This window comes from Xyrauchen texanus, chromosome 50, assembly GCF_025860055.1.
Source record: "Xyrauchen texanus isolate HMW12.3.18 chromosome 50, RBS_HiC_50CHRs, whole genome shotgun sequence".
In the NCBI taxonomy this organism is placed as follows: domain Eukaryota; kingdom Metazoa; phylum Chordata; class Actinopteri; order Cypriniformes; family Catostomidae; genus Xyrauchen; species Xyrauchen texanus.
The window spans coordinates 2012642-2246029 of record NC_068325.1 but is presented as its reverse complement, the minus strand read 5'-3'; the positions used below and the strand labels follow the sequence as shown (position 1 = coordinate 2246029).

Here is a 233388-nt window from a genome sequence, read left to right as displayed (position 1 = left end):
CAATACCAAACCACAGGGAATTCAGTATTTCCTTCGTTATGGCGCTGAAAACATGAAGAATGGCCTTGTTCACTTCATGTGTAGGGCAGAACATTTAGTCATATCAAAACAAGACAAAAAGGTTTTCAGATAAAGTACACATCTGCCATCCAGTGGCGATACTTTCTAACTACAGCACAACTTTATGATAATTTCCACAAATAGGCTGCAAACTATACTATTGCTTGAAATAAATGTGTTTTTCAAACAAAAACAGGTTGGTTTGGATGTGGTCTCCATTCAAAATTCAATGAGAAGATGGATTAGATTGCTGATTAACAGCATTGCTAACAAACAGTTTTGTGTTTAAAATAATCAAATGAGCAAAATTCCACAATATAAAGTCGCAAAATGCAAAATATAAAATCTCACTTCCAAAATATAAAGTTGCAATGCATAAATGTAAAGCCGCATTTTCATAATCTAAAGTCGCAATTGTTACATCCCAGGACGTATTTGTTGGTTCCTTCCTTTGTCAACATATTTTGTTCAATTATAGATGTATGGCATTGGCCTTATTGCAATTGGAGATTATGTCCACTTTTGTTGTGGTTTTCCTTGTTTTGTGTCTCTCTATCTCTCTCTTCCTCCGGCCTGCTTGCAGGGTGATTAACATCAGGTATCTGCAATGAGGATTACTAATCTCTCCCCTGTCTGGATTGGTTGATGAGGACAGGGCAACAGGATAAATCCCAAGCAGATCTTCACTTCAATGGAACTTCCCTTTTTTCCCATCCCAGACAGTTGTGTTTGATGTATTGCTGCTATCATTGTTGTTGTTGTTGTTGTTGTTGTTGTTGTTGTTGTTGTTGTTGTTGTTGTTGTTGTTGTTGTTAGTGAGTTGAAGGCAACTTGTTGAAGTTAACCTTAATCATTGTGTAAATATTGTAAATACTAGTTAAGTATGGAAGCTGTAGGGAGGTGGGTGCCATTTTTGTTCGACCTTTTATCTTTTCTCCTGTGTGTTGGTTGGTGAGGGTAGGGAAGTTAATGGTGTTTATTTACACTTTCTTTGTTAGGTAAGGTAGTTTTGGCTCTCCAACAGATATTTAAGTTTTGTTTATTTTTTTGGCCTTTGCCCCCTCTGAAGCCTTTTTGACTTTTCTTGTTTTGATTAAATACTTTTTAAACTCTGATTAAGCAGAAAATGGCAAGATATAAAGTTGCAAAATTCCAAAATAGAAAATCATTATTCCAAAATGTAGTCACAATTCTGAAAAATATTAAGTGGAAAATGGAAACAAAATAGCAAAATTCTAAAATATAAAGTCGCAATTTCAAAATATAATGTTGCAAATTGCATGAAATGGTCACAATTCCAAATATAAAGTCACAAATCCAAAATATTACATGGGAAATTTAAACAAAGTAGCAATTCTGAAATATAAAGTCACAATTCAAGAATATAGTTGCAAATTGCAAGAAATAAAGTCGCAATTCTAAAAATATAAAGTAAAAACTGAAAGAAATAGTCACAAAAGTCAGAGTTACCTCTTATTTTTTGAATCCGTTATGTGGCAGGATCCAGCTTCTATACAGTTGCCTTGTTATAAGGGAGCAAATGATGTTGTATTTTTTTTTAAGCAATGTTTTGATCAAATTGCGAATCATGTGAAAAGTTTTTTGTCAATACTGGTAATACTAGTTTTGTGCAATTGCAAGTTTGATGGATTTAATTATATGATTAATTGAATTTTAGATTGTAATATGAATAAACATTAACCTGTGAAAGTGTTGCACAGAAATACAGTACCTCGATCATCTGCTTGATGTTTCCTACTGTCTGATATGTGGAGCATCTCAAAGGAGCCTTCAAACATAACAGAGACCCTCATGAGAGGACAAATAGTGTCTCTCTCTGAGTCTCAATCCTTTGTGTGTTCACTGAGACAGATGGTTGAAGACTTCTAGGTCGGCTGTCAAATGGAGTCATGGTCAGACCCAATAAAACATGGAGGATTGAGTCTGGGCTTATCTACTCTAAAGAATAAGGGGCTATGGGGTGAAATTGAGAGTGATGTTCATAATCTTAAAGGGATGTTGAGAGAGAGATAAGTAGCAGGACTACAAAAAAAACTACAACTTGAAAAAACTGTCAAGAAACGTATATTTCACCACAAAATCAATGTATAATTATTATTTTTCTTTAAAAATATTAATATTATTATTATTAGGTGGTATTGACTGTTTGACTGTTTTAAGACTGTGATTATTTTCATGGCAATTTTAAGAATACAGTATTCACCCCCAAACCCTAATTACTGTAATACCCCTAAAAATATAATTGTCTTTACGGTAAGGCACAAAAACTAAACAAAAATAATAAAAATAATAATAATAACAACAATAATGTAATATTCTGCAGCAGAGCGATGACATCTCAGCTAATGTTATGCCCACTTCCATTAAAGAAAATTAAAGAAATAAGCCCTGGTACAATGATCACACTCATGCTCTCAAGAGAGCAGCTCGGAAAATGGAGTGCATGTGGAAAAATACAAAATTAGAAGTATTTCGTGGTGCATGGAAGGACAGGCAGACGTTGATACAGACAGGCCCTAAAAGCTGCCAGGTCATCACATTTTAGTAAACTCATAGAAAATAACCACAACAATCCTAGATGTTTATTCAGTACTGTGGCTAGATTGGTTAGGAATAAAGCCTCAACAGAACCAGATATTATGTCACAGCACAAGAGTAATGACTTCATGAATTTCTTTACAGATAAAATTGAAATAATCAGAAATAAAATTGGCAATCATCTGTCATAGCACCTCAGAAAACAGTGTCTAATAATTTTCCTCATGTGCAACTTTAATCCTTCTCTGTCATAGGTCATGAAGAGCTAACAAAACTTATCGAAACATCAAAAGCCACAACATGTTTGTTAGATCCTATACCAACTAAGCTCTTAAAAGAGGTATGCCCTGTAATCTCAGAACCTCTTCTTAATATTATTAACTCCTCGCTATGCTTAGGACATGTGCCAAGAAACTTTAAAATGGCAATCATCAAACCGCTTATTAAGAAGCCACAACTTGATCCTGGAGAACTGGCTAATTATAGACAAATTTCAAATCTCCTGTTTATGTCAAAAATACTAGAAAAGGTAGTATCCTCCCAAATATATTCATTTCTACAGAGAAATAGTATATACGAAGAATTTCAGTCAGGATTTAGGCCTCATCACAGTACAGAGACTGCACTTATCAGAGTAACAAATGACTTGCTCTTATCATCTGACCACAGCTGCATTTCTATTGTAGTGCTTTTAGATCTTAGTGCTGCATTCGACACGATAGATCACGACATTCTCTTAAATAGGCTGGAGAATTATGTTGGAATTTGTGGAGTTGCATTAGCATGGTTTAGGTCATATTTAGCCATGTAAATGAGGAATTGTCAAACCAAACAAAAGTAAAATATGGAGTGCCACAGGGATCTGTTTTAGGGTCTCTGCTTTTCTCCATGTATATGCTTCCCCTGGGAGATATTATCAGGAATCGTGGAATAAGTTTCCATGATACACAACTTTATATTTCTTCAAAACCTGATGAGATTTCACAATTCTCTAAATTAGCAGAGTGTATCAATGAAATAAAAGATTGGATGGCCAGAACGTTCCTTGTACTCAATTCTGACAAAACAGAGGTACTAATTATTGGACCTTAAAACTAAAAAAATAAGCCACTACAATATAATTTGACTCTCGATGGATGTACTGTTACATCATCTTCAACAGCGAAGAACTTAGGTGTTATATTTGATACCAATCTGTCCTTTGAAAATCAAATTACTAATGTTTGTAGAACAGCATTCTTCCACCTAAGAAATACTGCTAAACTTCAATTGGTTCAAAATGCAGCAGCCAGAGTGCTAATGAGAACCAAGAAATATGATCATATTAGCCCCATTTTATCATCGTTACATTGGCTACCTGTTAATTCCTTATTCATTTTCAAATTCTGTTAACTACATACAAAGCTTTGAATGGTCTAGCTCCACAGTACTTAAGTGACCTTCTATCACGCTATATTCCATCACGTTCATTACGATCGCAAAATTCTGGCCTGTTAATAGTTCCGAGAATATAAAAATCCACAAAAGGAGGTAGATCCTTTTCATATTTGGCTCCTAAACTATAGAATAGTCTCCCTAACACTGTTCGAGATGCAGACACACTCTCTCAGTTTAAGTCTAGACTAAAGACTCATCTATTTAGCCAAGCATACACCTAATTTATTTATCAACTCACAATTAGGCTGCTTTAGTTTAGTCTACCAGAACCAGAAACCAGAAACATTGATCATTATTTATAATTCTTCAATAAATTGAATGACATCTATGCTTATATTATTTTAATTGTTCAACCTTGGGACTATCCTGAGGTCACCAGAACCAGCTGGATTTAGCACCATTCCTGCTTCGTGTTGGACTCCACTGCTACGTGTCGCTGAATGATGATGACAAAATGCAGCCGGTGCCAGCCAAACATCACTTCAGTCTATTATGATGGACTTCAGAGGATGAACTGATGCCAACTCCAACCATAAGACATGGTATACTTCATATGTCATTGCCTGAACATTGGATTTATGATCGACCACACCGAACCTCACCGGTTGAACTGCGTTTCACATCCCTGATCTCTGCCTGCATCACCTCGGTCTATTGATGGACTACACTCTTGAAATGGAATACATAGACTATCAGTTGCCAACAAAAGCCTTCATCAGCCAACTAACAAGGACAATTACATCTATGTGAACTTCTGCAGTTAATCCAGGATGGACTTCAAAGACACTGGTCATTAATCTTACAGTTCAAACAAAATCGATGTTTAAACACTGACCCTTAACACTTACTTAGTTTAATCATTTTAAACCATGACTTTAACTATACATAATTAATATTTACATTACATTCATGATGTTAGTCAGAGGGGAACTGGCCCCCACAGTGAGTCTGGTTTCTCCCAAGGTTATTTTTCTCCATTAATCTACATCTTATGGAGTTTTGTGCTCCTTGCCACAGTCACCTTCAGCTTGCTCACTGGGATTATAAATACAATTATTATTTAATTACTTATTTTTAAACACGATAAACAAACTTATTTTATCTAATTACACAATGATGATTCATCAACATTACAGAAATGACAGTTTTATCTTCTGTTAATCTTCTGTTAATGACTGATCTTCTGTAAAGCTGCTTTGAAATGATGTGTGTTGTGAAAGGCGCTATACAAATAAAATTGATTTGACTTGACATTATTAAATAATGAAAATAATAATTAAATAATAATACAAATTAAATAATAAAAATAATTGCATTGCAGTTATTCAGAATTATGAAAAGTACATACAATTTCATATTAAAATGCCGACACATTATGGTGAGACTTTGGAGATGGGAAATGCTTAATTGTTTTGAAAATGATTTCACAATGCAAAACAATCTGAATAATCCTAAAAAAAAGCGTAATCTTATTTATGCATAATCAGGGGTGTAAAGTAATTAATTAAAAATACTCACGTTACTGTAATTAACTACTTTTTCCCAAGAATTGCACTTTTTTAAGTAGTTAATTTTTTTTTAAATACTTTTACTTGAGTACATTTTAAGTGCTGTAACTGTACTTTAACTGTGCTATTTTCCCACCATTTGTGTTCACTACTTCCCTGTCCTGATTATATTTTTATCTATCAACATGAATGGCTAGGGAGAGTCTCGTGACTCTCGTCACATCAAATCACACGTAAAAAACTTGAACGGCAGCTGCAGATCTGGCGCCAGCTGTTTTGAATATAGAGGATGCATAAAACATAGTTTACAGCTGAATATCACAGTAACACCTGAAAGGGCTTTTCGCAGTGAAGCTTGATCGTGTCATGTGAGTTTAACTTGCTCAAGCCAGATATCAGCATTAATCCTGCATTTAATTTGAAGAACCATATCGAGGTCAATTTCATATTTATACTTACTTGATTCAGTGTGTCTATAATGTAGCCTGTAATTTAACTATCTATCACTCAGATTATTGGGTTTGATGTAAGAGATTAATGCAATGTTATCAATAGGGCTGGGCTATAAAATGATCTACATTTTTATCGGGAAAAAGAGAGATGTCCTCGATCAAACTTGTGAGTAGTTTTCTATATTTATCCTATGTTCTACATCTAGAACAGGGGTGTTCATTACATCAATCATGATAGCAAGACAAACACTGGTTGATTGATCTAGATAAAGTATAAAAGATTTACTTTTTGTTTCCTGATATCTGTAGCTGCGTGTTGTTTGATTGACAGGCGGCTAATGTTTTTGTGCTAATGTGGTTATGTACCTAAATGATAAAATTTTATGTAAACACAGTCGTTTATTTCTAAAGTGAATTTAAACAGTGGGACGAAAAGAGTAGCCTATTTGCATCAAAATGTCAGAATTGAAGTGTACATGTAACCGAATTGAGCACTGTCTAGTAGACTATGTCATATAAAGGCTATTAATCAAACAACATTTACAGGTAAACAAGAAAACCACTCTCTACTTTTGGCCGAATAATTTGAACACAAATTAATTATTTTAGAAGAATATTTCAGCTCTGAAGGCCCATTTAATGTGGATGGGTGCTAAAATTTTGACACTCCAAAAAGCACATAAAAGCAGCATAAAAGCAGCATAAAAGTAATGCATACAACTCCAGTGGTTTAATCCATGACTTCAGAATTGATATGACAGGTGTTGGTGAGAAACTGATCAATATTCAAGCAATAGCTCACATCTGTGATGCTCTGTAGTGCAGCACTTTATTTGACAAATATATCTCCAGTGTTTTTTAGATTGTGCTCTGAGGTTCTGAATATAAGCACTTCATTTGATAAAATTATTCAATATCATGTTGAAAATTAATTGTTAGGCTATACTTATTTGCTTAAAGTTTGAATGAAAACACCATTTTGATTATAAATTTTCATAAACTGTTGATATGCAGTTCAGAAAAAAAAAAAAAAACTTGGTATCGGTGAGTACCAAAAAAAATTTCGGTACTCGTACTTGGTCTCAACAAAACTGAGACATCCCTAATCAAGTCTAAAAAAAAATTCTAAGCCAGCCAATTAGTTTGGAACTGGTGATTTCAGCTAGTCAGTCTGAAGTTGACACTAGGTTTTGAAGAACCTTTTCAGTGTTTTGTACAAAAGCGATTAAAACAATACTAAGATGACAAATACCTACCGTTTTATTGTTTCAGCTGGTATGTATCTCCCAGCCTTTAAAATTCCTTATGTCTTTCTGCTGTGTGGTTGTGATTGGCTCTGTAAGCAGCCTGGGAGAGCTCTCCTCAGATGTGATGTGCATTTGTGCACCAGGTGGCGATAGAGAGTCTGTCACAGGAGCAGATGTGGGTGATGCTGTCCAGCCTTTGTGAAGAGCTGCCACAGGGAAAAGAGCAAGATAGCAAATGGACCGCTGTAAGACTATTGACTGATTATATTATATCTCTGAATTTAAAGCTGATGTAACTTTTTCAGTGTTAAAATACTTTCTTCTATCTCAGCTTTATATGCAGAGAAAACTGCAAGTAAGCCATCCATCGGTTAATTTTCACTGTAAACACTGTGTCTCTGTGGCTCTATAAAAATGTCTGTGTTTGTTTTGAGTGACTTGCTTAGACCCGCCCCAGCAATGTTTCTCAACGAATGACGTGAGTTGGGGGTGGGACTGTCTGACTGTTTGATCAACTGCAGAAGAGGGTGTGTATTCCAAAAGCTATTTGAGTGTCACAATCTTCCATCTAAAGTTGCTCCAGCTCTATAAAGAATAGGGCTGGGAAATTTAACGTACATTTCTGTGCATAATAGTGATGGGGGGGGTGTTCACTGTCCTTTTCTGCATATCACACATTGTTTTGTGGTCAGTTCTGCATAATGCGGAGGCTCATTTTAGTTTATCACGGCCCATTCAGTCCAATTCTCGGCCGACCCACCAGCCCGCTAGGTTCTTCCGATGGCTAGTCCACCCCTGATTGGTCCCAAAGTGCATTGGCCCACCGGGAAAAACCAGTCCAGCCCTGATATGAAACCGTAGTTGATGGTTTTATGTGTAAAAAAAAATAACTAAATAATGCAGTATCATTTGTTTTTACATTCTGAAACTTCAATAGTGTTTTCCCCTAGTTCCTGTGGCTAAAATTGGCATATAAATATGCCTTATATTTTATAGCATGTATACATATACTTGTATCAAAGGTTAATAACTGTAAAAAAAAAAAAAAACAATTTAATTAAAAAAATTTACTAAACTACATTAAAAAAAACTTTACATTTCAATATGTACATAAATAATTAAAATAAATCATGACTTACTAATTTCTTGCAAGTTTATTGAGACAAATTATTAAGTAATTAAACATATTATTATATTTTAATATTTGTGTTTAATGTACCATGTACCATGATTAATCATGATTAATCACAGTGGTCCATTTATTTAGGTAATATTTTTAATTGATTTACAGCCCTACTTTAAATACAAAGATCAGATATGCAGTTATTGAATATATAATTGAATATATAATTAATGTTTATATTTTAATGTTTGTTTTTAATGTATTGAGTGGTATTAGACTTCAAATTCCTCAATGCTGACCTGCTGTTTACAAACACGCCAGCGGAGCCCTTTGCCACGGAAACGCAGAAGGAAAAGGGGAAAAAGAGCCGGCGTTCTCATCAGGTAAGACGTTGCGCAAATCGACCCCCGTTACCCAGTATACTACTGGCAAATGTTCAGTCTCTGGACAACAAGCTCTGCGAGCTGAGTGCGGATCTCTTTCCAACGAGAGACGAGTGACTGCTGCATTATCTGCCCTACAGAAACCTGGATGTCTGCGGAGATTCCAGACTCAGCCATCAAACCAGCAGGGTTCTCTGTGCACTGAGCGGACAGAGTGAAAGACCTCTCAGGTAAAAGCAGAGGTGGTGGTGTATGTTTTATGATCAACAAATCATTGTGTGATCAGAGGAACGTACATTTTATCAAGTCTTTCTGCTCCCCTGATCTGGAATATCTCATGCTTCTATGTCGACCATTCTGGCTACCGAGGGAATTCACAGTGGTCATTATCACAGCTGTGTACATCCCCCCACAAGCCGACACAGACCAGGCACTCAAGGAACTGTATGGGAGTATAAGTGAGCAGGAAACCGCGCACCCTGAGTTCATTGTTACCGGGGACTTTAACAAAGCCAATTTTAAAACAATCACACCAAAATACCACCAGCACATCAGCTCCAACACACGAGGGGACCAGGTTTTGGACCATTGCTATTCTCCTTTCCGGGATGGCTACAAATCCCTCCCCTGCCCACCATTTGGCAAATCAGACCACTCTTCCGTTCTGCTTCTGCCCGCTTACAGGCAGAAACTGAAACGGGAAGCACCCACTCTCAGAACGATCCAGTGCTGGTCGGACCAATCAGACTCTGTGCTACAACACTGTTTTGATCACGCGGACTGGGAGATGTTCCGGTCCGAATCTGATGACGACATCGAGGCTTATGCTGATAGCATAACATGTTTCATAAGGAAGTGCGTAGTGGACGTTGTGCCAACCAAAAAAATACGGCTCTACCCCAACCAGAAACCATGGGTTAACGGCGATGTTCGCGCTGCACTTAATGCGCGGACCTCCGCTTTTAATTCCGGAAACAAGGAGGAGCATAAACAAGCCAGTTATGCCCTCCATAACTCTATCAGTGCAGCCAAATGCCAGTACAGGCACAAAATTGAAGGACAGTTCAACACCACCGACTCTAGAAGAATGTGGCAGGGAATTAACATCAACACGGACTACAAAAGGAATAAAAACTCCACCGTGAACACTGCTGCCTTTCTCCCAGATGAGCTTAATACATTTTATGCTCGTTTCGAGGACAATAACACCGCCCTCGCGGAGAGAGCACTCGCAGCCGCAAGTCCAGACGGCATTCCAGGCTGCGCCATCAGAGCGTGCGCGAACCAACTGGCTGGTGTTTTTACGGACATTTTCAACCTTTACTTCTCCCTGTCTGTAGTCCCCACATGCTTCAAAACGTCAACCATTGGGCCTGTACCGAAGCAAGCCAAAATCACTTGCTTAAATGACTGGCACCCTGTTGCTCTGACCCCCATCATCAGCAAATGCTTTGAGAGGCTTATCAGAGATCACATCTGCTCTGTGCTGCCCACATCTTTGGACCCATTGCAGTTTGCCTACCGCAACAACTCCTCCACTGATGATGCCATTGCATCTACAATACACACTACTCTCTCCCACCTGGAAAAAAGGAACACATGTGAGAATGCTTGTAGACTACAGCTCAGCATTCAACACCATTGTGCCCTCCAAGCTTGATGAGGAACTCCGGGCTCTCCCTGTGCAGCTGGATCCTGGACTTCCTGTCAGGCAGACACCAGGTGGTTAGAATGGGTAGCAACATCTCCTCATCACTGACCCTCAACACTGGAGCACCGCAGGGCTGTGTTCTCAGCCCACTCCTGTATTCCCTGTACACACATGTCTGTGTGGCAACACATAGCTCCAATGCCATCATTAAGTTTGCTGATGATACGATGGTGGTAGGTCTGATCACTGACAATGATGAAACAGCCTACAGAGAGGAGGTGCACACTCTGACACGCTGGTGTCAGGAGCACAACCTCTCCCTCAACGTCAGCAAAACCAAGAAGCTTGTGATGGACTTCAGGTAGAAAACCAGAGAACACAGCCCCATCACCATTAAAGGAGCACCGGTGGAGAGAGTCAGCAGTTTCAAGTTCCTTGGTGTCCACATCACTGAGGAACTCACATGGTCCGTCCACACTGAGGCTGTTGTGAAGAAGGCTCACCAGTGCCTCTTCTTCCTGAGATGGCTGAGGAAGTTTGGAATGAACCACCACATCCTCACATGGTTCTACACCAGCACAGTAGAGAGCATCCTGACTGGCTGCATCACCGCCTGGTACGGCAATAGCACCGCCCACAACCGCAAAGCCCTGCAAAGGGTGGTGCGAACTGCCAGACACATCATCAGAGTTGAGATTCCCTCCCTCCAGGACATATATAATAGATGGTGTGTGAAAAAAGCTTGGAGGATCATCAGAGACTCCAGCAACCCGAGTCATGGGCTGCTCTCACTGCTACCATCAGGCAGGTGGTATCGCAGCATCAGGACACGCACCAGCCGACTACATGACAGATTCTTCCCCCAAGCAATCAGACATTTGAACATTTGATACTCTCACAATCAATAATCAGCACTGCACTTTATTAATCTTATATCTCAGTCAGACTGTCAAATATATTCTCCTCAATACAACTACTGTATATATATTTTTTATATACTCTTTATTTTTATTGTATGTGTATTCTATATTGTGTGTATTGTTTACTGTACATTGTATATAATTATTGTGTTGTGTAAGTATGTGTACATTTGATGTGTTGTGTAAATATGTTGTTTATTATAATTGGTATATGTCTCGTCACTGTCATGACTGCTATGTTGCTTGGAACTGCACAAAAGAATTTCACCTACTGTTGCACTTGTGTACATGGTAGTGTGACAATAAAGTGATTTATTTGATTAGATTATTCGGACCCATGAGCAGATTTATTGTAAACAACAGAGGATATATTTATCTATTTTTTTAATAACAGTTCACGGTAATAATCCAAAACAGTAGAAATATGCATAGGTCAGTACACTGGAAAATCAATCCAAAGGGGTTTACAATCCAAAATCCAAAAACAGGAGAGAGATCAAAGCACAGAGAGATCAGTCCAATTAATACATCAAATCCAAATCGCAAGGCCAAATAAACGGAATCCAAAACACAGCAGGGTCATACACAGAAGATATAAGTCATATAATAAATGCTCTGAATGCTTGCCAGGGCAGAACAATACTTCTCACTAATCCTAACGTGTTCAGTGCTTAAATAGTCCACAGGTGATTAAACTAAGGAGAAACAGGTGTGACAGTTTTAGAATTCAGTTGAAGGTGCCCTCTAGTAGCGTTCAGGAGAAGCGGCTCATTCCAAGGGTTGTAACAGAGCTCCTGACACTAGGAAGCTGTCTGCATCGAGCTCTGGGAGCAGGATGATCTTGGTGGAATTCAATGATGAGGGTTGGATCCAAGATATACTCGGTGGTGACCCAAGAATGCTTTTCTGGTCCATAACCCTCCCAGTCCACCAGACATTGCAAAACACGACCCAACGTCTCGAGTCTAGAAACTTGTGAACTTTGAATGCCTCCTTGCCATCAATCATCAGGGGGAGTGGTCACTGGTCGTGAGTCACGTCGTTCCCCCTCGGACCACCAGCAGGTTTAAGCAAGCACACATGAGATGTAGGAGGAATACGATGATTAGCCAGAAGCTGAAGTCTATAGGAAACTGGAGTAATCTGTTTTATAATTTTGAATGGACCAACATACCTTGGACTCAGTTTTTTACATGGCAGATGAAGACGAAGATCTCGAGTAGAGAGCCAAACCGTCTAGGTTACGGATGTAACCTCCCATCCCTGATGGAGGGAACGAGACGTTGTGTCGGAGAAGCGACACTAGGGGTCTCTCTTGAGCGCCGAATATGCCTCTGATCTATGAAAAAAGGCCAATGAGAAGTTGGCAGCTAGTATTTGCATACCCCGCCCCCGGACATACGGGTATAAAGGCGAGGAAATACTATGAGTTCATTCAGGATTTTTCTTGGGAGCCGGAAATGGTCCGGCCACTACAGTGGCTCGGCTCAGCAACGTGGCTGGGAGGACACAACATCTCATTCCCTCCATCAGGGAACAGAGGTTACATCCGTAACCTAGACATTCCCCGTCTGTCGCTCTCTTCTACGTTGTGTTGGAGAAGCAACACTAGGGGTCCAATTTAAATCACGCCATGCGCTGAGCCGTGTACGTGTTCTGCTGACACTGGAGCGGGCAGGTATTTTACGTGCCAAGGCAACCAGCTGTGTCAGACTGCACGTACCCTTCCCCAATGCCCCCAAAAGTAGTCGGAATCCTTCTGGTTACCCTAGACAAGGGAACAAGGCGATGCTTGCCAACCTGGGAACGGGCCAAGCCTGGCTGGGCCTCTTTTGTCTCTATGTTTCTCGCATAGAGCAATAAATGGCCTGGGCCTTACATGAATCAAGGGAAGGGGGTCTAACCCAGTTCCCTATTCTTTCAGAGGGAAAAGACCCTGCGGAGACCACACCTGCCCGGAAGGGGAGGTAAGAGTGGTGAATACGTCACATGGGTTTTTAGGCGACATGTGGAAAGTGGCGCGGTGGTAGATCCAGCCTCAAGGAGGGGAGAGTTGGTACAACACTGTGACTTTTGTAAGGGGACTGCACTGTGGAAAATACACACAAGGGGAGTCTGCGTAGGAGTCCTCACCCTGTGGAGCACCTATTCCAGTACAGGGAAGATTAAGTACCTGCAGTGGATTGGGTCTGCGAGTTCCTCCGCTGAACTGCGGACCCATGAGGGCTAGGGAGGAATCGTCCAGGGGTCCGAGGAGTGGGATCTCCTAGGAGACATTTTTTTGTTACCTCAACTGAGGGAAAGGGCGCTATATACAAGCGATTCACCCGGCCAGCCCATCAGCGTGTTACCGAGTTCTACTGGCTCGGACCTGAGAAAAAACGGGATGATACTGACTCAACCCTGAGACTATAAAATCTCGCAAAGGTATTGGGTGTCGCCCAACCCGCTGCTCTACATATGTCTGCCAGGGAAGTTCCCCTGGCCAGTGCCCATGAGAACGCAACACTCCTTGTTGAGTGAGCTTGGACCCGCAGGGGGGGTCCACTACCCAGTGGGAAAGCCTCTTTTTCGAGATGCCGCTGTCCCCCAAATTAGACAAAGAGCTGCTCAGAAAATCTAAAGCTCTGCGTGCGGTCCAGGTAGGTACGCAAATCATGTACCGGACACAGCAACGAAGGGGCTGGGTCTGCCTCCTCCCGGGGCAGCGCTTGCAGGTTCACTACCTGGTCTCTAAAGGATGTGGTAGGAACCTTGGGCACGTAGTCCCGGTCGCGGTCTTAGGATCACGTATGTGTCTGCCGGACCGAACTCCAGGCAAGTGTCGCTGACAGAGAACGCTTGCAGGTCCCCAACCCTCTTGATGGAGGTGATCTGATTCTAACGGCTCGTAGGGAGGTCTCTGGAGGCCCGTGAGGACTACCGAGAGGTCCCAGGACGGGAACAGGCTTGGCCGGGAGGGATTTAACTTCCGGGCGCCTCTTAGGAACCTGATGATTAAGTCGTGCTTACCAAGGGACTTGCCGTCTACTGCGTCGTGGTGGGCCGCGATAGCAGCAACATACACCTTCAAGGTGGACGTGGACAGCCTCCCCTCCAACCTCTCCTGCAGGAATAGGAGCACTGACCTAACTGCGCAACTCTGTGGGTCTTCAGCCCAGGAAGAACACCAATTTGCGAACAAGCGCCACTTCAGGGCGTAGAACTGCCTGGTGGAAGGGGCTCTGGCTTGGTTGATCGTGTCTATGACTGTAGGTGGTAGGCCAGCTAGATCTTCCACGTCCCGTCCAGGGACCAGACATGGAGTTTCCAGAGGTCTGGATGTGGATGCCAGAGCGTGCCCTGCCCCTGAGAAAGAAGGTCCTTCCTCAGGGGAATTTGCCATTGAGGGGCTGAAGCAAGGAGTACGAGGTCCGAGAACCAGGCCCGGGTGGGCCAGTATGGAGCCACTAGTGTGACTTGCTCCTCGTCCTCCCTGACCTTGCACAGCACCTGTGCAAGAAGGCTCACTGGGGGAAATGCGTACTTGCGCAGCCCCGTGGGCCAGCTGTGTGCCAGCGCGTCTGCCCTGAGGGGAGCCTCTGTTCGGGCATTCCAGAGCGGGCAGTGGGAGGTCTCTCGGGAGGCAAGCAGGTCTACCTGGGCCTTGCCGAATCATTCCCAAATCAGCTGGACCGACTGGGGGTGAAGCCTCCACTCTCCACTTGGCAAGCGTTGTCATGACATTGAGTTTGCCGGGGATGTGAGTGGCACGACCTGAGTCATGCGACCTGAGTCACTGCTGGCTCCAAAGGAGGAGACGACGGGCGAGTCGTGACATGTGGCGGGAGCGTACACCGCCTTGGCGATTTATGTACGCTACCGCAGTGGTGCTGTCTGACCTGATTAGGACATGTTTGTCTCGAATTAATGGGAGAAAAAGTCAACAACTCTAGGCAATTGATATGCCAGCGCAGCAGTGCCCCTCTCCAAAGGCCCGCAGCTGCGTGCCCATTGCAAACGGCGCCCCAACCCAATTTGGAGGCGTCGGTCTGTCCAGGGTTTGAGTGTTTGAAGGCATGCAGGGGTAATTATCACACGGTGCGTGCCGTGGCGCCATGCTCGTCTAGGGACTCGAGTCTGAAGTCAGTGCTGAAGCGGTCTCATATGCATCAACCCCAGCGGCGTGACTGCGGCGGAGGATGCTATATGCCCCAGGAGCCTCTGGAAGAGTTTTAGAGGGACCATTGTGCCTGGCTTGAACTTTGCGAGGCATTTCAGCACCAACTGTGCACACTCGTTGGTGAGACGTGCGGACATTGAGACTGAGTCTAACTCCATGCCGAGATAGGAGATGCTCTGAACCGGAGTGAGCTTGCTCTTTCCTCTGTTGATCTGAAGCCCCAAGCGGCTTAGGTGTTTGAGCACCTGGTCTCTGTGAGCGCATAGTAACTCTCGGGTGTGGGCCAGTATGAGCCAGTCGTCGAGGTAGTTGAGTATGCGGATGCCGGCTTCTCGGAGCGGGGCAAGAGTTGCCTCTACGACTTTCGTGAAGACGCGAGGGGACAGAGACAAGGGAGGACTTTGTACTGGAACACCTGGCCGTCGAAAGCGAACCGTAGGAAGGGTCGGTGTCACGGCAGAATTGAGACGTGGAAGTACGCGTCCTTCAGGTCTACCGCTGCGAACAATCTAGGTGCCGGACGCATGTTAAGATACACTTTTGCGTGAGCATTTTGAATGGGAGTTTGAGCAGTGCTCGGTTGAAAACTCGCAGATCCAAGATTGGTCGTAAGCCGCCGCCTTTCTTGGGTGCAATGAAGTAAGGGCTGTAGAAACCCTTCTTCATTTTGGTTGGAGGGACAGGCTCTATCGCGTCTTTGAGTAGAAGAGTACCGATCTCCTTGCGCAGGGATTGGGCATGTTCGCCATGCACTCCGGTAAAGCGGACGCCCGCAAAGGGGGGCGGGGGCCTGGCAAACTGAATTGCGTAACCGAGTCAGATGGTCCAGGCCAGCCAGCGTGACGGGTTGGGAAGTGAAAGCCACGCATCCAATCTCCATGCTAGGGGCACCAAGGGGACGAGTATTTACGTACCCGGCGGGGCTTCGCAGCGGGCCAGATGACCCAGAGGCAAAGGAAATAGCTCTTTTATTGAGAATTTGGGTACCGCTGCCCCGGTTAAGGGGAGCGGCAAATGAAATGCATTCAAAACAAAATTCTCCTCCCGGCCCTCCAAGAGCGGTCTTACCATCTCCGGAGCTAACGTCTTGGGCTCTGGGTCGTCCGTCTCAGGAACGCCTGGGAGCCTTCCGGGTCCTCGAGGGGGTCCGTGAGACGGGGGCGTTGGCTTCCTGCGGGGCGCTCGACGCGTCGGCTGAGAGCTGGGCCCAGGTTGAGGCGGAGCAGCCTGTTGTTTCTTCGCAGGGGGACGCCCTCGGCGGCAGACTTGCGGCGGGGCAGGATCTGGGAGATCGCCTCTGTCGGTTTCTTCACCGCGGAGAACTGCAGGGTAACGTCCTCGACGGTGTCGCCGAAGTGGGAGACTGGGGTGTCGAGAAAGCGAGTCTTGTCGGTCTCATGCATCTCGACCAAGTCCAGCCACAGGTGTCGTTCCTGGACCACGAGGGTGGCCATTGCCTGCCCGAGTGACTGCGCTGTGACCTTCGTGGCTCTGAGGGTGAGGTCAGTCGCTGAGCGCAGTTCCTGCAGCACGTCGGGATCAGGGCTACCCATGTGCAATTCTTTAAGCGCCTTGGCCTGGTGGACTTGCAGGAGGGCCATGGCGTGCAGGGCGGAAGTGGCCTATCCGGCAGTGCTGTAGGCCTTCGTTGTCAGTGAGGATGTTCGCAGTGACACCGCAGCCTCGGTGTAATCGCTACCCAGACACACGAGACAACGCCTGTGGCCGCCTGAAACGGACACGTCCTGAAAAGGACAAACAACGCTCGCTGTGTTTGCTCTTTTAGAGGAAATTACTCTTTTAAATAAAATCACTCTTTTAAAGAAACTCTTTCGGTTTTATCTGCGCTGTCGAAGCGCCCAGGGGCAACAATGCACAGCCGTGCACAGGAAAGGAGAAAGCCGCTGTTATGCGCCGTCAAATCCAACAGCATGCAGATCGTCAGAGGATTACACGGAAACTTGGTGTGTGTGTAACTCGCAGCAGACTGCATACACGACCATCAGCTCTGAAGAAAATTTCTGAATGAACTCTAGTATTTGCCTCGCCTTTATACCCGTATGTCCGGGTGCGGGTTATGCAAATACTAGCTGCCATCTTCTCATTGGCTTTTTTTCATAGATCAGAGATATATTCGGTGCTCAAAAGAGACCCCTAGTGTCGCTTCTCCGACATAACGTGGAGAGAGCGACAGAAGGGGAACTGGTAAAAAATATATAATTTTTTTTTATTTTTATTTTTTTTATTTTAAACAAAGTGTATTATACCAAGTAGTGCTCCATACTCCAATCCAGTAGGTGGCAGACAATGCACCTTTAAGTTGGTTTGCCAAACACCATTTAAACAACAGAAGAAGAAGAAGAAGAAGAATTGCCTCTTGTCAGGTATTGTGTTTATGTAACATTTTTGTTCCATGTTCAAGTTAAGTCAAGTCAAGCCAAGTCAAGTTTTAGTCAAATCAAATAATGCTTTCGTCATGTTTTTTTGTTGTTGTAATTTAATCAAGTCATGTCAAGTTTAGTTTAGTTCACGTTTATGTTTTGTTCATGTTTAGATAAAGGGTTTCTGTATTTCTCGATTCATAATAAACTGCACTTGGGTTCATCACTTTACCATCGTCTCTTTGTCTGCCTGTCATTGCCTGCCAGCATTGTTACAGAATACCTGACTGCCCATAATGAACCCAGCAGTTCGGCTCCTGTGCCTATGTCAGGAGTATCGATCCCTGGAATAATATGTGGGGGACTTCTGCTCTCTGGCCAGTGAGGTTGGCTTCAATGAAGTCGCCCTCAAAGACTGTTTCCATTTTAGATTGAGTGAGCCAATCTCATCTTTGATGCCTGGCAGTTGCAGTCCCCTCATTTTGGCTCAATATATTGACCTAGCGCTGCAGATCATTGGTCCTCTTCCTCCTTCTGATCAGCCAGTTCCCCTCAATCACCGGCTCGACCATCGGCCCTGGTGATTTCACAGGCAAGGGCTCTGACTCCACCTTGGCCCTCTGAGCCCTGGACACCCCCTTGGCCTTTCGATCCCTCATCAACACTTCGGCTCTACGTCCCCTTGTCTCCACCATGGGCCGTCAGCCTATCGGCTCCACCAGGGACCTCCTTCCCTCCAGCTCCTCCTTGGTCCTACAATCCCCCAGCTCCACCTCGGTCCTTCAAGACTTCGGCTACTCTACAGGCACTAAGATCCCCAGTTCTGCCTCCCTTGGCTCTGCCTACCATGGCTCTGCCCCTTGAGTCTTCCATGGCTCAGCCTTCCATGACTCTGCCTTCCATGGCACCGCCCTCCCTGACTCCACCTCCCATGGCTCACCCTCAATTAGGAAATTGTCCTCCTTGGATCCTTCAAATTCTGCATCACCCTACCTTGCTAATCCATCATTGGACACCAGGTGTCACCCTTTGAATGGGAATAATGTCACAGTCTGTGTCCCTCATGTCTTCCTAGGACTCTTATTTTGAAGTTTTCCCCAGACTGCATTTCCCATAGTGCACTGCCCCCATCACTTTCATCTGTTTCCAATTATCCTCACCTGTCCTCCATTCCATAATCTGCCTTTGTTTGTATAAACACCCTCCAGTTTCGTTAATTCTCTCTCAATACTTGTATTGCAAGGTTGTGTTGTTTCAGTGTATTGATCCCTTGTTTGATATCGTCCACTCCAGCATGTTATTAAATATCTTTAATTACTCCTGCTTCTCCTCTCTTCCTCTCCCTGTTACCCAATGTTACACATGGCTTGTTGAGCGCGTTATTGTGGAGATATACCGTGTGTGGAGGCTTCGTGCCACCACACGCCCCACCGAGAGTGAACCATGTTATAGCGATCATGAGGAGATTACACGATGCGACTCTACCCTCCCCAGCAACCGGGTTCATTTGGTTGCTTAGGAGACCTGGCTGGAGTCACTCAGCACACCCTGGGATTCAATCTAGTGAACTCCAGGGGTGGTAGCCAGCATCTTTAACACTGAACTACCCAGGCCCCCAGTGATTTGCATTCTTTCTGCATATCGCCACCTACTGGGCAGGGAGGAGAATTTACACAAAAAAAAGGACATAAATATTGACCTATTTCTCACCTGCACCTATCATATCACTTCTGAAGACATTTATTAAACCACTTGAGTCATATGGATTACTTTTACATGGCATTTATGAGATTTTTGGAGCTTCAAAGTTCTTGTCTCCATTCACTTGCATTGTATGGACCTACAAAGCTGAGATATTCTTTTAAAAATCTTAATTTGTGTTCAGCAGAAGAAATAAAGTCACACATCTGGGATGGCATGAGGGTGAGTAAATGATGATTGAATTTGTATTTTTGGGTGAACTATAAGATGGTATGATCAGGGGGTATGAGTAATTGCATTTATTTTTGTAATTCGTTATTTTTAATATTATTAATCACACTAAATTAACTAGTGTTAACACTAACAAGTCTATTATACTTCATTACAATGCAAATAGTGTGATTCCCGAAAGGAAAAAATATACGTTTAAACATACTGTAAGTTTCAGATCTTCCACCTCACTGAAAAATTAGCATTTGTTGAAACCAAGATACAAAAAAAGACTGATTCTCTACTTTCCACACTGTGGTAAACATTTGCATCTGCTTGCCTACACAACAACACTAAAAATATTGTGATATTTTTGCCATGTGTTGACAAACCTGGCATCCAATGACTGAAATGAGATTGGAGGTGTGGGTTAGAGCTACTTTGACTAATAAAAATCAATCAAACATTTTGAGTTTGCTATTCACAAGATGCATCTGCTGTGGACTATGCCTCTCAAAAAAGAGATCTCAGAAGACCTATGATTAAGAATTGTTGTTTTGCATAAAGCTGGAAAGGGTTACAAAGTTATCTTAAAGATATATTTATACAAAAATGTGGCTGAAGAAGTTCTGTAAGGAAGAAAGGTCCAAAATTCCCTCTGAACATTGTGCAGGTTTAATCCGCAGCTACAAGAAACGCTTGGTTGAGGATATTGCTGCCAAAAGAGGAGCGACCAGTTATTAAATCCAAAAGTTCACTTAGATTTTCCACAGCACTGTGAATGTTTAATGAGATGTGTTCAAAAAAGACATGAAAGATTATAATTGTTTGTGTGTTGTTAGCTGAAGCACATTGTGTTCGTCTATACTTGAAGATGAGATCACATTTTATGACCAATTAATGCAGAAAACCAACTCTTACCACTGTACTTTTTTATGTTGAATTGTGTTGTGAATTCAAAGCTTCTGCTTACTGTTTGCTTTACTGTTAAACAAGAGTGGTGAAATTTTGCAACTCCAAATGCCCAGTGTTGCAATTTTGCATTGTTTTTTCCAAAATTCACCCTTAAGCAAAATTTACTTAAAAAATCATTGCACTCTAAACTCACCTTCCGAGATGTTTCCTTCAGTACAGGTCACTTTAAGGGGGAGCAAAATTATGTGAATTGAACTGTTTCGATAAATTACAAATATTACGTGAATTGAACTAATTTCATTAACATCTAAAAATGTTTGGCAATATATTAATAATTGATATCAAAACAGTGTGTCTGCAGTTGACAATTCTAAGCGTAGTTCTTTATTTGTTATAATATGAGATGAAGATGATATTAAACCAGGATAGAAATTAAAGCATTACATTTTATGGATGAAACCCATATGTGCGTTCAGGTATATTCCTATACCCTCTTTACATCTGAAACACTCTACATAAATACATGCAGACGCCACACAAGCCTGATTTCACATGCTGTTGTTTTCTGAAATTTGGGGGCTATTGCATATTTTAGCATAAACGGTTTTCTTCTATGGTCAGTTTTCTCTGCTGTCATGGCAGAGCACCAGTTTGAAGAGAATCTTGCTGGGCATGTTCATTAAAGTTAGTTTAGTCACAAATGTAAAGTATTATATTGGATATGACAAGTAAGTAGTTATCATACATGCTGTGTTGAGCATGTAAGTCATGCTGCAGGTACTGCACAACTAGACATACATACAATCCCCCTAAATTTAGACAGGTGATGCTGAGGAGGAGGAGGGTTTCCGAGAGAAAACTCTCATAGCACTGCAGTAAAAACTGGCTTACCTACAAACGACTGAGTCAGTTTCAATGGTAGACAAATATGAAGTACGTAAGTGCATTTGTGAACTTTTTCTGTACTTTATTTCTTTGTCTCTCTGGTTCTTTCTCAAAATCTTGACAACATTCCTACTTTCATTCAGTCTTTCCTTCATTCTGTCTTTTCTTTCTCTCCTGCTGGTGTGGATTTAGAGGTTTCACCTTCATGCTCAGTTAGGAGCATTTGTGACATGATGTTGATTACCATAATGTTGACTTGTCCCTCATTTATGACAAAAGCGTGTACAGTGAGACACTCACAATGGAAGTGAATGGTAATCCTTAAACAATAAAATACACAGTTTCAAAAGTATAGATAAAAGATGTAAACATTATCTATGATAACATTATTTTAGCATGATAAAATAACTTACTAAGCTTATTTTTGTAAGCTATATCCAATACTGGGATTACAGTGTTGCGTTGTCATGGCAACAAAGTTTCTAAATTGGATATAACTTTACACAGGTAAGGTTAGTAAATGATTTTATCACACTAAAATCATGTTAACACGTATAATGTTATTCATGTTGTAGCTATACTTTTGAAACAGTCTGTATTTTAATGTTTATGGACTGGCCCCATTCACTTCCATTATTTTGTAAGTGTCTTATTGTAACTAAGTTATTATTTTTTTATTTTATAAATAAACGTTAAACATCACATTTCTGCCAACTGGCTGATATTGTGCTATTGCGCCGCAGTTTCGCGTTGAGTGTGGACAGATAAACTTGTGAAGTAAAATAATTGAAATCTTGTCAGGTCACGTCTGGTTAGGACATGGTATAATACACTGTTCTCACTAAAGAAACTTTTCTAAGAACTAAGCATCTTTTTCTTTAATGATTTAAATATCTCACCAGAGAACACCTGAAAAGGAAATAAGAAAAGGTCAATATATTTTACGTCGAACCTGCCCATGTCTGCTTTCCTATACCGCAGGATTCCTGTGCATTTCTTCCTTAAAGGGTTTCATCTCGTATGCTTGAATGGGAATCACACAGGTTGAAAGTGGCAAATCAAAAGTCCATTAGATTCCTGCTTAGAGACATGATTCATCTTAGAGAATTTCTAATTAGCACTGTAATAACTGCAACTAAAGAATAAAATGCTTCGCTAGACTGTCCTTGTGTTCAGAGGTGCTTGGTGAAGGGCATCTTATTACAATGCAAATTGAAAAATGTATACACAATAGACATTTTGATCTAAACATTCAAGCTTTCTGCGGTACACATGCATGCATTGGTCACACTTTATATTAAGTGGTTAGTTTTAAATTATTGAATTATATTCATTTAAAACTATTAGTTTGCTATGCCAATGTTAATAAAAGCTGGCTAATATCAGCAGTTCGATTTGCACTGGTAATTTTGAGAATATCTATATATATATAGAAAGGTAAACGATAAACTGGTTGTTAGTATTTTTTCTTTTTTTTGGCACCATTTGGAGTAAATTCTGAGACTGTTGTGTCTGAAAAATTCCCAGAAATACTCAAACCAGCCCATCTGGCACCAACAAACATCCATGCGATTATCTAATCAGCCAATCGTGTGGCAGAAGTGCAGTGCATAAAATCATGCAGATACGGGTCAGGAGCATCAGTTAATGTTCACATCAACCATCAGAATGGGGAAAAAATTATTTGGACCGTGGCATGAGTGTTGGTGCCAGATGGGCTGGTTTGAGTATTTCTGTTTCTTTTTCACACACAACAGTCTCTAGAATTGGTACTGTTTTGGGGGCATGAGGGGGACCTACACAATATTAGGCAGGTGGTTTTAATGTTGTGGCTGATCGGTGTGTATATATATATATATATATATATATATATATATATATATATATAATATAAGACATATTGTCATGTTCACTGTTGTCTTTTGTTTTTGTGCTGTTATTTTGAAGTTTAGTTTAGTTCCTGTTTCCTGTTTGGTTTTTGTAGTCCTCTGTAGTTTCTTTGTATTATTGGTCTTTCCCTGATTGTTTCCTCCAGGTGTTCCTCATTCCCTTGTTTGTTCCCTGCTGTATTTAAACCTGGTTCTATGTTCAGTCTTTGTCGATCGTTGTTGAATGTTGACGTTTCGTTGCATGTCCTTCATATTCTCTGTCTTTGTTCGAGGTTTCCCTGACTTTTATGGATGTTTCCCCCAACCTGTTTAGCCCCTTTATGTTTTCCTCATTTAATTTATTTTTCCCATCGTGGACTTTTCATTTGTTCCTGAGATTGTTTTTGTTTATGCTTGTCAATAAAAGCCGCGTGTGGATCCGAACCTCCCGTCTGCCTTCTCCTGATTTCCCAGATCATTACAGAACGATCGACCAACTATGGATCCAGCGGTTCTACGCACAAACTACGACCTGCTCTTCCTAAAGCAAGAGGACCGCCCTATAGAGGACCACATCCGCGACTTCCTTACACTGGCGAGTATCTCGGATTTCCCGGACTCCTCTCTGGTGGTTTTCTTCAGGGACAACCCGCGGAGTTCGCTGAAGGAGCGGTTGCCGCAGACGACGCGCGGCTGGACTCTTCGCGACTTCCTGGAGGCGACTTTGCTGGCCTGTGGCTCGCCGTTCACCGTGGGCGTCGTCGAGGAGGACCCTACCTCTCCTCCCTCAGTGGTGACTCTCCAGTCGCCCATGGCGCTTCCTGTCGCGCCAACCCCACCTGTCAGCGAACTCACCCCACGCCTGTCCTTGTCCTTGAGCCAGCATGGTCAACTTCGTCCACTCGGAGGAAGAGAAGACAGGCTTCCGCCTTCCAACCTACATCTGCCCCGGTCTGCGAGCCAGTGCCCACATCTGCCCCAGTCTGCGTGCCAGTGCCCACGCCTGCCCCGGTCAGCGAGCCTGAGCCCACGTCAGCCACGGTCAGCGAGCCTAAGTCCATGTCAGCCACGGTCAGCGAGCCTGAGCCCACGTCTGCCGCGGTCAACGAGCCTGTAGCCTCGACCGTCCCTGAGCCAGCGCCTGTAGCCTCGACCGTCCCTGAGCCAGCGCCTGTAGCCTCGATCGTCCCTGAGTCAGTGCCTGTAGCCTCGACCGTCCAAGAGCCAGCGCCAGTAGCCATGACCGTCCAAGAGCCAGCGCCAGTAGCCATGACCGTCCAAGATCCAGCGCTAGTAGCCATGACCGTCCAAGAGCCAGCGCCAGTAGCCATGACCGTCCAAGAGCCAGCGCCATTAGCCATGACCGTCCAAGAGCCAGCGCCCCTCGAGTCACTCGTGCCTCCCAGGGCTCCGCCTCTCGAGCCTTCCAGGGCTCCGCCTCTCGAGCCTCCCGAGCCTTCCAGGGCTCCTCCTCTCAAGTCTCTCGAGCCTCCCAGGGCTCCGCCTCTCGAGCCTTCTAGGGCTCCGCCTCTAGAGCATCCTACGGTGCCATCTCCCTCGGCTCCGTCTCCTGAGCCTCCAACGGCTCCGCCTCCTGAGGCCCCAGGGCTTTCCATGGTTCCGCCTCCCTCGGCTCCGCCTCCTGAGTCTCCCTCGACTCTGCCTCCTGTGCCTCCCACAGCTCCGCCTCCTGAGCCTCCAGAGCCTCCCAAAGCTCCGCCTTCTGAGCCTCCAGAACCTCCTTCAGTTCCACCTCCTGAGCCTCCCTCAGCTCCACCTTCTGAGCCTTCTAAGCCATCGCCTCCCTCAGATCCACCTCCCAAGCCTCCATCGGCTCCGCCTCCCGAGCCGCCCTCGGCTCCGACCTCAGAAGTCCTCCTTGGCTCCACCAGCTCCCCCAGCGGCCACTCCTCCTCCCAGACCTCCTAAACCTGTCCCTGTCCTATGGCCACCTCCCAGGTCTCCTAAACCTGTCCCTGCCCCTTGGACTTCCCGCCTGCCCTATGTGCCCCCTTAGACTGTCTGCCTGCCTCTTGTGCCCCCCTGGTCTGTCTGTCTGGCCCTAGTGCCCCCTTGGTCTGTCTGTCTGCCCCTAGTGCCCTCACTTTGTTTTTTGTGGGTTTTTTGTCATTTATTTTTATTTGTTTAGGATCGTCTGGAATCCGATCCTTTGAGGGGGGATTCTGTCATGTTCACTGTTGTCTTTTGTTTTGTGCTTTTATGTTGAAGTTTAGTTTAGTTCCTGTTTCCTGTTTTGGTTTTTGTAGTCCTTTTGTAGTTTCTTTTATTCTGTCATGTTCACTGTTGTCTTTTGTTTTTGTGCTGTTATTTTGAAGTTTAGTTTAGTTCCTGTTTCCTGTTTGGTTTTTGTAGTCCTCTGTAGTTTCTTTGTATCATTGGTCTTTCCCTGATTGTTTCCTCCAGGTGTCCCTCATTCCCTTGTTTGATCCCTCCTGTATTTAAACCTGGTTCTTTGTTCAGTCATTGTCGATCGTTGTTGAATGTTGACGTTTCGTTGCATGTCCTTCATATTCTCTGTCTTCGTTCGAGGTTTCCCTGACTTTTATGGATGTTTCCCCAACCTGTTTAGCCCCTTTATGTTTTCCTCATTTAGTTTATTTTTCCCATCGTGGACTTTTCATTTGTTCCTGAGTTTGTTTTTGTTTATGCTTGTCAATAAAAGCCGCATGTGGATCCGAACCTCCTGTCTGCCTTCTCCTGATTTCCCAGACTACACATACAGGTGAAACTCGAAAAATTAGAATATCGTGCAAAAGTTCATTAATTTCAGTAATTCAACTTAAAAGGTGAAACTAATATATTATATAGACTCATTACAAGCAAAGTAAGATATTTCAAGCCTTTATTTGATATAATTTTGATGATTATGGCTTACAGCTTATGAAAACCCCAAATTCAGAATCTCAGAAAATTAGAATATTGTGAAAAGGTTCAGTATTGTAGGCTCAAAGTGTCACAATCTAATCAGCTAAACACCTGCAAAGGGTTCCTGAGCCTTTAAATGGTCTCTCAGTCTGGTTCAGTTGAATTCACAATCATGGGGAAGACTGCTGACCTGACAGTTGTGCAGAAAACCATCATTGACACCCTCCACAAGGAGGGAAAGCCTCAAAAGGTAATTGCAAAAGAAGTTGGATGTTCTCAAAGTGCTGTATCAAAGCACATTAATAGAAAGTTAAGTGGAAGGGAAAAGTGTGGAAGAAAAAGGTGCACAAGCAGCAGGGATGACCGTAGCCTGGAGAGGATTGTCAGGAAAAGGCCATTCAGATGTGTGGGGGAGCTTCACAAGGAGTGGACTGAGGCTTCAAATGTCGTATTCCTCTTGTCAAGCCGCTCCTGAACAACAAACAACGTCAGAAGCGTCTTACCTGGGCTAAAGAAAAAAAGAACTGGTCTGTTGTTCAGTGGTCCAAAGTCCTCTTTTCTGATGAGAGCAAATTTTGCATCTTATTTGGAAACCAAGGTCCCAGAGTCTGGAGGAAGAATGGAGAGGCACACAATCCAAGATGCTTGAAGTCCAGTGTGAAGTTTCCACAGTCTGTGTTGGTTTGGGGAGCCATGTCATCGGCTGGTGTTGGTCCACTGTGCTTTATTAAGTCCAGAGTCAACGCAGCCGCCTACCGGGACATTTTAGAGCACTTCATGCTTCCTTCAGCAGACAAGCTTTATGGAGATGCTGACTTCATTTTCCAGCAGGACTTGGCACCTGCCCACACTGCCAAAAGTACCAAAACCTGGTTCAATGACCATGGTATTACTGTGCTTGATTGGCCAGCAAACTCGCTTGACCTGAACCCCATAGAGAATCTATGGGGCATTGCCAAGAGAAAGATGAGAGACATGAGACCAAACAATGCAGAAGAGCTGAAGGCCGCTATTGAAGCATCTTGGTCTTCCATAACACCTCAGCAGTGCCACTGGCTGATAGCATCCATGCCACGCCGCATTGAGGCAGTAATTAATGCAAAAGGGGCCCAAACCAAGTACTGAGTACATATGCATGATTATACTTTTCAGAGGGCCGACATTTCTGTATTTAAAATCCTTTTTTTTATTGATTTCATGTAATATTCTAATTTTCTGAGATTCTGAATTTGGGGTTTTCATAAGCTGTAAGCCATAATCATCAAAATTATATCAAATAAAGGCTTGAAATATCTTACTTTGCTTGTAATGAGTCTATATAATATATTAGTTTCACCTTTTAAGTTGAATTACTGAAATTAATGAACTTTTGCACGATATTCTAATTTTTCGAGTTTCACCTGTATTATAATAAAAAAATATATATGTTAATAAAGAAAATGAAAGCTATTTTTAAGACTTTTAAGATTTTCTTTTCATTGTAATTGCATTTTCATGACAATTAAACACATTTCCCCCAAAATTCTCATTACATTTATGCAAAAACAAAAAAAATCTAATTGTTATTACCGTAATGTATTAAATGAATAATTATATATTATTAGATTGTTCAATATTTTTACATTATTAATATATTTATATTATATAAATTATAAAATGAAATAAGAAATGATAATTAATAAGAATGAAGTGAAGCATATTTGTAAAAAATATTATGATTTTGTTTTTGTTGCATTTTTCATGACAATTAAACATATTTCCCACAAAATTGTAATTACGTAATGCAGAAAATCTCAATCTCATTACCGTAATACAAATACGTTAAGTTGTAAAATGTTTATACATTACGCTAGTATTTGTTGTCCTGCCTTAAATCTATCATTGTATTACACTAATTTTACTGTAAAACATTACTGTTACTTTGTCATGGACATGTCCCAGTGCAAACAAATCCTAATAGTCTTAAGACTCCATTGCTTGATTTTCTGAATGGAAAAAAACCCATTTTATTTATTTATTTATTTTTAGATCAAATATGATCCAGACTTTAAAGGGCTACAAGAGATTAATCCTAACAATGAGTGGAAAACATAATGTTCTTTCCTAAAATGTGAATTCATTACTAACAATCAATACATTATTGACAGGAATTGAAATGAAATTTTCAAATGAAAAAATCTTATTTTTTTTAAATGTTGCTTTATCAAATGTTGTCCAAGAAAGGTGTTTGTAGTGTGATATAAAATATTAAGGAAGGTTGTTTTAATTGTTTTACTCCTTATCAGGACAGTCTGACCAGATCAACAGTATGGAAATCCTATTGTTCTGCTAGTTTACAGCATCTATACATCTTTTTTTTTTTTACTCACATCATTTGCAATCAAAAAATCAAAATCCCTGAAATCCTGACCACAGAACACAGTAAAAGCACTGTCAACCAAAGGCACTTAAAAGAGTAATGATAGCAATCATGTACTGTGACACACAGTGTAGTGTATTGAAGCATGACAGATGTGTATTTGAGAGAAGAATGAACAAATGTCAGTGTGATGCTCCAGATTTTAGTCGGGGGGTTTTGATCTTTGTGGAAGATCCCTCATTTTCACAGCAAACTCTGAATCCCTTCTGGATTTGCTTAGGCGTTTAGTTCGTACGTTTGGTAGATATGGGTAATGTAGTTTCTCTGTTTCTTGATATGCGTCCATCTCGGCAGCATGCGTGGTCTCTCTCTGTCTCAACAACTCAAGTGAAATGTGGCATTCGACTGCAGGTTCTGCAACAGAATTGAATGCATGTGAGATTTGGCTCTTTTTTAAATGGGTCTTTCTTTTGAACTGCTCCAGGATTGTCAACCGTCTAAAACAACATCTCATTGCATCATTTATTATGTTTTGGTGGCACTTTCCATAAATAGGGTACAAAATAAGGCAAGTGAATTGAGGTGCTCAAGTCCACCTCAGGGTGTCAAACTAAATATTATATGACTGGTTTTGTTTTACATGTATTTTATTTGAAATACTTGAGATTTGCAGTACGTTTTGCAGTATGACTTTTATTCCCATAGAAACCGACCAATCAACAAACATCATTTCAAATCAATAAGATACAGGCATCAACTTTATTTTATGAAAGGAAACATCAGTGAACAAATTGTGTTACATATTCCATATTTAATCATGCAATACTAAATACTGAAATATGTTCAACATAGACACATGACAACTCATAATATGAGATGGAGAAATCACAAGATATCGTACAATTTCTTGTGATTCCGCCATCTCGTACAAATTTGTACAAGTTGTTCCGATATCTTTCTTCATCTCATACTAATTATTGGAAAATATGGGGTTATGCATGCTGTAATAGTGTTGCATGCAAAATGTGGGACATAGCTACATTGTGCTTTTGGTTAATTAAATGTTATTTTAATTAATTAAGTATAACGAGTTGTCATTAACTGTATAATATCTTACGATTTCACCATCATGGACGAATTATTACAGATTGTCATGAGACTTTGTACGATATCTTACAATTTTTTCATTTAGTACAAATTATTTACAAGTTGTCCTGAGACTTTGTACGATATCTTGCAATTTCATCATTGCGTACAAATTATTACAAGTGACAAGGGACTATGTTGAATTTTCAATCTGGCGAAAAGAATGCCGTTATAGGGTTGTGTGCAAAATGTGGGACGTAGCTAACATTCCGCTTTTAGTTATTTCAATTTTATTTTAATTAATTACTACAAGTTGTCATGAGATAAAGTATTATGTCTGACGATCTCGTCATCTCGGACAATTTATAACAAGTTGTCATGAGACTCCATATGATATCTTACGATTTCACCATCTAGTATGAATTATTACAAATTGTTATGAGACTTTGAACAATATCTTACAATTTTGTAATTTCATACAAATGATTCCAAGTTGTGATGACACTTTTTGTACGATGTCTTACGATTTCGTCATCTCGTACAAATTACTACGAGTTGTCCTGAGATTTGAACGATTATTACGATTTCGTCATCTCGTACAAATTATTCCGAGTTATCATGGGACAATGTTGAATGTTGGAAAACATAGGGAAAAGCATGCTGTAATAGGATTGCATACAAAATGTGGGACGTAGATAACATTCTGCTTTTGGTCAATTTAATTTAATTAAGCATTACGAATTTGTATAACATCTTTCGATTTCACAATCTTGGAAAATTGTTCATATGTGTCATCAGACTCTGTATGATATCTTACAATTTTGGCATCTCTCGGACAAATTATTATGAGTTGTCATGAGACTCCATAAGATATGTTATGATTTTGCCATCTTTTACGAATTATTACAAGTTCTCATGTGACCCCGTATGATATATTACGATTCCGGCATCTCAAGTTGTCATGAGACTCTGTATGGTATCTTACAATTTCACCATCTCCAATAAATTATTACGAGTTCTTATGAGACTTTAAATAATATCTTAATATTTCGCCATCTCCTATGAATTATAACGAGTTGTCAAAAGACTTCATACGATATCTTACGATTTTGCCATCTTGTACGAATTATAGAGTTTCAAATTATATCTTGGAATTTCGTTATCTTATATAAATTAGTACAAGTTGTGATGAGGCTCTGTATGATATCTTGTGATTTTTGCCATCTTGTACAAATTAGTAAGGGTTGTTATGAGACTTTGTACAATATCTTAAGATGATCTTGCTCAAATTATGGCGAGTTGTCATGGGACTATGTTGAATGTATAATATGGGGGAAAGCATGCTGTTATAGGGTTGGGTACAAAATTTGGGACATAGCTAACATTCTGCTTTTGGTATATGAAATTTAGATAATTAAAAATAGGTTTTTACAACCAACATTTAATAAAATATAAATTTACCAAATTATTATGACATTGTTGAATAATTTGAATTGTTGGATACAGTCGAAAAGGTAAAGCGGTGGGGCACACCTAAATATTCATTTTATACAGACATTTGAAATCTTTAAAACTAGCTACTTATCATGCAAAGTTAGATAATAGTTTATCAAATCTAAAAGTTTACAAAAAGGTATTTGCGCCTCTGATGCTTTAAAAAAGTAATGGGACATAAAAAATAATAAAATAATTTTGGACCTTATTTGTGGAAAGTACCTGGTAATTTATTTGCTGCAATGGTAAAAAATAATAGTTCAACAGATTTAGTAAGTAGTCATCAACAGTTTTTCAATCCCATAGTTTTGGGTGTCGATTTATGCCCTCATATTTCTCGTTGACCGGTCTTCTGTTTAAACCAACAACATTTCCATTTCATGAATTGAATAACTGCTTCATTACAATTTCATGATGCACAATATAATAAAAAAATTTTGTTGCAATGTCTAAATGTGATTTACAGTGTCATGGAAGTTATTATTAGTGGAAGACAGAAGAAGATTTGTTTGATGTTGCGTTTAAGAGCTCACTCTGACATGCAACAATAACCATATTTACCGCTTACGTGGCCTTTGCTACTTTCGTGCGTTTCATCCTTTTCCTCCGCATGAGGGTGACCTGTGGTCTCTTCAAGCCGGCGATGAGCAGCAGCAGTCTGGGTCGGGACTTGGTGAGCCAGCTTCTCAGTAGCGTCCCCTTGGGAAACCTGGAACGCACCAGAACTCATGAGTCCAGTGTGTTCATTTACACGTAATGGTTATTGATTCTGTAATCCATAACATATCTGTGGTACCTACATCAGGATTCATTCTTATATATTCAATGTATTTGTATTTATTATATTGTCTGAAATGGTGTAGAGTGTCATAAGTCCATATTGCATGTAGAGACTAAAGGCAAATTCATAGTTTTTCTAGCATTCAGATAAGGAAGTTTTAATCTCATAAGCAAATATTTAATGAAATCATACTTTTAGTTAACATTTTGTGAAATCTTTCAGTTCCAAATTAAGAGTATAACATAGTAAAATGATGTTTTTGTATGAAGAAAATGAAGAAAGTTTTTTAGAATCATTAAGACATTTGCATCGTTTTCATCAAAATTACCCCCAACCCAATTCTCATTACTTTAATGAAAAAAAAAAAGTAATGAGAATTACTATAATGTGAAAAATAGTATGGTATTTATACATCTAGTAGTACAAAAGAGATTTTAAATGACAAGTGATACAAAATATAGTACAGTACCATTTTAAGTATACATTATGGTAGAGTTTGTTGTACTGACTGATATTGAGTTCATGCCAATTTTTATAAATGTAACTGGATATAAAGTTTAGCATTTTTAGTATTAGTATTTTAATCAAAATCAAGCACATTTTCAACCCAAATGTTCAATACTGTAAAAACAAATGTAAAAAATTATATATAGTAACATTTTTATATTTATTTTCAAAAATAAACTCAATATTTGTGGAAACAACTGTAAAAAAAAAAAACAAACAACTGTAAAAAAAACCTGTTTATATCTCACCTCAAAAGCAAAAGAAAAAAACAAGAGGGGGTTTTTGTCTGAAGAAAATTAAATCTTTTAGAATCAAAAATGTTTTCCCTGTTTGTTCATCAAAATCAAGCACATATTCCACCCAAATTTTCAATACCATAATTAAAAAAAAAAAAAAAAAAAATATATATATAATATATATATATATATATATATATATATATATATATATATATATATTATATGGGAGTTAATGCGCTCAAATCATAAAAATAATGTCACACTGCTAAAAGAATCATAACAGTTCTAAAAATATGCATTTCTTTTTTTATACTGTCTTCAGTCAGCACTGAGGAGATTTAACATTTTATTTTTGAACTGTATTGTTTTCAGAATGACGGCTGTACAGTTCAGTCTGAAGAACGGATGAATACATTTACATAATGGAATGCACAGATTTTATCTTACATTTAAATTCCGTAATGTATTAGTCTCTTCATTTCCAGTCACATGAACAATACTCAATCACTGTTGCGTTCAAGACGCGCTGTCCCGCTTCAAGTTTTTCACCATTTTCAATCACTTTTTTTGCCTTCACTAGTTCATTTTAAATGGTCCTGTGGTGTGACAATTGAATGTTTAATAGTACAAGTATTCACTTTAGTCCTAATTAATATGAGCTCATAAAAGCTGCATGCATAATAATTATAAAGAATTAGCAAAACGCGGTTTAAAAAAGTTTCACATAGAGTATAGCCCGTCAAAGTATTTCCCATCAACTTCCCTTTTATGAATTATAAACTTTATAACTTATAAAAGATAATTTAAAGTCGACCTGCTTACATTATCACCAGGCTTACATGGGATCTAAATTCCGCAGAATTCGAATCCACATTTTTACAGCATTTTCTACTCCTTGCCTGTTTGCCTGGTTTTGCCTAATATCATAATGCTCTCAGCTACCATTAGACCACAAGAGTCTAGTGAAAATCCCATTCATTTACTCCATTGGATAATTGATTCTTAGCGATTACTTATAAACTTATAAAGACAGACCGGCTGTGAGCTACAAATTTGTTAACCAATATGCTTCAATTGAAACCATCAGTCCATGATATTTCTACTTCATTTTCTAAATATTGTGTTTAATAGCGTAATTTCTGGTGAAAAACTACATTACCTGTGAATCCTGAAGGGAAACGATCCACCAATCAGAGAATCACGACAAAGAGCTTTGCAGCTACCGCCCACTCCCATGATGCACTGTGAGTGACGCAATCGAAACGGTCTCCCTACAATCTCAAGCTACTTATATATTTGTATATATATCTTAATTTTTTTATAAATGTAAAATGTATTGATTTTATACTTATAATTTACAATTTTAAATCAATAGTTTTACTTTTTCCATCATTATTTAAATCAATTACGTAATTTGCAACGCTTCATGGGAATGTAGTTCATTCCTTCAATAAAGACAATAAGTACATATTCTTGTACCTTTTTCTTTGTCTTTTTTGCCCAATTTTCAAAAAAGTTTTGCTTTAAATCAATGTTTGTAATGTGATTCACCTTAGAGCTGGTTGTTTTGGTTCATGGCTTAGAACTCAGATTTTATGAAAACTCAATGGAGAAAATGAATGGGAAACATACTTCCGGCGCTTAGACGACTGAAAAAGTTGTGCTCTTTCGGAGTGAATCACTCTCAGCTCAGTGATCAAATTCAATTCACAGATTTTGCACAAGACAGTGTGGAAAATGCAAAAAAGCCTTCACATTTCAACTGTGTCTACATATTCCTACATTTCTACTCAAGCCATTTCAAAATCTTTTTGATAATCTCTCAAGATCAGACTAAATCAGACGGATTCTTCTGTCACAGTTTCCCCGGATACAGGCACCAAAGCTTCAACTGAGAACATCAGAACAGTACCTCAACCAGTAACACTCCTCACCGAAGCACCATAGCAACAATTTTAGCTTCCTAAATACCGGCACGTTCACTCATCAAACACAGTCACTTTCTGGGGTAATAGCTGACCGTATAACCGCATGAGCTTTTATATACAAGTCTGACCGCTTGCATGTCTGACTGCTGAGCTCAATGGAAAATATAAAACTTCAATTGTTTCGACATTTGCTGGTTGAGCACGACCCAACAGGGCATAGAGAGATCTAGCAACGTTTAGACGTGCTACGGCCTTGCTGAAGCCATTGTTGTGTCTCCCAGCGGGGCTTGATGTAAATGTGGTGACAGCAACATTGTTTGTTTCGTGGCCTTGTTTTCCTCTTGTTTTCTTCATCTAATTCCACCTTTCAGGAGCTTGACTGATGTTAGGACAGTATTTCTCCTTGAGAAATCTGGCTGATGTGTGTGTACAGATATTTAGACATCCAATTTGTTTTGTTTGTTTTTTTGCATTTAGGTTTTGCTTATAAGTCCTAATACACCAAATCAGCAGCTTCACTATCACCAAGGTGTCCAGAAATAATGGTACTCCACAGTTGGAATGTATGAAGAGGTATAGTTGAACCTCTTGTAACCTTTGTTGCCAAGTTTTAATTTAGTATCCTTTTTTAGATTTCTTCAGCTTCAGGACGAAGGCCTTTTCCGCAGTCATAATCCACACACATACAGTATTGACTGTTCAGTTGTCATATCCAAGTATATCCACTTTTAATTATAGAGTTAAGGTCTTTTAGCATCACACTAGAATATGTTTGCGGTCTATGATGTTTTTGGGTTAGCACTACCAAGATGCCCAAGCTGCATATCTACACCAAAGATCTGTGTAGAAAAAACTAGTAAAACCCTGCTGAAGAAAATAGCTTAAATGAGCCTAAGGTGGTTTGCTGATCTTAGCTGTTTCAACCTCGTCTAGCTGTTTTCTTAGCCTGGCCAAGCTGGTGTTTAGTTGGACAGCTAGCTGGGAGATCAGTTAACCACCTTTGCATGGTTTAAGTGTTTTTTTGCCTTACTAAAATGTCTGCCAACCAATAGTAGGCCCAAAAGCAGTAATAACTGACCAGCAGTACTGTAACTAACATCTTCATTTCAGTTATGAACCATTTATGAAGATTAGCTTTAAAGTAAACATAAATGAACTAACATAAAAAAAATTGTAATCAATACTTAAAACTCTAATAGGACGATAAACCACTACAGTAAATTCTAACAATCTTAAGTGAATCATGATCGAACACATTACAATTACAAACACACATATTTCTTAACTACAGATCTCAACAACAAACTTTTATAAATAAGCAACAAATCTGAAGATCTGTCTAAACATAAAACATCATGGTCATTGGCTTCATATATTCTCACTAAATAATTTCCTTCACACTCGTATAAAAAATAGATAGTGTATCTTACCAATTGACTCCACACATTTGTTAGGCTATGCCCCCTGCGCCCTCCTAAGCCACATATATGATGCTAATGGACTCATTAGTGTCACACTAGAAGGTTCAACCAGGATGGAAAAAAACAAATCTGTTGGACAATAGAAAGAGCATCAACGGGGTAGAGCTGGGAGGTCATGAACAGGAGGGTCCACTCAGCACTTCTCTCAGCGAGCATCAACGGATGATCCCGCTCTCTCCACCAATCAGAGCGCATGTTGATGCTGTTTCTATGACAGGCAGTGCCTCACCTATATAAAACACTCAGCCACTGTGACAATGTTGAGAAAGGTCAGCCAAACTACCATCTTCTGTTTCACATGTGAACAATAACTCCTCCAATTGAATATTACTGTATTTAGCTAAACATACAGGTCCCATAGGGTTGAAATACATCAGCCCCAAAAGTATTTGGTCATTTAAGTCACACTTTAAAATGTCTAAATGTCATTGCATTAGATTTTTTAAAGAAGGATATCACTGGCATAAGATTTTAAGTCTTGTTTTGATAGAAATCTAATCAAATTTAGAGAGATTTATTCTTGAAAGAAAAAACTGTTTGCCAATGGGGTAAGAAAAATAAACCTCAATTCAAAGGGAAAACAAGTTTATTTTGCTTACCCCATTGGCAGTCTAAATTTCTCTAAATTTTGTCAGATTTATCTTAAAACAAGACTTAATATCTTATCCCATTTTACTTGACAAGTAAATAAATCACGTTTTAAGAATGTTTCGATTATTTTACCAGAAAACAAGACAAAAATACTTTTTTTGCAGTGAAGAAAGTAAAGCTGGTATGATTGTGACCATGATTCTGCAATCTGAGACAAATTTGGGGAATCCTGAAGGATTTCTGTCGTCTTTGGGATAAATTGGCAATTTTACAATGTTCAGTGTGGCATGCTTACCGATGGCCGATAAATAGCCTTTGCGATGATCTTTAGCTTCCGACGAAGTTCTGGTAGTCACAGAAATTTAGCATCGCAGATGAGCCAGATGAGATATTCCGCTCCACTCTCGCACCCCGATTCACTTGGAAATAAACCTGCCCCACATCTGCACCATAGCAGTATTTGTGTCCAGTTATCACTCTACTCAAGCACTTGAAATATTTTTTCTTTTTTTCATTTTATATAAAAAATAAAAAAATAAATAAGCAGATAATACTTGGAGAAACGTGTAACATTTCAGCAATATGAAAGTATTATTCCCTGAATTAAATGAAGACAGAGCTTACAAAACAAAAATAAATAAATGATTGTATTTCCTTTACACCTTTATTTTAATTACTATTTTAATTTGAATAAATGTACTTTAAATGTCTGTAAACTTGTTTAGTTAAGCTTGTTTACTTTAATTTTACATAAAAATAATTATAAAAAATAAGTTTGAACAATTTATATTGCTAAGTATTTTTGGGACATTTTAATCCAAATCAGCAAATACAGTTGGATCCAATTATAGAAATCTACATCATGTTTGTGTATTATCCATTGGGAATTTGCAAGAGCGATATATTATTAGCCTACATGAATTTTCTAAATTTTGCGTGGCCGATTGGTTACTAATATAAAAGAGGAGAAAGACATACTATAAACCACTTTTTATTTTCCCTTATGTGAACGGAGAAGTTTGTCATTTTTCATTTCTTTTTATTTCCACAATGTCATGTTCACTGTTGTCTTTTGTTTTTGTGCTTTTATGTTGAAGTTTAGTTTAGTTCCGGTTTCCTGCTTGGTTTCTGTAGTCCTTTTGTAGTTTCATTTTATGATTGGTTTTCCCCTGATTAGTTCTCATTCCTTGATTGTTTCCCCAGGTGTTCCTCATTCCTTTGTTTGTTCCTTTGTGTATTTAAGCCCTTAGTTTTCTTGTTTGCTTGGTTAGTTCTTACATATGTTATTATGTTCTGTGCTAGTTTTCCTTTGTTTTCCTTTGTTTTCCTTTGTTTTCCTTTGTTTTCCTTTGTTTTCCTTTGTTTTCCTTTGTTTTCCTTTGTTTTCCTTTGTTTTCCTTTGTCCTGAGTTTCCCGGTTTTATTAATAAAAGCTGCACTTAGATCCACATTCTCTGCCTGCCTTCGTCACACACAATGAATATTTGCTTGTGATAGCTAATTATTACTGTTGGCCATCTCCCGCATTCACGTTCATTCTCAACGTCTGTCATTTTTTTGGTTTTTTTATTGGCCTATTTGACAAAATTCATGTTTCTTTTATATGTTAGCCTATGCTCGTGATGGAATGGTATTGGAGCAACGGAAATTCTATTTGTCAGATGCCTGACTTTAAGAAAAAATAAAATGCTCCTCCAGGACGGGGAAATCTCGCAGTGTCGTTTTCCGCAACATTCCCGTAATGTGAGTCACGTTCACAGATCGGGACGATTGGGACCACAGTCGGCTACGATGTATACTGTGCAGTCTGACAATGTCGCACAGTGTGCCATGGCAATATCAATGCATTCATATAGTACAGTCTGACAAGCAACAATCTTAAAGAACTGTTAAAATCCTACATTGTATTGAGTGACATAGGGGTGAGTAAATAATGACAGAATTTTCATTTAGCATAAGTGTCATAAATAATGCTTCATGTCCTTTTATTTCTAAAAAATATTGCTTTAATATCTATACAAAATAAACTTGAAATTTCTTGCAATAAAATAAAAATAAGGAGACAAAGTTACCCAAATGCTGTTGAACTTTGGAAGTTATTTAAGAGAGAATCTCAGTAAAACATGGTATATCAAAATAAATAAATGAAAGCATATTTTCAGGATATGACATTAATTACTGTCATGACATTTGTGTCTTAATCACATTTCTCTCCAAATTCTCATTGCCATAATGCAAAAAACCTCATTGCCATTAGGCGTACTATTTGTTTTAAAATACCTGGAACCATATGATTTTCATTTCTATTAATGGATTAATGAATCTTTTGAGTCAGTTCTTTTGAATCTAAAGCATAACACACAGCTCAAGTCTCAATCCCGATTGAATGACTCCTATGAATCAGTTCTTTTGAGTATACAGCACAAAACACAGTGTGATCAATATCTGATTCCCAAACAAATGATTCTTATGAGCTGGTTCTTTTGAATCTACAGGGCGAAGCACACACACAACCAGTGCAGCAATTGCCCCCTCTATAGAATCGGCCCTGCAGTGTAGTCTGATTTCCAAATGAATGACTCTTATGAACCAGTTCTTTTGAATCTACAGCACGAAAAACACAGCTCGACAAGTGTAGTTCGTTTCCCGAACGAATGACTCTTATGAGTCGGTTCTTTTGAAAATACAGAACAAAACACACAGTGCGAACAGTGTAGTCCGATTCTCGAAAGACTGACTCGTATGAGTCATTTATTTTGAATCTACAGTGCAACCAGTTTAGTCCTAGTCATGAACAAATGAATCTTATGAGTCAGTGATTCTGAAACATTCAGCGGGACCAGTGTATTCTGATTCTCGAAAGAACACAGAGCAGTTACTGAATGGTTGTTCACATGACAATTTAAAGTTTTGTTTCATTTTTACATACAAAAATTAATTAAAGAATGAAATATATGTTTTTGTTTGATTCGATTTTTGATTTAATATATGACCAGTTATTGTATAGCATTTTATGGTAATCAGAATTGGGGTGAAATGTGTTAACTTGTCATTTCAGTGTCATTTCATCCCTGTGAGGGGCAGTATGGTAGTGCTGCTTGCAATTTAGTTATGTGACACACACACACACACACACACACACACACTGCAGAGGAGATGCCCATGTGAGAGGAGGGGGAGTTCTGGGAAAGACTAGCACTGCAATGCAGATCAACAATTGAGAGGAGACTGCAGGCGCTCACGCAAATCTCATCGCGGATTCCCTTGTCTGAAGGGTAAAGACACCAAACCCTCACTGCATAACATATTTCAGACAGGAGAGAGAGGAAGAGCTCATTGAAGAGACACAAATAAATGTTTCTTAAATCATTACAGATAGAGATGTTCGTAGGATGAAGATGAGCTGTTACTGTCATTTGTAAATACACAACTTGTCTAAAACATAACTAGTAAAAATAGCATCAGCTATCGTCATTGTGCAGGTTTACTGACACAGTTTATAATTTATCATAGGACTTGTCTTGACCCTGTGTAATACAGAGAGATATTGTCCATGCAGATAATGAAATACTTCACAATTGCCTCATACCACAAGTTCACAGAATCGGTGGAGACCCAACTGACATATTCAGTCCTGCTTTATGGTAATTGCTACCCTCTTCCCAATTCTCAAATTTCAGTAATGCAGGTGTCCTTTTCAAAGATGATGTGCGTAATTTTATTTTAATCAAGTCAACTACAATAAGTAATATTAGTAGATTGACTTCCTAAAAAGTGTGACTCTGTGGTGCTTTCAAAACCTTGTGTTTGATTTATAGCAAGCCTTTTCCACATTTACTCACATGCAGGATAGGAATAACTGTATTATATAGTGGCAAGAAAAGTATGTGAACCCTTTGGAATTATCTGCATTTATATGAAATGTGTCTTAAAAGTTAGTTTGATCTTCTTCTAAGTTACAATTATGAACAAACACAATCTGTTTCAACTAATAAAACACAATTAGCGTATTGTTTTTGTACATATTGAATACATCATTCAAACATTCACAGTGTAGGCTGGAAAAATTATGAGACAGCTGGCAAACCTGGCATCATATTAATGATGATTAATGTGGGTTAGTGTTAATCTGACTTATTAAAAACACTCAGTTTGCTATTCACAAGAAGCATCTGCTGATGTGGACCATGTCTTGCAAAAAAGAGATCTCAGAAGACCTATGATCAAGAATTGTTTCTTTGCATAAAGCTGGAAATGGTTACAAAGTTATCTTGAAGGCCTTAGATATTCATCTGCCCACAGTTAGACAAATTGGACATGATTTATTACTGTAGATACTCTCCCTAGAAGTGGCCGTCCAGTCAAGATAACTCAAAGGGCACACCGCAGAATGATCAATGAGGTAAAAAAAAGAACTCTAGAGTGACAGCTAAAGACTTGAATGAATCAATGGAACTGGTTAGCATCTCTGTTCATGAGTCTACTATACAGAAAACATTAAACAGATATGGTGTCCATGGTAGGACACAATGAAGGAAGCCACTGCTTTCCAAAAAAACATTGCTGTGTGCTTGAAGAGCAAAATGAATACCCAAGTTTATCAAGATATCCTACAGGATAATGTCAGGGTGGTTGTGTTCCAGCGAAAGCTCAGTAGAAGTTGGGTGATGCAGCAGGACAATGACCCTAAACATCAAAGTAAAGCCACTAAAGGAATGGCTTCAAAAAAAGAAAATCCACTTTTTGGAGTGGCCCAGTCAGAGCCGGAGACCTTAACCAATATTGTAAAAATGTTAACAAAATATCATTTCTTGATATTAAGAATGGAATTAGCCTACTCTTAACAAAAATGCAATTTTTAATATCTGTATTTAAGTTTTTATTAGTAAAAACGTTTATACTTGATATCAGAAATTATGCCATTACTTGTGGGAATACCAGGGCTGGATCTAGAGGGGTGCTGGGAGGGGCTTTGACATCTGTGATTGCGATTTGAACAGGAGTGAATGATAGTTCATTATGAATTTCTACTAGTGAAAAATGCAGTTACAAATATCAAGAATTACGAATTTTATTAAAATGACATTTTTTATATCAAGAATGTTTTTTCCGTGAGTTATGACATAATTTGGAATCAAGAATGACATTTTTTACTTGTGAAGACCTAATAGAGCACAACTGTCTGGTTCCCCCAAAAAAAATCCCATTCAATTATCCCATAGACTAAATCATTTTTAACGTTAACTTATAAACCTTTAAAGACAGACCTACCATGAGCTCCAAAGTAGTTCATCAATGGTATATGCTTCCGTTGAAGCCATCCATCTGCATTATTTTTTGAATATAATTCATTAAGAATTCATGGAATTCATGGTAAACAGGGCTGGACTAGGAAGAGAAATTGGGCTGGGATTTTACATAAAACTTGGTTCATTCTACATAACACGATGGCTCATTTTAGCTTATTATGGCCCATTCAGAACGTTTCGCAGCCAACCCACCGGCCCGCTCGGTTCTCCCGATGGCCATTCTGCCCATCCGCCAAAGTGCATCGGCCCACCAGGAAAATGCCGGTATGCCAGATTACCAGTCCAGCCCTGATGGTTAACAACTACATTACCCATTGTACATCAGATAAAGATCCACCAATCAGAGAACCACTCCAACATAACCCACGAAATGAGCCTCAGAGCAACTGCACTCCAATGATGCACTGTGATTGACGTAATTGTGTCGGTCTTCTTACAGGTTTACTGTATTTGTACATATCACAATATGTTGTAATAAACATAATATTTATTGTTTCTCTTGATACAAACAACCTAAAATCAATAGTTTTATATATTCCCATAGTTTTTTTATTCAATGACATCATTGGCAATGCTTTATGGGATTGTAGTTTGTGCACTCATGAAAGATGGTAAGTACACAGCCTTCTATATTTGCTTTTATGTCTGATTTTCAAAAATGTTTAGTCTCAAAACAAAGTTTGTGATGTTGTGATTCACCTCAGAGGTGGTTGGTTTGGTTCATGGCTCACAACTCTTTTATGAGGGTGTAAAGGGATTAATGGAAAGGAGGAGGCGGGAATAATATTTTAATGAAAACGTAAAACAAATACACAAACACACACATCACACATGCCGGTCAGCTGCCCGTAAACAATCTCTCTCTCTGTCGCACTACCATCCGCAGTCGACCTTTATCCCTCTTGGAGGCTTAATTAGCCTGATAAGGGACCGGGTGTGTATAATCACGACACGGCCCCGCCCTCCACCCTGTCACAGAGGGATTTAATAAAAGGTCTATGGAAGAAATGAATGGGGAAAATACTTTCCAGACGGCTGAAAAGTGGGCGGGCACTGTTGCGCACTATTACAGATTAGCATTTTCACTAGTATTAATTCCAGTGGTTGTATCAAGAATTAACATTTTATCTAGTGAAAGTTTAAATATAGACATCTATAATTCATCTCCTGCACATGATTGAATGTCAAAAAAGCTTGCCATATTATGGGTCCAACATGTATGGGAAGCGAAACTGACTTTTAATCATTCACAAGATATGAATTGTCAATACCAACAATTCAACTTTCACTAGTTAAAATGCTAGTACTTTGAAATTACTACAAGAGGAAATGCTCATTTAAAATTATTTTTTTTTATATATCAGTTATTACATTTGAACTAGTAAAGATGTCATTTCTTGATATCAAAAATGATGTCATCGTTCACAGAAAATTATATTTTTTAAATCAATACATTTACATTGTTACTAGTGCAAATGTCCATTCTTGAGATCAAAATTACAAATAGCAAAAATGTGAATTTTTATATCAGTAATTTGTTTTTCACTAGTAGCAATTGTAATTTCTGTTCCCCTTCTGTCGCTCTCTCCACGTTGTGTCGGAGAAGCGACACCAGGGGTGTCTCTTGAGCGCCGATATTCACATCTGACCTATTGAAAAGGGCCAATGAGAGTTGGCAGTCAGTATTTGCATACCCCGCCCCCGCATACGGGTATTTAAGCGGGGCAAATACAGAAGTTTAGTCAGAAAATTTCTTCGGAGCCGATGGTCTGTCTGCAGTTTGCTGCGAGTTACACACCACATTAAAACGTTTCTGTTTCCTCTGACGATCTGCATGCTGTTGGATCTTGACGGCGCACAACAGCGGCTTTCTCCTTTACATTGCACGGTGTGCATTGTTGCCCCTGAGCGCTTCGACAGCGCAGACACACACACACACTGTGTATTAAAAGAGTAAATTCCTATTAAAAGAGTAATTTCTCTAAAAGAGCAAAACACAGTGGGTAGCCCCCCGCGAACCTCCCGTTCCCCGACACGCTCGCTGGTCCCCGTCCACGCTCGCGGCGATAGCGGCTCGCCTCACAGCCCGGCTGTCTATCCTCCCGAGCCCGAAGCAGATGAGCTCGCCGCTGCATCGGAGAGTGTGATGTCTGATGCCGAGGACTCCCCCACAGCCTTTACGGTTGGATGACTGGTTCCTGGGGGCAGCGTGCCGTTTGCGGCCTCGCATCCCCCCGGTCCCGTTTTTCCCGGAGGTGCATGACGAGCTGACGTCTACGTGGAGAGCCCCGCTCGCCGCCCGTCTAGGTGCCACCCGCTCCACTCTCACCACCCTCGACGGCGGAGAGCGCCACGGATACGGGGCGATTCCCCAGGTCGATAGGGCAGTTGCGTACCATCTATTCCCGGTAGCCCTACCTCCTGGCGTGGCGCCCGTACTCCCATCCAAGCCCTGTAGGACAACATCCTCGCTCAACGCGAAGGCCTACAGTCGCGGCTGGACGCGCTGCCTCCGCCCTGCATCGCGATGGCCCTCCTGCAAGTCCACCAGGCCAAAGCACTCAGAAACATGTACGGGGTGGACCTGATCCTGATGTGCTGCAGGAACTGTGCTCAGCGACCGACCTGCGCCCTGAGAGCGGCGAAGGCCACAGCGCAGGCACTCGGACAGGCGATGGCCACCCTAGTGGTCCAGGAATGCCATCTTTGGCTCAGTCTGGTCGAGATGCGTGAGGCTGTCAAGAACCGCCTCCTGGACGCACCTGTCTCTCAGACTGGCCTTTTCGGTGACACCGTCGAGGACTTCGCCCAACAGTTCTCCGCGGTGAAGCAGACGGAGGCCATCTCTCAAGCATCATGCCTGCGCCGCAGACCTGCCGCTCACGGGCCCTGCCCGTCTGCCCGCCGAGGGCGTCCCCCTGTGAAAAAACCAGCTCCTGCTCCGCCTCAACCCGGGCCCAGCTCTCAGCCCCAGCGTCGAGCACCCCGCAGGCGGCGCACGCCCCCTGTCTCACGAACCCCCTCTAGGACCCGGAAGGCTCCCAAGCGTTCCTGAGACAGCCGACCCAGAGCCGAAGACGTTAGCTCTGGAGGTGGTAAGACCGCTCCGTCCCCCGGTGGAGGGCCGGGAGGAGAATCCTTTGTTTTTTAATTTGCCACACCCCCTGACGGGGGCTGTGGTACCCACATTCTCAATAAGAGCTATTTCCTTTGCCTCTGGGTCACCTGGCCCGCAAATGCCGTTCTCACGGCAATCTGCTTTCAGATTATGACAGCCCCGGTACACCGAACGCGGCGATCCGCGCTTCAGGTCAACTGGGAAAAGAGCAAGCTCACTCCGGTTCAGAGCATCTCTTTTCTCGGGCTGGAGTTAGACTCAGTCTCAATGACAGCATGTCTCACGAGCGAGTGTGCTCAGTTGGTGCTGGATTGCCTCGCTTCCTTCAAGCCAGGCACAGTGGTCCCTCTAAAACTTTTCCAGAGGCTCCTGGGGCATATGGCGTCCTCCGCGGCGCCGCTGGGGTTGATGCATATGATACCACTCCAGCACTGGCTCCAGACTCGAGTCCCGAGACAAGCATGGCACCATGGCACGCATCGGGTAAGGATCACCCCGGCCTGCCTCAAAACACTCCGACCCTGGACAGACCTCTGCTTTTTACGGGCAGGAGTGCCCCTGCAGCAGGTGTCCCGACGCGTTCTGGTCACAACCAACGCCTCCTGGTCCGGGTGGGGTGCCGTGTGCAGCGGGCACGCAGCAGCGGGCCGTTGGAAAGGGGCCCCGCTGCGTTGGCACATCAACTGCCTGGAGTTGCTGACCATCCTTCTTTCTCTCAGGAAGTTCCTCCCGTTAGTTCAGGACAAACACGTCCTCGTGAGATCGGACAGCACCACGGTGGTGGCGTACATAAATCGCCAAGGCGGCGTACGCTCCCGCCACATGTCACAACTCGCCCGCCGTCTCCTCCTATGGAGCCAGCAGCGACTCAAGTCGCTGCGTGCCACTCACATCCCCGGCAAGCTCAACGTCGTAGCGGACGCCGCTATCACGACAACGCCTGTCCGGGGGGGAGTGGAGGCTTCACCCCCAGTCGGTCCAGCTGATTTGGGAACGGTTTGGCAAGGCCCAGGTAGACCTGCTTGCCTCCCAGGAAACCTCCCACTGCCTGCTCTGGTACGCCCTAACAGAGGCTCCCCTCGGGACAGACGCGCTGGCACACAGCTGGCCCTCGGGGCTGCGCAAGTACGCATTTCCCCCAGTGAGCCTTCTTGCACCGGTGCTGTGCAAGGTCGGGAGGACGAGGAGCAAGTCACGCTAGTGGCCCCCTACTGGCCCACCCGGACTTGGTTCTCGGAACTCAGGCTTCTCATGACAGCTCCTCCCTGGCGAATTCCCCTGAGAAAGGACCTCCTCTCTCAGGGACGGGGCACGCTCTGGCACCCGCGCCCAGACCTCTGGAACCTCCACGTCTGGTCCCTGGACGGGATGCGGAAGAGCTAGCCGGCTTACCAGCGACCATTGTGAATACAATCAACCAAGACAGAGCCCCCTCTACCAGGCACCTTTACACCCCTAAAGTGGCGCTTGTTCGCAGATTGGTGTTCTTCCCGAACTGAAGATCCGCAGAGATGCGCGATCAAGTCAGTGCTCCTGTTCCTACAGGAGAGGCTGGACAGGAGGCTGTCCCCGTCCACCCTCAAGGTGTATGTTGCCGCCATTGCCGCCCACCACGATCCTGTAGACGGCAAGTCTTTGGGTAAGCATGACCTGATCCTCAGGTTCCTGAGAGGCGCCCAGAGGTTGAATCCCTCCCGACCAGGCCTAGTTCCCTCCTGGGATCTCTCGGTAGTCTTGGCAGGACTCCAGAGACCCCCCTTCGAGCCGCTTGAATCAATTGGACTCAGGGCCCTCTCTCTTAAGACGGCCCTGCTGATCGCTCGCCTCTATCAAGAGGGTCGGGACCTGCAAGCGTTCTCTGTCAGCGACACTTGCCTGGAGTTCGGTCCGGCAGATACGTCTGTGATCCTAAGACCGCGACCGGGCTATGTGCCCAAGGTTCCTACCACACCATTCCGAGATCAGGTAGTGAACCTGCAAGCGCTGCCCCGGAGGAGGCAGACCCAGCCCTTTCGCTGCTATGTCCAGTGCGCGCCCTGCGCATTTACCTGGACCGCACACAGAGCACCAGACGCTCTGAGCAGCTCTTTGTCTGCTTTGGGGACAGCAGAAAGGGAATGCCGTCTCCAAACAGAGGCTCGCCCACTGGGTTGTCGACGCCATCACACTGGCTTATCACACCCAGGCCGTGCCCCTACCCTTGCGGTCCGAGCTCACTCAACAAGGGGTGTTGCGTCCTCGTGGGCACTGGCCAAGGGCACCTCCCTAGCAGACATCTGTAGAGCCACGGGTTGGGCAACACCCAACACCTTCGCAAGGTTTTACAACCTCCGCGTTGAGTCGGTTGCGCCTCGTGTTTTGTCAGGTCCGAGCCCGTAGAACTCGGTAACACGTAGACCGACCGGCCGGGTGGATCGCTTGCGCCCAGCCCTTTTCCTGACGTCAAGGTTAAGTAGTGCGCCTTTTTCCCAGGGCGCTCCACTCCGAAGTCGGGACCCTGGTCGATTCCTCCCCAGCCCTCCAGGTCCGCGGTTCAGCGGAGGAACTCGCCGACCCAAGCCACCGCGGGTACCCTGATGGCTACCCTGTACTGGTATAGGTGCTCCACAGGTAAGGCCTCCTGCTCGGACTCCCCTGTGTGTATTTCCACGGTTCTGTCCCCTTACGAGCGGACCCCGTGTCTCCCTTAGGCAGTTACAGCTGCCCCGTCGCCGTGCTGTAGCAACTCCCCTTTCGAGGCTGGATCTACCACCGCACCATACTTTCCACACAAGCCCTAAGACGGCCGTGTGACGTGTCTACCACTTTTCCTCCCCAAGAAAAAGGGCAGGTGTGGTCTCCGCGAGGGTCTGGGTAAGACCCCTTCCCTATATGCGTGTAAGGGCCCCGGCCGTGATTGCTCTATGCGAGAAACATAGAGAGAAAGAGGCCCAGCCAGGCTGGCCCGTTCCCATGTTGGCAAACATCGCCTTGTTCCCTCTCAGGGTAACTAGAAGGATCCCGATGTTCGTATGGGGCATTGGGGAAGGGTACGTGCAGCCAGGTACAGACGATGCGCGGCACTGGATGAATCCCTGCCCGCCTCTGTATCGGCAGTTCACGCACACGGTTCAGCACATGGCAAGATTGGAATGGGTCCCCTAGTGTCGCTTCTCCGACACAACGTGGAGAGAGCGACAGAAGGAGAACGTTTGGTTACGTATGTAACCTCCGTTCCTCGAGGGAGGGAACGACACGCTGTGTCTTTCCTCCGCCATGTCGCTGAACCGAGCCACTGTTGTGGCCGGACCATTTCCGCTCCTCAGAAAAATCCTGACTAAACTTCCGTATTTGCCCCGCTTAAATACCCGTATGCGGGGCGGGTATGCAAATACTGACTGCCAACTCTCATTGGCCCTTTTCAATAGGTCAGAGGTGAATATCGGCGCTCAAGAGAGACCCCTAGTGTCGCTTCTCCGACACAACGTGTCGTTCCCTCCCTCGGGGAACGGAGGTTACATACGTAACCAAACGATATCTGTAATGTGATTGTGACTAGTAAGAAAGTGTTTTTTATATATATAAAATCCATGTTCCAGATATCTGAAATACCAAATCTAACATGTTGAAATACAATTACAGATATCAAAAATGTGCATTTTTACCAGTTGTAATTCAGTTATTGATATCAGGAATGGATATTTGCACTAGTTACAATGTATTTATTGATATCAATAATTAGCATTTGTACTAGTAAGAAATACATATATATATACACACACACTGGTGGCCAAAAATACACAATAATTTACAGATTTTGCTCTTACGGAAAGAAATTGGTACTTTTATTCACAAAAGTGGCATTCAACTGATCACAATGTATAGTCATGATATAACTTCTTAAGATCCATAACACTCTTTTCTAATTATCTGTTGTCCAATGACTGTGTTTCTTTGCCCACTCTAAACTTTTCTTTTTGTTTTTCTGTTTCAAAAGTGTCTTTTTCTTTGCAATTCTTCCTATAAGTCCTGCACCCCTGAGTCTTCTCTTTACTGATGTACATGAAACTGGTGTTGAGCGGGTAGAATTCAATGAAGCTGTCAGCCGAGGACATGTGAGGTGTCTATTTCTCAAACTAGAGACTCTGATGTACTTATCCTCTTGTTTAGTTGTACATCTGGTCTTCCACATCTCTTTCTGTCCTTGTTAGAGACAGTTGTCCTTCGTCTTTGAAGACTGTAGTGTACACCTTTGAATGAAATCTTCAGTTTTTGGCAATTTCAAGCATTGTATCACCTTCATCCCTCAAAACAATGATTGACTGATGAGTTTCTAGAGAAAGAAGTTTCTGTTTTGTCATTTGTCACCTAATATTGACCTTAAGACATGTCAGTCTACTGCATACTGTGACAACTCAAAAACAAACACAAAGACAATGTAAAGCTTCATTTAATGCATCAAATATCTTTCAACTGTGTTTGATATAATGGCAAGTGATTTTCTAGTACCCAATGATCAATTTAGCATGATTACTCAAGGATAAGGTGTTGGAGTGATGGCTGCTGGAAATGGGGTCTGTCTGGATTTAGTCATCAAAAATGACTTTTTTCAAATAGTGATGTGCTGTTTTTTACATCAGTAAAGTCCTGACTAGTTGAATGCCACTTTGGTGAATCTGTACATTATTCCAAACTTTTGGCTGCCAGTGTGTGTGTGTGTGTGTGTGTATATTTTATATTCTATATATGTAATTCCATTTTTAATGGGAGTGGATGGCAGATCATTGTGAAATATTTCTTGTGAAAATGCAGTTCCAGATATCAAGAATAAATTTTTTTACTAGTTGAAGTTCCATTTTTTATATCAAGAATTTATGTCTTTACTAGTTCAAATGTAATTACAGATATCACAAATTTGCATTTTCATAAGTAGTGATTCCATACCTGATATCAAGAATTAGCATTCAAATAAAATTGTTGATGTCAACAATTCATATCCTGTGAATGAATAAAAGTCAATTTGGCTTTCCATAAACATTCTCCATGGCTCAAACAATGGCGTGATTTAAATACTTCAATTCTGTTTGATGACCTTTGTGGCAGACTTCAGCTTACTGAGCTACACTACACAATGATGCTTGCAGGCAGAACTTAATCTGAAACATTAACATTGTGGCTTGACATTAATATTGAAAATGGTCTGTTTCCTGTTTTTGGATCTAAGGTCACGCTTGTGGCAAAAGTTACTGTAATTGCAAACTTTCCTGTTACAGTGAGGGTTTTCCCAGATATATTTCAGATAATATAGAAACTGTTGTAGCAATCAAGTGTATCTAGCTTTGATACAGTTCAAACCTCAATGTGTGTGTGTGTGTGTGTGTATGTCTGTGTGTGTAAGTGTGGGGGAGACGAGGGAGCGCGAGGGCTCTTTTAAACCCAAATTGAAATAGATGTAGGATATTTTAGATTTTTTTTTGATGTTTTTAACCTGTTTACTGTCTTTGTTTTAACTGGTTATTTTGTTGAGGTAGCCTGTACAGCTCTTTGAAATAACTGAAATAATTTGGCAAAGTGATATGTAGAAGTAAGACCTGGAACTACTTTATAATCGTGTATATCCTAGAAAATGAATTGCACACCTTAGAAATTTTTCATAGTTAATCGCGATTAATCACAGATTTTGAAAGTGCTTAAAATTTACTTTTATATTTACTTTTTTCCTGTCAAAATGTATTTATTTCCTTCTTAGGATAGAAAAAAATATGGAAAAATTATGTTTATTAACATTTTCCAAACCCATCCTTCTATAGAATAAAAAAAGAACTTAAAATGCACCAATTCAAGTAACATTAAACATTTCCCAATTTTCCTTGTTTGGCATGTGGCAAAATATGTACCCATATAACTTTAGTAGACTCAAAATCTGAAAGAGCTAGCATTAGTATAACTTGATACAAGTTTGCTAATCAAAATCAAAACATTGTGCTGTCTCACTTCTTAAATATCGGACACCCTTACCCTTTATTTTATGAATATTAATCGCAATTTTAGTTTACCTAGCAAGTAATTTAAATGAAGTACCTGCAACACAGCTTTAAATGTGTAGAGACTAAGAGGAAGGTGATTAACGTAAGACATCAACACTCACTTTAATCAAATATCTGTCTCAAAATGCTCAGAGGATCAGACGGGCTCTATGGCCCTAATCAGATTATGAGAAAATATACTTCTTTAATTGTGACCATCTCAAGGAGTCAAAGTAATTATATTAAAACAAACCCACCATGAAAGACCCTTAGCGGGATTGTACAGGCTAAGCTGAGAAAATACATGTTCTGCACTGATCTGAAACTGGTTTTAGTAAGTTATTTGTAAATCTGATGTGCAGCAAAATGTTTTTGACCTTCACAAAATGGGAAGTGGCTAAAAGAAATTAGCTAAAGCATTGAAAATACCAATTTCCACCATCAGGGCAATTATTAAGAATTTCCAATCAACTGGAGATGTTTAGAATCAGCCTGGAAGAAGATGTGTGTCTATATTGTCTCCTCGCACGGTGAAGAGGATGTTTCAAGTGGCCAAAGAATCTCCAATGATCACTGCTGGAGAATTGCAGAAATTAGTTGGGTCATGGGGTCAGAAAATCTCCAAAATTATATCTGACATCAAGAAAAAAGCCTCGGCTCTCATCCAACAACGAACTCAAGCGTCTTCAGTTTTCCAGACACTACTGGAACTTCAAATGGGACAGGGTTCTATGGCCAGATGAAATATTAAGAGATTGGTTTGGTGCACACAGAGAGGTAGTCATATGGAAAAGTACCCCATGCCCACGGTTAAATATAGTGGTGGATCTTTAACTTTGTGGAGCTGTTTTTATGTCAGAGGTCCTGGACATCTTGTTCGGATATATGGTATCATGGACTCTATCAAATACCAACAGATAAAAATCAAAACCTGACTGCCTCTACCAGAAAGCTTAAAATGGGCCCTGGTTGGATCTTGCAACAGGACAATGATCCAAAATACACATCAAAATCAACACAAAAATGCTTCACTGACCACAAAATCAAGGTTCTGCCATGGCCATCCCAGTCCCCTGACCTGAACCCCATAGAACATTTGTGGGGTGAACTGAAGAGTTTAAATCATTTTTTGCCTTCACTGGTACTTTTAAAAATGGTCCTGCAGGAAATTAATTTTTTAAAGTACTTAAATATTCCATGTAGTGTCTAAATTAATATGAGCTCATAAAAGCTACAAACATGATATTGATAAAAATAATATTTTATATGGTGTGTAAATAGTATTAAATGGAAAACTGCATGTCACACCTCAATACTTATACAATACCTATATGAGCTATTTTTGTAAACTACTACATATGTATATTTTTGAATGGAGGAAAACTTGAATGATTGCAAAATATAAAATACTTTAATGTAAACATTTGTCATGCCAATCAAGTTTTTATTGTGCATATATGTGTAACGATCTAGACACACAACAGGCAGAGACGATGACGAAGTGGAGATGAACCCAAGTGCAGTTTATTCTGACAATGTGAAACCAGGATCCCGAACTATAAAGGTGAAGGGAGACAAAACAAAATCACCAACAAGGACCAAACTCATAATGACAAACCTGGACACAACATGAAATTAAGGCAGGGGCTAAGGCTAAGGCTGGACAGGACTGGAACAAAACTACAAGGTACAAGGATACAGACTGGACTAAACTAGGCTAGACAATGGAGTAACATGTACACAGGTGAAACTAAACTATGGGTGCACAAAGTTAAACAAAGACAGGCTAGACTAAACTATGGAAAACAACAAGGCGACATAGACACAAGGTAACAAGAGCAAGGCAACGTAGACACAAGGTTACTAGTGAAGAAAGACAAGGTTACAAGAACAATACCTGACAAGTGCAAAAGGCAAACAAAATGGTTTAAATACAAAAGACAAGGGTGACAAAGGCCAATAAACGAACAGAACTCTAAAACAAGATAACAAGACAATTAACTGAAACCAATGACAAACTGGAACTGAAGCGAGTTAATCAAACAATAAACCAATGAAACCGGACACATGAACAAGGGAAAACAGGAATAGACAAGACTGGGAAACAGGAACTAATCAGGAAATATCAAAATAAAAGTACAAAAACAAAAGTCAAAGTGAGAATGTTACAATATGTGATGCATTTTAAATAGATCAACATAGGCAGACTATAATAATAACAATAATAATACAAATTAATTACAATTCCTGTAATTTATATATAAATTTTAAGATAATGAATATGAGATCAAATCTCTGTATTGAGGTTCATGACCTGATGTGAATGATTTCACATGAAAGACTTCTGGGTGATTTGAGAATGTTATAAACACAAATAAATGGACTGAAAGAAATTACAAATTAGTGCACAAACTAAAGCATTAAACATCTTCAGAATACAAATAGTAATAAGGTTTAATTAACCATATGAATCATTGCATAATTATTATTTTATCCCCAAAGTGTCTATTCTCCATTCTACCCTCTTCATCAAACTTCAGTAATAAAGTATTTCCATTATACAGTGTAATATAATCTAATAATAATTACAATTACACATATCTTAATATAAAAATGATCTGAAAAATGTACAGCTATGCTAAAATCTAATGTAAACGTAGGACCACCATTATCATAAGCATTCAAATATTTTGCAATTCAAATGTTCTGTCTCACTTTATATTAGGTGTCTTTAACAGGTATGTATAACATAAAGGTACATACAATACAATGTACTTATTGTGTAAATATGTTATTTCTTTTCTGCAATTTCTCACAAGATTCAAATTTGCTGCTACTGAGGTTGAGGTACGGGTAGGTTTAGGGGGTAGGGTTAAGATTAGGATTAGGGTTGAGGATAAGGGTTGGGTAGGGTTCCCCTTCTGTCGCTCTCTCCACGTTGTGTCAGAGAAGCGACACTAGGGGTCTCTCTTGAGCGCCGATATACACCTCTGATCTATGAAAAAAGGCCAATGAGAAGTTGGCAGCCGGTATTTGCATATCCTGCCCCCAGACATACGGGTATTCATTCAGAAAATTTCTTCGGAGCCGATGGTCGTGCATGCAGTCTGCTGCGAGTTACACACCAAGTTCCTGTTTAAATCCTCTGACGCTCTTTATGCTGTTGGACTTTATGGCGCACAACAGCGGCTTTCTCCTTCGTGTACGGCTGTGCATTCTTGCCCCTGGGCGCTTCGACAGCGCAGACAACTACAAAGAGTTATTCTAAAAGAGTACTTTCGCTCTAAAAGAGCAAAACACAGCGGCGTTGAACGTCCTTTTCAGGACGCGTCTTTTTAAAGACGATTTTTCCGCCCCTGTGTAGTTTCTGGATGCGTTGATTCTCCCCACCTCTGACGGTCATAAAACTGCCTTGCATTCCTGGGTTGCGATCAGACTCAGGCAGCGTTTTTATGAATGGTCTATGTTTTCAGTACGAGAACATAGCCATGACAGCATTGCGGTCGTAGGCTTTTTCTTGTAGTAAGAGAAAGCCACTTCAGCCGCCCCCCCGCGCCTCGCCTCCTTTCTACGGGATTGAGGCAGGTTCCGCGGGCGATGAAGACGATCCAGGGACAATGACGGGCTCCGTTTCGCCGGGTGAACCCCCTCGAAACCCCCCGCCTCCCTGGCACACTTGCTGGTTTCCGTCCAAGCTCGGGATGAGCATTCTCTCCAATGGGTTATGTTTTCAGTGTGAGAACATAACCGCGGCAGCGTTGCAATCTCTGCTTTCTCTTGTAGTGAGAAAGGGCCATTTCAGCCGCCCCCCCCACGCCTCGCCTCCTTCCTACGGGATTGAGGCAGGCGTCGCGGGCGATGAAAGACGATCTGGGGAGAATAACGGGACGCTTTCGCTGGGTAAATCCCCTCGAAACCTCCCACCTCCCCGGCACGCTTGCCTGCTTCCCCCGAGCTCGGGATTAGTGCGGCCCGCTTAACAGCCTACCGTCCGGTCCCTCGAGATCCCCGGCATTGGATGATGACATCACCCCTGCATCGGAGAGCGTAACAGCGGCGTGGATGCGGATAACTCGCCTGGGCCGCCACCTTCGGGTCTCTACCCAGTCTGAGCCTGACGCACGGAGGTCCGCTATGCTTTCCCGAGCTTAATTGGTTCCGCGGGCATGTGCGCCACTCACAGCCGGTTCCTTCCCGGATGTGCATGATGAGCTGAGCAAGCCCAGCTTCCTCGCTCCTCCGCTCTCTCTACCCTCGGTGGTAGAACGGTCCCAGACCTCTCCCCCCTGCATGCCATGGCCCCCTCCTGTTAGTCCACCGGGCCAAGGCACTTCAAAATCTGCACTTGGGTAGTCCTGTTCTTGACGTGCTGCAGGAACTGCACGCAAACAGGCGATGGCCACCCCCCGTGGTCCAGAAACGCAACGCATGGACAGGACCTGGTCGCAGTACAGGAGGCAGACAAAGCACGCTTTCTCAAAACGCCCCCTGTCTCCCAGCTCCGTCCATTCGGCGACACCACTTGACGACTCCGCCCATTTTTCCGCAGTATACGGCGAACATGCCAAGCCCCTGCATGAAGAAATCGCCTCTCTTCTAATCAAAGACGCAATAGAGCCTGACCCTCCAACTGAAACGAAGAAGGGTCTCTACAGCCCTTACTTCGTTGTACCCAAGAAAGGCGGCGGCTTACGACTGATCTTGGACCTGCGAGTTTTTCAACCGGGCTCTGTCCAAACTCCCGTTCAAAATGTTCACCCAGAAACAAATTCTATCTGGTGTCCGGCATCTAGATTGTTTCGCAGCGGTAGACCTGAAGGACGCGTACTTTCACGTATCAATCCACCCTCGTCAACGACCCTTCTTAAGGTTTGCGTTCGACGGCCAGGCGTATCAGTACAAAGTCCTCCCCTTCGGCCTGTCTCTGTCCCCTCACGTCTTCATGAAAGTCGCAGAGCGCAGCTCTTGCCCCGCTCCGAGAAGCCATACTCAATCACCTCGACGACTGGCTCATCCTGGCCCCCTCGCGAGAGTTACTATGCGCGCACAGAGACCAGGTGCTCAGGCACCTCAGCCGTTTGGGGCTTCAGGTCAATTGGGAAAAGAGCATCTCTTTTCCCAGCTTGGAGTTAGACTCAGTCTCAATGACAGCATGTCTCTCCAACGAGCGTGCTCAGTCAGTGCTGAAATGCCTCGCTTCCTTCAAGCCAGGCACCGTGGTCCCTCTAAAACGATTCCAAAAGCTCCTGGGGCATATGGCATCCTCTGTGGTGGCTGCGCCTCTGGGGTTGATGCATATGAGACCACTTCAGCACTGGCTCTAGACTCGAGTCCCGAGACGAGCATGGCGCCGTGGCACGCACAGTGTGAAAGTTACCACCGCCTGCCGCCAAACCTTCAAACCCTGGACAGACCTCTGCTTTTTACGGGCAGGAGTACCCTTGTAGCAGGTGTCCCGATGCGTTCTGGTCACAACTGATGCCTCCAAATTGGGTTGGGGCGCCGTGTGCAACGGGCACGCAGCCGCAGGCCGTTGGAACCGGGCCCCGCTGCGTTGGCACATCAACTGCCTAGAGCTGCTGGCTGTTTTCTTTGCCCTGAGGAAGTTTCTCCCGTTAATTCTAGACAAACATGTCCTTGTCAGGACACACAGCACCACAGTGGTAGCCTACATAAATCGCCAAGGCGGAGTACGCTCCCTCCACATGTCACAGCTCGCCCGTCGTCTCCTCCTTTGGAGTCAGCAGCGACTCAAGTCACTGCGCGCCACTCACATTCCCGGCAACCTCAATGTAATAGCGGACACGCTGTCAAAACAAACCTTGCCCAGCGGAGAGTGGAGGCTCCACCCCCAGTCGGTCCAGCTGATCTGGGACCGGTTCGGCAAGGCCCAGGTAGACCTGTTTGCCTCCCAAGAAACCTCCCACTGCCTGCTCTGGTATGCCCAGACAGAGGCTCCCCTCGGGACAGATGCTTTAGCACACAGCTGGCCCACGGGGCTGCGCAAGTACACATTTCCCCCAGTGAGCCTTCTTGCACAGGTGCTATGCAAGGTCAGGGAGGACGAAGAGCAAGTCATTCTGGTGGCCCCGAACTGGCCCACCCGGACTTGGTTCTCGGACCTCACGCTCCTCACGACAGCCCCTCCCTGGCGAATTCCTCTGAGGAAGGACCTCCTTTCTCGGGACGGGGCACGCTCTGGCACCCGCACCCAGACCTCTGGAACCTCCCCGTCTGGCCCCTGGACGGGATGCAGAAGATCAAGCCGGCCTACCACCGACCGTCATAGATACTATCAACCAAGCCAGAGCCCCCTCTACCAGGCATCTTTACGCCCTAAAGTGGCGTCTGTTGTTCTTCCCGGGCTGGAGACCCACAGAAGTGCACGGTTAGGTCAGTGCTCATGTTTCTACAGGAGAGGCTGGAGAGGAGGCTGTCCCCCTCCACCCTCAAGGTGTATGTCGCTGCCATCGCGGCTCACCACGACACGATAGACGGCAAGCCTCTTGGTAAGCACGACTTAATTATCAGGTTCCTAAAAGGTGCCCGGAGGCTAACTTCCTCCCGGCCTAACCTGTTTCCCTCCTGGGATCTCTCAAGACCGCCCTGCTGATCGCGCTTGCCTCCATTATGAGGGTCGGGGACCTGCAAGCGTTCTCTGTTAGCGACACTTGCCTGGAGTTCGGTCCGGCAGACACATACGTGATCCTAAGACCGCGACCGGGCTACGTGCCCAAGGTTCCTACCATGCCCTTCAAAGATCAGGTAGTGAACCTGCAAGCGCTGCCCCGGGAGGAGGAAGGCCCAGCCCTTTCGTTGCTGTGTCCGGTATGTGCTTTGCGTATCTATTTGGACCGCACGCAGAGCTCTAGACGTTCTGAGCAGCTCTTTGTCTGCTTTGGAGGACAACAGAAAGGGAACGCTGTCTCCAAGCTGAGGCTCGCCCACTGGGTTGTCGACGCCATCTCACTGGCTTATCACACCCAGGCCGTGCCCCCCCTCTTGCGGGTCCGAGCTCACTCAACCAAGAGTGTTGCGTCCTCATGGGCACTGGCCAGGGGCACGTCCCTAGCAGACATCTGCAGAGCAGCAACACCCAACACTTTCGTGAGATTCTACAATCTCCGAATTGAGTCAGTATCATCCCGTGTTTTCTCAGGTCCGAGCCCATAGAACTCGGTAACACGTTGACGTTTTGGCCGGGTGAATCACTTGCGCCTAGCGCCCTTTCCCTCAGCCGAGGTAAAATAGTGCGCCTTTGTTCCGAGGAGACCCCATCTTCGGGTCCCTGGTTGATTCCTCCCTAGCCCTTGTGGGTCTGCAGTTCAGCGGAGGAACTCGCTGACCCAAGCCACTACGGGTACCCAATCTACCCTGTACTGGAATAGGTGCTCCACAGGTAAGGCCTCCTGTTCGGACTCCCCCTGTGTGTAATTCCGCAGTACTGTCCCCTCACGAGCGGACCCCCGTGTCTCCCTTAGGCAGTTACAGCTGCCTCGGTCGCCGTGCTGTAAGCTTCCCCCCTCTACGAGGCTGGATCTACCACCACACCAACTTTCCCACATAGGTCCTAAGAAGACCATGTGATGTATTTGCCACTCCCCTGCAGGGTAGGTGTGGCCTCCGCAGGGTCTTCTCCCCTGAAAGAAGGGGTAAGACCACCTTCCCTTAATGCATGTAAGGGCCCCGGCCGTAGTTGCTCTATGCGAGAAACATAGAGAAAAAAGAGGCCCAGCCAGGCTTGGCCCGTTCCCAGGTTGGCGGCTATCACCTTGTTCCTCCCTCCAGGGTAACCAGAAGGACTCTTATGGCTTGAATGGGGCATTGGGGAAGGGTACGTGCAGTCCGATACAGCTGGTCGCCTTTGCACGTAAGAATACCTGCCCGCTCCTGTATCAGCAGTTCACATACATGGCTCAGCGCAGGGCACATTTAAAAGTGGACCCCTAGTGTCGCTTCTCTGACACAACGTGGAAAGAGCGACAGAAGGGGAACGTCTAGGTTACGTATGTAACCTCCGTTCCCAGATGGAGGGAACGAGACGTTGTGTCTTCCCCGCCACGTCGCTGAGCTGAGCCACTGTTGTGGCCGGACCATTTCCGGCTCCTCAGAAAAATCCTGAATAAACTCCCGTATTTGCCCCGCTTAAATACCCGTATGTCCGGGGGCGAGATATGCAAATACCGGCTGCCAATTTCTCATTGGCCTTTTTTCATAGATCAGAGGTGTATATCGGCGCTCAAGAGAGACCCCTAGTGTCTCTTCTCTGACACAACGTCTCGTTCCCTCCATCGGGGAATGGAGGTTACATACGTAACCTAGACGTTAGGTTAGCAGTGTAACTACAGATGTAATTAAAAGCAGGTACTTTGTATGTACAATGCAATAACAATGCAATAACAATGCAAGTACAGAGTAGTTAAAGACACCTAATATAAAGTGGATCCAAATTTTGCTAATCTTTGTCAGATTAAAAAAAACAAAAAGGTACAGTACAATCAGTAAATCGGTGTCCTATTTGGCTTTGGCACAGTGTATACACAGATTCATTCTGCATACAGTATACACATTGTATCAAAAAGAAAAACATATAACTGAAATTTTGAAAACCGTTCAAGACTTTAACAGTTTTTGACAAGCTATGATGTATCAGTGTGGTGATGGGGGCGTGGCCGAGTGACGTCTGTGGAGAGCGAGGCCACGAGAGGAAGAACGGTAAGGATTGACACCTGTGGGAAATTATCTCTAACAGCTGTTTGTGTTTGCAGTGAGCGCTAAGAGAGAAATAAAAGAGCAGTCTAGTCCACTGGAGGTGGAAGAGAGAGCTGAAGCTGTGTGTGTGACTGTGTTTGACATACTGCTGAAAAGTGAAGAGTTAAATTGGACATTTACCTGGCCCTTGCTTCCTCCTTCATAAGAAAGAAACCTGTCACGGCCACTTTCCAACTCTTCGGTGGAACTTACATTTACAAAAGAAAAAAGAACCAGACACTTTATGAAAGCAAATACAGTTTTATAATGGGAATACAATTTTGGGGAGAATGCTATAAATCACATGCTAGATTAACACTAGTCCACCTTATTCCATTTATAATTGCCTAATTTAAAGCTTACTGTAATTGATTCTCATAGAAATACGGACTGTGGCATTTGCCCCCATTAATGCAATATAAAAGGTTATCCGTTTTGCTATACACCATATAAGTTAATTGTTTCATAAGGTAAATCTTAAGTATAGTACATAACACACTTTTTGATTAAAAAAAATTCAATTGACAGCAATGTTTATCTTTTAGTTTTAATTTAAATGTATATTAAAGTTAATCGAAAATACGATTTATTAAACAGTTAAAATGCACACAGACAGTAGTACCTACTTTCCATCCATCAAAAATTCAACAGTTGCCGAATTTTGTTTATTTAATTTAACTATTGCTGTCACATTATTAAGAGCACATCATTTTACCACATATGTAGTATTAAATAGTAAAAAAACAAGTACCAAAATAATACTTTTTAAAGAAACAAACAAACAAACAAACACAAACAACCTGGTTTAAAATTTTTAGTAAGACCAAATAGTCGCATTACAATTCAAAACAATTTGCACCAGACAGTAAAATGAAATGATATTTTACACCTTTATACCCAGAGAAACCTGTTAATCAACAAACAGAATTTCAAATCGATACAATACTGGCATAAAATGTTTGCTAACCTCCTATCCAATACTTTGTTTTAAGAAATGACAGTTTACAAATTGTGTTACTCATTCAGTTTTATTTCTGCAATACCATAATCTTAATAACATTGGTTCGTAAATATATTTTTTTTTTATTGGAGTAAATGTCGAATAGTTATAACATGGAAATTCCGAGAGTGAAATATAGTCATCTCAATGGGAATATGCATGGTCAGACATTTTGCCTGATGGACTTCTGATGGACACATTTTGCTTTCAAGTTTGGTGAACTTTGGCATGCGCATTTGTAGCGTTGACTTTTAGCTTTTCACAGCGAAATTCCAAGAGTGAAATACAGTCACTTCAATGGGAATACACACAGTCAGACATTTTGCCCGATGGATTCTGTGGGCGAAATACAGTCATCTCAATGGGAGTCCACTCAAACAGGAATTTTGTATGATGGACTTTGTCATGCAAATTCACAGCATTGACACATATAAATTTGCTTGGTTTGGAAGCAACCTCTGTGGGTTTCAAATATAACTACACTGAATGTTTGCAGCAAAACATTTTAGGGGTGAGTTTCTTTATAACTTCACTCTTCCAGAGTATAAAGTACAATATAAAAAGATGCTGCTTGACAAGTAGTTTTTTGTGGGTTTCACCCTCGCTTCATATTCGCCTAAGCCTTGTTTGCTTGCAAACTTTAGCTGTGCAAAGGTAAATGTGGTCACGCCTAAGGACTGGTGGCAGTTGTACATTTCACAGATACAAATACTTGTTGATTTGGATAACCATACAAAAATGTCAACCATCGTACAAAGAGTTCACAGTTATTTTTCATTGTGTTGATATATTCAAAGTTCCAAATGTTTCCCAGCATGACTCTTCATCATGAAGGTCAACAACTTCTTGCCCTTTAAGTAAGATGCTAGATGAGGTCAGTTTTGCTTTCACAATAACAGGACCAAACAGTGATCCCTTCAGACCACGTCCAATTAAATGCAGTTAGGAGAACATGTCGTCATCTTTTTCTGTATCAGGAGAGTCGGGTCTTGATATGTCAAACAGGTGTGAAGATACTGAGGACTTTCTGGCTTTCAGAAGTCTGAGCATCTCGGCAATCTGGTTTTCAAGCATGTACATTCTGTTGTTGAGCAAGTGGATATCTCCTCGTAGTTCCTGCTTCACTTCTGTAAAGCAGGCCTGAAGACTCTGTTCTGGAATGAGGTAGAATGCTCGGCGCCCTTCAGGCTGAACTGGGCTCTGATCCTGAGGGGTTCTAGCGGTACCGTCACCCACATTGTCAAGTCGCATCTCACTCTTTGTGATGCCACTGTCGCACGAGTCCGTCTTCTTGAGGGACAGTTCATCTTGTGACTTAGTCCTGTCTGGAAGCGTCTCCATGGACTCTGCTTTAGACACAGAACACCTAGAGAGGTCAGACTTGACTGTGGCGTCTTTAAAGCGACCCCAACCTTTATTTTTGGGTGGTTCAGCTGACTTACTTCCTGTATATTTTCCATTGGGGTCCATAGGAGTGCAAAGATTTGCTCTACATGAAGTTCTAGAGGATATTGAAGAGGAGGATGAAGAGGCAATTGTTATGGCTGTTTTTTCAGTGTCTGTGACAGTGCTAGTTGGCACCTCGTGTACCATGGTCTTCTCCACATGGACAGGACCTCTCTCTACATCCTGTTCCCCTTGGCTGGCTCGCTCTGCCGCCAGTCGCGCTTCTTTCTGTTGACGAAATCGTTGAAAGAGACGGCGCACAGGGTGGTCTGGGGGAAGATTGAGAGGGGCTTCATTCTTCCTTCTCAGCATCTCTTCTTCCTCCCGTTTGACATCACTTATTTTACGGAAGACGATCTATGTGGTACAAAAACAATAATAGAACAAAACATTTAAACAAGCAGAATTGTAAAGGAACAGTTCACACAATTGGAAAATTCTTCTTAAGTATTTAGAAGGGTTGTGAACCGAGAACCAAGGATCGTGGTGATTCCATATTTTCATTCATATATTTGATCCACATTTATAGATTTCCAAATCCATATTTAAAAGATACTGGAACTGGATGGTTTTCATGATTTTCGGTTACGTTAACTCAAACATGCATTCGTGTGGCAATGTAGATCCTTAAATACAGTGTTTCATGTTCAGTGTTCTCAGCGGCATTGCAACACTGCTATTGAACAGCACTGTAGTCTGATTCCCAAAAAAATGACCAGTGTCAGTTCTTTTGAATCTACTGTGCAAAACATACAGCACAACCAACGTAGTCCATTCAACCAGCATCACCTGCTAGGTTTTGCTGGTGAAAAGAATGGCTTTGCTGGTCCACCAACTTGACCGAACCAAACCAGCACTGACCAGCATAAACCAGCCTAGACCAGCATGGGAATTGCATGCTGGTTAAGCTGGCATTTGTTGCAAGGAACATTTTATTGCCAAACTCAATACTCTCTTGTTGTGACAGATTGCACTGGAATCTGATTACCTTTGGGACTGGGGTCATAAATTAGGTGTAATCTATCTCACACAGATCCATGTGATATGGATCTGAGGATAAGGCTAGTTGTGGTCTTGTTCACCTAGAGGTGGAAGCCATTAAAAATGTCATGCAAACAAATCTATCTGGGCTCTTGACCCTCAAGCTTCTTAGAAGATGAGGAGCAAGTCATATGATTCCTTTTGAGTGTTTGCTAGAGGTGTTAGTCAATGCTAGTCACTGCTATCTTTAGCTTTGTCATGCACGACAGCCAAACATATCAGATATGTCAGTAAAGAGTGTACTCAATTCACAGAACGTATCTTTCTAAGCAATTTTTATTTTTCCAATTAGGTTGTGTTGAGCAACATTCTTGTTGGTCTTGGGACAATACTTTCAATCGATCAGATTTTAGGGTAAAAGTTAGAGCAGTGGTTCCCAACACTGTTCCTGGAGGCTCCCCAACACCACACATTTTGAATATCTCCCTAATCAAACACCTGATTCAACTCATTAGCTAGTTAGTAAAGACTCCACAACCTGAATTGGGTAAGATAAGAGTGACATACAAAATGTGCAGTGTTAGGGGCCCTCTGGGAACAGGGTTGGGAACCACTGGTTTAGAGTTAGGTTTAGGGTCAGGATTTGGGTTAGGCTATGGTATGGGGTTAGGGCTTTGTGGCAGGGCGGACGGCGGGGCCGGGTCGTGATTCTAAACACCTGGTCCCTTATCAGGCTAATCAACATGTCCGTAAACGATCTCTCTCTCCTGCACAATCCTCCGCAGTCGGCCTTTATCCCTCACGGAGGCTTGATTAGCCTGATAAGGGACCGGGTGTGTAGAATCACGACCCGGCCCCACCCTCCGCCCTGCCACAGGCTTCAACAACTTTCTTATCAATCTTCCAATTTTCTCTGATTAAGGTATTATTGCTGGATTTGGAAAGTTTGATGCATCAATGGAGAAAGATGTTCTCAGTAGGGGCTAAGTAAAGCTAAACAGCCAAACCTTGATACATTGTTTAGAGCTATGTTTGTTTGACGCATATTTTGTTACAGGCCCAACAAAAGATGTTGATCCAAGAACATGTCTTCCTAGGTCATGCATGGTCATCTTTCACAAGACAAGACAATCTCTTTCCAAATCTAAGACCAATCAATTTGGTCCCATCAAAGCTGATTTGATCTGAAATGTGCTTAGCTTCTATACCTGTTACATTATTGTCATTATGAGTCAGCATGGAAATGGAAGAGTACTGATATATCTGGCAGATATTCCAGGCTTTGCTCAGCCAAAACTGTGGCCATCAGCTTTCCATACCCTATGGTAATGATTTGAATGAAATGTAAAAAAAAGTAATGGTTACTGTTGTAACCTCCGTTCCCCTTCTGTTACTCACTCGATGTTGTGTCGAATGAAGTGACACAAGGGGTCTTCCTGGGACACCAAATGTACCTCTGAACCTGAGAAAAGGCCAATGTTGGCCAAAAGGTCAAGTTGCATGCCCCGCCCCGGACATATGGGTATAAAAGGAAGCGGGGCAGCGAGTGCCAGTCAGGATTTTGCACTGAGGAGCCGAAAATAAGGTACGGACGTTTACAGTGGTAGGGCTAGTGCTGTGGCAGGAGGGACACAACGTATCGTTCCTTCCCTTGGGGAACGGAGGTTACAACAGTAACCATGACATTCCCCTTCTGTCACTCACTCGACATTGTGTCGAATGAAGTGACACAAGGGGTCCCATATAAAAACGCCACGCACTGACCGTGTTACGTGAACTGCAGAGACAGGTGCAAGCAGGCTACTGCGTGCTAGAGGAAACTGTGTCGGCTGCACGTAGCCCTCCCCAACACCCCCAAAGAGGTGTCACATACAGACCTTAGGTTCCCCGCACCACTTAGGGTGAACGCCGTGGTACGGACAAGGGGACCGTACCACGGGAAATACATCACGGGGAGTTTGCCTGAAAAGGGAACTAAGCCCGTGGAGCCCAACCCCAGTACAGAGCACCTGTTCTGGGAAGAACGGAAACGCGTCTTGAAAAGGACGTTCAACGCCTGCTGTGTATTGCTCTTTTATGAGTGGGAACTCAAACTCTTTTAGAGGAAATAAACTCTTTTTAGGAGGAGAATAGACTGCACAGCGTGCAGAGAAAGAGAGAACGCCAGCTGGAAACGCGCCGTAGATCCAACAGCAGTGCTTATCGCCAGTAGAGGTGAGTGAAACAGTGATGAACTTCAGCTTGCTGTTGCACAACCGTTCGGCTCTGAAGAAAAATTCTGATTGACACTCGTTGCCCCGCTTCCCTTTATACCCGTAGGTCCGGGGCATGGCATGCAAATTCTGTCTGCCAACTTGACATTGGCCTTTTCTCAGGTTCAGAGGTACGTTTGGCGTCCCAGGAAAACCCCTTGTGTCACTTCATTCGACACAACGTCAAGTGAGTGACAGAAGGGGAATCCCTGTTTTGTTTCTTCATGTTGGATAGAGGTTTATTTATTTTATTTAGCTATGCTCAGCACGATGCACATAGCCCAGAGAGACAAGTGGTCGTGAAATAACCTACTTGTTATGTGAGGTTCAACACTGTACAAGCAAAGAGTTACTTTAGCCATCGCTACTGCTTTAATTCTTGAAAGATTAATGAGATGTCCTGGTATACTAATGGTTTCACGATTAATAATGTCTGAAGATAAGAACTCATGTTAAAGGGCAGGTTATGCTGAACAAGCTAAGACTAGCAAACCATCTTAGGTTGATTTAAGAAGTATTTTTTTTCAACAGAGAATGCATTGCAACGCGATCAGTGAATACATCCAATATGAGCTAATGCCAAACTCAACTGGAATTAATTATAAAACAGACTATTTTGGCCAATATTTTTACGCAATGTAATTTCATAATAGAGTTTCACGTTGTTAGACAGAAATATGCTTACATTGAACTCAATTGTAAAACTGACTATTATAGTTTTTTTTACATGGTATGTGTCATCAAGGCAGCACAGTAGGTCTTGGAACAGAGCAATAAATTTCCTTTTGTCTCCCCCAGGAGGTTATGTGAGTCTACTTCCTGAGGAATCCACATTTGTTTTGTGAAGTGTAAAAATAAATACATTTGATTTTCTGTCACATTAGACAGATTGCTCTGTGACGTGCTGGTGCAGGAATGGACTGGAGGAGGATAATATTCAGCAGTGTAATTTACACTAAAGATTATGAGTTTTATGGGTTGATAAGGTTCATAGTGTAGCTTATTGCAAGAGTAAAGCACAGTGATCTGTCCTTCTAAATAACTGTCTGCTAAACAACAAATATAAATGTGATTATTTCTGAATGTAGATTCTGAACCTTATCAGCATTCTGTGGAGACGTATATTTTTATAATAATGTTGGAAAAATAACATACCACATAATCTCTGCTATAGAAAAATAGACTTTTCCAAATAATTTAAAATCTGAAAATGGATGCTAAAATTTCTGTGGTCGACACCACAAAAAAAACTATTCTTCTATTAAGCTAGTTTTCTAAAAAGTTAAATATTAATATTTCGTAAAAATTTACAAATTTAATCCTCCCAAATTTCCAAGGTACTTTTATTCACACAATGAAAGATAATGATGACTATGACTGTCAAGCCCCAAAAAAGAATAATCATAATTTTACACCATAAAAGTAATCCATGTTATTATTGAGTAGCCAAAGCTATTGTGTGGCTTTAATTGTGAAGACTTGTAATATAGCTCATGCTATATGTATGGCCCACTAATTTATGTTGTGTTTTTTGGAGCTATACAGCCACAGTCACCATTCACCATCCTATGGAAAAGAATAGCACGGACAATCTTCTAAATATCTCAATTTCAGTGAAGGTGAGATAATGCATTGTTATTTTTGAACTATCCCTTTAACACAGTGGTTCTCAACTTTTTTTAAGATAATTCCTTTGGTACTTCTGCTGTACAAATGACAAAGCAAACTTTTTATTAAAAGAAATTAGGAGTATAAATAGATAAAAGTAATTAATTGCATTACATTTTGTGATTCCAGATGTTTCTGTATGTTCTAAATATCAGTTGTTGACATATTGTCAGTTTATATGTTGTACGTCTTGATGTTAGCAGTTTTTTTTTTTTTTTTACCATTTTAATAGTTACATTTATAAACAATTTATAACTTATATATCACTTTACAATAAGGTTCTATTTGTTCACATTAGTTCATGCATTGTGATTCATGATTCATGAACTAACAATGAACAATACTTTATATTTATTAAACTTGGTTAATGTTAATGTTTGAAAATACTATTGTTCATTGTAAGTTCTTAAAGCATTGACTAATATATGGACCCGCTGGTGGGTCCAATGTGTGGTGCTATGAAAAAGTTTATATTTACATTAAATTTAAAATACACGTATACATAAGCCAGGAATATGAGGTATAATTTGAAAGGTTAGAATCTGAACTTTTCCATAAATAATCAGTTTAATTTGTTGCACTAAAACCACAGTTTGAAAGATTTTCAAACGTATCACAAAGTGAAATATGATTTCTGTAAATCATCACATACAAACATCTCATTTATGCTCCTATAACTGCTGCTGTAAGCCCCAAATAGCCAAAAACTTTTATTTTTATTTTTTGTCTGTGAGCTTGCTTAGCTGAATAATCTAATGTTATATCTTAGATGTCCAGAACAGAATATACCATCCAGCAGGAAAATCATGGTAAACAAAATATGATATGATAAAATGTTATATATCTGTATATTGAAACCCCTAAAACAATGTACCATGACAGCCATAGTTCAGATATTGTTAATAATAATAAAAAAAGATAAACTATCCTGGTGGAAATTTTAAATCAGGAAAAGATAGAAAGATTCTGCAAGCATTTTACACTATTGAAAAATGATACTATATCAATTTTATAGTAACAATAATTGCAGTAGCCTAACTGTGGTATTTAGGCTGAAAATATTGATTGCCATGGTAAAAGATTCACATTTGTGAATAATAGTTTCCACAGAACAGATAAGATCAATAAAGTAGTGTCAAGCTGACCATTATTTGTCATACTGAACTGATGTCTTTCCATTTATTAAGGATTGGACTATGAAAAAAACTGCACGACACACAACAGTACAGAGCTATTGTTTGTAAGCAACTTACTCACTTATGCCACTTTCATGGGCAGTACTTGCATATTTCTGCTTATCTTCATCGCTACATCAATTCTTAACTATTTTCCTGACTTACTTGAACTTTTCGTCTTGTTCTGACATCATTTCCGTGTCTTTCTCTCGACCTGTGGGTGCGCGTGAGGATATGTCGTCTTATTAAAAGTGACTCAAAACTTTTAACTTGCCCACATAGTGCTTTTGTTAGTGCTCCTTGCTCTTTCTGATACTTTATCATCTTTCTGTTTGGTGAGTGTGCACGGTATCAGCGGTGTGTCATGATGTCAAGTGGAGTGACATGTTGACCGCATCACCTCCGCACCAGACCGCCCCTCTGCCTCATTTGATATCGCACTGAGAGACTGAGTCATTCAATTGATATTGTGGGAAACAGCCAAAACAGAGTGAAAGAGTGCACTGAGCAGAGCTTTTTTTTGCTCTTAACAATTTCAGTTGCTTTTACTAAGGAAATAATTACACGCATATCAAAATACGTCACGACCCAACATGTATGGCTATGCGAACCGATTTGGGTCACGACCCATAGTTTAAGAAACGCTGATCTAGTGGAATGAAATGAGATGTTTCAAAGTGAGGTAGAGTGAACAGAACCAGAATTACATGTTTACAAAGTTAGGACAATAAATTTTTTTTCTTTTTTTTCCAGGTAGGGAAGGAGGTATTGCCCCATGAGTGAGGGGACAATGGAGCGGGAGGTTGGCCAGAGAATCGGGGCAGCGGGGGCGGTATTGCACTCGCTCTATCGCACCGTTGTCACGAAAAGAGAGCTGAGCCGAAGGCAAAGCTCTCGATCTACCGGTCAATTTTTGTTCCTACCCTCACCTATGGTCATGAAGGCTGGGTGCTGACCGAAAGAACTAGGTCACGAGTACAAGCGGCCCAAATGGGCTTCCTTAGAAGGGTGGCGGGCTTCTCCCTTAGAGATAGGGTGAGGAGCTCAGTCATCCGTGAGGAGCTTGGAGTAGAGCCGCTGCTCCTTTGCGTCGAAAGGAGTCAGTTGAGGTGGTTTGGGCATCTGGTAAGGATGCCCCCTGGGCACCTCCCTAGGGAGGTGTTTCAGGCACGTCCAGCTGGGAGGAGGCCTCGGGGAAGACCCAGGATTAGGTGGAGAGATTACATCTCCACACTGGCCTGGGAACGCCTTGGGGTCCCCCAGTCAGAGCTGGTTAATGTAGCTTGGGATAGGGAAGTTTGGGGCCCCCTGCTGGAGCAGCTGCCCCCGCGACTTCGAATAAGCGGTTGAAGATGGATGGATGGATGTTTTTCATAAGATTATAAACATGCAATATTATTTATGAATAATCAGAATCTTTTTTATTTTATTTTATGGGTTCTCTAAAAAATTAGACCAGTTGTTTTGCAATTAGTCCACAGTCTGTGTGAATGTTAAGGTTTTAAATTTGAGTGTGAAAAATTGAGGGTGGCAGCCCAAAAATACACCAGAGTTTAGGGGTTAACATTTACAACTCCTTATTTGAAAAATGTATTAGTATATGTTGAAATTTACAAGGTCAAAATGTGCTGTAAAAGTGTTTTTTAGTTCATGTTAACTAATTTATTTAACTAATGTTAACAAATACAAACTTATTGTAAAGTATTACCCTTATTTTAAGTAATTTTAAGTCGTCTCGCAGCCACTTTGGAAGTTTGCTGAGGCCCCGACCCCCTTGTTGAGAACCACTTTAAGACATTAACTGGAATTGTTCTGGAAGTTATTTCAGTCATTACAGAGACTCATTGAGGATATTGTACCGCCAGCATAAGCTCCCATGAGTGTGGAAAAGCACCCGGCTGCTATGTTATCAGCGTGCTCCACAATATACACTTTATACACCATCTTTGTTTATTTGCTCCATTGAGGGTGACTAAGGGAAATTTACTGCTTGTGGTGATCAATAGGGTCAAAGGATTTAAAAATTGGCTTCCAATGTGTGTTATTTACACAGAAGTGACAAAGGAAACAATAGCTGTCTAAAAGATTTATTACTGAAACAATTCAGGAATCATTGTGCAGCTTTAAATAGCATTAGAGTTAGATACACATTTTGTTTTGTGAGCTTGCACATCAGTGTTCAATACAGAATTCATCAATTCAGACTGCAATGTCACTTCAGCAAAGCACTGGCACTGAATCAGAGACAGTACAACAAGAAGAGGATGAGCTGTTCATAAAAAAATGAATAGAAGAAATTTCAATTCTAAACATGACGGCTATTTGAAAGAATGTTTTATTTAAAAGAACCCGTCGCCTATTTGATAGATGGATCGCCTATTTTTTTACTAGAGAATTAGCTGGACAAGTCACATATCTACAATTCAATAGTGTAATTTGAACTAAAGAAGCAAAATGTATGAAACCATTGTTGTAAGATTTGATTACTGATTTGACGCTATTTAAATGTTATCTTTTAGAGAGTTCAGAATTTCTCTATTCAAGTAGATGTAACTGAATGGTAAATGTAGGTGGCGTTCCAACACATGTTATCCCTCACAGATGTGCTCATCCATAGACATTCAGCACCACCCTCATTGTTTAATCGAATATCTCATCCTCTGAGTGGACTACAAGCTCAACAGTTTTATAGTGTGATTTCAACTGAAGAAGCAAAATTTATGATACTATTGATGTCAGATGTTATTTCTGATTTGAAACATGTAATTTAAATGTTACATTTTAGAGATTGTTTAGAGACTTTAGAGAGTCTTTCTCTAGTCAAGTAGATGGAGCTGTACATGCATGACTGAAAATAGTTGCCTGTACTTGATTAAAGGGACTTAACAGCTGAATAGTGGTGCAGAAAACACTGGTGCTGATTGTCTCATTGACCTTTATGTGATGAAGTGATGTAAATTCAGTCATTAATCATAAAACGAAATGCTTGAAAACCCATTCAGCGGCATGGTTCATTCATAAGGTGGTTAATACCTTATCTGTAGATACAATGGGCAACAGAAGCCTGAGATAACTGGTAAAATTCTTCTATTTTGCATTATTTTCTAATTTAATATTACATGTTTTATTGCGAAATGCATTAGTAGCACAAACACCTGAGTGAAGAGATTAACGGAAAAAAATAATCATAAGAATTTCTTAGGGTGTGTCTCAATCAGCTTCCTAGCTCCCTATGTTGAGAATCAGAATATCGTGAACAGAAATTGATGCACTGGAAAGAGTGTTCATCCACCGAACATTGGGACACTTATGAATTATGACACTTATGAGAGCTTGCGCACTCAAGCACAGCTGTTATTAACACATCGCTGTATAAATGGTACTATCATTCACTTTCTTGGAGATTATCAAATGTACAGTGTTATTATGAAAGGTAATTTACATTTACAGAAAGAAATACAAGTATAAAAGAGTATATTTTAAACCTACTCCAGGGGATGGAGGACTGCCTCTGATCCGCCCGGAGAGGCGTGGCTGTCATCTGTTAGAGGTTGGAGGAGTGGCCAGGGAACAGCTACGGCGTACTGGAGAACTGGCGAGTAAGTGTTTTTCATCTCTCTCTCCTCTCTCTCTCACTGCCAATCCGCGTTGGCCTTTTCCCTCTCGTTTAAATTTTACAGTGTTTTTGGGGGGGGTACTACACTTTTTTTAGACACCTTATCAGGCTAATTAAGCCTCAGAGAGGGATAAAGGCCGATTGCGGACAGTGGTGCGATGAGATCCTTTACGGACATGTCTGTCGTGTGTGTGTGTTTGTCTTTTGTTCTCGCCTCCTCCTTTCCATTGAACTCCTTTACAGAGGAACATAGCAAGCAAATTTTCATTCAAAAGTCAACAATATCTGCAGTATTGCACTTCCAAGTTCTCAGAGTAGTTGGATCAGGGCTGTCCTCATACACAGGCAGACGGACAGACCAGATAGATAGACAGACAGACAGACAGACAGATAGATCTCGAGATTGACCGGCAAAATTCTCCCTAGTTAGGGGTCAAGCTAAAGACCCCTACAGTTTTTGTTAGTTTTCTTCTTATTGTTATCATTCTGCTTCTTCTTCTTCCGCTATTGAGTCTATGACAGCCCATAGAACCGCTTGTGGGAAAGTTATGAAATGTGGCACACAGATAGAGGACAGTATCATCTGTTACCACAGCAAATTTGGCATCTCTACCTCAAACCCTCTGCACCACCAACTGCCCAAATTTGCATTCATGTTTATGTTAATAACTTCTGAACTGTGAGTTCTAGAAACAAAATTATTTTTTCTTCTGATTCCTTGGCTCAAGAGGATTCGATTTAATTCCCATCGTGACATTTTTTCCGCCATTTAGAATTTTCGTAAAAACTCAGTTTTTCGAACTCGTCCTAGGCTGAAAATTGGCTTGCATCAATCATCTAGAGGCACTCAAGACAAACGTTATTCACAGAATTTTGATAAACCATACCGTTTTTGAATGGCACTTCAACGAATTTGTTGAAGAATGTTTAAAATTGAACTTGAGGCTGTATCTCCACAACGCTTTGAGGGATTGGGACGAAACTTGGTACTTGTCATCATCATTAGGCCCTGGGGTTACCTGCAGCGTTCTGGCGCACTACCCCCTACTGGTCAGGAGATAGCAAAAACATTTTTTTTGGCTTCTAACTCTTGAACACTTTTGCCAAAAATAAAAAAAATTGTCTCTTTAGATCAAGTGTCGAACGATACCACATTTTCACATGTCAGCCATTTTGAATTTAGTCATAAAATGCTGTATTTTACGAACAGCTGCGTATCGTTACAAAACTTGGTGTATGTCTTTGGCACCATGCTCTGAAGGGTCTCAAAAAGTTTCGGGACACCTTGTGGTCAAAGATTATAATGCTATTTCAGCTATTGACTCATTTGCCTACTGTCAAGAGATTGGTCTTTATAGATTCCGTGGTTCATGCCGAGAACAATGATACCAATTATGTCATGATAGAGCAAACTTCCTGTCCGCCATTTTTAAATTTTTTTAAAACCTACTTTTTTGAAGTCCTACTAGACTGTTTGTCCGATTTGCACAGAAATTGGAAATCATCTAGATACACTCACAACAAAAAGTTATTCACAGAATTTTGATAAACCATGCCGTTTTCGAATGGCGCTTCAACTGATCAGGGGATAAAAAAATAGCTATTTTGGTATATACCTCTTGAACACTTTCCAGCATGATAACCATCATGCCCAGATACTACCTGAGCAGTTTCAGAACAGTGCCACATCTTTTTTTTTTTATTTGAAAATAAATCAGTTTTTATGATTGAAAGTTTACGTTCATAATGATTTTGAGTTAAATATTTGATTTTGACCTGAAAGTCTGAGGTTTGTAAAAATCGGTGTATAGTTTCAAGAAAATTGTGAATTGAGGTTCTACTTGGATGATCACAAGATGTTTAATAAGAAACTGAAGAGCATTTAGTATTCGGTTCACTGTCTCTACAGCAGCTATGTGTTTGTGAGAGGGAGATTTGTTGAAGGTATAGATCTTTCAGCTCAGTTGGCTTCATAAATGCTTCATTGAAAATAGTGCTTACACAGAGAAACGAGACATGAATTTAAATTAAACTGCGTGTAGTCCAGCTGAAGTCCCGCCTCCACACAGACACAATGGAGACAAAGGCACATGACATTGAATGGCATTCACCAACACCAGCTATAAAATGAATGGGAGACTGTCAAATCCAATCTCATAAATAAAGCTGTAAATTAAGGATTCTTTAACAGTTCTGCAGAAGGAACGTCAAAGAAACTGAATATACTACGTATATGAATGTGTCAAATAATGCTTTAATACTGCATTAAATACAAGACACAATATAAAACTATTTGAAATTACACAAATCAAGTGTTGGAACCAGTTTAAAGATTTAAAGGGTTATTTATTCTTATGTATAGTTTGGTACTCACTCTTTTCCTCAGGTTGTAGGTTAGCACCAGGTTCCTAGAGAAGTGTCCAGCGAAAGCTGAGTAGAATTCCAGAACCTTCTGTAAGGCATCACGTTTGATGATATGAAGATCGCAGTATGTCAGCGCACGGACGTTTGCACAGGCCTGAGCTAAATTCACCTCCTTCCAGAACACATCCCCAAACACATCCCCCTTTCCTGAGAAAAACACAGCGAGCAGACAGTGAAAAATGAATTCCTTCCTTCCTAACCCTTTCTAATACGTTCAAGGCAAATGTAGCTTTTCCATGCATAGGTGCGGATTTTTATGGATCACAGAAAATTCAATATGCACTTCAGGACAAAACTGCTCAGGTAAAGAATGGCAACGTGGAATAAGCTCATGCATTTAAATAAGATTGAAACCCACTGTAATGTGATCTGAATCTTTTTGTAAAAAAGGTAGCCAAGACACAAGCTGTGTCCCAAATGACCAATTAAACACTACGCAATTACAATATACACTATGCAGTCAGCCATGTAGTGTATGAATTTTCAAAGTGTAGTATCGTCCCATATGGAACATTTAAAGGTGAAGTGTGTAATATCTGTGCCACCAGCGTCACCAAATGGAATTGCACAAATAAGGATTATGCAGCTTTAAAGCGTGTCAAAATAAACAAAAAACTGATCATCAACTGAAGGCACGATGCGACGCACCGAAACGGGTGCATGAAGTGAAATCAGTTCTGGTGATGAAAGATTTGGCATGATGCAACATGCTGCCTATGTTCACTGTTGACATGGTAAACCTTAATAATACACATCTATAAATAAAAAATATGTAAAATTGTTTTTACAAAAAGTTTTCCATCATCTTTTGTTTTCATTAAATTATTCTCATATTACTAAGATATACATATCACAATAAAAAATAGCAATTTTGTCCCCCACATACAACATCAGAGGTCTTTGTTTATATTTATTAACTTTGTCAGAGGTCCAGAGTTAATAAATATCAAGGGTCAGCATGGATTTAACACACTGTAAACCGTACATAGAGTACAGTGTACTAAGTACATAATATTACAAATATGTGGCTTGTTGAGGAAAGGTGTGCTTTTACTTTACTAAGCGATCAGATTTTCACCTGGAAAATGAAAACAAATGGCAATAAATAACTAAGCTAGCAAAACAAGAAGGTGGTACTTCAAGCTTGAATTTCTCAGATGGTGGGTAAATTCCTTAAGAGACTTTGTATAATGGCAAAACATTTTTACACATTCATATTAATGTAATTAATCACACTAAATGAATGTGTTCAATTAAGGGCCCTAGTTGTAGATGATTTCAATGATGGACAGAGGTCATCATGGGCACACTGACCGGTCTGCAGCACCATACGCAGCAGATGCAATGCACTGTGATGTGACACATTCCTTCCGTAACCATCATTAAACATTTTCTGTGACTTGTGCCACTGTAGACCTTCTATCAGTTCGGACCAGACGTGATAGCCTTCGTTGCCCTCACACATTAATGAGCCTTGGGCAGCCAACACCCTGTAGCCAGTTTGTGGTTTGTCCTTCCTATGACCACAGTCGGTAGGTACTCACCACTGCTGAATGAGAGCGCCCCACAAGCCTTGCCATTTCAGAAATGCTCTGATCCAATCATCCGGCCATAACAAATTGACTCTTGCCAATGTTGCTCCGGTCTTTACTCCTGCACATTTCTCCTGCATTCAACACGCTGACTATGAGAACTGATTGTTCGGTTACATCACAGACCAGGCCTTGTTAGGTGAAGATCAACGTTATTCGCTTTAACTGAGAATTGTCATAATGTTTTAGCTCATCAGTGTAAGTGTCTCTGATTTGGCTATTGCTCAACAGACATGTCTGGGATTGGTTAGAATACTCAACCATTGCAAAAACAAATTGTAAATAAAGACCTTTGATGCAAAAGGAGCAGACTTAAATGCAGGCTGTAATAGTACATTTTCATGATTACTTAACCGCGGCAGCCGTAATGTTAAAAATGTTCTTTATTGTAATCTCGATTCCCAATGTAAAACTGATTTGAACACAAAGTTTGTTGGTCCCGTCAGGCTCGGATTGGGTAGCAGACCTCTAGTAGTAAGTTACCTCTAGTAACTTTTAAAAATGACACTTACCCAAAATGGCAACAACTTCATCGTCTTGAATGACCTCCAAAGACCCTGACACCACAAAGCAGAGGCTGTCCACACTTTCACCTGCATGGTAGATGAGATCACCTGGGGCGCTGTGGATCGTCTGGAACTCCATGGCAAGGGCGCGCAAACACCCATCACTGGCCAGGCGGAAAGCTGGATGTTCTTTGAACACTTTCCTGTTGAGATGAACGCAGATGTCCGCTCTCATGTCTTTGGGGCAAATTAGCAACACCTGCAGAGAAATTTAGAATAATAATCATTTTTATTTCCACTTCTTGACGGATTTTGTTTGTGACCCTTAATTCGATAATGTCGATAAACCTTCTTATTAGCTTAATCACCAAAAAGAAATGAACTCAACCTGTCATTCCAAAGATTCTTCAAAATTAGAGTGAGAAAATGATTGAAATTTTTTGGGGGGTGAATTATTCCTTTAAAGGACAATGCTGCAATTGAAATCATGCGAAGACATAATCTGGATACTTAAGATTTAAAGAAACTGTTTAAAGCCTTACATAACGCGTGTGAAGTGTGATCTTAAACATGAGAGGGATATTCTTCATGACTGCTACAGATGTTATGGAAAAGATCGTACAAATTACTTTTAAAATTAATAATTAATCTAAGCTCCCTGTATCAAGACTCTGTGTGCGTTCGATGCCAGGTACCTTATCAGTGTCGATTCCTCTGGACATGGACCACGTTGAGACGATATAGTCCATGACCCTCTCACTAAGGCCCTTGGGAACCTGGTAGAGCTTTAGGAAGTCCCTAACACTGTTCAACATCTCATGGTATCGGTTGGTGTTGGCATACATTTGCTGGAAGATGGTGGTTACGTTACCAAAGATGGTGGCATAAAGGAGAGCTAAAAGAAAGATGAAACACTGTGTTAAGACTTTTGAATCCCGAAACCAAGACCAACATTATCACTGTAACTCCTCCAAGAGCTTTCAAACTACATCCACTAAACTTGGCACAAATCTTGAGACTGTTCTGAAATAGGGAAGTGCATGGATAGTCGACATATGGTTATCCGTTCAACACACCTGTATTCGAATACTAATATCACTATTCGTTATTCTACACATGCAATAAAGGTCTTCAACCCAATCAGAGACAGATGGTCCCTGACAAACCGTCAGGTTTTGGGCCAGGTTCAGGACATGAGGTGAGTTAGGAGCTGTTCGCACGTGGTTTTCCAAAGGTCTTTGTTGCCAGAGACTATTTAGCAGAGATGGGCCACTTCTATTAAAATGAATATAAGACATTACAAAGGTCAACGGATATAAAAAAGGAAGTCCCGCCTTACAGGTAAAGTAGGCAATCACCTTTTAGATACAGACATCGTCTGTCAATCAACCCAAGGACGTGCATGCAAATTAGCTGTAATTGCATTTTATTTGTGTAATCTTGTACTGAACTGAAAGTTCACTGGTCCACTTCCTTCTGGTGTGTAATAATCTTCAGAGTCATTGCAATGTGTTTAAACCACAATTGCAAAATCTCCATGCTATAACATAGTGCCTCTGATTGTTAATTTCATTCATTTAAACAACACCTGATTATTTTGAATCACCTTGCCATTTTGAGCTAATACATTACTAAGACCCCTGTTTGGTGGTTGCTATTTACATTTTGAAATGTCTTACAACACCATGTATATCTGTCTGATCTCTCATTGAAACACAATGGAAAAACACTCTCTGTACTGTAAGAGTGTCTATGTTATGCAGCTAAATTATAAAATGGAAGTTCCAGAAAGATATTTGTTGTTTTCATTGGTGGTAGTTTTCAGAGCATCACAGTGGTTTCTGAGAAACTGTAATTTTCCCTGAAATGTACACATGTACACATGAGATGCATGAATAAGAATGGAATATGTGTTTACAAAAATTTATTTACAAACCAAGCGATGAATCAACATTATTTTCTATTGTAATCGACAACACAGCAGATACTGTTTATAAATCATGGATGTACCTTGAACTCTGTGGGCAAAACCAGAACTGTGTAAAAAATGTACACTTAAAATGTGAAAGTCCCCAGACATATAAAATGATGAGACAAAACTTTATGATCACCTGCCTAATATGCTGCCAAAACAGCACTGGCCCGCAGAGGCATGGACTCTACAAGACCCCTGAAGGTATCCTTTAGTATCTGGTTCAAGTCCTGTAATTTGTGAGGTGGAGCCACTGTGGATTGGACTTGTTGGTCCAGCACATCCCACAGATAATCAATCGGATTGAGATCTGTGGAATTTGGAGGCCAGGACAACACCTTGAACTCTTCATCATGTTCCTCAACCATTCCCAAACAATGTGTGCAATGTGACAGGGTGCCTTATCCTGCTGAAAGAGGCCACTGTTATTAGGGAATACCATTGCATTGAAGGTGTACCTGGTCTGCAATGATTTTTAGGTGGTGGCACGTGTCAAATTGACATTCACATGAATGGCCGGACCCAGGGTTTCCCAGCAGATCATTGCCCAGAGCATCACACTCCCTCCACCGTCTTGTCGTCTTCCCACAGTGCATTTTGGTTCCATCACTTCCCCAGGTAAACGGCACACATGTGCACAGCCGTCCACGTGATGTAAAAGAAAACGGCACTCATTGGACCAGAAGACCTTCTTCCACTGCTCCAAGTTCCATTCCAGACTCTCACATGCCCATTGTAGGCGCTTTTGACAGTGGACAGGGGTCATCGTGGGCACTCTGACAGGTCTGCAGCTACACAGTTCCATACGTTGTGGGGTGCAATGCATGCACAGTTTGTTGTGACACATTCCTCCCGTAAACATCATTACAATTTTCTGTCACTTGTGCCACAGTAGACCTTCAATCAGTTCGGACCAGATTGGATATTTGGGCTTGTTTTAATCGGGAGCATCTGCTTCAAGTAATCGTGCATACCAGTTTTTCATATTCTGTTTAGGTTTCGTGAAAACTAAATCTGTTTATAACATATGTAACTGTTGTATACAAATAAACTGCAGCTTTTAGTCTGTGAGTGAAACAATATACCTTTTGTATTCTATTCATTCATTAACAACTGTCAATCATGTACATTTCTGATAGTTGTAATGCCATTTGCTATTCACTAATTGTCCAGTTCACTGACTGAATATTTTTATTGTAAGGAAGCCACAAGTAGCCACAAACTATATTAGCTCTTACCAGTTTCTTGTCTGTGAGCTTGCGAGGGTAAATAGTGTATTGTTCTTCTTGTGGAATGAACTAACACTTTTTGCAGGGAGCAAACAGAGCCTGAATCACAGGCTTTCAAAAACAAAAAATACATATGTTCATCACAGCATTGTAAACATATACAATATTACTTAATAATATTATAATATTAAATTATTGGAATATATTTTTTTTAATTTGTGGATTTTTCTGTAAAATGAAACCAATATTTTGCAACTAATCCACTGTACAGTATGTTTGTAAGGTGCACTTTTAAATTTGGGTTTGCAAAATTGTATTCTGAAGCCAAAATATGCAGCAGAGATGAAGGGGTTAAGTTGTTTTTATCCCCCAAAAACTCCTAACTTATAACAAAGGCTTTGGTTCTTCCTTATTGCTTTAAGGATCATGTTAACTCATATTCTAATTGATCTCCCTGCAGAGCGGGTCCCAAATCACAATGTACTTGTGGAGTGAGTATCAAAATCACATTAACAAGACAGTTCTGTTATCACAGTGCAGTAATGCATTAGCAGACTCCATAGAGACAAGCCTCTCTCTCTCTCTCTCTCTCTCTCTCTCTCTCTCTCTCTCTCTCTCTCTCTCTCTCGCACAGCAAGCTGTGGACAAGTTGCAGGAGACTCTGTAATCTCTGGTTAATGATGTAACCTCAAACAGAAACAAATGTCTGTTCCACATTTGGGTACATCGTTCCATTACTGCTACTGTGCTGTGCTGTACTGTATGATGTATCATGTGCGATTCTGTGTACACAGTCACAGTGACAAGTAACGAGCAACAGGATATTTCAACCAAGTCTAATGAAAAGTTTCATTAATAGCACAAGATCCTAAAGAAATATTACAAGTTTGCTCACAGAGAAATGTACAATGTTTAGTCTCATAAAATAAACTTTCAAACAAATAAACAATTATATGATTAAATTCCAACCCTAACTCTAAGTTTAACACCTAACCTAAACCAAACCATGATTTTAATATGAAACAGGTTTTGGGTTAGCTCATGCTTTGCCCAGGTGTACTTTCCTCCAGATCCAATTTTTTTTACAAACCCTCCTTTGGCTGACATTTTGTGCTTGTCACATAACATTTTGTATGGATAGTATGTGAATATAGACAAAGGGCTTGTTTCTCCCCTCACATTTTTGCCATTGACACACAAGTGCCAGCTTTAAAGGTCACAGCTTTAGAGGTTGCACTAGAAATATATGACAGACTATCGTGGTCCACTGTTATCAGTCATTAGTTTAAATTTCCCTAATACGTAGTATATTTAATGTTGTCTCGGTATAGTACACTACTTTCAAATCAGGTGGAGGAGGTATTGCCCCAAGTGAAGGAGTTCAAGTACCTCTGGGTCTTGTTCACGAGTGAGGGGACAATGGAGCGGGAGGTTGGCCGGAGAATCGGGGCAGCGGGGGCGGTATTGCACTCGCTCTATCGCACCGTTGTCACGAAAATAGAGCTGAGCCGGAAGGCAAAGCTCTCGATCTACCGGTCAATTTCTGTTCCTACCCTCACCTATGGTCATGAAGGCTGGGTCATGACCGAAAGAACTACACTCACCTAAAGGATTATTAGGAACACCATACTAATACTGTGTTTGACCCCCTTTCGCCTTCAGAACTGCCTTAATTCTACGTGGCATTGATTCAACAAGGTGCTGAAAGCATTCTTTAGAAATGTTGGCCCATATTGATAGGATAGCATCTTGCAGTTGATGGAGATTTGTGGGATGCACATCCAGGGCACGAAGCTCCCGTTCCACCACATCCCAAAGATGCTCTATTGGGTTGAGATCTAGTGACTGTGGGGGCCATTTTAGTACAGTGAACTCATTGTCATGTTCAAGAAACCAATTTGAAATGATTTGAGCTTTGTGACATGGTGCATTATCCTGCTGGAAGTAGCCATCAGAGGATGGGTACATGGTAGCCATAAAGGGATGGACATGGTCAGAAACAATGCTCAGGTAGGCCGTGGCATTTAAACGATGCCCAATTGGCACTAAGGGGCCTAAAGTGTGTCAAGAAAACATCCCCCACACCATTACACCAACATCACCAGCCTACACAGTGGTAACAAGAAATTTATGGATCCATGTTCTCATTCTGTTTACGCCAAATTCTGACTCTACCATCTGAATGTCTCAACAGAAATCGAGACTCATCAGACCAGGCAACATTTTTCCAGTCTTCAACTGTCCAATTTTGGTGAGCTCTTGCAAATTGTAGCCTCTTTTTCCTATTTGTAGTGGAGATGAGTGGTACCCGGTGGGGTCTTCTGCTGTTGTAGCCCATCCGCCTCAAGGTTGTGCGTGTTGTGGCTTCACAAATGCTTTGCTGCATACCTCGGTTGTAACGAGTGGTTATTTCAGGCAAAGTTGCTCTTCTATCAGCTTGAATCAGTCGGCCCATTCTCCTCTGACCTCTAGCATCAACAAGGCATTTTCGCCCACAGGACTGCCACATACTGGATGTTTTTCCCTTTTCACACCATTCTTTGTAAACCCTAGAAATGGTTGTGCGTGAAAATCCCAGTAACTGAGCAGATTGTGAAATACTCAGACCGGCCCGTCTGGCACCAACAAACATGCCACGCTCAAAATTGCTTAAATCACCTTTCTTTCCCATTCTGACATTCATTTTGGAGTTCAGGAGATTGTCTTGACCAGGACCACACCCCTAAATGCATTGAAGCAACTGCCATGTGATTAGTTGATTAGATAATTGCATTAATGAGAAATTGAACAGGTGTTCCTAATAATCCTTTAGATGAGTGTAGGTCGCGAGTACAAGCGGCCGAAATGGGCTTCCTCAGAAGGGCAGCGGGCTTCTCCCTTAGAGATAGGGTGAGGAGCTCAGTCATCCGTGAGGAGCTCGGAGAAGAGCCGCTGCTCTTTTGCGTTGAAAGGAGTCAGTTGAGGTGGTTTGGGCATCTGGTAAGGATGCCCCCTGGCCGCCTCCCTAGGGAGGTGTTTCAGGCACATCCTTGGGGAAGACCCAGGATCAGGTGGAGAGATTACATCTCCACACTGGCCTGGGAACGCCTCGGGGTCCCCCAGTCAGAGCTGGTTAATGTGGCTCGGGATAGGGAAGTTTGGAGCCCCCTGCTGGAGCAGCTGCCCCCGCAACCCGACTTTGGATAAGCGGTTGAAGATGGATGGATGGACTTTCAAATCAGATGATTGCTACACGCTCCAAAAAAGTTGGGACAGTCGAGTATTTACCAGTGTGAAACATCACCATTTCTTCTACTAACGCTTTTTAAGCATTTAGGCATTGAAGACACAAGTTTGTTAAGTTTAGAAAGTGGAATTTTCCCCCATTTATCCATTATGTAGGTCTTTAGCTGCACAATTGTATGGGGTCATCATTGCCGTATTGTGCGCTTCATAATGCACCACACATTCTCAATTGAAGATGGTCAGGACTGCAGGTAGGCCAATCTAGCACCCAAACTCTCTGCTTATTTATATTATATCTGTCTGCATTCATGGTGCCCTCACAGATGTGCGAGTTACCCATGCCACGGGCACTGACACACCTCTGGCCCATACAGACACTGGCTTTTGGACCTGATGCTGATAACAGCTTGGATGGTAATTTTCCTCTTTGGACCGGAGAACATTTGAAATGTGGACACATCGGACCAAAACTAGGTTCTACTATTCTACTTTCCATCTAAGATGAGACCGAGCCCAGAGAAGTCGGCAGCGCTTCTGTACAGTGTTAATGTATGGCTTCTGCTTTGCATAGTAAAGTCTTAACTTGCATCTGTGGATTGGTGTTGACTAACAAAGCTTTACTAAAGTAATTCCAAGCCCATGTTCATGATATCCATTTCAGATGAATGATGTTTTTTAAGAGAGTAACGTCTGATGGATCAGAGATCACGCGCATTCAGAAATGGTTTTTGTCTTGCCCTTTACGCGCCGAGATTTGACCAGATTCCTTAAATCTGATTTTAAAACTATATTGTGCACTGTAGGGTGTGAAATGCCCCAAATCCTTCCAATGTGTCTTTGGGGCACATTGTTCTGAAAGTGCTGGATTATTTGCTGAAGAATCTGCTGGCAAAATGACAAGTCTCGAATGATCCTTGCTCTTGAAGGACTAGGCTGTTTTTGGAGGCTCCTTATATACTATGACACGATTGCTTCACCTGTTTAACATCTCCTGTTTCACATCACCTTTTAAGTGAAACCATTGTTATTTCAACTCGTCAAATTGTTATTAGTCTTAAATTGCCCCTGTCTCGGGGGACCTGGGTAGCTCAGTGAGTATTGATGCTGACTATCACCCCTGGAGTCGCAAGTTCGAATCTAGGGCGTACTGAGTTTTCTCGTTCTCAATGTGGCGTGTGGTAAGTTGTGCGTGGATCACTGAGAGTAGCATGAACCTCCACATGCCATGAGTCTCCGCGGTGTCATGCGCAACGAGTCACATGATAAGATGTGTGGATTGAAGGTCTCAGAAGCGGAGGCAACCGAGACTTGTCCTCTGCCACCCAGATTGAGGTGAATAACCGCATCACCACGAGGACCTACTAAGTAGTGGGAATTGGGCATTCCAAATTGGGAGAAAAGAGGATAAAAAAGTAATGGAGGCTTGGGCGCATCTTTTGAAGTAGCAATTGCAGATCCTGATCTGTGGCGTAAGAAAGTAGTTCCATGCACAAGTGTGTTTTTTTGTGATAGTTCTCAGTTTTTCCTCATTTTTAATTTACTTGTTCGATGAACTGTTTTGTAAAAGCAATATCACACTTGCATTCCTGCTGCATGGCCCATATTCAGCACTCTTGCTTGTGTGATATTGCTTTGTGGCAGCGGGGCATGGTCAAGCATCTGTCCAGAGAGAGAGAAGGCAGTAAGGGCGCTTTCACCTGAGCTAGATTATGTCTAACACCTGTTTCTAATTCCATTGAGCATGGGGAGAGCGGCATATAAGCAGCCATGCCACCAGCAGAGAGAGAGAGTGGAGAGAGTCTGGCACGAGAGTCTCACAGTGATGCTACTGAGGTGGGACATTAAAGAATTCTGATAAAAACTGTGATGATTAAGAGACTGTGAATAGGAGCCTGTGATGCTAAAGAGTTTGTGAAGCTGAAGAAGTCAGAGTGCCAGTTGTGACTGTTTTAACCCAAAGTTTATGATTAACAGCTTTCCTGAGACCTGAAGCACCCTGTCCCAGTGTCCACATTCACTCATTCTGAGTGTCTTCAATTACATGCTTTAATACAGTATGAGATTAATTTACTATAGAGCATAAACACAATAGTCCAACCTACATATGCTCAGACAATGAAGCGGAAGTTACGTGTAAGCAGTAGCTGTAAATAAGCTGTTGGAATAACAATGCACTATAAGTATTACAATATCCAAAAAAATCTATTAAACAAGAGAAAACCATAATGTTCATTTTTTGTATTTATTGAACTAATACATGTTTATACTTCTCATCAAAAGAGAACAACTGAAAATATGTTTGTCTGGAAGTAACAACTTGTAATTAGCTAACATTTAAAAAGAACAGTGGCTTCAAAATTCCCATTTAAGATATTTCTGTGTGTAATTTATCTTGTAGAACAAAACGTGAAAGCATCTTCAAGTAATATTAACTGCAGACAATTTAAAAAAATTAATTTTTTATTTACATTTTTTGCTTTAATTGCATACTTATTGATGTCATGACTGAACTTTATTGTGCAACTGTCGGGTTCCAAAAGTACAAATCAGGTGAACTTTCTTCAAATAGGCGAAGTGATTATTAAAAGTTAAATTTTACACCTTTAAACTCAGACCAACCATGAGCTCTGGGGTTGTTAATCAATGGTATCTGCTTCTGTTGACATTTACATTAATGTATTTGGCAGACGCTTTTATCCAAAGTGACTTACAGTGCACTTATTATAGAGACAATCCCCCCCGAGCAACCTGGAGTTAAGTGCCTTGCTCAAGGACACAATACTGATGAATGTGGGGGACAAACCAGCAACCTTCTGATTACCAGTTCAGTGCTTTAGCCCACTACACCACCACCACCACTCCAATATTGAAGCCACTTATAATTGTGTTTGATAGCAGAAATCCAGTTGAAGAACTAAACAACCCATAATTTGTATATATATGAATATTTTGAAATACAATTTTAATATATTGATTATATACTGATTTTAAACAAGTTTAAATTACTAGTATTATATTTTTCCATCACAATCCAGTTACGTCATTCGCAATGCTTAATGGGATTGTAGTTCCACCCATCATGGAAGACATTAAGTATGCATCTTTATTCTTTTGTCCAATTTTCAAATATATACAGTATATATATATATATATATATATATATACAGTATATATATACAGTATATATATATATATATATATATATATATATATATATATATATATATATATATATATATATACACTCACCTAAAGGATTATTAGGAACACCTGTTCAATTTCTCATTAATGCAATTATCTAATCAACCAATCACATGGCAGTTGCTTCAATGCATTTAGGGGTGTGGTCCTGGTCAAGACAATCTCCTGAACTCCAAACTGAATGTCAGAATGGGAAAGAAAGGTGATTTAAGCAATTTTGAGCGTGGCATGGTTGTTGGTGCCAGACGGGCCGGTCTGAGTATTTCACAATCTGCTCAGTTACTGGGATTTTCACACACAACCATTTCTAGGGTTTACAAAGAATGGTGTGAAAAGGAAAAACATCCAGTATGCGGCAGTCCTGTGGGCTGAAAATGCCTTGTTGATGCTAGAGGTCAGAGGAGAATGGGCCGACTGATTCAAGCTGATAGAAGAGCAACTTTGACTGAAATAACCACTGCTACAACCGAGGTATGCAGCAAAGCATTTGTGAAGCCACAACACGCACAACCTTGAGGCGTATGGGCTACAACAGCAGAAGACCCCACCGGTACCACTCATCTCCACTACAAATAGGAAAAAGAGGCTACAATTTGCAAGAGCTCACCAAAATTGGACAGTTGAAGACTGGAAAAATGTTGCCTGGTCTGATGAGTCTCGATTTCTGTTGAGACATTCAGATGGTAGAGTCAGAATTTGGCGTAAACAGAATGAGAACATGGATCCATCATGCCTTGTTACCACTGTGCAGGCTGGTGGTGGTGGTGTAATGGTGTGGGGGATGTTTTCTTGGCACACTTTAAGCCCCTTAGTGCCAATTGGGCATCGTTTAAATGCCACGGCCTACCTGAGCATTGTTTCTGACCATGTCCATCCCTTTATGGCCACCATGTACCCATCCTCTGATGGCTACTTCCAGCAGGATAATGCACCATGTCACAAAGCTCGAATCATTTCAAATTGGTTTCTTGAACATGACAATGAGTTCACTGTACTAAAATGGCCCCAACAGTCGCCAGATCTCAACCCAATAGAGCATCTTTGGGATGTGGTGGAACGGGAGCTTCCTGCCCTGGATGTGCATCCCACAAATCTCCATCAACTGCAAGATGCTATCCTATCAATATGGGCCAACATTTCTAAAGAATGCTTTCAGCACCTTGTTGAATCAATGCCATGTAGAATTAAGGCAGTTCTGAAGGCGAAAGGGGGTCAAACACAGTATTAGTATGTGTTCCTAATAATCCTTTAGGTGAGTGTATATATATATATATTGTTTTAAATAAAAGTTTATAATGTTGTGATTCACCTCAGAGCTGATTGGTTTGGTTAAAGTCTAAAGGATTAGATAAAGGATTTTATGATATCCCTATGGGAGAAATGAATGGGAAAATATTTGCAAGATGGCTGAAAAAGTGGACATCATTAGATATGTTCTGAATGGCTGTACTTTTTTTACTTTCAATGTTGACAGGTAAATTAATTGTCACTGAAATTAAGTCACATCATGCCTTGTTAGAACACAATGTTGAGTAAGTGTTGAATTATATTTGAGCTAACTGAAAAATGTGAAGCACACATACAGTATTGTTACACATAAAAACTGAACTACATCTGTCAGATGCTCTCTAGCTTTTATTGACAACGATTTGATAGCATTAAAAAAAACAACCAGTGTTAATGAGATCACACCCTCTCTCAGAGGGGCTCACTAATATTAATAATCAGTAATGGTTCCTGTGTTCTCACTGAAGTGGATCAAGCTTCTAATGAGACTCATGGGTGACAGAAGAAAACAAAAAGGCAAACACAAAATGATTTCGGGATATTCTTTGGACATGAACCATGGTGATATCACAGTATTTCTTGAAGTACCTTGGCGTGTCATGTTAATATCCATCCATCCATCCATCCATCCATCGTCAACCGCTTATCCTGTGTACAGGGTCGCGGGGGGCTGGAGCCTATCCCAGCTAACATTGGGCGAAAGGCGGGGGACACCCTGGACAGGTCGCTAGTCCATCGCAGGGCCATGTTAATATCATGGTACATAATATTTATTACATGGTTTACATCAAATGATCGTGGTTATACCATGGTATCACCACAATAGTTTTCTGTGAAGGGACACAAGTGTTTGCTTTGACAGTGAGTGTCTCTCATCTGTAATGAATCTGTATTTGAAGTGATTTATTCTTGGCCTGTATCAGACACCAGCGTAACAAGACAGTCGCAGTAGCCCTAATTTTGCTGCTACCGTTTACATACACTAATGTGGGCAATATTTGCATAATCATAAAAAAAATTGATGAAAATGGCATGAAATGTCCAGGTCATAATAAATGATATATTATGCATAAAGAAAATTAAGCCTATTTTTAAAACCATTATGATTTTTTGCATTGTGACATAATTTTCAAGACAATTATTCACATTTAAACACCCCTTCTGTAATTGTCTGAGAAAGCAAAATCTCATTCACACTGCAGAAATAAGAAAAAATTATATATTATTTAAATTGCAAAGTTATATATATATATATATATTACATTACATAAACATAAATAATATATTATATATGATAAAAAATAATGCCACAAAATAATGTAATTTCTCAATAATTTATAATATAATATAATGTCTTAAAAATGTCTAAAAATATAATTACCTGATATATACACCATCTTTCTTAAAGTGACATATTTATACACACATACAGCAGCAGCACACACTGCATTACTGAGCGCGCTGAGTGTGTGTGTGTGTGTGTGTGTGTGTGTGAGCAATGTCACACTGAATCTGTGTATGCTGTCTATCCTGTGCGTCAGTGCCCTGATATTTTATCTTCCTGTCAGTCTCCACCCTCCTGACACTCAACATCACTGTCACCCTCAGGCAACCCGAGCATCTCTCGTGCCTTGAACGGTGCAAAACGCCTCAGCAAAGACCTGCCACACAAATACACAGCTTGCATGCACACAATTGTGGCTGTATACACTAGTGCAGACTCCCCCACATACTGGGAAAATACACACACACTGAGATGAAAGGCGATTTAGGGTGAACGTTTCCCAGACACCAGCATTTCTGGAAGGTAATCACAAGAACAGTCACCACAGAAAACATTGTACAAACACTGTGCATTACTGTAAACCCGATTTTTGTGTTTTTACACACTGAGGTACAAGTCAAAATTATTTTATGTGGTATCGACAGGCTAAAGATTCAGTCCATGAAGCTTAACCTGATTTAAATACAGAATATTCAGGGCTCTACGCTAACTTTTTAGTACATGCGCTCCTAAATGAAAAACTTTAGGAGCACAGTGAAAATAAAATACAGAGTTTATTAACAAACAATTTATTACACACATATTTATACTGTGTGTATGAGTGTGTGTGCGTGTACTAAGGGACACACATCTGTGCAACAGCACATACCTCCCAAATCACACATTGACCCATGCCTACTAAAATCAAAGGATATCAGTTGTCCAGCTGCTTTTGTATGTTGACCATCTGGCATACTTAGTGGTCAGAGAGCGATCTCTCATTATGTCAGCAATTTGACCGATCATCTCCGCACATTGTCGTATGTGGGATTCATGTAAACTCAGTTTTTGTGGTGCAGTCTGATAAGCGACTCAGATTTGATGAAAGGTTCTTCTTCTTTCACAATGAAGTATGCAATGTTTATCTTTATTTTCAGCTGCTTCCACTTCCTCTCCTCAGACTGCAGCACTTGCCTCCTCAAGGCTGCTGACACAGATCCTGATGGTTTCTCCTGTCTCATCCAGAGCACTGGATATGCCGCCGTGAGATGTTTCGCTACACTATCTCTTTTCAGATTAGCGATGGGCATTCCGGCTCTTTTCATAATTGGTGTTAAAACAATTCTAATTAAATTATTAAATGTAATTACACTCTACCTTAACCACAATATATTTAAAAATGCATTGATTTGTTAAGAAAAATAATAATATTAAACATTTGCATTTAAAGTACAACTTATTGTATATAAACAAAGTGCATATAAATCTAACCATTCAAAACTAATACAATCTGAACAGCATAATAGACAGGGCCACCGCTGGCCTAATTGATGCCCTACGCGTGATATGAGCGTGAAGCGATCTTCTGTGTTCCGCAACTGCTTTCGAGTGAGCTTTCCTCCCTCCAGGACATATACACTAGGCTGTGTGTGAAAAAAGCTCGGAGGATCATCAGAGACTCCAGCCACCCGAGTCATGGGCTGCTCTCACTGCTACCATCAGGCAGGCGGTATCGCAGCATCAGGACCCGCACCAGCCGACTACATGACAGATTCTTTCACCAAGCAGTCAGACTGTTGAACACTTGATCTATCACGATCAATAATTAGCACTGCACTTTATTCATCTACAATCTCACACTGGACTGTCAACATATTCTCCTCAATATACTACTTCATATATATATATATATACTCCTTACTTATTGTATTGTGTATTGTATATTGTGTACTGTACATTGTAAATATGTGTTGTGTAAGTATGTGTACATTTGATTTGTAAATTGTTTTGTGTAAGTATGTTGTTTATTGTAATTGGTATATGTCTGTCACTGTCATGACTGCTATGTTGCTCGGAACTGCACACAAGACTTTCACCTACTGTTGCACTTGTGTACATGGTAGTGTGACAATAAAGTGATTTGATTTGATTGATTGAACAGGTGAGGCTTTTAGTCTGAGCAGACAGTCAGAACTAATGTGTGCGCTTGAGCATTTAGGCCTATATTATTTTATTAGTTTTTTTCGTTATTTTTAAATCTTTTGATTATTCATATCTTAATTCTTTTAAATATTTGTATAAATAGATTCTGATATGCGAGCCGGCTCCCAACGTTCACCTACAAGAGCCGACTCGTTCGCAAATGACCCATCACTATTTCAGATGCGGGGTTCCTGACACGAAGGACGAGTTGCCCACCTGTTTCTGCCCTCTACAGTATTTGCAGAACATGATGTTGTTTTCAAACTCTAGCCATGGGAACATTTTGAGACAATTCGCATTGAATCTATATGTTCTCCTTTCACCGGCTGGACGTTGAAGTGACAGCTGTGGTCACGGTAGCTTTGCTCTCAGTATCCCTAACGTTAGCCGTCTCAGGTAAACCTTGTGAAGAGACTTCATTAGTTGAACCTTGCGAATCCCCCACGCCAAATTCCTCTTTCTCCTCGTCTCTTTTTCGCTTAAAATAAAATGCGATGTCGCCTATACTGCTACTTTTTTCCATTGTTCACCTTTCTCTCTCTGACTCGACCGCGTCATCACAGAAAACTCCGCTTGTGGAATGTGGGTTTTGTCATTTTTAAACAAATATCTTAAAAATGGGGGGGTTACATTTGTAATCTTTATTTGCACACTGTGCTCGTAAATAATTTTTCCAGTTCGCACATATCTATTTTTAGGGGCAAATGCGAGTGAAATACTCGCACTGTAGAGCCCTGATATTCCTTTAAAATCAAGGGGAGTGTCAAATTTAAAATTTGTGCCAGAGCACAGAAAAGTGGCCTTCTCAAAATTAAAGAAATTCTGTAATCCTTCATAGTGTTCTACAGTGTAATCTAGATCAACATAGGGCTCTGTATAGAGAAAAGGTTCCTCTGGGAGTGTGTTACAGACAAGTAAGAGAGGAAGCACCTACTGCAGAGCATCTTATCAAAACACTGAAAATGCAGAACATCTTCACAGGCTTGTATCTAAACTATAATTGACAGTATGCAGATTGTACTGTTGTACTGACTGTTGTTCTTGGAGAACATTGAACCCTATGGGAATGAATCTTTTAATCATTTCTGACCCAAGTAGTGTATTTAATGTAGCAGTGTTTCCTGCACAATCTGTTTTATTAGTCAAGCCTACATCTATACCGACTCCATAACTACTTTGGACCCACTTTATTTTAGGTTTCTTTAAAGAGCCCATATTATGCTAATTTACAGGTTCATGATTTTATTTTGGGGGTCTACTAGAATAGGTCTACATGCTTTAATTTAAAAACAAATTTCTCATACTGTACATTTCTACTAAACCTATTTTCATCCTCTGGCTCAAACGCTCCGATTTAGGTCCTGTCTCTTTAAAGCCCCCCTTTCCGAAAAGCCCAGTCTGCTCTGATTCCGCATAGATCGACCCAAACCACATTCGCGAGCACAAATTGTGCAGGACGTTTCACAGTGGTAAGTTTTAATTTTGTAGCTTTCTTATAAGTACACCGTTGATTATTGTGAACCTAGCAAAGCTTCATGATATTCATGATAGTAAGAATGACAAACAATCTGAATAATTCTACACAATTGTAGGTAAAATTGGGCCCGCAGCTGATTGGCAAAATTATTTCAACATGATAACATTAGCTAGCATGTAGTTAGCAGAGGCCTACACCTGTGCACTGTGTACACCGTAACTACAACACAAAACTCCACATTTGAACTCTCATAGCAGATAAATTCCCAATAATCAAGCCTACTTACAGGCTGTGATCCTGAAGCACCAGATTGTCCCAACAAAGTGGGAACTACACCATCTTTCAGGAGTAACCATCTTGAAATACAGCATTAGTTGTGGTTGTACTGCTGAGGAATAGTGGTAAAAATATATTTGAACCACTGATTCTTCAATTTGTTTGCCTTTGGGAGTCCAAACAAAGATGTTTTGCTTTTGCAGTGAAGAAAACAGCATCTTCTCGACATGGCGACAACATTAACCCAACTCATCCTGGCCTCAGCTATAACTATGTTTGTTTGAGGGCAGGCCAAAGTAGCCCTTAGGTACTAGAACTATAATCTGATTAGAAGAATTTAAAATGTAATCCGTTTAACTACTTTTACATATAGCAGTAATTAGCTGACACCATGTAGTTCCGCAGTCTGAACAGATATCTTTAGTAGCCTAAATTTCATTCAGTGGTTTAGAATTTTACTCACAGCCAATCATCATCATGGCCACGGCGAAGATCTTCTCTCCATCTGTGGTGGGCGCGATGTTCCCGAAGCCAATACTAGTCAGGCTGGTCATAGTAAAGTACAATGAGGTGATGTAGACCGAGTCTTTGCTGGGTCCGCCCTCCCACTTCCCTGTGCCGCTGGTATTGAAGCGATACGGCATGCCGACGGCTTCTCCCAAAAGATAGAGCCAGCTGTCCGTACGGACAATGTTCGTCACCTCGTCAATGATCTCGTAGTCACCGATGCTGTACCATATACAGGCCAACCAATGAGCAGCCAGACCAAACACACAAACCAGCAAGATCAGAACCGCTGCCCCGTATTCAATGTAGTGGTCCAGCTTACGAGCCACACGGCCGAGTCGCAATAATCGCACCACCTTCAGTGAACTGAAGAGGCTGCTGATGCCCTGCAAGAATAAGAGTATATTTGTAAGATTATTCTATGAATATCAGTACATAATTGAAGTAGTCATTTAGCATATACTTCTATCCCAGAATTAAACTGGGATCATTGAGATGGGGAAACCCTAACACCCAAACATTACGGACCATTCCGCCCCAATTTAACAGCTGATTTGATCTAAATCTAAGCCTAAACTGGTCTCCCAGCCTCGTCATGCTGGTTTTAGAGAGTTTGGGCACTTAATTGCTTTTCAGTATGTAAAAAAACAGCTGGCCTACCAGCTAAACTGATTAAGCACCAGTTTGGCCAGGCTGGAAGACCAGTTTAAACCAGCTTAGCCCATATTAAACCATCAAAGATCAGCAAACCAGCCTAGGTACTTTTTTTAGCAGGGAAGAGGTCGTAAAAATTAACTTTTACAGGTTCAGTTTATCTGAGTAACCTGACAACTGGCTAACTGGGGCCAATAGCCTTGGACTTAGAGCCGTGAGACCAAAATCGATCTGCATTCCCCCACGGTGGGCCAAAGGCCATTGGCCCTGGGAAAGCCCAGAGGAGGCACGATGAAGCCCCGGAAGTGACAGTGGGAATGCAACTGTCCATGGCACACACATGCACGCCCTAATTTGACCCGATAGTGCAAACACAGCTAGTGATAGTTCATGGGATTCAACTTGTGGGATCTAACTAGCAACCTTTTAGTTTCAAGCCCAGATCTATACTTACAAAGCTACGCCACCTCAAATATTACGATTTCCTCTGTACATGTTTATTATTTCATTCAGATTTACAAATTTAACTTGATCATTATTAACTCTAGTAGTACTGGGTACTTGTTCCATATTTCACAATATTAATAATTTACCCTAGGTGAGTAATTCACAATGTATATCTTTGGCACTACAATTCAAGGTTAGCGCTGCAAAATCAGTTGTAACCCTGCTCTGGAGTAAGGCTTCATAAGATTTACTCTAAGTAAGGCTTTTTCCCTTTCAAAATTGTAAGCGTGTGACCTTGCAGGTTAATGTGTTAACACAGGTTAAAGGTGCACTCATTCATTTTTCATTCATTAAAAAAGTGATCATGAGCACTCACATTAAAATGAAGACTCCAGTCATATCAGTAACCTTATAAAAGCTGTTTTATTCTACATGGAGAGGGTCCACACATGGGGGCTGCCATTTTAGAATCACATGACCAGCTGCCTAATACTCGCATAATCTCAGTAACCATCCTGTTATTTGACACTTTCACTCATTAATTAAAGTAATCATGACTGACTGTGAATAATACATATCTACAGTGATATCTGAAACTGAAAACTACTGATTTGAAATGATGCTGCAACCAAACCACTAGATGTCAGTGTGAGTCCAAGATGACACAAAGACAAAAGTTCCTGAGTGCAACATTATTCCAGGGTTAAACATGACCTTAAACCAGGGTTAAAAACACTGCTAACCCCCAACCCCAATAATTTCTCCCAGGCTGATTGGCTGAAAAATGCCCAAAATCCTCTAAAACCTGGCAATAGCTAACCAGCTTAGACTAGTTTAAGCAGTTTATTTTTCCAGTTTGTTAATCATTGGTTAGGATTCAAAAGGTCAGTGGGAAAAATAAGGGTCAAAGTTGGAAATGTTTGAACTTTGAGTGGTGCATTGCAACTCTTGATCTGCATGTAACACTGCTGGGGGTAATGCTGTAGCTTGTTGTTTTGCTTGATAGAGATCAATGCATTGGGGAGCGTTGATGTCATGTGAAAAGGCCTTAAAGCTTGAAGTGATTCATGGATGGGTGAACCACTGGATGGTCCTCAAAAATGACTTCTCTTATTCTACCCTAATACTCTTGTTAATCACACACAATCATCACTTTCCTCAATGTATCAAACCAGGAACTATGGAATATTGACCAAACCGTTAAAACAGCCCCATTACTATAGGTCTATCATGTGTAAGACTGGCCATAATGTGTGTAATTATGAATATATACAGTACATATCAACACCAAATTCCAATTGCTGCTCTGGGATAACACTGCTCATAACTTTTGGTCATTTCCACAACCCAAAATTTAAACCTTATCCCTTTATGTTTTGAAGGTGTTTTTAAAGATTTCCTGTTTCAGTGGCACACCCCAAAATAAATACTTATAACTTGGCAAAGTCAAGTGTTTGGTATCATTGTAAAGAAAACACTTCAGATTTTTTAAAGATATAGATTATGATACTGAGACTTTTTTTTTTTGCCAAAAAAGATTTTCCCCCTGTTATTTTTCTTATTTGACATTATATATCTCAGGTGTAAATAAGGTGGCTTAGAAAAATTTATTTTGTTTTGTTCCCAATCATTTCAACTGTATCTGCGGAAAATTTTGTGTTGACGCGACAAAGCAATCAAAAGTTATAACATTACAAAAATGATTTATTATAGTGTCCAAAAGGCTCTCCAAACAAATAAAAGATAATAATTGCACATAAGAACTAATTACACATGCAAACACAACAATGACTAAAGGTATGGATAGCATGCAGACATGATTTTAGTCATGAGATTTCACTGAATGTGTGATGCACAAGTCACAATTTATGATACATTTGGGTCCTTTTCTGATCTTTAGAGTATGACACTGTCCTTTTCCATTATGTAAAAAAGAAAGAAATGGAACATGAAATTAATTAAAACATCTTTTGTGTATTGCATTAGAAAGAAAGTCATAAAGTTTTAAAACAACATGAGGGAGAGTAAATTATGAAAACAAGTTTCATTTTGGGGTTAACTTTTCCTTTAAAACAGATGTATTAAATTAAGGTAGCAAAAAACCCCAAAAGAAAACATTTAAATTACATCCATTTCCACATTTATTTCAATAAGCAACCGCCTCTCAATCAAACTCGAAATCAGCCAGAACTGAGATTACTTTTGTGAGAATAAATTATTTGAATTTGTGAAGAAGGCTCACTCCACTGGATTTTATCTCAACTCCATAGAGAGCACAAGGGAGGGATCTTGTAGGAATGGTTTGTCGTTCTTATCCTGTTCACTTAACAAATGTCATTGAGGACCGCATATAATTATTGCATATGCCATTTTCAAGCAGTTCAACCATTTAAATGTCATTTTTCTGCTTTACGAATGAATGGAAAGTGGCTATGACTTGTTCAAGTGTGCTGTCATGCCAATAAAATAAAAAAACAAATTACGCAATAATGCTTCCTCTAGCCTGGAGTGATGTCAATACTTGATTGTGATAGTCTGTGTACAGTATATACCAATATAATATCAAATGATTCATCTGGAGTGTTTTGTATGGAGTGTGAATGTTGTACAGTAAGTAGCACCTGCAGTATGAAGATCTTTTGTAAGCAACACATGGCACCGGATGGCACAAAATCTATTTTAAATGCGATTCTAAAGGTATGGAAGGCGACATACCTCCTAGACTTCATAGCTTCACCCTGTAGTTAGGCTACCATCTGCTTATACACATTGCCCTGCAGTAGTTTGGCTTGTTCTCTGTATGAAGACAGAAGTACCGTAACAATGTCTCAGGCGGTGGCTTTCCTGCCAGCAGCATGAGCAGAGAAAAGAAGGGGAACTGGTGTTGATGTGCCCAGCACAGACGTCCTGAAAGAGGATTGTGTGTCAGCACTATAATCCCCTGTCCTGACACAATTCTGTTCCGCTACAGGCCCCGCTGCAACAACCTGACAGCTAAAGCCCAAGAAAAAATTTGAATGTTTAAATGGTGTGGGATTTGACTGCTAATCACTTGACTAAAATCATGAAATAAAGACTTAACTTTGGGTCTATTCCTCACACAGCTCTGTCATATGGCTTCTGAAGACTTGGATTATAGCTCAAGAATAGAGTGGATTACTTTTGTGATAGTTATATGATGCTTTTGTGATGTTTTCAATGTTCCTTTTTTTAGGCTGCAGTATATTCTGAAAACTCCCACAAACAAAATACAAAATTACCAATTATGTAATGATTAAATGATCATTTTAACATTTTAAAGTTTAGTCTTGGTTAAATTGATATAATCATTTGAAATGATTTTAAAATGGCACCAGAAATCACACATAACAGAATAAAACCTTTATAATGTCAAAATAGGGAAATGCATCAACTCTGTTATATAGGTCGTGTGTGTGTTGGCCGCTGCCATTCTCAGAGTGTTTGAGTGTATCTGTGTATCTTTAGCGTTACGCCATCAAGCGAATGTGTTTTCTGTTATTCATACATTGTGGCAGGGCGGAGGGCGGGGCTGGGTCGTGATTCTACACACCCGGTCCTATCAGGCTAATCAGTACCTGCCACATACATTTACATTTGAGTTGGATTCGCCATCTCCCGCTTCCTCATTTCTTGAACCTTGTTGCAAAATACAATAAAATCAACCAATTAATTTCACGAATTCAATATCCATGTGTTCAATAAGGATTCGTAAAAAAAAACGATTTCTATAAAGTTGTTCAAATGTAAAATAATGTTTTAAAAGCTGTCAATATTGTACGTTTCAGTGTTTATGCAAACGCAGGTGAGTGTACATATGTTAGAACCACACTTTACTGAAGAATACAAGAAGAAAACTCATAAGATCACGTTCAAAACACAGTTTAAGAATATTATTTTTTTAATAGTGCACGATTCATCAATAAACCTTATTACAAAGAAACAAAAATGGGTTGTCTTCGTTATCTTTTATTAGAATGTAATAACTTGCCCCACCTCTGATTAGTTAATATTAATAATGACATGTTACTGTTATGGTTTTGTGTCGTCCGCACCATGTTTCGTGTCATCCGCACCATGTTTCGTGTCATCCGCACCATGTTGCGTGTCATCTGCACCGTGTTTTCGGTTTTGCCGATCACGTTCCATGTCATGTCTTCCTTGTTGCGCCGTATCATGGCTGACCCTGCACTCTGACCCCAGCTTAGCTGGGATATGTGAAAACTAATAAATTTCACTGTATATATGCAAAAAAACTGTGTGTATAATGTGTGACCACAATAAAGGATTCTTTTGGATTCTTCTTCTTCTTGTCCGCCTGTGTTTCACTGTCTTTGTGAAAACTACACTTCCCTTCTTCCCGTCGTTTCCGGCCCTGTCAGTGTGTTATTGTCCGCACCTGTCTGTCATTTTGTCATTACCGTGTCTCTTTATTTAAACCCCGTTGTTTTCCCTTCCCGTTGTCGTGCGTTGACGTTACATGTCTCCGCGTATGTCTGATTCTGACTCTCTCTGTTCGTGTTCCCTGCCAGTCTGTCTACCCGCTCGTGGTTACCCTGTTATCCGTCTGTCCGTCCGAGGTTACCCTGTTGTCTCCGCCCTCAATATTCTTCAGTATTTGGTTTGCCTTTTTTCCCATCGTGGATTTTGATTTGTTCCTGTGTTTTGTTTCTTTTATGTTAATTCAAATAAAGCCGCACTTGGATCCAAACCCCCGTCTACCTTCTCCTATTTCCACATTTCATAACAGTTACAGTATGGCTGTTTACAGTATGTTAATAATAGTTAAATAGGTAAATACTGTATATATTTACAGTATACATTAACCAATCATGCTGTAAATGTTGTTTTGTTAGTTTTGTAGTAATACCTAAAGCATTAAAGCGTTAATTTATACTACCTTACTGTAATGTGTTACCATATTAACCAATAGCCAAATACTTTTAGGTTACTTTTGTATTTATGTATTTTTATTTCATTTTTAATATAACTGTATGCTTTGCTTTTTTCTGTGTATTTTAACTTGCTTATTAGTTAAATTATTGCTTTTCATTTCTTGCTCTAAGATGTCCTTGAGTACTGTAATTATTATTGTTAAATAGCTATTTAGGTATTGTTTTAGGCTTTTGTTGTTGTAAATGCTAAAAGTCAATAGCTGTGACTCCATTCTGGTATGGAACGCCCACTTTTCAAAATGGATAAAATCAAATTCCAACCTACGTTTTTTGTTTAATATGGAAATATAACATATTATTACAGCAAAATGCTGTTTCATGTGGACTGACGATCTGTATGAGAGCTGGTAGTCTTATAAACCTAAAATTGTATCTGTCACTACAGTGTTTTTTACACCATTGGATTTATTTATAGATTTCTGTGCTACGTTACCTAAAAATCATGGAATGTGAAGCTTTAAAACTGTTTAAAAAATGTTTGGAGCAAAGAACTTTTACAATATTCAGATGTCAGTGCAATAGTGTCCCGTATCAACATACTGGTGGTGCCATTAAAGGGACGTTTATCAGAGATGGATTATGGTCCTGCGAGGCTCAGGGACAGCTGCCTCCTTGCTCTCTTTCTGCGGAGATGACAGAATGAAGAAACAGAATCTTAAAGGTCTAACTTCATGCAAAATAATGGTTGGGGTGTTTAATCGGAGAGCCTTAAAATAACATGTTAGAGTGAATAGTTTAGAACAGAAAGATACAGAATTACTTTTGTATAATATAGTTTATAGCATGTGTCTGTTGAATGCTTGATTCTGATTGGTTCACGGACGTTCTAAGGTGTGGAATTATTTTCATTAGACACACGGCTATGAATTATATCCAGGTCTTGACCGAATAATGGTTCCATATCACTTCGCCAAATTATTTCAGTTATTTCAAAGAGCCGTACAGTCTACCTCAACAAAATAACCAGTTAAAACAAAGACATTTGTTAAGTGAACAGGATAAAAACGACAAACCATTCCTATAAGATTCCTCCCTTGTGCTCTCTCTCTCTTTCGATCTTGTCTCATCCACACACACATACACACACACAGACTTGAGTCGCGACCAACAAACAGAGCCAAAGCACATCCGTGACTTTATCAATACAACAGTTTCTATATAATCCGAAACAACTTTAAGTGTCTTTGTTCTACACTCTCACACCCCGACACACGGACACACACACATACACAGAGCCGCCTTCATGTCAACGGACCACCGCGACTTAAGAAAACAGTTGTGTGGCAACAGGAAAGCTATATACAAAAATGGCGACTATGAGAAGTATAGTTAAACTTTACATCTTTGCTATTTGAAGCAATGTTTCTGCAGACGAGAGCCACAAACACAGGTAATCCAACACGCAATCTCTATTTTCTTTCTTTCATTCTCTCGCTTCTGTTCATGCGCACACACACACATGCACACATGCCACACACACATGCACACTACCTTGCAACTGTAGTAAGGACTCGAGTAAAGCAGCGGAAGCCTCCTTTGCTAGTTGTAAAGTGACATTTTTGAACTAGCAACGGAGGCTTGGGCTGTATCAAAAAAAGATACTGAATTTGTGGCGGAAGAAAGTAGTTGCACTCACTTTTTACACATTTTACAAATGAAAACCATAGCATTTCTTGAATTATATAAAATGTATATTTCAAAAATATTAAATGTATCACTCAATATTTATTTATTTATATATAAAGCACATTTAAAAACAACCATGGTTGACCAAAGTGGTGATAAAAATAAAATGAAGATAAAACAGGTCACAATAATGAAAGAGTATTGAAAGCCAAAGAGAAAAAATATGTCTTTAGAATAGACTTGAAGGTTGAAATTGAGGGGTGTGCATTATTTTTCAAGAATTCAACGGTCCATCTTCAATTATTCCTTTCATAATATTCAGGCTGGCTGGGTTCCAATCCCAGTGTAAATCTAATGCTGACCAAGACTAAAGCTGACCAAAACGAGAGACATATTTTAAGTACTTGGAAATATTGTAATATAAAAAATATAATTTTCAAAGTAACTCTTCCTCTGTGCAATACTTTCCACGTTTAAAAAGCCTTAAAGGGAAACCATATATAGCAATTTTATTATGATTTCAAGTTAAATATGAATGTTCTATTTTTGCTTTCTTTTTGAATGCACCACTACTCCAGTGTTTGTGATACATTTACTGTATTTACTGCAGTATATATTTTAGTCTGTGAATGGAATGTCTGATAACTGGCACATGGGACTCAATATTAAGCAATGGCAACTACTCATTTAAGGGGGGGGCTTTGCAGGGGACTTTATTTAAAATATTCTTTAAAAAATCAAAAAACTGGGTCATCATACCTGACCAAAACACACACAAACATACACACACACACACACTCATGCCTGTAAGGAAGCAAAGTGCAGATTTGTCATGCATAATAGATATTTAAGCAATATCATATGAGTAAGTGTGCATCATGCAGGGCTGCTGATTTAGGGCCATACAGCACAATTGCAAGTATGATATTGCATATTTACAACAGTTTCAATGAACAAGTAAATAAAAAGAATAAGGAAAAACTAAGTACTATCACAAAAAACTAAAATGTGCATGGAACTACATTCTTACGCATCGGATCAGAATACGCCGTTGCTAGTTTAAAAGATGTGCCCAATCCTCCATTACTAATTGTGTAATAATATCACTTTAGAACTAGTAATGAAAAATAGCCATCCGACCGGGGGGTATTCCTCCCTAATTCTCGGTAGCTGGTGCGCAAGAGTCATGCACTTTAGAAACTATTCTTTCCTCCACCAGGTTGAATGTTAACATTTCTCCAATGAGAAAACTCGGGTAAAAGGTAAACGTCTTGAGTTGGTGTTATTACTCAGTCTGTTGTGTATCTCAGCTGTGATAAGTCTTAATGCTGAAGCTGTAGTGTAGTAGTAATCCGAGCGATCATGGAGTGAGAGACAATGACGATTACTTCAAAGAAACCGCTCTCGGATGCTGACAATCAGCGCTGACTCAATACACGTCAACTCAACTTCAGCCAATTGACAGAAGATCAGACACAGCCGGAAATTCAATGGAGGATATATCGCAAAGGCTTAATCCCGCCTTAAAGCCGCTGTCACATTTACCTTTGCACATTGAAATTCTGCGAGTGAAATATAGTCATTTCAATGGAAATTTGATGTGGAGTTTAAGTTTGGTGATCTTTGACATTCACCATGTTGACAAATAGGAAGTTGTTTGGTTTGGCAGTGACCTCTGTGTGGGAGGTGCTTCATACACTGAATATTCACAATGGACAAGGATATTATTTTAGCGGTGAGTTTCTTTTTAACATCAGTCTTCCAATAAAAATAACATCAGTTCAGCAATAAAAAGAGGCTGCTTGGCAATTTGTATTTTTTTGCTGGTTTCGTGCATTCAATGTCCGGCCGTGGAATTTTGCTGTGCAAAGGAAAATGTTACAGCATCTTAATACAAAGAAATTCAGATGGCAAAATCAAGGCCAAAATTGTACATTGTGTGCCATATTCTTTGTTATCCCCACAATTCTGAAAGAATCTGCTGTGTAATTGTCCCTTTAAATGTTCACTTTGTGGCTTTTATAGCTGGTTTAACTCCACTACAGTCTCCATGCATGCAAACACACATGCTGTTGCTGCAGGATTCTATTACTGGGATAGATTACATGTGTGAGCCACTAATGGTTATGACTTCTACATGACATTGCTCTTGAGTGGGGGTAAGTCCAGACACTGCTGATTTTGTCACACAGATGAGATGTTCTGATTAAAATGGACTTATCACAATCTGAATGGGCTTTATTGCTGTGTATGTTTACACATACAAGGATTTTGAATTTGTGACAGAAGCTTCCAGTGCACAAACAATAAAACAAGACAGAAATAATACAAATAGAATAACGAATAAAAATACATGAATAGAATATAACGTTTATATAAAAATACACAATAAAACACAAAAATGTACAAATACAATCTGTTATATACAGAGAGTGCAAGGCAATGTAATGCGCAGAAGAGGTAGGATATGTTAAATAAATATAATTGACTATATATTGAGAGTTGTCACATAGGTTCTCTTCTAGAGGCTTACACAGACTCTAGTTGCTTTCACATATACAGCCCATTCTGTACATTTAAAGATTACAAATGTAACATTTTCTCTCTAATGGCTAGACTTTAAAAAAGGAATAATAAAAAAGAGTGAACTGTCATTGCAACATAAGCAAATTTTATGCAAAAATAGGACCCGTTGTCAAAATGCTGGCAAATCAGCTCTGCCAATATGCTGCCATAAGTAGTTGTAACGTTACCGGAAAAGTTCTGTACTGATACTATTTGTGAACAAAGCCATAAGATTAATGGTTAATAGTTACAGTTAATAGCGTGAAGTTGCTTCCACAAACTGGCTGCTTCAGCACTGAATACATGTCAAATAGCTCTCTACGACTGCTCATATGTTCTTATCCAAACTTTCTACCCAGAGCAGTCCATGCCTCTGTGAATGGCTGCTTCTCTGGCTTCATTCTGTCTGATCCCTAGTACAGCTTCATTTGAACGCAAGGGAAACAAAGATTAACTATTTAATTAAATCACCATTCCAACTCTCCACATCATTTCAGTCTGGTTCTCCCACACAGGTGATTCCTGTTAACCTCATTACCTCGCAGCTCGTTTAGGGCGTGATCCATTCAGCAATTCTATTTGTCAACTTCTAACATGAATATCACGATTACTCTGCCCTTATATGCACGATTTATCCCATTTGGAACAAAGAGGCATGGTCCGCTCTGGGTAGACAGTTTGGATAAGAACATATGAGCAGTCGAAGAGAGCTGTTTGACATGTATACAGAGCCGAAGCAGCCAGATCCAAGATGACGGAGCGGTAGCACGCAGCGGCCGCTCCGGATCCAAAATGGTGCTATTTTTGTTGCTATTTTTGTTTCTTAGCCAGACTTTTACGGCACATGGACATCGGAGCAACAGGTGTTCATGTTTACCATCACCAGACACTGCTCAAATACAAGATGCATGCAACAAACAAGTTGCATAATGATCTGCAGGAGAAGCTACGTGACCGGGGGAGGGGATGTCGTAAGTGGTGTGCGAGGAAGCGGAAGTGCGGCAAGAGGGTGGGGGTCCATGCTAGGCTAAAAACAAACCCAAGCCGGCCAGCTCTCCCGTCTAACCTGCTCTCAAATGTTTGCTCCCTGGACAATAAACTGGACTACATCTGACTCCAGCAGACTACGCAGTGTGTGTTTAGAGACTGCTGCGTCTTTGTTTTCACGGAGACGTGGCTCAGCGACAGAGTTCCGGACGCCGCCATTCAGCTAGATGGGATCACCTCGTTTCGTGCCGACAGAAATGCAGCTCTGTGCAGTAAGACTCGTGGTGGTGGCTTGTGTGTTTACATCAACATGGAATGGTGCAAGAACTCTATGCTAGTCTCTAGCTACTGCTCATTGCGGGTGGCTCATTGCTTTTTATTTACCATATCATTATAACCGGAGTTTACATTCCCCCCAGTGCTTATGCTAAGGAAGCGCTCTGTGAACTGTATGGGGCTATTAGTGAACTGCAGAATGCTCACCCTGACGGACTGTTTATTGTCGTCGGGAGATTTCAACCATGCGAATCTCAAGACAGTGCTCCCTAAATTCCATCAGTATGTGGACTTTGCAATGAGAGGGGTGAACATGCTAGATCTTGTTTACACAAAAATCCCAGGCGCATACAGGGCGGGCCCACCTCGGCTACTCAGACCACATCTCTGTTATGCTAATCCCAGCATACAGACCGCTCATCAGGTGCACAAAACCGCTCAGAAAGCAGGTGAAAACCTGGCCAGCAGGTTCCATCTCTGCTCTTCAATACTGTTTTGAGTATACTGACTACCACATGTTCAGGGAGGCTGCAACATATGGCGACCCTACCAACTTGGAAGAATACACAGCATCAGTGTATTCCCACATGCTCCAACAGCATCAGTGTATAACCACATGCTCCAACCAGAAGCCGTGGATGACTGCGAAGATGCCTGCGCTGCTGAGGACCCAAGACTCCGCCTTCAGAGCAGGCGACATGGCGGCCCTAAGTACAGCAAGGGCCAAACTGTCCTGGGCCATCAGAGAGGCAACGCCATCGTTCCAACATGCTTGAAGGCCACAAACATCATCCCCATGCCAAAGAAGTCTTCAGTACCCTGCCTCAACAACTACCGTGCCATAGCACTCACACCCCGAGTGGCTCATCATGAGGCACATTAAGACCCAGGTTTCAAGACTCAGTTTGCATATCGTCCCAACCATTCAACAGATGACACCATCGCCACCACCCTCCATCTGGCCCTCACCCATCTAGATAAAAAGGACTCATACCTTCGAATGCTGTTCATAGACTTCAGCTCAGCATTCAACACAATCATTCCTCAGCACTTGATTGGAAAGCTGAACCTGCTGGGCCTGGACACCTCCCTCTGCAACTGGATCCTGGACTTCCTGACTGGGAGACCTCAGTCAGTCCGGATCGGGAACAGCATCTCCTCCACCACCACACTGACCACTGGGGCCCCCCAGTCCACTGCTGTTCACTCTGCTGACTCACAACTGTGCAGCAATGCACAGCTCGAACCACATCATCAAGTTTGCCGATGACACGACCGTGGTGGGTCTCATAAGCAAGAATGATGAGTCAGCATACAGAGAGGTGGTGCAGCGGCTAACGGACTGGTGTAGAGCCAACAACCCATCACTGAATGTGAACAAAACAAAAGAGATGGTTGTTGACTTCAGGAGAGCACAGAGTTACCACTCTCCGCTGAACATCGATGGCTCCTCTGTGGAGATCGTCAAGAGTACCAAATTCCTTTGTGTTCACCTGGCTGGAGAACCTCACCTTGTCACTCAACACCAGCTCTACTACCAAGAAAGCCAAGCATATCTACTTTCTTCAAAGGCTGAGAAAAGAACATCTCCCACTCCCCATCCTCGCTATATTCTATAGAGGGACTGTTGAGAGCATCCTGAGCAGCTGCATCACTGCCTGGTTTGGGACTTGCACCGTTTCGACTGCAAAGCCCTGCAGAGGATAGTGAGGACAGCTAAGATCATCAGGGTCTTTCTTCCCTCCATCAAAGCCACACTAAACTCTGCATCTGCAAAGCAACCAGCATTGTGGATGACACACCCCTCAAACAAACTTCTTCACACTCCTACCGTCTGGCAGGAGGCACCGAAGCATTCGGGCCCTCACAAACAGACTGTGTAATAGCTTCTTCCTCCAAGCCATCAGACTCCTCAATACTCAGAGACTGGACTGACACACACACACACACACACACACACACACACACACACACACACACACACACACACACACACACACACACACACACACCTGTACACCTTACAACTTTTGCACATGTCCAGAGTAGCATTTAATTCATTGTCACTTTATACCTGGCTACTCCCTCAATAACTGCTATGTCCATAGAACACTATTTCATAGTATGTTATGTTTACATTTGGCATTTTTAGAAAGTGTCATCTTTTTGCCCAACTCTATTACAAATGTGTACTGGTCGGCAATGCACTGTCTCTCACTGTGCCTATTGTCCTGTTCCTTTTAGTAATTATTGTACTGTCCCATACTTTTTGCATACGTTGCACATACACTTTAAGTAGGAATGTTATTTAGTCTGTGTAGTCTCATGTGGTTCTGTGTTTGTCCTATGTTGTTTTATGTAGCACCATGGTCCTGGAGGAACGTTGTCTCATTTCACTATGTACTGTACTAACTGTATATGGTTGAGCGACAATAAAAACCACTTGACTTGACTAGACTTCGAGGTCAGGTCAAGCATCGAGCCTCAAGCCCTTCACCCAGGACAGCAAGCCAAAAATATTTTACACTATCCACTAAGCAGGATTACGTTAACTTGCGAACTACTGAAATTATCACATGGGATATTGACATGTTGCCTCAGAATGTTCATGTACACTGCAGTTGACCCCATTCAGTGAATTACTGACAAGCAGCATCCCACATCAAGATATTTTTGCATCAGTTCCATTGTGTTCAACTTTCCATTTGGAGCTACAAATAATGCATAGCGTGAGCAGCCTCAGAGACATGGTTTCTGGTCCCATGGAATCAAGTTATCGTGCTCACATAAACAATGGTGAGCGTGATTCAGAGGTTGCAACTTGGCTCTAAAATTACACTTACTCAACTGATGGTTAGGTTTAGGTTTAGGTTTAGGGTTGGGGTTTGGTTGTAGAGTTAATAAAATATGCATTACTGTTTACTGTATTACATAATTTACAACTAAAAATTAAAATCACTTTTGGCACAATTTTGCCAGCATAATTTACATTGAGATCAGCCTGGGAGAAATTAATTGACAGATTACAGGAACAGTATTTAAACAACATTGTGGTTGTATGTGCTCTTTTTTTAATTTTTTCGATTGGACAGAATTTTTCATTTAAAACTGCATGTAACCAGCAAATTTGAAAACTCTTCTTTTAGTGCAATAGTTTATTTGATGGACCTTCGATGCATCTTTGAGTTTGGCTTTCAAGTCATTATTCATAACTGTTTGTGTCCATTTCACCAAAGTAAGTTAACTGCCATTTCATTCTTCTCCAATTATGATATGTTTATTTCAATTTATATATCCTTAAAATATGTAAATTCTCCATAAAGAAGCCTAAATAAATGTGAATGAATGAAATCACTCACTCATGTAAAACCGGCTTTATACGCTACTAGATAGTTTCTAATTAGAATGCTTGATCTGTCTGCACATGACATATTTAATTTGTAATTATTGGTTATTGTGTATTTTATGTAATTACATGATATGCAAACCTATAACGCTTATGTTATCCGTAAAAACTTTCAATCTTTATTTTTTGCATATTTTTTATAATAATTATTATATAATAATTATTATTATAATAATAAAATCGTGTTCTAATCAAATTGTGACCAAATTTCAGATTTCACGATGCATCGTAATCATTAGGTAAAGAATTGTAATGGAATCAAATCACTGTCAGTAAAATTTGTACACCCAAAATCAGGATAAGCATTTACACCTCTGCAATGTAGTCGCATGTGTATTTGGTTTAAGGATCATAAAATATTTAGGACCCTTTTTACACCTGAATTTATATCAGCTGAAAATTGGGCCGTAGAGTAAGAAAATGTCTAGGTTACGGATGTAACCTCCCTTCCCTGATGGAGGGAACGAGACGTTGTGTCAGAGAAGGGACACTAGGGGTCTCTCTTGAGCGCCGAATATGCCTCTGATCCATTGAAAAAAGGCCAATGAGAAGTTGGCAGTCAGTATTTGCATACCCCGCCCCCGGACATACGGGTATAAAGGCGAGGCAAATACTAGAGTTCATTCAGGATTTTTCTGAGGAGCCGGAAATGGTTCTGGCCACTACAGCGGTTCGACTCAGCGACGTGGCCGGGAAGACACAACGTCTCGTTCCCTCCATCAGGGAACGGATGTTACATCCGTAACCTAGACGTTCCCCATCTATCGCTCTCTCCACGTTGTGTCGGAGAAGCGACACTAGGGGTCCAATTTAAATCCGCCATGCGCTGAGCCGTGTACGTGTTCTGCTGACACAGGAGCGGGCAGGTATTTGTTACGTGCCATACGACCAGCTGTGTCAGACTGCACGTACCCTTCCCCAATGCCCCAGAAAAGTCGTCGGAATCCTTATGGTTACCCTAGGCAGGGGAACAAGGCGACGCTTGCCAACCTGGGAACGGGCCAAGCCTGGCTGGGACTCTTTTCTCTCTGTTTCTCGCATAGAGCAATAGACAGCCGGGGCCCTTACACGCACTGAGGGAAGGGGGTCTTGCCCAATTCCCATTCTTCCAGGGGGGAAAAGACCCTGCGGAGACCATCCCTGCCCAACTGGGGAGGTACGGTGGTGAATACATCACATGTGTTTTTAGGCGACACATGGAAGTGGTGCGGTGGCAGATCCAGCCTCAGTGAGGGTGGAGTTGCTACACACGGCAACCGGGGGGCAGCCAAAACTTACCCAAGGAAAACGCGGGTCTGCTCGTAAGGGGACCGTATCGCGAAAAATACACACAGGGGGAGTTCGCGTAGGAGTCCCTACTCTGTGGAGCACCTATTCCAGTACAGGGTAGATCTGAGTACCCGCAGTGGATTGGATCGGCAAGTTCCTCCGCCGAACTGCGGACCCATGAGGGCTACGGAGGAATCGACCAGGGATTCGCGTTGAGTGGAGTCTCCTGGGAAAAAAAGATGCACTGTTTTACCTCAAGTGAGAGAAAGGGCATATATGCAAGCCATTCACCTGGCCAGCCCATCAGCGTGTTACCGAGTTCTACTGGCTCAGACCTGAGAAAACACGGGATGAAACTGACTCAACCCTGAGATTGTAGTATCTCGCAAAGGTGTTGGGTGTCGCCCAACCCGCTGCTCTACAAATGTCTTCCAGGGATGTACCCTTGGCCAGTGCCCACGAGGACGCAACACTCCTTGTCGAGTAAGCTGGGTCTGCCTCCTCCTGGGGCAGCGCTTGCAGGTTCACTGCCTGGTCTCTGAAGGGCGTGGTAGGAACCTTGGGCACATAGCCCGGTCGCAGTCTTAGGATCACATGAGTGTCTGCCGGACCGAACTCCAGGAAAGTGTCGCTGACAGAGAACGCTTGCAGGTCCCCGACCCTCTTGATGGAGGCGAGTGCGATCAGCAGGGCAGTCTTAAGAGAGAGGGCCCTGAGTCCAACTGATTCTAGCAGCTCGAAGGGAGGTCTCTGGAGGCCCGCGAGGACTACCGAGAGGTTCCCGGAGGGGAACAGACTTGGCCCGGGAGGGATTTAACCTCCGGGCACCTCTTAGGAACCTGATGATTAAGTCGTGCTTACCAAGGGACTTGCCGTCTACTGCGTTGTGGTGAGCCGCGATAGCAGCGACATACACCTTTAGGGTGGAAGGGGCCAGCCTCCCCTCCAGCCTCTCTTGCAGGAATAAGAGCACCGTCCTAACTGCGCACCTCTGTGGGTCTTCTGCCCTGGAAGAACACCAATCTGCAAACAAGCGCCACTTCTGGGCGTAAAGCTGCTTGGTAGAAGGGGCTCTGGCTTGGTTGATCGTGTCTATGACGGTAGGTGGTAGACCAGCTAGATCTTCCATGTCCTGTCCAGGGACCAGACATGGAGTTTCCAAAGGTTTGGATGCGGGTGCCAGAGCTTGCCCTGCCCCTGAGCACAAGGTCTGAGAACCAGGTCCTGTTGGGCCAGTAGGGAGCCACTAATGTGACTTGTTCCTCGTCCTCCCTGACCTTGCACCTCTCTCGGGAGGCAAGCAGGTCTACCTGGGCTCTGCCGAACCGTTCCCAAATCAGCTGGACCGACTGGGGGTGGAGCCTGGGTAAGCTTTGTCGTGACAGTGCGTCCGCTACCACATTGAGCTTGCCGGGAATGTGAGTGGTACGCAGTGACCTGAGTCTGGCTCCAAAGGAGGAGACGACGGGCGAGTTGTGACATGTGGCGAGAGTGTACGCCGCCTTGGCGATTTATGTACGCTACCGCAGTGGTGCTGTCTGACCTAATTAGGACGTGTTTGTCTCGAATTAACGGGAGAAACTGCCGCAGGGCAAAGATGACAGTCAACAACTCAAGGCAATTGATATGCCAGCGCAGCGGGGCCCCTCTCCAACGGCCTGCGGCTGCGTGCCATTTGCACACGGCGCCCCAACCCAATCTGGAGGCGTCAGTAGTGACCAGGACGCGTCGGGACACCTGCTGCAGGGGCACTCCTGCCTGTAGAAGTCTGAAGCCAGTGCTGAATCGGTCTCATATGCATCAACCCCAGCGGCATGGTCGCGGCGGGATGCTATATGCCCCAGGAGCCTCTGGAAGAGTTTTAGAGGGACCGTAGTGCCTGCCCTGAATTTGGCGAGGCATTTCAGCACCGACTGCACAAGCTCGTTGGTGAGATGTGTGGATATTGAGACTGAGTATAACTCCATGCCAAGAAAGGAGATGCTCTGGACCGGGGTGAGCTTGCTCTTTTCTCGGTTGACCTGAAGCCCCAAACGGCTGAGGTACCTGAGCACCTGGACTCTGTGAGCGCATAGTAACTCTCGGGAGTGGGCTAGTATGAGCCAGTCATCGAGGTAATTGAGTATGCGGATGCCGGCTTCTCGGAGCAGGGCAAGAGCTGCCTATGCGACTTTCGTGAAGACGCGAGGGGACAGAGACATGCCGAAGGGGAGGACTTTGTACTGAAACGCCTGGCCGTCGAACGCGAACCGTAGAAATAGTCGGTGTCGTTGCAAAATTGAGAAATGGAAGTACGCGTCCTTCAGGTCTACCACTGCGAACCAATCTAGGTGCTGGATGCTTTTCAAGATACACTTTTGCGTGAGCATTTTAAATGGGAGTTTGAGCAGCGCTCGATTGAAAACTCGCAGGTCCAGGATTGGTCGTAAGCCGCCGCCTTTCTTGGGTACAATGAAGTAAGGGCTGTAGAAACCCTTCTTCATTTCGGTTGGAGGGACAGGCTCTATCGCGGCTTTGAGTAAAAGAGTAGTGATCTCCGTGCGCAGGAATTTGGCATGTTGGCCGTGCACTGCGGTAAAGCAGACGCATGTGAAGGGGGGCGGGGGCCTGGCAAACTGAATTGCGTAACCGAGTCGGATGGTGCGAGACGGGTTGGGAAGTGAAAGCCACGCATCCAATCTCCGTGCTAGGGGCACCAAAGGGACGGTTATTTTTGATGGTTATTTTAGGCGCGGACGCGTCCTGAGGCTCTGGTGCTGAGAAAAGTCTCAAAGCACTTACCTTGCTCCGGACATCCGGCAGTGGACGGGTTGGTGACTGGGGAGGAGGTCCTGTAGTGGCGTCCTCTGGACTCGTCAGAACCGGCCGGCCGGGGAACAGTCGTGGGGCTGAAGGCTGGCCTGGGGCCGCGTCCAGCATGCTGGGACTGTTGAGATCTGGGGGCAGAGTGCCGTGAGAACGGCATTTGCGGGCCAGATGACCCAGAGACAAAGGAAATAGCTCTTTTATTGAGAATTTGGGTACCACTGCCCCGGTTAAGGGGAGCGGCAAAAGAAAAGTTAAAGGAAAATTCTCCTCCCGGCCCTCCACCGGGGGACGGAGTGGTCTTACCATCTCCGGAGCTAACGTCTTGGGCTCTGGGTCGTCCGTCTCAGGAGTGCCTGGGAGCCTTCCGGGTCCTCGAGGGGGTCCGTGAGACGGGGGGCGTCTGCTTCCTGCGGAGCACTCGAAGCGTGGGCTGAGAGCTGGGCCCAGGTTGAGGCTGAGCAGCTTGTTGTTTCCTCGCAGGGGGACGCCCTCGGCGAGCAGACGGGGCAGGGCCCGGGGCGGCAGGTTTGCAGCGGGGCAGGATATGAGATATCGCCTCCATCTGTTTCTTCACCGCGGAGAACTGCTGGGTGAAGTCCTCGACGGTGTCGCCGAAGAGACCAAACTGGGAGACTGGGGCGTCGAGAAAGCGAAGCTTGTCGGTCTCACACATCTCGACCAGGTTCAGCCATAGGTGTCGTTCCTGGACCACGAGGGTGGCCATCACCTGCCCGAGTGACTGCGCTGTGACCTTCGTGGCTCTGAGGGCGAGGTCGGTCGCTGAGCGCAGTTCCTGCAGCACATCGGGTTCAGGGCTACCCAAGTGCAGTTCTTTGAGCGCCTTGGCCTGGTGGACTTGCAGGAGGGCCATGGCGTGCAGGGCGGAAGCGGCAGTTCCGGCGGCGCTGTAGGCCTTCGCTGTCAGCGAGGATGTTGTCCTACAGGCCTTGGAAGGGAGTACAGGGCGACCGCGCCAGGTGGTAAGGTTTCAGGGGCATAGATGGAGCGCAACAGCCCTATCCACCGGGGGGATCGTCGTGTACCCGTGGGCCGCTCCGCCGTCGAGGCTAGCAAGAGCGGATGAGCGTGTAGCTTTGTGATGTCGTGTGGTGAACGGTGCCCTCCACAGCGACGTCAGCTCATCGTGCACTTCCGGGAAAAACAGGACTGGGGGGGCACGGCTGTGACCGGCGTCGGGACCCCAGGAACCAGTCATCCAACCGCGATGGCTGTGGGGAGGACGGGGGATTCCAGTCCAAGCCCACGCTGGCGGCGGCCCGGGAAAGCATGTCGGACATCTGAGCGTCAGCCTCGGCTTGGGCGTGCTGGCCCGAAGGCGGCAGCCCAAGGGAGTCATCCGCGTCAGACACCGCGCTCTCCGATGCAGCGGCGAGCTCATCCACCTCTACTGTAGCTCTAGAGGATAGGCAAGCTGGCTGTGAGGCGAGCTGCTGTTGCCTCGAGCACGGACGGGAGTCAACGAGCGTGCCGGGGGACGGGTGGTCCGAGGGGGGGTACCCGACGGAGCCGCACCGGCTGCCATCCCCGAATCGCTTCCAGCGCCACTCGCACCGTTCTCAAGAAGGAGCAATGCGAGGGGCGGCTGGAGTGGCTTGCTTACGGTTGTAAGTGAGCCGCGACCGCAACGTTGTCATGGTCATGAGAGAACATGAACCATCCACAAACGCAGCCTCGGTGTGATCGCTGCCCAGACACACGAGACAACGCCTGTGGCCGTCTGAAGCGGAGAGCACTCTACCGCATCCAGGAACTACACAGGGGCGGAAAGGCATCTTTACAAAGACGCGTCCTGAAAAGGACGTTCAACGCCGCTGTGTATTTGCTCTTTTAGAGAAAATTACTCTTTTAAAAAAATCACTCTTTTAAAGAAAATCACTCTTTTTTTAAAAACTCGTCTTGAGTTTTTGATACTGCGCTGTTGAAGCGCCCAGGGGCAATATGCACTGCCGTGCAAGGAGAAGAATCGCCGCTGTAATGCGCCCTCAATCCAACAGCATGCAGTAGCGTCAGAGGAATACAGGAACGGGTGTGTTTCACTGCGAACAGCATGCACAACCATCGGCTCCGAAGAAAATTTCTGAATGAACTCTAGTATTTGCCTCCCCTTTATACCCCTATGTCTGGGGGCGGGGTATGCAAATACTGACTGCCAACTTCTCATTGGCCTTTTTTCAATGGATCAGAGGCATATTCGGCGCTCAAGAGAGACCCCTAGTGTCGCTTCTCCGACACAACGTGGAGAGAGCGACAGACGGGGAACGCACATTAACGGTGAATATGCAGCTGTGCATGCGCAGACGTCTCTCAGTTCTTCAGTAATAGAAGAAGCCCTTTTCTCACTTGATGAAAACACAAGAGTTTACCCCAGCGAAATAGCGATTTTTCCTAACAATTTTGATGTGCTTTTCCAGTTACAGGAACCATTAACTTAGCAGCGAGTCCTGACATTCAAGGGATTATCAGCCTCCTGTTGGCAGATGGTAATGTGTGCTCTGTCTCTCACCTACTGGTCAGAGATTATGTCAAATAAATTTACACAGAAAAATCGGCTTAAGCAGACCTGAATCCACTGTGGTGTTGCTGCTGATTTACAAAAATGTCTCAATTACAAACCCATGTGTGGTGCACTAATCAGTGACAACAAGTTTTATCCCACTGCAGTGCATCATAATGTGGTAGTTAACTACACGCTTGAGCGACACAACAGTGGGAATGATTGATGCTGGGACGCATTAGCAAGGAATTTTGAATCAATGACTGATGGATTTTAAACTTCTTCCAGGTTGAAAAACCTTTGTCAGTTTTTTTCTGCGGCAACAAACAGCAATTCAAAGCATCTATGCGAAGTCTGCATGATGCAGCAATATCAATCAGATGATACAGAAAATCACTGGCATTTTCGTTCACTGTCATCCCGGGGGAAATATATGACATGTTAGGGTAAAATCAATCCTGAAAACAGTGCTTTGGCATTGCAATGCCATCAAGACTGACTGTGAGGTAATAATGCAATTTCAGCAGAAAGATTGGGACTGACACGGACGCATGCTTGCAGGCGCCACATCAACAATTCTGCAGTTTTTGAAATAACACAGTGTCCTCACATAACTTTCAAATTATGGATGTTTCAGAAACTTATCGACTACACTGCACAAAATATATTCTTACAGTTTTGTCTAAAAAAACGTCCAAATATGGATAAAACAAGATTAATTTATTTGAGAAGCAAAGTGACCCACACAGAAATCTGATCAATGGAAATGTACGCAAAACACATACATGAAAAATACTGTATGTCCATATATAGTTTAAAATGGTATAAAAAAAGTCACATACTTCAGATTTTATGCTTTAAACATGAAAAAAAATTATTTGCCTATGGGGTAAGAACAATAAATGTACCCTTTAAGATATTTTTTTTTACCCCATTAGCAACATTTTGTTTTAAGCTTAAACTTGACTATTTTACGAGCTAAATTTTGTTTAGTTTTAGATTTAGCTAAAAACAAGACTTAATATCTTATAACATTTTGCTTCTTAAGTATCTTGTTTTAAGGATTTGTCTATATTTTACTGGAAAACAAGACTAAAATACCAAGATTACATTACTATAATTAAATTTAAATATACAATTTTTATTATTATTATTCAATGGATGTAATTTATTATAATTATTATAATTAAATAACTATTATCTTAAATGGTTGTAGATTATTATAATGAAATTAATTATTAAGTTAAATTATTATAATGAAATGGTTGTAAATGTTTCTGCGGGCCCTGGGAGCGGCCCCCAGACCTGGACTAATCAACTTCAGACAACAAACTGTCTGAACATATTTAGTTTTTTACATCCTATTTTACAATGTGTTATTCAGATTGAAATTTCAGAAATAAAACCCACCTCGTCAACATTCTCAAATGCATTAATGACATCGTATGGAAGACAGGAGAGAAGGTCAATGACGAACCAGGTCTTCACGTAGTTCATCCGGATCAGTTTCGGGTCTGAGATGACCTCTCCAGCCGGTCCCACGAAGGTGGTGTGGAAATTAAGCACAATATCCACCAGGAAGATCACGTCCACGATGCTGTCCACCACCAGCCAGGTGACGTTGTTTTGTTTGGTCTTGAAGGACACATTGTAGGGGACCATGATGGCAGTGTAGAAGGTGAGGATGAGGATGACCCAGTCCCAGGTGGTTTTGAAGGTACAGTAATGCAAGATGATGTGAGGGGGGGTTTTGGGGGCTTCTTGTTTGTAAAGTGGGAGGATCTCAGATCCTAACTGCAATACCTGATGGGGAACAAGAAGATGACTATCTAAAGAGAAGGACACATGATGACTATCTAAAGATATTATCTGTCGGCCTGGAAACAAAGAAGTATTTACAAGGTACCAGGTTTACAAACTTCTTCAGGATGGTAACATCAAACATCATGGTTTTCTTTAAGGCACTTATAAGCAAGTTTACAAGATATCCATGAGGAGAAATGTATATTCTGCTGTTTTCTTAGATATGTCCGTGAAATTATCGGTAATGTTCTGTCCTTAGACTCATTACACATTTGGTATATGGTATTTCCACTATTTTTCTGTGTTACATGTACAATTGTTTGCGTAAACTATTCTTTTTAGCCAAGTGCACACTACAAGACAGACGCCTGCTGCCCATTCAAGTGTCAAAAATACAAGGAAATCCTACAATATGTTTTCAGAGAGCTTCAGATTTCATGAGGCTCAGGTGAAGTGATGCAGTGACTGAGGGGATGTTCATGTGGAGCATGTCAAGTGAACAACAGCCACAGGTGTTGGAGATTTATGTAAAGAAGGCAGACAGCCTTTATGGATTGCCAGGAGTGCTCAGGAATACGTGGGATGGAGTGTTCCATTGATGAAAGTGCTTGAACACAAATGCAGACACACACACAATCACAGCAGCAATCACAAACACATATTTTACCTCAGCCAGACGTGAGTGCTTGTGGACGTTCTCGCCCTTGTGGACAGTTGGTGCCAACTGCTGTAAAACACCCCGGCTGCTTGTCAACGCCCGTGTCAGGCGAGCAAACTTACCCCAGCCTTAATGAACATAACAATAAGAAACATACAAAAAAAAACAAGTGTTTATAAATCAGTATTATAAAACTGCACTGCAAAAATACACTTGTTTTCCATTTGTTTTATCATTACAACTCTTCTGATGAAATGTTAGGGTTAGCTATGTTCCCCACTGATTTACAGTGGCAAGAAAAAGTATGTGAACACTTTGGAATCACCTGCATTTATGTATAAATATGTCTTTAAATCTGGTTTGATCTTCATCTAAGTTACAATAATGAACAAACACAATCAGTTTTAACTACACACACATTATTGCATTGTTTTTGTACATATTGAATACATAATACATTCACAGCATAGGTTGGAAAAAGTGACGTAGGCTAATGAAGTCAACAAGAGCTAATTAGAGTCAGGAGTAGGCAAACGTGGCATCAAATTAATGAAACAAGATTGGCGGTGTGGGTTAGAAATTCTTTGACTTATAAAAAGCACTCAAACATTTACAGTTTGCTATTCACAAGAAGCATCTGCTGATGTGGACCATGTCTCACAAAAAAGAGATCTCAGAAGATCTACAATCAAGAAATGTTGCTTTGCATAAAGCTGGAAAATGTTACAAAGTTATCTCAAAGAGTTTAGATATTCATCTGTCCACAGTTTGACAAATTGTCTATAAATGGAGATGATTTAGTACTGCAGATACTCTCCCTAGAAGTGGCCGTCAAGCCAAGATGAATCAAAGGGCACACCGCAGAATGCTCAATGAGATCAAGAAGAAGCCTAGAGTGACAGCTAAATATTTGAAAGAATCATTGGAACTGATTAACATCTCTGTTCATGAATACCAACATGAAAACTTCATCCCAACGGTGAAGTACGGTGGAGGGAGCATCATGATTTGGGGCTGCTACATGGCCTGGACCGCATGCCATCATTGACTGAAAAAAGTATTTCCAAGTTTATCAAGATATCATACAGGATAATGTCAATCTGAAGCTCAGTAAAAGTTGGGTGAAGAGCAGGACAATGACAATTTTAGTAAATCCACTACAGAATGGCTTCAAAATAAAAAATCCATCTTTTGGAGTGACCCAGTCAGAGCCCAGACCTTAACCCAATAGAGATACTGTGGAATAAACTCAAGAGAGCCGTTCACACCAGACATCTTAAGAATATGGCTGAGCTGAAGCAGTTCTGTAAGGAAGAAAGGTCCAAAATTTCTTCTGAATGTCATAATCAAGGTAACCAAGGTCTAATCAGCAGCTACCGGAAAATGCTTGGTTGAGGTTAATGCTGTCAAAGGAGGATCAACCAATTATTAGATCAAAGGGTTCACTTACTTTTTCCACAGCACTGTGAATGTTTAATGGGATGTGTTTAATAAAGGCATGAAAGATTATAATTATTTTTGTGTTGTTAGCTTAAACACATTGTGTTTGTCTATACTTGTGACTTTGATGAAGATGACATCAAATTTTATAACCAATTAATGCAGAAACCCAGCTAATTCCAAAGGGTTCACATACTTTTTCTTTCCATTGTAAATATAATGTCTGATGTCAAAGGTATCAAACCTTTTGATGAGTCATCTTCAATAGGCTGCTTGAATGCTGTTATGTCACTAAAGGTGCAGAGAAACAGCACAACTTTGTCCTGCTCGTTTCGGATGGGGGCAATTTTAACAAAGAACCACACTGGCATCCCTGTATGAAGCAATTACAACATTGTTAAAATGACTTGCTTAAACATGTTAAGTTTAAGCTCTGGTATCAGACTTGTAGTTGTAATTTCACATAGCCAACTCACTGTTCTTCTTGTACATGAGTATTTCAAAGGAGTTAATCTCATAGTTCTCAAAGGTCTGGCAGACTTTCTCGCAGGTTTCCTTGTCAGTGAGTTCACCGTACATGAAACTGAGAACGAGAAGGTAAATTATTCATACAAAACCAACACTTAGTAACCCATAAACTCAAGCTGTGTCCAGTTTTCCTCTTAAATTGGCTATGCAAATGAAAGACACAAACAACACAATTTGGGATGACAAGAAATGCTAATATAAATTTATATCACATAATTCTGGAAAAAGTATATTTTTTTCTAAGCTTTAAGTGGGTTTCCAGGTCATAAATTGTCCGTTCTTGCATATACAGGTGCTGGTCATATAATTAGAATATCATCAAAATGTTGATTTATTTCAGTAATTCCATTTAAAAAGTGAAACTTGGATAATGTATACATTCATTCCACACAGACTGATATATTTCAAGTGTTCATTCCTTTTAATTGATGATTATAACTGACAACTAATGAAAAACCCCAAAATCAGTATCTCAGAAAATTTGAATATTGTGAAAAGGTTCAATATTGAAGCCACTGGGTGCCACACTCTAATCAGCTAATTAACTCAAAACACCTGCAAAGGCCTTTAAATGGTCTCTCAGTCTAGTTCTGTAGGCTACACAATCATGGGGAAGACTGCTGACTTGACAGCTGTCCAAAAGTCGACCATTGACACCTTGCACAAGGAGGGCAAGACACAAAAGGTCATTGCTAAAGAGGCTGGCTGTTCACAGAGCTCTGTGTCCAAGCACATTAATAGAGAGGCGAAGGGAAGGAAAAGATGTGGTAGAAAAAAGTGTACAAGCAATAGGGATAACTGCACCCTGGAGAGGATTGTGAAACAAAACCCATTCAAAAATGTGGGGGAGATTCACAAAGAGTGGACTGCAGCTGGAGTCAGTGCTTCAAGAACCACCACGCACAGACGTATGCAAGACATGGGTTTCAGCTGTCGCATTCCTTGTGTCAAGCCACTCTTGAACAAGACACAGCGTCAGAAGCGTCTCGCCTGGGCTAAAGACAAAAAGGACTGGACTGCTGCTGAGTGGTCCAAAGTTATGTTCTCTGATGAAAGTAAATTTTGCATTTCCTTTGGAAATCAGAGGCACAGAATCCACGTTGCTTGAAGTCCAGTGTAAAGTTTCCACAGTCAGTGATGGTTTGGGGTGCCATGTCATCTGCTGGTGTTGGTCCACTGTGTTTTCTGAGGTCCAAGGTCAACGCAGCCGTCTACCAGGAAGTTTTAGAGCACTTCATGCTTCCTGCTGCTGAACAACTTTATGGAGATGCAGATTTCATTTTCCAACAGGACTTGGCACCTGCACATAGTGCCAAAGCTACCAGTACCTGGTTTAAGGACCATGGTATCCCTGTTCTTAATTGGCCAGCAAACTCGCCTGACCTTAACCCTATAGAAAATCTATGGGGTATTGTGAAGAGGAAGATGCGATACGCCAGACCCAACAATGCAGAAGAGCTGAAGGCCACTATCAGAGCAACCTGGGCTCTCATAACACCCGAGCAGTGCCACAGACTGATCGACTCCATGCCACGCCGCATTGCTGCAGTAATTCAGGCAAAAGGAGCCCCAACTAAGTATTGAGTGCTATAGATGCTCATATTTTTCATGTTCATACTTTTCAGTTGGCCAACATTTCTAAAAATCCTTTTTTTGTATTGGTCTTAAGTAATATTCAGATTTTCTGAGATACTGAATTTGGGATTTTCATTAGTTGTCAGTTTTAATCATCACAATTAAATGAAATGAACATTTGATATATATCAGTCTGTGTTATGAATGAATATAATATCCAAGTTTCACTTTTTGAATGGAATTACTGAAATCAACTTTTTGGTGATATTCTAATTATATGACCAGCACCTGTATATGTGGGATCTGTTCCAAAACCTAGTGGGCTGCCTCGCTGCCTACATAGGCAGCTACCTTCTGAGGCAGCATCCTAACGAAAATGGAATCCCATAAGTGACTACGGCGACATCCATACTAATCTGTTCTTGTCCGAACACTCAGTTTTCAGTTTCCTAAAATCCTCTTTTTTCTAAATATGTGGTAATGGAGAGCATTTTCGAAACCTTTCCGTTTTCGGTGGAGGAAAATGCTGTTCTAGTGTGAATGATAAATGTCAACATAACAAGATTAATGTGTTTTAAAAAAAATATTTATTAGTGTGGACGTACATTATTTTCAATACTTCATAAGTAGCATTTAGTACAGTTAGCGCAATAGCACTCTACATGGGAGGCTCTTCTCACAATTGATTCCAATAGAGTTTGATGTTAGCATGTTGCTAAACTAACGATCAGGCACAACGCGGGGCACCTTTCTGGAATCTGTGCGATGCCTTAAGCATAAAATACATAGCACACAAAAATATCAGGTAAAACAGTCAATTTTATTATTAGACTACAGCCCGAATTGTCGTGCCAAATACAGTGAAAAACAATGCCGTGCTAAAAGGCTATGGCAAATTGATTAGCAACCGACAACAAACCATCTTCTGCCTCATTAATTATTTATTTGGTTGGTTTCGTTTCAGTGTCTGAAGTAAAAAAAAGTCAAACAACATCAGAAAACACATATATTGCCACAGATCAACAAGCAGTTATTAAAACAGTCAGTTTGCTATTGAGTGCCTACTTTTTAAGGTGTCTTGATTCCGGAAGTATATTGCACATTCATTTCTTCTATAGGGGTTTCCAAAAATCCTTCATAAAAGAGTTCTAAGACATGAACCAAACCAAACAACTCTGTGGTCAATCACATCATTACAACCTCTGACATGAAAAAAAATAAAAAATCAGACTAAAAATCAATGGGACAAGACTGGGGTTCCCACTTTATATAAGTTGTCTTTAACTACTATGTACTTATTATGTACATACATGTTGCTGCATTGTACTTACCTTTAAAATAACAGCATTTAACCCTAAAGCAGGCAAGAGTTGAAAATGATTGGCAAAAAATATTTTCATATCACTTTTTATATCTTTTGGACTTTTCTTCCAACTTTTTATTTCTCTCACAACTTTAAACACAAACCAAATCTTCAAATGATATTCACAAAACCCCTGACTCTTCTGGCAAAATAAAACAATCACCTCAAAACCATTTAATCTGTGCTCAAAATCAAACAATGCTCTCAGATTATGCACACAGGTAGTCAATATATAAACACTACAGATCATTCTTTAGACACTACATCAGAAAATGGAGAACACAGCGTCAAGGGCATGTAGTTACAGAAAGAATGTTTATTGTATATAGTAAACACCTTTTGCAATTACTGTCAAAAAAAGTATAGTAATCACAATTTACAGTACCGTGAATATATTGTATACTGTAAATACTGCAAGAAATACAGTACTGAATGTCTGAATATTCAGCCCTTTCATACTATAAAAATGCAGTAGTCCAACTGCAAAAGCCCAAAGAACAAAGAAAACTCTAAATGAAAAGCACATTACAGGACACTCACTCAAATATTTGGAAAAAAGAAAACGAAAATTACAGTTTTTCTTGATTGCTTAAAAACTGGTTCCTGTAGCACAAAAACCCATACCCTTAAGCCATTCCCAAAAACACACACACACATTTCCCATAAACACTATTCACTTGTTTCCACACGCTACAATATTCAAAATGATTTCTGCATAAACTAGACAAAAGAGGCCAAATTAATAATTAATCTCACTATATGTGCATTCAGCAAACACATGCTCTCAATAAAATTAACTCACGTCATCACAACCTAAACTCAAAGAGCACACCTTTCTCCCGGCGCAAAGACTAAGCAAATTGTTAACACACAAATCAGAATTGCAGGGACAATAAATAGGGCCTTGAGGCTTGTGCTTTGAACAATGGATCCTAACAATGCCGAAGTTGCAAGCAGGGTTGGGAAGGTTACTTTTAAAAAAGTATTATGCTACAGATAACAGAATTCATGCTGTAAAATGTAATTTGTAACATATTCCGTTAGATCAGTAACATAATCTAAACACTTTGGATTACTTCTTTAGCACTGACAGATTTTATCACTTGTTTTGACTATAAACTAAATAATATAAAATAAAATAAAGTAAGAAAATATAATCCACAGTAAAAATACATTCTCTGAAAAAAAAACAATATTTAAATTCTCATTAGGAATAAGATTTTTGCTTTAATATCAAAGGTCTTCCTCTAACGTGCAGTTTCTTTATAGAATTCATTATAAAATATAATCACATCTATTAACAGATGCATGTAAAGGCAAGAAATAGCATTTTAGCTTAGCATAAAGCTAAATGTTCACATGACATTTTACACAAGATTAACTATTTCTGCTGCTCCAACTACACCCAACCCCCACACCCCCACCCCCCATGATTTGACAGTATAAAAAAACATTATGTCTATGGAAAGTCCCCATAAAACATGGAAACCCAACGCGTGTGTGTGTGTGTGTGTGTGTGTTAGACATACAAATTAGAACAAGACATTTAATTATTTTTTATAGATTTGATATTGGTATAGATTTTGGTATTGAACAAATTATATTGATATAACCAACATTTCTCTTGATTGGCCCATTATCTTAGATTTATTTTTGTCCACTGAGCTCATCACAATGCATTCTGGCATTGTCTTTTTCATGAAGGATACATGTAATAAATAAATTGCCTAACTTTAGAAATAGCCTTTGTGTCAGGAGCCTATAACTATAACTGGGTTTTGGAACAGAACTATGGCATTTGTAAGCAGAAAAAGATGGAAGAACCTGCAGGTGCTGCTCTTCTGCATGACTTCAGCACGATGGTAACCGGAGAGCTTGCAGAATCCATCATTGCTGTAGACAATGGGCCAATCCACAATTTGAGCATTCCCTAAAACAAAATTGGTGTCTGCCAGGAAGGAAGGAATAGTTAGTTAGAGATTGTAAATTCAATCAGATTTCTTATTATTTGATCAATTATGTTGTGTCAGTAATTAGATAGGGGTCTCAAATCCCTACTAAAAAAATCCCAGCATAAACTGATTTGCTGGTCTCCCAGCCTGATCATCTTACAAGTGCAAAAAAACCCTCTTAAACCACCCAACTGACCAGGCTAAGAGACCAGCTAACCTGGTTTTAGTGAGTTTGGTTTTTTTTCAGCAAGGATGCTTCCCAGCTGAAAAGAAAGAAAGAAAGAAAGAAAGAAAGAAAGAAAGAAAGAAAGAAAGACAGAAAACCAGCCTACGGGGGTTTCCTAGTTGGTTTAGCTGGTCTTACAGCCTGGTGTCCCAGCCTAACCAGCTAAAAAGTGCTGAAAACCTCTCCAAGGAGGTGTTCACAGTAGATCTCAAAAACAAAAGGCATATGGAAAGGAAGACAAATCAGGTGTCTCAAGACACATTTTTTAAATATTAACTTCTTTAACTTGACAAGGTGTCTTAAAAATGCAGTGCTTATGGCACTGTATGCTTATAAATCAGAGAGGTGCATCACAACGGTCAAAGACGTCTGTCTAGTGCAATGGTTCTCAACCGGCGTGAAGTGGAATTTGTCCTTACATCCTAAATAATCTTTTTCAGTTATTACATGAAATATGTGTAGTACAAGTTTTTAATATTTTAAAATATTTTGTAACAGATATCATTTTAAAAACTAAATAGAATAAAAGCAATAAGCAATAAATATGAAGTAATAAATAGTCCTAATCTAAAAACCTAAAAATCCTCAAATTAAAAAGCTGGAACTTCCTCCCTATCGCTCGGCTGTGTCTAGAAGTTAACCCCATGGTAGCCTAAGTCTTGCGAGAGCCTCATTTGCTGTTACTAAGGTAAGGTTAAGCGTTTGATTTAGTGGTAGAGTTAAGGTTAGGTTTAGAGGTAGGGTAGGTGTAGTTTTCTGTAGGACTCTGAATAAACACAAAAAACTGTGTGGCTCTCGTGAGACTTTAGGTAACTGGGGAGTTACCTTCCAGATGCAAACTTCTCGCTCTCTCCTTGCTCCCATAGCAATGCAATATTTCTTAACATGCTTTTCATCTAAACAATATTGGTAGCAGCTGGCAGGCCAGATAACTTAATGCTTAGCTTAAAAGTTGAGCACCATGGATAGATATCTAGGCCTAACAGCAGGAAAAAGAAGCACCCTGAAACATCCTCATCAACTTCACTCGAGAGTGAGCCGAAAGAAAAAAATATAGAATTTATTTAACAGACAATACCATAACAGGTGACACCGCTTGTCCACTACCAAGTCTCATTTGTAGAGAGAAGCTGGCAAACAATTCAATGGTACCCAGTAAGTTGAATCACCAGCTGACTACAAAGCACCCTTAATTTTTAAAGAAAGAGTGCTTCAAACGATTGATGGGAAACAACATTAGACAGAATCAACAAATGATGGACTGCGTGTAAGTTTCATATAAATTCTGGGTCAGAACATCTTGCAGCAGACTAGTCAGAGTGCCCATGATGACCCCTGTCCACAGTTGAAAGTGCCTTCAATGGGCACACGAGCATCAGAATTGGGTCTTGCAGCAGTGAAAGAAGATTGTCTGGTTAGGTGAGTCCTGTTTTCTTTTACATCATGTGGACGGTTGTGTAGGTGTGCTCTTTTTACCTGGAGAAGGGATGGCACCAGGATGCACTGTGGGAAGATGACAAGTTTGTGGAGGAAGAGTGATGCTCTGGGCAATGTTCTGCTGGGAAAACCTGGGTCCAGCCATTCATGTGGACATTATGTTGACACATGCCACCTACCTAAACATCATTGCAGACCAGGTACACCCCTTCATGCCAATGGTATTGCCTGATGGCAGTGGCTTCTTTCAGCGGGATATGTGCCCTGCCACACTACGGACATCAGGAATGGTTTTAGGGAACACAATGAAGAGTTCAAGGTGATGCCCTAGCCTCCCAATTCCCCAGATCTCAATCAGATTGAGCATCTGTGGGATGTGCTGGACCAACAAGTCCGATCCACGGCGGCTCCAACTCGCAACTTACTGGAATTGAAGGATCTGCTGCTAATGTCTTTGTGCCCGATACCACAGGATTTTGTAGAGTCCATACCTCGGTGGGTCGGTGCTGTTTTGGTGGCATGTGGAGGACTAACAGCATGTTATGCAGTTGATCATAATTTTTTTAAATAGTCAGTGTCATGATGGGGCCAGATGCAGGCAAAGCGATTGAGAAAATCCCTCTCTCAAACTCCACCGTCAAACATAGAACTGACGATATAAACTTATGACTAGTGGCGGGTTTTCCCTGCACATCAATGAGTCAACTGATATCAGTGGATATTGCCATCTGATCACAAACCTTAGGTATGTAGATGGGGATTCAATCAGGGAGAATTTCATCTTCTGTAAGCACCTGCCCAGTCACGCAAAAGAGGATGAAATATTTAGTGTGACAGATGCCTACCAGAGAGAAAAAAAACTCCTGATGATGGGGAAAGTCTAAGACTTTGTGAGTAAGGTAAAGGAACAGAATCCTGCCATCAAAGGCATTCGCTGCCTCTTGCATTGCGAAGCTCTTTTAGCCAAAACAATGCCACCTGAATTAACTGAGGTACTTGAACAGAGTGTGAAGATTATGAACTTTATTGAATCACATCCCCTGAAAACCTGACTTTTTTCCATTCTATGCGCAGAGATGGGTGCAGAGTACCAGACCTCGTTGCTGCACACAGAGGTGAGGTGGCAAAGTGCTGTCTGTTTATATGAGATGCAGAATGAGGTGAAAGTCAAAGGTCAAAGAAGTTTGAGACCACTGCTCTATTGCACGGTTATGTAGACCATCAATTATCTGTATCTGTCTCTGTATTCAGATACAACCAGGTGTGGATGAGGCTTAAATCGGAAGTGCGTCAAAACTATTATTAAGTGTTACTCTTACATTTATAGTTTCTTTTACAGTTTTTTATGATTACTTACATACTAAAATAAAAATAACACACAGTTAGTGAAACCTGACACTCAAGGAGCAAAACCTCAGCCCACATTCTCAGCCTTACACTTTTTGCAAAACACTAAATTCACTTCTCTACATTACGCACAGAAATCTAACATGATGTCACTTCTTTGCCATTTCAATGCATTGCCTTTCAAAATACCACACCTATGAACAGGGCTGGACTGGGAACAGACATCGGCCCGGGATTTTACATAGCAACTGGCCCAAAAGTTGATGAGGGGTTGTTTGCCATTTTGTGGTCCGTTCTGCATAACGTGGCAGCTCATTTTTGCTTATCACAGCTTATCACATTGTTTCGTGGCCAACCCACAGGCCCGCTTGGTTCTCCCCAAAGTGCGTCAGCCCACCGGGAAAATGCCTGGTATGCCAGATTACCAGTCCAGCCCAGCCTATGAACCAATTGATCAAGCATGGCCATGGCCACTAAAAAGCAAAATGTGAAATGTCAAGCACACATTTTACAGTGAATAATAATACAAAGTCAAACATTAAAAGAAATTAAAATAATATCAATAAAGCCTACAAACAGGCGAAAGTCTATCAGGTATTTTTACAACAGGACTCCATTATATAGTTTAATAATAATAATAATAATAATGTTACATTTATATAGCGCTTTACCAGATTTCAAGAGCACTTAATATTTTTACATTATGAATAGATGAATATTATATGGAGCATTTAAATCTTTATGGAACATTTGAACTTTTTCCCGGAATAAAGTCTTAGCCAGTTAATTACCTTAAATCGCTGATGTGAATATAAATGTGGTCAACTTTAAGAGAGGGATAGATGAGCTCCGACGTGAAATCACCAATGCAGGTCAGGAATTTAACATCACGCTCAGTTTTACACTATACATGAATACATAAGAATCATGATACATAAACATAGACATTTCAAGAAGTGGAACTTGTATATGATGTCATAGTTAATGTTACACTTGACAAGCTCCAGACGTGCACAATTAATGGAGATTCGAGACTGTGGCCATCCGATCTGAATTCACAACATGCGCATGATCCTTCATGAGGTTTACACTTTAGAAATATTGACTGCACAGATTCATAAATATGTTGTAAATTTGGATATGATGCTTTATCCTTGTGCTTTTTCGATAATTAGTCATAGAAATATATAGATTGTTTTATATTAGTTGGATGAATCCGTTATTCATTTTGAAGTCATTATTGGTTCATCCGAAGAAGGTATGCGGCTTTGGGCACATCCCTACCAGATGTGTATGAATTTCTTTCTTCTGCAGAATACCAAGATTTTTAGAAGAATATCTCAGCTCTGTAGGTCCTTAAGTGAATGGTGACTAGACCATTCAAGCTCCAAAAATCACATTAAGGCAGTATAAAAGTTATCCATATGACTTCAGTGGCTAAATGTCTTCAGAAGCGATATAATAAGTGTGGGTGAGAAACGGATCAATATTTATTCAGTCCTTTTTTACTTTAAATTCTTAAAGCACAAGTGGTAATTTATGATAAAAATTAAATGATTGAAATAATGACCAGTTTCTCACCTAAAGTGATTGGAAAGCTTCCGAAGACACCTTGTATATTAAACCATTGGATTCGTATGGATTACTTTTATGCTGCCTTTATGTGATTTTTGGAGCTTCAAAAGTCTGGTCACCATTCACTTGCATTGTATGGATCTACAGAGATGAAATATTCTTCTAAAAACCTTTGTTTGCGTTGTGCAGAAGAAAGAAAGTCACACATATGGGATGGCATGAGGGTGAGGAAATGATGAGAGAATTTTCATTTCTGGGTGAACTATCCCTTTAACCAGCTTGTCTGCACAATTTTTGTTGTTGTTGTTTTTAAGCAGCAATATTATTCTGGCATATTATTGAAAAACATAATTATGAAAAACATTGCGCCCACATTGCAAACAGATTCTAATTTCATGTATGAATTCTGGAAACATCTATGAAATGTTATTTTTCATTCTTTTGTTTCTATATATATTTTACTAGACGTGAGCTATTAAGTTGTGACAATGGATCCTGCCTATTATAGACTTTTCAGTGATGTTTATACAGTAAAACAATGAACTACAAAATGATTTAAAAAAAACTGTAAAAACATGTGACAACTTGCCCCACCTGACATGAAAAATAATTTAATAATATACCTCCGTTGTACAGTTAACCCTTGCCTGAATATATAACCGTGTGGTTTAACTGTATTTCATTGTTTACAACAGCTATTACACAATTGTTTTGTTTTTGGAATGTTTGTTTGGAAGACATCATTAACGAACATTAGGGGTTTGAATGAGATATTTCAAATGAACAACATGAAACCACTCCTAGTGAAAACACACTTGTGTAAAGACTTTTGACTAAAACATTGTAACACTTTACAATTGGGTTCCATTTGTTCACATTAGTTTACAACATTAGTTAACGTGAACTAAAAGTGAACAATAGTTATTAAGCATCTATTACTCTTAATTAATGTTAATTTCATCATATAAGAATACATTTTTAAAATCAAAATTTGTATTTGGTAACATTTGTTAACACACTACGAACTAACAATGAACTAACAATGAACAATAGTATTTTTTTATTAACTAACATCAACAAATATATATATATATATAGTTATTTGTTTGTTTGTGATAACTAATGCATTAACTAATGTTAACAAATGGAACCTTATTGTAAAGTGTTACCATAAACAATATATTATAACACCAAGTTTAAGGTGTTGGAGCATCCCACAAAATGACCTTGATTGAATAAAAAACTCAATAACCAACAAGAGAAATCACTTCTACTGATCTAGATCTACAAACTACAGATGACAAAGCAAACACGGTTGATCAACGGCACGACACAAGGATGGATGGGTCTGAATCACTTCAAAACATCAGCTTTATACCTGTCTGTCTATGAGAAAATGTCCAAACTGAAAAGTTGAAAGGAAAAGGCAGGTTAAAGCAAAGACATTCACCTATTTAATCAACTTTGTGGACGGTTTTGGACTTTTCTTTTTACTCTTACTCATTCCTGAATTAATCAATCATATCTCATTTACACATTGATAGGATATACTGTTTACTAGCCGAAATCAACAACATGTGTTTAATATGTGCATTTTGTAGACAGATTCATGACAAAGATCATACATGAGAGAATCAGTGCAGTATAAACTGATTTGCAGAGCTTGTTTGAGTGTATTCATTTTAATGTTGCAGAATAAATGATTTAACCATTTCTCTCACCGTTGGAGCGGCGGACGATATTCTCCAGGAAAGTGTTCTGAGGGGCCACAAGTCCTCTGCGTCCCCCGGCCATCCCTGCTCCTCATACGGTGTATGATCAGTTTGAGGATGAGCCTGCCTCCAGTCTGACAGCAGCCTACATGATTATGGCCAGTGAAAGGAGGGTCATCAGGATATATAGCACAGATGCTTGCGCAGAGTCCCATATAGAACACCTCTGTGCAAATCAATCAACTGTGTGAAGTGCCTGAAATCAATGCAGTGATCAATGGTGACATCTGCTGGTTACAGTATGTTCCGGGTTTAAAACAAGTCGAGCTCAGTCCATATTATTAGTGGCATAATGTTGATTTATAAATAAATTAAAAATAAATCGAATCGTACCCTAATTGATAAAAAAATAAAATTAAAATACAAATAGTGAGCAAAAACCGCTGTAACATTAAAACACTTATAATGGAAGTGAATGGGGCCAGACCATTAACATTAAAATACAAACTGTTTCAAAAGAGTCAAAAATCACTTTAACTTATTTAAAGATAAATCCAATATTTATGTTGATAAAGATAAGGTTAGCTAGTGATTTTATACATTATAATCTTGTTAATATATAACATTTAGGCTACACCTTGTGGCTTTAATTTAAAAAAAAAAAGTGTTTTACATTTTTGGACTGGCCACATTCGGTGTTTTGGAAAGTCCTGTGGAAGTTTTTGTGGTTATTTAGTGTTCTGAGAGAAAATCAAATCAAAGGAGCATTTTACCCCGCAGAGCCTTTAGCCCCGTTGTACCACAGTACATGATGTAACATCAGAGGTGGTTAACACTCCTACCAACCACCAGAGGGAGCCCTCTCCCGAATACTAACACTGTACCGTTTCTTCTATGGTGACTTCCTGTATAAAAACCATGCTGTTTCCATTGCCACGTTGTGAAGTATTGCCAGTTGCACCAAGCATTTATTCCATTGCTGATTGTTTTCATGTTATGACCATTGCCGGTTTTCCTGGATTTACTGCTTTTTGGATACCCTTTGTTTTGTTTGCCTTGTTGGACTGTCTTTTTGGTTTGTTGGATTATACCGGCTGCTTAACGACTACCTCTATTTCTCTGCCGATTTGTATTGTTTGCTTGTTCTAATGAACTTCCTGCACATGGATCCTAACACATAACACGTCTCCATGGCCAGTTCATTACACATGCTATTGTAAAATCATACTTTTACATCTTAAAACATGTTTTTTTTTTTTTTTTTTACATTTATTTTGTAAATAGTTTTAATTAAAGTTTATATTTGTTTTTTACTGAATAATTACATATATTGTATTATTAAACGTCAAATTATATATATATATATTTTACTGTATATGTTATGGTAACTAACTACATGTTGACCGATTTTTTTTTCTGTAGCATTTTTACATTCGTTTTCTGTTAAATTAAGGATTTATTTTACCTTTATAGAAATCCCCCACCCAGTTTCAGTAATACAAAAAATAATAATGTCCCAACAGAAATGGATAAACGTACATTTTAAGTTTGTCAGTGTATTTCACTCATTGAAACTGCATTCCTTTCATTTTAAAGAAGTAAATTGAATGAGCAGCAAAAATCTATTTTACTTTGGAGTTTACTAAACTTATTTTGAAACTCAAAATGATTTGTTGAGCTTCTTCATTATTATAAAGTACAGAATAAACTCAATATCTTGTAGCATCAAATTAAGTAAAGTTCAAAACATAACTTTGTATATCTGTTTATTTTAATGAACAATATTAACTTAAAACTGCAATTCATTTATTTTTATTGGGAATAACAGTTTTAGTTTAATGTTAAAATGTACTCTATTTTCTCTGTAAAATACTTTTTTATGCTGAAAGAAATCTTTTTTTTACAGATATTTACAAGCATATCAGGTTAAAATGACATTTACACATGTGAAAATCATGGTGTTTACATTTACCTGTTTTTTCAGTAACAGATAAAAGCCAAGCAACAGGGAAAATGTAAATTTTGTGTAAATAAATGTATTTTAGGGTAATTTAACACTTTTATTGAAAAGTGTGGAATAATTGTTAAATTATACTGTATTTTCTCTGCAAAAATATATATTTTTTCACAATGTAGGACCAACCAGTCGTCATACAGAATTTAAAATCTGTCAAATTTTACCTAGCACCCTGCCACATTACTGTCAATTTAGCACAACTAATATTGAACATGGAAAACTCCTTAAATGCAATCAAAAATATTTCAGATCTATTTGAATTTAGATGCATTCATTGTACAGCATTAATACACATTCAAAATTGTGGATGAAATTGTGAGTGTAAGTGCTTTGAAGGAAAATTACAATTAAATGATCATTTCAGTACCACTACTGCATTTACAAATGAAATATAGCACATTCATATTAATGTTTAAATTAAATGATCAAACTAGTGTGATGAATGGAGCAAATGTTGCATGTATGGGTAATGTAAATGAAATACAGAAATACGTTGTCATTTTACATATTGCATTGACACAGCTTTTGCATTAAGATCTCTTAACAACTGTTTATCTGATCTAAGGAATTCCAGACCAGCAATCTATGTAAGTTTATCTCCAATGTGTGTTATTGTGCCTTGTTCTTGATTTAACAACTTAAACATATTAAGTTGTCTTAACTGCCCATTTCATCTATATTATGCAGGTGAACAACTGTAACATGTTGCACAATCAGAAAAAAACAAAAAACAAAAAAAACATATTGTAACATAATTCTGCTGGATCGTTTCTATTATCCATGGAATGATTAGCTGCATAGATGGGCGGGGAGTTTGTCCATAACAAAACTTTACCACCAACCCCAAAATATTGCATCAACTTGTCAATAAGTGGGTCTGTGTTTTGACTTTGTTGGTCACGGTAAGTCGAAAGAAAACAAATCACACAAGGAAAATGACTGCCAAAACACGCTTTATTGCACAAAGCATAATTTCACCATTTGAATTAATTATTTCAGTGTAGAAATATGAAATATTCAAGTAGCTCTACGCAGTGTGTTTAAAGAGGGGATCCTCACTGAAGGCCTTCTTGAGAATGACATTTTGGATGCTGGATTGTGCGGGGCAATCAGGGGACATGGTTGTGGGGAAGGGCTGGATGGTAGGCTCCCTCTGGCCTGGTATCTGGGGGTCGGGGTGGAACGGGAGGGTGGAGGGCTTCTCGGGTCCTGCGACGGGTTTGTCAGGGAAGATTGGAAGGATCATGGGTTTGTCAATTGGAGGCAGGACGTTGACGATGCCTTCAGGGCGCCTCGCTGCTGTTTTGTGACCGTGTTGGTGGTCGTGGTGATGGTGCTCGTGCTCATGAAGGTGTCTGTGCTTGTGCTCGTGGTCCAGCACCATCTCATGGTCATGTTCGTGGGTCTCATCCTTCTTGTGACCGTACTGGTGGTGGTGGTGTTCCCACTCATCCTGGTTGTGCTCATGAGCCTTGGCGTCGTGCGCGTGAACATGTTCATGATCGTGAGAATGATCGTGAGAGTGGGGTTTGCCCTCACCATGCTCATGTGTGTGGTGGTGGCCTGAATTGTGGTCATGGCCATGTTGGTGGGGCTTTGTGTGGTCATGGGCATGGCCGTGTCCAGTAGATGAGCCAGCTCCTGTGTGGCTGTGATCCAGTTCACCTCCGATCAAGTGCTTCTTCTTCTCCTCTTCAGATGCCTTAAAACAACAAATGAACATATTAAAGACATCATGAATACCCTTTCGCAACCTGTTTAAATTCTATATTGCAATATATTTCCGAGTAAAACAGGATGTTCAACAGAGTTATAGCAAAGTTAAGGCAAATCAAGTCACTTGGCGGCCATATTGTTAACGCCTCTGGGTAGCAAATTTCTGAAACGTAGAATTGTTGAGGAAACGTTATTGAAATTGTTGAGGAAAGCCATACCTGATTGGACAAATCAGTAAAATTCATCATTAAAAAGCACTACATGATGGGTCAGAGAAACCACTACCTAGCCCTGACCCTGACCCTACCCCTAAACCCTAACCAACCACAAGTGCAACGCTCTATCTGTTGAACTACTGCACAATTTGATCATGTGCAAACACGCTTGGAAATATTGTTATTAAATAACGCAAATTCTAAAATACAAGTCATGCGGTACAGTACAAGTTTTTTGATTACTCATTATTTGTGTGAAAGCAAATTAAAGTCATTGTTGTGTTCACCAGGAAACTGCTGTGATATAATGATCTACGAGCAAAAATGGCGGTAGTGACGTTATACATTGAGACCTGGTTGAAAAAAATCAGCGATCTTACCTTAGGTTCAAATATTTCACACTGAACACTGAGGTTTTCCTCATTGGTGATCGTCACAGTGTGAGATGCTTTGCAGAATCCTTTGTGCTAAATTAATAAAATATGTATTTATTTTTTAAATGAACATACTGGATCAGAATTTGTGATAAACAATAATACAGTGCATTTTTATGACAAACACAGCACAGTATGATGGCTTTTAAAACTTCTAGTCACTTACTGCAAACTCGCATGCTATGATCTCACATTTAGAGATATCATCGATGTCAGTTTTGGAAGAGCAACCTGTCTCCTGGATGGTGAACTCCACAGTGTGAAATCTTCCAAAACCATACTACAAAGAATATAAAATCCAAAGAAAATATTTACTTTAATATATATACTTTCTGTGCCTTACAGTACATTTCTCTCAGTCAAATTCTTTCTGTATGTACCTGAGCTGAAGTTTTTGTAATGTTCAGAGGAACAAAGTAGTTAGCCAGTCCACTCTCATTGTTGTATTTCTTCATGGCCAAATTCACTGTCTTCAAGATCTCTTCATGATCCTGAGACAGCTGCATGGGGCAGTCTGGGCACCGTTCTCTGATTTGTGAAGCTGGCACTGCCAAGGAAAAGTCATTTTAATTGATTTGCTTTTGCATAGTTTAAAATGCATTCCATATGCAATTTGGTAGTGCGATATTGCAAATAGTGTTGGTCCTTGTAGGTTAAAGAGATGTCATGAGGAATCAAATTTTTTTTGATATTCTGACATATAAGAAAAAAACATACTGTAAAATGTTGAACTCAAAACTTAATCCCCAATGCAATAAAAGCATTTGTTGAAACCTAACTGCAAAAATGCCTTGTTCTCTACTTCCATTGAAACACATTAATTAATGACCGCATCTACAGCTCAAAAACATTAACACCTACTTAAATCCTCACACCCTTGGCCCCACACACCGGTGCTTCAGTTCGTACTCAGAGTGAGAGACAGCAGGACATAGGGCTACCGTAGCCTCGCTATTCCTGAACACCCACGGGCACCCATCTGGACTATTTAAAATGATTTTAGTATTTAAACATCCACAGACAGATGTCTTTGACTGCTTGATGCATATCTCGGCCAGCTTTTAAAAGATGCAGTGTCAAGTTACAACACTGAAAATGTTGGTTTATGAAAACATGTGCTGGATGGACATTTTGACCGTTTCGATGTGTTTTCCGGCAATGTGCATTTCAGTGCAAGATTGTACTGGAAACTGGATGTGGATGTCTCTTCAGCATATTTCGATGTGTATTGTATGTACTGTATTTTCGGCTCATATCAATGTGGATTGCTTGTGAAGCAGCTACAATACAATTCAAGCATTGCAAAGGTGACTGTTATTGAAGGATAGGGCTGTTTATTAATATTTCAAATGTCATGACAGTGTGATAGTTTATGGTGCTGACATCCTGTTTACACCAGGCACGTCCGTTGACACAACGTCCTGTTGACGTTTAATAATACAATATATGTAATTATTCAGTAAACACAATGGCTTGAGGCTGTCTACACCGGGCATGTCGACACAAACATTCTAAAACGTTTATTTGTGTTGTTGGCAGTAGTTGTGCTAGTGTGTGCAGCACAAAATGGAATGGGACATCTGTTTACTGTCGGTGCAACACAACACGCCGCAACGGACACATACATGGTAGACAGCATCATTGATTATATTGGGTTCTATTGCTTTCGACACAACACTACTCTCGCGTCCGGTGAGTGATAATGGTTGTGCTTGAGATTATCAGTTTAATATATTCAGACGCAATGTGTTGGATGTGCGTTATGTGTAAACCCTGCAATGCAGTTTTATAATGTTGTGGAGCTTGTTTATCCTCTTCAGCTGCATAATGTTAGCCACCAGAACAGTGGGTATTTACGCTGAAGTTTTAAGGAGGCACTTATGCCAAAATCGAGCGATTAAGACAGAGGTCCAGAGACAGGGTGGTAAATGGTCATATATTACTAAATTATGAATGGTTTAATGCAAACATGTTTACTAACATTATCAGTAGACCTCAGGGAAGATGATAAAGCTATATAAAAAGAGCATTTCATGACCCCTTTAAATTGCTTACAATTTGTAAGACGCTTTGAATAAAAGTACCTGCCAAATGTAAATGCTAGTAAAATCTAGCTGTGTTGTGTTTGGTTGTTACCTGGTCTCACAGTACAGGTATATTTGTACAGCCGAGTGACTCTGTGAACTCTGTTCATGTACATAGCAGCCTTACACTGTCCATACACCTGTTGGTTGAGACAAAAAGCTATTAAAATCTGAACAAACTGCAAGAATAAGTTATTTTTTTCTAGTCTTTATAGTGATTGAAGTCATACCGGGTACTCCTCAGGGCTTCGGATTTCACAGTCTTTCCAGTTCTTCTTGCTGAGGACATGACACTTGGTCTCCAAAACATCAAATGTTAGATAAAAGACAACCCCTGTTTCACCCTAAAAGAAAAAAGAAACACTTCAGTAAACATTTTTTAAATGTGTTCTCTAAGTAAAATGTTTAGAAATAGTGACAACTCTTTGCAAAACAATCTCAAAGGGAAATAAAGAATTCCTAATGATTTTAAGTTCAGACATGAAACCCAACTTGGTGCAAGCTGATAGTTCATTTGAACATCTTATCTGTTAGCTAATCAACTTACTAATTGTTTGCAGATATTTTTACAGCAGCAGCTACAAGAGTTTTCTCTCTGAAACCCTCCCCCTCCCCAGCATCACATGTCTAGATCTGCTCAAGTGGATTGTATGTAAGTGTAAATGTGCAGCTGCAGCATGTTTTACATGCTCAAATGAGCATGTGTGTTTATTTTCTAACAGTAGCGGGTCTTTGTACTTGCTCTACAGTTGAAGAGTTCTCTAGTATTCATTTTACCAAGAAACTGCAGCGCTACATGAAACTATCCTAGTAAGTTTACTTAGTAAGTATAGCAGTGTGATTCTCTGAGACCAAGTTGGTCTTGTTTCATGTCCTGAAATGTAATGGAGCTGTTTGCAGTGAGTTAAATTATATATATATATATATATATATATATATATATATATATATATATATATATATGGGTCAATGACGTGACACTCATTTCTTTGTCCATGTCTAGAAAAAATACATTACAAAATCAATTCAAACTAAAAATAAATACATTGAAATTCTGAATACACCACTTCTATGATGAAAATGTATTTAATTACTGAGTTCAAAATCATTTAGAATTGTTTTTCTAGGGTTTCAAGTAAAAAATGTCACGTGGTGTAACTGTCCAGAGACAATAATAATAATAATAATAATAATAATAAAAATAAAGCTGAAAGCTGAAATTCTTGAAAAAAGAAATGTTAGAAATGTTTTGTGTAACCATGAGCAAACTTCTTGATATTCTTGACTTAAAAAGTCATGATATTTGTCAAATATAGATTTTTAATAGTAAAAAACGTTTTTGAAAATAGTGATTGAGTAAATTCCTTGTATTCAAGGTGCAAGAAACTATTTTAATACATTTTACTTGACACCAAATTACATTTTCAAGTCTTTAAATATTTATTAAATTAAATACAGTGGATTAAATTTGAATCGCAATTAATTGCAGAACTGTAATAGTTAATCACAATTAATCACAGATTTTGAAAGTGCTGAAATGTGACACTATATATACTTATTTTCATATATACATATATATATATATATATATATATATATATTAGGGCTGTCAATCGATTACAGTTTTTAATCAAATTAATTACATGGTAAATTAAAAAATTCAAATGAGAAAGACTTGCATGCTTCATGTAGTGGGCATTGCTGAGACGGACAAGGCTGTACACGTAGCCCTCTGTACGGTCCAGGTTGATTTGGTTCATGGCTTCAGTGGCAGCACCATTCGTTGCAGCATCTTTGCAGGATCCAGGGGTCAAAGTGTCCACAGGGGCCCCATGGACACACAGGAACACCATCATGAAAACCACACACTGCTTCATGGTGTGTGATCTTTCTTCAAGGCAAAGCAACAAAGTCTAGGCGGTTGGTGGAAGCTTATATACACGTTCTGTAAAAGTCACGACCTGGTGGCCCTCCCTGCCCCCTTAGTACACAGTTTTTTCTTCTACTGATTGGCCACTGAGAACTTATTCAGTTTCAATCAACATCACAGTCCTAGTTCACCCACTCTTATCAGTGGCCTCCAAAAGACAGTGATCAAATTAACTGATTACCTGAAAATGAATTGATTTTACAGAGAGGGCAGGTTACAACATGCTGTGGGCCAGTCTGACTGACTGCTGAATACGAGTTCAAATATTCACAACACTTTGCAAAAAACATTCATTAGATATAATAAGGAATTTTTAACTCTTGCTTCACAGATTAAACATTTTAGGTGTTGCAGTCATAAGCGTTTATAGGATCAGTGTGTATTTGGGGCTTAGCCCAGACCTTTGTGGATGTGTATGGGGCCATCCTTTGATTAAATATCAGACTATACTGTAATACACTTTATAATAAATGTTTAAATGTTACATATCCGAGATGTCATTTATATAGTGAATCTTAAATATTACTCAAACGAAAAGGTCCCTCTAATTTCAGCTATGCTCAAAGATCAAACATTGTGTGTTTTTAAAACTATGTACTTTAGAATGTGATTAAACGCACAATATTGTCCTTTAACGGCTGGTACAATTTACAGTTTTTTATCTTTCATTTAAAAGTTAGTTTAGAAGTGCGCATTCTGTAAACAGGCTAAAAGAGTTACTGCTAGATTTGCCAAAGTTTGCTAGGTTTATATCATCATGCCTTAATAAGAGTTTTGCAAAAAAATGCAAATGTCCTAGCTTGTGAATTAAAGTTTGCAAATTCCTCGAGCACATACTGTATATTACTTTCAGGGTTAGTCTACATATCTAAACACAACACGGTTTCCACAGGAATTTTGACCATACACAGTCGCAATCTTGCATGTCCTCAAATATGCATGAGTGCTGGAGAGCCGCCGCCAACAACACAGTGCGTGGATTCTGAATCGCATCTGTATTTGGTATTATACTGTAGAAAGACTGGTATCATTAACTTATACAGTTTATGTATATATATATATATATATATATATATATATATATATATATATATATATATATATATATATATATTATACTGGGTTTCCCAGTATAATATTGCCCAGAACATCACACTCCCTCCACCAGCTTGTTGTCTTCCCACAGTGCAACCTGGTGCCATCACTTCCCCAGATAAACGGCGCACACGTATACGGTCGTCCACATGATGTAAAAGAAAATGGGTCTCATCAGACCAGTTCATTTTCTTACACTGCTCCAAGATCCAGTTCCGACGCTTGTGTGCCCATTGTAGGAGCTTTCAATGGTGGACGGGTCATCATGGGCTCACTGACCGTTATGCTGTTACAATTTCCTCTTTCGTATATCATTTTAAACATCATAAATAAAATGGTCACATGTTTCAAAAAAGATTTTACACTTGCATTGGCCTCATCGAGTTCAATAGTTCAGATCTGATGTGGGAAAACATAGTGATCATTTTATTCAGAAAAATATTGTTCTTGGTAAAAAGCACTAGAATATTGACAGTAAATAATGTGGTGTGGTGAAATTATATTTCTAGTTAAGGCTGTTATTTGCCATTTTTGCACTGAATTTCATCCTGAAATTTCAACCCCAAACATTTTGAACGTATCAGGTTTGACCTAAAACTAACAAGAAATTTCATTTATTACAAGGCATACTAAAACAGAGTGATACAACCAGAATTCACAATTGTATTTATATAATTTCCAAACTTACTGTGATGGGGTTGAAATAGCACATAGTTGCACTTCAGAGATATGTTTTGGTTTAGTAATATAAATAACTGTTGGTACTATGGCGGTTACCACATATTTAGGACATTGTTTCAGGTGAATGACCCTGGAACCTTTTGTATTGTGATCAAAAGTTTTAGATAAACTCATCTTGTTAGGTATCACAACATGCCACTAAACTCCAAAGAAGTGTTAGCGTTTGAGGTGTTGATTGATTTAGCTTTAGAATGTGCCTCATGATATTTTCATTACATTCTCATATACTGCACTCCTCCTGTCCATCTGTACTTTGTCCATCAGTTGCTATGTGTGTGTATTTATTTTTTACTTTCCAGGTAAATGGAAGATTATGTCACATCATGATCTGTGGACTGTGATACACACAGCTGCAAGATTAACATCACATGTTGTTTTAGTGGTGTTTGTTAATGCTATCTTTTGCATTATGAATGTATCTTCTGTTTGTTTTTATTTATTTTATTTTTGGCTAGTTCTCCTTATACATGTATTGCAATCGGTAATTAGCATTTTAAAATTAAGCTTCAGTTGAAGTCAGAAGTTTACACCCACTTTGGTTAAAGTCATTAAAAATAATTTTTAACCACTCCACAGATTGAATATTAGCAAACTATAGTTTTGGCAAGTCGTTTAGGACATCTACTTTGTGCATAACATGAGTAATTCTTCTAACAATTGTTTACAGACAAATTGTTTTGCTTTTAATTGACTATATCAAGTTAATTGTGCCTTTAAGCAGCTTGGAAAATTCCAGAAAATGATGTCAAGCCTTTAGACAATTAGAAAATTCGCTTCTGATTGGATGCATACTGAATTGGAGGTGTACCTGTGGATGTATTTTGATGCCTACCTTTAAACTCAGTGCCTCTTTGCTTGACATCATGGAAAAATTAAAAGATATCAGCTAAACCTCAGAAAAACCAATAAACTAAAAACCAATAAACCAAGACCTCAGTCTGGTTCATCCTTGGGAGCAATTCCCAAATGCCTGAAGGTACCATATTCAACTGTACAAACAATAGTATGCAAGTATAAACACCATGGGGACACGCAGCCATCATACCGCTCAGGAAGGAGATGCATTCTGTCTCCTAAAGATGAACGTAGTTTGGTGTGAAAAGCGAAAATCAATCCCAGAACAACAGCAAAGGACCTTATGAAGATGCTGGAGGAATCAGGTCGACAAGTATCTATATCCACAGTAAAACGAGTCCTATATCGACATAACCTGAAAGGCTGCTCAGCAAGGAAGAAGCCAATTCTCCAAAATCACCATAAAAAAGCCAGTCTACAGTTTGGAAGTGCACATAGGGACAAATATCTTGCTTTCTGGAGAAATGTCCTCTGGTCTAATGAAACAAAAATTGAACTGTTTGGCCATAATGACATCGTTATGTTTGGAGGAAAAAGGTGAGGCTTGCAAGCCGAAGAACACCATCCCAACCGTGAAGCATGAGGGTGGCAGCATAATTTTTTGGAGGTGCTTTGCTGCAAGAGGGACTGACGTACTTCACAAATAGATGGCATCATGAGGAAGATTATGTGGATATATTGAAGCAACATCTCAAGGCATCAGCCAGGAGTTAAAGCTTGGTCACAAATGGGTCTTCAAAATGAACAATGTCCCCAAGCATACCTCCAAAATTGTGGTAAAATGGCTTAAAGACAACAAAGTCAAGGAATTGGTGTGGCAATCACAAAATACTGACCTCATTCTGAATAGGTAGTAAATCTGTGGGCAGAACTGAAAAGTGTGTGTGAACAAGGAGGTCTACAAACCTGATTCAGTTACACCAGTTCTGTCTGGAGGAATGGGCCAAAATTCCAGCAACATATTGTGAGACACTTGTGGAAGAATACCCAAAGTATTTGATCCAAGTTAAACAATTTAAAGGCAATGCTGCCAAATACAAACAAAGTGTATGTAAACTTCTGACCCTCTGGGAATGTGATGAAAGAAATAAAAGCTGAAATAAATCATTATCTCTACATTATTCTGACACTTCACATTTTTAAAATAAAGTAGTGATCCTAACTGACCTAAGACAGGGAAAATGCTCTACGATTAAATGTCAGGAATTGTGAAAAACTGAGTTTAAATGTATTTGGCTAAGGTGTATGCAAACCTCTGTCTTCAACTGTACATTATATGATTTCTTTGTTCAGCAAAACAAATTTTTTTGGCAATTCTGAATCAAGTCTGTTTAGTTGTTTGCTATCTGCATATATCACACACACATACAGTATATATATATATATATATATATATATATATATATATATATATATATATATATATATATGCATAATTGTACAATAAATACAATAATGATCATATTGTTTAGAGACAATTATCACTCAAGCACACTGGTCAAACTTGAAGGATTTTTACTGTGCCTGACTCTGAATGTTCTCACACATTTACATTGGTATTACCCACTTTGATCTCCAGAGTTGTTCAGTTGTTCACAGTTGTTTTCTCAAAAGCTTAAAGGATATAACAGGCTAAATGCCTCCCAAGAAAAAAGGCACTTTTAATTTAAAACACTAAATAGCAGCACATTTGTGATTTGTTATAAAGAATGTTCACATTGACTTATGCAATTACAACAGATATTCATTTGTTTATAGAATATTTGCGATATTATGAAATTCTTCATGTGATTACAATTAAAAGTGCACCCTTATGGTGGTTATTTTGAAAAGGCATTTTGGCTTATTTAAACATCTTAGGAGGAGGCGCAAGCTCTGGAGGACCCCTGCAGGGACGTGAAGGAGGGAAGGGGCAAATTGGATAAATAGAGGGGGGTATTTTTACAAAGCCATGGCATGGGAACTCATGGTGCCCCTCAGACCCAGATTCTGGAAATCCCAAAGGGTGTTTTGGACACCAGGGTTTGTCTTTGCCAGAGTGTCCCACATGTTCTGGCCAGTCTTTGTGATCTGAGGTTTTGTTCTTGTGTCTGTGGCCCACATGTTCTGGCCGACCCCTTTGATCAGGCATTTTTTTGTCCTCATGATCTGGGCGATGAGGGTGAGCATGATCTGGGCGATGAGGGTGAGCATGATCTGGGCGATGAGGGTGAGCATGATCTGGGTGATGAGGGTGAGCATGATCTGGGCGATGAGGGTGAGCATGATCTGGGTGATGAGGGTGAGCATGATCTGGGTGGTGCCCTGGATGGTGGTGGTGGTGGTGATGGTGGTGATGGTGGCGTGGTGGAGGACCACAGTCTCTTGACTGAAATGGATGAGATGAGTTCTGGAAAGGATTAGAGCAAAAGACCAACATATTAGGGTTAGGGTTTCCACTCCTTATTCCACTCCAGAAATGTTATTATTATTATTATTATTATTATTATTATTAAAACTAAATTATAAAAAATATATAAGCACCATCCAGTTTTGAACCCCTTAAGCTCTGCTGCATTTTTTCTGGCATCTACAAGTTTTACATATCCAAATTTAAAAGCTATCCTTACATTCTTACAGTGGACTAATTGCTAAATCTTTGACTCATTTTACAGAAAATGACCCCAAATGTCAAAAAAAGATTCCAGTAATTCACAAATAATATTGTATTTATTTAAAATCTTATGATGAACATACATTTTTATATTCTGTCTTTTAAAGCCTGTGATTCAGGCTCTGTTTGCTCTTTTTTCCCCTGCAAAAAGTGTTAATTCATTCCATTAGATGACAGCACACAATAGGAAAAATAAATGTTCCTCTTTCACCTTCTGTCACAATATACAAATCTGAAATGCAGGTGGCACCCTAATGCAGCTGAGTACTCGCCATGTGCTCGTCCATAGACATTCAGTCTGTTTTGTGATCCCAAGCACCTTCTCCAATATCTTGACTTCTGAGTGGACTAGAAGCTTATTCTAGATATCGTTGGAAATCTGAGATCCTCATCTGTACAAATCTTTATAAAATTCCATCATCAATATTTGAGAACATATTTTTCTTTTGATTTGTTTATCATGCTTTTTCTGCTCTACTGTATATTTTGTTCTGGGCATCACACATAACAGTGGATTATTTACACAAGCTAGCTCACAGACAGGTAAAAAAATAATATTTTTTAAGAAAACAGCTAATACAGAGTTTGTAGCTAGTTGGGGCTTAAAGAAGCAGTGATTTGAGTAGACAATGTGGGCATTTACATTTGGTCACTTCATGTGTTTTTGCTGATCGCATTGCTATCCGGTCATTGCTATATGAAAAGACCAGGTGTAAATGACCTCCAAGATGGATACAAGATGGATATAAATATCCGGAGGTGGTTTGAGACGCATTCCAGGCGAAAACGATCATGTGTAAATAGAGCTGGCTGTTTAAGCTACATACTTAGAGTTACTCCGCCCAAACAGCACTACATCAGCATGGAGAAAATATGAAACATACAGTAACAGCTGCAGTATTTGCATAGGCTACATGTTGCGCAGTAAGTTATAACAAAAAAATATATATTTTGAATGTCATTGTTTTTTGACAATGCACAGTTATTTTAAATCAGATGATTGCAACATGCTCCAAAAAAGTTGGGACAGTCAAGTATTTACAACTGCGAAACATCACCATTCTACATCATTACCACTGGGTGGCGCTCATTTGCAATGCAGAGCTTTTCAATGAGTGTCAATGAGGTCTTTTTTATTTGCATTTTATTTCACATAATACAAAAGTTATGGTTATGGAGTTCTGTAAAAAGTTCAGAATCTAGCTTTAAAATGGTACCACATATTTATGTATCCAGCAACTACTTTACGGTTTTCTCTGAATAATTCAGTTGTTTTGAATTAATCTTGGTTTATATATTTGTTTATTGTTCTTGCCTATTCTGTTATATATGTCTACTGCTGTAATATCTCAAATTTCCTCCAAGGCACAAATAAAGCACTATCCTATCCTGTGTTTTTTTTTCCATTTTTTTTCAGGCCTGTAGTATCCTTTAAAACGGGAAAACTTAACTGGTCTCAATGATCCAGTTTGTGTGTATGGGATGTATACCTGAGCTTCATAAATGTTACATTCCACTCTCGGTTCGTTATTTCCAACCTTAGTGGATTTACAGAATCCATACCTCTAGAGAGAGAAAGACACAGAAATCAACATTGACTGGGATTGCACACACAAAAGTATGTTAAAGTATTCAGACCTCAATAATAGCATAAGGTGAAGTGTGTTTTATTCTGTGACACTAGGCATGAAACGAAAAAGCTAAATATCGAATTTATCAGAACAATCCCTCCATCCGTGATTAGGCGATTGAACAGATGGTCCCACCCCAAACTCACACTACTGGTTGCTCTGGTGTCAGGCTGGTTAGGATGCTCAAATGGAGAAATGTTTTAAAAAGTGCAGCAGAGACACAGTGTTTATATTTTTCAAGAGAATCAACCTTCGAATGGCTTAATTACAGTTGACTGTGCATATAATAATTGTGATAAGTACACATTATCATCAAAACAGGTACACACATCACCTATTTTTTGGTGGATTGTAATTATATTTTTATAAATTTTGTTGGATACAATTTGCTGTGCACTTACAGCCTTATCTCCACATAAAGCCTTGCACGTATCTCGATTCTGGGACTCCTTGTTTGGACAGTCTGTCTCCACAATGGCAAACTCGGCAAAGAAGCTTTGACCCATTAACATCCACTACGAAAAGAGACAGATTTTCTATTAAAATGTAGTTCACATAGTTACATACCATCATTTTACCAAGCCAGATTTTTGACTATCAGCATGAAGCAAGGTCCACGGCTTAGTCTATCCAAGAACCGCCCATTTATGTTGTTTAGCAGACTTCGTACGAAATTGAAGAATAACGTCATTTTGAACAAAATTTGGCCAACACAACGTGTTTATGCGTTAGTTTCAGTGGTCCATTACAGTTCACCAGGACGAACTTCATAACACCTTCTTACTGCCATTGGTCCATGTCATTGGTAGATGCGCAGAGCTGGTGTTTTACCTACATCTGTACGATCATGAGCGTTGAACCAGGCCTTTAGACAGGATAAGACAGTCTGACTAACATGTAAAGCAATCAACCACAATTCGTTTTGTTTTTACATGCTGTTTAGACTCTTGTGTGGTCCTTGGCCAGAATAATCTGCAATGTAGACCAGACTTCATGCAGATCTTCAAAAGTATGATTGATTGAGAATATATTTAAACCCAAGGCATTTTTGTAAATCATTACCTGTGTGCTAATTCTTCCCATTTCCATCAGTTTAAAGTAAGACATGTGGTTGGATTCCTTGTTGTATTTCTGCAGGGCAGATTTCATACTCTCTAGACCCGTAGGGTCATGAAGGGGCAGTAGAGCACGACAATCAGGGCATTTCATGACCAGCGATTGATGTGAACCTGGGGCGAAACACAGAATTATGGCGTAAATTAAATCCTAAAAATATTCTATTGAAGGAATTCACTAAGAATGAATTGTGCCTGCTAAAGTGTTGTTTAAATGCTCAATTTACCAAAGGAATTATGCAAAACAGGCAACAGCACAAACGTGCCCATAAAGTGTGCATTTGTGGGAATCCACTGAATTGGCTCTTTAAAATGCTTAAAACATACTCGACACACCACACGTCTAAATGTCCAGTTATAATGCTCTTTTCCATCATTTTTTCTTCATATGAAGAATTACTACTGCCATGATCAATAGAAAATGTACAGAAATGTACAAAAACAATATGCATGTCATGTTCACTGTTTTTGTTTTGTGCTTTTATGTTGAGGTTTAGTTTAGTTCCTGTTTCCTGTTTTGGTTTTTGTAGTCCTTTTGTAGTTTATTTTATTCTGTCATGTTCACTGTTGTCTTTTGTTTTTGTGCTGTTATTTTGAAGTTTAGTTTAGTTCCTGTTTCCTGTTTGGTTGTTGTAGTCCTCTGTAGTTTATTTTTATTATTGTTGTTCCCCTGAATGGTTCGCCTTCCCTGATTGTTTCCTCCAGGTGTCCCTCATTCCCTTGTTTGTTCCTTCCTGTATTTAAACCTGGTTCTTTGTTCAGTCATTGTTGATCGTTGTTGAATGTTGATGTTTCGTTGCGTGTGCTTCGTATTCTCTGTGTGCTTCGTATTCTCTGTGTGCTTCGTATTCTCTGTGTGCTTCGTATTCTCTGTGTTCGTTCGAGGTTTCCCTGACTTTTATGGATGTTTCCCCAACCTTTTTTGCCCCTTAATGTATTCCTCATTTAATTTATTTCTTCCCATCGTGGACTTTTCATTTGTTCCTGAGTTTGTTTATGTCTATATGCTTGCCCAATAAAGCTGCATTTGGATCCGCACCTCCCGTCTGCCTTCTCCAGACTTCCCTGCATTACAGAACGATCGACCAAAATGGATCCAGCGGTACAACAAGCGAACTACAGGCTGCTCTGTTTAAGACAAGGGGACCGACCGGTGGAGGACCACATTGGCGACTTCCTCGAGCTGGCAAACGTTTCTGACTTCCCGGACTCAGCCCTGGTATCCTTCTTCCGGGGCAATCTGAACGCCGCACTGAGGGAGCGGTTGCCACCGGCAACGCGCGAATGGACTCTTCTTAGACTTCCTGGAGGTGACTTTGCTGGTCTGTGGCTCGCCGTTCACCGTGGGCGTCGCTGAGGAGGACCCTACCTCTCCTCCCTCAGTGGTGACTCTCCAATCGCCCATGGCGCTTCCGGTCGCGCCAGCCCCACCTGTCAGCGAGCCTCCTACGGCTCCGCCTCCAGAGCCTCCCGAGCCTTTCACGGCTCCGCCTCCCGAGCCTCCTACGGCTCTTCTCCCAGAGACTCCCGAGCCTCCTACGGCTCCGCCTCCCGAGCCTCCTACGGCTCTGCTCCCAGAGACTCCAGGCCTCCGCCTCTAGAGCCGCCTACGGCGCCATCTCCCTCGGCTCCGTCTCCTGAGCCTCCCACGGCTCCGCCTCCTGAGCCCCCAGGGCTTTCCATGGTTCCGCCTCCCTCGGCTCCGCCCCCAGAGCCTCCCTCAGCTCCGCCCCCAGAGCCTCCCTCAGCTCCACCCCAGAGCCTCCCTCAGCTCCGCCTCCTGAGCCTCTAGAACCTCCTTCAGTTCCACCTCCTGAGCCTCCCTCAGCTCCGCCTTCTGAGCCTTCTAAGCCATCGCCGCCCTCGGCTCCGCCTCCCGAGCCGCCCTCGGCTCAGCATCCCGAGCCGCTCTCGGCTCCTCCTTGGCTCCGCCAGCGGCCACTCCTCCTCCCAGATCTCCTAAACCTGTCCCTGTCCTATGGCCACCTCCCAGGTCTCCTGAACCTGTCCCTGCCCCTTGGACTTCCCGCCTGCCCTCTGTGCCCCCTTGGACTGCCTTCCTGCCCTCTGTGCCCCCTTAGACTGTCTGCCTGCCCCTTGTGCCCCCCTGGTCTGTCTGTCTGACCCTAGTGCCCTCACTTTGTTTTTTGTGGGTTTTTTTTGTCTTTTGTTTTTTTATTTAGGATCGTCTGGAATCCGATCCTTTGAGGGGGGATTCTGTCATGTTCACTGTTGTCTTTTGTTTTTGTGCTGTTATTTTGAAGTTTAGTTTAGTTCCTGTTTCCTGTTTGGTTGTTGTAGTTCTCTGTAGTTTATTTTTATTATTGGTGTTCCCCTGATTGGTTCTCCTTCCCTGATTGTTTCCTCCAGGTGTCCCTCATTCCCTTGTTTGTTCCTTCCTGTATTTAAACCTGGTTCTTTGCTCAGTCATTGTCGATCGTTGTTGAATGTTGATGTTTCGTTGCGTGTTCTTCATATTCTCTGTGTTCGTTCGAGGTTTCCCTGACTTTTATGGATGTTTCCCCAACCTGTTTAGCCCCTTTATGTTTTCCTCATTTAGTTTATTTCTTCCCATCGTGGACTTTTCATTTGTTCCTGAGTTTGTTTGTTTATATGCTTGCCCAATAAAGCTGCATTTGGATCCGCACCTCCCGTCTGCCTTCTCCTGACTTCCCTGCATTACAATGCAAGTGGTAAAAATGCAACATTGATTGTGAATTAAAACAATGCTGAAATCAATTTTAGTCTTCAGAAGCTGCATACAGAATATACCATGTACAGTAAAGATGAAATGTATGGCTTCATTCTTGTATTTTATCTGTCAATGTTTTTAAAGTGTGGAAAATAGTGGAAAATGTAAGTTAAAGCAACCTTTGAATCATTTAGGCTACTTTAGGTAAACATTGACCCACTGAGAAACAGTACTTGACTACTTTTCTGGGCAATACTGTAACACTACTAATAAAAAAAAAAGAGTAGCCATTCAAGTCCAAATAGCAGATTTGAGCAGAGTTACAACATAAAATTGTCTAGAGAATTTTTTTTTTTTTTTTAACTTTTTATTGATTGGTTGTTGTTGTAGTAGCACCTGGCTCAGTGTCACAGATGTAGTTTTTCACAGCTGCTTTTCCTTCAATACTAGTGATGGTCACATTGCATTTCGCCGTCACTATCTGTAAGGAGAAAATAAAAAAGGATATTAAATAAATGTCACTAAGATCTCTGAATTCAGAGCGATAAATGTAAAGTATTATTGTGATTATAGTTTGTAATATCTCTGATGTTCAGCTCACCGTCTCAGTCTCTGATCTAACTTCACACTGATCTACAGGTTTAGGATTCACAATGTGACAAACAGATTCTTCTAAAGTGATCCTGAAGACCACTTCACAAGGATCAGCCTGCACAGAAACAGGACATTTTAGTCAAGACAGTAAGTCTATGCTCTGGTACAATTGAAACCACTTATGGGAAGACTGGCTTTCATGAAAACTGACCTTCTCCTCGGCTGTGCGACTGTCCAGAGAGACAAACTTGAACTTGTATCCATGACGATGATGGTCGTTGATGAACTTCTCGGCTGCATCTGTAGCGATGCTGTCCTGGTCTTCTAAACACTTATATTCTACCTCACTTGCGGCGCATAGCGCCAAGACCAGAATTGCTAGTGTTACCAACTGTCTCATACTGCACACAGACATGAGCAGTAAATCTTCAACCAAGAAACAGAGCTACTCTCCTGTTTAGACCTTTATAATAGACCCTGCAGGAGAAATGAGCAAACAATTTACTGCCAGAGATGCCTGCCAATGTAAATGAAGGCAAAACAAATATAAAAGCTTCATCTCATGGTAGAGCGGATTGTTAACCAGTACTAGTGGATCAGATATTACCATCACTTTCATGTCTGAAATTTGTTTAATATTTTTTCCAATTTAGTTTAGTATTGGTTAATGTTATCTCTTTGACTGTTCGTTTTAGTGTAGTTTTCATTTTTCAGTATATTTAGTTTTTATTTTAGTTTTAGTGTTTAAGGGCTGTTAATATTAATGCATTTACTGATATTATTAGAGGTCCAAGACCCTAGGTGGCGCTATAAGAAGCATTTTCATTAACTCAATCATATAGGCTAGAATAATAATGATAATATAAAAAGGTTTCCTCTGTTTTGAAGCAAAATTTATGTTTCTGATTTAAATTCCAAAATATTTAAATTTTGAATATTTAAGCGTCTCCATGATCGATGTGCTGGAAATGTAGAATGTATCAATTAGAAACCCTTGTGACAAAAAGTTAATAAAAAAAAATTATTTGTCAAATCGGTGAAAAGATATAGGTTGATAAATGAATTAATTAGCTTATATCTTCTAAATGATTTGACGAATCAAAATATTTTAATACGTTTTTGTCATAACGGTCTCTAGATGATACATGCTCATTTTTATTTTGAATCGGACCAACAGTCTAAGAGGAGTTCTAAAAAGATTATTTTCTTCAGAAAACTCAAAATGGTGGACGGAACTGAAATCAGATACTTGTTTTGTTTAGCTAGTCCATACCATACCTACTAAGTAAATATATCTCATAGTAATGAAATTACTTTGGCCCTAACAGATCTTTTCTCAATTTTGGTAATTTTCCCCACTTTTTCTAATTTCTTAGACCCTGTTAATTGCCGCTAGCAACTATATTTTATGCTTGATGAAATCAAATTTGCAGGGTTGTCTAGTGTTATGGCTATGTAGTGGCTAACACATAGACAAACACATTCAGACTCTTACTCATGTCTAAAGGAACTTTTTGAGTCTCCAATACATAGACCTGCATGTCTTTGGACTGTGGGGGAAACCATATCACCTGGAGGAAACCCATGGAAAACACTTTGAAAAGCAGGTGGATAATTCTTCCTTGCGCTAAAGCCCAAAGTACTGTATACTTTGGTTAGCCGTGAACACTAGGCGTCTCAGTACAGGATGCATGATGCAAATTTCAGTATCAACAGAGTGCTCGAGCACTGAATGCGTGCGGTTCGATTTTTCTTACCGCGCTTACTCTGAACGCACATTATGCACTGGAATTATTTGCAATAACTAGTGGTTCCACAAAGTGGCAGCACTCATAATTGAGACGTTTTGAAGAAGTGCAAGAAGATGTAATCGCCGGTAAATAACAGGAAATGAGACGAAGGTGGTAACGACAGCAGCAGATGTGCACATCAAGAGTGCATGTGTGAAGAGGTCAGGAGATACCTACTGTATATAATTTGAGTCTGAAGGAATATAAAGACACCTTTATGGGTCTAAACTCCTGAAGAAACATAGTCCAGTATCTCATATCAGTCGTATTATGCATGTGCCAACTGTATGGGAATTTGTGCTCAGTCAAAGGGAGTATACAGTACTTTGAAAGGCTGAATGTTCGCCTGTAGGCTTCTGCTAAGCATTCGCTTCAAACTGAAGTATACTTTGGGCTTTAAGGTCATGTGCAGTAAGTGGACAGTCAATGACCAAACAGTGTGTTTCTACATGTTTCATTCTGTAAAATCCATGGTGGTATTACCCTAACTTGACCACATAGGAAATCGACATATTACCTCTGAAAGTTCATATACCCTAAATTCATACCCATACTGCTGAATTTACTGAAAAGCGCCATCAGACATTTTTGTATTAATTGAAATGTGTGCACATTTCCCTCTAGCGCTTCTGGTAGCACATTGTATAAACAATATTCGAGACATGGGTTCTGATCTTGTGGATTCCAGGAAGTTATCGCATTCACATAAACAATGAAAAACGATTTGGAAGTTGCATATTCATTCTAAAATTATTAGTTTTTTCTCCAATGACTGTGAGGTTTAGGTTTGGGGTTTGGTTGTAGGGTTAATACAAAATGCATTCCTGTTGACTTCATTACATCATTTACAACAAAAAATACAACTTGCTTTTAGCACTGTTCTGTGGAAATTTCACCCAGAAACCAGAGCTCACCACGTGCCCATGCATTCCACAACACTTCCAGCATTGGCCACTGGGGGCAGTGTTGTGAATTTCAGTAAGCACAGACCAACATCAGGTGAAGAAATTATGACCTACTGACTGCGTCCGAAAACTAGAAAATGCTACCTTCGGAGAGAATATAGGTAGGATGAAAATAAGGTGCTATTCAAACTGTGGTGAGACTACTTTCCTTAACAGTTCCATTCATTCAAATAGCGCTGTCGGATGAGCCATTAACTAATAAGGCAGCGAGGCAGCATGTCAGCCACTGTGTCTCCGAATTCACAGTGTGATCCATTTGGTTACACTGGTATGTGATTTATTTTTCATATAATAATAATTAAGTAATATTAAGGTCATGTCAACACACCACAAGGGCAATGGTGGCTCAGTGGTTAAGGCTCAGGGTTGCTGACCAGAAGGTTGGGGGTTCAAGCCCCAGCACCACCAAGATGACACTCTTGAGCAAGGCCCTTAACCCTATCTGCTCCAGGGGTGCTGTATAATCTCTGACCCCAGCTTAGTTGGGATATGTGAAAAACTAATAAATTTCACTGTATATATGCAAAAAACTGTGTGTATAATGTGTGACCAAAATAAAGGATTCTGTTCTATTTAAAACTCATGTAAATGTTACAATTTTTGATCTTGAAATCAACTTAATAATGACATACTCCAGTTTAATTCCTCTGACAAAAGAGCATGCCAACCAATGGTAAAATAATTGCTTTTTTCTTTAATTCTGCACTTATTTAGTGTGACAGGTATGCAATGTGACATAAGATTAATTATTATGCCCAAGTAGGTTTAATGTTATTACATTTTTGAAAACATTTCAGATGGAAATGCCTCCACACTTGTAGAAGGAGCCAATACTAAATGTCCTGACATTATTGAGTTTTGAACTTTGGAAGGATAGTTTACAGAGTGACTGGATCTAAGGTCCAATTATGATTAGAAATAATGCTGACTGATTTCAGTTATTTCATAATAACCCTTTAGAGTATTTCAAATGAAAAACACTCAATATGTTGAAATTGGCCAGGGCTTGTAAAATGTTACAGATTGTGACATAATTTCTCCAGACATTTAAAATATATGGGCAAGGAAATCACTCAGTTTCTGGTATGTAATGGCCTATTTATATCTATTTATATCTAGTTATGGGTATAGCATAAGTTTAGTGCAGACACTTTGATGACCAGTAGCTGCCAGATAGTTATTTAAAATGTATTATTCTAACGTAAATGTATTTATTGGGTTTGTGTGTGCATTTATTACAGGTAAAATTAAGAGCCATATTTGGAAAATAAGTGTTATTTTAAATTAACTGATTTAATTACTGAGACACACACACACACACACACACACACACACACACACACACACTATATGTATATATGTATATATAGTTAGAAAAAATGCCACTAGGTAAAAAAATTAATATATTTTCATGGGGCAAATGCTGCTTTTTGATAATAATAATTAAAAAAGTTACTTTCCGAAACTGGTTTAGACTGTAAAAACGAAAAAAAAAATTGCTTTTGACTTGCGGGGGTGTTAAAAGATAGTGGTCAGTACTGACAGATGAAAAATCAATATGTTATCCTTAATGACTAGAGTAAAGGTAACGTTCCCTTCCAAACAGCCAATCAAAAGTGGAACTCTTGCATAATTTAGAAGGTGAATATTTGCTAAACTTTGATAAACAGAACCTGTAACTTTGTCCATGCTGGGGGGGTAACTCACAGAATTAGCCTCTTTTTATTTGCCCATGAAGCAATCAGCACCCTTAAACATAATTCTGAGAGATTGAATGTATTTAAATGTCTGTATTTCAGTGAGGAACAGTATATTTTTTGCAGATGATGATCAGTCTATCTTCAACTATGATACTGTATGTCTCTTTCAAAGTGTTACGTAGCACAGAGTACAAGTATACAACAAGGCTAAACAAGGCAACAAGGATAAAATATCGATATATTGATTATTAATTATTAATTGGCGCATTATTGAGGCATTGATATATTAAACTTAGCAAACATTTAAATTTGAAGCCATTTTGCGTGCTTTCCAATTCACTAATAGCATTTTCGGCCGAACATTTTCTACAGCCGAAATTTCGGTGCATCCTTTGTGGTGGTGCTTTTAAATCATTTCAGTGACTTGTTCGGATTCATTCATTGATTTGTTCACTGACCATATCTTCAAGTTAATGCTTTGCACCTGCAGATGGATGTTCATCTTTGAAGTAATTGCATTGAACTGAAAGCAATAATTCTCGACCAGAACAAGTCTAATTATCCTTTATTAAAATTCTACTAAGAGACTTCAGCACTGCAGAGTGTTAAAGCATCATAAGTCTTTCCCCACAAATAACAAAGCATATCCATAATACTGTGAACTGCTGAACATGACTTTTTATCAAGCTACTCAAAAAAAGGACAACAATATTAGCCTAAAAATAATTAGGAGTTTCAATAACGTCATTGTAATGTGTGGTCATCACTCTCATTCATAATTAATCTTGCCCCTTTACTTGTTGAATGAGATTGACAATATGAGCGAACGACATGCAGCTCGTCCTGCCGGTCAGCAGATCATTGGATTCGTTCACATCGGCCGCAAACAAATTTAGCAGTAGATTCAGTTTGTTCACAACTCGGAAAAAAACAACTGACTAGTTAATTTAAGGGTATTTGTTCGTGGGTCCAACCAATGAGATGCTTCTTCACAGCCCACTCTCTAATGCTACTGGCTAGCGCTGAAGTCTGTCTTTACAAGCATGGCAAAGGTAGACAAATAGAATTTGCATGTGAACAAATGATGAACACACTTTAAAAATAGTTTAAACACAATAACTGTTTTCACCACAAATGGCAGGTCTTATTTTCCCTATATTTTGTCAAATGCTGGGATTTATTATTATTAAGACAAAGAAAAAGTTTAAGAAAAGCCTAAATATCTTACACTGTGCATCAAAGCACAACATTTCCATCCATTATTCATGTAATGTTTACTCATTTTCAGTAATTTTTACAGCAGCAGAGCTCCAATGGCTTCGAAAAGGAGTGATGTCAACGAACGAAAAATGTGAGTCAGTGTATAAAGGTGAACAAGAACGATTTGTTAGTTCAAAAAGACAGTTTGTTCACAAACGAAATATCACTATTGCTTAAACCTGCTATGGTATTGAAAAAGGGCACTTCCTTTGGTATTCATGGTCATTTTTTATGATGATTATGTTCAGAGGCGTTTCCAGCATTGAAGGACATCCGGGGCTTAGCCCAGACAATTTTATTTTCACACTAGCAACCACTTCTCTGTAGTCCAAAGCTGGTGAGAGGGTATTCTTTGAGTTTTGCTCTGGCTAGGCCTGTTTCTACAGTTCCTAAATCTTCCACTCTAGTACTATCCTCAACATCCTCTCTCCTTCCTGAATCATCTGTGATGCAAAAGAACAGATACAGCACATAACTTATTGCAAATCAGCTTCAAACAACTAATTCATCAAGTGCTACATATGTCAAAGTGTGGACCAATACCATTGAAGAAAATGTATTGGGAAGAGCAGATCAGTGGGATTGCCCTAATATCTATCATGATTCTTGAATTTTCATGTACATTACCATAAACTCATCACAAAAGAGTTATATTATAGTGAGTAAAGTGAGGTAAAAAAATATTGAATATAAATAATTTATATATTTTTTTACATAAATAGTCAAAATGATGTATAAGATCCTAAGTTAAAGCAATACATGAAGGACTTTGCATGGCATCCATGGCATCGAACTGTATATAATTCTCATCATCTCTATGAGAATAATTCATCTATCAAAATCCTTTCATTAGGATCATTGAGATAAACAATGTTTCACTTTTAACTTTCTCTAAAGTAAAGTGACTTATTAATTGTTACCAGTTTCCATGCCTGATTCTGGCACAGCTGCTGCTGCTGCTCCTCAGTCTGTTGCTCATCTTTGCTACCCTCTACAAAACCATTTAATCAAATCAAAGTGTATATTTCCTACAAAATAATATCACAAAACAAGTCACACATACATTTTATGCTAATGCTTATTGGTTATCCTTAGCGAAAACAACACCTGATAAACAAGAAAAGTGCACTCCAAACGGGACTTGAAGCATGGTCTCCGGCGTGAGAGGCGAATGCGCTAACAATGAGCTACCAAGATGCGTCAGTCTATACATGGAGGCTACAACATACAACAAACCTCTTGAGGTTTAGCCTACTGTGGGTGAAAGCCAGCTAGATGATGATCTTCAAACAAATGTGAATTCTTACCCACTGAATTCTTTCGGAAAAATCCCCAAAGCCTCATTTGGTTCATTTTTGCTGTCTTTCCTGCTAACTGCTGTTAACTCGCCACTAAGTAACGTTAGTTGATGTCAACGACTGTGCAAGCTCCTCCCCTACCTGCTGCATATTCAACAGAGAGGAAGAAACGGAGTCGCCCATAGGCTACCGACAGCAAAGGAACTTATTCTATAGGCTAGATTATGCCTATGTCTATTATTACAGGCTGTATGCAGTATGTGCAAAGCCAAAGCACAATGAAATAAGGCAACTTATGATTTCTGAGGTTTACATAGGCTTTTGTCCGGTTTCATATTTGTCAGTCAACTTTTCAAAATACATTCGGGGCTGAAGCCCCGGCAAAATCGTCTGCCGCCGCCTCTGATTATGTTAATGATACTATTTCTTCTTCCTTGAAGTAAGAACAGTAAATGTATACATTTCTTTTGGGATTTATGCTATTTTGATCTTATTTACATGTAAATTTCAAAATTATAGCATTCATTTGCAAATACAAAAATATATTTATTTTTTATTTTTTTCAGAACCAACACTTCTATAAGTTGAAACATGAAAATATGAAAATGTGACATGAACAATATAGAAATAGCATGACTTGAAAACCATGTCATGCTAGTTACAGCCCCTAGCTGGCTGTACCAGCCTATAGTGTAATCTGATGGCTTGTTGTAACCTATTTTTATATTGTATCACAAAATATGCATTTGGAAATACATTTAGATATTATCAAACTATTATTTGTCAAAGTTTAGCATTTTAAATTGATTTTAAGTTTTAGTTTTTGCAGTTAATGTCATTATGTTTGCAATCAAATCTGACCATGTTATTGCCAAGACACAGAATAAGCATTTTTATACCAATAATTTATTTCAAACAGAAATGTGTTAACTCAAACGAAATGCATAATAATGTCAAGAAAATGAATGAACAGAAATTAATTGCAAAATTCTGAAAATTAAATTAGAATATAAAACAGAAGTATCAGAGTAAACATTTTGTAATTTCAAACTTTTCATAGTAAAAAATATTTTGCAAACATGTGTGTGTGTGTGTGTGTGTGTGTGCAGATTGCTGAAAAACAACAGATGACTTGTAATGCCATCAATGACCAAAAGATGGCTGTAGAGCTCCATTTAGTGATGCCCTGGTTGTGTGTACCTGTGTGTGTGCTCTGGGATACTGCTCATTAGATTTTATCTTCGGAGCCGAACGGTTGATGGTTTAAGCTGTGCAAGCGATTTTTATCCCTCACCTCTGCCCCTTGGCACTTCAGCATATCTAAAAGAGAGTATATTCAAAAAGGGCAGTTTTCCCTCACAAAAGAGAATATATTCCTAAAAGAGCAGCACACATTGGAACGTCTTTTTCAAGACGCGTCTTTTTAAAGATGCCCTTCCGGTTGTATGTTATTCCTGGTGGTGATTATCAGGTTCCTAAGAGGCACTAGGAGGTTGAACCCCACCAGACCTTGCCTCGTCCCCTCATGGGACCTCTCCGTAGTCCTACAAGACCTGTGCGGGGCTCCCTTCGAGCCCCTTGAGTCAGTAGAGCTTAAGGCACTCTCCCTGAAGGCTGCCTCCATCAATAGTGTTGGGGATCTGCAAGCATTCTCTATTAGCAAAATGTGCCTGGAGTTTGGTCTGGGCAACCCTCAAGTGATCCTGAGACCCCGACCGGGCTATGTGCCCAATGTAGTAGTAGTAGTCCTTTATTATCACATAGTAAACCAGTGAAATTGGCCATCGACCTGTCCATACAAACATACATATGACAAGGGGGTAGACAGGACAGGAAGACAGGGAATTAGAAGAAATACAGCATGACATGAGGAAAGGTGAGGAGAAAAAAAGGCAGCCCCCAGACTGTGCTCCTTAAGAAGTACAGTGTGGGAACAGGAAAAAAAACACCTCAGCAACATTAGCACAAAATCAGTACACTCTACAACATGAACAAGACTTGCAACAGGGGAGGGGATTGGGGGGTGGAGGTGGCCCAGCACAGGCAAGCAGCCATCCGGTCCTGCAGCCATTTTCGGCGCTGGTCACAGACCCACCTGTCAGACTGGGGGTACAAAGCGGCGAAGGCGAGGGATAGGGTATCGGGCGGATGATTGCATATCTGTATATATATGTAAGAGTTCATGTGTGTGTAGGCCTGGAGAGTCGCTATGCCAGCATCTAATCTAGGTGCCTCAGTCCGCAGGGTTGTCATAGCGATACACAGCAAGTTGCCATGGAGACAACCTTGATCAGGTCCCAGATATAGTCAACAATCACCAGGTGTCTGGGGAGTTGGGGAAGGAACGCAAGAGTGGCTCACTGCAGTGCTCTTCCGGGGGAGTTGTTGTTCCAACAGCGGCCTTGGCCAAGGCCAGTGCTGGTTGAGGGCGGCTGAAACAGATAAGATTGGGATTGTTTGGTCTCGAGGCGAGTAGCCGCTTCTAATTTACACGGCTATTCTTCTGGTCCATTTTGGTCTCTGAAACAATCCATTTGCCTTTGCAAAGCTGTGAGCTTCTCCATGATGTTATCCATATTTTGGTTCATAGACCCAGTCTGAGTGCAGACAGCTCTGCCCACTGCTTCAATCATGACAGGCAGCCTTGTGGGGATTTGGACAGCTGTCACCGTCTTCTTAATTCCTCGATAAACCAGGGCAATGCCTAATCCAATCAGCAGAAGACCTGTTATCATGGTACCGAATAGGTAGATATCTTCAACATCCTCCACGGAAAGAGCCGCCAGACACACGACCCGCCACCTCTCCCACGCGTCCATCGTGTAGCCAGCTGCGAACGTTCCGTCAGGGAAGTCAGGTTCCCCCGAACCCAAGCTTCTCATCGAGAAGATGGTGTCAATTGCGTTGAGAGACCAGTTGATCAAATCCATAGTTTGGAGAGCAGTGCTAAGAGAGTCTCTCAATGTACAAGACAGTAGACTAGATGTGACGAGAGAAGCAAAGCAGGGAAGGTAAGGGGTGGGAGAGGGTGAGAAAATGCGACCGCCTTCGTTGAGAGGTTGTGTTCCCACAACCCCTTTCAGGGACCAAGTGGTGAACCTGCAAGCGCTACCCCAGGAGGAGGCAGACCCAGCCTTGGCATTGCTGTGTCCGGTGCACGCTTTGCGCATCTACTTGGATCGCATGAAGACCTTTAGGATCTCTGACCAGCTCTTTGTTTGCTTTGGTGGACAGCGGAACGGAAGCGTTGTCTCCAAACAGAGGATCGCCCACTGGATCATTGATGACATAGCCCCCTGCATGGCTACGAGCCCATTCCACCAGGAGCGTGGTGGCCTCCTGGGCTCTGACCACTGGCGCCTCCCTAGCTGACATTTGCAGAGCAGATGCCCCCAGTGGATAAGGCGCTCACGGTGCACCTGTGTTGATTCCCAGCAGTGTTCACAAATGTATTCTCTGGTTGATTTCCTCCTAGCCCTGCGGCAGATGAGTTTGCGGAGAAACCCCTCGCTGGGACAGGTGCTCCGCATGCGCTGGTTCCCGGTTGGCAAACTGTGTCTTACTTTGGCAGAGACCCCTCTGAGGCCCAAGTCTCAATGGTCGTAGAGCTTCCTACCATAGGACTTCTCCACATGACATACTTGAGATTACCGGGCAGGGTGTGGTCTCCGCGGGGTCATCTCCCGGCACTGTCCCCCCCGCGTGGAGAGTGCCGTCTTGTCGGTTAGACAATTTTCTCTTTTTTCTGTGGAGAAAAAGGAAAAAAAAAAGAAGAAAAGAGGCACGACTAGGACAAGCCTGTCACCATTCTTTTTGAGTACTCGACTTATCCCAAAAGGGCTGTTCGACACTCACAACACTGAACTACAGTTGAAATGGCCGGGACCAGATTCTCAGCTCCTCAGCACAAAAGCCTAATGAGCGGTATGCACGTCCTCTCCTTTTATACCCGACCCGTATGTCCACGGGGAGGGGCATGCAAATTCCACTCGCCAATTCCCATTGGCCTATTATCAAAGATCAGAGGTGTTTCTGGGCTCTCAAGAGTGACCCCTAGTGTCACTACATTGACACAACGTCTCGTTCCCTCCATCAGGGAACGGAGGTTACGAAAGTAACCAGGACGTTTATTGGTAGCTTGGAAGTCTGATAATTCTCCAACACTGCAGCAATGATGAAATAAACTTTTACCATATTATACTTCAGAGAACATCATGTAGTGTGAAGGGGGAACTGATACTTTTGATAAAATGTGGGGTTCTGAGATACAAATGTGATTTGCTGTGTGGTGTTTGATCTCCCATTTCCCATTGTGCAGACACCCCAACCAACATGGTCACAACAACCCAAACTTTTGTTGTCAGTTATATTGTTTTATTAGCTCCTATCTTCCAATCCACAACTAGCTTCTGCACCTTATTGCATATGCCATGTTTTGCTGTAGGTCTATTTATTGGTTTGGAGGGAAAGCCTACCCCGCAGCAGAACAGGAAAAAAAAAGGACAACATCTAAAATTATAATGTAGTAGATTTTTATTAGTGGAGTTAACTTGAAATGAGGAATTTAGGTCAGAAATGTGTCATTTGTGTAATATGCATAATTTGATGAGCTGAAATCTAACCTTTATATTAAAGTGTAAATTATATATACATACTATTTTTACAATAGTTCATATAATAATATTTCTTACCAGTTCAAGACTAAACTTCATCATCTGTGGTCAGCTTACATCCATGTTAAATCCATGTTATGGATATTAAGACTTGTGGATTACATAGTAAATGAGCAGCACACATTTTTTTCATCATTTAAAGAACATTTAAAATATGAATTCTGTCATGGCATGAAAATACTGGCAAAAATAAGTGTTATAATTGTCTGTTAATTTATCACCAAAGAATTTCTAATATTAAGGTTACATGTTCTTTTCTTCAAACAAAAGAAAAATATTAAGAGCATTTCAAAACACATCATATTGGCTAAAATGCTTGGCAAACTTTAGCTGCAATGTGCTCTGACATGCATTGACAAGTTCAGAGACCCAATTAGGATTCAGGTCTAGTTGTATTTTCAAAAGTCCATGTACTTTCCTGCTAAATTTCAAAATGATATGGCTCTTTCCAGACCCTTGGATCTTACGCATTCCTAGTCACCAAATTCACAGTCGGACCTTAGAGTGTAGGTGCCCTATGGCAGAGTTTTTTTTTGGTGATTGACATGTTATCAAAACATCAGCTTGGCTGAAATGTTTTGTAAGCTACCCAAGATGACCACTGTGTGGACTGAATTACTTAAAAAAATGAGCAATGGTGGATTTAATCAAGTGCATTTTATATTGCTTGATCAGTGCTTCATCATGCCATTGCTTAAATGTTTTTCAAATTTACATTAGCAACAAAAAGTACTGTACATAAAATGTGCACATTTGTTGTTGGCCTACTTTGTATCTAGGCCTATCTATTGCAAGATGTACATTTTAGTTTTAAACCAACTTTTAAATTTTCACTTTGACAGCTATACTGCTCCTTAACTAACAATCAAGACTCGTTTTTCAAAGAGTTTCAGCTAGATTATAATCATTGTTAAAAACAAACTTAATTTTTACAACTCAGCAGTGAAAATGTGTTCATTTGCATAATGGCAACTCCATTGATTTCTTTATACAAACATTTAAATGAAATACTGTACATTGTCCATGTAAGATCCTTAGGGAAACAATTTTCTTGAATTCTTCACAGTAATCTTGATAGTCCCTTTAATGTTAGCTTGCTTGATAAACTGCAATGAAAAGTGCAATTAGATTATGTATAGTTAAAAAGGCTCCAAACATACTTAATGATGCATAAAATCAAGCTTACATAGCTAGAAGCAATTGTGTTCCTATACATTAGCAGAGTACACTCAGTACATTGCAAGGATCATGACACAATTGTTGGTATAGCTTTACCAAAGAGTAATCAGTTAATAATAACATTTACAGATAGCAATGGTAAATTGCTATATTAATGTAAATTATATAATTGTGTCAGCAATCTACTTAAAAAAGTTTTGTTTATTTGCCATAACTGATATTTCAAATGTAATGCACTTTAAGTTTTTTGAGCAAGTACACTCAAAAACATCAACACATACATAGGAGACAAAATACATACACTGGATCAAATAAAGCAGGAGTGTTGAGAAATTAATGCATTGATACAGAAAAAGGTAACATGTTTGTTCTTTGTCGATAGGGTACTATTAAGATCTGTACCCTATTGCCCCCAACGATATCTCCCTAATCAAACCTTCAACTCATCAGTGCATTAGTAAAGTACTCCAAGTCTTGAGGCCTGTCTCACAAAGCATGTTTAGTCACTACCCAAGTAAGTTTGAATTTAGATTGAGCAAACTTTTTTTTTTTTTCAGTCTCAAGAAGGTGTTCATTGACATGGTAACATATGCTACACTGTTAATCTGCTCCAGGGCAGTTTTTGTTCTTGGTAGCAGATCACAACATATACTGAACCTGATCTCTGACACAATATACACATTCTCGTTACAAATTAAAGCGTGCTTCAAATAAACACACAAGATTATTAACGTGAGAGATTAGGGAACCTTCTATTTTTTGAGGAGCACATTGAGAACCTCATTGAGAACTTTAGTTATCTTTACCAGCAGTCATCTCAAGCTTCCCCAGAAGCAGCAGTGTTTCTCCTTGCTGTGTAAATGTTGAAATTATAGATAATTTCATTACGAACTCTTGATCTTTATCAGAGAAATAAATCATGCAGCTTACTCTCTCCATGCTTAATTGGCTGTTTGCGCCAAATGTCACTCAGGTGCACGAGCTTCAGGTTTAGCAATGAACTCAGGATTAAACCTGAAACCTAATCTCTGAGTTTGTACAATGCACATCATAAAACAGGGCTCTGAAGATAATGGAGACATACAAAATGTGTACTGTTGGGGGGCCTCCAGGACAGGTTTTGTGAGCTGCTTTTATCTCACATATGGAGAGCTGTCTGTCTATCCAGTGTTGCCAATAATTAATGATGCTCTTTGTTTTTTACCCCCAACTTTTTTAATGATAAAATACTCCCAACTTAATATGCAGATACAACTACAAGTAAGCCATTTGTTGGTTGGTTTCCTTAAAAACCGAACTGTCTCTGTGGCGCTACAAAACAGTGGTAATGTTTTATCATGCTATGTTTGCTGTATTTTGTGCAAACAGCTTTTCTAGTGTTATTCAATGTATTTGCATGTTCTTAGCATTGAGCAATGAGTTTAATTTATGAAATCTGACAAGATTCTAAAGAAGTATGTAGGAGAGTTTCTGTTCTTTCCATTGCAATTGTGAGTATGAGTTGTTTATGTTCTTTATATATATAACTCTCTCTCTCTCTCTCTCTCTCTCTCTCTCTCTCTCTCTCTCTCTCTCACTCTCTTTAAACAATAACAGATTTTCAATGTCTGAAAACAATATAATGCTGAGAAAAAACATAGATATACTAATTAGACAAAATTTATAGATGAACAAAGATTAGCTTACCTTTTCAATATATGTGATGACTTCATTGCTTGATTCATCAAAGAATCTCATCTTGAAAGTAGCAGAGGAAAGTACTGTCAAATCTATTAAATAAAAATTGAGAGATATGAAATGATATGAATACAATTTTACCTTAAGAATGCAATCTAGATGCATGATAATAATAAAACTGTATGAGCAAATTAATTCAGATGTGCATACCTTGGTCAAAATAAGATGTAGATGTTGTAACTGCTGATGGAATTGTTGTTGGTTGATGTGTGAATGCAGGTTGAGCCATTGTTGTAGGTGTACTTGTTGGTGCTTTTGTTTTGGTTGGTGGAACTGTTGTAGTTGTAGGTGCAGGCGTTGTTGGTTCAGCTGTAGATGTTGTTGTTGATGGTGTGGTTGTAGTTGTTGGAACTGTTGTAGTTGTAGGGGCAGGCGTTGTTTGTTGAGTTGTAGATGTTGTTGCAGTAGTTGTTGATATTGTGGTTGTAGTTGATGTCTGGGGTATGGTTGTAGTTGGTGGAATTGTTGTTGTATGTGCAGGCATGGTTTGATCTGTGGAGGTTGGTGCAAGTGTCGTTTGTTGGGTTGTACTTGTTGGTGCTTTTGTTGTGGTTGGTGGAACTGTTGTAGTTGTAGGTGCAGGCGTTGTTGGTTCAGCTGTAGATGTTGTTGTTGATGGTGTGGTTGTAGTTGTTGGAACTGTTGTAGTTGTAGGTGCAGGCGCTGTTTGTTGAGTTGTAGATGTTGTTGCAGTAGTTGTTGATATTGTGGTTGTAGTTGATGTCTGTGGTATGGTTGTAGTTGATGAAATTGTTGTTGTATGTGCAGGTATGGTTTGATCTGTAGACGTTGGTGCAAGTGCTGTATGTTGGGTTGTACTTGTTGGTGCTTTTGATGTGGTTGGTGGAACTGTTGTAGTTGTAGGTGCAGGCGTTGTTGGTTGAGCTGTAGATGTTGTTGTTGTTGATGGTGTGGTTGTAGTTGTTGGAACTGTTGTAGTTGTAGGTGCAGGCGTTGTTGGTTCAGCTGTAGATGTTGCTGGTGATGGTGTGGTTGTAGTTGTTGGAACTGTTGTAGTTGTATGTGCAGGCGTTGTTTGTTGAGTTGTAGATGTTGTTGCAGTAGTTGTTGATATTGTGGTTGTAGTTGGTGGAATTGTTGTTGTATGTGCAGGCATGGTTTGATCTGTAGAGGTTGGTGCAAGTGTCGTTTGTTGGGTTGTACTTGTTGGTGCGTTTGTTGTGGTTGGTGCAGGCGTTGTTAGTTCAGCTGTAGATGTTGTTGTTGATGGTGTGGTTGTAGTTGTTGGAACTGTTGTAGTTGTAGGTGCAGGCGTTGTTTGTTGAGTTGTAGATGTTGGTGAAGTAGTTGATGATATTGTGGTTGTAGTTGATGTCTGTGGTATGGTTGTAGTTGGTGAAATTGTTGTTGTATGTACAGGCATGATTTGATCTGTAGACGTTGGTGCAAGTGTCGTTTGTTGGGTTGTACTTGTTGGTGCTTTTGTTGTGGTTGGTGGAACTGTTGTAGTTGTAGGTGCAGGCATTGTTGGTTCACCTGTAGATTTTGTTGTTGATGGTGTGGTTGTAGTTGTTGGAACTGTTGTAGTTGTAGGTGCAGGCGTTGTTGGTTGAGTTGTAGATGTTGGTGAAGTAGTTGTTGATATTGTGGTTGTAGTTGATGTCTGGGGTATGGTTGTCGTATGTGGAATTGTTGTTGTATGTGCAGGCATGTTTTGATCTGTAGACGTTGGTGCAAGTGTTGTTTGTTGGGTTGTACTTGTTGGTGGTGTTGTGGTTGGTGGAACTGTTGTAGTTGTAGGTGCAGTCGTTGTTGGTTGAGTTGTAGATGTTGGTGAAGTAGTTGTTGATATTGTGGTTGTAGTTGGTGTTGTTTTAGGATCTGTTGTTGTAGGTGCAGTTGTTGTTTGTTGAGTTGTAGATGCTGTTGCAGTAGTTGTTGATATTGTAGTTGATGTCTGTGGTATGGTTGTAGTTGGTGGAATTGTTGTTGTATGTGCAGGCATGGTTTGATCTGTAGACGTTGGTGCAAGTGTCGTTTGTTGGGTTGTACTTGTTGGTGCTTTTGTTGTGGTTGGTGGATCTGTTGTAGTTGTAGGTGCAGGCGTTGTTGTTTGTTCTGTAGATGTTGTGGTTGATGGTGTGGTTGTAGTTGTTGGAACTGTTGTAGTTGCAGGTGCTGTTTGTTGAGTTGTAGATGTTGGCAAAGTAGTTGTTAGTTGATGGTTTGTAGTTGGTGCTGTTGTAGGATCTGTTGTTGTAGGTGGAGGCGTTGTTGGTTGAGTTGTAGATGTTGGTGAAGTAGTTGTTGATATTGTGGTTGTAGTTGATGTCTGTGGTATGGTTGTAGTTGGTGAAATTGTTGTTGTATGTGCAGGCATGGTTTGATCTGTAGAGGTTGGTGCAAGTGTCGTTTGTTGGGTTGTACTTGTTGGTGCTTTTGTTGTGGTTGGTGGAACTGTTGTAGTTGTAGGTGCAGGCGTTGTTGGATCAGCTGTAGATGTTGCTGGTGATTGTGTGGTTGTAGTTGTTGGAACTGTTGTAGTTGTAGGTGCAGGCGTTGTTTGTTGAGTTGTAGATGTTGTTGCAGTAGTTGTTGATATTGTGGTTGTAGTTGGTGGAATTGTTGTTGTATGGGCAGGCATGGTTTGATCTGTAGAGGTTGGTGCAAGTGTCGTTTGTTGGGTTGTACTTGTTGGTGCTTTTGTTGTGGTTGGTGCAGGCGTTGTTGGTTCAGCTGTAGATGTTGTTGTTGATGGTGTGGTTGTAGTTGTTGGAACTGTTGTAGTTGTAGGTGCAGGCGTTGTTGGTTGAGTTGTAGATGTTGGTGAAGTAGTTGATGATATTGTGGTTGTAGTTGATGTCTGTAGTATGGTTGTAGTTGGTGAAATTGTTGTTGTATGTGCAGGCATGATTTGATCTGTAGACGTTGGTGCAAGTGTCGTTTGTTGGGTTGTACTTGTTGGTGCTTTTGTTGTGGTTGGTGGAACTGTTGTAGGTGCAGGCATTGTTGGTTCACCTGTAGATTTTGTTGTTGATTGTGTGGTTGTAGTTGTTGGAACTGTTGTAGTTGTAGGTGCAGGCATTGTTGTTGATGGTGTGGTTGTAGTTGTTGGAACTGTTGTAGTTGTAGGTGCAGTCGTTGTTGGTTGAGTTGTAGATGTTGGTGAAGTAGTTGTTGATATTGTGGTTGTAGTTGGTGTTGTTTTAGGATTTGTTGTTGTAGGTGCAGTTGTTGTTTGTTGAGTTGTAGATGCTGTTGCAGTAGTTGTTGATATTGTAGTTGATGTCTGTGGTATGGTTGTAGTTGGTGAAATTGTTGTTGTATGTGCAGGCATGGTTTGATCTGTAGACGTTGGTGCAAGTGTTGTTTGTTGGGTTGTACTTGTTGGTGCTTTTGTTGTGGTTGGTGGATCTGTTGTAGTTGTAGGTGCAGGCATTGTTGTTTGTTCTGTAGATGTTGTGGTTGATGGTGTGGTTGTAGTTGTTGGAACTGTTGTAGTTGTAGGTGCTGTTTGTTGAGTTGTAGATGTTGGCGAAGTAGTTGTTAGTTGATGGGTTGTAGTTGGTGCTGTTGTAGGATCTGTTGTTGTAGGTGCAGTTGTTGTTTGTTGAGTTGCAGATGCAGTTGCAGTATTTGTTGATATTGTAGTTGTAGTTGATGTCTGTGGTATGGTTGTAGTTGGTGGAATTGTTGTTGTATGTGCAGGCATGGTTTGATCTGTAGACGTTGGTACAAGTGTCGTTTGTTGGGTTGTACTTGTTGGTGCTTTTGTTGTGGTTGGTGGAACTGTTGTAGTTGTAGGTGCAGGCATTGTTGGTTGAGCTGTAGATGTTGTTGTTGATGGTTTGGTTGTAGTTGTTGGAACTGTTGTAGTTGTAGGTGCAGTTGTTGTTTGTTGCGTTGTAGATGTTGGTGAAGTAGTTGTTGATATTGTGGTTGTAGTTGATGTCTGTGGTATGGTTGTAGTTGGTGAAATTGTTGTTGTATGTGAAGGCATGGTTTGATCTTTAGACGTTGGTGCAAGTGTTGTTTGTTGGGTTGTACTTGTTGGTGGTGTTGTTGTGGTTGGTGGAACTGTTGTAGTTGTAGGTGCAGGCGTTGTTGGTTGAGTTGCAGATCTTGGTGCAGTAGTTGTTGATATTGTAGTTGTAGTTGATGTCTGTGGTATGGTTGTAGTTGATGGAATTGTTGTTGTATGTGCAGGCATGGTTTGATCTGTAGGCGTTGGTGCAAGTGTTGTTTGTTGGGTTGTATTTGTTGGAATTGTTGTTGTGGTTGGTGGAACTGTTGTAGTTGTAGGTGCAGGCGTTGTTGGTTGAGTTGTAGATGTTGGTGCAGTATTTGTTGATATTGTGGTTGTAGTTGATGTCTGGGGTATGGTTGTCGTTGGTGGAATTGTTGTTGTATGTGCAGGCATGTTTTGATCTGTAGACGTTGGTGCAAGTGTTGTTTGTTGGGTTGTACTTGTTGGTGGTGTTGTTGTGGTTGGTGGAACTGTTGTAGTTGTAGGTGCAGGCATTGTTGTTGATGGTGTGGTTGTAGTTGTTGGAACTGTTGTAGTTGTAGGTGCAGTCGTTGTTGGTTGAGTTGTAGATGTTGGCGAAGTAGTTGTTAGTTGATGGGTTGTAGTTGGTGCTGTTGTAGGATCTGTTGTTGTAGGTGCAGTTGTTGTTTGTTGAGTTGTAGATGCAGGTGCAGTAGTTGTTGATATTGTGGTTGTAGTTGATGTCTGTGGTATGGTTGTAGTTGGTGAAATTGTTGTTGTATGTGAAGGCATGGTTTGATCTGTAGACGTTGGTGCAAGTGTTGTTTGTTGGGTTGTACTTGTTGGTGGTGTTGTTGTGGTTGGTGGAACTGTTGTAGTTGTAGGTGCAGGCGTTGTTGGTTGAGTTGCAGATGTTGGTGAAGTAGTTGTTGATATTGTGGTTGTAGTTGGTGTTGTTTTAGGATCTGTTGTTGTAGGTGCAGTTGTTGTTTGTTGAGTTGTAGATGCTGTTGCAGTAGTTGTTGATATTGTAGTTGATGTCTGTGGTATGGTTGTAGTTGGTGGAATTGTTGTTGTATGTGCAGGCATGGTTTGATCTGTAGACGTTGGTGCAAGTGTCGTTTGTTGGGTTGTACTTGTTGGTGCTTTTGTTGTGGTTGGTGGATCTGTTGTAGTTGTAGGTGCAGGCGTTGTTGTTTGTTCTGTAGATGTTGTGGTTGATGGTGTGGTTGTAGTTGTTGGAACTGTTGTAGTTGTAGGTGCTGTTTGTTGAGTTGTAGATGTTGGCGAAGTAGTTGTTAGTTGATGGGTTGTAGTTGGTGCTGTTGTAGGATCTGTTGTTGTAGGTGCAGTTGTTGTTTGTTGAGTTGTAGATGCAGGTGCAGTAGTTGTTGATATTGTGGTTGTAGTTGATGTCTGTGGTATGGTTCTAGTTGGTGAAATTGTTGTTGTATGTGAAGGCATGGTTTCATCTGTAGACGTTGGTGCAAGTGTTGTTTGTTGGGTTGTACTTGTTGGTGGTGTTGTTGTGGTTGGTGGAACTGTTGTAGTTGTAGGTGCAGGCATTGTTGGTTGAGCTGTAGATGTTGTTGTTGATGGTTTGGTTGTAGTTGTTGGAACTGTTGTAGTTGTAGGTGCAGTTGTTGTTTGTTGCGTTGTAGATGTTGGTGAAGTAGTTGTTGATATTGTGGTTGTAGTTGATGTCTGTGGTATGGTTGTTGTTGGTGAAATTGTTGTTGTATGTGCAGGCATGGTTTGATCTGTAGACGTTGGTGCAAGTGTTTTTTGTTGGGTTGTACTTGTTGGTGCTTTTGTTGTGGTTGGTAGATCTGTTGTAGTTGTAGGTGCAGGCGTTGTTGTTTGTTCTGTAGATGTTGTGGTTGATGGTGTGGTTGTAGTTGTTGGAACTGTTGTAGTTGTAGGTGCTGTTTGTTGAGTTGTAGATGTTGGCGAAGTAGTTGTTAGTTGATGGGTTGTAGTTGGTGCTGTTGTAGGATCTGTTGTTGTAGGTGCAGTTGTTGTTTGTTGAGTTGTAGATGCAGGTGCAGTAGTTGTTGATATTGTGGTTGTAGTTGATGTCTGTGGTATGGTTGTAGTTGGTGAAATTGTTGTTGTATGTGAAGGCATGGTTTGATCTGTAGACGTTGGTGCAAGTGTTGTTTGTTGGGTTGTACTTGTTGGTGGTGTTGTTGTGGTTGGTGGAACTATTGTAGTTGTAGGTGCAGGCGTTGTTGGTTGAGTTGCAGATGTTGGTGAAGTAGTTGTTGATATTGTGGTTGTAGTTGGTGTTGTTTTAGGATTTGTTGTTGTAGGTGCAGTTGTTGTTTGTTGAGTTGTAGATGCTGTTGCAGTAGTTGTTGATATTGTAGTTGATGTCTGTGGTATGGTTGTAGTTGGTGGAATTGTTGTTGTATGTGCAGGCATGGTTTGATCTGTAGACGTTGGTGCAAGTGTCGTTTGTTGGGTTGTACTTGTTGGTGCTTTTGTTGTGGTTGGTGGATCTGTTGTAGTTGTAGGTGCAGGTGTTGTTGTTTGTTCTGTAGATGTTGTGGTTGATGGTGTGGTTGTAGTTGTTGGAACTGTTGTAGTTGTAGGTGCTGTTTGTTGAGTTGTAGATGTTGGCAAAGTAGTTGTTAGTTGATGGGTTGTAGCTGGTGCTGTTGTAGGATCTGTTGTTGTAGGTGCAGTTGTTGTTTGTTGAGTTGTAGATGCAGGTGCAGTAGTTGTTGATATTGTGGTTGTAGTTGATGTCTGTGGTATGGTTCTAGTTGGTGAAATTGTTGTTGTATGTGAAGGCATGGTTTGATCTGTAGACGTTGGTGCAAGTGTTGTTTGTTGGGTTGTACTTGTTGGTGGTGTTGTTGTGGTTGGTGGAACTGTTGTAGTTGTAGGTGCAGGCATTGTTGGTTTAGCTGTAGATGTTGTTGTTGATGGTTTGGTTGTAGTTGTTGGAACTGTTGTAGTTGTAGGTGCAGTTGTTGTTTGTTGCGTTGTAGATGTTGGTGAAGTAGTTGTTGATTTTGTGGTTGTAGCTGATGTCTGTGGTATGGTTGTTGTTGGTGAAATTGTTGTTGTATGTGTAGGCATGGTTTGATCTGTAGACGTTGGTGCAAGTGTTGTTTGTTGGGTTGTACTTGTTGGTGCTTTTGTTGTGGTTGGTGGAACTATTGTAGTTGTAGGTGCAGGCGTTGTTGGTTGAGTTGCAGATGTTGGTGAAGTAGTTGTTGATATTGTGGTTGTAGTTGGTGTTGTTTTAGGATCTGTTGTTGTAGGTGCAGTTGTTGTTTGTTGAGTTGTAGATGCTGTTGCTTTTGTTGTGGTTGGTGGATCTGTTGTAGTTGTAGGTGCAGGTGTTGTTGTTTGTTCTGTAGATGTTGTGGTTGATGGTGTGGTTGTAGTTGTTGGAACTGTTGTAGTTGTAGGTGCTGTTTGTTGAGTTGTAGATGTTGGCGAAGTAGTTGTTAGTTGATGGGTTGTAGTTGGTGCTGTTGTAGGATCTGTTGTTGTAGGTGCAGTTGTTGTTTGTTGAGTTGTAGATGCAGGTGCAGTAGTTGTTGATATTGTGGTTGTAGTTGATGTCTGTGGTATGGTTCTAGTTGGTGAAATTGTTGTTGTATGTGAAGGCATGGTTTGATCTGTAGACGTTGGTGCAAGTGTTGTTTGTTGGGTTGTACTTGTTGGTGGTGTTGTTGTGGTTGGTGGAACTGTTGTAGTTGTAGGTGCAGGCGTTGTTGGTTGAGCTGTAGATGTTGTTGTTGATGGTTTGGTTGTAGTTGTTGGAACTGTTGTAGTTGTAGGTGCAGGCGTTGTTTGTTGCGTTGTAGATGTTGGTGAAGTAGTTGTTGATATTGTGGTTGTAGTTGATGTCTGTGGTATGGTTGTAGTTGGTGAAATTGTTGTTGTATGTGCAGGCATGGTTTGATCTGTAGACGTTGGTGCAAGTGTTGTTTGTTGGGTTGTACTTGTTGGTGCTTTTGTTGTGGTTGGTAGATCTGTTGTAGTTGTAGGTGCAGGCGTTGTTGTTTGTTCTGTAGATGTTGTGGTTGATGGTGTGGTTGTAGTTGTTGGAACTGTTGTAGTTGCAGGTGCTGTTTGTTGAGTTGTAGATGTTGGCGAAGTAGTTGTTAGTTGATGGGTTGTAGTTGGTGCTGTTGTAGGATCTGTTGTTGTAGGTGCAGTTGTTGTTTGTTGAGTTGTAGATGCAGGTGCAGTAGTTGTTGATATTGTGGTTGTAGTTGGTGTTGTTTTAGGATCTGTTGTTGTAGGTGCAGTTGTTGTTTGTTGAGTTGTAGATGCTGTTGCTTTTGTTGTGGTTGGTGGATCTGTTGTAGTTGTAGGTGCAGGTGTTGTTGTTTGTTCTGTAGATGTTGTGGTTGATGGTGTGGTTGTAGTTGTTGGAACTGTTGTAGTTGTAGGTGCTGTTTGTTGAGTTGTAGATGTTGGCGAAGTAGTTGTTAGTTGATGGGTTGTAGTTGGTGCTGTTGTAGGATCTGTTGTTGTAGGTGCAGTTGTTGTTTGTTGAGTTGTAGATGCAGGTGCAGTAGTTGTTGATATTGTGGTTGTAGTTGATGTCTGTGGTATGGTTCTAGTTGGTGAAATTGTTGTTGTATGTGAAGGCATGGTTTGATCTGTAGACGTTGGTGCAAGTGTTGTTTGTTGGGTTGTACTTGTTGGTGGTGTTGTTGTGGTTGGTGGAACTGTTGTAGTTGTAGGTGCAGGCGTTGTTGGTTGAGCTGTAGATGTTGTTGTTGATGGTTTGGTTGTAGTTGTTGGAACTGTTGTAGTTGTAGGTGCAGTTGTTGTTTGTTGCGTTGTAGATGTTGGTGAAGTAGTTGTTGATATTGTGGTTGTAGTTGATGTCTGTGGTATGGTTGTAGTTGGTGAAATTGTTGTTGTATGTGCAGGCATGGTTTGATCTGTAGACGTTGGTGCAAGTGTTGTTTGTTGGGTTGTACTTGTTGGTGCTTTTGTTGTGGTTGGTAGATCTGTTGTAGTTGTAGGTGCAGGCATTGTTGTTTGTTCTGTAGATGTTGTGGTTGATGGTGTGGTTGTAGTTGTTGGAACTGTTGTAGTTGTAGGTGCTGTTTGTTGAGTTGTAGATGTTGGCGAAGTAGTTGTTAGTTGATGGGTTGTAGTTGGTGCTGTTGTAGGATCTGTTGTTGTAGGTGCAGTTGTTGTTTGTTGAGTTGTAGATGCAGGTGCAGTAGTTGTTGATATTGTGGTTGTAGTTGATGTCTGTGGTATGGTTGTAGTTGGTGAAATTGTTGTTGTATGTGAAGGCATGGTTTGATCTGTAGACGTTGGTGCAAGTGTTGTTTGTTGGGTTGTACTTGTTGGTGGTGTTGTTGTGGTTGGTGGAACTATTGTAGTTGTAGGTGCAGGCGTTGTTGGTTGAGTTGCAGATGTTGGTGAAGTAGTTGTTGATATTGTGGTTGTAGTTGGTGTTGTTTTAGGATCTGTTGTTGTAGGTGCAGTTGTTGTTTGTTGAGTTGTAGATGCTGTTGCAGTAGTTGTTGATATTGTAGTTGATGTCTGTGGTATGGTTGTAGTTGGTGGAATTGTTGTTGTATGTGCAGGCATGGTTTGATCTGTAGACGTTGGTGCAAGTGTCGTTTGTTGGGTTGTACTTGTTGGTGCTTTTGTTGTGGTTGGTGGATCTGTTGTAGTTGTAGGTGCAGGTGTTGTTGTTTGTTCTGTAGATGTTGTGGTTGATGGTGTGGTTGTAGTTGTTGGAACTGTTGTAGTTGTAGGTGCTGTTTGTTGAGTTGTAGATGTTGGCGAAGTAGTTGTTAGTTGATGGGTTGTAGTTGGTGCTGTTGTAGGATCTGTTGTTGTAGGTGCAGTTGTTGTTTGTTGAGTTGTAGATGCAGGTGCAGTAGTTGTTGATATTGTGGTTGTAGTTGATGTCTGTGGTATGGTTCTAGTTGGTGAAATTGTTGTTGTATGTGAAGGCATGGTTTGATCTGTAGACGTTGGTGCAAGTGTTGTTTGTTGGGTTGTACTTGGTGGTGTTGTTGTGGTTGGTGGAACTGTTGTAGTTGTAGCTGCAGGCGTTGTTGGTTGAGCTGTAGATGTTGTTGTTGATGGTTTGGTTGTAGTTGTTGGAACTGTTGTAGTTGTAGGTGCAGTTGTTGTTTGTTGCGTTATAGATGTTGGTGAAGTAGTTGTTGATATTGTGGTTGTAGTTGATGTCTGTGGTATGGTTGTAGTTGGTGAAATTGTTGTTGTATGTGCAGGCATGGTTTGATCTGTAGACATTGGTGCAACAGTCGTTTGTTGGGTTGTACTTGTTGGTGCTTTTGTTGTGGTTGGTGGATCTGTTGTAGTTGTAGGTGCAGGCGTTGTTGTTTGTTCTGTAGATGTTGTAGTTGATGGTGTGGTTGTAGTTGTTGGAACTGTTGTAGTTGTAGGTGCTGTTTGTTGAGTTGTAGATGTTGGCGAAGTAGTTGTTAGTTGATGGGTTGTAGTTGGTGCTGTTGTAGGATCTGTTGTTGTAGGTGCAGTTGTTGTTTGTTGAGTTGTAGATGCAGGTGCAGTAGTTGTTGATATTGTGGTTGTAGTTGATGTCTGTGGTATGGTTCTAGTTGGTGAAATTGTTGTTGTATGTGAAGGCATGGTTTGATCTGTAGACGTTGGTGCAAGTGTTGTTTGTTGGGTTGTACTTGTTGGTGGTGTTGTTGTGGTTGGTGGAACTGTTGTAGTTGTAGGTGCAGGCGTTGTTGGTTGAGTTGCAGATGTTGGTGAAGTAGTTGTTGATATTGTGGTTGTAGTTGGTGTTGTTTTAGGATATGTTGTTGTAGGTGCAGTTGTTGTTTGTTGAGTTGTAGATGCTGTTGCAGTAGTTGTTGATATTGTAGTTGATGTCTGTGGTATGGTTGTAGTTGGTGGATTTGTTGTTGTATGTGCAGGCATGGTTTGATCTGTAGACGTTGGTGCAAGTGTCGTTTGTTGGGTTGTACTTGTTGGTGCTTTTGTTGTGGTTGGTGGATCTGTTGTAGTTGTAGGTGCAGGCGTTGTTGTTTGTTCTGTAGATGTTGTGGTTGATGGTGTGGTTGTAGTTGTTGGAACTGTTGTAGTTGTAGGTGCTGTTTGTTGAGTTGTAAATGTTGGCGAAGTAGTTGTTAGTTGATGGGTTGTAGTTGGTGCTGTTGTAGGATCTGTTGTTGTAGGTGCAGTTGTTGTTTGTTGAGTTGTAGATGCAGGTGCAGTAGTTGTTGATATTGTGGTTGTAGTTGATGTCTGTGTTATGGTTGTAGTTGGTGAAATTGTTGTTGTATGTGAAGGCATGGTTTGATCTGTAGACGTTGGTGCAAGTGTTGTTTGTTGGGTTGTACTTGTTGGTGGTGTTGTTGTGGTTGGTGGAACTGTTGTAGTTGTAGGTGCAGGCGTTGTTGGTTGAGCTGTAGATGTTGTTGTTGATGGTTTGGTTGTAGTTGTTGGAACTGTTGTAGTTGTAGGTGCAGTTGTTGTTTGTTGCGTTGTAGATGTTGGTGAAGTAGTTGTTGATATTGTGGTTGTAGTTGATGTCTGTGGTATGGTTGTAGTTGGTGAAATTGTTGTTGTATATGCAGGCATGGTTTGATCTGTAGACGTTGGTGCAAGTGTTGTTTGTTGGGTTGTACTTGTTGGTGCTTTTGTTGTGGTTGGTGGATCTGTTGTAGTTGTAGGTGCAGGCGTTGTTGTTTGTTCTGTAGATGTTGTGGTTGATGGTGTGGTTGTAGTTGTTGGAACTGTTGTAGTTGCAGGTGCTGTTTGTTGAGTTGTAGATGTTGGCGAAGTAGTTGTTAGTTGATGGGTTGTAGTTGGTGCTGTTGTAGGATCTGTTGTTGTAGGTGCAGTTGTTGTTTGTTGAGTTGTAGATGCAGGTGCAGTAGTTGTTGATATTGTAGTTGTAGTTGATGTCTGTGATATGGTTGTAGTTGGTGGAATTGTTGTTGTATGTGCAGGCATGGTTTGATCTGTAGACGTTGGTGCAAGTGTCGTTTGTTGGGTTGTACTTGTGGGTGCTTTTGTTGTGGTTGGTGGAACTGTTGTAGTTGTAGGTGCAGGCGTTGTTGGTTGAGCTGTAGATGTTGTTGTTGATGGTTTGGTTGTAGTTGTTGGAACTGTTGTAGTTGTAGGTGCAGTTGTTGTTTGTTGCGTTGTAGATGTTGGTGAAGTAGTTGTTGATATTGTGGTTGTAGCTGATGTCTGTGGTATGGTTGAAGTTGGTGAAATTGTTGTTGTATGTGAAGGCATGGTTTGATCTGTAGACGTTGGTGCAAGTGTTGTTTGTTGGGTTGTACTTGTTGGTGGTGTTGTTGTGGTTGGTGGAACTGTTGTAGTTGTAGGTGCAGATGTTGGTGCAGTGGTTGTTGATATTGTACTTGTAGTTGATGTCTGTGGTATGGTTGTAGTTGGTGGAATTGTTGTTGTATGTGCAGGCATGGTTTGATCTGTAGGCGTTGGTGCAAGTGTTGTTTGTTGGGTTGTATTTGTTGGAATTGTTGTTGTGGTTGGTGGAATTGTTGTAGTTGTAGGTGCAGGCGTTGTTGGTTGAGTTGTAGATGTTGGTGCAGTATTTGTTGATATTGTAGTTGTAGTTGATGTCTGTGGTATGGTTGTAGTTGGTGGAATTGTTGTTGTATGTGCAGGCATGGTTTGATCTGTAGACATTGGTGCAAGTGTTGTTTGTTGGGTTGTATTTGTTGGAATTGTTGTTGTAAGTGCTGTCATTGTTTGAGCTGTAGATATTGGATGCATGTTAATTTCACATTACTAATTTATTAAAATATAAGCTTTTAAAAAGGAAATATTGGTAATGAATGCGCTGCTTTTGGAAGACTTTTCAGTGGCATCGTATGCAGGGAACATCAATTTAATGACAATGAGGATTTCTTGAATTATGATCTTTTCGATTCCTAAAGGCCCTACTCTATCACAGAAACCACATTCTGAGATAAAATTAACATTCAAATAAAGATGGTATGTGATGCACACTTGGCTCTGACTAACATGGAATGGCAAAATAAAACTTCCACGCTGGACATTTTATTTTTTTAAATAAACGCTGCGATTTGATGATGTCAGACAGTGTCCATCAATCCATCCATCTTCAACCGCTTATCCGAAGTTGGGTCGCGGGGGCAGCTACTCCAGCAGGGGGCCCCAAACTTCCCTATTCCGAGCCACATTAACCAGCTCTGACTGGGGGACCCCGAGGCGTTCCCAGGCCAGTGTGGAGATGTAATCTCTCCACCTAATCCTGGGTCTTCCCCGAGGCCACCTCCCAGCTGGACGTGCCTGAAACACCTCCCTAGGGAGGCGGCCAGGGGGCATCCTTACCAGATGTCCAAACCACCTCAACTAACTCCTTTCGATGCAAAGAAGCAGAGGCTCTACTCCGAGCTCCTCATGGATGACTGAGCTCCTCACCCTATCTCTAAGGGAGAAGCCCGCCACCCTTCTGAGGAAGCCCATTTTGGCCGCTTGTAATCACGACCTAGTTCTTTCGGTCATGACCCAGCCTTCATGACCATAGGTGAAGGTAGGAACAAAAATTGACCGGTAGATCGAGAGCTTTGCCTTCTGGCTCAGCTCTCTTTTCGTGACAAGGGTGCGATAGAGCGAGTGCAATACCCCCTGCTGCCCTGATTCTCCGGCCAACCTCCCGCTCCATTGTCCCCTCACTCGTGAACAAGACCCAGAGGTACTTGAACTCCTTCACTTGGGGAAATACCTCCTTCCCTACCTGGAGTACGCACTCCATCGGTTTCCTGCTGAGAACCATGGCCTCAGATCCAGAGGTGCTAATCCTCATCCCAGCAATGACTGCCAAGCGATCCAGTGAGAGCTGAAGGTCATGGACCGATGATGACATGAAGACAACATAATCTGCAAAAAGCAGCGATGAGATCCCCAGCCCACCGAACCACACACCTTCCCCACCCCGACTACACCTCGATATCCTGTCCATGAATATCACAAACAGGATTGGTGACAAAGCGCAGCCTTGGCGGAGACCAACCCCCACATGGAATGAACTCGACTTCGTGCCAAGGACCCGGACACAGCTCTCGCTTTGGACGTACAGGGATTGGATCACCCTTAGAAGGGAACTCCCCACCCCGTACTCCCGCATCACCTCCCACAGTCTCTCCCAGGGGACCCGGTCATACGCCTTCTCCAGATCCGCAAAACACATGTAGACCGGATGGGCATACTCCTAGGCCCCCTCCAGGATCCTTGCAAGAGTATAGATCTGGTTCGTCGTTCCACGGCCAGGACGAAAACCGCATTGTTCCTCTTCAATCCAAGGTTCGACAATCGGCCGAACCCTCCTCTCCAGCACCTTGGAGTAAACTTTACCAGGGAGGCTGAGAAGGGTGATACCCCTGTAGTTGGCACACACTCTCTGATCCCCCTTTTAGAAGAGAGGAACCACCACCCCGTTCTGCCACTCCTTAGGCACTGTCCCAGATTTCCACGCAATGTTGAAGAGGCGTGTCATCCATGACACCCCCTCCACATCCAAAGCTTTCAGCATTTCTGGTCGAATCTTATCAATCCCTGGGGCTTTGCCACTGCGGAGTTGTTTGACTACCTCAGTGACCTCCCCCAGAGAAATAGAATCTGATCCCCCATCAGCCTCCGGCTCTGCCTCTAGAATAGAGATTGTGTTGAGATTTAGGAGTCCTTCAAAGTGTTCCTTCCACCGCCCAATAACCTCCTCGGTTGAGGTCAACAGCGTCCCATCTTTTGCTTGGATTGTTCCCCGTTTCCCCCTCCTAAGGTGGTGGACGGTTTTCCAGAAGCACTTTGGTGCGGACCGTAAGTCCTTCTCCATGGCTTCTCCGAACTTTTCCAACACCCACTGCTTTGCCTCCCTCACGGCCGAGGCCGCAGCCCTTCGGGCCTGTCGGTACCTTGCATCTGCCTCTGGAGACCTCCGGGACAACAAATCCCAGAAGGCCTCTTTCTTCAGTTGTACGGCTTCCCTGACCACCAGTGTCCACCATGGTGTTCGAGGGTGTTGTGGCACCAAAAACCTTGAGGCCGCAGCTCTCCACTACGGCTTCGGCAATGAAAGCTTTGAACATTGCCCACTCCGGTTCAATGTCCCCAACCTCCGCAGGGATGCCTGAAAAGCTCCGACGGAGGTGTGAGATGAAGATCTCGCGGACAGGGACCTCCTCCAAACGTTCCCAGTTCACCCGCACTACTCGCTTGGGCTTTCCAGGTCTGTCCAGAGTCTTTCCCCACCCCTTACCCATCTCACCACCAGATGGTGATCGGTTGACAGCTCTGCCCCTCTCTTCACCCGAGTGTCCAAAACAAATGGCCTCAGATCCGACGACATGATTACAAAATCGATCATCGACCTTTGGCCTAGGGTGCTCTGGTACCATGTACACTTATGAGCATCCTTATGTTCGAACATGGTGTTTGTTATAGATAACCCATGACTAGCACAGAAGTCTAATAACAAACATCCACTTGAGTTCAGATCAGGGAGGCTGTTCCTCCCAATCACGCCTTTCCAGGTGTCCCTGTCATTTCCCATGTGTGTGTTGAAGTCACCCAGCATCACTATGGAGTCCCCTACTGGGGCCCTATTCAGGACTCCATTCAGGGTCTCCAAGAAGGCCGAATACTCTGAACTGCTGTTCGGTGCATACGCACAGACAACAGTCAGAGTTTCCCCCCCACAACCCGTAGGCGACCCTCTCGTCCACCGGGGTAAACTCCAACGTAGCGGCACTCAGCCGGGGGCTCGTGAGTATCCCCACACCCGCCTGTCGCCTCACACCCTGAGAAACTCCAGAGAAGAATAGAGTCCATCACCTATCCAGGAGTACGGATCCAGAGCCAAAACTGTGCGTTGAAGTAAGCCCCACCAGATCCAACTGGTAACGCTCCACCTCCCTCACCAGTTCCGGCTCCTTCCCCCCAGTGAGGTGACATTCCACGTCCCTAGAGCTAGCCTTTGCAGCCTGGGTCTGGTCCATTGAGGCCCACGGCCTTCACTGCCACCCATATGGCAGCGCACCCGACTCCTGCGGTTTCTCCAATGGGTGGTGGGCCCAAGGGATGTAGAGTGGGGTTTCACGTCGCTCCTTCGGGCTGTGCCTGGCCGGGCTCCATGACAAGCCTGGCCACCAGGCGCTCGCCGACGAGCCCTCCATCTGGGCCTGGCCCAGACGGGGGCCCCGGGCTTCCTCCGGGCAGGGTAACTCCTCCTCTTGCCGTTTTTTCCAAAGAGTCTGTGTGAACCATTCTTAGTCTGGCCCCTCACCTGAGACCACTTTGCCTTGGGAGACCATACCAGGAGCACATGGCTCCAGACAACACAGCCCTCAGGATCATAAGGGCACACAAACCTCTCCACCACAATAAGGTGCTGGTTCCCGGAGAGGCATATAGTCAGATAGTGTTTAAACACTTAAAAAAAAAATCTTAACCACTTTGTTTTGCTGTAGTTGCGGGGAGCCGGGTCATGTCCGAGATATGTGCCCGGTAATGGAGATGAATCTAAAAGCTAATCAGTTCACCCAGGTCCCTTGTGGACACCACCTTTCACCGTCACAATGTACAGAGTTTGCCAGGTTGCAAAATTATTTTTCAGCTGTGTTCTCGCCTCTCCCCGGCCGCACTAATCTCATAGAACACCACATTGAGACACCCCCCCAGGGTAGTGGTATTTAGTCGTCCCTAACGCCTACCCGTACACATGAAACAGATAGTACGGGAAGAATTAAAGACATGCTCGATATGGGGTTAATAGAAGAATCCCACAGTGATTGTGCCAGCCCGGTGTTTCTGGTGCCTAAGAGCGATGGCTCGGTCCGGTTCTGTGTGTATTTTATAGCATATCCAATGCCTTGTATCGACAAACTGCTCGATAAGGGGCAGATCCCCTTAACACCAATGTCCCGTGAAAAAAAGCCTTCTCCACACAGTTTGGCTTACACCAATTTATGACCCTTCTGTTTGGGTTGTTTGGGGCACCGGCTATTTTTTAGCATCTTATGGACAGGGTCCTCAGACTGCACACTTTGTATGCCGCTACCTACAGTATCTCAAAAATGTGAGTACACCCCTCACATTTTTGTAAATATTTGATTATATCTTTTCATGTGACAACACTGAAGAAATGACACTTTGCGAGATACTGTATACTGTTGACATCATTATTTACAGTAATACAGTAAAGATTGGCAGTGGCACATGCCAACTCAGGGGGCTGTTCTGAGGTCACTGCGATAAGCGGGGCTCACAGAAAATCAGAAAAAGTGCACAATTGGGCTGGTGCAGGGGTCGGCAACCTTTAACACTCAAAGAGCCATTTAGACCCATTTCCCACAGTAAAGAAAACACTGGGAGCCACAAAACCCTTTTGACATTTAAAATGAAATAACACTGCATATAACGTTTTTTTTTTTTGCCTTTATGCTATGTATAAACAAACTATAATGTGTTGCATTTATGAAATCAATGAACGACTGCAGAGAAAACAAAATTACATTTCTGCATGCAACAAAACATTTTGAGCTCCGAAAAAAAGACGTTGACGTTGGGTTGAAGGTTACTTTCAAGTAAAATACTCAATGTCTATTTGAGTCCTTCTTGTATTTATGAAAAAAAAAAAACGCTGAACTTAAATTATCCACCGTCAGCAAACCAAAAATGCCGTCCTCTCTCTGTGTGCCGTCATCCTTTTACTGGCGCGTGCAGTCAGCTGTCAACTTGAAAAATAAAAGGACTATTTCACTGAACAATGAAAAAATATGAATATGTGCAAAATAATAGGCAATTAAAATATTTATCATACTTGGTTAATGTGATTTCTGCTCCTGAACCTCAGCGCACAGCGTCTGCACATCAGGGCTGTATGCCGTCACCTTCATCTTCACACAGGATCGTAAGCTGTCATCTGTGAGGCGTGCGTGATGTTTGCTTTTAATAAAGTTCATGTTGGAGAACAGCTGCTCACATACATATGTGGATCCAAAGATCGACAGGACTCCAAGTGCATACTTTTTCATGTTCACATAAACGTCGGGAATAGCATTCCAAGTTTCGAACACAAGTTGGTCCGTTTTGGGGAGGTTTTCAATATCACGCCATTTGTGATTCTGAGCAAGAACGGCCTTCTGACGGGCAACATCTTCAAGGTCTGCTGTCAAGCGTTTAAACTTGGACACCCATATGTCTTTGTCGGCTATGTCGGCCAGTTCCATCTCAAGATCAGGTTGACTCACACCTGCCAATGCAGTCGTATTCAGCAGGGATGGATCGAGGCTTAGGGGAGTGATAGGGAAGGATAATGTGGTTTTTCCTCTCTGAACTCACAGAATCGTTTCCCAAACGATGTTTGCATTGCGAAGATTGCAGAATGTAAATACTCGAATTTATCTTGTGAGCTTCTTTGAACTCTCTCAAATTGGGGAAGTGTGACAGTGTACCTTTCTGTAAATCTCTGGCAAGCACTGTCAACTTGCGCTCGAATGCCAAAACCTCCTCCAGCATGTGCAGGGCTGTGCGTCCTTTCCCCTGAAGAGCTGTGTTCAGCGTGTTCAAGTGCGCTGTCATGTCTACCATGAAGTGTAGCTTTTCCAGCCACTCTGGCTGTTCCAGCTCAGGAAATGTGAGCCCTTTGCTGCCCAGGAAAGTTTTCACTTCTTCCAGACACGCGGCAAAGCGTTTCAGCACCTCCCCTCTGGACAGCCACCAGACTTTGTTGTGCAGCTGGAGATCAGAATATGTGCTTTCCAGTTCGTCCAGTAACGAACGGAACTGACGGTGATTTAAACCTTTTGCCATTATTTTATTGACAATCTGAATGACAACATTCATTACTTCTGTGCATTCCGGAGGAAATGTTTGAGCACACAGTGCCTCTTGGTGCAGGATGCAGTGAAACTTCAGAAGCTTTCTGTCCAGCGACTTCTGCAGTAAAGCCACAAAGCCCTTCTGCGCTCCTGTCATACTTGGTGCTCCATCAGTAGCCACTGACACCAGGTGGGTGGTGTTTATTCCTTTGGCTCTTAAACAATTCAAGACAGCCTCACAGATGTCCTCCCCTGTGTTTGGCCTTTTAGTGGTATCAACTCAATAATTTCTTCCTGTGGCCCAGCAGAGTTTACATACCGGCAGAACAGCGCTATTTGTTCAATATCACCTTTGTCTTTAGATTCATCACAGGCAATTGAGTAGGCCACAGCTGAATTGATGTCTTTAATTTGCTGTCTGGTGATGTCTTCTGCCATTTTTATGGTTCTGTCTTTGACAGTCTTTGCAGAGAGGGGCATATCCTTGATTTTCTGCACGATTTCACTCTTGTTTTTAAAGTCCGTGAATAGATGTTCTGAAATCTTAATGAAAGATTCTTTTATATATTCTCCATCTGTGAACGGCTTCCCGTGCCTGACTATTTCCTGAGCGGCTACAAAACTCGCATATGTACTTGAATTTGCAGACTTCATCCACTTCTTGAATTGATTTTTACTCAGATCAACCTTCCGCATCAGTTCCGAAACGGCTTTTTTTCTCTCATCTCCATCCAGATATTTTTGAGCAAAGGCTGCGTGTTTATTCTGGAAATGTCTTGCGACATTTGACTTTTTGTTGTTTCCTAGTTTCTCATTACATATTAAGCATGCTGGTAAACCAGTCTCGTCAGCAGTGAAAGCAAATGAATCTGTCCACGTACCATTGAACGTTCTGTTTTCTTCAGACACTTTTCTCTTTTTAGAATTCTCCATAGTTGTCCTACCTGGGATTCGAAAAGTTCAAGAAATCGCGCGCTGGCGGGTGTCGCACATTGGCGGTTGTGACGCATATAACAGCGACATAACATTTTTTAACACGTTTTATTTAGATGTTACAAGATCACCATAATCTTCAAATTTAGAATTACATTTTAAAAACGAACAAACTAAAATAAAATACATTTGAATTAAATACTCATTAATTATTTTCAAAAGCCACAGGGAGCCGCATCAGAGGGATGAAAGAGCCGCATGCGGCTCCGGAGCCGCGGGTTACCGACCCCTGGGCTGGTGGATGTATGGGATCAAATTGCTACCAAATTGCGGCACCAAATTGATAAAACCACAGCGATTGCAACCTGCCCGAGACCCAAGACCAAAGAAGAGGTGAGACAGTTCCTGGGGCTGGCTGGCTATTATCGAATGTTTGTGCCTAATAATTTGGATGTCACCAGCCCACTGAATGATCTCACTAGAAAGGGAGCTCCAGACCTAGTCCAGTGGACGGAGTTGTGCCAACAAGCATTCATGCATGTAAAAGACGCACTTTGTGGCGGCCGCTTCTGCATTCCCCTGACATCTCTCACCCTTTTGTTTTGCAGACAGACGCATCGGACAGGAGGCTGGGTGCTGTACTGTCCCAGGTAGTGGAGGGGGAGGAGCGCCCAGTACTGTACATTAGTCGGAAACTCTCTATGAGAGAGATTCTATAAGAACAGCACCATAGAGAAGGTGTACTTGTCCATCAGGTGGGCAGTCCTCACTATCCACTACTATTTGTTGGGACAAGCATTCACCCTCTGTTCGGACCATTCCCTACTCCAGTGGCTCAACCGCATTAAGAATGCCAATCACCCGTTGGTATCTGGCACTCCAGCCATTTAAGTTCAAGGTGGTCCACGGCGGTGGGGGTATGTGGAGGCGAGGTCATGGTCGAGCATTTGTCTAGAAAGAGAGTAAGCGGAAAAGGTTCCCACCTGAGAAGAATTGCTTGTTTCTGTGTTTACAGTGAGATATGGGGGAAATAAAAGGACCAGTCCTCAGAGTGCGTGTGAGAGAGAGAGCCCAGATGACAAGCTGTTTGTGTGTGTTGGCTGATGCAGTTTGAGAATTTAAGTTTATGAAGCTTCATAAATAGCATTCCTGGGTTGGAAAGCTTCCTCATTCCTTTGAATTTGTTACAGAGAGTTTAAAGGCTTTGCTTAGAGATTGCTTAAAGACATAAAATGAATTTTACTAATGGATCAGAATATAACAACTGATATGATTTTTTGTATGTTTTAATCACTCTTTGTCTGTTTCTGAGGTAATTAAAAAAGGCACGTAATGTTCTTGATCTAGCAATTTTGGCATTACAAGCTCCATCCATGTGTTGTAACAGATCAATGACACAAAAGTTGCCGCAAAAACTTATTAATGTACATTTCTGAAACCAAGTACAAAACAATTTGTGAAACTAAAACTAACTTTACTACACTAATGCAATTAGGTTGGCATTTATGTGTAGATTATTGCTCCATCTTCAGTGTAATTGTGGCTCATGGCTAGTATCATGGCCCGTATTCACAAAATGTTTTATCTTACCACTTGGAGTTCTCCAAAGAGTTCCTACAGCTATTCGTCAGCGAAGACAGACAGTGATATACATACAAATATGTGTATGTATGTATGTATGTAGACAGATAGATAGATTACAACCAATCAATTATAGCCCAGCACTGAATATAGGTGTTTGCTGTATATTTGTGAGATATTTGTTAGGAAAGTGCATCTAAATGAATTCACAGCCTTAAGAATTTGATCACTATAGTACTCTCCCATGCAATGTGTAATACACAGGTATAATTATAACTGGTATTATTGAGGACATTTACTTTTCTTGACACATACAGAATAACTTGCATATCCAGTTTTGTCTGTCATGCACTTTTGTTGTGTATTTCCTTGTCAGTTTGTTTTGAAATGCAGTAACCATTTAGAAATGTAAGATAGTGTTACAAAAGAAGCACAATTAATATTATTAAACAGAAGCAAAGGCTATCTCCCTTTTCAGAAAGCAGCTTTAATGTTGAATTTACTGCTTCGTGATGTTTTTAGAGGTGAGGTGTTTGATTTCTGCACTACTAAATGGAATTGTTTTAAAAAATGTTTAATGAAGACTCCCTCTCGTCGGTTAAAATAGATATCCCTATCCCAGACTCAACTTTAGTGTTACATGTCATAAATAGTGTAATACAATACAGAATATCAGTCTTGTAAAGTGCTGTTCTTCTGATTTGGAATCAGTTTATCGACTTCCTTTTATCCATTTCCTGTGTAGTTGTCACGAACCCCGCTCCCTCGCTCCGCCCCCTCGAGCTTCCACGCTCGTTCCGCCCCCTCGAGCTTGCACGCTCTTTTTGCTCGCTCGAGCCCTCACGCCCACTTTGCTCCTACTCGCTCACATGCTCGTAGGCAATCTCCCTTCCTCGAGTTTCTCACGCGTTTCCAATCCCCCAGAACATTATGACCACCTGCACTCGCGTCATCTGCACTCCTGCACATTAGTTTCACCTGCACTCGTCTCATCACCTGTCATGGTTTACACCTGCACCTTCCGCTATATATATCACTACCCTTTCGTCTCACGGTTGTTGGTTATTGTATTTCGTTTCCCGTGTCTTTGCCCCCGCTAGTCTCGTCTAGTTTTGACCTCCTCTCGTTCACCTCTTAGCTTGCCAGCTCCCCTTGTTCCCCTGTCTTTTGCTCCCACTTGTTGTTCTTATTCTGATTACCCCGGCTTTGACCCCCTACGCTCTCGTTGACCACTCTCTCCTGGATTTGCCCCTTTACCCTATCTTGATTCCCCGGCTTCGATTTAACGCTCACCCTGACCATTCTTCACTGGATTTGCCCTGTTTTTGTACTGTTGCCTGCTTTGTTGGAATAAAGCAGTTTTCTCCGACATTGTGACTGTCTCATCTTGTGTTTGTGTGTGCGGGTTACAGTAGTTTATTTATTATCTCCCGCAATCAATTCAAGTTGTGCCAGTTTCCTACACTACACAGTCCTATTTATCTTGTATATTTTGACTTTCATTCACACCTGTGATTTCAGATAATCCAAGATAAACCTAGTTGTGCATTATGTAATGTGTATAAAAACCTTTAACGCTTGTTTACTGCATAATCTATGTTGATTTATTTGGAGAAACCAGCACATTGAATCTTTAATTATTTGTATCATAGCATTTGCACCTGTAAATGATTTTACTCGTATCCAAGTTGCCCAAGACTTAATAAATCTTTGCTGTTTGAACACTTATTTAGGCCATTTTAATATATAATTTATTTTTATTATATTATATATATTATTTAAACTGCAAAGGTGAAACATGCATTAAAACTGTTGTGGCAGATGTGAAGGGAGAGGAGAATTTATGCATGCATCATGTGCGTCGACCAAAAAGTCTTCTGCATAGGATGTTACTGTGATTCCTTGCTCAAGCGTCCAAAGTACTGTTATCTTCCTCCATCCTTGCCTCCTCACAATGTATTTAGAGAATTGATACTTCATGATGGCAGACTTTGATTGGTTTCTGGGTCACAGACATAAGGATGGAGGAACAAGGAATGTAGGATGACAAATTTTAATGACAAAGCATCTAGCTTTATCACATTTAACACTGCTGTGCTCATTTGCTGGAATAAAATAATGCAACAATGAGTGTGAGCTCGAAGTGTGAACAAATGCAAGTGAAAATGATGTGTGCAAATGTGGAACTGTATTTGTCTGCACTAGCACGAGTAACAGGAGGGAATGAGATGCTGTGTCAGTAGCTGACACCATGAGAGCTCCTCCCAGGAGTGATGGCCCTTATGGAATCACACCAATCATTTTGTCATATGGCGCTTCACCTTGCATGCGTGCATCATCATGAGCAAATAAACTGGAGGGCCATCTCTTGGTCAATTAACAGTGAAAAATCAGTAGTGTGGCAAGGGTATGTGGTGTCTCCCATTTCAAGTCTGCCACTCTGACCCTGCATCAGTAGCTGATGCTATGGGAATAGTATTGTATACCACAACACTGTGCTACTGATTCACATGCACTAGAGCAGTGCCCACTGGCTGATAAGGTAGTATAAAAGCATAGAAATAGGAACTTCTAAATATTTAAGCAATATCACACGAGCAAGCACGAGGCCGCATGCCGAGTGCCGTAGGTAATCGCAGCAGTGCATTTGTGCATGGAACTACTTTATTACACGACGGATCAGAATCTGCCATTGCTGGTTCAAACCAAATGATGCATCCAAGCTTTTGTTAGTAATTCAAAAATGTCACTTTAGAAATAGTATCACGGCAGTTTCTACCAAGTTATTGAATAAACAAGGATGTGTGTGAGTGTGTGTGAGTGAGAGAGAGAGAGAGAGAGAGAGAGAGAGAGAGAGAGAGTGAGAGAGTGATGGAGCATGTTTGATCACCTGTTGCCACACCCAAGCAGAGATGCTGTCAGCTTTCTGGAAATCAGCTTTCTCTGTGGATAGCAATCCAAGCTTGGGTATTTCTCCCTATTTTGCGGTAGCCGGTGTGCAAGAGTCTTTCACTACAGAAACTGAAATGTAACTGCGCCATTTTAAACAGTACTTTTTCTCCAATGTGGAAACTCCAGTAAGAGTTAAGTGCCTTGCTCAAGGACACAATGGTGGTGGCTGTGGGGATTGAACCAGCAACCTTCTGATTGACAGTTATATGGTTTAGCTCACTACACATCAGAGTCGAATTTTGGTTTCTATTTAATCTGGAAAAGGTGTTAGGGCAAGCCCAGCCTGCTCCAGAATGATGTCCTCAAAGAACACACTTTTGGCCCAAGGCCAGGAGGAGGCTATGCACTTCATGCAAACCATGAAGATTACATACCTGAACTTAAATGGTTGTATTTACTGGACCCTTTGGAGTATGGACACAGTTGTAGTATCTTTTGAAAGGCACTTTGGGCTTTATTACATAATTAATATTTGTTATTTTTTAAAGTTAGAGAAGCTGAAGTATTTATAATCTAAAAAAACTATAATAAAAGTACCAAGACAACCCAGAAATCGTCTAGGTTACGGATGTAATCTCCGTTCCCTGATGGAGGGAATGAGACGTTGTGTCGAAGAAGCGACACTAGGGGTCTCTCTTGAGCGCCGAATATGCCTCTGATCTATGAAAAAAGGCCAATGGGAATTAGGCAGACAGTATTTGCATACCCTGCCCCCGGACATACGGGTATAAAAGCGGGCAAATACTACGAGTTCATTCAGAATTTTTCTGAGGAGCCGGAAATGGTCTGGCCACTACAGTAGCTTGGCTCAGCGACGTGGCCGGGAGGACACAACGTCTCGTTCCCTCCATCAGGGAACAGAGGTTACATCCGTAACCTAGACATTCCCCATCTGTCGCTCACATAGACGTTGTGTCGAAGAAGCGACACTAGGGTTCCAATTCAAATCACACCATGCTCTGAGCCATGTACGTGTACTGCTGACACAAGAGTGGGCAGGTTTTTCACGTGCAAAGGCGACCAGTTGTGTCAGACTGCACGTACCCTTCCCCAATGCCCCATAAAAAGTAGTCGGAATCCTTTTGGTTGCCCTAAGCAGGGGAACAAGGTGACGCTTGCCAACCTGGGAATGGGCCAAACCTGCCTCTTTTCTCTCTCTGTTTATCGCATAAAGCCAAAGCAGCTGAGGCCCTTACACACATGAAAATACACATAGGAGGAGTCCAAGCAGGAGTGCCGACCAGTACAGGGTATATTGAGTCACCGCAGTGGATTGAGTCAGCGAATTCTCCACTGAATTGCAGACCCACAGGGCTAGGGAGGAATCGTCCAGGGATTCGAATGTACGGAATCTCCTAGGAGAGAAAGCGCACAGTTTTACCTCAACCGAGGGAAAGGGCGCTAGGTGCAAGCGATCCACCCGGCCAGTCCATTAGCAGGTTACCGAGTTCTACCGGCTCGGACCTGAGAAAACATGGGATGATATTGACTCAACCCTGAGACTGTAAAATCTCGCAAAGGTATTGGGTGTTGCCCAACCCGCTGCTCTACATATGTCTGCCAGGGAGGTACCCCTGGCCAGTGCCCACGAGGACGATACACTCCTTGTTGAGTGTGCTCGGACCCGAAAGGGGAGGGGGGGCATGGCCTGGGTGTGATAGGCCAATGAAATGGTGTCCACTACCCAGTGGGAAGGCCTCTTTTTGGAGACAGCATTCCCTTTCTGCTGTCCACCAAAGCAGACAAATAGCTGCTCAGAATGTCTAAAGCTCTGCGTGCAGTCCAAGTAGGTACGCAAAGCACGTACCGGACACAGCAACGAAGGGGCTGGGTCTGCCTCCTCCCGGGGCAGCGCTTGCAGGTTCACTACCTGGTCTCTGAAGGGCATGGTAGGAACCTTGGGCACGTAGCCCGGTCGCGATCTTAGGATCACACGCGTGTCTGCCTGACCGAACTCCAGGCAAGTGTCACTAACAGAGAACGCTTGCATGTCCCCGACCCTCTTGATGGAGGTGAGCGTGATCAACAGGGCAGTCTTTAGAGAGAGCCCTGAGTCCAACTGATTCTAGCGGCTCGAATGGGGGGTCTCTGAAGGCCCGTGAGGACCACTGAGAGATCCCAGGAGGGGAACAGGCTTGGCCGGGAAGGATTTAACCTCCGGGCACCTCTTAGGAACCTGATGATTAAGTCGTGCTTACCCAAAGACTTGCCGTCTACCGCGTCATGGTGGGCCGTGATAGCAGCAACATACACTTTCAAGGTGGAAGGGAAAGGCCTCCCCTCCAACATCTCCTGCAGGAATAGGAGCACTGACCTAACTGCGCACCTCTGTGGGTCTTCAGCCCGGTAAGAACACCAATTTGCAAACAAGTGCCACTTCAGGGCACCAACGAGCGTGCCGGGGGGTGGGTGGGAAGAAGGAGCCATGCGGGGGTGGCTGGAGTGGTGTGCTTTCTGTTGAAAGCAAGCCACAACCGCAATGTTGCCATGGTCATGTTCTTGCAGTGAGAACATGAACCATCCACAAACGCTGCCTCGGTGTGATCGCAACCCAGACACACGAGACACCGCCTGTGGCCGTCTGAAGCGGAGAGCACTCTACCGCATCCAGAAACCAAGCAGGGGCGGAAGGGCATCTTTACAAAGACGTGTCTGGACGTTCAATGCCAGCTGCATATTGCTCTTTTAGAGAAAATGACTCTTTCAGAGAAATTTGCTCTTTCAACTATTTTAAGTTTTTTAATGTTGAAGCGCCCAGGGGCAAACTGCATGCAGAGAATGGAGAAAGACGCTGAAGTGCGCCGTAGATCCAACAGCAGGCAAGCGTCAGAGGAACAGGTGTGTAACTCGCAGCTGACTGCAACATGACCATCGGCTCCATTTAAATTTTCTGGGTGAACTCGACGTATTTGCCCACTTTTATACCCATATGTCTGGGGACAGTGTTTGCAAATACTGTCTGCCTAATTCCCATTGGCCTTTTTTCATAGATCAGAGGCATATTCGGCGCTCAAGAGAGACCCCTAATGTCGCTTCTTCGACACAACGTCGAAAAAACAATGTTCTCAAAGCCACAAGTCTAAAGAATTTATATTTCAAATTTCAAGATGATCTAACAAAAAATTTGGTTCCTGCAAGCTTTTTTTCTCTGTAAAATCGCTCCTCCTTTCAAGACGACACAAAATCCAACTGCACTGCTTGGCTATTCTGAATAAAACTACGCCACATTTTTAAAAATAGACTTTGGAGACAGGCTCATTTTGTTTATGAGACTCTAATATATAAGATCATATACAGTTTTACAACATGAATGCTGCTCAGATTGCATAGTTTGTTGAAGAACAATGACAAAGGGTAATTCTTTCAGGCGAGATCTCTCGCTATTGCATAACATTACATTACATTACATTTACTCATTTGGCAGACGCTTTTATTCAAAGCGACTTACAAAAGAGGAAAACATAAGCGAATCATCTTAAGGAGACATTTGTACAAAAAGTGCCATACTACAAAGTTTCACTAGTATCAGAATAACATTCAAAACAGATTTAAGTGCAACAATATTTTTTATTTATTTTTTATTTTTTTTTTGTGACTGGTTAAGTGCTCATTGAAAAGATGTGTTTTTAGCTGTTTTTTGAGGACAGAGAATGAGTCAGCTTCAGGGATGAAGTTGGGAAGGTCATTCCACCAATGTAGTATGATGAAACTGAGAGTCACTTTTTGTTGTACAAACAAAAAGTGTTTTGGTGCCTCTTTTTGTTGGTACAACAAGGCGACATTCCTTAGCCGACCGCAGGCTTCTGGCGGGAGTGTAGATCTGTATAAATTATTTTAGGTAACCTGGAGCAGACCCAGTGACTGTTTTGGATGCCAGCATCAGAGCCTTGAATTTAATACGTGCATCAATCGGCAGCCAGAGGAGAGAGACAAAAAGTGGTGTAACATGTGCTCTCTTAGGTTCATTAAAGACCAGAGGTGCTGCTGCATTCTGGATCATTTGGAGAGGTCTAATTGCACATGCAGGGAGGCCTGCAATGAGAGCGTTACAGTAGTCCAGTCTAGTTATGACAAGTGACTGAACAAGCAGTTGTGTGGCATGTTCAGAGAGGAAACATTTTCTTATTTTCCTGATATTGTAGAGTGTAAATCTACATGATCTTGCAGTCTTTGAGATGTGGTCTGTGAAATTTAACATAATATTAAAATACATTTCTATTTTAGTATCCACTTGTTAAGAAGCACTGATTCTTTTGACATCACTACATGACAATAAAAACATTCAGGGCTAAACTAAAATCATTAGTGGTCAAAGCCCCGGTAGCCCACCCCTCTGCGCCCAAGTCCCCTAGCAGTGTGCTGTAGATAGTTTTATCATGTATGTTGCTCACTCACGCAAGTGTATGCATTTTGTTTAAACTGAAAAGGTAGGGTTAGCTGATTGGATACAATTTATCTGACCTTTAAGGCACAACCGTTTTGGTGTTTCAACACTAGAAGGTGCACAAAAGTATTTTTGTGAGAAACAAAGCTTGTGAGAAATACAATAACTTGGTTCGATTGCTTCTTTAGACTGGGATAATATTAAATGAATGGTAAATCTCAGAATTCTCTTCGCGTACCCCATCATCCAAAATGTTAGAATTTTGAATGAGTAACACAGTTTTGGAAACACTGTTGTAAATCAATCTTACACAATGTGCGCATGCGGTCTATAGAAGTGTTTTCAAGCTGCATCTTTAACTCAATTGAATAAGTAAATATTTCTCAGGGGTGGGGTGATGTGGAATGTCAATTTCTGTATAGTCTCATACCTTAAAGTTGTGGCATTAAAAAAAAAAAAGAAATTATAAAACATTACTGTTCAATAGATAGGCTACAGTTCTTTTCAAAATGATATGGTAGACCCTTGCCTAAATGTAAACCAATGTTGTTTTAATGATGTTCAAGTGTTCACCCAACAACTATTATAAAATATCACCATTTTAGTTAGGAGGATAAATTCAAAAATGTTTCTACTCTGTAAAGTTTTTTTGTACTTTTAACGAGAAAATAAAGTTAAAATGCTATACAAACACACACAAAAAAAGAAAAGTGAATTGGTTAAGTTGGTTAAGTTAAGAATGATATTAAGGTAAGTTGATACATGCAGTTTTACTGTAATATATTGTAAAAAATTATTTAAAGATGCCCTTTTTGTCTTTGTGTCATCTTGGATTTAACTGTGTGGATGCAGTTGCAGTGGATGTCATTGCCATTTGTTTTTACAGTCAGTTATGTTTACTTTAATAAATTTGTGAAAGTGCCAAATAACAAGCCTCTCGTTCGTCAGTAAAGGAGGAAGCAGGAACTGGATTGACACTCAACCAGACTTTAATTTTCACTTGAAACACTGAACTGGAACATAACAGACTCCTCTTATCTCTCTCCCGCTGTTTGGGCCACTCAACACCAAGCACACACACTCACAGCCCGGCCACGCCCTCCTCCTTGTCACATACCCCACTGCCTGATTTAATACCCCCCTTCCTGGAGGGGAGGAGTTGCTGGTTTTCACCGCCTCCTAGTTACCTGGGTAGGACGATGGACAGGGAGAGGAAAAAGGGGTGGGAGAGACAGAGAGAGTGAGGGAGAGAGAGAGAGAGAGAGAAAAAAATTATTCCTGACCATCCTCTTTTTGGTCCTCGGTCAGCTGGGTAACGGTTTTCCGTGACGCCAGGCGATGATACTTGACATCGCCTCGGCCTTCTGACAGACGTCAGCGGCTGCTCCACCTCCCGGCGGATGGCGACAAGCTCCCTCGCCCTCTAGCGACAGGCAGCATCTCCTCCTCTCCCTGGCGGACAACAGCGGCTCCTTCGTCTCCTGGCGTATGGCAGCAGGCTCCTCCGCCTTCAGGCGAACCACTCCAGTTCCACCAGTGCATCAACACAGCTCCGTGTGTGTCTCTCTCTTCCCAGCATTCCCGACTCTTATCTCTCTCCGACTGATTGGGCCGCTCAGCACCAGGCATGCACACTCAAAGCCTGGCTACGCCCTTCTCCTTGTCACAAGGACGTTACTTAAATTAAGCTAATAGTATTTGGCTGGTCATGTGATTCTAACATGGCAGCTCCCATGTATGGACCCTCTTCATGTAGAATAAAACAGCTTTTATAAGGTTACTGATATGACTGGAGTCTTCATTTTAATGTGAGTGCTCATGATTTCCTTCATATATTGCAAAATTTAAATTCACGTATTTAACTTTTTTAATGAGGAAAATATTACTGAGTGCTTTAATGAGAAAAATATTACTGAGTACACCTTTAATTTTGAAAATTAAGTTTCTGCAAACTGTAAAATATACTGGCACAAAAATGACATCCCATCATGCCTAAACATTTTCACGATCATTTTTACAGTAAAGTTCTTGTAACCGCAGCTGACAGTTTTTCACAGACATGCAAAACCATTTGGATTCCTGTGGGATTTATTGTTATTATTAGGCCTCTTACCTGTAAGTCTTGATATGCTGATCAGTAAAACCAATCCAGTGTGCAAAATAAATTGAAACATCTTCCCAGTGTGCAATACGATTATCAAAATAATGATCTCTATGTGGATCTCAGAGGAGCAACCTCAGAGTGATTCATTTAATCAGATGGAGGTCTGAAATGGTTTGATATCAGGCTGTTACTGTCATTAAACTCCACCCACCCTTTAAGAAATACTAATACAACAGGTTCCTAAAATGGATCACAGGAGTTTAATGAGATGAAAGGTTTTTACATCCCGCTCTCATGTTTTACTCATATTAACCGGCGAAATAACTAGTTAGCCAAATCTGACAATATGCACAATTAAGACAATAAATAAATATACAGTATTTAAATTATAAAAAATACTTTTCTGATAAGTGTCATTTGAACAGAGTTGTCATACATTTTATAAGGTGCCAGCGCATTAATTTAAAGCTTCAGTTGCCCTTATGGTAGAAGAATATTTTACTATGTAATTCAGTTATGGGTTCATCCATCCAGACAAAAATGTAAACAGAAATGTGTTCTGCTCATTTTTCATAAGTAAGACCCTATGATTTGGATTGAACATAAAATACAAAAAATAAGTTAAATTAAATTACATTTTGTATTTGATAGTTCAGGTGTAGAAACCTGTGCATCTCCAGTTTATTTCCTGGTTTCGCTTCGATACCAAATAAGAGTTTGTGGCACGTCTTTGATACAATACAATGATACTGAGTCACCGGATTCCTGCCATTCCAACGGTTCATTTTAGCCTTGAAATAGTTTTGAATGATTTGTTACAGTGAATACAAAACAATATCACTATGTCAGTGATAATGACAGATGATATATATATAGAGAGAGAGACTATTGTTCTGTTATTACATTTGTTTATTTTAAAACACTTCCTCATGTTTACAGATTTACAGAAAGTACATTCATTTGTTCTTATATTTTCATATTTGCATTGGTATTCAAGTATTACAAATACTTACAAATTACAAACACACACACACAAACACACATATATATATATATATATATATACTGTGCTTACATTGTCAGTAATGTGTTTTAAATATAATAAATTTGTATAATCTATTAATACAATATATATGTATATATATTGTTTTTTTGTGGCCAAAACAATAGTTTGATATTTATTTACACTTATATAATGTTTTTTAGGGTCAACATGTGTGAAATGCATGTGTGTGTGTGTATATATATATATATATATATATATATATATATATATATATATATATATATATATATATATATATACTTTTAATTGACTTTCTAAAACCAGCTTACACCCTGATAAATATTCACTTGAGTAAAACGTGTGACATCTAGCCCAGGTCTCTCATATACTGAGAAATTGAAAACACCTTGATATCTTGATGCTATCTGCTGGCAAGGACTCTAGCTTCTTTATTCTCCATAAACAATGAGACTTTTATGGATGGTTATGAATGGAAATATACATTTCTTACACATTTAACTTTTTTCACATTTATTTTGCTTTCTTATTTATTAATGTATGTATTTTTGAGGACCACAAATACACTAATTGCTGCTCATTTGCATATTCATTACCAAATACATTGCAGAAAGAAAAATTAGCAGCATCCTGAAATCACAAAATAAAATGCAGCTAAATGAATCCTTGTTTCTGATGTAAATCCACTTATATGCAGAGGCAACTATGCATGGTTGTGCACCCGTAAATGTTATGAAGATCAAATATTTGAATCATGTATAGTACATGATCTAACGATTTAAGTGTTATGTAACACTGTTTGTTCATTTTATTAAGTTGTAGTTGTAACAGGTAGAATTTGGTACTGCCTCTGCATAACATACTGTTTTTTGTTTTTAAATGTTCTAATTTGTATTTTTGTCATCATCGTCAAAACCTTTATTTACCTTTATGTAACCACGAAGAATTTGTGCTTTTATTTTGACATAATCGACAGGACTTTCATTTTGGTCCTGTTGGAGTCATGCAAACCAACAGACAATTATCTGCTATAATGGTGAAAAGAAAATGTGTAGCGGTGTCAGTCTGTCTCCCTCGTGTTTCCTAGGACTCTTATTTGTAGTACTGTAATAGTTACTGTAGTAAAACAATCGTATTTTTGGCAGAATGACTAGGTAAAAGTTTTTTTTATTACCGTAGTTTTGCTATTCCTATTTTATTACTACACTGTAAAAAAAATCCCGTACCAGAACTGGTATGAAAAGCAAATAAAAATTTTTATTTAAATAACACAATTTTACATAGTAAATACATACTCCGGACAACCATATTCTTCTTAAAACAGCAGTAAAAGATGACTTCAACTTGCAGAACAAACATTTGAATAATTGCAATCTTTACCAGAAAGCCACACATTAAATAACCTGAACAAGACAGCACACACTCTATTAATAGAACGGATTAATCATGAATCAAATGCTTGGAAAGCATTAACATACAGCTTTCTGCCATCTCAGATGCACAAAACAAAACTTCCTGTAGGAAAACTTAAATGTATAAATTGAAAGGACATGAAAAGCATAACCATACAAAACAGAAAAGAAAAAGTGACATTTTATTTTAGGTACACACAGTGTTTTGTTGGCTGCAAGTCATTACCATATAGTACCATAAGCCAAAAATAGCTTTCTAAGAGGTCAGGACTCATATTTAAGTAGTTTTCGACATTCAAAGTTCAAGCAACTTTCAGTGTAAATCCAGATAGCATAGTTGTAAAACATTCTCAGTGCCAATGTAATCTTCAGACATCTGTCAAAAAGTTTTTGTCCAACCTTAATCTGCTCTCCATTCATGATCAGCAAGGTCTGCTATGAGTGTAAGGACTCGGGGGTTCACTGGGAGCTGTTTTCTGTTTTTCCTCAATTCAACTTTGGTGCCCTTCTCTGGGTTTATGCTGAAGATGCAGCTTAAAAAGAGAACTGAATGACTGAATTTGTTGCTCATAAATATACACTGATTAAAGGGTTAGTTTACCAAAAAATGAAAATTCTGTCATCATTTACTGACCCTCAAGTTGTTCCAAACAAGTATGAATTTCTTCTGTTGAACATGTGGGTAACTAAACAGTTACTGGTGCCCATTGACTTCCATAGTATGGGAAACAATTACTATGGAAGTCAATAGGGACTAGAAACGGTCTGGTAACCCATACTTTTCAAAATATCTTTTGTGTTCAGCAGAAGAAACAGGTTTGGAACCTCTTGAGGGTGAGTAAATACCCAGCACCATTTGGACTTTTAATGACCATTGAAAAGACATCCCTCTGACACGTCCCATCATGGTTGAAAAATAGTTTCAAAATGTGACTATTTTTGGCCAGGGACACGACATTGCAGTCGGACCAATGTTTGCTGGGTAATGACAGAATTGTAATTTTTGGTTGAACTATACCTTTAACCACAACACAACTTTAGTGTACTATTTAGAGAGTACCACTGTAAAGGAAGTCGTTTATTTGCAACTTTTATACATTGTAACATTCTATAAAATATATCATTTGTGATCTGCTGAAGTCAGTTTTTGGAATGTCATTATTTTCTCACCATCTAGTCAATGTTCCATTTTTGGGTGAAAATGTTTACAAATTCTGTAACACTTTACAAAAAGTGAACATTAATTACTCACCCTCATATCGTTCGAAATGCGTAGGACTTCAGTTCATCTTCGGGAAACAAATGAAGAATTGAATGAAATCTGAGAGCTTACACTCCCTCCATTCACAGCTACACAATGACCACTTTCAAGCCCGAGAAAGGTAGTTAAGACATAATTAAAGCGATCATGTGACTCCAGTGGTTTAACTTCAGTTTTATGAAGCAACATGAGTGCTTTGTTTTGGCAAAAAACTATTTACCACTTTATTTACAAAAATATTGATCTGTAACACTTGTTCATGAGAGCATCATGACACATGCTTTGTATGGCTGTGAGAGCAGACATTGTGTGAGTGCTTTTGATAAAACTTTTTTTTAAATAAAGTAGTAAATTTTGCACAAACAAAGCAATCGCGATGCTTCATAAATTGAAGTTAATGCACTGGAGTCACATGGATTACTTTAATTATGTTTTTACTACCTTTCTGGACCTTGAAAGTGGTAGTTGCATAGCTGTCAATGGAGGGCAGAAACCTCTCATGTTTCGTTAAAAATATCTCCATTTGAGTTCCAAACTTGAATGAAAGTCTTACGGGTTTGGAAGGACATGAGGGAGAGTAATTAATGACAATTTACAGAATTAACATTACTTTCAACATTAGTTAATGCACTGTGAACTAACATGAACAAACAATGAACGACTGTATTTTTCTTACAAAAACAAAGATTATATTCGGTTACAAATGTAATTCCCATTGTTAGTTCATGTTAGTTTGTACATTACCTAATGTTAATGTGGCAGGGCGGAGGGCGGGGCCGGGTCGTGATCCTACACACCCGGTCCCGCCCTCCGCCCTGCCACAGTTAACAAATGAGGCCTTACTGTAAAGTGTTACCACAAATTTCATCTAAAGAAATGGTTTAATGCCTCCCTTTGCATGAACTTCAGAGAACCCAGTTCCAAAGGGTAATGAATGTTAAAACAGTAGTAACTGCCAAACATCATGCACAATGCAGAGATAAATGTAGAAATGTGCGGAGTTGTAATCTTTTGGTTGATGCTCAGCATGAATAGTTTTGAAGAGCCTACAGACAAAAACAAACTGTAAAATGCCTTTGGTTTTAATATATTTTGGAGCTTTAATCTCAGTGTTTTTACTCACACTCATGTTGTTCCAAACCTGTATAAATGTCTTTGTACTGCTGAACACAAAGGAAGATATTTTGAAGAATGTTTGTAACCAAACAGTTGTGGGGCACCATTGACATGATGGTGAGCAACAAGACTGGGCACATCCCGGCACTGATGACTACATAGTGAAATACTGCATGTCAAGGCCGTATCACCTACTGCTGTTGCTGCACATGTCAGCGAGATATCTAGAATGTTAAGTATATGAACCCGTCTGCGATTCAAAATTGCGCAATGTGAAATATGTTTCGATTGAATAAAACTGCAGCGTTGACCTACAGCCAATGAGAGAGCAAGAAACGGGGCACCTTTCTAAGTTAATTTTTTGACCTGTAGTTTTGTTCCAAAATCATAGGAGAAAATTGTCATTTTGGCTCCACATTACATTATAATGGATTAGTTGGTAAATATTGATCCATGGCATTTAATAGTTTGGCTTTCATCATCATTTATGCTTAACTCTCTTCAGAAAAAGGATAAACAAAATAAAACGATTCTTAAATTTATTGGTTTGACATGGAACAATCGCTTTCCATTTTGACTGATGTCAACTAGGATGTGTGGGCTATTGGTTAATATTAATAGCCAAATAACTATTAAGGCATTGTTTTAAGCTTTTGTTTTTGGTAATGTAGCCTTTCTAAAATCTTCCTGATAGTTTGTGCTAAGCATCTGCAGATGCTTCTTGTGAATAGCAAACTCAAAATGTTAAGTCAAAGTAGTTCTAACCCACACCTCTAATCTCGTTTCAATAATTTGATGCCAGGTTTGCCAACTACTTAATCTAATTATCTTTATTTTGCGTCATTATCCAAGGGGTTCACGTCAGTGGCGTGTCCAGGATTTTATATTTGGGGTGGCAAAGGGGAGGCAAGAGCTGAATGAGGGGTGGCAACTAGGCTTCCCATAATATATGTAAAAAAATAAAAATAAAAGTGTTATACTGGTTATGAGGGACATGTGCTTATTTTAATGAATTTCTGATGTTCAGAGAGGGCTAACAGTAAATTCTGAACTATCAGCCATTTCAACTGAAAGATGAAGGCTGTAATACTAACGTTGGATAAGAAATCTTTAAAGTACAATCGTTTTCAATCTGTTTCTAACATTGTGTGTAGGAGTATGTTTTTGAGTGTGTGTGTGTGTGTGTGAGAGAGAGAGAGAGAGTGAGAGAGTGTGTATGAGTGTATGTGTGATAATGTGTGTGCATGAAAATGTGTGTGTAAGCATATTAATGGGGTAATCATGGAAAAAATGCCCTTGCTTTAGTGGAGATTACTGGTAGAAACAAACACTTGTAATTAAAATAAATTGATTCCTTAATTTGTACTCAAAGTGCATTTATTTATTCATATTGATCAAAAAGATAAGGAATCCAGAATATTTTGATTACCAAACAATAAAACTTGCATTAAATTAAATTAAATTATGCATATTCTGCAAGATGCAGTATACTACTGTAACTGATTACAACAGTTACTGATAACTGATTTACAACAGCCACTAGGCGGACCAAAGTTCTTTACAGAACAACCAGATAGCCTAAATAATGCGAAAATAATACCTGCATAACATCACATAAAACACAAATAAAAGCAGCAAAGCTAAGAGCAACCAGAGTAGCAAAACAGTATCAGACTCAAATATGAAATAGTCAAACATGTAAGGCAGCAGCCATTAACTCATTATCTGTACAAAAAAAACTGAATATGACACAGAGAAGTAGAAATACTACTGTAAATGATTATGTTAACCAGTTAAACTAGTCAGACTGACTCAGACAAATAGTCAAACATGAGAACCCAAAAAATCAGAAGAGTTGAATTCGCCGGTTACCATGCTGTGCACAAAAACGTTTAAGGAAAACATCCATGTCTATAGCTTTTGACCGCTCAGACTCAATACTAAGTATTGACAAATTGCTCAATCTACCATCTGACATAGTGGAGCGCAAGTGTGTTTTAACAAGTTTCAGCGTAGAGAAACTGCGCTCACATGAGGCACTACTCACAGGTAGCACAACAGCTATTTTTGCAAGACGGAAAAGCTCATTAAAAAAGAGAACAGTCTAAACGGCTTCAGCCTGGTGGTCGCGGGCCTGCCACATGTTGTAGTTTTGGTGAAATGATTAAAGAATGGGGGAGGGGTGAACTTAAGATATGCCAGTGACATCACTATATGACGAACACTGTCCCAATAAATATTATTTAGTTTGCACAGACATTTTATTGCTTTGCCATTTTAATATTTGCTTAGGCTATATTTGCTTTTGATACATTTACATTTTAATAGCAATTAGTAATTAATCCCAAACCATGTAAGATCATCTTGGAGATATGTTAAATGTTGAATATATGTTATATATAATTATGTTTATGTAAAATTAAATAAAAAGCTTTTAATATATTAATTTAAAAAAATGTATATAGTTAACACATATAATTTCTCCACATGCTTTTTTTGTCAAGTTCTGTCTCCTGAAATCACTGTGAATTGAATGACAATTTCAATACCATTACACCTGTCAGAATATGCGATTCAAATGAAAAATTTGCTTTCGTATTCGTGGAGATTCTCACAACTATAAGCTACTCGGAGTCCACTCTGGACAAGACGAGCGCATTCTTCCTCCGAGACGAGTCCGCGCGCACTCCAGTTAGGCTACTGCAGCAGCGCTCGCTGCGCTCCGTCACCCGTGGATTTACCGATCTGCCGTTTACACTAGCCTGCTGCAGGGGCAGAAATGCACTTTATCTACATAATAAAGACATCAGACCACGGCCGCATTAACAACAGGGCTAGGCGGGGCTAAAGCCCCGGGGCCCGAGCAAGGAGGGGGCCCGTGATTGGCTGTGGAGCAGATTGACTACTACTAGCCATCTGATTGCCAAAGCCTTTCCACGCCCCCCACAAATTAGCCCTGTTATTCAGTGGCGCTTTGCCGTATATTCGTAGGCCTATCAGATGATGGCTGCCTGCGCCTTATTAGAATATACGCGTCAACCAATCAATCGCCGCCTCCACTCTTCACTTCATTCTAGACTATTCTTAAATTTGTCAGTCACGCATTATCTTCGTCGCATAGCTAAAAATGTCATATTTTAAAAAAACATGTGCGAGTGGGGCTCAAAAAAGAAATGTTTTAAAAGCTAAACAGCAGAGGAAACATGAGCTGCTCAGTAAAATCCCCAAGCTATCAGGTTATTTTACTAAAGCTGATGATCACGGAGAAGTTGTGGAACAGCAAGTGGGCCGGGCACATGTTGGAGCAGATAAAGACACAGCATCATCATCGACATCGACCCCACCAATTTTCGGTAAGTTTGATTATTAACTTGATGGATGTGATATTGCTTTTTGTGTTTGATCAAACTCTATATTCGCCTAAAGGGCTGGCAATAATATATAGGTAGAAATATGTCAATTTTGCTGCGCCATCATGATGTAAGTTTATAATTTAAACGCGTTTTTAAGCATTGTGGTTTAGATACAAATTATTTTAAACTGCTCAGGCACAGTAAGCAGCGGGAGAAAATTCATTTTGTAAATGCTCGTTTTAAAACCATGGTGAACTTGAGACGGTTTTGCACAGCGCACTTGAGTTCCAACCCTGAGGTCTTAAAGTGACAGAAGCTGCTAATAAAGCTGCTGTCGCCATTTGTGTCAATAATGTTAATCAAACATCAGAAAGAAAGTAATTTACTGCCCTTGACTGAATCACTTTTGTAAAATAAATAAGAATGAATTTTGAATTTATAGTGAAAACTATGTATATTTGATTACTTTATACAGTATAATATTATTCAGTGCTTTAAGTTTTTCAAGTAGGTCGATTTCTTATGTGCCTTTGTTCTATTGTTATTTGTGACTCTTGTCATCAGTAAGCTTGAGATTATTTTCTTATGTTACTATTATTTTTTGGGATATTGAAATTGGTCACAAGAATTATGAAATTTTAGTGGCATTAAATTTTGATATGATAAAAATCGTATTAAAAGTAATATAACTTGACTGTGAAGTATATCATAGATGGATAGATAAAATGACTTGTATAATGATATAACATTTAGCTCATCGCCCACCCCTATATTCGCTATTAGCAAGTTATGTTGACAGGTTATGTTAGTTGGTGACCTAAAGTGGTGGGGGGGCCCTGCAGTAACTCATAGCCCCGGGGCCCAGTGAGCTCTTAATGCGGCCCTGCATCAGACTTAAAACTAAAACTATTGTGAATTATAGATCATATTTGATAAGTACTTTTCGTGACCCAATCGATTGAAGTAGCCTAAGATGGGGGGAAGTTAAGCTGACGCCCCTCCGTATCCGAGCTGTCATCTGGGGTGGCAAATGGGGTGGCAAAGCTATTTTTTAGGGTGGCAGCTGCCACCCCGTACGTGAACTTCACATACTTTTTCCAACCTACATTGTGAATGTTTGAATGATGTATTCAATATGTACAAGAACAATACAATCATTTGTGTGTTGTTTCGGACTGTTAATTGTAGTGGCGCTGAAATTACACACTTCAGCTTTAATATATGAATGGATCAGCATTTAGAAGTTCTGATGAAGTATTTTTGTAAATATATGAGTCTCTCAGATCTTGAACCTGTGTACCCGACTGATGGGACCTTTAACCCTGATTGCACTGGATTGAAATTTATGCTTGTGGACATAAAAACCCAACCACCTTTGGTTTGTATTCTGTTCCTGGTAATACTGGTAACTACATTATGTTATCATTGCTAAATATCAAATGTTTTCTCGCATTTTATCATTGCTTAACATCCTGATGCTGAATATTTTGTCTGATCTGTGAAAACGGCACTTGTGTGAAATAGTTTTGTGTGCGATGCAATTTCAACACCATGCAACAATCACTGCATGCATGGTTTGAACCATATTTTAAAGTCTTGCACTCAAACAGCTGAGAACATTTCAGTTTTTGTTTTCATTTGAATCATTTTCAATTGTCAAGGTTAGAAACTCTATCTAAAACTAAATCACTGTAGACAAAAACTGCTGAACTTTGATTCACATTTTCAAAATTTCAAAGTTTTCGCCATCCATCTGGGCTTAAAAATACGGGACAAATTGCATCCCGCATTTCTTAGTTACCAGATGTATAATTTTATCTTTAAATACGGGATAATCCACCATACATCTTACACCATTCAGGAAATGTTTAATTTGTCTCTAAATAAACTGCTTAAAAATGCATAATAGCCAAATTTGTGATTGGAATGTTGTCACAGTATTATAAATTGCATTCAGTGTCATGATAATGTCAATGGTTTTTGGTTTGCACTGTCTGTAGGGATGTATTAATTCAATTATAATTACATACCTCGGGTCTTTACATTTACATTAACATTTATTCATTTAGCAGACACTTTTATTCAAAGCAACTCACAAAATGAGGAAGGATACATCATAAGCAATTCATCTTAAGGAGACATTAAAATGAAAAGTCCTGCATTAATAGACCCTTTCCCACCTACAGTCCTGGTACTTTTCCTTTAGTAACTTTCTGACGAGGAACGGGACCCCGAGAAGACTTTTCCCCTTTTTGCATTCGCATTCACAGAAGTTACCGCTGTAGAGACATCATCAAGTATCGAGCATTTTCCTTCTGATGTGGTTGGCATGTGCAATTAAATAGCAACAACTACAAGAACAAAATCAACAACTTCGACAGAGGAAGCCAGGACTGGATCTACATTCTACACTTTTCTAATGGCTGTTTTACATGAGCTTTGGCTGCATCTGAAAACATAAGCAGCTGCCTAATCAGTTCATGGATTAAAACAACTGCATTTTCGATTAATGGATCTCTTAAAGATCTAGTCACAGAGCAGTTAAAAAAGCACCTTATTTCATCCTACCACCTTATACAGCCCCAGAAGTCAGCATTTTCCAGTTTTCGGTAATATGTTGAAAATACAATTGATACCTTTTTATCAACACAATCTTTTACAATAAAGACTTTATGACTCAACATAAATTACTGTACTGAAATACTTAAAAAAGACTTCTTGATGCAAGTTAACCAAGCAGTGACAGGCATGCAATAATTCCTTCAGATTTCATGAAGGTTTAGTTTATAAAGACACAGTTAAATTACCCACTCTCAATAAACATCTGATTATGTACTGTATATCCATCATCCCAGTGAGAATGTGATGTAGTAATCCATAAATCACTTTATTTTCTGTATAGTCACACATTCACAGCTGTGAAAGAGATGAAAAGTACTAGTCCTGGGGAAAAGCACCTAAAACTGGGGTTGTCCTCATGGAAAAGTTGTGTCTTTAGCCATTTTTTGAAGACAGAGTGGGAGTCTGCTTCACAGATGGTATTGGGAAGGTCATCCCACCATCAAGGTATAGTGAAGGCGAAAGTACGGGAAACTGATTTGGCACCTCTTTGTGGTGGTATCACAAGATGCCACTCATTTGCAGATCCGCAACTGGGAGAAATGCACTCTCTTGGGTTCTTTGAAGACCACCCTTGCTGCTGCATTCTTAATAATTTGCAGAGGCTTGATTGCACATGCAGAAAGCTGGCTAAAAGAGTATTATAGTAATCCAGTATAGATATGGCAAGAGACTGACCAAGAAGTTGTGTAGCATGTTTAGAGTGGAAGGGTCTTTTTTTATAGAGTGCAAATCGACATAATCGGGTTGTGGTTGGCGAAGTTGAGCTGATCGTCGATGGTTAACCCCAAGTTTCTGACCGTTTTGGTTGGTGTTATTGACCCAGCTGAAGGGTGATGTTGTGCTCAACAGCTGAGTTGGCTGGCAAGACAAGGAGCTCGGTCTTCCCTAGGTTGAGTTTAACACGGTGTGGCATGGGGGGCGTGGTCATGTGTCGGTCTGAGGGAGAGTGGGAAGGCTTGTCACCTGGACCGTAATTATCTCTAACACCTGTCTCTCATTATAGTGATGGTGGAGGAAGACCTGAAAAGGCACGCCAGAGTGTCAAATTAAAGGTGTTAGAGATAATTACGGCCCAGGAGACGAGCCTTACCACTCTCCCTCTCCTGAAGACCGACACATGACCAAGCCCCCCATGCCACAGGTGGTATTCATTCATCCAGGCTGACATGTCTGTCTGCCTGCCGTGGGGTCATCAGGCTTGAAAGACAAGTAGAGCTGCATGTCACCAGTGTAGCAGTGGTAAGAAAACCTTTGTGCCTGAATTATGTGTCCCAGAGATGTTGTGTATATAGAGAAGAGGAGTGGGCCAAGCACTGAGCCCTGAGGAACCCAAGAAAGTAGCTGCTATGACCAGGACACCCCACCTCTCCCGGCTAACTTGAGAGTCCTACTTGAGAGATACGACTTGAACCAGCAGTTTCTGTGATACCCAGATTAGAGAGGGTGGACAGTTGTATCTGATGGTTGACTGCAGGTTCTTTAGGTCCAGCAGAATGAGTACAGATGATCTGGAGCCAGCTCTTGTCTGTCTCAGGGATTCGGTGACAGACACCAGGGTAGTAACGGTGGAATGTAATAACCCTTTTGATTGTTTTCGCTATGAATGTGAATGTCTGTAATTTTCTACTTATGTTGGATTAAGGGCAGGTTTTTTAAGCAGTGGAGTTACTCAAGCCTGTGAAATGCAGTGGGATCTTTGGAGACTGTTTTGGACTATGGGGGAAACTGGAGCACCCAGAGGAAACCAAAGCGAGCACAGTGAGAATATGAGAAATTCAGCCTGAAATGCCCTGGGTGAGCCCAGGTCTCAAACTCAGACTAATTGCTAATTGTTATTTCGAGGCCTGTAAAAGTCATGGAAATTATTTAGTCAATTTATGTGCTTTTTATTTATACTCCACTCTAAAATATCAACTGTATGTGATTCACAACATGTATCTTTGTGAGTGTAGAAAAACTGGATAATTCATGGAATGCTATTGGTCAAAATGCGGTGTCGTATGAATTTCTATTGTAAATCAGTGTTTATTTAAATTCTCAACAACACAGTTAATGCTGATTCTCACCTGTGTGCATGCAGGCTTGCATGCTTACGTAATGTATTTGCTGTCTTATTTGGTAAGTCAGATCTCAACTATTACAAATAACAACACTCACTAAATCAGTGAAATCCTGGTAGAACGAGATTTAAATAAAGTGATTGTTTCACATTTCACACAGTTATTTGGCTGCAATACTGCCATTGTACATATATCCAAAATGTCACTATAAGTACTGTGTATGTAGTCCATCAGAGGGCAGTGTAACACTGGGGTTTTGGTTGGTCTCTTATAATATTGAACCCCTACAAGCATTACATAAACACATTGATGATCAATAGTTTCACGATATAACATTAATTCACAGTTCATTTTAAATGAATTTAATTTTATGAAGCTATTCTGCTCAAATAGTCTTTCATTGTTTGTATTTATTTGCTCATGAATCTGCACTGTGAAACCAACTGTGCATTTTAATAAATGGATTCAGTCATAATCACTCAATGTAATAATGTTTTCCAGTTTGGTTTTCCAATTTATCTTCATAATAACTTATTTGATTATGCTTAACTAAAGTGAAATGTTTTAAAGCCTAATGTATTAATTAAGTTAAAACACATTTTGTAAAATTTAACTTAATTATAAATACATAAAATTGTCTATGAATTAGAAGTACCGAATAATTGTGTTGAGCAAGTTGCACTTTCATTGCATCAGTGTATGTCAGAAAAAAAAACAGTAAGAACTAATTTGAAGTCATTTGGGTTTGCAAATGAACCGGTTACTTTTAACATGCAACAACTGCAGAAGATTACCAATGTTTGAGGCCATGAATTATTAAACCCGTACATGTATTGTTTTGGGGAAAAATCCTTAATCCAAGGATAAAGTGGCCACAATGTGGGTAATTAAGCCACACTTATAATTTGTTTAAAAATGTCTTTGCATTAAGCAGTATAACACAATATACAAAGCACGTGGCATCTTCACATAAACTTACTGTATTTTGTGTTTTCTTTGAAAAGTGCAATTACTAAATATTTATTTGTTTTACCTCAGAATGTTTTTATAAGTTAGTATTTAGGGTTTTTGAATTCAGTACTCACAACATGTAGAAAGAACCTAGTTAAATTGGGGAAACCCAATACAATTAGATGTGTCAATGTAACTCAAATCTCTTTTATTTTCTTTATGTAATAACTAATAATTTAGCATGCTGAATACATGCTGGTTGGAAGCACCACAGAGTAGAGTAGTTTAATAACTATGTTATAATTAACATAGCATTTGTTCAATGAAGCAAACAATCATTCATAACATTGATAGCTACATGTCCTCAGCTTTAGCTTAAGCTCCACTTTTCACCATAATGGTAACCCCCAAAATTCCAACATTACAGAAATTTATCTAAATCTCAACATAACAAAACATTAAACACTAACAAGTATTCATCTTGCACAAAAACACATAATTAAAATATATTTTATTTACTCTCCCTATTGAGTCCCATGCAAAGAATGCTACAAAATGGAAATCCCCTAATATCAGTGCTACATTAACACCACAAAAAGTATTCATGTGTACCAACTCTATCAGTTTTACAAACTTACAGTAAATGGATAGAATGCAATGAAATTGAACAAGCAGCAAAAATCCATTTATGTTTAGTGTACTTATTGGAAAAATTGTTCAAACATCATTCATTGGTTAGTTTGTTTTCTGTATGGGGTATGATTTCACCATCTTGTATATTATTACAACTTATCACAAGACTGGGTGGGAAAGACGGAAGTCTTAACACTACTCCTACACTCGTGTAGCCAGACCTTTGACCAAAATGGCAAAGGTCTGGGATCCATAGCAGCTTCAACTGACCAAGAACCACACAGTTAGACAGGAAAAGTCATCTAACTGACATGTAAAGCGATCAATCACAGTGTGTTTAGTCATCACATGCCGTTTAGGGGCGGGGTTATCAGAGATATATCATTCCATAATAAAAGACCATCATAGAGATAGGATATAATTTATTTAATGGTGAGTGATTACACTGAAAACAAGCAGGAAAATATGTACAGGGTCTAAGTCCCGGGTGTACTTTTTCAGCATTTCGGACCATTTGGTTTTCAAAGTATGCTCTTTTGGCCATGAGGGAATTAGAATTAATTCGATGCATGTACAATATGGCTGCATTGTGATACTCTTTTAGTATATTCAACGACAGGCATGTGCACCAACGATGTGCAGAGACGAGGACTGTCCAGGGCCAGAACAAATTTTTCGACACACGGACAGTCAGTGTAGACTGTACTGAGGATAAAATTTGTGTGATGCATACTGTGTGCAAATTGATCAGCAATGCAGACAACAAAAGTATACTTTGGCCTTAAGTAAATCACAGAAATACTCATCACAGTATTTCACAGACGTGACTAAGTAAAGAAAGCAGAATATGCAGCATGGATGTCTTCTTTACTTTCTGCTACTAACCTCAAACAAAACTCTGAATATTTTAAAAGATTTGCTGTCACTAACCTGGCAAACTTGGACAAATCTGGGGATTCTTTTTTCCTCAAAAGCACTCACTAGCTGCGTTTCCACAATCAGGCGAAATGACGGCATGCAGTTGAGTACCAGGGCCAATTGCGTTCCCACTGTCACTCCCGGGGCTTCATCATGCCTCCTCGGGTTTTTCTCGTGGCCAACGGCCAATGGCCTTTGGCCCACTGATTACCCTTGGGCCAAACAAGGCCAACTGGGGACTGAGGTGTGTTCAATGTCAAAGGCGGAATTTCACTGAACTTGCCTGGTTATGTATCTAGCGCACAACGGTACAGGTAAGAAAATAAAATTCTGTCACAGTACAAATCTATTCAATTGCACAATAGACAAAGAAATTACTTTCCATGATTCGGTGAACTTTCATAGATGGTGTGCTGTGACATCATCCAACTGTTAATGGAGAAACCACTCGGGACACCATGGTATTTACAGTCGATGAGTTGTCAACACTAACTTTTCTTGCTAGCTAGCTAATATTTACATTCCATATAAACTTGATATTCTATATAACTAGATAACATGATACCTCAGCTTGAGCTTCCCTCTTGCTTTTGAAATGGGCGGGGTGTGTGATGTTGGCACCGGTGGGGCGTATTAAGGGTGGGTTTAAAAGCAGTGCTGTGGGGTTATTGGCCCAATGGTGGGAACGCAGACCAATTTTGGTCTTGTGGCTCAAGGTCCAAGGCTATTGGCCCGGGCTCGAGAACTGATGAAAAGTCCTGTGTGCTTCTATTTGCGGAAATTCCATCAAACCTGCCAATCAGATTTGTGCTTAGTGGTTTGAGAAAATGCTTTCCAATTTTACATTTCACTACCCTACCCCTAACCATTAACCTACCCCTAATATCAAAGAGAAATATTAGGTTACTAGGAATAGTGCTCAAGCCCTTAACCCTAAACCTTTTCTCAATCCGTAAAATCAGATTGATTGTTGATTCTAGGGGCCCAAAGTTGCAAGTGGGCCCTCCACAAATTCAGTACTTTATATCTAAGGGACCCAGAGCAAAATACAGTCAGGGGGCTCAGAATTCCTAGCTATGGCCCTGATATTGATCCAGGATTGTGCTACTTATTTATATACTGATGTAATGCATATACTATGAGTAATGTATTAAAAGGTGTATTTACCTATACAGCAGAATGTGTGTGGCTCTAAAGGTCCTCTAGTCCTTGAGTTAGCTGAAATAATGGCTCTGGGCTTTAGGACAGACATGACTTTGTTTGATGAAATGGCAGATTTTCCATCCAGGAATTACCCATCATCCCCTTCTCCCACTCAGTGATGGGAAACCGGATGGCCCTTTCAGAAGAGAAATGTGGTTTGCATGAAGCTATTCTCCGGAGGGATAATCACACAGAGGAACATGCTGACTATGAAGAGACGTTCAATTCATGCTGAAACAGGAGAAAAGACAAACTAAAGGAAGCACCCATTAAATTCATGGACCATGACTTCATGTTCGGAGAAAAAATTAAAGTAAAGTCTTACCAGTGCCTTAAGTTTCAGAATAATTACAACTTGGAGACCTTTTAAACCTCCTGGACAAAGGAATAGACCAGAAAAAAAGAATATTTTTTTTCTGTGCCAGCTCTAGAGAATCACATCTCAGGCTTTGAATTTATGTGGACCATCATCAGTCACTTATGTGGGTTTATATTTTTGATTTGTCAGTGTAATTCAGAGCTAAAGTTTTCTTCCATAATAGTGGTTTTGATTTGACATTTTATTGTCATATATTTATGAGTTTATTGGGTTATTTCAAGGAATATTTCAAGTTCAATCCAATTTAGGCTCTAGGATTTGGGATGTGCTTTTGATGACCACAGCAAATAATACTTTTCCATTCACATTTGCTCCAGTAGCTAAATAAAAATGTCACTTTTACATTCCAAACATTCCAAAAGAGGAACAAAAGAGAGAAAAGCCAAATGTACTGTCACTCCCTTAGCAGCTGTATTTGAAATTTTAAATAATTATTAGTATTATTACACAAAGAATAATGTTATAAATCTACATTAAACAATTCAAACAATCTGGTCTCAGAATCACTTTACCATACCTGCATTTTTGCTGAATGGGTTCTTATGTGGCTCGTGCATATTGCGGCAGTTTCTTGGTGAAATGAACACTACAGACGCTACAATAATAATGAGTTTTGCTCACTTTCACACAAATCACGAGTAGAACATCAGATTATCAGTTCATTAACAATTGCTGTTTGCCCTGTTCCTCACACAATTCTATCTTATGACATCTAAACTATTTTACTATTTGACTTGAAGGGTGCTACGTTTGCATTACATAACTACATTTACATAACTACAACTACACTTATTTGAGTGCGATCAAATTCTCGGTTAGGTTTAGGTTTAAGGTAGGGAGGCAGGTTTAGTTGATTTAAATTTAATAGAGCATTAACCTTAAAAACCTCAGGCTACGTCCACATTAATAGCATACATTTGAAAATGTCGTTTTAGTTTTCGAAACTCTCTCAGTCCACACTGCCGTTTTCAAGCATTTTCAAAAATATGCTCATCCACACTAGAACACAACTCGGTTTTTGCACCACACAATTGACATTTCACCTAGGAACTGTTGCTATACTGTACATGTAATGAACCGTGCAATGTTATTATGCAAAAGTGTTGCCATAGTCACGTAATATTCTTAAGTTTAGGCCAAATAAAAAAGATTTAAATCTAAAAAGGAACTTTGCAGCTTGTTATTTTCATGTGCAAACAAGCTTTTGATTCACTGCAAAGGTTTGCAAGAAATTTGCAGCTCTTCGCCGATAGTGGCAAACCTTTGGCAACAATGGACAATTTGTCGCAAGTTTGCCACACAACTCATTTGCATGTGAAAATGATCAGTGGACAAAAGTGGTTCTACATCCTGCATCTGTCCTTCACAGTTTAATAACCTGATAATTGTAAAGTGTTGCTGAAAACAGAAATTGGTGAAATTTGTCACGTCATCAAACTTACCTGGTGAGCATGACAAAAATGTCAACATTTGACAGAATAGATCCTGTGGATGACATGTCAAATTTCAACTGATTTTCTTAATTTTCTTAAGTTATAGTGCCTTCTACCATCACAAATATATTAAAATTTGCACATGACGGGCGCAATTCAGGAGGGAACGCAGGCAAACTAAGTATTCCCAGGCCTTAACACAAACCCTAACTGCTTTAATCACAGTAGGACAAATATTTTTTTAAGCTATAGTGCCACCTAGCATCACAAATGTATGTAATTTTGCACATGACCTCAGAATGTCCTGTCCATAAACTTTTGTTTTTTGTCAGGGACATTAAGGTGGAAATGCATCAGTCTGTGAAAAAGGTATGTTCCGTTTTGTAACATTAGAGCACAGATATTGCACTTGTTTTGAACCCAGAACATTCCTTTTAATTTGTCAGGTACATCCAAGTAAGATGTAACTCATGAATTATGTAATAGCTACTTGACAATTAAACACTGTTTTAAATCATATAATAAGAAAATGTATGAGAAATTGAAAACTTGCATATGTCCTCCAGAACTTTTCATGTTCAAATTTCCTTTAACTAGAATTTCTTATCAGCACACAATTTTTCATGTTTGAAACTAAAGTAATATACAGTAAGCAAATCCACTTTGGAAAAAACTCTATGCAAATGTGCAGAAATTGAGTTATTTGTGCATGCATGGCAAAAATGGATGATGCAACACGATTACAGCTTTTCTACTGCTCTGTCCACACATTCAGATGAATTTGAATTTACTGATTTTGAAAAGTCTGTCAATTCCATTGCACGTGTACCTTACAAAAGATTTAGGCTAATTTGGCAAACACAGAAGTCTCAGCTCCTACAACAGCACTATAGAAATTCACAGAAACGAGGATGGGAATTTCAAGAGAGCACAATTTCAGGGCGGGGGAATGTGCTGACTCGTTGCCGGGACCCTGCCCTGGCTAAATCCAGTTGAAGAGATATGAAAACTTTCTAATTTGCTTGCTCCCTATTTAAATAATAGCTGTGGATAAATAATTTATGAAAGGCCAGCCAGCAATAAGCACAAGAATAATAAACTAATTTTACTGTAAAGCAGGTGGATTTCTATTTATCATTAGCATGCATACAATTTGCAGAATGTTATTTCTCATACTGATGGCATGTAACCAAATAATGTATGAAGGGTTTTTTTTGGCTTGTGCACAAGTGAATTTCAATGATAAAAGTACCAGCAGATTGCAATTTTCTGCCACTCCACCTAATTCTGGAAGCTTCTTATTCCAGCAGAGATTAATTTGCTCTGCGTTAAAGTGACATTAGAATTGCGATCTGATGAAATGCAGGCCACCCTTTATATCATTAGTCGCACACCACTTATCATCTCCAAGATGACACAAATTTGAACCCTGCCATAGAATATCAGCCAGAAACATTCTCATTATGTTAAAACTGTACAATCTAGAAACTTGTATTTATATCAAATGTGCATGTTGCAGTCTGTTATGATTGTGCAGAACATGTGTGGAATGGGGAAAAGCGTTAATTCATAATATATATATATATATATATGAACTCTGGACATAAGCAGATTATAAGCATTTAGAATGGTTTGTTATCATAATATTTTGCGCAGCATATTGCAAACTTGTGTTGGCCAGTTTTAAACATGCCATTGAAGATCATAGTTAATTCTGCTGGTTTATGGTAATTCTGCACCTCTATCACACACAGCATCAGAAACACTAACAAGCTTAGCATAAGCTTCTGCTGAAACCTTATGAGGTTTGAATTCCTGGAACGACGGTGGACTGTGGTGCAAAATCTCACTTCAGCAGAAACAGGACGATTTTGGCTCTAAAAAAATACGTGCTGCTGCATATATTTTTGCAAGGGAAGGTAGTCTTCTCCTTGTCTGAAAAATGCCATGTTTGTACATTTAGGTAAAGTGAACTATTTTCCCACTGTAATAATTACTGAGTTGAATTTTGGGCTGTGTTTATTCCAGCAAAACTAGCATATCGATCACTTAAATATATATAAACCACTCAGAAAACCTAAGCAACTGCATTGTAATGCCCTTACAACCACCCAGAACATCCACATAACAATGCCCTAGCAACTCCCAAGAACACCTTAGCAGCTGTATAATTACCCCCTAACAGCCACCTAAAACACCTTACACAATGCATAGCAATGCTTAAGAAACCACCCAGAACACTCTAGGAGCTTTATAGTAACCCCATACACCATAGCAATTGCATAGTAACATCCTAGCAACAAACCAGAACACCATAGACCTCAAATAGCAATGCCCTAGCAACCACTCGGAACACCTTAGACATTTACATTTATTAATTTGGCAGACATTGTAACCCCCTAGAAACCTCACAGAACACCTTAGACATTTCATAGCAATGCCCTATTAACCACTCTGAACACCTTAGACATGGCATAGCAAAGCTTTAACAACCAGATAGAGCATCTTAGCAACTTTATAGCAACACCCTAGAAACCGCCTAGAACACCTTAGACAATGCATAGCAACAGCCTGCAATAACTCAGATTATCTTAGTCATTGCATAGCAACACCCACACAACCACTCAGGACACCTTAACAACTGCTTAGCAACACCCCAGAAACTACCCAAAACAAATTACACATCACATTGCAACACCCTAGCAACCTCTCAAAACACCTTAAACATCAAATAGCAACACCCTAAAAACCACTCAGAACACCTAAGCAACTGCATAGTAACACCCTAGCAACCACCCAGAACACCTTAGACATCGCACAGCAATGCCCTTAGAACACCCCAGAACACTTAATCAACTGCATAGCAACTTCATAGCAACCACTCAGAACAACGTAGCAACTGGATAGCAACGCCCTAGTAACCACCTATAACACCAAGAACACCTTAGACATAACACAGTAACGCCCAAGCAACCTCTCAAAACACCTTGAACATCAAATAGCAACACCCTAAAAACCACTTAGAACACTTAAGCAACTACACAGCATATGAACAGTAATGCCCTAGCAACCACCTAGAACATCTACCACATCACATATCAATGCCCTAGCAACTCCCAAGAACACCTTAGCAGCTGTATTGTTACCCCATAACAGCCACCCAAAACACCTTAGAAAATGCATAACAACGCCTTAGCAACCAACCAGAACACTTTAGGAGCTGTATAGTAGTCCACTAGCAACCACTCAAAAATCATAGCAACTGCATAGTAACGCCCTGGCAACCATTTGGAACACCTTAGAAATTTTAAAGCAATTCCCAGGCAACAACTCAAAACACCTTAGCAACTGCATAGTAACATACTAGCAACAAACCAGAACACCTTAGATATTACATAGCAATGCCCTAGCAACCACTTGAAACACCTTACAGTAGACATTGCATTGTAGCCCCCTAGAAACCACACAGAACACCTTAGATATTTCATAGCAACGCCCTTGCTATCACTCTGAACACCTTAGATAGTAATGCCCAAAAAAAACACTCGGAACAACATAGACATTGTATAGCAAAGCCCTAGCAACCATGAGGAACTCCGTAGACAATACATAGCAATGCCCTAGAATCCACTCTGTAAACCTTATACATTGCATAGTAACAACCTAGCAAGCGCTGGGAAAACAATAGACATCGCATAACTATCCCTACCAACCACTCTGAACACCTTAGACATCACTTAGCAATGCCCTAACAACCACTTGGAACACCTTAGACATTGCATAACAATGCCCTTGCAACCACTCGGAACACTTAAGACATCGCATAGCAACACCCTAGCAACAACGCGGAACACCATAGACATTGCATAGCAATGCCCTAGCAACCACGCTGAACACCTTAGACACACCATAGTAGCGCTCTAGCGACCACTCTGAAAACCTTAGACATTGAATAGCAACGCCCTAACAACCACACAAAACACCTTAGACAATGCATAGCAATGCCCTAAGAACCACCCAGAACAACTAAGTCATCACATAGCAATGCCCTAGCAACCACAGTGAACACCTTAGACAAAGCATAGCAACACCCTAGCAACCACTCTGAACATCTTAGACATCGCAAAGCAATGCCCTTACAACCACACGGATCACTTTAGACATTGCATAGCTACACCCTAGAAACCACACGGAACACCTTAAACCAGGGGCCGAGAACCTATGGCTCCTGAGAGAAAAGTGGCTCTTTGTTCAAAATCAAGTGGCTCGCCGGATGTCTCACAAAGGTTTGAAATGAACACCTGGCAAATGCAGATTTTTCATGCAGAGTATTTTGCTGATGTACCAACCACTGTGGAAGGCAATCTGTAAGACTTCTCGGAGTGATATATAACAAGAAATTAGACATCAAGATGCGTGTTTGATGAAACGTGATTATATTTTGAAGAACAGACGAAAGAAAAGGTGTGTGTCTGATTTGATATTTGCGCAGTGAGCTCCGCTGTCCACAAGTGCAATGAAAGCGCTTATCCTAGACATGCACATGCATTGAGTCCTGGGCCGTTTCCCAATAACTATTGATCCTAGCTGTTAAGAGCATTTTCTATGAGCGATTTTATGGACGTTTGTTATTTTATATGTGTGACAAAGCACCCACCACCCGCAAAATGTGACGAGGCTCAATCCAGTTTGCGAGCTCCTCGTCCAAATGTATTTCATGCACGAGTGATTTTGCTCATCTACCCGCAACATTTGGTTGACCTGCAAGTGACAAGAAATGCTGCTAGTCAAAAAGACGTGCTTGAAGAAACACACTTTATTATATTTTTAAGAACAGACAGAAAAGACATCAATGCTCTTGTCTGATTCGCTGTTTGTCAGAGGCATGCAATCGGGCCCTGTCTAATGGAGCAAGCGCATGTAAATAGTTATCACTCGTTTTTCAAAGCAAAAATATTCACTGACCTTGGGGGATGACCATATAATCGGATATCTCAATATTTTAAATGAGATTATCATTCAAATATTTTTTACATATCGCCAGCCCAAAAGGGAAGGACATTTTTCATGAACAATTGTAAAATGAAGTAATTTTATGAAGAACTGCACAAACGAGTGTACTCAGTTCCATATTGCAACATGTTACCTATTCATTTTTGCCTATTTGTTTGTTTTTGAGTAGTCTATTGGCAATATGAGGCTGGGGAAATACGTCTCCGACTCACAGTCCATTAGCACTGGATCCCCCCAGGGCTGCATTCTTTCTCCTCTGCTCTTCTCCCTGTACACTAACAGTTGCACCTCCAGTCACCAGTCCATCAAGCTTCTGAAGTTTGCGGACGACACCTCCCTCATAGGACTCATCTCTGATGGTGACGAGTCCACTTACAGGTGGGAGGTTGACCACCTGGTGACCTGGTGCAACCAAAACAACCTAGAGCTCAACACTCTGAAGACAGTGGAGATGGTTGTGGACTTCAGGAAGAACTCGGCCTCACCTGCACCTGCCCCCATCACCCTCTGCGACTCCACAATTGGCACTGTGGAGTCTTTCCGCTTCCTGGGAACTATCATCTCCCAGGACCTCAAGTGGGAGCTGAACATCAGCGCCCTCATCAAGAAAGCACAACAGAGGATGTTTCTTCTTAGCTGAAGAAATTCAACCTGCCAAAGTCAATGATGGTGCACTTCTACACAGCCATCATCGAGTCCATCCTCACATCCTCCATCACTATCTGGTACGCTGCTACTAGTGCCAAGGACAAGGGAAGACTGCAGCGTGTCATCCGGTCTGCAGAGAAGGTGATTGGCTGCAATCTGCCGCCGCTCCAGGACCTGTACGACTCCAGGACCCTGAAGCGTGCTGGAAAGATTGTGGCTGATCTCTCCCACCCTGGCCACAATCTCTTTGAATCACTCCCCTCTGGCAGAAGGCTGAGGTCCATCAGGACAAAAACCTCACGCCACAAGAACAGTTTCTTCCCATCCGCCACTTGCCTTATCAACAATGCCCGGTACCCACCCTGACACTCTCCACACTCCACCTCTGGCTCTACATTTCACTGCACTACTCTGCTCTCTTTTATTTTATACTTAATTTAAATTGATACTGCGGGGACATATTTATATTTATATTTATATTGCTTTATTTTTATTCTTGTTCATATATTTAGAGACTGTGTGAACGCACCTACAACACCACAACAAATTCCTTGTATGCGTAAAAAACGTACTTAGCAATAAAGCTTTTTCTGATTCTGATTCTGATATAAACATTTAAATTCATTGAACAACATTGTTTTTGAAAATAGTAAATTATTTGTTTGTGGTATGGCTCTTTCGAAAAAATGCATCAACCAAAAATTACAATTAAAAAAAAAATCATTAGTGAAAAAGGTTTCCGACCCCTGCATTAGACAATGCATAGCAACGCCCTAACAACCACTCTGAACACCTTAGACATCAAATAGCAATGCCCTAGCAACCACTCAGAAAGCCTCCACATTTGCATGCACCTTAGTCTGTTTGTTTGTAGCGAATGGCATGAGTTTGGGGCGGGTCTACCTGTTTTTTGACCAATGGTAGATGTTGGGAGTGTTTGACACTTGTTTGAAATGTTTTTTTTTTTTTGCAAAACCTTCAAATGAATGTTAAATGAGGAATCCCTATAATAATAACTAAACGCAAACATGCTGACTTATGAAAATTCCAAATTTAAAAATAATCGAAAAAACTGACAAAATATGCTGCATGTCACATATCTATATTAAAAACAATTTCATGACCCTTAAAGCATTTCCCCCTCATTTCCCATGTGTAATAATTCAATACAGACAGAATATCCAAATTGGCCCGGTTGCTAGGGAGGGTAGAGTCACATGGGGTAACCTCCTCATGATCGCTATATTGTGATTCTCGCTCTCGGTGGGGCATGTGGTGAGTTGTGCATGGATGCTGCAGAGAATAGCGTGAAGCCTCCACATGCATTATGTTTCCGCGGAAACCTGCTCAACAAGCCACGTGATAAGATGCGCGGATTGACTGACACGGAGGCAACTGAGATTCGTCCTCCGCCACAACGAGGACTTTGAGCACATTGGGAATTGGGCATTCCAAATTGGGGAGAAAATAAAAAAATACATAAATAAATACAGGCAGAATAGTCAAATGTCTTTATTAGAAACTCTCAGCATTATCGAAATCATACATTTGGAGCTTTGTTAGTGCAGCTTCTCAAAGAACGGGGAAATATGAGGACAGTCACATCTCATTAAAAGAGATGAAATTGTGGAATTAGCTTCAATCTAATTACAAGCCACACTATCTAATGTAAAAACATGCCTGTTTTTTCTCTCTCTCTCATTCATTTGGTCTAGTAATTAGTTTTGGATTCTAAAATGCCACCCTTTAATCATCCAAAAGCAGATGTGATTTGCAGTGCAATTTAATTTTGCTTTAATGAAGAACTAAAGGATGCATTGCAAATTACTTTTTTCGCCTGTACAGGAGGGAAAAAATCTATTTCCTGCTTTTGAAAAGATCAAGAGTATCTTTGACAATAGCCGGAGGGCCTGGCCTCTCCACTACATCGAGCCAACAAGCTCCTTTACTCCATGCACAATTCAATAGAAAGGAGGCCACAATTAGCAATAAAGCAGCGAAAATGCATCCATACACCAGAATTGCTCGTCGTGGCTCAAGCCCTGGGCTCCCAGAGTCTTGTTAGCAGCAGGGTTAAAGTGTCAGCGAGGAACAATGGCATGTGATATATTACCCTTCTCCAAAAAAAAAGATGTACAGCTAATTTTCAATTATAGCTAAAAATGCATTGCAGATTGGAGAGAAATTGGACATGCGCGGGGCACGGACTGATAGATATGCTCACTCCTGTGTCATCCTCTCTGGCCTTTTCTGAATATGAGAAAATAATTATCATTTTTCATTAAGAATTATTTTTTTATAGGTGTTGTATATGGGGCGGATTCAAAATATGGGAGATACCGGGGCTAGTTGTCACACTATTCTCTCCAGTGAATATTTCTCAGGGTAGGTTTATTTTTTAAATTCAATTTCTGTAAAAAAAAATAACTACATAACATCAACACTGTTATTGCCCAGGGGGAAAAAAAAGATACAGGTCACTGTACACATGTGCCCCAATAGCACATTGTAACACTGTTGTCACAGTGGAACCGCCATTAAACAGCCTAAAAGGATTTTCAGGTAAATCTAAATAGTAAAACAATCATGAAATCCAAAGCAATTCATGAAACAGCACAAATGTAGAAGGTGACATGCAAAAATATCAAACCATTGTTTTGCCCAAAAATTGGGTAACATTTTACGTTTATGTTCCCTTTGTTAGGGATTTATAACATCTTTTAATTTATAAACATATAAGATTTATAATGGGATTTACAAATGCATTATATATTAAAAAGGGGGACTTTCATGCAATATTTGCCAAATATTTAACCATTTACCATAATGGTTATAAATGCTTAATAACAATTATTCAACATTTGTAACCTATGAAAATGTACCTTAATGTAAAGTCGACACATTTCAAATTTAGTAAGAAAGTGTTGACATAAGAAACATACTGGGTTTACATAAAGTTCAGTATGGTTTAATTGTCGTTAGGCTTTATTAGATGATACTGTATATGCTGTGAATAATGTATTTATTAAGCGTTTATAACATTTTAGTTAAAATGCTTACCATTTGGCAAGTACTGCATAAAAGTCACCCTTTTTAATTCATGTTGTCATAACAGCATATTAATGATTTATAATGCATTTGTCAATGACTAATAACCCCTTTATAAAGCCTTTGCAAAAGGAACATTTATGTAAAATGTTACCAAAAATTGCAATTAATAAATTGTTTAAATTTGTAACATTTAAAACATGTGACAACTTGCCCCAATCTGATATACATACTACATATTGAAAAAACTACGTTTTAAAGTGTTTTTGATTGAAAAATTAGAGAAATCAAATTTGTTTATAAATGAACGAAATTGCATGTATAATTTTTGCATAACAGTGAGGATTTTAATTTAAAACCATTGTAACCATTGAAAATGTACCTTAATGTAAAGTCGACACATGAAGAATTTATTAAGGAGGTGCCAACATAAGAAACATACTGTGTTTACATAAAGTTCAGTATGGTTTAATTGTCGATAGGCTTTATTATATGATATATGTTGTGAATAATGTATTTATTAAGCATTTATTACATGTTATAACAAGTTAAAATGCTTACTATTTGGCAAGTATTACCGTTTTTAATTAATGTTGTTATAACAGTATATCAATGATTTATAATGCATTTGTAAATAACTAGTCATTACGGAACCCCTTTATAAAGCCATTAAAAAGGGAACAAATGTAAAGTGTTACCAAAAATCGCAATTAATAAATCGATAAAGTTTACATTTGTAACATTTAAAATGTGTGACAATTTGCCCCAATCTGACATACATACTACATACTGAGAAAATAAAAATTTTATTGAGTGCAAAATTCAAGAAATAAAATTGTTTATAAATGAATGAAATAACATGTATCGTTTTTGCATAACAGGAGATTTTAAAACAGTCTCCAACAACCATATTAAAAACACTGTGCATTTGAGCACATAAACGCAAGAAAAGCACTGAAACTGTGGAAGGGGCTTCACAAATGAACCCCTGAGTATCTCGGTGTGTACACGTGCGTCCCTAAAAATGAGCGAGGATGAAATCCTAATAGAAGTTGGGCTTAACTCCAGAAACAGCCAGTCTGTATATCTGATTACTCTGGGCCAGTAATTTCTTTTTCAAATAAGGGAAAAATTGGATAGGATGAATGAAATTTCCTTGTCATAGTGCAGTGATGGTACCACGGGAGATTATGTATTTTTATAATCATTCATCGGGGGTGGGGAGTGCTCGGGCTTAGCATAATGGAATTCGTAAACTGCTTTAAGTCTGAACACGGGCCTATACTATCAGTCAGACCATAAATGCTTATACGGCGGTGCGTTGGCAAACTGGTCAAATATTCGCACCGGCACATGCTGGAGGTTATTTGCCGGGAGATTTTACACATGTGGGGTAAGGCTGATTGTGGGGGACCTTGCCCCCTATATTTATTCCCAGAAACATGAGTTTTCAGGGTTTCACTTTGTATATTTTATGTTGAATTACATTTACTGAAGAAATGTGTCATCACACAACAGACTGGCAAAACCAAAACACCCAGCCATGAACATGTTAATGCATGTCAAATATGATATTCGATGTGTGAATTAAAATTTTTAAAACACGTAAAGAAAACATGGATGTTATAAGTCAGTGGTTTGCATGTTTAAGTAATTTATTACTCATAATTCATGTATACAAATGATGTGTGGATCTTCTTATTTTCTTGCATTACTGACACATACGCACACAAAATACATATTTTAAAGCGTGTAACAACAATTGTATAACTTGGAATTCACGCACGCACGCACGCACACGCACACACACACACACACACACACGCACACAAAAACATTATATAATATATAATGTTAAAAGTATATATTAATACAAAATATACTACATATTATCATATAATGGCATTGAAAGGCCACAGTATTGCTTTAAAACTTGTTTTCATTTTGCTAATGAAAAAAGAATGAAAATGGGAAAAACGGGAACAAAGTCCATTTCAATTGTTCCGGAGTGAAAATGTTATTTAAAACAAAAAAACAAAACAATAAATATATATATACACACACACTGGCAGCCAAAAGTTTGGAATAAAGTACAGATTTTGATGTTCCGGAAGGAAATTGGTATTTTAATTCACCAAAGTGGCATTCAACTGATCACAAAGTATAGTCAGGACATTACTGATGTAAAAAACAGCAACATCACTATTTGAAAAAAAGTCATTTTTGATCAAATCTAGAGAGCAGAATCACTCCAACACCTTATCCTTGAGTACTGATGCTAAATTAATAATTTGGTTCTATAAAATCACTTGCCATTATATCAAACACAGCTGAAAGATATTTGATTCATTAAATGAAGCTTAACATTGTCTTTGTGTTTGTTTTTGAATTGTCACAGTATGTAATAGACTGACATGTCTTAAGGTCAATATTAGGTGAAAAATGGCAAAAAAGAAACTTCTTTCTCTAGAAACTCATCAGTCAATCATTGTTTTGAGGAATGAAGGCGATACAATGCTTGAAATTGCCAAAAAACTGAAGATTTCATTCAAAGGTGTACACTACAGTCTTCAAAGACAAAGGACAACTGTTTCTAACAAGGACAGAAAGAGATGTGGAAGACCAGATGTACAACTAAACAAGAGGATAAGTACATCAGAGTCTCTAGTTTGAGAAATAGACACCTCACATGTCCTCGGCTGACAGCTTCATTGAATTCTACCAGTTTCATGATCAACAGTAAAGAGAAGACTCAGGAGGACTTATGGGAAGAATTGCAAAGAAAAAGACACTTTTGAGTGTTATGTTATTATCTTAACCCCATTGAGCTTTTGTGGGATCAGCTAGACTGTAAGGTGTGTGAGAAGTGCCCGACAGGACAGACACATCTATGGCAAGTGCTACAGGAAGTGTGGGGTGAAAGGTCATCTGAGTATCTGGACAAACTGACAGCTAGAATGTCAAAGATCTTCAAAGCTGTCAGTGCGGCATGTGGAGTATTTTTTGATGAGAACTCTTTGAAATAGTTTCAGAAGTTCTGAACATTTTTAAATTGTAATAGTAATTATTCACATTATTAATATCATGACTATACATTGTGATCAGTTGAATGCCACTTTGGTGAATAAAAGTACCAATTTCTTTCCAAGAGCAAAATCTGTAAATTATTCCAAAGTTTGGCCGCCAGTGTGTATATATATATATCATATAATGTTATTTTGTTTGGGGGTATATTTAAAACATTATCAAATTATCATCATAAATCATCAATATTAAAATATTATTATTATTATTATGACCAAAATGTATGGCTCGGAACACAAAAAAACATGTAACTATATATTGTAAAGAGTATATATTAATACAAAATACACTATTAATAATCAAGTAATAGTATTAAAAGGCCACTGTAATAATTTAAAACTTTTTGTTTTTATGTAGCTTATGAAATTTCTTTTGATTTTGCTAATGAAAAATGAATGAAAGGAAAAATTATTTTGCAGAACAAAACCAAAAACGGGAACAAAGTCCCTTTTAGTTGTTCTGGAGGTTTTTTTGATAGACAGTTTTTATATGTATTTTAATTATGTTTGGGGATATATTTAAAACAATTTCATACATTATCATCATAAATCATTAATATTAAAATATTATGATTATGATGATATAATGATCAACAATTTACAGCTCGGAACACAAAAAAATACATAAATACAAACTGTAAAAAGTATATTAATTCAAAATATACTATTTATTATCATATTATCATACAATAATATTAAAAGGCCACTGTATTACTTTTGCTTGTGAAAAAATAAAACTTTCTCTTTTTAAATAAAATATTAGTGTGATATCAATGTACAGAATCAGAACATCCAAATGAAAATATTTACATTTCACCACTAGATGTCAGTAGCAGAATTCCCCAATTTTCCAATCATCTTGATTTGTGATTTCAGTCTGTCATTGAACAAATACATGCCTAACATCAATTCATCAAAACATTTGCTTTGCTCTTTTAGGACGTTTTAATGTCACAGTCATAAATGTCCCTCTAGTTGCACATATAATTGTTTGTTCTTTGTGCAAATTCAATAAGAACACATTACTTGAAATACAGGATGATAATTGATGAATTTAACTATTTTCATTGTTGTTCATGATGAGTTATATAAGTTAATTATATGCTGGACCATTTCAAAAGTCTTGTTGTATTGGTCCAGGCAGGCAATCAGAATTTAAATATACCAATAAAAAGTAATTACATACATACATACAAAAAGAAAGATAGAAAATAAATATGAAAGAAAGTAATTACATACATACATACATACACACACATGCATGCATGCAATATATATGTAATCTACAAGCATGGTGTTTCCACAACATCTTCCATCACATTTTCGGATGAATAAAATTAGACCAGTGAATAAAAATTATTTCTGTTTGTAATTTGTATTGTATGTGTAGTATGTTTTTATGTACTGTGTGCTTTTATGTAAAATGTTATTCAAAGCATTCATTGTTTCCCTCATATACTTATTTATACTTTATATTTACAGTAAATATGTAATCTAAGAACATTTTATGTGGTAAATATTTGATTGAAAAATAATTTCACTTTCATTGTCATTATGATCAACTTTATCAGCAAATAATGTGTATAAAAATATATTATAAATAATTGTCTTTTTATGAGCAAACAGGGTTGTGAGGGTTACTTTTAAAATATATTACACTACAGATTATAGAATACATGGAGTAAAATGTCATTTGTTACATATTCTGTTAGATCACTCAAGGCCAGTAGCAAAATCTAAATACTTTGGATTACTTCTTCAGAACTGGCAGATTCTTTTTCACTTGTTTTGACTATAAACGGGTTAATAAACAAGTGAAAAAAAGCTGCCAGTGCAGTAAGACAAAATACATATCTTATGTAATGTTGCTAAGTAAATGTATCTTGTATTTTTAGATATTTTGTACAGGAAAACAATGCAAAAACTCTCTACAAGAATAAGCTTTTTCCTGTACATCCTTTCCCTAATGTCAAAGGAGGAGGGAAAAATTTATAAAGTGGATTTTCTTGATAGAAAATTATAATTGTGCCTGGTTACAGGTTCATGTAAAAGGGCTAAAATAGCATTTTAGCTTAGCATAAAGCTAAATGTTCGCATGACAATTTACAAAATGTTAACTATTTCTGTTGCTCCAAACTTAGTTCTAAACTCTGCAGAGTATACACAAAGGCACTTTATTCTGATCTTATGTGGATTCTCTCTATTGATTTCCACAAGGAATAATGACATCAACTCCACCTTTTCACTCATAACAGTGTGAGAGGGTACTCTGCTCATATGAATGAGCAGACACATCATAAAAAAGTGTTTCACCGCTATTGAAGATGAACTGGAAAAAAAGTGAATGAAGTCGGGAGGAGCGGTTCCTCCAGGGTCTCAGTGATGGTAAATGAAGCCAGGGAGAGCAGGGTGCCCCAGCTTTAAGACATGCTTGAGCCCACAGGGGTGCAATGAAACTGCAGTCATGAGAGGGTGTATTGACTTAATTTTTCCACTTCTGCTCATTCATCCAGGCCCTTTGGGCTCTGCTTCAAGGGGCACCACCCACCTCGGCTTCACTCACTATCAGTGAGACCTTAGATCTCACCTGATCCAGATAGGATAATTCATCAAACCCCCTGTTCAAACTGCACATCCAGGGTGTTGTCAAGCCGAGGGGCTTCAGTCACCATCACTGTGACCATGGACCACACCTGCTCCCAATTCATTGACTTAGTAATATTTTCACAGCTGTTCATTCATCCACGGCAAACCGTCTTCAGGCCAGTCCCCCCCACCTGGGGGCTGCCGCTCTCACGGCTCTGCTTACGACCTCAGATCAGACGAGACAACCCGATACCCGCAAAAGTGGCAAAGAGGGAAGAGCCCAGCGCCAAATCCCAGCCCCTTCCGTGGTGTAGGAAATGTTGTGTACGGAAGACCACCTTCTCCCAGCTTCCGCCGGGCACACTTCCTTTGCGGTGGTGCACTGCAACCGGCTCCGGGACGGCTTGGAAAGGTCAGGGGGTGAAGGTGACTCGTGGCTCTGGCAATGTGCGCTTTACAGCACCCACCCTGACTTCGCCGATTCCCCCACGAGAACGCAGAAAGGTATCCTCCACACCCTCCCTCAACTCTTGGGCAGAGGGACAGAGTGGACTATCCTCAGGATTGCACTGGAGCATTGGGCCGCTGTGGTGGCGCAGAAGCCTAGGGCGTGGGCCTGGGTGGAGCTGCCATGGGTGCAGATCTTGGTGTTAGTAGCAAATATTCAAAGGAGAGCTATGAAGGCCAATGTGGAGAAGGATTCCAGGTGAACAGCAGTACATGGGTCAGTCAGTCCTAAGGGATTGGCGAACACCGTTCGGAAGTGTGGGGGGGTGGCCTCCTACGCCCCTGGATGATCGAAAGGGAGTCAGGTTCAGATCCCTGAACCTGGAGTGGCAGAGACAGGTGCCGTGAGGCATCCTGTGCTGTAATGCAGCCGAACCCAGAAAAGCTGGCGGGAGCCCCGGGAAGAGGACGCACCCATTACCACTCCTGAAATGAGGGTGCTCCAGCCGACTTCCATCCCCTAAGAATAATCCATCTGCCGATCATAACTCTGGCTTCGAACCAACTTTTTATGTATCTATCCCCTATATAATGACCACCCCATCACCTAAAATACAGAGTCTGAGGCTAAATGAAATTTGAGGGTCCAATATGTCACACGTAATACTCTGAACTCTCAACCAAAATTCTTGGTTCTTAACACACCGCCAAAAAACATGGGTTGTGTCCCCATCTTCTGACTGGCATTGCCAGCAGGTGGGTGTGTCTTTAAGACCAAGACTATACAATCTAAAGGGTCCAATAAAATGTATTTAAATTCTTAAATTTCATAAGGTGCACCCTTGCATCTCAAGATGTACACTTGACATTTTTTAGAATCCTAGCCCACACTCCCTCCTACAATACCAAGTTTAAAACTTTCTCCATTTCTCAATAATCTCTTGAGAGAAGTTGAAGCTCCATCCCCCAGAAAATGAACAGGGTAATAAACTGATGCCTCATGACCTTTTCCAAAAGCAGTAATCACCACTCCCAGAGTATCTGCCGCTTTAGTGGGGTGTATACTACTCTACACAGCTATTAATACAGTTGCTTAAGAATTGAGACCTGGGAATCCCAAAATGTTGAACCATTTTCAAAGGATGTCAACACTCCACTCTTATATGGGTCTCTGAGCTTATTAACCTCCCTCACAATCCACTCTGACCAGCAGAAAGGGGACTTTTGGGTTTAGCCATATGCTTGAGGTAACATTTATATACATGTCCGAATTAAACACTCTGGACACTTTTGTCCATAACGAGTGCAAATACGAGATAATGGGGTGTAACTTAACCTCTCCAGTTAGTTTAATAGAAAGGCTTTGCAATGGCGAAATAGGGGCAAGAACTTCCTGTTCAATACAAAACCAGGTAGGGCTCTCTCAGGTCGAAGTGACCAATGAGCCAAATGTGAGAGAACAAAAGCATAATAATAAAACAAAATCTTGGGTAGGTCTAGCCCACCTTTGTAAATCGGCCTATGTAACTTACTGAAATTAAATCTGAAACGTTTACCATTCCAAATGAAGGACTTCGCTATGCTATCAAATTGCTTGAAAAAACAAGAGGGGATATCTATAGGGAGAGATTGTAGAAAGTAGTTGAATTTTGAATTTTAATAACATTAACCTTCAAATCTTTAGATAAATGTAATGAAGCCCATCTACCCACATCACTCGAAAATCTTTTTATTAAAGAGTCAAAATAAATTCTAACTAAATTACACAAATTTCCAAGGAATAAAATAGTAAAATACTTAATGCCCTGTTTGAGCCACTGGAAAGTGCCCGGCTGAAAAGCCATTACCGGGCAGTACGCTGTCAGAGCCAAAGCTTCGGATTTAGTCCAATTCACTCTGTCTCCAGAGAATTTAGAAAATGATTTAATAATTCTGTGGAGGCAAGGCATAGATCTAGAAGGGTCGGAGACAAATAATAAAATATCATCTGTATAAAGCAAAAACTCTGTCATTCCGGTCCCCAAAATAACTAAATTGCAGGACTACAGACCTGTCACTAACACATCTGAGTTCATAAAGTTATTTGAGAGACTGATTTTGGCCTACCTGAACCCAACTGGACCCCTGCTGGACCCCCTTCAGTTTACTTACTGAGCAGTTCTGTGGATAATGCTGTCAACATGGGACTGCATTATGCTGTAACACCTCAACAGACCTGGGACTTACGAAAAGATCCTATTTGTGGACTTCAGTTCAGCCTTCAATTCAATCATCCCCCTGCATTCCCCCCCTCACCATCCTGAACAGCACTATGACAGCAGTAGAGCCATTCAGGTTTCTGGGCTCTACCATCTCTCAGGACCTGAAGTGGGACACCTACATAGACTCTTTTGTGAAGAAGGCTCAGCAGAGGTTGTACTTCCTTTGCCAGCTGAGCAGGGATGTAGTGGAGGCTAAACGCACGTAAACGCCGTTTACGCACCTCCCAAAATTCGGAAATAGCGTTTACCCACCTCCAAAGTGGGTTTATCCACCTCTAAATTGCGTTTATCCACCTCTAAATAGATAGTTCCTAAGCCATTTTAAATTAAGCTTATGTCGTTTTAGATTCATATTGTTCATTATTAGTTTCATAGGTTGTTAAACCTAAAACGCAGTCTTTCATAATGCGCTGCTGCCAGTGTTTCCCATGCGCGTGCATCGATATTGACTACTACCTGCTATATACAGCGTGCTGACCTCAAAAATCCAGCTGTATTCTAACAATAACTTAGCTCTCCTTATTAGCTAGGCTCCTTGCATGCTGGCTAATAAGTAATAACTGACAGTGCTGTGTTGGACAGATTTATGCAGCGGTGTTCCATGACGGAGAGAGAGCGCGAGAGAGAGAGAGAGGGACGACCGAGAGGTAGCCTAGTGCTGCGCGAATGCGCTACGGCTCTCTGCAATCAAATACGATTTTAAATAGGCTTAGTCCATCCATCCATCGTCAACCGCTTATCCTGTGTACAGGGTCGCGGGGGGCTGGAGCCTATCCCAGCTAACATTGGGCGAAAGGCGGGGGACACCCTGGACAGGTCGCCAGTCCATCGCAGGGCCACACATAGACAGACATACACTCACACTCACACTCACACTCACATCCACATCCACATCTAGGGCAATTTTTTTGGAGACACCAATTAACCTAGCCTGCATGTCTTTTGGATGGTGGGAGGAAGCCGGAGTACCCGGAGAGAACCCACGCAGACACGGAGAGAACATGCAAACTCCACACAGAAAGGCCGGGGCAACCAGGGTTTGAACCCACGACCTTCTTGCTGTGAGGCGACAGTGCTAACCGCTGCACCACCGTGAAATAGGCTTAGTAAAAAATAAAAAATTAATCGAAAATCAATGTGTGGCAGTCAGTGTTGATATTGTGGCGGGCAAAAATTCTTTGATTCCAGCTTGCTAAATGTGAATATTTTCTAGTGTCTTCTCCTCTGTGACCGTAAACTGAATATCTTTGAGTTGTGGACAAAACGAGACATTTGAGGACGTCATCCTCCTGGGCTTTTGGGAAACACTGATCCACATTGTTCTGACATATTATAGACCAAACAACTAATTGATTAATCGAGAAAATATTCAACAGATTAATCGACTATGAAAATAATCCCAAATCCCTAATCATTATGTACAAGTGCATTGCATTGGAAGCCCTGGATATAAGCCTCCCTCTCTATCTTTCTTAAATATTTTTGTTCTCTCTGTTTTGTCATTTAGTAAACTTTATAGATTTCAACCATATTATTCCTTCTTGGATCTCTTTAACAAGAACTTAGATTAATGTATGAATTGAATAGTGATTGTGTGACCTATGATGAGGGAACAACCAGTGATACCCTTGGTAGTACCATCAAATGATAGCCTATAGCGATGTCATCAGGATACACATACACCAGTAGGCAGTGGCCCACCTTACCGGGTGACCACGTCGTGGTTCACCAGAATTTATAGTTTACCCACCTCTTTTTTTACCACTACACCTCTGCAGCTGAGGAAGTTCAACCTGCCATAGGAGCTGCTGACACAGTTCTACTCGGCTGTCATTGAGTAAGTCCTGTGTACAGGTATAACTGTCTGAGAGGATTATTGGTGCCCCCCTGCCCACCCTCCAAGACCTGTACGTCTCCAGAGTAAGGAAACGTGCAGGAAGAATCACTCTGGACCCCACACACCCTGCGAACTCCCACTTTGAACTGTTGCCCTCTGGCCAGCACTACTGAGCGCCAGGCTTCCAGGCACAAGGACAGTTTTTACCCTCAGGCCATTTTCCTCATGAGCAATTAAACTGCCTCAGGACTCCCCCATAGTGCAATAATGTAAATATATATCTCATGTACATATTTCAATTCACATATTTAATTAAATAACTGTACATATCCCTACCTTGCACATACATTACCACTTCCACATGTACATATGCCATTCTGTTATAGGTCCTATTATTTATATCTCTATTTCTACTCTTACCTTGTTTTATATTCTGTGTCTCATTGTACTGTTCTGTGTGCACTTGATTCTCCTATCACAAAATTTTTTTTCCTTGTGTATGTGAGAACACTTGGTAATAAGGAAGGATTACATCAAGATGCAGGTGCAAGAAAATTTACAAATAAAACAGCCTG

General features: G+C 40.6%; 4 protein-coding genes across 6 annotated transcripts; all 4 read right to left on the bottom strand.

The window, feature by feature from the left end:
* Positions 1-28394: 28394 nt before the first annotated feature.
* LOC127641500 (potassium voltage-gated channel subfamily H member 1) lies at positions 28395-130601 on the bottom strand. Of its 3 annotated transcripts, XM_052124538.1 has the most exons (12): positions 130448-130601; positions 124014-124137; positions 119200-119306; positions 118968-119096; positions 117293-117411; positions 116233-116625; positions 93253-93682; positions 77352-77551; positions 76663-76915; positions 74509-74705; positions 31849-31996; positions 28395-29121 (listed from the first exon to the last, which is right to left on the bottom strand). In XM_052124538.1, exons 1-12 carry the CDS (start codon positions 130518-130520, stop codon positions 28910-28912), a joined length of 2385 nt encoding a protein of 794 aa, XP_051980498.1. In that variant the 5' UTR covers positions 130521-130601; the 3' UTR covers positions 28395-28909. The 3 variants fall into 3 exon arrangements, with proteins under 3 accessions (XP_051980498.1, XP_051980497.1, XP_051980499.1); XM_052124537.1 differs by lacking the exons at positions 28395-29121; positions 31849-31996 and adding an exon at positions 60803-62799; XM_052124539.1 differs by lacking the exons at positions 28395-29121; positions 31849-31996 and adding an exon at positions 74113-74254.
* A 2790-nt stretch (positions 130602-133391) lies between these two features.
* On the bottom strand, positions 133392-138822 carry LOC127640925 (antihemorrhagic factor cHLP-B-like). Its single transcript, XM_052123641.1, has 7 exons — positions 138584-138822; positions 137135-137248; positions 136957-137044; positions 135201-135367; positions 134987-135100; positions 134767-134853; positions 133392-134157 (listed from the first exon to the last, which is right to left on the bottom strand). Exons 1-7 carry the CDS (start codon positions 138779-138781, stop codon positions 133483-133485), a joined length of 1443 nt encoding a protein of 480 aa, XP_051979601.1. The 5' UTR covers positions 138782-138822; the 3' UTR covers positions 133392-133482.
* Positions 138823-143006: 4184 nt separating this feature from the next.
* Positions 143007-150687, bottom strand: LOC127641510 (alpha-2-HS-glycoprotein-like). Its single transcript, XM_052124552.1, has 7 exons — positions 150422-150687; positions 150218-150325; positions 150013-150097; positions 146872-147038; positions 146211-146324; positions 145669-145743; positions 143007-143914 (listed from the first exon to the last, which is right to left on the bottom strand). The coding sequence occupies exons 1-7, from the start codon at positions 150623-150625 to the stop codon at positions 143369-143371; spliced, it is 1299 nt and encodes a 432-aa protein (XP_051980512.1). The 5' UTR covers positions 150626-150687; the 3' UTR covers positions 143007-143368.
* An 11073-nt stretch (positions 150688-161760) lies between these two features.
* Positions 161761-167885, bottom strand: LOC127641244 (mucin-2-like). Its single transcript, XM_052124082.1, has 3 exons — positions 164963-167885; positions 164762-164844; positions 161761-163002 (listed from the first exon to the last, which is right to left on the bottom strand). Exons 1-3 carry the CDS (start codon positions 167856-167858, stop codon positions 162931-162933), a joined length of 3051 nt encoding a protein of 1016 aa, XP_051980042.1. The 5' UTR covers positions 167859-167885; the 3' UTR covers positions 161761-162930.
* Positions 167886-233388: the final 65503 nt, after the last annotated feature.

What these genes read in the sequence shown, in the direction of transcription:
- LOC127641500 (XM_052124537.1), bottom strand. Translation starts at nt 130,520, where the DNA reads ATGGCCGGGGGACGCAGAGGACTTGTGGCCCCTCAGAACACTTTCCTG. An exon ending in CAGAAGAGCAGCACCTGCAG is followed by an intron (nt 119,307 to 124,013) that starts GTTCTTCCATCT and finishes TCTCGTTCTCAG; the next exon opens with TTTCATGTACGGTGAACTCA. An exon ending in ACTCATGTACAAGAAGAACA is followed by an intron (nt 119,097 to 119,199) that starts GTGAGTTGGCTA and finishes TGCTTCATACAG; the next exon opens with GGATGCCAGTGTGGTTCTTT.
- LOC127640925 (XM_052123641.1), bottom strand. Translation starts at nt 138,781, where the DNA reads ATGAAGCAGTGTGTGGTTTTCATGATGGTGTTCCTGTGTGTCCATGGG. An exon ending in ATGCCCACTACATGAAGCAT is followed by an intron (nt 137,249 to 138,583) that starts GCAAGTCTTTCT and finishes TTTTTCTTTTAG; the next exon opens with GGTGAAACAGGGGTTGTCTT. An exon ending in TACCTGTACTGTGAGACCAG is followed by an intron (nt 135,368 to 136,956) that starts GTAACAACCAAA and finishes TTTCCTTGGCAG; the next exon opens with TGCCAGCTTCACAAATCAGA.
- LOC127641510 (XM_052124552.1), bottom strand. Translation starts at nt 150,625, where the DNA reads ATGTCTGTGTGCAGTATGAGACAGTTGGTAACACTAGCAATTCTGGTC. An exon ending in GTCGCACAGCCGAGGAGAAG is followed by an intron (nt 150,326 to 150,421) that starts GTCAGTTTTCAT and finishes GTTTCTGTGCAG; the next exon opens with GCTGATCCTTGTGAAGTGGT. An exon ending in GTAACATTTATGAAGCTCAG is followed by an intron (nt 143,915 to 145,668) that starts GTATACATCCCA and finishes AATCCTTTCCAG; the next exon opens with AACTCATCTCATCCATTTCA.
- LOC127641244 (XM_052124082.1), bottom strand. Translation starts at nt 167,858, where the DNA reads ATGCCTGCACCTACAACTACAACAGTTCCAACAACTACAACCACACAA. An exon ending in TACATCTTATTTTGACCAAG is followed by an intron (nt 164,845 to 164,962) that starts GTATGCACATCT and finishes TTTATTTAATAG; the next exon opens with ATTTGACAGTACTTTCCTCT. An exon ending in TCATCACATATATTGAAAAG is followed by an intron (nt 163,003 to 164,761) that starts GTAAGCTAATCT and finishes TTTTCATTGCAG; the next exon opens with TTTATCAAGCAAGCTAACAT.